General features: G+C 49.0%; 4 protein-coding genes and 2 long non-coding RNA genes across 12 annotated transcripts; 2 read left to right on the forward strand and 4 right to left on the reverse strand.

Annotated features, from left to right (window-relative positions):
* Positions 1-18,784: 18,784 nt before the first annotated feature.
* On the reverse strand, positions 18,785-27,688 carry LOC116946806 (uncharacterized). The gene is made up of 5 exons (XM_032961970.2): positions 27,160-27,688; positions 25,833-26,929; positions 24,919-25,049; positions 24,413-24,550; positions 18,785-21,879 (listed from the first exon to the last, which is right to left on the reverse strand). The coding sequence occupies exons 1-5, from the start codon at positions 27,285-27,287 to the stop codon at positions 21,733-21,735; spliced, it is 1,641 nt and encodes a 546-aa protein (XP_032817861.2). The 5' UTR covers positions 27,288-27,688; the 3' UTR covers positions 18,785-21,732.
* Positions 27,689-28,681: 993 nt separating this feature from the next.
* LOC116946913 (uncharacterized) lies at positions 28,682-44,742 on the reverse strand. The gene is made up of 4 exons (XR_004403614.2): positions 44,183-44,742; positions 40,195-40,249; positions 37,364-37,441; positions 28,682-28,813 (listed from the first exon to the last, which is right to left on the reverse strand). It is a non-coding gene; the product is annotated as an uncharacterized LOC116946913 (long non-coding RNA).
* Positions 44,743-51,913: 7,171 nt separating this feature from the next.
* Positions 51,914-64,397, reverse strand: LOC142929292 (uncharacterized). The gene is made up of 3 exons (XR_012945518.1): positions 64,073-64,397; positions 63,579-63,721; positions 51,914-53,888 (listed from the first exon to the last, which is right to left on the reverse strand). It is a non-coding gene; the product is annotated as an uncharacterized LOC142929292 (long non-coding RNA).
* Positions 63,130-116,197, forward strand: LOC116946914 (lipoma-preferred partner homolog). Of its 5 annotated transcripts, XM_076070266.1 has the most exons (12): positions 63,130-63,250; positions 74,960-75,214; positions 93,445-93,602; positions 94,761-94,877; positions 96,209-96,460; positions 97,291-97,699; positions 98,438-98,832; positions 100,896-101,028; positions 104,854-105,023; positions 106,251-106,433; positions 109,545-109,661; positions 110,399-116,197. In XM_076070266.1, the coding sequence occupies exons 2-12, from the start codon at positions 74,986-74,988 to the stop codon at positions 110,528-110,530; spliced, it is 2,295 nt and encodes a 764-aa protein (XP_075926381.1). In that variant the 5' UTR covers positions 63,130-63,250; positions 74,960-74,985; the 3' UTR covers positions 110,531-116,197. The 5 variants fall into 5 exon arrangements, with proteins under 5 accessions (XP_075926381.1, XP_075926377.1, XP_075926379.1 ...); XM_076070262.1 differs by lacking the exons at positions 63,130-63,250; positions 109,545-109,661; positions 110,399-116,197 and adding an exon at positions 63,644-63,731 and having other exon boundaries at positions 106,251-107,221; XM_076070264.1 differs by lacking the exons at positions 63,130-63,250; positions 109,545-109,661; positions 110,399-116,197 and adding an exon at positions 65,281-65,451 and having other exon boundaries at positions 106,251-107,221.
* Positions 116,198-119,620: 3,423 nt separating this feature from the next.
* LOC116946915 (procollagen-lysine,2-oxoglutarate 5-dioxygenase 2-like) lies at positions 119,621-181,912 on the forward strand. Of its 2 annotated transcripts, XM_032962181.2 has the most exons (20): positions 119,621-120,204; positions 150,713-150,804; positions 151,595-151,731; positions 157,927-158,090; positions 159,864-159,976; positions 160,751-160,814; positions 162,222-162,245; positions 162,935-163,032; positions 164,986-165,087; positions 168,896-169,030; positions 170,446-170,567; positions 170,730-170,834; positions 171,719-171,844; positions 172,324-172,465; positions 173,230-173,343; positions 174,284-174,352; positions 175,848-175,952; positions 177,449-177,595; positions 178,522-178,647; positions 179,076-181,912. In XM_032962181.2, exons 1-20 carry the CDS (start codon positions 120,090-120,092, stop codon positions 179,229-179,231), a joined length of 2,256 nt encoding a protein of 751 aa, XP_032818072.1. In that variant the 5' UTR covers positions 119,621-120,089; the 3' UTR covers positions 179,232-181,912. The 2 variants fall into 2 exon arrangements, with proteins under 2 accessions (XP_032818072.1, XP_032818073.1); XM_032962182.2 differs by lacking the exon at positions 162,222-162,245.
* Positions 181,913-192,687: 10,775 nt separating this feature from the next.
* Positions 192,688-224,128, reverse strand: LOC116946916 (guanine nucleotide-binding protein G(I)/G(S)/G(T) subunit beta-1). Of its 2 annotated transcripts, XM_032962185.2 has the most exons (12): positions 223,651-224,128; positions 222,287-222,334; positions 216,220-216,284; positions 215,502-215,663; positions 205,744-205,782; positions 205,411-205,517; positions 205,145-205,208; positions 203,440-203,602; positions 201,474-201,540; positions 200,845-201,046; positions 199,869-200,085; positions 192,688-199,226 (listed from the first exon to the last, which is right to left on the reverse strand). In XM_032962185.2, exons 4-12 carry the CDS (start codon positions 215,556-215,558, stop codon positions 199,120-199,122), a joined length of 1,023 nt encoding a protein of 340 aa, XP_032818076.1. In that variant the 5' UTR covers positions 215,559-215,663; positions 216,220-216,284; positions 222,287-222,334; positions 223,651-224,128; the 3' UTR covers positions 192,688-199,119. The 2 variants fall into 2 exon arrangements, with proteins under 2 accessions (XP_032818076.1, XP_032818075.1); XM_032962184.2 differs by lacking the exon at positions 222,287-222,334.
* Between the last annotated feature and the right edge of the window lie 1,084 nt (positions 224,129-225,212).

Below are 225,212 nucleotides of genomic sequence, written 5' to 3' on the forward strand. Positions count from 1 at the left end.
TGTGTGTGTGGTGTGTATGTGGTGTGTGTGTGGTGTGTATGTGGTGTGTGTGTGGTGTATGGTGCGTGTGTGTGTGGTGTATGGTGTGTGTGTGTGGTGTATGGTGTGTGTGTGTGGTGTGTGTGTCCGGTGTGTGCTGTGTGTGGTGTATGGTGTGTGTGTGGTGTGTGTGTGTCCGCTGTGTGCTGTGTGTGGTGTATGGTGTGTATGTCCGGTGTGTGTGGTGTATGGTGTGTGTGGTGTATGGTGTGTGTGTGTGTGGTGTGTGTGTCCGCTGTATGCTGTGTGTGGTGTATGGTGTGTGTGTGGTGTGTGTGTCCTGTGTGTGGTGTATGGTGTGTGTGTGTGTGGTGTATGGTGTGTGTGTGTGGTGTGTGTGTCCGCTGTATGCTGTGTGTGGTGTATGGTATGTATGTGTGGTGTGTGTCCGCTGTGTGCTGTGTGTGGTGTATGGTGTGTGTGTGTGGTGTATGGTGTGTGTGTATGGTGTGTGTGTGGTGTATGGTGTGTGTGTGTGGTGTGTGTCCGGTGTGTGCTGTGTGTGGTGTATGGTATGTGCTGTGTGTGGTGTATGGTGTGCTGTGTGTGTTGTGTGCGGTGTGTGCTGTGTGTGGTGTATGGTGTGTGTGTGTGGTGTATGGTGTGTGTGTGTGGTGTATGGTGTGTGTGTGTGTGCTGTGTGTGATGTATGGTCTGTGTGTGTGTGGTGTGTGTGTGTATGTCCGGCAAAACAACCCTCTACCTCCTTGCGGTGCCGGACGGGCAACTCTGTCGTGGACAGTGCTGTGGGGGGAGGGCCAATTCCGATTGGCTCCTCCCCTCATGGCGTCTGTGACCACCGCAGGGGCTAAACGGATGCTCTGGACGGGTGCGAGGGGCTGGTAACCCCTCCACCTTCAAATAATTACCACGAAACTACGACTTAAATATGAAACTAATAAGCTTGTGCCGGAGGCCCCGGGGGGACAGGCGTCTATGATGTCTCCTGGCCAAACCCCAATTGGCGGAGCCAGGAGATTGAATCTCTACCCTCGGGGCTCCTCCAGAAACAGCGAAAAGCCACTTCGTTTGGCCACGTGGAATGTTCGAACGCTCACTGCGGAGGAGAGGCTGCCACTCCTCTGTCGGGAGCTGGACCGGTACCGCCTGGATCTCTGTGGCATTCATGAGGTCCGGTGGACCGGTTTTGGCTCCTGCCACCATAAGGGGTGGACAGTCCTCTACTCGGGGCAGCAGACTGTCAAACAACAGGGTGTGGCTCTTCTTTTGAGCAAAAGAATGAAGGGGGTGTGGGAGCGTGGCGGTGAGGTGTGGGAAGCTGTAAGCCCCAGGCTACTTTGGGCTCGCCTTCCCATCAATCGGAGGCGAGGATTGGTGGTCGTGGTTACTTATTCCCCCATCGAAGACGAACATCCGTCGAGGGATGCAGGCAAAGCCAATGAGTCAGATGCCTTCTATGACCTCCTGTCACAGGTTCTGGCTAAAGTGGCCCCTCGGGATAGAGTCATCTTGTTGGGTGACTTCAATGCCCGAGTTGGTCATGATGCTGGCACCTGGTCTGGAGTGATTGGAGGACATAGGCCGGATCAGCTCAATAACAACGGTAGGAGGCTGCTAGATTTTTGTGCAGCCCATGGGCTTGTAATTACCAACACGCTGTTCCGGCATCGGCGCATCCACACTACATCATGGATGCATGCCGGGTCCAAGCAAGAACATCTGCTGGACTACATAGTGACGGACCAGCGGATGCGTGCCCATGTCCTTGATGCCAGGACCTACCGTGGAGCTGATCTGCCCTCTGACCATCGACTTGTCATCTGTAAGATGCGCCTGCCATTCTTCCGCTCGGGTGGTGGGTGTACACCCAGGACCTCATTCCAACCAAAAGTGGCCTGGTCTCAGTTATCTGATGAAAGTTGCAAGCGAGAATTTCATCATCGCCTGCGGCTGGGGTTGGCATCGTCCCCCACTCCTCCTGATGTCGAGGGTAAATGGGCGAGGTTTAGGACTGTGACTCATGCAGCTGCAATGGCTGCTTTGGGTACGCGGTCCAGACCTCCCCAGAGACCCTGGCTGACAGAGGAGGTGTTCAGGATGGTTGAGAAAAAGCGACAGGCCCACTGTCATCGGCTACAGAATTCCACGTCAGAGAATGAGGAGGCTTACCGCAGCCTTCGCTCGGAGGTTCGGAGAGCCGTGAGGCGCTGCAAGGATGGGTGGTGGTCGCGGGTTGCTGAGGAGATGGAGTCTGCCTCAGTGGCCCGCGATCACAAATCTCTGTTTAACTCCATCAAAAAAGTAACCTGCAGCGCCACACCTATTACCATCATTAGGGGAAAAAACGGTGATCCAATCTCTGACCCCCAGGAACAGGTTTGCAGATTTGCTGAGCATTTCTGTGAGGTCCTGGGGGAGGGAAAATCCCTCAGCCAGGAAAACATCGTGGCACAAAGTGAGGATGACCCTGCTGAGGCTGCGGTGCCTCAAATATTGGAAGAAGTCACCCCCTGTGAGTGGTTGGCTGAGGTGCCATCTGTTGAGGAAGTACCGAAGGCGATCCAGAGTCTGAGACCAGGAAAGGCAGCGGGCAGAGAGAAATGCTGAGGGAGGGTGGCGTTTGTGCACAGACTGCCCTATATGACATCATAACAACAGTCTACACCACTGGACGGGTTCTGCAGGATTGGAAGGATGCCCTGGTGGTCCCCCTCTTTAAGAAGGGGGACCGCACAGACTGTAACAACTACAGGGGCATCTCACTCCTAAGTGTGCCGGGAAAGGTCCTGGTAAGGATTATTCAACATCGCCTTGCCAGGCACGCTGAGGAGAGGCGTGCGGAGCCCCAATGCGGTTTCAGGAAAGGGCGGTCCTGCACAGATGCCATATTTTCTGTCCGTCTGCTACAGCAGAGGTGTAGGGAATTCCAGCAAGACCTACATCTCTGCTTTATTGGCCTGGTCAATGCCTATGATATTATCAGTAGGCCTGGGCTCTGGGTTGTTCTTCGTGCTTTTGGAGTACCTGACCCTCTGCTCACGATCATTAAGGACCTTCATGATGGTGAGCGGGCCCGGGTAAAACTATGTGGCCGGGAGTCCGAGCCATTCCCTGTACACCTTGGGGTGCGACAGGGATGTCCTCTGGCTCCCACATTATTGAATATCTATTTTGACCACGTAGTTCGTGAAGCCTTCAATAGCTGTACCGGGGGAATCTCCATATGATACAGATATAATGGGAGGCTGATCGATGCCCGGGTGCGGTCAAGGGATGGCTCCCTATTGATCAACCACATAATGTATGCTGATGATTTGGTAATAGCTGCTCATTCAGAGGAGAAGTTGGAGACGCTGCTGCTGAGACTGGAGCGTGCCACTAAGAGATGGGGCCTTACCATCAGCCCCATCAAAACTAAGCGCCTGCCTGGGTATTTTGTACCATCGGACACTCCACCCCCACAACTCCCAATCGGTGATGGGGCAGTTGTGGAGAGAGTGGAGAGTTTCCCATACCTGGGCAGTGTGCTTATGACCAGCTCCAGTTTAACAGCAGAGGTCTCACTCCGAATCAGTCGAGCGGCAATATCTTTTCATCGGTTGCGTAACGCTGTGTGGAAGCTACCTGGTATGTCGCTCCGTACTAAGCGTCAGGTCTTCTCGGCCACGGTCATTCCCTCCCTTCTCTACGCTTGCGAAACGTGGACCCCCTTAATGGAACATCTTCGCCAGTTCGAAACATTTAGGCTGGCCTGCCTACGATCCATCCTGGGTTTAACCAGACTGGATTGTGTGTACAAATCCTTGAAAGATCTGGGCAAGGTCCCATCGGTGAGCTCCTCCGGTGGGCAAGGCTGCGATGGCTGGGTCATGTAGCCCGCATGCCCAGCCACCGCATGCCGAAACAGCTTTTGTTCGGCCGGATCGAGGGGGCTAAATGGGCGCGGCACGGGCTAGAGAAGAGATGGAGTGATGTGGTACAGGAGGACGTGGAGCTGAGTGGACTTGCCGATGACTGGTACCAGCGGTGTCAAGATCGGCCTCTGTGGAGGAGGCTCGTGAAGGACGCTACTGGGCAGTTGGAGGTAGTCGCCCTCCAACAACAACGGAGGACGGAGGAGCAACGCTCACAACAACGAGCATAGCGCCGGGTGGCTAAAGCACAGCAGGTTGGCACAGTAGGGGGCACAGGTGGTGCATCAGCCAGTCATCTCAGTCATCTCAGTCAGTCGACCCGTGGCACCTGGGTCTGCGCCGTGACCTCCTGCCAGCGGGCGTTCGACACTTCACGTGGCCTCAAGGTGCACATGGCCTGGCACAAGCGTCGTGGTGACGTCACCGCCACTTAGTGGCGAATGGCGGTTGTTGTTGTGTGTGTATGTGGTGTGTGTGGTGTGTGTGGTTTATGGTGTGTGTGTGTGTGGTGTGTGGCGGCCACAAGCCACCGCCACGATTATGTAAAGCCCTGCTCGATCTTAATTGACGTTTGTTAACCCCAATTTCATTGCCTGGAGTGTCCTGTCGGCTTGTTGTTTTTTTAACTTGCCCATCCTATCGGCGTTCTGGCGTAAACACAATGAGCGGGCGGGCGGCGTTTGAACAAGATACCGCTTTGTTTATAATTTGACATTTTAATAACGCCATTAAACACGGACGGTGATTAGGAGAAAGCAAGATTATAATTTAGTTGTGTGTGTGTGCCAATTAGGTGAAATGTTTTAAAAGAGTTTGTTGGAGGCCCACGGAAAACGAGAGAGAGAGAGGGGCCGAGGCGTCTGTGTTCGGCACTCATTCGGCGTTTATTCGTTTTAATGATGCACGCTTTAGTTAAACTTTGACGCTAATTCGTGTGGCTTGTTAGACGCCTGTTAAATAATGTAGGGAAGAGGTGGGTGGATGGGTGGGGGGGGTGATGTTCTCGCATGTTAACTAAGGTGGGGAGGAGGTGGGTGGAGGTTGGGGTGATATTCTTGATTGAGCAAACTTATGGCTTTCATAAAGTGTGTCCCCGTCGTTCCGCTGTTGTGAAGAATGACGCCCCGTGGATTTAAAAACACGGTCCTCCAACCCACCCCTCCCGCCTCTTAAAAAACAGTGGATCAGACGGCGTCTCGCTTTGACAATTTAGGGTAAAATGAAAGTCGATGATTAAAGAAACTGAAGAAAGTGAAAATGAACATCCGTCGTACGAAGTTTCGCAAGATGTTGTTTTTGAGATTCGCACTTGCAAGGGAATAATGATAATGGGGGGGGGGGGGGTTATTGTATTTTTGTTCAAAGTGTAAGGATTTGCCAATCTCGGTCTCAGACTACGGCTTTGTTTAATCGACAACGCCTCGTTCTGTGTGTAGTCTTCGTCTCTTCCCCACCCACCACCCCCCAGCTTGTAACTGAATGTTTAATCACCAGGGGACAGACTCACTTTGACAGAAACGAACTTTTAAAAAGTAAGTTTTGTTTATATATTTATCCCCCCCCCCCCCAAATAATTTCCAATGTTTGTGTCTGTGGCTTCATAATTATGAAAATGCAAATGTTACGAGGGATCCCCACCTCACCAAAGACAAAGATCCCCCCTATAGGCTTAAAATACTACAGGGGCAAGTGCTGTTATCGAGTAGCGCCTATGAAGGCCGGCACGGCACACGAGGGGGTGGGTGGCCAGCACCACGCCCGGCTGCCTTTGTCTCCCCAATGGCGATGTTTTCACACCGCACCAGGCACTCATTTGAGGCTGAGTCGACCTAGGGGAGGCCCAGGACCGGTTCAGATAATTGCCAACGATGTTGGCCGTGAGCGGGAATCGACCTGGCCGCCGTGTTCACAGCGCAGCGCTGCTAACCGCTACACTACCCCCCACCCCGCTCAAACACCGTGGATGTTTACACCTTTGGGCCAATTTCGATCTTCATTCCAAACGTGGTTACTGCACAATAAATGTCGCTTCCTTCGCGGCGGCTATAAAGATCGCGACGTGCCGTTATTTCCCACCGTTATATCATCATGGGACCTCCTTTGCCAGTATAAAATTATGATAATCGGGTTTTCCATTTTCTTCCTCCTGATGACGATTGCTCGTGTTGCGATCGAAACTTCGTAGTTTTTTGTTTGTTAATTTTTTTGTGTTCTACGTGACTTTACCGCAAGACCCAAAGAATATAAAGAAAACAGGTGTTAAGATGTTAAAACACCAAACTGAAACCTTTGCAAGGATTCATGTCTGCATTAACCACATATACTCGTGGTGAACATGCAAAAACAACATGCTCTAACAAAGACAATGCACATACTGTTAGAGCATGTTTTTATTTTAATTTGCATGTTCACCACAAGTGTATGCGGTCTTTGCAAAGGTTTCAGTTTGGTGTTATCGCATCTTAACACCGTTATATCAATTCTAGATTTGAAGCTTTCGTGACTGCAAGGATTCATACTCTTTGGTTCTATTCTCCCCCCCTCGCCGACCTGCACATATTCACCTTTCATCATGCTAAGTCCGCCAATTCAATGCTAATTTTTTATGCTAATTCCTTTGTCAAGGCACCTTGATTCCTCTCACACAGCTTAAAGGTAGCGGTCTGAGCTTAGCTGTGTTCCACTCCAGCGCTGTCCTCTAGACAGTCTGGCCCCTTCACCTGACGAAGGCCGCTTGTGTTGTGGCCGAAACGTCGTAATTTTTGTTGTTTTATTTTATTTTACCTACGTGACTTTACCGAATAGAACCAAAGAGCGCCGTTATATCGTTACGGCACCGCTGCGGTGTTGTTCACGCGCTGCAGCATCCCGGCAGTGTTGTCAGCAGCGGCTGCTTCACGGATCGCCTTGAACAGAGTCGTGCGAGAGACGCAGATAATTGTAACTTCTCGTCGTTTCGCTTTTGTTTAGCCTGTAGGAGAAAACCGCCTTTTGTGATCCTCACGAGGCCGTTTCAGTAAGTAAGGTTCCCACCAAGTTATTTCGTGGTGCAGGTGGCAATGTTGCTATGTCTGGCCCCAATGGAGTAAAAATTCAGTAATTTTGCGGTGTCAAATATCTTTTATTAGCATTAGGATGTTTCGGTCAATACCAGTTACGTCGCACCTCCTATTAGCACGGTTGGCTACGTACGATGCGAACGAAGTTCAACGTACACACACATATAATGCTGGGGGTGGGGGGGGTGGATGAGGGAGTAGCTATGGCAGGAAACTTGATCAACTCGGAGGAAACCCATGCAGAACAGGGGGGGATGGGGGACACACAAACTTCACACGTTGAAAAGGCACCCGAGTCGCAAATCGAACTCGGGCCTCTTCTTAAACCAAACCACACCACCGCCGTTGCTGTGAGGCGGCACAAGTGTCAGCATCGCTGAGCTGTTTCGCTCTTTCTCCGAAGCCGCCTGGCCCCAATCGATAGCCCAACGAGGTGGTTCACCGCGTGGAAATGTATCGCCGCCAAATTCTCGAGACGCACGTGCCAAAATGTGGAGGGCCAAAAACTCTTAAACGCGTGGTGATGTCGATTCGAAATGTGTAGGGGAAAACCGGACGACACCGAGAAAAATCCACGCGACCACGGGGGGAGAGAGAGAGAGAGACACGCAAACTCCAAATATACAGCAGCAAGCATCGGGGTCGGGATCGAACCCACGGTTTGCTGCATACCAGGCGAGGGAGTTAACATCGTGTGCCACCCTTGGGTTTTATTTGGAGTTTACGTGTCTTTTTCCTCGTGGCCGTGTGGATTTCCGGTTTTTCCCTACACATTTTGAATAGACATGCGTTTAGAGTATGGGGCGGCCATAAACTTCCACGCGATAAGCAACTTGGTTGAGCTATCATCTGTGGTCGGGTCGCTTCTGAAAAAAAAATGCTTTACAGCTCAGTGGGCCTTACCTGGTAAAATAAAATAGTTTAGTACTTTAGTTTGATTATAACCCTGCTACACTGATGTTTTGCATTTTTTTCCCCGATGGGAATTGGCGGTGGAATTTGCAGGAGCAACCCTCCACCCCCCGCTAGCCGGATGAGAAATAGATTTAGGCTCACAATAAAAAAATATAATGACACGCGTGATGATCCATTTATAGATATCCCACTGATTTCTAATAACCCAATTTACTTTCTTCTCAGCGGGAGGGGAGGGGGGGATTGAATAGTGTATTGTGGAAAGCGATGGCTCTAAATGGTTACACAGGAGAGCGTTACATGGTGTGATGAGTGCATTGAGTTTTCACACGCGGGCTTTCGCGACCAATATTACTCGTCATGAAGGTTTTTTTGTTTGGGGCGAGATCGCATCAGTATGAAATGTGTCGTCATCCCCGCCACCACCCGACGCGGCCGACGGGTAAACTCTCCATAACAGACACCGGTGGGCTGAAGTAGTGACGGATTGCCACGTTTTGTTGGTTGGCCGTGCCGGGTGGTGGCGGGTTATAACGACACATTTCTTTTCACGCGATCTAACCCAACAACAAAACAGACCTTTATTATGAGATTGGCGGGAGACGCGTTTGAAATATAATATGTAGTTTTTTCCCCCCCACATCATCTCACGCTGTTGTGTTTTCTGGCAGGTTATCTATAGATGGGATCGCCCTGTTATATATACATAACCGTATTCTCCGGATTTCACGACGCTCCGATAAGTAAGACGCTCCCCCAAACCTGCACCCGGTGTTAATACATGTGCACGAATCTGGTCACACAAAAGGCAACGATCCCCCGTATAGCCTTGAACAGACCGTTGAGGCAAGTGCTGTCAGCGAGTAGCATCTACGAAGGCCGATGACGACGACGATGTTTACATAAAGCACCGGGTGCTAATCTGAGTCCGAGTCGACTTCGGGGATGGCTAAAGAACTGGCTAGGGCAATCGTCGCTGGTCGTTGCCCGCGAGGTGGGAATCGAACTCGGCTCCTCCGGGGTTTCGTAGCCCGGCGCGCTAACCGCCGCGCCACCGCTCCCCACTCGCTGGCGAGGTTCGCAGCGCCTGGCGGCACGGCACCAGCAGCTGTAATAATTAGGCCGTCCCTCGGCTGTTCAACCCAGGGGGGCATTTAACAACACGAGCACCTGTAGATGCGCAAACACCGCCCCCCCCCCCACTTATGTCACATAACGCACGCCCCCCCCCCAGCTGTGAATTCCTCTTCGTATCATGACGCGTCCCTCGCCACTCACAGTCACTGCCCCCCCCTCCTCCTCTCCACGCTTCTTCTACTTCTTCTGGGATCCGTCAGAGCCGAGTAATGATTTCCCTCCAGGTGCCACTTGTCCCTGTTGTGAGGTGGGCCCTGGCTGGCCATGGGTCCGGAGATGGCTGAATAGGCCAATCCGTGAACCTGCATCCATCCTGGAGCTCCCACTCGTTGTCTCTCTCTCTGGTGTGTGTTGCTTTGCGACGTGCTCTTTTCCTGGCTATCAACTCTCTTCGTTAGGCCTCAAAAGTGCTGAGTTCATGCAGCATCACCACCACCAACCACCACTCTCCGCCAAACTCCGCCACATTCACACATTGCTATTTACGATTGCGGGCAGTCCTCGACTGACGAACGCAATGGGTTCTTGCATTCAAATGCCCGTACGGTCAGTGTTATACACTATTAACATTTTTATTTTATTTTTCCAGGTAAGGCCCACTGAGCTACGTAGCTTTTTATCAGAAGCGGCCTGGCCACAATGATAGCTCAACGATGTGGCTTATCACGTGGAAATGTGTATCCGCCAAATACTCTAAACGCGTGTTGATTCTAAATGTGGAGGGAAAAACTCGGATGATTCCAAACAAAAATCCACGCGGACCACGGGGAGAACACGCAAACTTCAAATATACAGGCGCCAGGGCCGGGATCGAACCCACGACCTCCTGCATACCAGGCGAGGGAGTTAACATCTCGCCACCGCGGTGCCCCTTCCACACGATGATCCATTCTCTATCCCTGCACCCTCACCCCTTCACCAAGCCCACGCTGACCAGCCTGATGAAGGATGGTCAAACAACACCTCCCCGTAGCTGACGTGACGTGGCGTGGGGGAGGCCTTCATCCAGCATTTGATTGACCGATGTAATGATTATGTGGAGCACATGGCTGTCTGAACTCCGCCAAACCTTAGGCCTGAAGACAAAAACAAACATAGACATGATCAAAGAAGGAACTTCCACTCCGCGATTTCATGATGACATTGAAGACACGCAGATCAGAAGCGCAGTTCGGCAAGGAGATTTGCTCTCACCAAGGCTACTTGACTCACCCATACTGGACATCTGTGAATAAGAGCTTTATAGCTCATCCGATTCCTCCAGTCTAAATACATATTCGGATTCTGATTTACTCATATCAACCTTCGAATGTTTTTCAAAAACTGTGATTGGAGAATTACAAAAATACGTAAATATAAATGGAATCAAGAATTCGCCATATCAGATGTACCAATGATACTCAGAGCTGATCGTAACAACCAGTGATAATAAATTACAAGAACCTTGTGTTCATGGAAACAGCGTGTGGGAGGCCTTAATCTAGCAGTGGATAGACCACGATTTGAGATGACGACGATGCTGATTCTGATCACTGTCCACTCTAAAGCGAGGCGTTGCTGCCTGCCGCTCAACATCCCGGGGTCTCTCTCTGTTGAAAATAAACTGACCCTCCGTTCTCAACAGCGGTCACATTTTAATTTGCATCCTATTACCGCCTCTTAGCCGTAGGCGGGCGGGCGGCGTCTTATCCCCCATTGAAGGCGCAGCAGAGAGGGGGAGCCCAGACGGGCTTAGAGTGTGAAGACGCGGGACAAAGAGGCTGTGGACATGGCGAGCCAATATTTGTTCGTCATATCCCGGCGATGTTCTCCCCCCCCCTCTCTCTCGCTGCTGTTGTTGTTGTGAACGCGCTGCCGCTGCTGCTGATCCCCCTGTAGGCCCGGTCACAGGCGAGAGCGCAATCCCGCAGGTGATTGCTCAGCTCATGGGGCTAGACAAGGGGGGTTGCCGCGCGCGTGCGTGCGCGTGTGCGCGTGTGTGTGCTCGCGTGTTCATAATCCTCGGGTGTGGCGACGGACGGACGCTGAGCCAAGCCGCGGCGGGGATTACGTTCCGGATTTCTGCCGCCAGTTTGTTTGTGGATCTGTCAATGCCTTATCGCGTGCGCGCCCTTCCGCGACACCACCGCCACCACTGCGGCCACCACCACCACCCCCGCCACCACTCACGCCACCACTCACGCCACCGAAGACAAGGATCCCCCGTATAGCCTCAACAGACTGTTGGTGCAAGTGCTGTTAGCGAGTAGCGCCTTCGAAAAGGCGGCACGGCACAGACACGAGCGGGTGGGTGGCCGACACCGACGCTCGCCCGCCTTTGTCTCCCCGGTGGCGATGTTTACACGTGGCACCAGGTACTCGTTTGAGGCCGAGTCGACCTAGGGGAGGCCCAAGACCGGTTCAGATAATCGTCACTGATGTTGGCCGGGTTCGCAGCGCAGCGCGCTAACCGCTACACTACCGCTCTCCCACCCCCGCCACCACCACCACTACCGCCTACGGTCCGTTCATCATTCTTAAGATTCATCCGGCTGAACTAAGAGTGCAGGAAACCGAACCCTGGTTCCCACACACACAGATATAATGTATGTATGGGAAGAAGCTCCTGGTATACCACTGCGTAGGATGTTTCGCGGCACGGCCTAGAGAAGAGATGAGCACAGAAGGACGTGGAGCTGAGTGGATTGTCAAGATCGGCCTCTGTGGAGGAGGCTCGTGAAGGACGCTGCTGCTGGGCAGTTGGAGGCAGTCGCCCTCCAGCAACAACGGAGGGCGGAGGAGCGACGCTCACAACAACGAGCGGAGCTCCGGGCGGCTAAAACACAGCAAGTTGGCACAGTAGGGGGGCACAGCTGATACTTCGGCCAGTCATCTCAGTCAGTGAAGCCATGGCACCTGCTGGGTCTCTCCGGTGACCTCCTGCCAGTGAGCCTTCGACACTTCACGTGGCCTCAAAGCGCACCTAGCCTGGCACAAGCACCGTGGTGACGTCACCGCCACTTCGTGACGGCTGTTGTTGCTGTAAGGGCTCCCCGATGGCGTTCCTGGGTTGCCCCGCGTGTTGTTCGGCAAGATGTCCGACGTTTCGCGCCACCTACTGGGCCCACAGCATCGTGTCCAACGACGCGAAGTTCGACTCATTAATACATCGGAAAAAAAACAACTCCGGTTATGACTCCTTTGCCCGTTATCCATTGTACGTGTGATGAAGTGGTTGGTGCAGTGGTAGGCACACGCGGGCTCTGTGAAGCCGGCGACCTGAGTTTGATTTCCGTGCCGAGGCTAACATAGGCGGCAAGTTATTTATGCACCGATTGCATGTCCACGCGCTCACTTCAGCAACCCGCAGTGACCTGCGTGGTGAAGTATGGTCAAACAACCCCCATGATTTTTTGCACACAGCGTTAAAATACGGTGTTTTTTTCTGGAAGACTATGCTGTTTTTTGCTGGATTTTTCTGTTGCGTGTAGTCACGTTAAGATGTTTCCTGTTCATGTTTTTGTTTTGTTGCGGTTGCACCCGAGTCAAGAGCCGCATGGCTCACAGGGTTCACAGGGTTGTACCTAATAAATGAAACTAAATGGACAAAAAAAACTAAATGACTGAGGCGGCGTGGTTAAAGCTCTCGTCCGGGCAGTGGTGTTTGGACAAAGATCCGCGAAAGTTATCCAGGACTTCGTTTCTCACTCAATATTTTCTGGGTCTGCTGGTAAAGTGACTTAACAGACAGCCACGGGCATATCGCGAGCTATACTGGATAAACAAACCAAAAAAACTATGAACTAATATTATTTTACCACGTAAGGCCCACTGAGCTACGTAGCTATTTTGCAGTAGCGACCTGGCCACAAACGATAGCTCAACAGAAGTGGGCTTATCCTGTGGAAAATTATTGCAGCCAAATCCCTCCAAAGGCGTGCTGTTGATTCTTAACGTGCAGGCGGGGAGGGGGTAAACCGGAGGACCCGGAGAAAAATCCACGCGACCACGGGGTGAGAGACAAGCAAACTCAGACGAAACTTATTATGAGTTCAACCATTCCCGAACAGAGCTGACTAAGAATATGACCCCGATTTACATCCGTGCCGGACACACAGAGCAGCTGCTTCAGAAATGTTGCCTCAAGAACGCAGTTCCGGGAACAACTTGGGTCGCTTCTTGGGCATGGGTGAGGGTGACGGCGATATTGCCCTGCAACGTCCAAGCAACGTCACGGCAACGACGTTTCGTGGTCGAGCACTCCAGCCCGTGGCACTTGGCTTTCATTTCCTGTCCTTTGCCGTCGTTTGTGACAGAAAGAAACATTGGCATCCTGTATTTAAAGGGCTTTGATAGCCCAGCTCCAGCCAACAACCAAATGAAGCCTATGAAATATGGCCAATAATGCATTGCTGATAAAGTATAGGCAATCAAATATGCAGCGGTTAACGGTGGTTTTGTGATTGAGCGAGATGTGTATGACAAAGTGAGCAGAGAGAAAATCTTTGTTTCGCCGTTTGTGAATGCTAATCGTGCGATTGCCTCACAGAGTCTCACGGCGTTTGGCTGAAGAGGGTCCTGCCACGTTGGACTCCTTTGGTTGCTCTCTTGCTCCCCATTGCTTGCTTGCGACGCCAAGCGAGACGGCGAGGGAAGTCTACTACTTGGGTCGCTGTTATGATGATCAGCACGGTTAGCTAAGTACGGTGCGAAAGAAGGTCAACATACATAGATACATCCTCAATAATTTTTTTCAAGAGGGTTCTGAACTGACATATTTGACGAATACCCAATAATTGGTTTTGTGGCGTGTGGGAATAAACCAGAACACCCCCACATTTAAGGATGTAGCACTCAACAGCTTTGCACAAATTTAATCATCATTACTGTAATGGTGCCACGGTGGTGAGATGTTAACTACCTCGCCTGGTATACAGGAGGTCGTTGGTTCGATCCCGACCCTGATGCCTGCTGTATATTTGGAGTTTGTATGTTCTCCCCGTGGTCACGTGGATTTTTCTGCGGGTTTTTCCTCCACATTTAGAATCAACGTGTGTTTAGAGCATTTGGCTGCTATGAATGTCAACGTGATAAGCCACTTCGTTGAGCTATCATTTGTGATAGCCAGGTCGCTTCTGAAAAAAATAGCTGGATTGCTCAGTGGGCCTTACCTGGTAAAATAACAACAACAAGTTTATACTCGTTAGTTCTATTCGGTAAAGTCACGTAGGTAAAACAATAAAACAACAAAAATCACGACGTTTCGGCCACAACACAAGCGGCCTTCAACGTCGTGATTTTTGTTGTTCTATTTTTTTACCTACGTGACTTTACCGAATAGAACCAGAGTATGGATCCTTGCAGTCACGAAAGCTTCAAATCTAAAACAACAAGTTTAGTTTAGTAATGCCATTTCATGGTCGTTCTTGCAGCAAAGCCTACTAACCCTAGGCTACTAACCCAGTCCAAGTACTTACCAAGCTCAAACCTGCTTATTCTGTGATATCCGATGCGGCCATTGGGCACATTCCGTGTGATATTGGTTCCAAGATAAGCCGATTAATCTGGGCATTTCAGGGTTACACAAACTGGTGGACACAACGCCTCAGAATAGTTTGTATAAGTCGACGAATGTCCAACGAAACCAGACGTATATTTAATTTTCATCTTCCCGTGCTGACATTGCAAAGAGTTGGTGGTCAAGCATTATTTAGGTTTTGTGTAAACTGCATCGCATAACTGGTTTCCCAATGCATAAATCACTCACAATGCCCCATGTGTTACCAGTCACCATCCGGTCTCAGATATTAATGATTTTCTCTCAATCCGACTCATCCACGCACCCAACCTCCCCCTGAACTGATATCTGTGGAGGTTTTTTTGGTGGTGACGACAAAGAGCGATGATGATGATGATGAAACCTGATGATAATGGCACGATAGTTGCTGTGATAAATTATGATCATTACGATGATGATAATGATTTGGATGAGCAAATGTTGCTTATTGCAGATTAGTTGGTGGGAAAAAGAGACGATGGGATGGAACTTCCGCGTGGAGCACTGCGTGGGATTAAGCAGAGCGTGGTGTTGTGACCTCCAGAGCGTGGCGGTTCACCGCAGTGTGTTGGATGACACGAAGCGTCTGGTCTGGTAGACCACGGAATGGGTGAGTGAAACCCTTGGAATTGCTTTGTACCAAGACCTGGTGCCGGTATTGTGCCGAACTCTATTGCGGTGAACTGCACCGTGCTTGATTATGTGTAAACGCACGTATTGTGCGTTTAACCTGTTTTGCACCTTCTTTGGTTCTTTCGGTGAAGTCACGTAGAATGAGAATAAAATAATACATTGATAAAATAAAATAACGCAATAATATTCTCACGACGTTTCGGCCACAACACAAGCGCGGCATTCATCAGGTGAAGGGACGAGACTGTCTGGAGGACAGCGCTGGAGTGACAAAGCCACGCTCAGATCGCGACCTTTAAGCTGTGTGAGAAGAAACAAAGCGCCTTGACAAAGGAATTAGCATAGAATTTAGCATTGAAATGGCTGAGTGATTAGCTTGTGACTGGTCACAGAAATGTCTATGTTAAAGTTAAAGCATACACATCCGCAGAGGCACCCCTTGACAAAGGAATTAGCATAGAATTTAGCATTGAAATAGCTGAGTGATTAGCTTGTAACTGGTCACAGAAATAGCTAAGTTAAAGTCAAAGCATACACATTCACAGAGGCACCTAGTACAAATCAAACAGGAGAATTTAGCATTGAAATAACTAGGCGAATTTAGCATTGAAATAACTGAGTGATTAGCTTGTGACTGGTCACAGAAATGGCTATGTTGAAGTCAAGGCCTACACATCGTGAGAATATTATTGCGTTATTTTATTTTATCAATTTATTATTTTATTCTCATTCTACGTGACTTTACCGAAAGAACCAAAGAAGATGAATCCTTGCAGTCACGAAAGCTTTAAATCGAAATGTCTACGTTTGGTCGACAGTGAAATAGGCGGCAACTCTGTAACGTATTGTACGGCGACGATGATTATGATGACGACGACATTGCAAAAGAATAACTTTATGAAGATTTTATTTGGGATGGCAGAACGAATGATAACTTCGGGTGGATTTCGCACAGTGGGTCAGATGGGCACCCGCGGTGCGTGTTGTACCCTGCCACGCACCGCGCGTCAGCGAGAATAGTGGCACCCAGAGCCACCGACACACAAAGTGAACATTTTCGTCCACGGTGCCCCTTAGGCCAAGTACTTGAAGCCTCCTCTGTTTTGGGACCGCCTGAGACTGCAACCCTTGAGTTGTAACCAACATCCTGAAGTCACCGTGCTGAAAGGGAAGTACGCGACTAACCTTGTTTAATAAGTGTTGCATGTGATCACACGATCCGCTTTTTTTGTTGTTGTAATATTACCGTTGTTGCCACGTACAAGCAAATTTGGAATCGCGAAATATTTTCCACCTGGACCGGTATCGCATTGTGTTGCGGGCCATCGGACCGCTGTTTGCGTCGTTCTCTCGTCGAGTTCTCCGTGAGCCGTGCGCCCCCTTCTGATGTCGAAATAAACTGCACGATAATTTATCAAATACTTCGAAGGCTATAAGGACCCCCGCATCTCGTTAAGGAGCATAAAGCATCTCGCGAACTCCGGCTATGCTGGCAGCAGCGCCGGCTTTTGGCTGTCCATCGAACAAAGCCGGCCACCGCATCGCGCTCGCTTTTAGATGCGGCCGTCTGGAACGCTCTCCCTTCCGATATTATGAAACCACTGGAACGATGGACTTTTAAATCGTCTATATCGAAAACTCATTTCTTTAGAACTGCCGTTTGCATTTTAGTTTGTTGTACTTCGCACCTCCGATTAGCACGGTCAGCGACATACGGTGCGAAAGAAGTTAAACGTACGGAGAGATGGGACCTCGTCTGTAAACAAACATCTTGCAGTTCACACCATTGGAACCCCCTTTGCCAGTAGCAAAATATGAAAATTGGTCTTTTACCCTTTTAACTGGCAACAAAACTGACACCTTTTTTTACAAGGAGTCATGTTTGCATTGACCACAATGCCTGCGGTCGGAATGCAAACAAAAAACACAACTCTGATAATGTATTGGCACTGTCCTTGAAAATTGATTGGTCCACACTCGAGACAGCTTTCCTTAGAGCCTCGTCTCACATGGTGTTGGACCAGATGACGCCAAAAGGCGCACAACTCAGACACTTTTCAAGGACAGTGCCACATACATTATCAGAGTTGTGTTTTTTGTTTGCATTCCGACCGCAGGTATTGTGGTCAATGCAAACATGACTCCTTGTAAAAAAAAAAGGTGTCAGCTTTGTTGCCAGATGAAAGGGTAAAAAAACAATTATCATCTTGCATTTCACCAGCATGTTGTTGGTTTAAGAAAGCTCATTCTGCTGGCGAGACACTGAATGTCAAAGCCCGTACAGGGAGGGTTAGCTTCTCGTGAGCCAGCGCTGCTGAATCACGCACACTCCCAGAAGGCCGCGTGGCTGGTCGGATTTGTCAATAACAAAAGTTTACTTTTATTTTTTTTATGTTGAAGAACCAGATAATGTGGAGAAGCATTGTTATCGGCTCATATATTGTGTTGCCTCTGTATCTGGCTTCCCTGGAACATTTAAACTGGATGATGTTGGTAGGCATGGGCGTATAACGGCCACAGGGCTTCATTTCTCTCTCAATCTTTTCTGGAATTCTGCTCGGCTGGTGTGGAGTCGGGATTTAACGGCATAAGGCACTAGTAACGAGAGTACCAGGTACGCCTGTTCATAAGAATCCGATATTTATTGCAGCATATATTCTCATAATCTTATATGGACAAAATAAGTATGTAACTCAAGATGGATGCGGCACGCCAAAGCAGTAATTATTGGAATATACTTATAGATTATTTATGCATCCAGCTATTATTCCCCTATTTTTATTATTTATACAGGAGAGCCACGCTGAGTCCTGCTGGTGGCGAGATGTTAACTCCTTCCCCGGGTATACAGGAGGTCGTGGATTCGATTCCAACCCCCAATGTCTGTATATTATTATGTAGTTTGCGTTCCTCTCTCCCCATGGTCGCGTGGATTTTTCTCCGGGTCCTCCGGTTTTTACCAAGACATGTAGAATCAACATTCACGCGTTTAGAGTATCTGGCTACTGTAAATTTCCACGTGATATGCCACTTCGTTGAGCTATCATTTGTGGCCAGGTCGCTTCTGAGAAAAAGAGCTACGTTGCTCAGCGGGGCCTTACCTGGTAGAATACAAAATAGTTTCGTTTTATTCCAACTAATGATGAGTGTTTATCATACCATGTGGGAGGAGGAAACCTGAGCGCCCGGCGAAAACCCATACTTTGCACGAGGGAGCAACGCTCTATCCCCGTGCAGACGTCGCCAGATGGCGGATCAGCCTTCTCCTCCGCGAAGCCCCACGAGAAGGGAGTTGCCCCTCAACATTCCCCGGAGCTGTGTTCCGGCACCGTTCCAGCTGACATTCGTCTCTGTTAGCACCACCCCCGCCGGCGCCCCACCACCACCGCCACCACCGCCACTGCTTGCCGCATTGATTGGGGTTGTCCTGCTGTGGCATCCGATTCGTTGGACTTTTGGGACTCGCAGACCGCGGTGGATTCACTCGATTCACCGCACGCTATTGTCTAGAGAGCCCCCATCCCCCCCCATCCCCCCCCCCCCCCGGGTCAGTAAAGTTGCAAGAACAAAGAAAAAGTAAAACTCTTAAAGGTTTGTTTTTTATTATTATTATAATGTTTTTATTGTTTATAGACGTTGTAAGTTTCAGGAATAAATAAGCAGAAAATTACGTTTTCCTAGCTTATAAATTTGAGCAATAATGGACGTGTCGTGAAATTCCATTAAAATAACTTTTTTTTTTTTAAACGTCAAATATACACGTTCTGCCTCATGAGCTATGTCTCCCGCAATACAGCATGCTAGCGTGATTACGTCTTCCCTTCGCGTAAGTCCACAATAATACCGTGGCATATTGAATAAGCATGTGAGTGACGACGAACCAGCGACGCAACCGATTAACTGGCACAGTCCTGTAAAAATAAAAAAAAATAAAAAGCGTTTGACGTTGCTCGGCGTACAACAGGGCACGGAATTAATGGACATCCATTCCGGGCGCCAGCAATTCTCTCCGGGAGCACCACAGTGGATGTCGACCGGTCGTTACCACGTGGGTTGCTGCCATCGTGTTAATCCCACCGAGCGGTTCACGTCAAAGAACAACACGATCAAATTGAGACTTAAAACCTTCGTGACTGCAGGAATTAATATTCTGTGGTTCTTTCGGTAAAGTCACCTAGATACAAATAATAATAATAATACAAATCGCACTTTATAACTTTTTATTATTATTTGCTTTCTATCTACATGACTTTACCGAAAAAAACAAAGAATATAACACAGGATCCTCAGTTGACGTCCAAGTGAGATCGGAGCCGGTCTCTCGCCTCAACCCCCACCAACCCCCACTGACCATCGTGGTGAGGTATGGTTAGAAAGAAAAAACGCATAACCGACACTGCCCGTCGATATTTTCGACCGCAGCTATAAATGATACGAACGCATGACGTGTATACATTACAGGTGTGCTGCGTTCGTACGTGTAGGTATGAATGCACACTGTGTACAATCGCTCGTGTATATATGTGTGTGTAGAATATCTAACTCGGGGGAGCTGTGATTACATCGGAGGGAGCTGAGATTATTTCGGAGCACTGCCGAGTGATCCACGCGGAACCTGCGGGCTTAAATCCTGGCCTCGCACGCGCGCACACAAAGACAAAGATCTCCCGTATAGCCTGTAAACAAACTATTGGGGCAAGTGCCCCAATAGTCTGTTTGTGGGTGGGTGGCCAGCGCCACGCCCGACCGCCTTTGTCTCCCCAGTGGCGATGTTTACACACCGCACCAGGTGCTCATTTGAGGCCGATTCGACCTCGGGGAGGCGCAGGACCGGTTCAGAAAATCATCGCCGGTGTTGGCCACGGGGCGAGAATCGAACTCGGGTCGCCGGGTTCGTAGCGCAGCTACCGTTGCGGGGAACGGTAGCTTAGCGCGCACACACCGGCGGCAAACACCATTAACGCCGGCCCTGAGTGGCTCCGCCAACACCGCCTCCCTCCCCCAGGTTGACTCATGACTCAGCCTTCGGCGGCGCTGCTGTGTCAATGTCAGCACTTGGCGATGGCGGGACGCGCACGTGCGCACCGACCCCTTGATAGGCGCCCGCTAACGGAAACTCGCCCCCCACCCCCCCAACATTTGCTCCGCACAAAGAGAAATGATGGAGCGGGGCGCGGGTGTGTGGGTGCGCGTGTGCGCGGGTGTGCGGGGTTGTGGTCAGGAGCGCGCTCAGCACACGACCGCGCGGTCAAACAGCTCTTTGCCGCGCTGCGCTAACAACACCGCTAACAACACCGTAAAACCACCGCTAACAACACCGCTAACAACACTGCTAACCGCTAACAACACCGCTAACAACACCGCTAACAACACCGTTTGACGGCATTTGCCCGAGCGACGTGCGTGTGACGCGTCTGTCCTGGAAGCTCTTTATATATTATTTTATAAAAAGGGGGCAACTTCTTCTTTAGAGGGAGCACGAGAGGCTTGGCTTGACATTTACGAACAAGGCACCTGCCTGGCCTCAAGCATAATACGCTCCACCAGCACGACGACTGTGTATTTGTTAAATATAGTGCAATGCCCCCCATGAATGCATATAACATGTTGAGTGTGTGTGCACGCGTGAGTGTGTTATCTGCAGGGTAGTTGTAGTGGTTAGCGCGCTGCGCTATTAACCCAGCGACCCGGGTTCAATTCCCGCTCGTGGCCAACATCGGCGGCGAGTATCTGTAATCGGTCCTGGGCCTCCCCTAGGTCGACTCAGCCTAAAAATTAGCACCCGTCGGGGGTGCTGGCAACGCCACCCCCTTGTGTTCCGCGCCGGCACTTGCCCCAACAAGCTGTACAAGGCTATATGGGGTGACAAGTATCTATATTATGTGTGTGTGTGTAAGTCAATCAACCCAAAACACCTGGATCTGTCCCGTGACCTCCTGCCAGCAGCGAAAGAGCCTTCGACACTCGGTGTGCACCTGGCCTGGCACAGGGGCCATGGTGACTGCCACCGCCACTCGGTGGTGGGCGGCGGTTGTTGCTGTCGCCGTAGTATTACGCATGTTTGCATGCCAGGGCGTGTGTGTGTGTGTGCTGGCGAAGAGATGGACTGATGCGGTACAGCAGGATGTGTGAAGCTGATTGGACTTGCCGATGACTGGTACCAGCGGTGTCAAGGTCGGCCTCTGCGGAGGAGATTCGTGAAGGATGCCACTGGGCAGCTGGAGGCAGTCGCCCTCCAGCAAGAACGGAGGGCGGAGGAGCGAAGCCCTCAACATCGAGCGCAGCGCCGGGCGGAAAAAAACACGGCGAGTTGACACAGTGGGGAGCACAGTTGGTACATCTGGCCAGTCATCTCAAGTCAGTCAACCCATGGCACCTGGGTCTCTCCCGTGACTTCCTGCCAGCAGCGAGCCTTCGACACTTCACTTGGCCTCGGAAGGTACAGGCGCCTTGGTGACATCACCGCCACTTCGTGGCGAACTGCTGCCGCTGTTGTCGTTGGCGTGCTCACGGGCGTGTACGCGTGCGCCCGGTTGCCCTATGCGGGAGGCAGGCTGCAGGACGGCGGCGGCGGTGGTGGCAGCAGGCCGTAGCGCGTCTTGGTGTTGGTGACGGCACCGTGCTTCTGCCGCATGTGCAGCCGGAGCTGGCTCTTGTGCCGAAAGTGCACGTTGCACGTCTCGCACTGCGCTCACCACGGACAGACACGGCGCCAGGAGCCGGGTTACACTCACTCCGCACGCAGCCATTCACCCACATTCATTTTAACCCTTTCCCATTCCGATGACGTACGTACAAGCAGGTCATCGGTTTTTCTTGCGATTTCATTCCGATGACGTACTTGTACTAAAATAAAACGACTTCGTCTGTAGGTCTTCAGGTCGGAAGATGTACCGAGGCTCCCGGTACAGTTTGGTGCCATCTATCATATTGTGTGGTCATGTCGCTACAGTTCTCTGTGGTGAGTACAATGTCTTTAAAAAAAAACGGCGCTATGCCTCTCCCGATCAAATTATCGCTAACCGCTTGGGCGTCCCGAGATTCAGTGGTGAACGGGACATCCACACTGCAACTTGCAGTCTCCCTCATTAACTTCCTTCCGTTCCCCTCTCAAAGCCTCTCCATTGCCCATTCTCGAACTCTTCCCTCCCCTCGTCCCTCCGCTCCTTCCCTTCCCTTCCCTAAACCGCTACACACCCCTCATCCCTCGCACTACACCGTTATATTATTATGTTAAGCGCCTTGTTCAAGTTCGCCCTTTAATTGTAAGATAATATTAATTCATTCGCAGCCAAGAGGCATCAAGACGGCAAGAAGGACTACAATTATTGCTGGCCAGCAGAGCGGATTTTTCGAGGCAGGGGGCCTTAATTTCTCACTCGATGGTGCCAGGCTGGCCGGGGCGGTGGTGGTGGCTACGCTGCTGCACACGGCTGCCTCGAGTCCAGCACCGTGGAGGCAGCAGCGAGGATTGGTGGATCACCGCACAAACGCCGTGCAACTGACTCCCTTCCCGTGGGCATCAAGGAGGTGCCGTACCCCTGGCTCCCCAGGAGAAACTGGTACAGTAGAGTGCGGACTATTCTCAATCTGTCTAATCTGTGTGCCACCCTTGCACGCATGGGCTTTTCTCGGGGTGATCCGGTTTCCTCCAGCGTCTGGCAGCAGCATTGATTTGTCTGTAAACAACATTGTACGTGTATATATCTACGGCTCATTGGGACCGACGGATGAAATGCGCCTTCAACATCTAAATCATTATTATTATTCGGAGCTTGGATCAAAGAGGCGATCGGAGAGGGAATTCCAAAGTGGAGCAGTGTGGTGGGGGGGGCGATGGAAGAAGCTGAAAGCAAAGTGTTGTGATTGGCGGTGTGTGCAGGGTGAGATGAGACCATGAATCAGGTAGCCCGAGTCCTCAACATGGGTGAAGGACACTTTTTTTTTCTCCATCTCGAGTTAAAATTCACCTCTTTAGAACGGACTTTCGTCTTTTAGTTTTGTTGTCCGTCCCTCCCGCACCTCCAATCTACAACGGGTTGGCTAGGTACGGTGCAGAGGAAGTTGCAACGTACGTACTTACGTACATATGTAAAATAAAACAAGACAAGGAGGGGACTGACCGCCCAGTGTGTGAGTTGAGCACTGGCTCATTAATCACCCCCACTGCCGCTTTACTTAAGAGTGTCACGGTGCTTATCTATGCCCAGTGGAGATGTTGCGACCCATCCTTTTGCCACCCACGCTCTCCGGAAGCTCTCAGTCTCAGCTCTTACTTGCCAACCCATGTTCCAGTCCGTAATGAAGACTCAGAAAATCCGCTGTATAGCCCTGTGTGGCCAGCACCACGCCCAGCCGCCTTTGTCTCCCCCGATGCTAATGATGTTTAACGTGCCGCACCAGCTACCAATTTTTAGGAGCTGAGTCGACATAGGGGAGGCTCAGAACCAGTTCAGATATTCGTCACGGATATTGGCCATGAACGAGCATCGAACTCGGGGTCTCTGGGTGCGTAGTGCCGGGCGCCAACCAACTACACCGCTCCCCACATAAGCAACACTCAGACACACCCACACCCACCCACCGATCCATCATGTGCCACGTGTTGCATATTTATGGGAAATATTTGCCTCCGTTACTTGTCTGACCACGGCTAAATACACCCGCGTTTGTACATTCCTATGGGTGTATATCGTTCACTTTGTGCCCACAGCAGCACCGCTTGTGGGCAGCCCGACGTTTGTCTGGACACTTACAGGGAAAACGCCCTTGCCCTGTGTACTGGCGCCGTCGAACGGCGCCTCACAGATGTCTCTTGTTGTGATGATCGCGTCGCCAACGTACGTGAGGATACTCACTACGCCATGACCTCTCGTGCAGTCTGGCGATGGTGCAGGCTGAGGTGCCGGATGGAAAACCCGAGCTCGTCAAGTTAAGTCTCCAGGCCACGCCTTTGTCCAAATAGGCCGTGGTCTCGTCGCATGAAAAGTCGCCCGTAAAGGTGATGGAACGGAGACAAACGTATACGTCCTACCCCCGGCGCTCGCGGGAGAGGGCTTCTCCCTGGTGTGTGGTGAGTGTGGATTGTGATGGTGAGTGTGCTAGTGAGCGTGCTGGGATGCACGTAGTAGGGTTGCTCCCCCGTGTGGATACGGATGTGTGCTAAGCGTGGGGGTGAGCATAGCGGTAAGATTGGTAGTGAGCGTTCTGGGACTCACGTGGTAGGGCTTCTCCCCCGTGTGGATGCGGATGTGACTCTTGAGCGTTTGCAGGTGGCGGAAGCGCGTTCCGCACGTCCCGCACGGGTACGGCTTCTCCCCCGTGTGGATCAGCACGTGGGCCCGCAGGTGAGCCACCTGCACCACCACAACCACAACAACCACGCAGGTGAGCCAGCTGCACCACTACAACCACAACAACTACGCAGGTAAGCCACCTGCACCACCACAACCACAACAACAACAACCACACAGGTGAGCCACCTGCACCACCACAACCACAACAACAACAACCACGCAGGTGAGCCACCTGCACCACCACAACAACAACAACAACAACCATGCAGGTGAGCCACCTGCACCACCACAACCACAACAACCACGCAGGTGAGCCACCTGCATCACCACCACAACCACAACAACAACAACCACGCAGGTGAGCCACCTGCACCAACACAACGACCCACACAGGTGAGCCACTTGGGGGTGGAGGGTGGGGCATGCACCTGGACAAACCGTGCTCCGCATGAGTCGCAGCGGTAGGGCTTCTCGCCCGAGTGGATGCGCGCGTGCGTCTTGAGGTTGGCCGGGCGGTTGAATCGAGCGCCGCACACGTCACAGGGGTACGGCTTCTCGCCTGCGCGCGCGGAAGGATACACGCGGTCAAAACCATTAAAGACATTTAAAATTATTCGTTGGTTCTTAAAATTGTCAAAAACAGTTAAAACGGTAAAGACCGTTAAAACCGTTAATACCGTTAAAACCATTGAAACGATATCTGGCAACAGGGGCGGAGCCAGGATTTCAGGCCGGGGTGACATTCAACAAATTTTAATTTCAAGAATGATTTAGAGAGTCAGGCTGTTGAACTAGACGCCATCGGTTGGCGACACACTCTGACAACGCAGTTGCACGGAGTCCGCCGGACCGAGTGTCGTACACTTACACACGCAGAATGTCACCCCCCCTGTCACCCCCACTGGCTCCGCCCCTCTCTGGCACCAGCGCTCTTCGCGTAGCACGGGGCCGTCGCCGCGTTTGTGCGGAAATGACCGCGAGAGCCATTTTTCGAATTCGGCAAATTTTCGGGCACGTCATGGCGGCACGTGTGGCCAGCATTAATTTATTTCTTCAAATAACGTCACGAGATCCCGAACGTCCACCGCGAAGTGGACGGCGTCTGTCTCTTGGGCAAAACAAACCCGCGGTATTAACCAGGTGCGGCCCCGGGTGCTCGAACCACGAACCTCCGTAACACGCGGAAACGTGCCGCTGCCGTTGGGTCGTACCGCTACCAGACTGGGGGGCCAGCTATCGAGCGAGTGCTTGCGGCAGTGCAACCGCGCAGGGTGGCGGCCCTACAGGCGGTTGCCCATGCAAGGGGGAGGGGGCAGGGGGGCCCGGGCGGTTCCCCACGTACCCGTGTGCACGGCACGGTGACTCGTCAGGTTCCCCTTGTGGCGGAACTCGGCGTCGCACGTGTCACACCGGTACACCCTCTGCTCACCGCGGGGGCCCGTGCCGGCCTCCGACATCTCCTCGCACGATCTCCCCTCCTGTGCTGTCGCCGTCGCCACGTACTCCTCCCGGCGCGGGAGGCACGGGTAGGGGCTGCAGCTCCCGTTTGCGCCGCCCGAAGGTGCTGCAGCCCCCTCCTCCGCCACCTCCTCTCCATCCCTCTGCCGCCCCGTGCTGCCCCGCGCCACTCCGCCGTTCCCCGCCAAGGGGCCTTCCCCATCTCGACCGCCGGCGTCCTCGCCTCCGTCGCGGTCTTCGCGTGAGATGAGCGCCATGCAGCTCCTCAGCTTGTGCTTCTTCCAGTAGCTGCAGGGCGCTCGTTCCTGCTGCCCGGCCACGGCGGCCGCTTGGCCGGCCCCATCGCTCGGCTCCCGAGCGGCGCCACCGTCGCCGTCCCGGCGGGCCGGGCCCTCCGGGGCTTCGGCGGCGACGGGCCCGTCCGCTTGGCGGCGGGGCGACGGCGTGTCCGCCCGCTGGCGCCGCTGCTCCCCCCCACCCACGCTCATGTCGATGACGCGCTGCGTGTCGTGCCCACCGCGGTCTCCTTCCTCCGCCTCTCCCACAGGCCCGGCCGGTGAGCGGGTGCCTTTGGCGTCGGCGCCCTCCGATTTGACCGCCGCGTGCGAATCCCACTGCTGCTGGGGGTGCTGGGAGCAGGCCCCGTGGGCCGCCAGGGGCCACCACAGCGGCTCGGCACCCCGAGGCCCCGCGTAGCAGAAGGGCGACAGCTTGTAGCCGGCGACGGCGGCACGGTGGAAGAACGGCGAGAAGGCGTTAAACTGGCAGGGGTTGCCCAGCTGAGAGTAGACGGAGAAGGGGGACGGAGTGGATGACGGCGAGGATGACGATGACGACGATAATGATGATGAGGATGAGGGTGAGGATGAAGAGGAGGTGGTGGTGTTGTGAAGGGAGTAGATGAATTGCTGCAGGTGGTGCGCGTAGAGATTCGCCCCCTGGTCCTCTTTGCTGGGCTTCAGGTCGGGAGGATCCAACAAGCTGCCGGACGAGAGGAGATCTCATCGTCACCGTCGCAATCGTCGTCATCATCGATATAATTATCATCGCTGCCTTGGTCGTGATCGCAGTCGTAGTGTCGGTCATCGCCGTCGATTAGTAAAAACAAATCGCTCGTCGTCGTCGTCGTCGTGGTCATCACCACCGCCGCGCGTTCGGGGATCGGGCAGCTCGGCAGGGCAATAACGCGAGGCCACGGCACTTGCACGTACCTCTCCTTGAGGAGGCGCGCGCACGCCTGTGCCACGCCGTGGACACGGAGGTGGCGGGCGGCCGCCACGAGGTCGCGCGACACGGCGGCGGTGGCCACGGCGCGCTGGGGCAGCTCCCCCGTGTACATGAAGTCGAGCAGCACGGCGAGCGCGTCGCACGTGACGCCCGGCAGCGACACGAGCTGGGGGTCCCCGCAGCGGCCCTCCACGAACGCCGAGTAGAAGTAGCCGCTGCGCGAGCAATGACGCCGGTTGGTGGTGGTGGTGGTGGTGGAGGAGAGAGACACGGAGGGAGAGAGACACGGAGGGAGAGAGACACGGAGGGAGGGAGACACGGAGGGAGAGAGACACGGAGGGAGAGAGACACGGAGGGAGAGAGACACGGAGGGAGAGAGACACGGAGGGAGAGAGACACGGAGGGAGAGAGACACGGAGGGAGAGAGACACGAAGAAGAGAGACACGAAGAAGAGAGACACGGAGGGAGAGAGACACGGAGGGAGAGAGACACGGAGAAGAGAGACACGGAGGGAGAGACACGGAGGGAGAGACACGGAGGGAGAGAGACACGGAGGGAGAGAGACACGGAGGGAGAATAAAGTTCGGTTGACGATCACGATTTCATTGCGGCACTGTGGATGGAGTTGGTGGATCACGCAGAGGTCGTCATCACCGTGTATCAGAATCAGAATATTTATTTATCCTGGAGGAATCCGATGAGCTATAAAGCTCTTTTTCATAGATGTCCAGTATGGAGCACCCAACCCTCAGACCAGGGTTTATGGTAACAAGCATAAAAACTTTCACGTGCACTAAAAGGAATGAAACATATAGAATAGGCGGAGTGACAGACAATGATGGCCCCTCTTTCAGATGTGAGAACACGGTAACGAGGCTACGTGCTGGGCATCAGGAGGCGGTGCAGAAAACTTGTCTTTTGAATTACGATACACTTACCTTGAGTCGAATACATACGTTTTGTTTTACATAGATCAAGAAATAAATACAGCAGCACGCGTGTTGGTGCGGGGGGAGGGGTCAGGTGGGGGGTCAGGTGGGGTGGGGGGGGAACTGGTGGGGTTGGGTGGGTGGGGGAGCTGGTGGAGTGGGGGGGGGTACTGGTGGGGTGTGGGGTTGAGGGATGGTGGGGTGGGGGGGCTGGTAGGGTGGGGTGGGGGGGGCTGGTAGGGTGGGAGGTTGGTGGGGGAACAGGTAGGGTGGGGGGGCTAGTGGAATTAGGGGGGAACTGGTGGAGTTGAGGGTTAATTGGGTGGAGGGGCTGGTGGGGTGGGGGGCTGGTGGGGTGGAGGGGCTGGTGGAGTGGGGGGGAAAGTGACGTGGGGGGTTGGTGGGGGAGCTGGTGGGTGGGGCTGGTGGAGTGGGGGGGAACTGGTGGGGTTGGGGGCTGGTGGGGTGGGGGACTGGTGGGGTGGAGGGGCTGGTGGGGTGGGAGCGCGGAGGGGCTGGTGGGTTGGCTGGTGGGGTGGGGTGGGGAGCTGGGAGGGGGGGGGCGCTTGCCTGCAGGACGCGAGCACGGCGCGGTGCGCGGGGAACTGGCGGCCCCCCGCCAGCAGCACGACGTCCGTGGTGAGCCCGCGGCGTCGCAAGGCGTCGAGGCCTTGCAGCAGGGCGCTCGCGTAGCCCGGACCCCAGCTCCTGGGGGGAACACGAGGGGGGGGGGGGGAGAATCTCGAGGTGAGACAGGAAACATTGCCTGACATTGCCTGACATTGCCCAAGCGTTCCGGGATGCAGCTCCATAAAAGTTCTGTATTATGTACAGTCACGTGCTCAAATTAGATACTAAACTAAACGAATTTTTTTTACTGTTTTTTTTTATTTTTCCAGGTAAGGCCCACTGAGCTATATAGCTCTTTTTTTAGAAGCGAACTGGATATCACAAATCATGGCTCAACAAAGTGGCCTTTCCTCTAAAAACGCATGTTGATTCTAAATGTGGACGAAATTTCACGTAACCACGGGGAGAGACATGCAAATTCCAAATAAACAGGTGTCAGGGTCGGGATCAAACCCACGATCTCCTGCTTACCAGGCGAGGGAGTTAACATCTCGCCACCGCGGCACCCGCCTACAGAGTCGGTTCATAAGTTCAGCCGCATCTTTGACGTGGCCTCGCCCTCTGAGCCTTGACGGCAGGTGGCTGATACTGCTGACACTGCTGCTAATGGGGAGCTCAGCGCAATGCAATGCAAGGCCACAGCGGGTGGCTTGTAGGTGGGTGAGGCCAGACGTTGGGCGTGTGGGTGGCTGTGGTGGCCAGCCTCGTGGTGAGTAATACCTGTCTTGTGCTCTTAGACAAAGCCCAACTGTTGTTTTTGAGTGGGAGGAGAGGGTGGGTGGGTGGGTGACGATGGGAGCGGCGCCGGATGCGGCCAGACCGGGAAAGCGCTTGCACATAATTCTAACCACCCCCGCTCCTCCATCCCTATTCATTCCGTGATAATCATTTTCAGAAAATTTGTTTAGCTTTGTCCGCCAAACACAACTGGCGTTGTTACAATGGGAGCCACCGCCGGCCTGAATGTCATAACTTGACATTAAAACTTGTTGTAGTTTTTTTTGTTCTCCAGGATAAATCTCGCCCTTGCCACAAAAGCAGTTTTTGAGTAAATATTGTTAAATTTCGAGAAACCGAATGGTCTAGAAATAAGGAGTTGCTGTTAGTTCACTGTGGTGGCTCTACATGAGCTGATGGTCTGACTGCACACAGAACTCAGTGTTAAGTTTGGTTGATTACTAAATTTGCTTATGCCAACTTTGAGGATTAAAAAAAGATATTAGCTGTGCCGAGATGTTAACTACCTTGCCTGGCATGTAGGAGGTCGTGGGTTCGATTCCGACTCTGACGCGTGCTGTATATTTGGAGTTTGCGTGCCTCTCTCCCCGTGGTGGCGTGGATTGTTCTCCGGGTTCTCCCACGTTTAGAAACACGCTTTTAGAGTATTTGGCTGCTTTTAATTTCCACACGATATGCCACTGCATTGGGCTATCACTTGTGGCCAGGTCGCTCCTGAAAAAGAGCCGTATAGCTCAGTGGGCCCTTAAAATGAATACTAGTTTTTAATAGTTTATCAGGACGTATACAAGAAATGTCTCTACTAAGTATAAATGAGCGACTGAAATTACTTTCATAAGTAGTTCAGAAGCAATTGTGACGGCAACTTTTTTCCGGGGGCTGTTCTAAAATACAGGATGATGCACCGCTCGCTGTGATGCGATTGAAATATAGCAAAGCGGGGGGAAAAAAGCATCCCAACGTACATTAAATCAAAGCCCTCAACCGAGAATTGGGATTACTTATTCTAATTTGTGGCCCTCAGCAAGCGGTATACATTCCATATTCCTATTACGGGGACCAGCCCATCTATATTCCTGCAGATGGGTTCTCACAATTTGCTGCTCGTTTAAAATTGCCCTCAAAAGGGATGACTGGCTGCGTCAGTTCCCCAACTGGGGATTTAAACTCACAAGTCGCTCATTGTGATTCGTGTGCTCCGACACGACAGCGCCACGCGGCCGGATATAAAATGGAGACGAGAGACTTCGTTTACTCATCGGTATGGCAACTGATCTGTAAAATAATAACACGCGATGACAAGTAGCCTTCGCGCGGAGCGTTTTCATGCGACTGGCACCTCAAGCTTCTGTGCAAACCGGGGACACGTGACCACCGTGAGGAGAGTTGGAAGGGTAAAACCAGATGTTAATAGGGAAATACTACAGAGCTGGGACGATCAGTCGATTAATCGACTAAAATGTATAATTGGCTGCTTGTTTCGTGGCCAACAACTAGGGCTGATTTAGAAACGGCCGCCGCTTTCCACATCCCGCCAGAATCAGTATTTATACAGGTGGAATCCGATGAGCTGTAAAGCTCTTTTCCACGAGTCAGAACGTTGCAACAACAAACAATAGAAAAACACGATCGAATTGCAAGGTAATGGAGAGGTAAACAAATTACTTAAAAAAATCTAAACTAACTATTTTTATCCTACCAGGTATAGCCCATTGAGCTATTAGCTTATTTTTTTAGAAGTGACCTGGCCACAAATGATAGCTCTACGAAGTGGCTCATCACGTGGAAATATATAGCAGCCAAAATAATCGAAATAATCCCGAAGGTGGTAAACCCCCCACAAGCCAAGCCCGGCGAGACGCGGCTGACATTGCCGATGACACCTCCAGGCCTCGCCCATCACCTCCAGTCCAGCGGCACGCGTGTCAACATCGGTGAGACATTCACCCCCACCCCGCCCCGCCCCCCAACGATTTTCGTGTTATCCGATGAGTCGAGATAATCGAACCGACTAATCGTAAGAGTAATCGACTACTTAACTAATCGGATTACAGCCCGGATTGATATTCACACTTGCAGTGTACGAGCTAGCACAGGGACACACACGGCTCGGCGCACATCCTCCCTTGAGTTTAATCGGTTGGCAAATCGGTACCGAAGTTCCCCGCGCGGTGTATTCTCTAACGTCCGCATCGTCGCTTTAAACCTTCCCCCAACGCGTCGCACCCCAGGGTCATTCGCTGTTGTCTCAACGGCCCCGCGGGACCGATCCGAGGTCGCCGCGAGGTGCCGCCGCCGATCGCCTTCCGCCTCTTGTTCTTCCCCTTCCCAAGCTCTGACACCTCGGTACCGAGGGTCACCTGAGGATAAATCCCTTTCCGCCCAACCCCGGGAGTTTCCTGCAGAGTTTGTCCGGCCAATGAGCGGCCCGCGCGCGCCCTACGAAACGTCTCCTGCCCTCACCCCCATCTCCCTGGCGCCTCCCTTGCTGCTTGCTTCACCCCCCCCACTCCCCTTGGCTCGTGGATGCCCCTCCCTGTCCGTCTGGAGCGCTAAGGGGTTCGCGTGGCGAAGGAGACGTCTGCATTTGAACCGACTGCCGCCGAAGTAACGCACTGGCGGAAGGCCTTTGCGGTTGACGGCAAGTGACGGTATCAAAAAACAAACTTGTGCATTACTCTTTGGTTCTTTCGGTAAAGTCACGTGGGTAGAAAAAATAAAATAGAAAATAATGGTGATATGTTATTTTTCTACCTACGTGACTTCACCGAATGAACTAAAGAGTGTGGATTCCTGCAGTCACGAAAGCTTCAAATCAATACTTGTGTATCTTTTACGCGAAGGGACAGGTTATTTCTATCGAAGAAGGTGGCATATATTGCCTGCTGATCTCGTTGTGAAAGCGATCGTTTTGGCGGTGCCCAGCAGCTGGCAATGTGCGTGACTGGCCACGTCATGGCCATTCGGGGGGGGGGGGGGGGTGGGGGGCCGGCCTCTTACCACCGAGAAAATAAAACGCTACCACGGGCGATGAGTCCCGTGTGAGGTCAGGGCGCCCCGGTGTGACGGTCAGCGGCGCACCCGCACTTACAACCCAGAGATCGCTGGGTCGATTCCACCTCCTGGCCACCTCGCCCCTACCAAACAACTCCCTGCAACACCTAGCCAGCCCAAAGTGCCCCCGCCGCCATCCAAACGCTAGCCCGGACTCGACTCCGCTCGGCCTGCCAGCTCCGACGGCAGTGGGCACATTTCCGGATGATTTTGGTCACGGTTGGAGAGGAGTTGATCACCGACTCCAGCGCCGCTCGAGGAACGTCTGCGCGAGGCGTGCTGCCTGCCTGTACCGTTCGGCGCGCGCAGAGTGTTTGGTGTGACAACAGAGTCATGATGCAACATGTATCACATGTTCCGCGACAGTACGTCATTCTCGAAGTGTGGCTAATATTGAGTCACCTTTTGGACGTGACCGCTCGTCCGTCCCTCCTCACAGCCAGCCCCATTTGTTTTTTTGTTTTGTTCCCCTCGAATTTAGAATATGATGATGACCGTATGATATTGTTGCCAGTGCATTTGCGAGGGATAGGGCCAGGGTTGAGAATGGGTGGGGTGGAGGTGAAGGGTGGGCGGGGAGTGCCGTGAGGAGCCCAGTGTGACCACCGCTCCACCACAACACGTCACCGCATGCGCTCTTCAGTTTTATTTCTGATTTGTGGCTTTTTTTTGTTTGCTTGAGAACGTGTATTTCAGAACGTTATGAAGAAGTATCCAGCAGCGGTCATTACGAAACCCTGGCACCAACACACACACACACACAGATCCACATTTTAGTCTCGTAATCCGCAATGGGCGAGTGCAGATTAGCGAGTATTTAATTGCCAGAGTGGAAAGGCCACTGGCCAGCACCATGCTGCTCGGCCACTTTGGTCTCCCCAGTGCCAATGTCCACAGATTTTCTCCAGAAACGACCTAGGAGCGACTAAAAGCCAATTTCAGAAGCCAAACTGCCACGGGACTTGAATCTGCTAACCCAGCATGCCGGATCTGCCGACGCGAACACGGAACAAGCAACACAGCGGCCACCATATGCCACTCAGTGGCGGTGACATCGCCGCGGTGTTTGTGCCAGGTTAGGTACACGTTTATGTGCTCGCTTGCAGCTTAAGCACAAAGACAGGTTGCACATCAGTCCCAATCCTCTGCCTCTCGTGGCGAGATGTTAACTACTTCGTCTCGCCTGGTATGCAGGAGGTCATGGGTTCGATCCCGACCCTGACGTCTGATGTATGTTTGGAGTTTGCTGTGTCTCTCTCTCCCCGTGGTCACGTAAAAATTTCTACGTATCCTCCGGTTTTTCCCTTCCACATTTAGAATCAACATCACGCGTATAGAGTATTTGGCTGCTAAAAAAATGTTCACGTGATGATAGGCCGCTTCGTTGAGCTATAATTTGTGATAGCCAGGTCGCTTCTGAATAAGAGCTCTATAGATCAGTGGGCCCTTTGCCTGGTCAAATAAAAGTAGCCTTAATAGTTTATTTTTGTTTATTACGAATAGCAGCAAAGGCCACAACGCGTCTGCTTCTTTCCTGGCACGTGTTCGACGTTAGATCTCCCTCCATTCGCCGTATCTCCCCCCCCCCCCCTTAGTTCTTACCAATAACCCTAACTCAATAAAAAAAATACATTAACTCTACATGTATTGCCGGTTGTTGCTGGCCGCTTGGCGTTTTGGGGAATTTGGTCATTCAACAACAACGAAATGCACGGCCTGCCTTTTGCCTCTATCCGAATGGAATTTACACGCGAATATTTTTTTGGGTGGGATTTGCAAGATGCGAGGTCACACTTGGCCACGATGAGCGAAGGGAAAGCCCCTTCCTCGTTTTACGAGTCTCTTGAAAAAAAGCGTGGGCACGGGAGGGGGGCGGTTTGCTCGTAAGCGATCAGATTATTTATGTAGCGCTCTACCGAAGCAGCGAGCAAAACAATTCCGGAAAATTTCCATTCCCACCCGCCGCGGGCAGTTCGTGATGCGACCATCGCCGATTTCCACCGGCGATGGTCATCGATTTCAGAGGTACAAACGAAGCAGCCACTTGGCACGGCGAGACGGGAATCGACGCATCCCTCAGCCACGGAGTTGATCCCGATCGTGTAAAAGGGGGAAGCACTGGAGTGAAACTGACGGCACACGCCATGAGGTCACCAACCATGATACTTCGAGGCTCATTTAATGACAGTCGGATACTTCCACTTTTCTTCGGGGAACTTTTAAGAAGTCCCCTCTTGATTTATCCCTAACCATTCATCAGTGTTGGGCCACGGATGCGATGAATCAGATCTTCTGATAGCATGTGATGGGGTAATGTTGGGGGGGGGTATTTACACTTCTTCCTAGACATCTTACCGATGTGGGATGCTAGTCCAAAATATATTATCTCTAAAGCCCCCTTTACTGGGAACCCTTCTGCCAGCAGCGGCATAAGTGGGCACTTGCAGGGCATCGCCTTTACCGTTTGACTTTTCAATTCCTAAAAACGCCATCGTTTGGTTACAGAAATAGTCGTAAAAAGTGGGCTCGCGCATTTACACTCTCTCGCTCTTTCCTGTGTGTATCTGCATGCGGCAAGTTATTGATTTAAAAGAAAGTACATTATAAATAGCGTACTTTGGAATTAAAAAGGCAAGACCGTATCCTGTTCCACTAAGCTTGACGGTTGTGTTCACATCCTGTTGACAATCCCGAGTTGGTCCGTGACCACATCACCCAGAATGCCACCGATGTCATCCTGATCTCGGCTGCTGAGCAGGGTCGAAAACCCACATCGAATTTGCGTAAGGGTGTGAAGTGCTCTTTCGCGACATTTATTTATTCATGTATTGTTCTCGGAGAAACCGCTGATGGTTGACAAGACCTCTGAAGGAACTACTGAACTTGGGCGCTTCGTTTCAAGACAAGTTGCCCCCGCAAAAAACTTTCTCCACCGAGGGCGTTTTTTTTTTGACAGCGGCTGCCGTTGCGAAATGCAATTTTTTTTACTTAAAGGCGTCTGTTAACCTAGGCAATACAACCCCAACTTAACTTTCATTTCCAGCGCCACCCTTCGTGTGACGGCATGTTTTGTTTACCAGCGTCAAATGTCAAATCACGCGCGAGATTTAAATGCCTAACGGTTGCATTCAAGCTTGCAAAAAGGTGTCTATTTGGTGTTTGAACATCTTAACCCCTGTATTATTACCCGAAAGAGTCAAACGAAGCTTGTTCTTACTTGCATTCAAACTTGTCTACAGACGTGCTCAGATAATGTACATTTCTGTATGGACGGCGATTTGTAAAATGAAACGATGAGTGAACGACGATGATGATTACCTCTAGCAGAGCTCATATATATCTAAATCAGCTCAAGCCTCTCGCAAACCACGTGACTTCTGAGTGGTGGTGACAATGACGATTCATGGTGATAACATGATGATGATTGATGGTGATAATACAATGATGATTATTGATGGTGATAACATAATGATTGGTGGTGATAATAGTGATGATGATGATGATTACGATGATGACTGATGGTGATAATGGTGGTGGTGATGATGACAATGATTGATGATGGTGGTGATGATGATGACGATCTACATTAATATACATTTCCTTAATTTTTTATGGAGAAAAGCCTCGCTTCCCTGATCCTAAGAATTTTTCAGGAAACTCTCGAATTTGGGATGCTGGGCCAATTCTTGAGCGAGCATCTTCCATACGGGAAGAAGCCTGGGCGTCCAGGAAAACCCCCCTTTACGGAACGTGAACCGAAAGACCGACCAAAAAAGATTCGTAGTTCCGATACCCCCGTGCACATTTGTGATGAAACGGATAATAACATCAACGCATGTATATCTAATCTCACGAAATGTAGCAGTTTGAAAACAGCAACATTTGTTGATGCGGTAGTTTAAACGCATCATTCACAAATCTCTCCTCTGCTAACCTTTACGCAAAAATGCCGTTTGCTCGTAATCGGTTAGGCAAGTGCTCACGGACTCCGCGTTGGTGTCAAGGCTGTCCCCCCCCCCCCTGCACCTATGGTTAGCACGGTTGGCTACGTACGGTGCAAAATAAGTTCAACATGCATACACACATGCAGATCCTCTCCATATACTGTACACTAATAACCAAGGTTTTTTGAGTTAGAACGCGTAACTATGTGTCGTTAACCCACCACCACCCGACACAGCCAATTAGTAAGGTTTGTCACGTAAATAAAACATTGTGGGTTTACTCTCCAACTCACTGGTGTGCTGAAGTAGTAACAAATTGGCACGTTTTTATTTACGTGACAAACCTTACTAATTGGCTGTGTCGGGTGGTGGTGGGTTAACGACACCACATTCATATTTACGCGATCTAACCCCACAAAAAAAGGTTATAATGGATAATATTGGTCGCGAAAGCCAACTAGGTGGTAATCTGATATACTGGACCGTATGGGGCTCCCAGAGGCATGGAGCAGCAGTGAACATTATGACCATACTGGACTGATGAGCGCTAATGAGGAGGAAACCGCTCCGTCGGCTGTGGCCCGTATTGCTGGACGGCCACGAATTCTCAACTCTCTTTGAGACGGCGGTTCTCATCGGCAAACAAAAAATAAAAACGGCCACACGTTCAGTTCTTTTGAGGTGGTGTTCTGGACAAGGCCATGGAGATTTTTTGCACTCGCAGATGCTGCCCTCCTCTCTGTGCGCCGTTGAATCTAAAGGCCGCTCACGTTAAACGTTTCACAACAAGCAATGCTGGAGAGAGGAAAAAAACGTCCGTCATTGCCTGCGGTTTTTTGCCAAGTGGTCACCTGGCTACCGAAAGGAGCCGGGTACGGAGACGCGCACTCACTTGTCGTCCATCGCTGCACGCCCTTGCTCGACCCACGCGGTTAGTCCTGTGTGTCGCCTTGAGTGTTGAGCCTTCAACCTGAAATGTTACGAAAAAACAACAACGGTAAATTAACCACGTTTACATCACAACTTTTGTTGCAGAGCCGCTCAAAGGCACCCTCCGGACATGCATCGTGTGCGGGATTGAGAAAGCTACCACGCATGCCCTTCTAGTAAGCCTCGCACTGAGCCCATACATCATACGTCATCGTACCAAACTTAAAAAAGGAATCGTACGGAATTAATCCCTATCATACGCATCCCCTTTTTCATAAGCCATTCTCGTTTTGAAAGAATAAAAAAAAATCTACCTAAAATACAACCTCGATTTGAAACCAGACTCAAACCGGGCAACTAAGGACACGACCGAAGCTGCGATGGAAGTTTCGTGATCGTTGGGTTAGTTTAACACGAGCTCTACCGCCATCGTCAGCTACAAGGGTTGGTGGAACACCAGGAGATGGTGTCTCACCAATGATGGGAGTCTGCTGATCGTAGTGCCTGAGCCTCCAAGAGTGAAGCAAAGATGAAGCCCATCCATGAAATATGATTTATTATTGTGCTTTTTTACCTTGGAAAGCCTCGCTGAGTCTCAAGACTTTTTTCAGGAGGGTCCTGCCAAGCTCGCACTGTTGCTGTGCGTCATCTCAATCAAACAATGTGCAGGTAAATCTTTCGGCATTGGGAGGTTTGGCCAACGCCAGTTTACATTGTTTTTTAGCTATGGGAAGAACCCGGAGGAAACCCACGCAGAACAGGGGGGAGAGAACGGAAAACTCGACACGGAAAAATTTGGAAATCGACCCAGGCCCCTTCTTGTCTCTCAAGCTCAAGTCTCATGGCTGTGCCACCGTGCCATCCCATGATTATTCGTCTCTCCATCAGGAGCTAGTTCTGCATTTGCGGTATTTTTGGGCGGTTTTTTTTTTAAATTCTCCACGGTTAATTCTGTATCGGCGGGGCGGACGCATTTCAACACAGCGCGGGAACGCACTTCCTTAAATAGCGTCGCGTGTGTATCTTATTTACACGCGCACCACACCCGAGCATGGCCACGTGTGCACTGTTGGTACCGCAGTATGGAAATAATATCAACGTTATCTTATCTTGTATAGAGTTACAGCGCGCCTTATTCCGTGTCATGGGCATTTCCAATAGCACACTTTTAAAAAAAATTGACGAATGTGAGTGTTGTCGAATGTGAGTGTTGTCGTTGATTTCGCTTCCGCACAGCTGCCAACGCAGGAGCGACATTGCCGCACAATGAGCCTCGCTCGAATTGTAACGGTTGTAGACATAAACAAGTCCGATTACACGGAATATAGACGGTGTACGAAGAGTGTGAATCATGACGATGTTTTGGAAGGGGCTAGGAATCTGAAAGGGAGAGAGAGAATTAGATCGCAGGATCATGAGAGATGGTGGCGGCTTCGGGACGCCTTTAATCAACAATGGATTGGCCGTGGTTGTTGGTGGTGGTGATGATGGTAACTGAGTTGAGACTTGGTGAGATTTTTCTCCTTAAATAACTTTGATAATTATTATTATAGTCCTCTGGGGGGGGGGGGTCAATAAAATTAGTCCCAACTTGGTGTGGAATTCCACACTGGTTGTCCTTTGCAAAATATCCCTGGCATAACAATGTGGAATTTCCAGCACGAACTCAGGGAGGTGAGCACCAGTGCAAGGAACCCCCTCTTTCTGACTTTTAATTTGTTTTTTTTTGTGTGTGTGTTTATTCGCCAAGCAAAATACGACGCCCACCCAATTCGCCTCCTATACCACGGGCGCGTGCACCTAAACCCGCCGCGCAAAACGCGACGAAGACACCGCGCGAGTGAGTGCACCTAGGCGGGGCGCGACAGCACGCACGGAGTGCCGGTGATCAGCCGCCGCGCACCGCGAGTTGCAAACAAGTTGACCCGATGGTCGCTGCGACTCGGAGCGAGGTGGCTCCCCGAGGGTCGAGGGTTATCAAGGGCCCCTAGGAATTCATATTCCTTGGTTCTTTCGGTAAAGTCACGTAGATAGAATCATAATAATGTGAAAAAAATACAATTGTTTTATTCACTTTATTTTAATAAAATTTAAATAATAATAAAAAATGAATATTTTAAATTTTTATTCACTTTGGTTTTTTTTATTATTATTCCTCTATCTACGTGACTTTACCGAAAGAACCAAAGAATATGAATTCCTGCAGTCACGAAAGTTTTTAGGCCCGTAGGAAGCCAGCGACTTGGGTGAATTTCCTCCACCGCGATGAGTTACGAGCTCCCGAACTGGCCCCCTTCCCCCTCCGGCCCCCCTCGGCTGCTGCTGTTATTATTTATCTCCCCGCGCGCGTTCTGTCGCGTTATTAATGCAACAGCTGACAGCTGCGGGAAGGAATGGGACGGGAAAGAGGTTGGGAGCCGGTGACTGGGTGATTCGGGGTGGGGGGAGGGTGTCGAGGGGATTTTTTTTTGTTGGAAGAGGGGAGGAGAGGATGGGGAGGAGGAGGAGAATGGAAACTGGGGGTCGTGGTGGCGGTGATGCTGACGCCGTGGCTATGAAGCCGCTTTGTAGCGAGCTAGGGTGGGGTGGTGGTGGGGTGGGGTGGTGGTGGTGTGGGGTGGTGGTGGTGTGGGGTGGGTGGTGGTGGTGTGGGGTGGGTGGTGGTGGTGGTGGTGGTGGGGTGGGTGGTGGTGTGGGGTGGGGGTGCCTCGTGAGTGCAATGCGTGTTTTGCATCTCGTGTGATGTTCGAGAAACGTTTCAGCATGGCCGGGAAAAGCGTTCTGAGTACTCACGCCGAGACAATGGGGTCCGCGTCCTTCTTTCCTTGGGAGATAGCGATCTTTGTCCCTGCACAACATGATTATTTTTATTTAAATCCAAGGGAGCCTTTGTACTTTTATTTTTAGTTTCCAGGGAAAAACGACATAAAATAGAATAATAAATGCGCCGCTAATAATCAGGCCCTCGATCCACCCCAAATCTCCTTTCCCCTCCCCCTCTTCGCCAGCACCCACCACCTTCCCCAGCTTCCCGTGTTCTAAACTCCCAAGGACACGTGTTTTTTTTTGCTTTGCATCGCCTGCTTAATAGGGGGGCGGTGGGGGTGAATATACCCCCCACCGAAGGGTTAATCACGATCGACGACCACCCCGGGTAGAAAATGTGCAATCGACCCGCCAAATGCCTCGGTAGAATGATGTTTAAGTAGAGTACGCCGCTCGCCTGCTTAGCACGTGCTCGCAGCAAACAAACGAGCGATGGATGTGCTCTTGCGCCAGTGATTCTGTGATTAACAGGGCATCGCCGACACTGCCCTTTTTTTTCTGATGTTCGTGTGACGGTGTCATTGCTCAAGTATCACGTCTGACAAATTCGTCACGACTAAAACACGATCGCATTAACAACAGCAACAACGACCGCGCCTGCCGTTGTTGACATGCACACCTCTGTGACCCGACACTTTTTGCTGGTGAGGTTTCCCGCGCGGCGCGCAGACTTTTTCATCGCTTTTGGGGAAAGAACAAAAAATTGTCCGCAACTATTTGAATCGTCGTAGAATAAATGAACGATTACACAGTATTTTGGCACACTCCTGTAAACCCAGCACGTTGAAAGGTTGATGGATCACGGAGATTTTAAAACTCCCAAATACCCGCTAGACCGCGAGCTGGCCAGACTGATGGTCACTGTGGTCAGTGCAGCGAATGGGATTATTGAATCCATTTGAGTGGAGTTTGGAGTTTTTATCTCCGCGTGCCTTTGTGCTGTTTTTCCAAGAGTCACGAAGATTATTTAATGGGCCAAATATCTCAATGCAGGACGCTCGTGAGCAGGGTCTCTTGAGACTATTGTGGGGCTTTTGCAAATAAAGGGAATCGTTATTATAATTATCGATGGGTTTTTTTTCCCCCCGCAGGAAAATTATATATAATCAGAATCAGTATTTATAGTGGAAGAATCCGATGTTCAGTCGGGGCGGGTCAGAACGTTACAAGAAGAAACAATAACAAAACACCCACAAGTATAAGAATCGTAAACAAATAATTTAAACAGTATACAAATCATCTCTAGGCATGACTATCTTGTTAGGCATAGGACAGAATTTTACTGGGTGGTCCAGATGTCTTGTGACCCCCCCCCATTTAGTTCTCTAAAACGTAATTTTTATTTTAAAAAATAAGGTTTCGTTTAAAATTATGAATAAATATACAAAGTGGACAAATATTTTCGAGCTCAATTAATTAGGGGGTCGCAAGACATCTGGACCGCCCTGTACATTGTGTAATACAACAGCCGAAATAATTCATTAATTGGTGTTATTAAGCGTGGTTGAATTTCACATTTCCGTGGGATCCCACAAGATTCGTTGTGGGTATTTTTTACCATTTTATTTTTTCCTTGCGGTATAGCTTAAAATAATCAATACAACTTAAAGTGCATCACTTCAACGTGAGCTTGCTGCCACATGTTCTGGTCTGGACAAGGACATTTCATTTCTCTCTCTCAATATTTCTGCCAACGGAAACATGCGGCGATCTGTATACTAGTGATATACCACGAATAAGGCCGGCTTGATCAATTAATAGCAGAATTAGAGGGGGGGGGGGATCTGTAAGGATGCCATAATCATACACCACTTTCTAAGTTGCATATGTAGAAATGTTGGTGATTGGCTCAATAATTACTGTTAATAATATGAATACAGTATAGCTTAACATAATTAGATATTTACTGATGATAATAAGAAATGAACAACTGCTGGATACAGCTCTACCCATGCCGTCTTGGTGATAGGGGGTTCATTGACCATACTTCACCACGATGGTGGGGGGTAAAGCGCAGGACCGGTTATGTTATCACTCACCAGTGATAATGGTTAATGAACATACTACCTATGTCATGTATCTCCCTGTGCAATCTACCCCTGTCATCTATCTACCTTCGTAATGTATCTACCGATGTAATTTATCTCCATAATGTATCTACCTACGTAATTTATCTCCGTAATGTATCTACCTACGTAATTTACCTATATCATTTATCCACCTGTGTCACCTCCTTCGACGGTTGTAACACCATTGCCAACCCCAGCGTGAAAAGAGCTTCGTGGCTCATCGGATTTTTCCAGCTTCAAACAAATCCCTGTGCCTACGTTCGCCCGCCTGGGTTCACCGCGCTAACCACCGCGCTAACCACGCTGTCGCTGCTTGGGTGGAATAAAATGTCATTTATTTTAATTACTTTAATGACCTTTTCTGCAAACTCCACCCGTCACCGCGTGCTATGTCAGGTTGTGACGCTAACACAAACACAAAGATCTCTCCCCCCCCCCCCCCCCCCGTATAGTCTGTGACAGACTGCTGTTAGCGAGTAGCAGCACCTGTGAAGGCCGCCACGGGGACACGATGGGTGGGGGTGTGTGGCCAGCACCACGTCCTACAGCCAGTTAGAAAAATCATATTTAAAACTGTTATGGCTAGTGATGCAGTTTACACAAAGGTTAAACGAGGCCTCATTACTTGCCGCAAGGTAGCATTTTTATAACGGTATTCATTGCAGTTAAATAACTTCTTGAAACAGATATATACGTCTTTAAAGGTTGATGGGTTCTGCTGATGAGACCCAGAAAAAACGAAACCAGCTCAGAGTATTTTGTTTTGTTTTTGTGTTCATGCAAAATGCTGTTGTTGGTCAGCCAGCGCAAGTCTGGGAAGCTAATAGGCGGATGGACTGAAATAAATCGCATTTTATCAGGTGTGATTCAAACGGTTGAAATGAACGTGTCTCTTTAAACAAACACATCTGTTCATGAACATACAAACAAAACGAAGCTAACTAATGCGGGTATACAAATTCGCGTCTACTAATGTCATTGAATCCCCATCGTTAAGTTTTCAAACAACTCTACAGGGAAAATGCGATGCACCCTCGTGAAGCCAGCATCGCGTGCGGACGCGTCTCACCACCAATCTCAGTTACGAGACGCTTTGACCACTCATCTCTCTCTCTCTTTTTACGATCAGAGGAAACAAGAAGATGCTCGGTGTAGTCGGCACTTTGCTTCGTTCATCATTTCGGGTTTTTTTTAATGCTTTGCTTTATGTAAACCCCTTTTTAAATGAAAGATTTCACGATAGATGTCACGCTCTGCTCTTCCTACCCCTTCCCTCTCTCTCTCTACCCCCTCTCTCCCTACTCCATGTCTATGTTCCCCCCCTATGTTTTTCTATGTAATAGTTGTAATATTTAAAACAAAATTACGACAAGTGCTGCATCTGCACCCAGCCCTTCTCGCAGTCCTACGGCCTCCGACGGGTAGCTCATGTCTGCATGCAGAGTTCTCCGTCTCTCTCTCTCTCTCTGGTACACGTGCAGTCGTTGCTCTCAGCATTCAATCACCTGCCGAGCATCAGCGGGAGGCTAATATGGGCCCATTTGTAACTCAGTAGGGGAGGGGGGGGGTTCAGTTCAGTCAACAACTCGGGAGGCAAGGGGGTGTCTTAAACGGATCGCTACCGTATAGAACACCAACAAACATATCGGTCAAGTCAAAACATGTGAGAGCTATTCCAGTAGCCCTATTTGTGTGTGTGTGTGTACGTGCAGCAAAGTGTAGGACTGTAACGTGTGTGTGTATATGAGCTGTGTGTGCAGCACAATGGAGGACTGTACCTTGTAATCTATATTAATAGTGTATGTGTGTGCGGCAAAGTACAGGGCTGCACGATATATATACTGATATGAGTTGTGTGCGTGGCGTAGCAAAGCGCAGGACCGTACCTTATATTGGCGTGAAAATCAGCTGTTGTCCTGAAACTTCAAGCCGACGCAAGTGCCGCTTAAATCCAAAAGGTGCGTGATCACGTATGATATAAGCGATATTGATTACACTCACTAATTATACACCCATTGCTTGAACACAAAATCTAAGCTCGAACAACAACAACAAACCCGTAGCCTTTAGAGACTGCTGGGGGGGGGGGGTGCAAAAAAAGCCGGTACACACGCACAGAAAGATAGACACAGACACGCACTCATGTACTCATCCTACACAAGTGTGTGTGCGTGTGTACTCTGAACTCAGGAGTTGTGAATCCGCTAGAGATGGGTTCTGACGCTAAATTTATAAGGTGGCATTCGTCACTCCCCCTCCTCCTCCTCTCTCCTCTGTTGTTATTGTCTCATTGAGGGAAGAAGGCAAGGCAATGACGGGAAGTGGTTTTCGAAGAAGCGGGCGATGGAGGGTGGTGGTGGTGGATGTTGGGAGTGTGCGCGTGGCTCTGTGTGTGAGTGTGGGAAAGCCCCGCGCGTTGGTAGCTTCGCTCCCCACTCAGCAGCCACTGTCAATTTTGTCCCACGCGACCCCGCGTGGTCGGATTGGGTGGGCTATGTGTGAATGAGTGAGCGAGTGAATGGATTAACGAGTCGATTAGTTAGTGGGGGGGGATGTCAATGGGTGAGTAGGTGAATCAATGATGAGTACATGAGCGAATGAGTGATTGAGTGGGTGAATGAGTAAGTGAACACATTTGTTCATGAGCGGGTAATCAATTGGTGAATCAATAAGTGAATTAATGGGTGAGTAAATTAGTCAATTCATCAATTAGTTAATGAGTGGGAGGAATCAGTACGTAAGTACACGAGTGAATGAGTGAGTAAATGAGTTAGTGAATCAATCAGTGGAATAGTGTGTGAGTGAATGATTGAGTGAGTGAGCGAGTGGTTGAATCGTTGAATCAATTTGTTTATTGGTGGAATAATGATTGAATACCGAGTGACTGAATGAATGAGTGAGGTAGTGAATGAGTATAATCAATTATTTAATTAGGGGGGTTAATGCGTGAGTGAATGTGTAATTCAGTGAATGAACCAGTAACATAGTGATTAGTGAATGAATGAATGAGTTAGTGAATGAAGGAACAATGCATTCGTTACATCAATGAGTGAGATAATAAAAGGGTAAGTGAGTGAAACACGAAATGAATAACATTCACGAGTGAATAGGTGTGTAAATCAATTAATGTGGTGATTCTTATTGTTTTGTTTAGCTCTGAAAAAAGCCTCACAGAGTCTCAGGACTTACTTTCCAGGAGGGTCTTGCCAAGTCTTCTGGCGCCACGGTGGCGAGATGTTAACTCCCTCGCCTGGTCTACAGGAGGCCGTGGGTTCGATTCTGACCTTGACGCCTGCTGTATATTTGGAGTTTGCGTGTCTCTCTCCCCGTGGTTGCGTGGATTTTTCTCCGGAACCTCTGGTCTACAGGAGGCCGTGGGTTCGATTCTGACCTTGACGCCTGCTGTATATTTGGAGTTTGCGTGTCTCTCTCCCCGTGGTTGCGTGGATTTTTCTCCGGAACCTCTGGTTTTTCGCTCCATATTTGGAATCAACATCACGCGTTTAGAGTATTTGGCTGCTATACATTTCCACACGATGATGAGCCACTTCGTTGAGCTGTCAATTGTGGCCAGGTCGATTCTGAAAAAGAGCTACATAATCTTAGTTTTTTCGGTAAAGTCACGTTGAAGGGAAACAACAAAATAATGAAATATATATAAAACAATAAAAAATTCTCACGACGTTTCGACCATAACTCAAACGGTCATCTTCAGGTGTGTTGGTTTGCATAAATTAATTTTTAAACGGCGCATTTATTTATTTATAAAACGTTAGCGCCACGCGCAACGATTTGCCAGTTTATTTAGGACTAGTCCATCTATATTCTGAAAAGAGGAGGGGGGAGACGAAATTTTTTATAATGTATGCTGTCTGAAAGCCACTGTAAGCGTGAACAATCAATTAAGACCTGAAATGGTTTATCAAATCTTTCCAATGATTGCTAAGATAGAATCCATCTTCTCGGTTGAAATTGTCTCTGTGCTTGTATATGTGGATAGCCTCATGAACGAATCTCTCATGGAAGCCAGATGGCTTACAAAGAACCTCTGTCTTGGAAAAGTCAATGGCATGTGAGCCTACTGAATTAGAACAATGATCTGCCACGGCCGAGGTGTTGGTCCTACCGTGTTTAAGGTCTGCTTTGTGTTCACGAATGCGGTCCGAGACATGGCGTTTGGTTTCTCTAATGTAACTACTACCACAGAGGCAACTTAGTTTGTAGACACCAGGGTATTGTATGTCCGGAATCACATCTTTTACAGACGGAACCAGATCACGGATTTTATGTAATGTGTTGAAACGGACCTGAATATTGTGTTTATTCAAGATTTTGGAGATCTTTTTTGTGATCCCCGCAATGTAGGGTAAAGTGATGGTTTTGAAAGGCTCCTCAAGAGGGTTCTTCTTCATGGTTTGAGTGATAGCTTTGCGGATTGTATAGTCGGAGTAACCATTAGCCCTAAGAGCTTGGTGTACGTGCTTGAGTTCACTGCTTATGTGTTCCTGGTCGGATATGCATTGGGCTCTATGATACAGAGACTTGATGAGATAATTCTTCTGTGATGGATGGTGGTGGGAATCCGGTTTCAGATAAGCATCCGTATGGGTAGCTTTCCTGTAGACAGAGTGGCTCATTGAACCATCAGGTCTCTTTTTAATTAGGACATCCAAAAAAGGTATCTTGCCATCTATTTCGACTTCCATGGTAAATCTGATGGCTGGGTGTATGGAATTGATGTGGTCGAAGAATTGGTCTAGAGCAGGCCGGCCATGTGGCCAGATGACAAAAGTGTCATCCACGTACCTCTTCCATAAGGTTGGGCGCAGAGTGGCAGTCTGGATGGCATCAGTCTCAAATTTCTCCATGAAAATGTTAGCTATAACTGGAGAAAGGGGGGAACCCATTGGGGTGCCCTCAGTTTGTTTGTAGAAAGTTCCATTCCAAGTGAAGTATGTATTGGTTAAACAGTGTCTCACCCGGGGGATGTACCTCAGTGTTTAGTCCTTGATGAACCAAGTCTTCAATGATTGCAATGGTGTCAGGTACAGGAACCTTGGTGAATAAGGAAACTACATCAAAACTGACAAGCAGGTCATCTGGGGACAGGGAAATACCCTTGATTGTCGATACCAGGTGAGTGGAATTTTGTACCGCAGAGGTGGTCTTTCCAGTGAAAGGACGCAGGATTTCAGACAAAAAACGAGCTAGTTTGTAGGTGGGGGAGCCGATAGTAGAGACTATGGGACGAAGGGGTGTATCTATTTTATGTATTTTTGGTAAGCCGTATAATCTTGGTGGCCTGGCAGCAGAAGGTTTCAACGAAAACTGTTTAGATTGATCAATTAATGCGGTTGAATCAGAAATTATTTTGTTGGTTTGTGTGACGAGGCTGTTGGTGGGATCTCTTTTTATTTTTGTATAACTACCATCGTCGAGTAACTCTTTAATTTTGTTGTTGTATTCTATTTTATCCATGATGACAGTAGCATTGCCTTTGTCAGCTGAGAGGACTACAATATCATTCCTCTTTTTTAATTTATATAATTCAAAACGCTCATCTTTGCTGAGGTTGCTAGCTGGCATCTTAGCGTTTTTGAGGGTTGCAGCGATTTCAGATCTTGCTACGTCTGCAGCGATGTGACCCAGGCCCCTGAGAGCAACGTCTACTTGGGCAATTATATCATTAACTGGTATGTGTTTAGGTGTGACTGCAAAGTTTTGACCTTTAGCTAAAACGGATTTCAGACCATCGGAAATAGAACTGTTACTGCGATTAATTACGACTTTGATAACGTCTAACTTTTTGGTGTGTGGGTCCGGTCTTTTGTTGAAGAGGACGTTAAATTTGGAAATCAGGTTTTCCTTACATTTGGTCGACATAGTAGCAGCTGAAGAGGCAGTCATATTGTCTACATGTTCCCAATCCGATGTGGACATTGTTGCCGTCAATGATAAGTGTGATTTGTAGAGTGTCTTGTCTAACTGATCTAGTTCGGTGCGTATAAGTCTGATTTTTTCTGAGATAAGAGCTAAGCTAGTTTTGAAAAGAATTCGTTTCGCATTAGAAGAAGTTACAGCAGCAGAGGTCAGTATAAATGCGATTGGTATTGCCCTAGAGTCGCGGCATCTCTTCAGGAAGGTGAGAGACTCGATCAGCTGAGCTTTCTTATCCCGGAGTTTGTTGAAGGATCTTAAAGTTATGTGAAAACCCTCCCCGTGGAGGCGATTAAATTTTGATTTAAAGCTTTCGTGACTGCAGTAATTCATATTCTTAGTTTTTCTTTTCAGAATATAGATGGACTAGTCCTAAATAAACTGCCAAATCGTTGCGCGTGGCGCTAACGTTTTTATAAATAAATAAATGCGCCGTTTACAAATACATTTATACAAACCAACACACCTGAAGATGACCGTTTGAGTTATGGTCGAAACGTCGTGAGAATTTTTTATTGTTTTATATATATTTTATTATTTTGTTGTTTCCCTTCAACGTGACTTTACCGAAAAAACTAAGAATATGAATTACTGCAGTCACGAAAGCTTTAAATCAAAATTTAAGAGCTACATAGCTCAGTGGACCTTACTTGGTAAAATTAAAAATATATATTTTTTTTAGTTTTAGTCGGGGCGATTTTTGCTGCTGTGTGTAAATCCCAATTGATCATTATGCAGATAATGTTGCAGCATTGAGATGTTTGGGCAACAGCGGGTACACTGTGGGGTTTTTTTGTTGTTGTTTACCCCTATGGGAGGAAACCGGAGAACCCCAGAGGGACTCAACGCAGGTCGGGAACGCACCCAGGCCCTCTTGCTGTGCGGCATTCAGTGTCACCATTGCGCCAACTCGACCCCCTAATGTGTGTGTGTGGAGATCGTCGTGTTGGGCAATCGATGAGTCGGTTCAGTGAGTGAGCCTGGTCATTCATGAACGGGTGATTGCGTGAGTGCGCTGGTTAGAGCGTTTACCGGTGCTCTGTTTGTTTTCCAGCTGAAGTGGTTGACCCGACTGACTCGGTGGGTCACCACACTGAGCCTTCACCACTGAAAACCTGGGTTCGAATCCTGGGTTGTGACCATCCATGATTAAACCGAGGTCACAACTGTGGCGAGTGAATGTCTCTGCCCCTCCTTGGCCTCTTTTCTGTGCTGTCAAAAAGGGTCAATGTCAACATATTAAGGCCACGGTGTTTTTTTTTACGAAAGTTGGTGTAGCAGTGATTGTAACAATCAGCGACGAGTGACCGCAAAAATACAATTTGGCTTTTCGCTTAATTTTGCTTTTCCCCATGATTATTTTTTTTCCGTGAGATGAACAATATTGTAGTGATTTCAGAGAGTATTTATGTAACATAACCGTCATCATCATGCGGAGGGTGGGTGCATTAACTCGCTGTTACAGGAAGCTGGAAATACTCACTTAGACAATCATAGATGGAGGTGTCACTATCTCGTGACATTAAGCCCCTGCACGACTGTAACATGAATCACGCATCTGACTGTGACTCATGCTCGGACATGCACGATGCCACATGCATGTGGTGCAAAAAGCTTTCGTAGGCAACCGCCCGTGGCTCACGTTGATTCCAGAAAACCTCCGAACCCAACTGGATTGGGAAGTAGCCAAGCCACGGTAGTACAGCAAATGGATTATCGAATCCATCTGTGAGGATCTTTGAGTGTTTGTCCCTCTTGTACGTGGGGATTTCCCTAAGCACTCTCGTTGTCTCACACACACACACACACACGTGTCTTAATAAGAATTGAGTCAAACGTCCCAAGAACAGGACATTTTTTTGAAAATTAAGACTTGAGGCTCAGTGAGGTGTTACCAACATGTGTAACAAAAATCTTCTCGATGGGCTAAAGCAGTGTTCTTCATGGCTGCCCCTGTTGGCCTTTAGTGTGGCCCTTGACGTGGGGGCCCCGACAATCGCACAAGCGGTGAAAACACAACCCCATCATCATCACCATCATCATCATTGTGCTGCTGTCAAACCCCCCCCCCCCAAATAGATTCAAATGGTGTGGCGGCACTCACGCTGATGATGTCTTATCGGCGAAAGAGGCCCCACCCCCTATGAATATTCGTGAAGAACACTGGGCTAGAGCCTCACAACTTTAATCACAGCGCTATTAGCAATTGCTCAGTCTTGAAGTGTGCAAACGAAATAACGGTGCCTTGTGAATGATGATGACGACGTCGTATGGAGGAATAGCACCATTGCACAGTGTTAATATTACCCTTAGTTTAAAAGTCTGGCAGAGTCTAATGACTTTTTTTTCTGGAGGGTCCTGTCAGGTTTTCGCAGTCGGGGAGGGGGGGGGGGGGCGATGATTACTAAGTACAATCCAAATTCTTGTAGATGATGTCGCGGGAGCATTAATGTCCACCGTGATACAGAATGGCGCGTCAGGAAAACGATGGATTCGTGAATCTATCTGTGTGGAGTTTTTAAGTGTTTATCCTATCTGTGCGCGTGGGTTATCTCTGGTTGCTCCGTTTCCTGTCCTGTTAAGCTGAACATAAGTTTAATATGCCAATCATCCCAGTGCAAGATCCTCCTGAAATTGAGTCTTGAGAAAAGAAGAGCATTTGTGTTTGTTTCACTGCAGCCATGTGCATTGCCAACTCCCTCATCCCGTCCAACCTCAAGACTTTTTTGTTTGTTAATTTCTCCTCTTTCACTAACTGCCTCAGCTCTATGAAGCGTCTCGACGAAGTGTCTGATCCAAAAAGAGCACACAGCTTTAGTATACAGTGAAACCTTGGATTGCGAGTAACTTGGTCTGCGAGTGTTTGCAAGAAAGAGCAATTTTTTAATAAATAATAATTTGATAAACGAGCGATGTCTTGCAATACGAGCAGTACGTAGAGTATACGCTTTGTCTGCCAAGCGTCACGTGATCACAACTGAGCCAATGGTTCTTCTCTCTCTCTCGCTGCGGGATTGTGGGTAATCATCTCCCATGCTCGGTCTCAGTCGGCGTGCCTCACTCGTATAGTCAACATCCGTGCGAGCGTATACTGTTTACTATAGTACTATAGTGTTGTGACCACGTGTATACTGCTTACTACAGTACTATAGTGTTGTGACCACGTGTATACTGTTTACTATAGTACTATAGTGTTGTGACCACGTGTATACTGTTTACTACAGTACTATAGTGTTGTGACCACGTGTATACTGTTTACTATAGTGTTGTGACCACGTGTATACTGTTTACTACAGTACTATAGTGTTGTGACCACGTGTATACTGTTTACTACAGTATAGTGTTGTGACCACGTGTATACTGTTTACTACAGTATAGTGTTGTGACCACGTGTGTGTGCGTAAAGCATTTTGTTATTTTGTGTCCAAGTGTAGTGACTGTTAAATTTCGATTTAAAGCTTTCGTGACTGCAGGGATTAATCTTCTTGGTTCTTTCGATAAAGTCACGTAGAATGAAAATAAAATAATACTAAAACAAATAAAATTCTGACGACGTTTCGGCCACAACACAAGTAGCCTTCCTCAGGTGAAGAAACAGAACTGTCGGGAAGTGTTCACTGAAGCGCTGTCTTCCCGACAGTTCTGTTTCTTCACCTGAGGAAGGCTACTTGTGTTGTGGCCGAAACGTCGTGAGAATTTTATTTAATTATGTTTTATTTGTATTATTTTATTTCCATTCTACGTGACTTTACCGAAAGAACCAAGAAGATGTAGTGACTGTTCTTTAGTAACTGTACTGCAAGTGAAAGTCGTCCTACACAGTAACCCTCCTCTCCTCTCGTCTCCCTCACACCAGCCACGATTAAATGTAATTAATAAATTTGATTACTTTATATTAAATTTAAATAATAAAAATATAAAAAAGGTATTTTGTGTTAGTCATTTTTATATGAATACAGTATTTTTGGGTTGTGGAACGAATCATCTGAGTTTCCATTATTTCTTATCGGGGAATTCGCTTTGATATACGAGTGCTTTGGATTACGAGCACGTTTGCGGAACGAATTATGCTCGCAATCCAAGGTTTAATAAAAAGTTGCGTTGTGTTCGGAATTTTTTGCTGGATGGGAAACAAACGCTCGAAGACAAAGCCAACGCTAAACAGACCAGCCATAGTTGCACAATATTCCTTAAGGACCTACTACTCATTCTCTGCACATTATTGACCAATGCGTTCTCTTATTAAAGTAGTGCTAGTGACATAGGAGGTAAGGGTAAACACAGTTTCATAATCGTTATTTTTCTCCACAGACGATTGCATCGGCATGAGTGATGCAATTTCGGAAATCCAACAAAACCAAGATACCCTTTCACATCGCCTTATCGTACAAGTTCTCTGTCTAGGGAAAGTTGTGTCGGCGGATACCTGTGAAGGAATGACGTGGCTCACGATTGCGTGGTGTGATCAGTGTTGTTAATGTTCATACGATACCCCGGGGATCCGGGTGGAGAGAGAGAGAGGGAATGCCTACCCAGAGCTTTATACTGTGTAAGGACAAGATCTGAGCCATTTCCGAATCCCCACGGGATTTTTTTCGCAAGGGGACCCAGTAATTTTCCCCCGAGACGTAAGTCCGGCATTGCACGCCCGCGCTGTTGCGATTCATACCACACTCTGAACAAAGATCCCCCGTCTAGCCTGGGACAGACTGATGGGGCAATTGCCGTTAGTAGCGGGTAGCAGCACCTATGAAGGCCGGACGTGGCGGTACACGCGAGGGTGTGTGGTGGCCAACGCCACATCCAACCGCCTTTGTCTCCCCCCCCCCCCCAGTCCTGACGTTTATGCAACACTGCACCGAGGGCTCATTTACGGCTTTGTCGACCCAGGTAGGGCAGGAGTCGTGAACCAAAATAACAAGAATAGCCATTTCTCTTTTCGAATTCGGTATATTTATAATAAATAAATAAATCACTCAATATTTCAAGAGCCACAATGCAATGTGAATACGAGACGGTGGTGGTCCTTCGTAAATAACTGTCACGAAGCAGCAGTCCTGAAAGAGCCGCACGTGGCCCCAGAGTCGTGGGTCGCTGACCCCAGAGTCGTGGGTCGCTGACCCCAGAGCCGCTGACCCCAGAGCCGCAGGTCGCTGATCCCAGAGCCACGGGTCGCTAACCCCAGAGGCGCGGGTCGCTGACCCCAGAGCCGCTGACCCCAGAGCCGCGGGTCGCTGACCCCAGAGTCGTGGGTCGCTGACCCCAGAGCCGCGGGTCGCTGACCCCAGAGTCGAGGGTCGCTGACCCCAGAGCCGCTGACCCCAGAGCCAAGGGTCGCTGACCCCAGAGCCGCTGACCCCAGAGCCGCAGGTCGCTGACCCCAGAGCCACGGGTCGCTAACCCCAGAGGCGCGGGTCGCTGACCCCAGAGCCGCTGACCCCAGAGCCGCGGGTCGCTGACCCCAGAGCCGCGGGTCGCTGACCCCAGAGGCGCGGGTCGCTGACCCCAGAGCCGAGGGTCGCTGACCCCAGAGCCGCTGACCCCAGAGCCAAGGGTCGCTGACCCCAGAGCCGCTGACCCCAGAGCCACTGGTCGCTGACCCCAGAGCCGCGGGTCGCTAACCCCAGAGGCGCGGGTCGCTGACCCCCTGACATCCTAGGTGGGGGGCGGGGGTGGTGCACAGGAGACCGGTTCAGGGAGACCGGTTCAGATCATTCGTCACTGTCCGTGAGCGACTGTCGCAATCGCACGCATCTACCACCGCCGCACGCGCACCGTCAACCATCTCCATCTCCAGCGCTGCGAATCCAGAGCCACTGCCACCAACTGGGGCAAGGCGAGCGAAGCCGCGCGTGGGCGGCGGGTTCCCGATGCTGGTAATAATTATGCGCTTGCCTCGCGGCCGAAAAAAAGAGAAAGAAGAAAAAAATGGATGTTGCAATCCAACTCCTTGGCGCGCTCGTCCCTTCCAGTAAACGGCAGGCGTGGGCGTTTTTCTGCATCCAAGTCGCATTCTGCGTAGGCGGTTAGAGGGGAGGGCAGGGCAGGGCTGGACCCAGGGCCGGTGTTGCGTCTGCCCCGTGTGTTTTATGTGTCCGCGTGAATGGGGAGCGGTGGTTGGTGGTGGTTGGTGGTGGTGGTGTAAACCCGCGACTGCACTCCGGACCACCAGAGTTCGATGACCTCTCACAGACCAAATGTGGGTGAGGTTTACCTGCACCGGTTCTGGGCCCTCTATCCCCTAGGTCGACTCGGCATTAAAGTAGGACCTGGTGTGGTGTGTATGAAGCAGAGACGGCCTGGCGTGGTGCTGGCTACCAAACGTGTGCCGCGTTGGCCTTCACAGCTGGTCGTTAACAGCACTTGCCCCAACAGTATGTGAAGGCTATACGGGGGATATTTGTATTCGTTGTGTGTACCCTTTTGCTCTCATGTCTTGGGCGCACGTGTGGCAGAGAATCAAGTTGTGCCTGGGTTGGGACCACAAGCGGTCTGATCTTGAGATAATTAAAACCAACAATCATTCGTCCAGTGCCTTATCCACTGCTGGATGAAAGCCTTGTCACGCCGTCCCCTTCACTTCCGGCCCGCCACGATCCAACTCACACCCGGCACGCGAACGAATCTCCGCAAAGCCGGGGGGGGGGGATGTTTGGTGGTCGTACTCTCTCGAAGATTGCACTTGTGTCCGCGGGTCGTGGGCCAGTCTGGCGATGACGTGTCCTTAGGGGGGTAAGTTCACTTTATTTGTCTTCGCTGTTATCGTGACGTACCTTTGCTTCCGTTTTTCAGCGATTCATGTGGTTCCGCTTTCTGTAAATTCGCTCTAGAATTCGAAGCACGCGAAATCCCCCCCACCCCCACGATGCTTTTTGAGCCCTAATTCAACGCTGGTCGTCAGTTCGTCGCTGATTAATCACTTTTATTTGTCTTCTGCAGACACATTTTTTTTGGTCGGCGATGCTGCTGCGTTTGTAGCGGTGCACAAGCACAATTGTTGACTTATTTTAAAACTCAACGCATTCGTCAATACACCTGCGGCCCTTTTAAAGAAACAAAACTATAATAGGCGACGTTTCGGGCAATTGTCCTTCTTCAGGGCATAGAAGAAGGCCCATTGCCCGGAACATCGCCGATGGCCCTTCTGTGCTATGGAGGACCGTTGCTCGAAACGTCGCCTTTTATATGTTTTATGTACGGCAGTGTGATTTGCCGAATACGGTATGCTGAGTTTAATAAAAACCGGGGATTTTTTTGTATTTCCCCAAATAACACGCTGCTGTTATTTGCCCCGTTATTTCATCAGAAAAACAACTCTCTCTCCCACCTGCATCCTCGGCACCCCCCCCCCCCACCCAATGGATTTACATTAAGGTTTATTATTATTTCCTTTCTGAACCGATGGTTGATATGATTTGCATCTCAATTGTGAAATCGGTGTCGGAGCATAAAGTCGAAGAACCCATGTATTCGCTTGTTGCAAAACAGAACATTCCTCCCCCGTGTGTCAGAGGACGACCCGCGGAAGGAGACTTCACAGAACTGCATTTGAAATACATAATCTTCAATCGTTCCCCCTTCTCATCCATTCACAGGTGACCGGGTTTGAGACCGTCAATTGCCTAACCAGAAACTCCCCAAGCAGTGTGTGGCGGGGTGGGGGGTGGATCGGTCGACTTCTGAAATTTCCGGCTGTCCCGGCTATTTGGGTATTTTTTTTTCTTCCAATACCGGGAATTGAAACCAGGAGCGCATGGGGTCAAAACCAGGAATGCTAACCGGTGGAAAACCACAAAGCGGTGTTATAGCGGTCCCAGCGCGAGTGAGATAACTCAATGCCGAGTGATATGTGAACCGGCTCTGCCCCCCCATCCCCCCAACCTCTTTGACAACCCGCACTGACCAGCGTGGTGAAGTATGGTCACACAACCCCCATGACCGTCACGCGGTGGCGATGCCTTAAGAGCAATAACGCACAGTGGGTCTTACCTGGTCCAATACAAAAACATGTTACGTAGTTTTTAGTTTTAACCCCTTAGTGAATGATGGTCGACTCGGCATCTAAATGAGTATAAGCCGGTGTGATGTGTAAGCATGAGCACTGGGGAGACAAAGGCGTCCGGGCGTGATCCTGACCACAGCTGGGTATGGTGTCGCACGCCTGTAATCCACCACTGTGGAGGCGACGGTGAATCACACATATGGGGGAAACTCCCTACCTACCCGAGGGAGTCAGGGTCGCTATCTCTTGGCGTGCAATAATATGGCAGTACAGCAAGTGGGATCATTTCCATCAGCATCCTGTCCGTGCGGGTATTGAGTGCTACCATCCCTCGCACGCGTGGGTTTTCTCCGGGAATAACGATTTTCCTCCCACATGTACGGTCTCACTCATTACACACACACATTTCTTGAAACAAATGAACCACAATACTTTGCTGATCTCGTCAAGGAGCATAAACCATCATCACGCAGATTCTGGTCATCCTCGCAGCAGCGGATTTTGGCTGGATAATCGAACAAAGACGGTCACCGCATCGTGCGGCGCTTTCAGATGCGCTTCTGCGGCCGTCTGGAACGCTCTTCCTTCCAATATTAGGAAGCCACTGGGACTATGCACTTCTAAAGTTCAATATTTATACATGTATGTTGAACTCCTTTCGCACCATACGTAGCCAGCTGTGCTAATCGGAGGTGCGATTACCACATCTATAAAACACTCCCAACTCCAATTAGCACGGTTAGCTACGTACGGTGCGAAAGAAGTTCAACATACATACAACACTCCTTATTGGAGTTGGCCAAACATCCCAATATAGGACCACAGAGCTTGGGCAATATTTGTAGTCGATGCTGGCTGGCTCTCGTCGTGCCCATGGTTTCCCGCACCTCTGATCCATTTTCTCGTAAACAAACCCTATGCGCGTTACGATGTCATTATTTACACATTATTGACAGACTGTACGGAAATAAGGGGGGTTTCTGTCTCCGCTTTCGTACATGTGCGCCTATTGACAGGCGCGAGCAGCGTGTAATGACTTAATTTGTACTTGAACAGAAGCTTGGCAGATGTGGAAACAAAACGAAACGCTTTGTATCGTGGGCCGCGATGACTTGAGTATCAATCATCGATTAAAAACTATTTACTACCAACTATTTTTTTGTTTTATTTTGAAACTATATTGTGGCTTTATCAAAGTGTCTGTCCATCTCCTCATTGGAGGACGCAATCTCGGACACGTTCCATTCCTTGGCCGCATCTCCGTCACTATTCTTGGCCATCTGCCAGTTGTAGATGGCCTCGGACAGGGGGTCGTCAACATGCGGATTCGGAGCCGCATGCAACTCTTGAATTCACATCGCATTGCGGCTCTTTTGAAATATTGAGGATTTTTTTGTTTGAACGAATTCGAAACAAAAATGGCTCGTATTGTGATGTTAGCTTTGCCGACCTCTTGGCCCTAGGGAGATGGAGCGATCAAATCAGTTCGCGTGGTGCAGGTGCCGGGTTGTATTGTTACATCGCAGAATTGCGAGACAATGGTCAATGAGGACTTGACTTGGGGGGGAAAAAAACAGTTTTTTTTAAATCCAGCAGTGGATTGATCATGTCTCATAAGAACCTTCAGCGTCCGCGCGTGTCAAGTTGTCCCGTGAATGAAGTGGCGCCCGTCGTTGGGACGTGAACTTTCTCCCAGAGGCGTCATACCAATAAAGCAAGGAGGATAAAGTAACGTAGGTACAAAATAAATTAAATAAAACCACGACGTTTCGGGCGCAACACAAGCGTCCGTCATCTTCTGATTTAATTTATTTTATGCCTACGTGACTTTACCGAAAGAACCAAAGAGTATGGATCCCGGCGGTCACGAAAACTTCAAATGTAGATTGAAGCAAGGAGAGGAGTCGCTGCATTAGCTTTGGACTGTGGAACGTGCTTTTAGGAACGCACTCCCGTGCGCGCTGCTGGCGAGCGTTCGCCAGAGGGCGCAGGTAAGTCCGAGAGAGTTGTCAGTTCAACTCTTTCATGCTAAAAGAAAACTTTATTTGGAGCTTTCGTGACTGCAGGAATTACTATTTGGTTCTTTCGGTAAAGTCACGTAGAATTTTTTATATATATAAAATGTTTAATATTAGTTATTTTTCAAGAAATTTATTTTTTAAAATAAAGTTAATCAAATCACGACGTTTCGGAGGCAACACAAGCTTCCGTCATCAGGTGTAACTAGCACGGCAAAATTACTGTCATTTTGCTGTGATTTGATTAACTTTTTATTTTATTTTTACCTACGTGACTTTACCGAAAGAACCAAAGAATATGGATCGCTGCAGTCAGGAAAACTTCAAATCTAGAAATGTTTTTTGTATTCTTTTTCCAATTTCTACGTGACTTTACCGAAAGAGCCAAAGAGTCTTTCATGCTACATTGTCCAACAGTGGTTCCTCTTAACATGGGCTGCACGCACTCCCTCTCTGAGGGCGCGAGATGCCCCTCTCTGGGTGTGCGAGACATGGCCAGATCTTTTTTCGAAGATAAATAATCGAAACACAAATCAAGCACGGGCACAATAAGTGCAACTACTTTTTATATTCTGTGGTTATTTCGGTAATGATCCCGTAGATAGAAAAAATAATCATAAAATAATAAAAATGAAAAATAAGTTAATAAAATAATAAAAAGCGTCGACCACTTGTGTTGCGATCGAAACGTCGTGATATTTTTATGATTTAATTTTTTCTATCTACGTGACTTTACCTAAAGAAGCATAGCATATGAATTCCTAGAGTCGCGAAAGTTTTAAGTCAAAATACAACGACTTTGTTTCATCAAACCTATGTATTTATTGACATTATAAATGTTTTAACCATTGAGAACCAAAGGGTTGCACGGCTGCGGTAAAAGTTAAGAACCACATGCTGCATAAAGTCCTTTGCCCATGACATCTGCAGGCAGTTGACCAACATTGATCCAGGCTCCAACCTGCTTAGCTTGCAAGCTCTTTGACGAGATCGGCCTGGCACATTGCGAGTGACGTGGTAACGCTGCGTTGTTGTTATCGTCGTCATCATCGTTGGTATTGAGTAAACATATGACAACCACGTGGGTAACATCGCGTTAATTGCAATTACGTCATCAAATAACTCTCCTGTCCCCCCCCCCCCCAATCATCCGGCCATATCCGCTCCTCCCCCCACTAATTGAAATAACCACTAACTTGTAACAAAAATTGGTTACAGGTTTTCTGCACACATATATTGAGCAAAAAAAATCATCATTGTTTAATTTGCATTCTTACACTAAGAAACGAAGGGAGGTTGCAGCCATAGACAGCACGCTGGAAATGCAAATCACAGTGTCGCCGGGTTCGATTGCATCCACCCCGCCTCTGTCTACCCAGTCATATAAACGGGTTCGCCGCGGTTAGTCAGTCGTGTGGGGTGGGATAAACTGTGGGTACGCCCAACGCTTGCAACAGGGTTTGGTCGGCACGGAAGAGTAGACCAAGTGCCCTCTAGAGCTCCCCTCTAGCGGAGGCCCTTCGAGCGATTGCAGTGCTGCACCTTTGCCCCTTTTAAGTGAGAGACGAGGGAAAATGCATCACGCGGTGACTTGGTCGACCGCTGCCACAAGTGAACTTTCGCGCATGACAAGCAAACAAAGTGCATTCGATAATTATAAAAAAAACCCCACTCCCGTCGACGGTTACCGTTTCCTCACTCGTCGAAAACCGGTTATGGTTAAACCGGTTATATCGACTGGACATCTCTAGCTGCGAAAAGAGCTTAGCGGCTCATCGTATTCGGGATAAATGCAATGAAGAGAAAGACTGATTCTATTTTGATTTAAAGCTTTCATTACTGCAGGGATTCATATTCTTGGTTCTTTCGTTAAAGTCACGTAGAAGGGAAACAATAAAATATTTTTTTAAAAACGCTAAGATGCCAGCTAGCAACCTCAGCAAATATGAGCGTTTTGAATTATATAAAGTAAATTAAAAAAGAGGGATGACATTGTCATCCTCAGCCAACAAGGGCAATCCCACTGTCATCATGGATAAAATAGAATACAACAACAAAATTAAAGAATTACTCGACAATGGTAGTTATACAAAAATAAAAAGAGATCCCACCAACAGCCTCGTCACACAAACCAACAAAATAATTTCTGATTCAACCGCATTAATTGATCAATCTACACAGTTTTCGTTGAAACCTTCTGCTGCCAGGCCACCAAGATTATACGGCTTACCAAAAATACATAAAGTTGATACACCCCTTCGTCCCATAGTCTCTACTATCGGCTCCCCCACCTACAAACTAGCTCGTTTTTTGTCTGAAATCCTGCGTCCTTTCACTGGAAAGACCACCTCTGCGGTACAAAATTCTACTCACCTGGTATCGACAATCAAGGGTATTTCCCTGTCCCCAGACGACCTACTTGTCAGTTTTGATGTAGTTTCCTTATTCACCAAGGTTCCTGTACCTGACACCATTGCAATCATTGAAGACTTAGTTCATCAAGGACTAAACACTGAGGTACCCCCCCCCTGGTGAGACACTGTTTAACCAATACATACTTCACTTGGAATGGAACTTTCTACAAACAAACTGAGGGCACCCCAATGGGCTCCCCCCTTTCTCCAGTTATAGCTAACATTTTCATGGAGAAATTTGAGACTGACGCCATCCAGACTGCCACTCTGCGCCCAACCTTATGGAAGAGGTACGTGGATGACACTTTTGTCATCTGGCCACATGGCCGGCCTGCTTTAGACCAATTCTTCGACCACATCAATTCCATACACCCAGCCATCAGATTTACCATGGAAGTCGAAATAGATGGCAAGATACCTTTTTTGGATGTCCTAATTAAAAAGAGACCTGATGGTTCAATGAGCCACTCTGTCTACAGGAAAGCTACCCATACGGATGCTTATCTGAAACCGGATTCCCACCACCATCCATCACAGAAGAATTCTCTCATCAAGACTCTGTATCATAGAGCCCAATGCATATCCGACCAGGAACACATAAGCAGTGAACTCAAGCACGTACACCAAGCTCTTAGGGCTAATGGTTACTCCGACTATACAATCCGCAAAGCTATCACTCAAACCATGAAGAAGAACCCTCTTGAGGAGCCTTTCAAAACCATCACTTTACCCTACATTGCTGGGATCACAAAAAAGATCTCCAAAATCTTGAATAAACACAAGATCCAGGTCCGTTTCAACACATTACATAAAATCCGTGATCTGGTTCCGTCTGTAAAAGATGTGATTCCGGACATACAATACCCTGGCGTCTACAAACTAAGTTGCTTCTGTGGTAGTAGTTACATTGGAGAAACCAAACGCCATGTCTCGGACCGTATTCGTGAACACAAAGCAGACCTTAAACACGGTAGGACCAACACCTCGGCCGTGGCAGATCATTGTTCTAATTCAGGAGGCTCACATGCCATTGACTTTTCCAAGACAGAGGTTCTTTGTAAGCCATCTGGCTTCCATGAGAGATTCGTTCATGAGGCTATCCACATATACAAGCACAGAGACAATTTCAACCGAGAAGATGGATTCTATCTTAGCAATCATTGTAAAGATTTGATAAACCATTTCAGGTCTTAATTGATTTTTCACGCGTACAGTGGCTTTCAGACAGCATACATTATAAAATTTCGTCTCCCCCCTCCTCTTTCAAAATATAGATGGACTAGTCCTGGGTAAACTGCCAAATCGTTGCGCGTGGCGCTAACGTTTTTTTTTATAAATAAATAAATGCGCCGTTTAAAAATAAATTTATGCGAACCAACACACCTGAAGATGACTGTTTGAGTTATGGTCGAAACGTCGTGATAATTTTTTATTGTTTTATATATATTTTATTATTTTGTTGTTTCTCTTCAACGTGACTTTACCGAAAAAACTAAGAATATGAATTACTGCAGTCACGAAAGCTTTAAATCAAAATAGATGGACTCGTCCATCTGAACAAACTGTCAAATCGCTCTCCGTGGTGCTAACGTTAAAACAAAAACCGCCACTTTTTTCTAAATTTCTTGCTGTGGTTTTCACACCTGATGATGATTGCTTGTGTTGCAGTCGAAACGTCGTGAAAATTGCTTTTTTTATATTTTTATTGTTTTATAGTTTCCCTTCTACTTTACCGAAAGAACCACGAATAAGACTGATTCTGTTTAACGTGCCGAGACGTGAATGGGGTTGAAGGCACGTGGGGGACATGGGAGGGACAGAGGGGGGGGTGGACGTCGGTGGAGTTCCCGAGTTCGATTCCCGCTCACGACCAACAGCAGTGACGATCATTTGAATCGGGTCCGGGCCCTCACCCCTAGGTCGACTCAGCCTCAAGTGAGTGCCTGGCGCGCTGTATAAACGTCGCCACTCGGGAGAGACAAAGGCGGCCGCGTGTTGGTTGCTGGCGACCCACCTCCATGCCCCCAACAACTTGTCAAGGCTATACGGGGGGGGGGTGTTTGTTGTCTTTGGTGAAGGTATGGGGGTTGGGGGACAGGCGGGGCGGGTTTGCAGGGGGGGGGCTGGAGGGAGTGGAGGGGCTATGGGGAGCGAGGGGAGGGGATGGGAGGGGAGCGAGGGGAGGGGCTGGGAGGGACGGGGGCGAGGGGAGGGGCTGGGAGGGAGGGGAGCGAGGGGAGGGGCTGGGAGGGAGGGGGGCGAGGGGAGGGGCTGGGAGGGAGGGGAGCGAGGGGAGGGGCTGGGAGGGAGGGGAGCGAGGGGAGGGGCTGGGAGGGAGGGGGGCGAGGGGCTGGGACGGGGTAGCGAGGGGAGGGGCTGAGAGGGAGGGGAACGAGGGGAGGGGCTGGGAGAGAGGGGAGGGGCTGGGAGGGAGGGGTGCGAGGGGAGGGGCTGTGTGGGGGGTCGCGGTCACGTGAGGCGGTGAGAAACTTTAAACGCGATTGCGGTTCCTGTTTGTGTGGCGCGCGTGTGCGTGCGAGAGAGAGAGAATCCGCGGAGATTAAACGTCGCCCCTGTGACAAGGTGGGAACTTCACTGTTATTTTTTGCACCACGCTTGCCTCGCCGTCGTAACCGCTTATTAATACGCTAAAGCCTGACGCGTGTTGCTGTTGCTGCGCCGCGCGATGCTCAAATCCCAATGCTGAAAACGAAACTCCGCCCGGCCGAGTCAGCCGGCTCCGTAGCGGGTCTCGTCCGCCCTGCCTCGCCTAGTTTCCCTGCCGGCTTCACGTGCCCAGACCCCCCCCCCCCCTCTTACCCCCCCCCCCGTCCACCGATGGGAGCCTCGCGCCATCGCATCCATATCCTCAAACAATAACAACAACAACAACACCTACACACCCACCCACCTACAGGTGTGTTGCACTGGCGACATCCGTCCTCTCGAGCGGTCTAATCGTCGTCTTCATCATCTCCGCCGCCGCCGCCGTCGTTGTTGACTTGGGATCCATTCCAATTGTTCGTCGCGGTATAGACCAGAAAGTTGTCCGCCCTGCACACGGGTAACCCACACACACACACAACAACCATATCGCTAACTTCCTCCTGCTGCTCACGATCACATTCTACTTGTCCCAAGTTGACAACCCCTAAATCCTTACACCCAGTGTCGGATTGTCCTCGTAGCAAAAGTAGCCACACGTGTAGTAGTAGCTACTACACCTGATGATCACTGCTTGTGTTGCAGTCGAAACGTCGTGAGAATTTTTATTGTTTTATATTTTTTTTTTATTATTTTGTTGTTTCCCTTCAACGTGACTTTACCGAAAGAGCTAAGAATATGAATTACTGCAGTCACGAAAGCTTTAAATCAAGATTTAACGAGTTATCAAGTTGTACTAACCATTTTATAAATGCTCTATGTGCCCTCCACCTGCTGTACGGACAACATCGAGACGATAGTTGAATTCGTCTCAAAGTCTCTTCTCTTCCACTGGAGTCACCGCTGGCGGTGATTCTGTTTTTTTAGGTCATCCAGATGAGTCGCTAATGGTGGCACAAAAACACCACGGGTCTTTGACGTATCGCCACAAGAAAAAGTCGCAGGGTGTGGCGATGTCTGGGGGGTGATCTTGGGGGCCAAGAGTGTAAGCGGCCCAAGTCTCGGAGTCCCATGCGACCTTATCCAACGTTGAGGCGGTGTTGTCTTGCGAATGACTGAGGCTAGGGGCTGTTTGTACGCTGGGAGAGGCATCTGGCGGTGATCATTTGAACCTCTATGCCGCGCCCTTTCAAGTGGTAAGAGTTTCATTCATGGGCGGTTCGTGGTTGCAGAGATATAGCGATTTCAAATGTAGTCCATCTTTTTTGAAACACCCTGTGCTATACCGCCATCAACTTTTATTAACGACTGGGTGTTTAAGGTTAGCGATTTGTCGTATTAGCTGGCTGTATAGCAAATGATTCTGCAAGTGCAGAATCACTGAACCGTCGACAAACAATACAAAAAAACATGATATAGGAGTGCAAAGTATAGGAAAGGTAATTAGATAACTTTTAAAAAAATATCACCAGGTAAGGCCCACTGAACTATTAGCTTCTTTTTTTAGAAGCGACCTGGCTATCACAAATGATAGCTCAACGAAGTGGCTTATCAATTGGAAATGTATAGCAGCCAAATACTCTTAAAAGCGTGAGTATTCTAAACTCGCCTTTTGCCCGTCCAAGGACGGGGGGTGTATTGCAGTAAATCTGAAACTTGCAAGCGAAAAGCAGACCGCGACGTGATATATTCACTGCATTAATGCGTGTGCAGTTTGTAAGGGCGCGGTGACACAGACCTATTACATTTAAAGATTATAATCCCTCGTTCATCATGACGTCCTTTTTACTTCGATGTCTCAACAACAGCGTTAGGGAGATCACGTGACGTGAGGGTTGTAAGTTGACGCCGAGGAGGAGGGGGGAGGCGCCTCGCCCCCCCCCCCATGTCGAGTGACGTCACCCGCTCATGATTATTAATTAGGAGGGGTGGGGGGGGTGTCCATTTGGAGGACGGCACCTGCTCATGAATATTAATGAGGGGGGCTGGTCGATGTGGAGTGACGTCACGAGCTTTAAGGACAGACATTTCTGGGTGATTACAGTAGGTATGTGGATGGAAAAACCGGAGGATCGGGAGAAAAAGCCACGCGATCACGTTGAGAGACGCAAAGCAAACTCCAAATACACAGCAGGCGTCAGGCGCGGGATCGAACCACGACCTCCTGCATACAAGGCGAGGTAGTTAACATCTCGCCACTTTCCTCCTGCTCTCTCTCTTCAGAACTTGCAAGTTGTTTAGCCTCTCCGATATCGGCAACGAATACACACACATACTGCAGATTGGTGTGATGTCGCCCTTCTTATCCACGCAATGCTTGCCTGTATGTTTAAAATTAACTCCGAGCCGATGTCCTACGGGATGGACTCGCGATCCCGTCGATATGCGCCGTAGAATTTCCTCCACCACCGCCTTAGGACCACAACTTAAGAGATGGGCGCTCTCTCGCACGTTCGTTTAAAGAGCGGATTATGACAATAATCGTACAAAGTTGGCGACGCAGAGAGACCGCTGCAGGTCTTAAAGTTCATCCTAAGTTTAATCCCAGTCGCGGTCTGTTTCCCGCCTTTCAAGGTCTGTAAATTACGTTATTGCAAGCAGTGCGCCTCGCAATTAGGAGGTCAATTAGCGCGGTATGTCCTTTTTTTATTTCACAAAACCACATTCTTCCCATTTTTTTTACAGCCTCTATTGTGCATGTCTTAAAGGTTAAAACGCAATGTGATAGAAAGGTTTAAAAAATAAAACACCGTGGAAAACCGCAAGCCAATTCCGGACCGCACAGACCTTGACAATACCAAGGTAGGTTCAGTGCAGTAGCTGAACTCGCAACTCGCGATTGGCACGGTTGGCTACGTACGGTGCGAACGAAGTAAGTTCAAAATACACACACGTGACCTGCGACCGCACTGGTGTGTGGCGTTTAGATGCAGCGTGGAGAAGCCGCTGACAATAGCTCAACGTTGCTTTACACGCTGTTACATTTGTAAGTTGAAAAGGATTGGGATTTTCTTTACGTTTACATTTTTGGAGGCCCCCCCCCCTCGCTCCCCCCCCCATGAACCCCTTTAGTATGCGGGACACGTTACATCTGCCCACGTAATTTCGAGGACACTCTTAAATAGTTCGGCCTGTGTAGGAGTTAAGTGAAGAGGAGCTGTTGTCTTACGGACAATAGTCACGTGATGTGTTTGCGCAGGAGAGAGACCCTGTGAGTCTCGGGACTATTTGTGTTTCTGGAGGGTGCAGCATTAGGATGTTTGATCAATTTTCCATCAATGTGTACACACGGTCCGATATGTGATAGTGCGCAGGGATTAACATCTGAAAGGTCTGGTCAGATGGGTTCACGAGACCCGTTCTATTGCCGTATCCTTGCCTGTTTCGTGAGAGCGAGAGAGATAAAAAAAAACTCCAATTCTAGATTTGAAGCTTTGGTGACCGCAAGGATTCATACTCTTTGTTTTTTCCGGTAAAGTCACGTAGGTAAAATAAAGTAAAAGAAAACAACTAGATTAAATCACGACATTTCGGAGGCAACACAAGCTTCCGTCTTCAGGTGGAACAGTCACAGCAGAATAGCTGTACCAAGTGGGGAGCTCTTGAGACGACCGGGATTATATACAGGTTAAGAGGGGGGCTCCTGAATTAAATAAGCGATTGTTCTTCGTTATTATATCGCAAGTCTACGGGTTATGACGTTGGTGGCTGAATTGGGTGGGGTCCCAAGGACTTTGTCTCGAGCAAACTGGCAAAAGGCTGAGTAAACTACAATGACGACACCATCTATCGCTTTCAATACACGTGGGCATACCGGTTGCGGGGGGGGGGGGAATGTTTCGGTGCCCCAACATGTGCGAACTTGTACAAAAACATTGGCATGCACATGGAAATATCTCATCACCAACACGTGGAAAAGCGCCCAATTGGTTGTAAGAGGTATTTGTGTTAAGACGTAGTGTTATGCCAGACGGATCAAGTGTGATGCTGTGTCTGGTAGGCATGGTCCTGTTGCTAGTTTTTGTCCAATTTTTAATCCTCGTGATCTGTATGGTAGTTCTCTTGGTCCCAGTGGTAGTTATGGGTGGTTATGATGGTATTTCTGGTGGTCCGGGTGGTAGATCCATGGATTATTTTGGTCTTGGTAGTCCAATCAGCATTCTAGGGAGGTCGCAGTGGTTGTCCTCGTGGACTCTGGTGGTTCTGGTTGTCGCAGTGGTGGTTATTATGGTGGTACAAGTGGTCCTGGTGGCAAAAGTGGAAGAAGTCATAGGTATGATTCCATGATTTCTGCCTATCCCACGATTCTGCCAGGAATCCCATTTATTTGTAAAAAAATAATTGTGGTTCTGACATATAAGTCACTCTGATGAGCTATCATTTGTGGTCACTACACCTGAAAAATACCTAATAGGTGTCGGTGAGCTTTACCTGGTAAATAAAATAGTTTAGTTTAATTTGTCAGAGTGAGATGGATTTTGGCATCTTTGAACTGAGGTTTACATTCAATTTTGGCTGCATTCCAGCTCTGACAAAAAAACTGGATTGACTGTCACATGATGAAAAATTACTTCTGAAACAGAAAATGTATACAGCCAGCACAAGTCTATGGCCAAATTCACCTCTGATCTTAGACACAATTCAGTACATGAATTGGACACTGTCCAGCATTATCTGACTAGAATATAGCCGCACAACAAAGGATTCGTCAGTTAATGTGTGCAGATCTATCATTTGTTCCCTCTCGTAGGCATGGAGAGGCCTTCATCCAGCAGTGGATAAACAATAATTTCTCGTGCTAAGATGCAAGCATATGAAAATCAAGATGATTACAATTGAGCTGGCTACTTAATCCACCCTAAATTGTATCTGGGGCTCCACACATTGGCATAGTGTGGTTTCCATGGGTCCTCGTACAAAATAAATGAAATGAGGCCCTCTGTCTAATTCCTTCTCTCTTTGTTACCCGGTGCCTGGGCCCCTCCTGCCATGGACTCCAGAGCAGTTTCGCCACATGCACACCCTACCTATACCACTGGTGCACACCCTAGCTCTACCACTGGTTCCACATTTGCCAACACTATCCGTCCAAGGTCGTTTTCTTCCATCATCGTTGTGGGCCACCAAAATATTTTGAGCACGCGCTGAAATGTTTACCGCGTGCGTCATTTCATTAATACTGTGGTATTTTTTTTGTGCACAAATGAAAAAGAGTGTATGTGAAATATAATGGCAGTCATGAATGTGTGTAAGCATAGCAAACGAGCATTACTGGACTAATATTTGTTCACCTTTCGCCAGGAAAGATGTGAACTTTAGAGCTATGGTTCAGCTGTTGGCAGCTATTTGCAATTTATGAGCAGGTTAATGAATAATGTTCCGAAAGTCTTTTGTTCTGAGGTTGGCTGGGTGGCTCAGAGGTCACAGTGCTGGAGCTAGGCACCGCTGAGATCCAGGTCCATATCTCAGTTTCAGCCACCACTTCTCAAGTCTGGTTTGTTGATGGCCTTAGCCATGGTTCGAATGACTATACAAAACGTATTTCAGTTTGGTTTAGCCCTTAATTTGACTACATTTTAGCTCCTAAGTATTCAAGTAAAACTGGTTTAACATATGACGAACAAACCATTCTGCAGCAGAAAGAGTGGGTAAACAACACAATTGGGACACAATTTATGGGGGGAAATACCATATTTTTTTTATTGTTCTATAAATCTCCGACCAAATACACACTAATACGCAACATGAAGCAAATGCCTTTCTTTCGCACCTCTGATTAGCACGGTTGGCCGCGTACGGTGCAAAATAAATTCTACATGCATACATACTCGCACTACTTTGACTAGAAGCGCTTGGACATGTGACCTCTGTGTATTAGTCGCCTGATGGGGCGTGCATTGGCTGGGGGAGTCGGGGTGATGGGGCACGGGAACCAGCGGCCTTGATTGGGAGGCCACCATATCAAAAAGGTTGCGAACCACTGCTTCATACCAGGCAAATTCATATTTCCGCCGCCAACGCAGCGTCAGCATTTTTTACCGTTATTGGGTTCCTCGCTTTCAGTTAGCGGCATGCGTGGCCTTAGACTTGAGAGCGCGCTCAGCTGCGGCTCCATAATCTCACTAAATCCTGCTTAGGGCGAAGCAGCTGTTGCCACCCAAACCACCCAAGCATGCTACGGGTGTCGTCACCATGTTGTGTGGCCTGGCCTTTGAATCGTAGACAAATCACTATTTTCGTGGCGGAATTCCAGCCTTCGTGAATTGTGCGGTGCGTTTACACCGAAGAATGTTTTTTTTATGTATTACTTTAACTCTCCTGACCAAAACTTCTGTGAAAGTGTCGAGTTGTATTTATTCCTGCAGGCAATGACAACTTCCCTCTAAGCCAGGGGTTGGCAACCAAAATATCAAGAAGAGCCATTTTTTTTGACTTTGGTAAAAAAAAATTCTCAATATTTCAAGAGCCACAATGCTTTTGCATAACGTCTCGAAGCAGTCCTTATAGAGCCGCATGCGGCTCCCAACCCGCCGGTTGCCGAGCTCTGCTCTCACCGATTTTTAGCTTGGCCTCCAATGTATGCATGTATATTCAAACTAGAGGACCCATTTCTTACCAGGAGCACCCTCCCCTATAAAACATCGGCAAGTTCCACCTGCAATTAGTTCTCACAAGCCTGACTGTCATTAGAGATCGAATGTCAAAGCTGATAGTTTATTTGAATTAAACCAATGCACTCCCAGAAGGCCATGTGGCGGATCGCTTGTGTAAAAATTACCTGCATTTTTTTACGTGGAGAGATGAATATGGGAAGGAATCATTGTTTATTTTTCTGTGAACGTTCTGCACCAATATGCTTTATGATTATTTTACCACTTTAGAGGTCCCTGTATACATTTAGGAAAGTTCAGCAGGTTTTCGTTACATATTGTGGTCAATGATTAGCGGGGGGCAGGAAAAAAATGTAGATAATTTAGGCTGATCATTTACTACGCAGATTTTCTCATAACCTGGCTTAACGTTAGAGGCGCCACACCAAATGCAGTCGCCTAACGTATTTACTAATGGCTTCGCGTATATAGCTGGGTTTTTGGTTTTTAATCCAGAGGGCATTCGGAGACCCGAATGTTTATGCTTGTCTCAGGTGGCCCTTTTGGCGAAACCATTTGCCTTTTGCGCTGGGGGCTGTGAAATGAGACCCGTTTCCATGGAAGTTAAAACTCCCGTAATCCGGCCGTCCAAGCAGTAGCGGCGCACGCAGGCTCGTGTTTCGTGTAAAGCAGTCGCTCAGTCGGGCCTCGCTTCCCGTGCCGAGCGGGCCTCGTTGCGAGCCAGCGCCGACGTGTCCACATCTGGCGGAAATGCACAGCGCCGTGGGGAGCTGAATCGGAGAGAGTTACTCTCGTGTTTTCGTCAGCGTCGTCGTGAGACAACATAGCGGACTTTTGGAGAGAACCTGGTGGGTTGCCGTTTTCGCTGTCCTTGCTTTCAAAATGAGAGGTGTTGGAAATTGTCGTGTTTACCTGTTCCCTCACTTGTGTGTGTAGTTTCCTTGCGTCAACTTAAACATCTTTTGTTACGTTCGCGTTTTTTGGCGTATTGGTGTCTCCGTAAAAATGTCATAAGGCGGCACAGTATACCGTTTTGTTTATCCCTATCTATAACAGATTCCCGCGCTAGATAGTGAAATGCCTGCTGCGGAATTCTTCGCTTAATTACCCGAGGTTGATATTCTAAACAGTTACAGATTCGCGAGCAGATGCTTGATCCTCAAGAGTACATCGCTGAGCTGGGGATCGGGTCGGCGGGCGGGGGGGGGCACGTAGGTCAGTGAGCGGCCGTTTGGAACCTTGTTACCCCTCTGGGTATTCGTCTTTGGTCACCGTGGGAGTGCCCCGCGTGTTTGTGCAGAGCTCTTGGAACGCGCCAAGCAGGAAATGAATGCCCGCGTCGAACTTGTCCTAAAGTGGGGTTTTTCACGGAGGCTTGTGGTCTGGTGATGAATTCTCAATGTGATTCAGTGTGACATGTGAGTCACAACCTGGGGCTTGTTGCTTGCAGTAGAGAGAAGTGCTTTTTTGTTTTAAGACGTGCGACTGTGCAGGGAGACGCAGTTCAGAAGCAGCCGTGTGTAAACTTAATGAGCGTAACTGTGCGTGGGAACAAAGGTTCGGAGAAGTGCGGTCATTGCTGTTTGCTCAGGGCATCGTTGTGGTACTTTTGCATTTATGATAATCGGGTTTACTGTGACACTGGTGGCATGGCCAGTTTATATTTAAAGTTTAAGATGTTGGTGTCTGTCTGAAATGCCAAGCAATTGTGACAATATTTTAGTTCAATTCAGTGAGTGCTTTAAAGCAAGCAAAGGAGCAGACGGTGCCTTTTTGCCCACGATATTTACACGAGCGAACACAAACTGTTTATGCAAGCCGGAGCGCTGGAATCCATTTCAAAACACGAATACTTCAGATTAAAGATTTGCATCAGAAACGACCTTGATGGGAAACGATGTCCTAATACAGGAAGCCGGTGATCTTTCTGCAATAATCGGAGCGCATTTTTCCATTGGCTTTTTCTACATCCCGCAATTCTCACATGCTTACCACATGGGCTGCCCATGGAGAAACACATTCGGCGACATGGAGGCGTTCAAAGTTTTTTCTCCCAGCTCTGACTTAACAGCGGGAGAAAAAGGGCTGTGTACATCGGAAGGAGCGGAGGAGGATGAACCTCGTCGGGTGGGCGATGGGTCCTCTGCTCTCACCATTCTGCCACCCCCTTCCCCTGCGGTAATTGTAACCAGACCGCAGGCCTGTCCCGGAAACTGCCGCGTGCCGCGCATTTGCCCTTGTTGGGTCGTGACCATCGTTTCCAAGAGGAGTCGTGAGTGTCCGTCTGCACCCCGTGCAAGCCGCGTGGACGTCGTTGGTTGAGGGTAGAGCTGCTGGAAAACCGCCAGTGGGCGGCAGCTGAACTCCGAGAAATTTGAGTGCAGGCATGGCAGCGTAAACCCGTACACCCCCGATCATGATGTTCTTACCAGGCTCACTCCGTAGGTTTTCACGGTTGTACAGTATAACTAACCGGGCAAACTTTTTGAAAGCTCCCCGGTGTGAATATTTTGTCCGAAATAACAAATCAAAGAAAGTGAGTAACGATATTTAGCAGAATGGACGATACTATTATCATGGGCTGGTGATGGTACAATATATTGCTGTATTGCAGCAACCCTAGTTTTTACAAATTGTTTGCTGCTGCTTGGGCTGAGGTCAACAAGCACACCGAACAATCTCAACATATTTGTAAATAACACTGCCTTCAAAAGTATTATCTATTTTTACATTTAAGGAAGTGTTATTGATGAACATGCTGAATTTCTAGTTCTTGGCGATCGTCATAATTTTCCTCAAGTTAGACACGGACCAACAAAGAAATGTGCTGCTTTTCTACAGATGCGAGGATGCACAGCTTCGGTACACACTGTCCCAACAATGTTGAAGCTCCATTATGGAGAAATAAGAATTGAAAATCACCATCGGGAGCGATCTGCCAATGCAGTTATAAATTGACGCATTCTTTTGCAAAGTATATAACATTACTGCGCGCATAAGATTACTGCAGCGATATCACAACTCTCCTTTGCTGTGATTTGACAAAGCTTACCGTGCAATCTTGATTTGCAGTTTAATCAAAAACAGGGATCTGTTCTCAAAGCTGTCTTAAATTCCTACCGGTAGCTATCTTACAGCTTTTTTTTGTGATTTATATCTATGCATTCTTGCACAGAAAATCCTCACTAAGACTTAGGGACTCTTTAGAACGAGGGTCGAAAGGGATTATTATTTTTTTGTTTCGTGCTGCATTTCTGGGCGAAAGCCTACCCATGAAGTGGAAACTTTTAATAGATTTCAAATAAAGCTTGGCCATCATCATCAACAACACAGCTTCACAACAGGCAAAAGTATACAATGTAGTAGGGTAATGGTTTGGGCAATGGCCCTTCGTAGTAGAGAGAGGGCAGAGAGATTGCATAACTTTTGCAGTCCAAACCTGATATAAGCACAGCCCTTGTGATGGAGTTGAGGCGAGCCGTGCTTGTACATGAAATAGTGTGCTTGAATCAGAAAGTCCCCTTTGCCATCTGCCACCAATGAAATGTAAGCGTCCGTTGCTCATATGAAAATTGTGCTCGTATCCGGCCTCTGCTGCAGTTGATCAGTCCACCACACAGTGCCGTGATTTATTTTGTTTGCAGATAGCCTGTCAGAAGCCTACTTGCCGTGCTGCACCTTATAGGCACCTCATTGCTGTAAAGCAGAACCACGGAAGGGAAAGGTTTACTAGCGAGAGAGCGGGGGCGCGGTTGGCCATTCGGTCCATCTCGCACATTCCGGCAGGAAACCACAGACAAGTTGTAAGAAACCAGTGCCAATAATATCTAAGTCTCTGGTCTTCCAGTAGGGGAGGGTGGGGGGGTATACTTGCTATATATAATGCCGGTTGAGTCATTTGCAGGTCACATTTGGCAATTTGGGCCACGACGCTGGCATGCACAATGGCCTGCTCTTGCAAAAGGCGTCGCGCAATCCTTGACGTCTGTTGAAGCAGCCGGCGTGTTTTTTAGAACCGTGAAACCTCTGCAATAAGCGTTGCGTGGGTGTCTCGTGTAGATTCCGTCTCGAAGCGAGAACCCCCCCGCCAATCCCCCCCCAGATCCAAGCGTCTGTTTTTTTAGGTGGGCATTTGCCGCCAAGCGGACCATAAAAACCCTGACCCTCAAATCTTTACGTTTGTAAACTGACAATGCCTCGCTGCAAGTTGTGATGACCATGAGACTCGGGGGAGTGGATATATGGGGTTCTTAGAACGACCCTGGCATCGCCGAATCGGATTATCAACCTTTTAACGAAATGGTGGTGTCAATCCCCACTTGGGTGGGGCCGAGACCCAAATCTGCCCTACCTCATCTAAACCTAGGGGCATAGTTCAATACCTATTTCTGTACACCCTGCCTGCGTCGCGGTTTGTGCTCTGTGCCGGACTTATTGAAATATAAGGGGTCAAATGTAGTGGCGTTAGTCAATCGACGTGTCGTGTTTGGTGGGTTATCGTTGTGGGTACTCTCACCTGTTCCACGATGTCTGTCCAGTGTGGAAGAGGATGCCAAATACTCTGTGGAAGGATTCCAAAGAGCTCCCTCTGACAAAGGCTGTTCTGCCAGCAGCGGCGTGGAAAAGCAAATGCAGAACTGCACCTTTTACCTTTCGACTTTTGTATTCACTTAATATGATGATGATGATGTTTCTTTAGCCAGTAACAAAATTCCCTAGACTCTTATTAGGAGGGTCCCATGTTTTTGTGTCATCGGGCGATCCTGCTTTGTGTTATCCCAAATGAGTAATTTGTCGATGTTCTTTCAGCATTGGGATGTTTTGACCAACACCAGTTACATTGGTTTGTTTTAGCTATGGGAAAACACCGGGGAACCCAGAGGGAACCCAGAGGGAACCCATGCAGAATGGGGGAAGAAGATAGAACCTCCACACAAATAGGCGCCCGCGTCAGGAATTGAACCCAAGCGTTTCTTGCTGCGAGGCCATGAGCATTAGCACTGCACCATCCTTGCCACCGTTATACTTTCTAGCCTGGCAAATAATTTTTGTTTTCTCATCTCCCTCGCTTGGCAAGGCACCAAGAGCAAGAACCACGGGACCATGTCAGGACCGACCTGGATCTCGCCGAAGAACGCGACTGGCGTTGTTGCGGCAGGCGGCGTTGGTGACACCGTCACCCTGAGCTTGGTGCAGGTGGAGCACGACGCGTTCCCCTCTGTGCCGGGCGAGCACGCGCTGTCCTGCTCGGCGCCCGTGGGTTCGGGACCCCAGCGGCCGGGACCCCCCGTCGCCCCCAAACCCAAGCACAACCCCTACAAGGGCGGCACAGGTAATGCAAGAGGAGTTTGTTGGGTAAGGGGATAAGATTTTGTGGCACAGCAATAAATCGATGAGCAGTGTGACACCCCGTGTTTAAATGTAAAGCCTGAGGAAGGAGCTATAACAGAACTACTTCTGAGATCCCCTTCAGCAGTAGGGTGTTCACGGTGATAACACACATGCCTCCGGCCTGGGTTCGTTTCCTGACTCAGGGTGCCTTTTTGTGTCGGAGTTTGGCATCCCCCTGTTCTGCGATGGGTTACCTCTGGGTTCTCAGGTTTACTCCCAGAAGCTGTGAAACACACCCATTCAACTGGTTGTTGGTCCAAACATTCCGTTGCTGAAAAAAAAACAATATGCAAATTACTCAATTGGGATTGGACGTATTAACATTGGCACCCCATGCTACGAAAGTTTGACAGGACCCTCCTGAAATAGTCTTGAGACTTGGTGAGGCATTTATGGGTAAACAAGCGTATGTAAATACATAAATGATAACCCTTGATGTTAACTGCCCTGTTGCAAAGGGATCCAGAGAGATAGCAGCCATATGTCAGTTTGGCCATGGGAGAGTATTCGGTATGTAATTAGTCATACCTCTGCCACAATTGCCCTGAATGCTTATGACTAAGCTCTTATGTCTGAGGTCGTATATACAGTTTATTTACAAACGTCTGTGATGGGATTTTTGACACTTTTATTTGTGTTTAAGCGCTATTTGTTGTTTATCCTGTTTGCAGTAATTCTTGGCATGGATTTAATGTGAACAAGTTTTGTTTTGCTCTGGTTAGTTGCACATTCCCCCTTTGCAGTGTCCTGTAACTGCCGCCACTGTCAGCGACAGTCTTGGGTTGTGGTCTATGAGGCTCAATGTAACCTCTGTGGTTTCTCTCTATAACTCTATTAGTCTCAGTGTAACTTTACGGATCTCTCTGAGTCTATGTAACAGCAATGCCCTGTAACTGCCGCAACTGCTGACGGTCTTTGGCTGTGGTCGTCCTTGTAACAGAGCTGCTTAATTTAATGGGCCTTACCAGCTGTAATAAAGTCCCGAGCCACGGATCAAAATCAGTTGCTATGCATAGTTATGAACACATTTTATTGGGCATGCATGAATCTTATGATTTATGTTACACGCACATAATAATGATACTTTGATTTTATACAGTGTCATTCGTGCTAATAGCATCCCACAACGCTGTAAATTAATTATATTCAAGGACCAAATACAAGCTAATTGAACGAACAGTTCTACAAATGAGACTTCCGCAAGCGACTCTAGCAATCTCTGAAACATTGCCCGTGCCTGATCATCGCGAGGCGTTTTTAACGGCATTGGGGGGGGAAGCGACAGCTTTATGCAGGCTCTGCAATAAGCTCGCGCAAATTTTCCAAGGAATGTGTGCGGGTTTTTTTTCAGTGTTTCGTGCGCATGTGCCTTACTTTTGTATATAACGCCAAAACACATGTAGACCGCCAGTGTACGAACGCATGCTTGGGTTTCAATCGCTCGCTCATGCGATGCGCTGTACAGGCACCATCATGGATACATGCTTTGGATCGTGTCCAAGCCCCTTTGCCCAAAATTGCTGGAAGGATTATGGGAGATTTTCTGGTATGTTCTGCGGCAAATATATAATAATACAAATTATGCCTCGGAAGAGGTGGGCGTACCCACACTTTACCCCACCACACGCATCCTGCCCATCAATTCAACTGTGCTGTTAGCCCTCTCTTCTACTGGTTGGACAGAAGCAGCAGGGGGGGATTTAAGAAACCTCCTTCCTCATTGTTTCAGCTGCTACGCCTCGTAATCAAATCTTACCAGCGGCCGCTGGATTTCAAGTCCAGTGCTAACCATCACACCACGGCAACTCCCTTAATTTATCATTTTAAAAAAGGCATAACGTCTTGTGTTCATTGCCTTAAATTTCTATGTTTTTAGTAAATGGGTAACCGTTTTTATGTATTTACCGGTAATATAAAAATACATTTTAGAAGCCTGACTTGCAATAGTTTTGCTGTTAGCATAACTCTGATTGCGGCTTCAGGTTACATTTTCCCTTTGCAGTGCTGTCCGTGAAAGGGGCGCTAATCTGGCTCTCGGCATGGTTCCACATCCAGTTAACATCATTTGCAATCCACTGTTTATTTTAAATGTTTATTTGCTAATGACACAGCCTTGCATAGCAACTACGGATACCATTTGTGAAGTGTTTACGAAAGCCAATAGGCGACTTCTTGCTCAGCCTGGGAAGCATTATACCAGCCCGTCTCTCTTACTCCGTCCATTCATTGAAAAGGACCCTTTTTATATTTCCAATAAAATTACAGCCCTAAACCAATTGCTATAAAACTTACTGCACCGCTTAACAATTCAATTCGCCAGTATCTTTGGCAGTCTTTTTTTTGGGCAAAATTTGAAACAAAACGCTTGAAAGACAAAAGCATGCGTGCCTTAGAAGAACACACGTGTAAACTCGCGTACGGATAATACAACGGAAGCTTTTCTTAGTGCGCCGGCTTGCTACTTTGTAACAAAGATAGTCCCGCAGGCTGTGGACTCGCGTACAGCAACTGTAAGCGTTGTTTGGCCTGGTTTAGCGCAATTAGCCTACAGTTAAAATTCCACGCCCGCCGGCAAGCCACTGCTGGAATCTTCATCTGTTTTGCATTCCGCGTGTGGATAACGAGGCGAGTTGTAAGGTGTGTTCGGTGAGATTCGTTTTTGTTCACCCATTTTGGTGCTTTGACGAAATTTCCTTCTTGATTTCTCCCCAAAAGACGACCGCTTTTGTATGGGTGTAGTTATGCCTGTGTTCGTCGATACACACCCTTGCTTGAACTCGCGATACGTGCATCAAATTGTGGGCATCGGTCAATGTTTTTCGATTCGTACGTGCCGTATTCGATGGGGCTCACGTCACCCACTGCAGCCACTTGGGCTCGCTATATTCACTACCCATGTTCTATAGGGAATCTGTTCTTCAATCGAATTGCAACTCGACAATTCGGTAAAATCGCCAGGGGATGGTCCGGTGTATTTTTACACCCCTACTAGTCTGTCGTGACAAAACAACACGTTGAAACTGTAGACCGTAATGGCTATAGGATATTTATATTATGTAGCTCTAAACATGTTTTTAAGGTGACTTCATAGGTTATAATGAGTGATGAGGAAACACAAACTGTGGGCTGTAATTTTTCTAAGTCGGGTAAAATTATTCTGCTCCTTGAAATGTTTTTCCCTTCTCCCCCCCCTGACAAAATCGGACCAAAAATGGAAGTTTTTTGTTTTTGACAGATGGTACCCATAGTTGACACTTGGCCAAGGTGTTGTAACTGAGAATGTAAATGCGGCATCCCAATTTTGGGCATGCCGAGTCCACGGTCACAAATGTCAAACAAGAGGTCATGCCGCTTGCTCACTTTGCCCATGGTGGATGAGATTATAAAAGGGGGGGGGGCCCCTTTGCGAAAACATAATTTAGCAAAAATCCAACTGTAAACAAAACCAAAGATGGACCACCTACATGTAAACGGTGCACTCTCGTTGAGATATTCCGCTGAAAAAGGATTTTTGTGATACATTGCATCATGTTGATTCCGTAGCTCTTTTTATCACAGTTGAGCACAGGCACAAAGACTCAATGCCAAGCGGTCGGCATACACAGAGCATCGGTAATGGGATCATAGATGTGAGTTGATGCTCTTCTTGAATTGAGCTAGGTTATGAGAACTTGGGACACGAGGCGACGGGGGTGGGGTGTGGGGAGTGAATTCCAAATTCGTGCAGTGCAAGGAAAGAAGCAGTAGGAGAGACGTGCTTTGACCTGCCTCTTTAACCAGACTAAACAATAAGTCTGAAGCAGCAGATCTAGAAATTTCTCAAGGTTTGGATGGGTGGGGGGTGGTGTCCCGTAATGTCAACCCTTTTCGATCTCAAGTATGGGGCCAAATAATGCCCCCTCCCTTCCCCTGGATCCGCCACCGGGCCTGGTGGGGAAATGAACAATTGAGGTTCATGGGAAACGGTCACCATGATGATAGTCGTGTGATAAGGAGGCGACTGACCACCAGTGAGGTGAGTGAGTGACCGGAGTGCATTATGATACATATATCGAACCGTTTGTACGAATCGGGGGTTTTCCAGTTTGTCGGTATTGTGTATGTATTTGGGTGTTTGGACCGCGAATCGCAGCATTTCATCGAATCGTCAGGAAGGAATGGTTTGGGTGGGGGGGGTAAAAATCCTTACCCACATCGTGCTTTCGTTATTCTTTCGTGCTTCATCACATTCACTCAAATTTAAACCAAAGTAGCCATCTTCAACAATGTTACGTCTTCTATCTCTTTGCGGTGGTTACGCATATTATAGCAGCTGTTATGGCCAGACTATAGCTCTTGCTAGTAGAGAAACGTCGCTTCCTTTATTGAGACCGTAGGTTCACATCCTGGCCAGAGTCGATTGGGCTCCGCTCAATGCTTATTTCTTCAGGGTCGATCAAATGAGTACCACCCATTGGCTGCTGAACCCCAGCATTGGAAGTCGGCAGTATTCGTCTGGTGGAGAAACTGGACCCTACCATAGGACTGTGGAATTTCCACTATTGGCTCCGCGAGCACTTTTGGGCCATGTGGACACATCTTTTTTTCTTGTATACGCAATTGCTTTATTTTATCTTTTATTTAGTTGGGCTCGAAATTATCAGGTGAAGTGCCAGAATGCATTAATGCAACGTTTTCAAGAAAAACATTGGTCCCGACCCCCCCCTGCCACCACTGTTTGTTTACAGAAAATTCCACACCTTAAAAGGCGGCATTTGCGAAATGGCAGTCGTGATTTGAGAAGGCTGCCGTGGGCCCGCGTCTGGTTGACAGCCGGGTTTCCTTGCATTCTCATGTGTGTGGGTCTGACTGGTCGATCCAATTGCCCCTTGGGGAAATGTTTACAAAAGTTGTTCATTCTGGTCAAATGTAAATGTGGCCACTTGAAATAAGGAGACTGGGGAGATACGGAAAGATAAAATGTGAATTCTCAAAAGCCAAATGGTGGAATATGCACATTCTCTGTGTGTGGTACTGACCGCCAGTGTTTATCCACTCAAATAGAGATTTATTTACACATTACTTCAGCTTAAGTACAACAGGGGTAACGATTAGGACCAATATTTACATTGGTGACATAACTGCGTTATCACAAAACCCAACAAAATTGGTCAGCGGAAAGGCAACCATCCATTCATTCGTCTGTCGGCTCCGAGTTCGGAGGTCAAACGGGTCAACGTATGCCAGCGCTCCCTCTCGGTGCAAGCTCTCGCGATGTCCCACGTCCCGCACTGAGCAGGGTCTGCCCCTCGATGCCATCCCACACCGCCACGTTCGTCTTTGACTTCTGCTTTGCCCTCCTGCCTTAGGTTTTCACGTGAAGACGAGTGCATAACAAAATCAGACCATCCTCACTGGATGCAAAAAGCATTCCAGACGGAATAGCAGCCGCCCGCCCCCCCACGTGTCACTTCAAATGCATTCCGAAAGGCAGTGAGGGCCCCCCCCACCGCCACATCCACTCCCGCTTCAAAAACATACCGCTGTCGGTTGCAGGAAATGCTTTGGTGGCAGGAGCCGACTTTTAAGGTGCCGTTTGTCGGTTTTGCATTTTTTTTCAAACACACGCTTCACCCCAAAGATTGCGTTTCGCATACACGTGGCCAGGCGTTTAAACATGGGAAGAAAGTATATTTTCGAGATATTTAATTTTTTTACAGAACGTTGCGTGCGAGTGGTTTTCTCTTTGCTCGTGCTGCTGCAGTGAGTGGCTATAAAAGGAAATAATTTAAAGGCCCCCCCCCCACACACACTTTCCACATAAGTAGTGTGCTTGTGATAAAGCTTTTGACTCATCGTCTGAGCTCCGGCGTGAATAGGAGTCTCTGTTCGAATGCTTGGCCCAGATATGGGTGAAAAAAATGGAAGCCTTATTTAGTAATGCAATACACTTGAAAAGGAGCGAGGCATGCGATAATGCATGGAAATGAGACCGGGCGACTTGTAGGAAACAACAGCCATTGATCTCAATTGAAGGTGTCATGTTATAGATCTGCCCTGGCTTTCCTGCAGTTAGTAGTAAAAGTGAAATGGCATTTTGTAAAGTAATAATAACAATCGTGTTTTTTATTTACTAAGGAAAGCATTGTTGAGTGTCTCTGTTTGCTGCTTCGGTATGTTTGACCAGTTCTGTCAATGACCGTTTGGCATGTGGGAAGACATTTTTAGTACACGGAGCAAACCGACCACGCGCACAACGGGGGTGACACTCAAAGCTGCATACAAATGTATTAAACATTGCTATATGGCCACCTCGTAGCCCAAGCCTAACAAATGCCTGGTATTTCCAGACAGTCTCCCATTCAAGTACAGCAACTAACCAGGCTCAGTCTTGCTAGAATTAAGATATCTGATTTGAGCAAGCGAACAGGGATTGCTCTGTTCGTAGGCACGTGAATGAGTAAGTTATTCTAAATGAAGTGATGGCACTTGATCTAAGCGGAACCGCTGAGTTGAATTATGTAGACCATCGCTAATTCAGCACTGTTGGCTGGAGTCTGTCATCGGGCCGCGGTCTGTTTATGAACGTTAAGTGTACGGGACTTCAAAATATTGCTGCTGCGCACGTACACACATGGGCTTATAACGTCACACACCATGACCAGGCACCGTTAGCAAGCACCCATCTCAGCCGGGCGTGGTGGTACGCGCTTCTTAGCTCGCGTTTTGGAAACGGGAGTTGGTGGATCATACGGAGGTGAGACTTACAACCGCTGCGCTCGAGAATTGGTCAGCGGATGGCAGTTCAACAAGCAGAGCCGTGAACCGTCATGTGGTGGCCCTTTTGAGCGTGATGCTCTCAAATGCGCGAGTTGTTTTCTCCAGGTACTCGGCTTCCTCCTGAAATGCAAAACGTTCCTCCCAAGTATAAGCGGCCATACTTTCTAATGCAGGATCCCCCCCTCCCCTGAAAAAGTTTACGGACTCGGTGATGTCCCAAATAAACAAATGACATAATTCTTATGATTAACATAGGCAGGACATGGGGAGGTACGTATACTGCACCAAGCTCAGCTGCCTTTGTTTCTTCATGTCTGCTGTTAATACTCTGCAGCAATTCAACATGCTCAGGTGTTGGACTATTACATCGAAGGACAGTGAGAGGCTGCTGCAGCTTGGTGAGGCCTTCATCCAACAGCAGATTGACCGTGGCTGAAGACGATGATTATGAGAGCAGTGCGCAAACCCAATATGCCACCACTCCCCACTGTCGTATGCTCGTACGTGAACACACACGTGCAAACCCACGCACGCCCTGTGTCTGTGCACGCACGCAGTTTTGACAGCCACTCCCCCCGCCGCCTCCTCCTCCTCGCTGCTCCTGCCCAGCAACTTTCCTGTGCCTTGCAGTCTCCCCGTATGCCCTTATTAGGACATTGCGAAGGGATCTTAGGGGCCTTGTGGTGGCAGGCTTTAGGGTGGAGGCAGCTCGTGTGTGCGTGCATGCGTGCGTGCATGCGTGCGCACAGGAATTTGTCTTTTCTTAACCCTGATCGTTTTATTTTAATGGCGCTGGTTATATTTTTTTAAAGGTTGTCGTTGAAGGGTCTCGCACCTCCATGTTGTCGTCTGCAAACCAGGCATTAATGTTTGACTGTTAAAAGCAAGTGACCTGTCGCATTGTGGGATTTTATAACTTCAAATACCTTAACTTCAGATAACATTGTCCGTTTTATCAAATGGCATTTCTCCGACTGCCTGGTCGGTTGGCTGTAGCGTAAAAGCCCCAGTTAAAAAAAATACTTTGCCACCACCGCTAATCAACAAACTAGGTCAAGGTCAAGAGGTCATCATGGCTTATCACATTGATGCCAGCATCTCTCACCATCGCTTCCTTCTGCTAGATCTCACGATTGTTGCAAAAGTCAAAACCTGATTTCTAAGTTCTTCTCTTACAAGTCTCACCACCACCATTATCATCTGGCTTTAGATTTTTCCCATTGTTACAGTTGACATGCCTTTCAAGGACCACTCACAGATGCTGACGGCTGGCTGTGTTGACACTTAATGGACACAAACACTGCCTTATGATTCAGACGTGATACAATGAGCTAATTTGTTGGTTTATGGATAATCTTCTGAAGTTTCCTTTCTTTAATGGGTGCTTATTAAATTACTGGATTTGTTTTAAAGGAAATGTGATGAGGCTAGTTACGGAGATAAATAAATAAAAGTTTCAAGCTCTTAATTCTCTGAAAGTAAAACATTTTGCATATATTTAACTACGAGCGTTGTTACTAAGCTAAATAATAACGATTAATAAAAATGTGTACAGCCCATTGGTAAAAAACAGTGCTGGTTAAAGGCCATGTCAGTCATGGGGGTTGTTAGGTCATACTTCACCCTGCTGGTCACAGGGGATTAGTGAAAGTGTAGGGGTACTGGGAACCAATTTCAGAGATCACCTGGAGACTGACATTAGCTGTGCTCTGGACTCAAACCTGGGTCAGCAGTTTAAAGGTTGTACGAATCTCCAACCGGTGAATAGCGCCATACTAAAATGTGTGAGTATACTCTTTGGTTTTTTTGGTAAAGTCACGTAGGTGAAACAAAATTAAAATAAAAGAAAACAATTAAATCAAATCACGACGTTTCGGAGGCAACACAAGCTTCTGTCTTCAGGTGGAACAGTCACAGCAAGATAGCTGCATCACTTGCATCACTTGATGCAGCTATCTTGTTGTGACTGTTCCACCTGAAGACAGAAGCTTGTGTTGCCTCCGAAACGTCGTGATTTGATTTAGTTGTTTTTATTTTTATTTTGTTTTACCTACGTGACTTTACCGAAAAAACCAAAGAGTGTGAATCCTTGCAGTCACGAAAGCTTCAAATCTAGAATTTGTGAGTATACATTAAAAAAATATTTTGATAACATCACTAGATAAGAGTCCATTAGTTAACATTTTCTCGTTTTAAATATTGTATGATATTTATCACGAAGAGTAACACGAGAATATCAGTCTGGAGACTATAGCATCCACATGCTACGCGAAGATAGGTGACCCTTCCTGGCTGCGTCAAAAAGGCCTGATTACTAAGAGCGGAAGTTTCTCTTCCCAAGGGAGACCTGGCGAATGTAGGTGCAGCAAGTGGGACATTCCAGTGTGTGGAGAAAAAAAAACCCGTAATACACGCCACTGAAATTCTAAATTATGCCCTTACAGTTTGACATTAAACATTATGTCAAAATGAATTACAACGATGATGCTGAAAACGACAGTGAGCAAAATGACGAAGGTGACGATAATTATAGTAATCATAATAACGTCGCCGCTAGAAAATTCCTCCGGCTGTGTCGTCCATGCGTTCGTTCAGAAATACCGTGCCAAGCCCTCCTGTGAGCTCACTTGTACTTCCCACCACACACACACACGCGCGCGCGCACCACTGCCACCGCCACTGCCACAACCACAACAACCACCAGCACCGCCACCCCCATCCCCCACACCCCCTCACCCACACCCGCTGCTGGATCCAGCTGCCCCCACTCGCCTGAGCTCACTTTTCCGTGAGATCCTCGGAGCGAGTGGCCGACGCAGAGCGGCGGCGTCTTGTCTTGTTGTAAGCGAGCGCTGGGTCCCACCGAAGCTGCGCGGCTCAAGAGAAGTTCTCCGTCTCAGGTATTGGGAGCTTTTGTTGGTGCAGAGACCGCCTCTACTCGTCCGTCCGTCTTTCCTTCCTTACCCCCCTTCACTACAACTACTCTCCCCCCTTTCAAGCTCTGTAACTAGACTTGTGGGGTGAGATACGATGTGCTGTGATATCGGTGGGGCCCTGTTAGTGAAAATAGTACTGCGAGTCGAAGAGGCCTGTAACAATTCTTCGATTAGAGTGTGTGTTCCCATGCTCTGCTTTTCATAATGCATTTAAACACGAGTGTGAGAATGGCTTGTGGTATTTCTAATGCGAGGCAAATGGTATGCAGTGTTTTGCCTTTCGGCTTAGAGGCTGCGGAATGGATAAGACCGTGAATGGGGAAAACAAAAGGGCAAATGGTAGCACACCACAGTACTGTGTAAATTATATAAACAGCACAGACGAGCCAGTGCAGAAGACGGGTGAAATAAGAAAAATAGTAACAACGACAGTACACACTTAGAAAGCAGCCGGGTCACAGACCAGACGAGAAACAACATCGCCTATAGACGAGACATTCCAAACAAGGAAAAAACAGGATTGATTCTTCGATCGAATCGTAACCATGAAATTTGTGAGAGTGTGGGAGTTGTGGGGGGGGTCAGGGGTGGGCGCAGTGAATTTTCACATGCACAGTGAGAAGACGGGCATGCTAATTGAGACGCTGCAATTGAACCAAACTTCCCATAATCACAAACGTTCTATAAATAATCAATGAAGTAGCTGGCACTGGGGAGCAGCATTTGCGCTCGCGCAAGCCTGCATTGCTCCGCTGCCCATCAGTTTGGAAATGCAATCGACCAGGGTCTGCACGTGTCTGTGCGTGAGACTCATCTCACCTAGTAGGAGGAGGGGTGGGGAGGAACGGAGCAGATGTGGCCCCCCAAGGAAGTTACGAGTGGCCCCAAGGGCAAGACGAAGTGGAGAGAGCTCTGTGCAGATGGGAGCTCTGGGACTCCCGGAGGCGTAAACACAGAGGGAGGAAACACATGTAGAGACAAGACACAGTGAGAGGAAGACGCAACGAGAAGGACTTGGAGCGAGAGCCGGAGGCATAGAGAGAGAGAGACTCGCGCAGCCTCAGAGACGGACAGATGCAGACACAGAGGGAAACATGAATACATAAAGACAGACATCGACCTAAAGATAGGTAGACAAAGATCCACTGTATAACTTTTCTATACTGTTGGGGCAAGTGTTGTTAGCGAGCACACACAAAGACAGGCACGGTCGGAGAGAGGGGAACAGATGTATAGAGGCAGACAGACGCACATGGAAGAGCCACAGAGGCAGACAAATACACAGATACAGACACAGGCGTAGTGGCAGACATAAACACAAATATAGACAGTCTGACACATGGCCCTCAAATACAGCACCAGCCCTTCTCCTCCCTCACCCTTCCTTTGGCTCCCCAGTACTTACGGTGCCCGAATTCATACTGCGCGACCACCCTCTCTTAATTCGGTACTTATCTTTTATTCAACTTTATTTAGGAGTGCAGCAATGAACAACGGCTCGTTGTCAGCTGGGCTACATTCTGCACGCTTCAACTATTCTGCCGGTGGAATAGAGAGAGAGAGAGCCCTGTGTGTGTGTGTACGGCCTTGCTTGAATGCTCCGAGGAAAGTTATTGTCTTCAAACAAAATGGTCGTAAAGAATGTGAGTGCGCCTGCAGGACTGTACGTAACAAGCAATGCCTTCCTTACACAGCAGCAGCAGCCCGTGGGCCCCCTCCCTGTGTGCCCATGCTGTGTCTGTCTCCTTAGCCGCTAGTGTGTCAAGAGCCCTCCGCTATTAATTGTAGATTCCAAAACTGGAAATTTCTTGAGATGGGTGTTTTCGGGGTGCCATTTCCTAATCGAACTGTGTCGGGCAGTCTCCTTCATCTTCTCTTATGGGTGTCACCCGAATGCAAACAAATCTAGTGCAATTGTGTTACGTGGATTAAAGCTGGTGGAAGACGAATCAAACCGTTAGGCGAAGTCAACTTTATGAGACCTCCTTTGCCAGTAGCAAGATATAGTTATAGGTTTTTACCCTTTTATCTGGCACCAAAACTGACACCTTTATACAAGGGGTCATGTTTGCAATAACCGCAACACAAGCAGTCAAAATGCAAACAAAAAGAGACGACTGATAATGATATGAACTGTCCTTGAAATTGATTGGTCCACACCGGAGACGGCTTTTCTTAGAGCCTAGTCTCCACTGGTGTTGGACCAGATGACGGACATGTCACACTTGCGAATATGCATGCCAAGGAGAAATGGGCTCGTTTGCCGGTGTTTGGTGAATTGGTGATACCGCGGGGAGACCTTAATCCAGCAGTGAATCAACCATGGCTAGCTGCTTCTACTGATGATGATGGTGGCGATGATAATGATGAACTATCCCATGGTACCAAGGGCTTCATGTTGTGGTTAATTGCGGGTAAACACATGGCAAAAGAATGTGCAGTGGGAGTGTTTTTTTTTAACAACACATTAATGCTAAGTTTAAACCGAGTCGTGATCTCTAACCGGGGGATGCCTTTACAAGTGCTGCGTTGTTGCGTGCCACGACAGGTTTTGCAAGCCCAGCCACACAGGGCTTCCTATATATGGTCTGGCTGTCTTGCCGGACACAGTAAATATGTGTGCGTATGTCACATCCGTCACGAAAACTTTACCCCGCTCGTGTTTTCCCCGGCTCTGCATAATAAATACACAGACAAAGCAAAAATAACGTTTCCGTTTCTCACCCGCTATGTGCTGCGTAGAACCAATGATTTGCAGTAGGTTCAGTAGGTCCGTGGACCAAATTGTTCAGAATCGGGGAGTTGAAAAGGGTTTATTCTCTTGCAACGCTGTTTAAATATTTATTATCTGGCTTGCCTCGCATGCAAGTGGGTCAGCTTGCTAGCCGGTGTCCAGTTCCATGCGAGGGTGTCTCGTTGCATTCTGTGATTTCGTTTTAACGGGCTGGTGCCTGGATGTGAAATGCATCTGTTTAACCTACCAGGTTTTGTCATAAATAATTTCACCCCGGCAAAGTGCTGGTTATTCAAATTAAAGATACATGAGAGAATTGATAATAGGATGCATAGCTATGTTATGCATCCTTCCAAAAATACTTGTATTGTTAGACTGCAATGGCAGGATTACACAAGCACAAATAACAAAAACGTAATGCGTGCATCAATAACACTGCCTTTATATATATAAAAAAAGTATATACGGCAATATTCCGATTTACGTCGGGGATGCGTTCCTGAAAGGTGCAACGTCGAATATCGAAATGACGTCAATCAAAGCGATTTACAGGGGCAGTAGTAGGTGGAGGCGACGGACGATTTTGCTGTCAGCGACGCGAGTGTGGGGCGTTGAGGCGACGCAAATCGGAGTAGCGGTGCTAATAAAGCGACGACCTATTTGCGAAACGACGTTAAAGGTGGAGACGTGAATCGGCATATTACTGTAATCGGTTGTTTTAGGCAACGGCCCTTATCTGCTTTAAAGGTCACCATTTGACCTGGCCCACTGATCATACGCCTGAACTATTGTCTGAAACGTCGCCAATTATATGTATATTTGTTTTCGCTTAAAGCAGTGTTATTGATGAATGTGAGTTTTAGCTGTGAACAGAGTACACGTGTGTTCATTCTATTTTCTTTCGTATAAACGAATTTAGGACTCGGTCATTATGGTTAAGTTGAGATGAGCTACGCAGTTATTTGGCAACTGGTTGACAAAGAACTGAAAAATATATATTCCATTATACTTTATAATTGTAAGCCTGTAAAAAAAATATACGTATTCACCTTAGCACTGACGCCAGTATTGGCCACTTAGTTACTTGGCTTATTTGACTATAACCAGGGCATTTTGTTCAAAGAAAATCCGAATGATCTCTCCTACTTTCTTAACGGGATCCCAGTGATCTCTACGGTTTCTTCTCACTGCTCGTTTTGTAAAGAAAGAACGCCCGTTATGGTCTCGCGTTAACGGCTCTCGCGAGCGCCCTCATTTCCTTAGAAATCGTTGGTGAGTGATCCACGTTGTGAAATCTGGTGACGGCACGCTCTAGGAATGTCGGTCAGAGCTACAGTTTACCTCTGACATGGTTAGAATACAGCCGCTCGGCATTGTTGGACCCATTGTGACTGCAACCGCGAGTATTTCCTGCAGAGGGCGGTGGGGGGGGGTCATATGAAAACCGCACTGTCGTCAAGTATGGCAGCAGTGTGCCTGTCGTTAGTCAACTTATGATCCCACTTGCTTGGGTTTGATTGCTGGCCAGCTACATTCTGCAATTAGTATCCGAGTTTTTGTCCACGAGAAGTTTTGCAGACACTTGAGATGCATTTTCTTCTTCACAACGCACGATGGTTTTTAACTGTCCATTACACAGCTTTTCAGATTGGTGAATGCAAAAAAGTCATTTGCTTTTATGGATGTTTTGTAAATCAAATATCACAAGCACTTTTAGAGAAGTTTTTATTGAGATGAAAAAAATGTTGATGCATAATGTCCCGGCATAACATTAAGGGTTGATGGTGGTCTGCAGGTCAAAGGTTGGGGGGCTGCTTTTGTAGAAGACCTGACCCATGGACTTAAATTATATATATTTTTTATATATATAAATTGCCTCCATTGTGCTGTCGGGATAATGTCATATGATAAATCATCCATTTAGATCACATTTCAGAGCAGTGCATCCCTTAGTGTTAAAGAAGTGCATATCACAGAGCTACATACGAAGTAGTTTCAAGTCACCAGCAGCACTTTCCCACCCACTATACAAATGAAATTGTTCATCGCATGACCGTCAAATTCGATAAGTTTAATGTAATGCTTTTTTACGTAGGCATTGGTGACCATCTTTACTTAGACCATCAACTCGCTACACTTGAGAACCCGATGTAATCACAGGTGGCTGCCTGGATTCAAACCCAGAATCTGAGCGATTTGCCGCTCTACATTATGACCTCATTCCATTTCTTGTTATTTTAATTTTAGCGATGAAATGCATATATTATGGCCCATAATATGACAAGACAGCACACAACTAAAAGCTGCCAATTGTGTCGTGACTGGGAATGTCACCGTGTGGTGCCGGGCCTGCGAGGCCACGGCGGGATGTATACTGTTGTGTGTACACCCCGGATATGGGGTTGTAGTACCAGCCCTAGTGGGGGCTTGGGTGAACGCTAGTTAAGCGCGGTGGCACCACGCACAGCGTGCAGTGCGGGCTCCTGTTGAGAGAGCGAGAGATTGTCAGCCAGCTCTGGTTACGTTGGGGGCATAATATTCTGGATGACTAGGGGACATGTGACCGGATGATACTGGAGGGGGCCAATGGGTGGTCACATGGTCCAGGGGGAACTGTCGAGAACCTTCGGGCAAGGGCGAGAGAGATCGAGAAGCCAGCCCCAGCCCGGCCCGATATAAGGGGGGCCCTTTGAGGGGCTCGGGGTTCTTACTGTTGGAGAGGCAGGAGATCCACGTCAAGCTTGAAGAAGCCTCTAGCCACGCGGTCTGGGACCCAGCTTGTGGTCCGGACCGGGATAGTGGAACCGTGTCTCGTTCTGCTGTAGCGTGGTTAGTTGGGTGGTCACCACCCGAGAGAGTGTTGTGCTAATAGTTTAATACAACGTGTTGCTCCCTAAGACAACGTCTGCGACTCAGTTGGACTCAACTACAATTGTACTGGTTTGGCTGGGATAATCCCGGTGGTTTCGGAAGCATTTATGTAAATAAATAAAAATCTCACTTTTGCTCATGGGTGCAAAGGGCAAGGCTACCTTCGAACTGGGTGGAGCTGGCAGTGGAGTAGGTGGGGCCTATGAGCAGTGGGCAGGGCCAACAATTATAAGGACAGAAGACACTCGGTGTGGGTGGAGGTAGCGATTGAGTGGACGTGGTTATTGAAAAAGTGGGCGGCGCTGCTCGAGGGAGGGGCTAACAACTCCCCATGTGTCCTGGTTGAGCTTCCCGTAAAATTTATAGCTTTACGTATGACAGGTTTGTACTAAGTGATTCCTGTATTTGTAGCCGCTTTCTGAGGCTTTGCAGGCAGTGAGAGAAATGGGAATAGCCTGATCGGGTATGGAATTCCTTGCGTGTGCATTGTTTGAAAGCTCTCTTTCTCTTCCACCGTCAACCCTATTTTACCGCGCCATGGTTAACTGGCAGCCTGCCCCATTGTTGCAAAAGTGAGCCAGCCATGCACGTATTTATTTTATCTGCAGATAGATGTCCTGGTTTAGCTGCCCGCACCTCCGATCAGCTTGGTTGGCAATGTACGATGCGAAAGAAGTTCAACAAACATGTACATACATTTCAAACGGATGACTTATTTTCCTTGGCTCGCAAAGTGGGGCACGCACTCGGACGGTCGCGCGAGTGCGCGTCGTCGGCCTTCTTCACACGTCTTGTGTTTCTTCTCCCCGTCGCCCGGTTTATTTCCGTCGAGGCCGGCATGTGTGTGCACCCGTGCGTGTGCGCTCGTGTTGTTGATGTGCCACGCCATCGCATCCACAGCCCTTAAAGAGCCACCGTCAACGCGTTCTATATTTAATAGGGCATCGTTCTGTCGGAGTCGCGCGCGCACACACACACACACACGTGTGAGGAGGTTGTGTTTAACGCTGGGTCGAATCGGCCGGTACTTGGTGCCTCGCCTGGCACCCAGGGCAACACAGGTTTGTGTTGGATACCGATCAGGACTTTGTACGGCCCTGAGCTCTATAGAACAACGCTGCTAAAGGACGTTTTAAACGAAAAATGTCAAACTTTGAAGCAAGCGATGCCGTGACTGTGGCTACTTTTTATAGGAGGCGTCGTGCGGTTAATAACGACTGAAAATAATTGTCGGCAAGAAGATGAACAAGGAAGCTTGCGCGTTTGGCAGCGGTGCCATCAAAGCAAGAGGAACTCAGAAAATCAAAGCAGGGACAATGGATTGTTTACAATCTCTTGAAATGTACGTTTCTTCTTAAGCATCAACCGATTACAGGAACTGTCGCAGGCGTGGGTTTTTTTTTCCGCCTGCCAACAGGTTTCCTAAAGAATCTTCATTTTCTTGATCTCCCTTCTCGATTTCACCGAAGAGAATTTTTGTCAGGAAGCGCCAGGCACGCATCGCTTCCCCCCTTGTCTGCTTTCTGAGTTTACTTGAACCGCCTTTGGAGATACTTTCCTGAGTTACGAGAAACTTAAATATTGAAAAAAAACTGGGGCCAGGAAACATATTGGCCCCAACGGCAACAGTGAAGGGGCGGCCAATGAGAATGCAAGGCAGCAGGAAGTACGAGAGACTGTACCATTATTATACAGGTATGTGATTTCTATCGCAGACAAAACCATTTATGAGGGCAGTGGGGGGTGGGATTTTTTTTTTGGCACCCATGGCGAATGATTGCTTACAATTCGTTAACGTGGAGGAGAATGGTTGGCGGATAGTGCAGAGAGTTTTTTGCCGAGTGTAGTGATACGTGCACATAATAAATTCACCTTTTAAAATGAAGGTTATACAACTTGCATGAACAACGGCGCGATATAAGACTAATCGTTATAATTAATATCCATTCGTATGTGTGTATATTCTGCGAGTATTCTGGTTTCCTTCCACATAGAGGCTGTGATGAAGGTACTGTGCATAATATAGTTGCCCACAGGGCCATGTAACATGTGGAAGGCAGTGGAACGAGTAGGTTGCTTTACCTATCAATTTGAGGTTGAGCAGTGTTGTGTTTTGAATGCGTTTTCTCCAGGTACTCCCACACACGAAAAACACTCATTAGCCATACAATCCAAGAGAGGTCCTTAACCGAACATTCGCTTTTACTGGCAATGACATGCCATGTTTTCTATTGCGAATCATGTAAAAGGTCACTTATGTTCTGGAACTCGTACATGAGCCAGAGCGTCATGTCCATGAACGGCACCGGAGCGTAATACCACAGATTTTCTACTGAAGGCACTTTCATTTCTCTCTCTCTCTCGTGCAGTGATAGGCACCCTGCTGTATTGCACATGGCTGCCAGCATTCGAACCCAGGATCCCTGTGGTGCCGACTCGTTGCTCTAACGTGGGCATGGTTGAAGCTACCCAAGCCACACACAAAACTTTTGATATTTAACCATCAGTAAGTTTTTAATATGGCGATGTTGCCGTTGTGCAATGGTTTAGCGCACTCACACTGGATTTGCAATTGAGGGTTTGAAACTGGTTGTGCCCATTTACACTGCTGGGTGGACACACGCAGGAGGAATTTGAGAGATGTGCCCGTTGTTTCAAACTGCCACGCGTGGTGGAGTTACGTGCTTTTATGTCTCACCTCTTGCAAGACGTCTAGCCAGTGTGGAAGAGTAGGCCTAATTCTCTCTATAGAGGTCCTCTAGAGCTTCCACGATTGGAAGGCCCTTCTACCAGCACTGGCAATGAGCAAAGCATTTCTGGACTGCATCTTTTTGACTTTTCACACATACGTTATTGTTCTTTCCCTTGCAGGTGATTGTCTGCCACCTCCCCCACCTCCTCCTCCGGAGGAACAGAGCTACCGGTCGGAAGCGCTAGCTCGGGACTACCCTCCGCCGCCACCTCCACCACTCCCCGGTGCCTCCGCCACCCTCCCCGGGAGGGCCAACCCGTGGACTGACAGCATGCAGGTCGGTGCCACCCACCACCCGTTGCGGCAAAGGCCCCATCCGCAAAGTGGTGCCAACTTGTTTTACTCGTTAGGGGGAGCTGTCTGCCTCTGTAGGGGAGAAGACAGGGGAATGAAGGGGTGTGGAGGTTAATGGGTGATGCATTGTGTTTTGCGGTGATGTTAAAGTCGTAATAAACGGCATCTCACATTTGTAGAGCAGTTTTGTTGGCATGGCCCCACTGGTGTAAGAAATGAGAAGGGGGGGGGGGGAGGAGCCCCCTGTAAAGCGCCAGCATGTTGGGGCTCCTCTGCCTGGCCTGTGGTCTCTGGTGCAGTTACTCTGCCTGCACTGCACACTCACTAACGATAGCCTCTCTACTTCCTCCCACTGTGTTGCTACCTATGGCCAAATCTCAAACATCTGATGAGCAGTAATCTGCAAGACCCATTATAAAAATGATAAATGTAATTTTCTTACCAGCGAAATCTCCACCAAGTCTCAAGAGGGTTCTGAATTGGGATATTTGACCACTTCCTTTTAAAGGAAAAATGCTCCACTTGAAAGGAAGCTGGAGAACCCAGGGGATAGCACTCCCAAGGTCTGCATCAACGGGTTTTATGAACTCGCTTGCCGTGGCACTGATATATTTTGGCCACCTCTCAGCCGCGCGGGATTGGGAGTCTCGCGTGTAAACATAACCCAGCCACCCTTGCCTCCGGAGTGCTGTGTTACAGGCATGTGTCACCTTGCCCGACTAATTTATTTATAGATTAGCAGATTAAATGGTATGGCCTTTGGCCATTTAGCAAACCTAGTTGGCTATTTATTTATTGCACGCTGTAGTGGTCAGTTTTTTTCAGTTTAAATTCTTTATTTATTTTGCCTGGTGAATGCCCCACTGAGGGGGGAGGTATTTTTCACAATGGAACGCAAGCCGAATGTGAGGGTAAACGCAGCAATTGAGTACATTATCAGCCATAATCGATCTACTGCTGGTTGAAGACTCACTGCGAACCTTGTCACGCCATCTCCCATCGTTCTACGACGCAGCAATCAGTTTGGCACCTGCAAACGAGCAGACCTCATCGTAGCGGGATTGTCCCCTCGGACATATTCCTTTCGGTTTTCCGCTCCGTCCGTGATTTTATTTTATCCACCTTCCTCACGGTTGTTCAGGGCACCGCCAAGAAATCCGGCTATCGGCCGACCAGCATCGACATGGAGATCGACTCACTCACCAACATGCTGGCAGACATGGAGAGCAACTCTCCCTTCCCATCGCGCTCGCGACCGGTACGAACTTTTATTCACTCGGTTGAATTTTGGCGTGGGTAAAACCCCCCGCATTAGGCAGTAAATGCTAATTTTCGATGGAAGACCTGGTTACACCTCGCAGTAGTAATAACCTGCTTACAGCAACAACAACAACAGGAACAAAACAATCCAAAAACAACTGTACACGGTCAAGTTCACAATGGCAAGGTCGTGCAGCAACATGGTACAACTAGCACGAAAAATACGAGGCTACTGGAACGCATCGCATATTCCAAAATATATATAACAACTTAGTCTGCAAAGCAAGAGCGTACAATTGCACGTGCACTTGCAAGGGAGTTTCGCAACATTTGTGCAATCCACCAACCCTTGTCGAATTACAGGCGTGCGTAGCCACCACTGCCAGCTACAAACCACACTGGATGCAATGAGGCATTGTCGGGTCCCTATGGTTCCGTAACTTTTTTAAGTATGTTAAAGCCCCAGTGGTTATGCGTAGGCAAAATCTTCCAGAAAAAAACTGCGCTCAGCTGTGAGCTCCGTTTCAAAATAGAACGTGGGCATGTTCATTGTGAAACTTCGATTTCCTCCGAGCTATTTTATTTATAACGAGAGAGCCATGCAGGCGAAGTGGATGACACAAATGTGTAATTGTGGTTAAAAAAAAAAATTGCTCGGAATAGATATCAATTACAAATTGGCCATACCTCTTCGGTGAGACCTTTCTGAAAATGTAACTACGCATCTTGTTGAGGTCTTATAGTATGCAAAATGTTAATAATATAATTAGACGTGGAACAATTTGCCCTCCCCCATGTGAGTTCACCAACGTGGTGAAGTGTACGGTCGACCAACCCACATGAACGACAAGACGTGGAGAGGCGTAACACAACGATGAAAACGATTGTTATAAATAAACATACAAAACGCATACATTTGCACTGGCCGGGAGGTTACAATAGTTCTACTGTTACCAACAACTCTGACTGCGGCAGGTTTCGGGTCAAAAGTTCGCCTTCTCAGCGCTGTACATGAAAGGGAGCCAATCCAGCTCTCAGTGGCGTTCCCAAAATCGGTTAAACATTTTCAAGCCGCCGTTTATTTCAAATGTTTGCTAATAACTTCCCCGAGTTCATCGTTTTAACGTGAATTACTCTTATGTCCTCGCGTAGAAAATCAGGCTCTCGTTGGAATAAATTGGTCTCTTTTATTGTTGGTATTGTAATTTATCCAGGTAACGCATACCTGGGCCGCATATGTAACTCCAACGCGTTACACCGACGCAAATGGGTCACACTTGACAAGGAGGTTTTCTGTGTCTGTGGTGGTGTTATTGTTTTACCTTTTAGACGTATTCGAGCACTCTACCATCCCCACCTCCGGCCGCCGACTCCACTGCCAACACTTTACCGTCGTCCCGGCCCACCGTGGCTGCCTCCTACACCCAGGCTTCTCCATCCGTGGCTGCCTCCAAGTCAACCTCGGGGCCGCCCCCCGCGTACTCGAACGGCCGCTCTGCCAGGCCCCAGCCACAGCCGCAGCCGCAGCCTGTGGCCGCGTCGTACGCCACGGCTCCGGCGCGTCCGCCCACCAACGTGCAGGTGGGGAGAGGCACGACGTGGTGCAAGGTTAGGCAGAGCGGGGGGGGGAAGAGTTCGGGACGACTTATGACATCGCCATCGCAACATTGTCGTGCCATGTTCGGTTTAAGATAATATTTCTCGTAAATTTCAGTAAATAAGAGTTACTATGTTGGCCGTTCAGAAATCTTACGCTTGGTCGGTAAGTTGATTGGAAACTGATAATAATTACTATTATAATATATAATGAAATTAATACTCATAATTAGCATAATTTACATTTAAGAACATTATCTCATACTTGCCTCTGCCAAAAGCCGGCGGAAATGCATGGAGTGATGATGTCATGCCGGCCTTGTTGGATGGCTGCTTTTTTATTTTCAATTCCGTGAATGATTAGCGCAAACATTGAGAATGGATTAATGACATGGGTTTGTGATTTAAAGAATGTGGTTTGTTAAACCAGCCAGCAGTTTTATTTATGCAGCACTGTTTACGCGTCCTTGACAAAGCACACACTATGAAAACATAAGTAGTATAAAATACCAGAACAGTGCAAAACGAATTGGGCATAGACATGGCGATACCGCTGGCGATACAGGCGTAGCACTCAATTCGTTGTTTGTTTCATGCCGTGCGTTTAAACACAATTGTACTTTATGGGATTTCGCAGTGGTGCAGTGGTTTGTACTGGAAGTACCGCAAAGCACGAATGAAATTCATTTGCTCACTTCTGGGAAACTGATCTTGCAAAAATTGTCATATCTTATCGTGAAAAAAATTCAATCATGACAACCTCATGAGTGAGCTGCTCAGTTGCCAACGACGTGCGTTACTGGTGATGCGAACAGGTGCGCGTCGCCCAGCCCAGCCACAGCTACGTGGGCCCGGCCGCTTCCGTGTACGCGCCCTCGCCCGCCCGCCAGCCCGAGCCCGCTTACTCTGCTCAGCAGCAGAGGCCAGGAGAGCCGCAGGCAACGTACGGGCCCGGCCGGCCCGTAGAAGCACCCTACACTTACCGCCTGCCTCCCAGCCGGCAGGCTGAGGTTCAGCATCAGCCTCTGCAGCATCAGACGCAACAGCATCATCCGCCGCCGCAACAACAACAGCAGCAGCAAAGGCCAGGAGAAGTGCAGTCTGCCTATGGGACGGCGAGGCCAGTGGATCCTGGCTATGGATCGCGGTACGGAGACCAGGGCCAAGGGCACACGGCCAACCGACAGCAAGCGGAGCCGGCGTATGGCACAGCGTACAACGCAGGTGACGCGCCACCTCGCCACACAGCCTCCGGGTTCACTTTGTAAACAACCTCATCTCGCCTAAATTTAGTTTTAAATTTTCTTGCTGTGGTTTTCACACCTGATGATGATTGCTTGTGTTGCAATCGAAACGTCGTGAGAATTTATTGTTTTATTTGTATTTTATTATGTCCCTTCTACGTGACTTTACCGAAAGAACCAAGAATATAATACTCATCTGACCTCTCGTGGAATGGCCACATAAATAATCTGGATAAATGGCTGGGCTTTCTTTTCCACGCACAAGTCACCTCTAACTATTAACAATTAACTACTTTACAAAGGAAACATTTGGAATACTCTTGGAATACTGTTGTCATTAGGTGAAGCACCATATTCCTACCTCGTCTCACTTTATAGAATTAACGTAAATTAGCCAGGGCGATTGATGATCCAGCACTCGCTGTTTCACTCCAATCACCTTCCACACACCGGTGGTCACTCGCATCCTTATCACGCTTCTATTGCTACTACTATGTTTACTTGACCCGTTTACACTTCCCATTGATTCCTCCACCCATGTTGAGGACTGACTTTACTCAATTAAAACTAAATATTAACTGTTATATTTTACACCTTCTATCGTGCTGTTCATTACTGGCCATTTGCGTCGTAATACGAAGTGGCGACATTTCCAGCGTCGTTGCGCTGCTAACGCGTGCTGGGCCCCGTTGTGTGTCCGCGCGCTGCGCCTCCCTAGGTACGGCTCGATACCCGGAGCCGGGATACACGAGCAACGCAATGCCGCGCCCACCAGCAGCACAGAACTACGCACCAAAGCAAGAGCAGGCATTTCCTTCGGCCCAGCACCAGCAGCAGCAGCAGCGTCCACCCCAGCGTCTCGACTACCAGCAGCAGCTGCCCTCCCACGGGCAGGCGCCGGTGGTGGGATACCCGCCGGGTCAGCACCAGGCTTCGGCCTACTCACAGGCTCAGGCGCCTGCCTACCACCAGCCCCCGCAGGGGCAGCTCGCCATGTCGGGGTACACGCCGGGGCAGCACCAGGCATCGGCGTACGCGCCGGCGCAGCTCAAGAAAGCTTACCACTCGGACGACCTGCCCCCGTCAGTGCCAGGATCTGCTCAGCAAACCAGGGTGAGCGGGGTGGTTCTGTTGTGCATAATTGCCAACCTTTGCTGGGCTAAGCGGCAGGCAGCTGATTTGGAAAACCTCTGTTACCAGTACAAGTTATCGATTTAAAACTTGTGTGTATTTACTTGTATTGCGTTTTTGCTATGTACATTTGCCAATTTTACACCCTGTGGGACACCCATTGCAAAAAAATGTCCCATCTCAAAATATTAACCGGATGAAATATCCGAATGAATGAGATAGAGTTAAAATCTATTTAGAGGTTTATGTGTGTGGTCATTGGGATCATAAACCCGTTGCACTTGGAAAACCCAGTTTGGCTTAAATTCATGCTTCAAACCCAGGATCTCGGCGGCGATGGCATTGGTGTCCTAACATGGCATGAGTGACGCGAACCACCCAGCCACCTCGGCATTGTAATAATTGAGTGCGATTGTAAACGAGCAACATATTCTCTCAAAGCACACGGTTGCCTCTGGGATTGTTTTTAACGTTGGTTTCTGCTGCTTGGTCTGGCCACGGGCCCACCAAAGATCTTGCCAGCGATCATCATGCCGTGCCTCAGTGTTTGGCGTTGCTATGAGATTGTATTTAACAAAAAAATTTTTTTTAACAAAAACTTGTTTTTTTTAAACGCTGCAAAGGATATCCTTTAGACAGCATGTCCAGCCAAGTTTAAAAAGCATTTAAGTTGCATTTCCACGTTGTAAACAGTTGTCAAGAGTCCTCGCTGGACTTTGCAGCGTTGTGGTGGAAATTGCAGCTTTGCCAGGAGTATTTATAATTTGTGAAAATGTGTGGTGTTCGTTGAACACCGAATTTAATTGGTAGCACCGCATCAAGTTCTGCTCCATTGTAGCCGCCCAGTGACCACCTGTTTTGTTTTAAGTAGCTCCAAAGTGAAAGGAGTTGTATTTTTTAACCCCTCTGCCCTCTTCAGTACCACGAAACTCATAGGAACTGGTTGTGGGGGGGGGCGTGTGTTAAAACGCACTTTAGCAGGAAATCTAAAAAACACTTTGTCTGCATTTCCCGAAAAAATCCATGGGCTCTGCGTTGCTCATGTACGCGTGCGACCTTCAGCTTACCGGCGCTCACAATTATAAAGCGCTGGCGGCTTTAATTAACCCCAGGTTAATCTACCTGATGCTACCCCCCCCACGGGTTGGAAAAAAAACAGGGCGAAAGCCAGGGCTGTGTAACCTCGTTGGCAAGTTGAATATTTAACCCCATAATTGCGGTGCATATTTGCTGTCCTCGTTCTCATCATCAAGGTGGCATTTGTCAAACTGTTTGGTAGTTGTGTCAGTGGTTTTTAACCTGGGGGCCACAATCGTAACAAGTAGGCAACAATGTATTGATCTTCTTGGTTCTTTCGGTAAAGTCACGTAGAAGGGAAATATTGATTATTATTTTATTATTTCCCTTCTACATGACTTTACCGAAAGAACCAAGAAGATGATCCCTGCAGTCACGAAAGCATGAAATCGAAACAATGTATTGTTTAACATGCATTGCAAGCGAATTGTATGCTTAGAGGACATGCATAGAATAATTCGTGTAAGAATGAATTGTTGACATTTAATTCAAGTTCAGTGCAAATGATATGCGTATGTTACATATGGGCGATTGCATTGAATTGAACAAGACGGTGGGAATAACTTTTTTTTATTTACACATGGCCGTGAATCAAGTGACCACTTATTGAATCACTAGAGCAGGATTGGATGCAACCTTTTTCTCACCGAGCAGTGAGCAGGACGTACTTGCGGACGCATTCGCTTTATCTGGAAATTTAGCAAAATATAATTTAGGGCTTCCCTTTTTACCGGCCTAATGCTGTTCCTGTGCGTATTTCCCTCTCACGAATGCATCGGGTCGCAGTTCCCAAGTTGTATGCCCTACTTGGACGCTTTCAGTGAAGGTGAACATCGTTTGCCATCCACTTCCAAGTGGCGGCCCTCGTGGCTGCACAAAATCAAATGCACCGTAGGCTTCCTCACCCATTGATCACAGTCACCCTGAGGACAAGATTTCGCTCACAGCTCCCAACGTTTGTTGTGCAGACTCTACTGGTGCAAGGTGGCGGCGGAGGGGGGCCGCCGACGATGGGGGTGTCCGGCCTAGAGGACGAGGTGGACCGGCTCACCAAGAAGATGCTGCACGACATGAACAACCCGCCGTCCGAGGAGTACTTTGGTGAGTGTCCTCGCTGCCAGTGATCCCGACGCGTGTTGTCGCTTTGTGCCGCCGCGCTGCGCCAGCCGTCGTTTCACAGCCACGACATTCATATGGAAGGCTCCCAGATTGGTCCGCGTTCACGTCTAACTGCACGTGTGGTGGCCAGTGGCCGGTGTCCTGGTGAATTTCTTTCCGTCCGGCCCCATTTACAACAAGAGGCACCAGTTTTTTGTCCGAAATAATAAAATGGTGAAACTGTGAAGCTTTTGTGACCTTTTGAAATGCTGTTTTAGAGCTTTCACATTGATTATTTCCACGTGAATGTAACAATCATGTACTTAGGCCACCAACCACAAGCTTTTGGCATTTAGCCCACATCCACATTGTGAATTGCCTTTTACTTAAGCACACACTTAAAGCAGAATTTGTGTGATTCACTTTCCAAATACCGTTTTTCTTAGGCAAAAAAGTAGATTTGTTGTTTTTGTACGAAATTTAATGCACATCTGTTAATAGGCAAACGCAATGTTTGACAGCCAAATGCTGATTCTATCTTTCGTATTTGAGATTGGCAGGAAACAATGATGCTAATGATAATTTGTAGAATTAGTTGCGCAAAAGTTTCTCGCTTTTGCCAGAATTTATGTTGAAGGTTCTGGCATGGGACCAGTACGCGTCTGTACTCTTCCTCTGTCGGAGAAAGAAAACAAAAACGTACTTCCCGGAATTATTTATCTTCGAGTGGGCGAGCGGCGTTGTGTGGGGGGAGGAACGTATAAACCACATTACTCTTTACACGTACGTGCGTGCAACTGGCGTTCAAAACGGTAATTTAAGTAAACAAACGTTTTTTTATCTTTTGGATGTGTATCTAGGCAGTCTCCCCCTCCTCGTGCTCTCTGGCATGAGTGTAAGCCTTCATTAAATCGTAAAATAAAAAAAAGTACTGGGGAATTATTTTGTGTCGGGATTGCCAGAATCACACTCTTGTCAATCACTTCAATTAGTCGAATTGATGCGATGTTGTGAATCGTCACACCGCTACTTTTTTAACAGAGCAACCCCGGTCACATTAGTGCCATGCACGATTATGAGCATTACACTGAGCTTCCATTAGCGTGGTGCTTTTTTGGTGAATCATAATTTTGCTTTTGTGTTTGACTCTTGAGTGTTCTGTCCGGAGTTTCCTTGCATTGCATAGCCCGTTGGATTTCCGTTGGTGCAGTTGCGCCACCTGCTGTTGCTTCTTCAGTCTGAGGTGCTTTTTTTAATCGGTAGAAAACTGGTCTTAATCGTTCCAGTCGTCATCCTTGTTACATTCACAGTTTTTATCATCATTGGGTTTATTTTTTGTAATAATATTTTCATGACTTTTTTTTCCTGCTTTTGGTCACGATACCAATGTTTTTTGGTGAGTGTCTGTCATTACTGGTCAGTGAAAAGGCCTAAGTTGAAGAACAGGAAATGTTCTTGTCCCGTACACATACTGAACTTCAGCACTAGAGGTTCTGCACTTGGAAAATGTATGGGGGGGGACGAGGGGGAAGGGTAAGTGGGGGGAGTAAGTGTGGGTGAGTGAGGGGGGGTTAGAAGAGAGGTTAACGTGCTGCACTGTAAAAACAGCGGCGACCAAAATTTGATTCCTGCCCACGGCTATCATCGGCAAAAAGTGGTCTCAGAAACAATTCCTGGTACCCCCTCCTTCGCCAAACCGGTACCGAACATTGTGGTGAAGTATGGCTAAACACCTCCCATGACTGATTTGGAGAAGTCTTCAACCAGCAGTCAATTGACAATTTTATGAATTGTCATGATTCTTGATTGCTGTTGGATTCAAACAAGGGTGTTATATTTTATCTTGCTTTCACCGTCTCATTCCCATTGTTTCTCATTTTTTTCTGTCTTATTTGTACAGTTGATTCCATTTTGTCTAAACATAACACTTAACTGTTCACAACCACATTGTGGACAGGGGGGCGCCCTTGTATACGCTTCCTGGCGGGATGCTCCAAGTGCATTCCATAGTCAATGATGTATTGTGAGCGTAGAGAATGGATTTGCATAGCTACTGCAGACTAAAAAACAGGCCTAGGGGCACAGGCTTACATTGGCACTTCCAATCTCTCCTTCCAAAGTCGTACATTTTTGCTGTCTCATTTGACGTCCACCCCCCCCCCCCCCATGTCTATCGGTGTTTTGCACAAGAATACACTCTATAGCTTTCAAAACTGAATTGCGTTATTTTCTATGATTAGTTTTGGGCCCGTGCCTGGCTGATTTTTATTCTGAATGTATTCGGTCTTGGCCTTAGTGTCTTAACGTTTTAACAGAGCTGCCTTGGCCAAAGCGTGGTCCTTAAGTGAGAGCTTCTGTGCGTGCCAAACGTGTTCGCAGGCAGGAAGCGCATGCCATGGGTGGGTGGATCGGTGGACGAGAGTGAAAGTCTGGCTTTTAGTATTGCTCTCCACTCCATCTCAATCGAGCTTAACAATTGGCACTTTCTGTAAACCGAGGGTTAGGGGGAATTGCAATTTTAAGTCCCGGGAGGATGGGAATTTTTCAGCATTGTGGTTTTCTTCACGGCGAAGAGCATTTTCCTGCCCTTATTTTATAATTGTTTTTGCTGTTTAACGTTTTCATTTTCTTTTTTGTCACGAATGATTTATTCTTAAACAGCCTTAAAAAAAATCTTCTCCCACGTGCGTGCGTGGGTGCTTGTGTGCACGTGTATGTACGGGTATGGACGATTGTCCGTTGAGCAGCCGCAGTGATGTGGCTTTGTACTTGGTGCCAATACTTCCCAGTGTCTGGAGCGTCAGCGTGCACACTCGCAGGCTCAATGCCAATGTATACAGTGATGGGGGGCAGGGGGGGGGGGTCGAAGCAAGTGAGGTTAACTCTGCCTTAAAGATCATGCAAACCCAGAGGTGACCGGGTAAACAAGCGGCTCAGAGGACAACCCAGTTACCAATGACTGCATACACAATAAAACCCATCGCATTCAATTTTGTTCTGCACTTTATTAAATTCAAGCTTTAAGGATGAAAAATATCGGTTTGATTGTCATGTGATAAACTTAACTCTCATGCTTCAGCAGGGAGGACTTCTGCCCTAAACTGTGTGGACCAGCTCATTTGAAGGGGATCTCAGTGGTAGCTCTATGATATCTGCTTCCACAGCCCATTCTCTAACACGATGGGATGCTCTGCTCTGCGAGAAATTTGTCTCGGCACTTCATCTCGTGACGTGACACCCTACTTTAGTAGGGACTCGCCACCAGCAGTTGCCCTAACAGCCTAGGAGCCTCGCCGCAGGTGCCATGGACCGTGTGTTGTGTGCATGTGCACAGTAGGGAAGCGTCGCAACCAGCACTTGCCCCAACAGTCTTCTTCTTCGGCTGTCCATCGCGAACGACGATGACTGCGGAGAACCGCGAGCAGCAGAATTTATCTGTGTGCCGGTGGGATGAGAGCCCAGCCCTTGAGCCGAAGCTGCTCTGTCCACGCCTCTCACGGTGGTTTAAGGAGAAGCTGCTGTCGTGCCCCCGCAGCTGCCGCCATCTCTCTGGTCTCGTGTCTTTTGGTCCAGTGGTATGCACAGAGTATGACGACTGGGGAAACCCGTGAGTTGCCCCGCAGTAGCCACTCAACGGCCTCGGTGCTGCCGTCCGTTAACAGTCGAGGAGGCTGAAAGCAGCGGTCGTGGTCTGTTGTGTTGTGTTGTGTGCGTGCGCGCGTGGCAGGCAAACATCACAACCAGCATTTGCCCCGACAGTCCTAGGAGGCTGACAGCAGCGGCCGTGGTCCCCGTTGTGTTGTGTGTGTGTGTGTGCGCGTGTGGCAGGCAAGTGCGCGCGGTGCGGCGAGAACGTGGTCGGGGACGGCAACGGCTGCACGGCCATGGAGCAGGTGTTCCACGTCGACTGCTTCACCTGCCTGACGTGCAACGCGCGCCTCCGTGGGCAGCCCTTCTACGCCGTCGAGGGGAAGGCGTACTGCGAGGGGTGCTACATCGTACGACACGCACTCGTGCACGCAAAAAAAAAAAACGAGGACAACAATCCCCCGTTATAACCTTAACAGACTGTTGGGGCAAATGCTGTTAGCAGGCACTTTTGAAGGCTGGCACGGCACGCGAAGGGATGGGTGGCCAGCACCACGCCTTGGCTGCCTTTATCTTCAAAGTGGCGATGTTTACACACAGCACCAGGTACTCATTTCAGGCTTAGTCGAGCCTAAAGGGGGAGGCCCAAGACCGGTTCAGATAATCGTCACTGGTGTTGGCTGTGAGCGAAAATCAAACTCGGGTCGCCGGGTTCGAAGCGCAGCGCGCTAACCACTGAACACTGCGCCACAGCCCCCCCCCCCCCCCACTCATGCACCCGCACATGCACACGACAAGGATTGTGGATTATTGTCATCGCGATCTCGGTGACGATCTTTTTCATTCATTCACCGTTCGTCATTGGCAGGGTATCATCATCATCTTCACATCAGCATTGTGATAACGATGATATTGATAACTTACCGTGAACAAATTTAAATGTTAAGCTATCGCTCAAAAGTCCTGCCACAATGAACTCAAAATTCAAATTATACAGAAGGAGAATGTGCTGCCAGTCGTATATGATCCGAACTACCCCGCCTCACAGGGTTTGGTGTTTGAGCTTCATGGAAACGCATTTCTGCGAATCTATGCAGTAATTGTGTTCGCACAACGCACGGCAAATGCGGCTGGTTCCTTCACAAATAGAAAATGAAAGCTTCGGCCTCGTGTGAATGTGATGAGGTCTGATCGGTTCATCACATGCCAACCCACTGCCCGTGAAAGAAAGTATTTGGTGATACTGCTGATGCTGTGCTGGCAGTGGTGCACAAATATCAACAAACAACTCGACGAGCTCGTCAATGGAACGGTGGCCTTGCAAGGAAAATATATAATAGGCATCGTTTTGGGCAATGGGCCATTCTAAGAACAATGGCATGAAGAAGGTCCATTGCCTTGTACATATTTCTCCACTCAAGGCACTGCCCATTCTACGTTTACATGGGAGATACGGACGCAGCACGTGAAGCAGCTTCTGATGCAATCAAGTGTATTATCAGACTCGACATACAGTTGTAATATTCAATCGGTTGCTCTTCAAATGCGGGACGAATTAGACGGACAGACAGACATGTGTGAGTCCACTGACCTCGAACCTTGCCCCGCCCGACCCCCACCTTCCGTCCGCTTGGCAGAACATGCTGGAGCGCTGCTCGGTGTGCTCCCAGCCCATCATGGACCGCATCCTGCGTGCCACGGGCAAGGCCTACCACCCGCAGTGCTTCACCTGCGTCGTGTGCCGCAAGAGCCTGGACGGCGTGCCCTTCACCGTCGACGCCACCAACCAGATCCACTGCATCGAGGACTTCCACAGGCGAGTGGGCGCAGCGGCGATGGGCACACGCTGTGTGCGAGTGTGTGTGTGTGTGTGGTAGTGGGGAGCGGTAGCGTCACGGTTAGTGCACTATGAACCCGGCGAGCCTTAGGGCGAACTCGGCCTCAAATGAGTACCTGGTACGGTGTGTAAACATCGCCACTCGGGAGACAAAGGTGGCTGGGTGTGGTGCTGCTCTACCCTCTTGTATGCCGTGCCGGCCTTCATAGGTGCCCTCTAACGGCGCTTGCCCCAACAATCTGCTGAGGCTACACGGGGGATCTTTGCCTTTGTGGCAGGGTGGCGCAGTGGTGGTGGTAACGCTTGTGCCTCGTGGAAAGAATGGCGCGTGGGTTCGATGTCGCCGACTGGTGTCTGTTCTGCGTGGAATTTGTATGTTCTCTCTGCCTTCTGTTCTTCTGCATGGGTTTCCCTCCGGGTTCTCCGGTTTAATCCCATAGCTGAAAAAAGAACCCATAAACACACAGTCTACCTGTTTTTTTGGCCAAAGTATCCCAATGCTGAAGAAGTGACCTGAAATTACTCTTGCGATTAAACATGGCAACCTTGCTCCCTCTCGAGCTTGGCAGGACCCTCCTTAAGAAAAAAAAGTCTTGAGGCTCGGTGAGTCTTTTGTAAAACATTAAAATGAAAAGGCATAAGTAATGTATATGTCTCATCCTCACATTAGTTAAGAGCTCGATTGGACATAGACTAACATTGTGGGACATCATGATTGGATGTTGTGAATATCTCCTTAGGGAGTAGAGGAGAAATGAAGAAGTTAGAGGCTCAAGAGGGCGTTACTCATTCTATAGGTCAGGAAGGTGAGACTTGTACGGTTTGGTCACGTGTTGAGAAGACACAAAGAAGAAGATGCTATGAGGGGGGGTTATGGAGATTAAGAGACCCGCATAGGCTTGCGAAGGGACCCATCGGCTCGCATGAAGAGACGCAGAATAGAAAGATCGTGGAGAAAGAAATTACAAGTAGCAAATGAGACTTCTAGCTTCGAAGAAGAGGACGGTGACTTGAGATGAACTGACGCTGCTGCCCCCTGTGGTCTGGAATGACCTCCCCCCCCCCCCCTGCATCTGACCAAGTCCCGGCTAAATCAACATCTTCCTGTAGGCCTACGACCGTCTCATTGTGAAGCGTCTTGCCATAAAAGTAAATACAGTAAAACCTTGGATTGCGAGTAACTTGGTCTGCGAGTGTTTTTGCACGACGAGCAATTTTTTTAAATAAATATTAATTTGATAAACGAGCGAGGTCTTGCAATACGAGCAGTACGTATACGCGTTGCCTGCCGAGCGTCACGTGATCACAACTGATATGCGAGTGCTTTGATATACGAGTGCTTTGGATTACAAACACGTTTCCGGAACGAATTATGCTCGCTATCCAAGGTTTTACTGTATATAGTAGCCATCTTTGTTTATTCAATGGATATGTACTAGGTGTGCAAGTTTTCCCACCGGAAATGTATGATCAATTGTATTTTTTTATGCGGACCGGTTTCCCGGATGTGTCAAAGTGTCTGCCGTTATCTTTTAATTACTGAATATTTGTTCATAGCATTTGTAATTGTGTATTTATTTATTTGTCACGCAGTTGCTGTGCAAAGGCCAAAAGGTCCAAAACATCAAGTGACCAGCAACAAACGGCAACGTTCAAAGTTGTAGTAGATGAATAAGTGTATCACGTTTCTTGAATTGGGCAAGGTTATATACGAGCTTGGGAAAAGAGAGATGATGAGAAGGATTTGCGGTTTGGAGATCTCATTTTGTTTCTATAGCATTAGCTGCAAACCAGAGGCTTTGTGTGTCCATTTTAAAGCAAGACGCACAGGGCTCTTGTGTATATAATTACCTAGACTGTGTGTCCTGGCTGTCCAATAGGAAAAAAATGTGCTTTGAAATTATACTTTACTGAAAAATTGTGCATTAAAGTTAAAATCAAGTGTCCAATTGTGGCACTCTGGTGACATCACCCTCGTATGGTTTAACACGCGGGCACTGCAAGTAACATTACTGAAGTGCACTTGGTTAATGGGGAAAATACACTTGAACCTATTAGTTTTCTTCCTTTTCAACCTCGTAATAACCGGTGCCTACAAGGCTGCACAATAAGTACCAAAGTACGGACCCTCGATTCTAGAATCCACATCATGTAGTTTGCCCAAATTGCAATGTGTCATTCCGCATCTCTACGATGTTTTCAGAGCGCTTTCTACCCGAATGAACCTCGAGTATTTCTTTGTGGCGCTGCATCGGTTACCGTATTTTACCAATGCTGTTGCGCCACCTGCTGTTGCTCTTGTTTAGTTCACAAATTCTGAGATTGCTGCAAAGAAATGTGCGTCTTTCATCTTCAGTGGTCATCGTCACCACGTTTACTACATTCGTCGCCATTGCTTCATTTGTACATTTCTTTCACGCTTTTATTCTTTTTTTTTAGCTTTAGCCGGGGGGGAGTGATTTCGATAACAAAGCGACCAGAACGTTTCCTTTGTAAGCGTGCGCTTTGTTTCCACAAAGTCCAACTTTGCTTGAACCGATCGTGGAATAGTTCATCCGATTTTCAAGTGGCGTAGTGGTGGCACAGTGGCCGGCACACCGCCCTGCGAGCCTGGCGACCCAAGTTCGGTTCCCCGCCACGGCTAACAAGCGGTGACGAGCGATATCCGAGCAGGTTTTAATTGGCCTGCCCCTCTACCAACCTGCACTCACCAATGTGGTGAGGTATGGTCAAACAATCGGCCACGACCAACGCTGTGTGGAGTGGCCTTCACTCGGTCGTGGACTGACGCACAGTCGATGCGCCAGAGCAAATATCAGTACCCACACCTTAGGTAGCAGAACTTTTCGTCATAGCGATTTATTAATATGGATGATAAAAATGAATTTCTTAACCCCACTCATTTCAAGTGGTAGTCACATTATGCACTATTGTTGGCCACGTGAATAAATTGTAACCGATTAAAGTTATGCTACTCCATGTGGTACTGACAAGTGGGATATCTGGTCTGGGCTCATGGACTGTGTTGAAATGGAGCTCTCATAGTTTTTATTTTCGTGTGCTTTGTCTTTACGTTTGTGACCCCTACAGGAAGTTTGCGCCACGCTGCTCGGTGTGCCAGCACCCCATCATGCCGGAGCCGGGCCAGGAGGAGACTGTGCGCATCGTGGCGCTAGACCGCAGCTTCCACGTGCACTGCTACAAGTGTGAGGTATGCTTCGACGAGTGTGTGTGTGTGTGTGCGCTGGTACAGTGGGGAGCGGCAGTGGAGTGCTTAGCACCGCTGCACTACGAAACCGGCGACCCGGGTTCGATTCCCGCTCACGGCCACGACCAATGACAATTATCTGAACCGTTCCTGGGGATTCCTCCAGGTCGACTCAACCTCAGACGAGTACCTGGTGCGGTGTGTAAACATCGCCACTGGGGAGACGAAGGCGGCCGGGCGTGGTGCTGGGAACCCACCGCCCTCGTGTGCCGTGCCGGCCTTCATAGGTGCTCGCTTAACAGCACTTGCCCCAACAGTCTGTTAAAGGTTAATGACAATCGGAAGCAGTAGTGTAGTGGTTAGCGTACTACCGCTACAAACCCGGTGACCCGAGATTAATTATCGCTCGTGGCCAATAACAGTGGCGAATATGTGAATCTGGCCCGGGTCCTCCCCTAGGTCGACTCGGCCTTAAATGAGTACTTGGTGTGGTGTGAAAACATCGGGGTTGGGGAGACAAAGGCGGCCGGGCGTGGTACTGGCCACACCACCACACACCGTGTGCCATGCCAAGATGTGGTTTGCGTGGCTCGCTTACCAACAACACTTGTCCCAAAAATGTTCTAGGCTTCCTTGAACTCTTGCGAATAGGTGTCCAATGAACTCCCCATAATCCCACACCACGCACGTCTCACGCCCCCATCGTCCCACCCTTTGCCTCCTTTGCTGTCGACGCGCAGGACTGTGGGCTCGTGCTGTCGTCGGAGAGCGAGGGGCGCGGTTGCTACCCGCTCGACTCGCACATCCTGTGCCGCAACTGCAACGGTCGCCGCATCCAGGCCCTGTCTGCCAACATCACCACCGACCTCTGACCTACCTACGCTCATTTGCATGAGCTGCCTCCACATCGCCCACCTTTACCCGCTCGTCAACCAACCTTTCCACCGACCAAACCCACCTTCATGTCTACCCTACCCAACCACCCGTGCACCTATCCAACCACCTAGCCACTTATTTCTCCACTGAGCTACCCACCTTCCCACCTACCCAACCACTTACCCACCAACCTACCCAACGACCCGCCCATCTTCCCAACCACCCACTCGCCTACTAAATCATCACACTACTGACCTACCTACCCACCTACCTAACCACCCATCGACTGGGCATGTAACGAGGCATTCAAATAGTCTTACATTCGTGACACATGCATCGAAATGTGCCACTAGAGGCGCCGCATCAACCTCGGCGTAAAAAAAGAATTAATCACGATCCCAAATTGTGATGGCGCATCGAATTGTTAGGGGCGGAAAGTAGTTTTCGTGAAATGAACGTGTCGTTTGCGTGAATCGTACAAAACAAGCGATTTCTTTACGTGCGGGTTTCGACGCAACGTATTATGAGCAAGAGATCTCTATTAATCTCAGAATCGTCGCGAGCAAGAGATCTCTATTAATCTCAGAATCGTCGCAAGCCTACTCTGGAAGCACGACACAAGCACGCAACGCATTTATCCTACAGGCTGTGGTGTGTTGTTGGCGAGCGCCTATTACGGCTTCCACATTGCACAACTCGTTGGTCGGCATCACCACTCCCCAGCGCTTGGTGTCGGACCGCACATTGCACCTAGCACTCGTTTTACACTTTGAGTCGACCTGCTTGTAGGCCGGGTGAGAATGCGATATACATTTTCAGCAGTGTGTACGGCCGGGATCATCGTGCTGTGTGTGTGTGTGAGTGTGATGAACACATTGACGGCGATCCTTAAAGGACATTGGCAACCTTTGACGGCAGTGGTTGCTGCATCACTTTCTATTGCTGCTTGGGGAGAACTGTCAACGCTCTGCTCTTGCCACACACACAGAGGCGGCTCCAGTTGCTTATAGTGAATGCATTGGTAGTGAAGATTTCCAGCAACAGTTGCTATAAAACTGCCCTGGTGTGTCATTGCCTGCAATCAGTTAATCTGTGCACGCTCATGAATGCACAAAATAATTCTGTAGTGGAGAGTCTTCTTTTTTTTTGTTACTGCATAACACAACGGCGCAACTATTGTCGTGCTTGAGTCCGTGTCCTTCTCGGTCATATAATGAGAAATAGGCAATCAATCATGCTCCTTCGCCCTGCTATTTCAAGCATTCTGTGCCCTCAGAGCACGGATATTTTTTTTGTTATATTATTATTACAATCTGGGACGTGCCGAGTAGCACGTTTTCTTTTGCGTGTGTGAAATTGCAAAAAACGAATAATTCATTCGGTTTATTGAAACGCGCGCGCACGCACGCACGGGGTTCTTGTGGACAGAGAAAACGCTTTGGGAGTGGCGTAAACACGGATTGACGAAGTGAATCATTTGAGCTGCGCTGGCTCTCTCGGCCGGCCAGCAATGTTCTGCACAACTTTAAAGGGGGAAGAAAAAAAGACGACGTCACATATTTAGTCTATAAACAGCGGAGAGCGAGTAAACTGTGTCATCGCCGTTGGTATTAAATTGCTTGACTCGCGCGTGTTTTAGAGGTGGTGGATTGTCCGGTTATATTGCAGCCTTTATCGATTTAGTCGAAGGCTGAGTGAACATGGGGACGCCGGATAGAAGTGCCTTCCATGCATGCTTTATATAAAAAAAATGTTTTAATCATCTTAAGGTTTGATGGCCTGAATGTGGGGGGAGTGGTGGGGGCTTTGCGTAGAGATAGCGGCCCTGCTAAAATAAAGTACACTGCGTGTAATCGCGAACATTGTTGCGTTGAAGAGCAATATTACATTAAAAAAAATAAAACAATAAAAATCCTAATGCAATAATGTGCAAATATAACTTGATATAAGTATAATGCTGTGCAAGTTTTTTTTAAACTATGTTACAAATATCTGTTAACTATAGCCTTAATACAAAACGGCCGCTTGGGTTGCTGGCTCAGTGGGGCTTTGCGTGGTGGTGATCACAAAGTGTGTGGCCCGATACAGGAGCAGTGCTGCCACATTGGATGGATGTGCAGTGAAAAGTCCCTTTCAACATTTTCAAAGCAAATTGATTGACTCTGCGGTCTTCACGTTTGTATGTTAACCGCAAAATGGAGAAGAAATTAATAAATAAAACGCTCGGATCTTGCAGAAACCCTTTTATTCACCAGACCTGGCTCCCTGTCGCTACCCACATTTTCTACCCACGTGCTAAATGTTTTCCGCAGTTCAAATAATTTATTGCTGGGGAAAGCGGTTGTATTGATGTGATGGATGAGGTGAACGCGTAGTTTGAGAAGCAACACCGAGTTGACATCGGCAGGGAATTAAATCATTGGGACCGTCCATGATGGACCCAAGTGCATTACACTGCATAGAAAACTAAAGTTTTAGCCAGTGGTGTAGAGTAGCGTGGTTGGCATGGGCCGTGGTGCAATGATTGTAATGTGGGGGGGGGGGGGGGGGGGGGGGCTTGCCTACGTTAAATTTCCACTTTGTAGCCTGGTGCCTGGGTCCTGGTGCAGTTGCACCACCTGGACACGCAATAGCCATCCCACTCGTTTCAACGAGCTCCGTCACTGCTTTGTACATCCGGCCACACGGACTTTCTCATCGCCCTTTGTATTGCCAAGGGCACCAGTGGAAGGAGCCACGTGCCGGTGTTGTACCTTCACGTGTAGACGTTCGCACGAAGGCAACGACATTGCGCGGTGACGCCCGTTGCGTCCTGCGATTCAAGGTTACTACAGGGTAGCTTCTTTTTTTGTTGAAATGAGAGGAAAACTTTTTTTTTAGATGCGTCCGCATGCATCGGCTTTAGATGCACACTCTTACCTCTCTTTCCATTGTAAAACCGCGATGTGCCGGGGGCCGTGCCGAGCCAGCCCGGCGTGGCTCGGGAGGCGCCAGGTTGTTTTTCCACTGCGGGAAGGCGAGCCGCGTCGCCGACGTCGCACGCGGTGTGCGACGTCGGGGGCGCGCCGCGCGGGTGACGCGGTGACGGCTGTGTTCTTCCGGTCTGCTGGCTTGCATCGTGCAACGTTGAAAATGATTGACCCCCCCACCCTTCATCCCGAGCCACATTCGGATGTGTGTTTTTTTGTTTCGGGCCGGCGTAGAACGGTTTGGTTCCGGCTCGGCTCTGTATATAGCCAGTGGAAATCCACCCGTGTACCACGAGCACCCCGCACTGGTCCGGCTCCGACGTGCCAGTGGAAAAGGGGAATTTATCACCACTTTCCTCGAGCACAGATTGCGTTGCAAAAAAAGCCTCGTGGTCGTGATTTTTAGGATGGAGGCTTTTTTGATTTTTGAATGTTTACCTGCATTGGTGTTTGTCCCCCCCCCCTCCTTCTCCGCTAGGCTATGATTGTCCTAAATGCGCTTCATTGTAATCTATGCAGTTTGTTATGCAATATTGAATGGTAGTTGACGTGTAAGTTTCGAACGGTGGTTAAAAAGTGCAAATGTGAATATGGGTTCTGATTTAATTAACTGAATTGGGTTATGATGATGATGATGGCACGACTTGCTTTAATTCCAATAAACGAGCAAAGTAAAAGACTGCTTAAGAAAATTGGCTACCGATGTGGATTTTGTATTGACCACAGATTGGCTACCAGTGCCTTCATTTCACGCCTGTTGCGTTACAATCGGCACTGTTCTGTCTACCACTGTGGCTGATGGTTGGCACCTCTTCCACAAAACCAAACTCCGCACATATATCTCAGTTCGACGCAATTGCCACCAGATTTCGGTACCCGATACACGGATGCCTATTCCCAGACTGTCCGGGTCAAGCCCAGACATCTGGCTCCACCAGCTGTATATGCTCAACAATTCTGGTAGGCACCGGAGGTGCAACTATGGGGTGTGTGTGGCAGAGTTGTAACGCATGGGGGGCCAGTTGGCCACAAGGGGGGGGGGGGCTACGAATCAACATAAGTAAAACAAAAATAAGAATTTTTTTCCTAAAAATATATACGTAAGTAAAACAAAAATAATATTTTTTTTCCTAAAAATATATTCCAACAGTTAACCATAAATGCTAAAAAATGACATTGTTACAAATGAACAAAAATTGTATTTTTGAAAAACAGCGTAAGTATGATAGCGCTGCTGATGGTGTTACTGAGCACCAGGCTGTTTTGCCAACTGACATGCTCATGAAAACAAGACGCATGATAACTTAATTGTGATTATTGTCCCCTTAAATATTTTATTAATACTGCCAATGTGAGACTGTCTTTCCTCTAAACCCAATACACGGTGCAACTAAAATAATATATCTAGTTATAGCCGTCATGGTATACGGGTTAAAATTATCCGTAACAATTTTGGCAAAATTGAGTCAGTCGGGTGAAAGGAGGGGGGGGGGCACAATCGTATCTTGCATAGCCACCTTTGAAATTGTATAGTTGCCCACCAGGGGCGCAACGACTCTGTAAAGCAGAGCTGAAGTCTCGTGTTGGGAATTTCTGTACGATTGTTACTGTGGCGGGTTACTCAAAACCACTCGCTCAAATCCAGTCTTGATTTCCAAGGTTACTGTGCTGTGTACGGACGGTTCGGCTTTCACGATCCATAACTTTCGTATGAAACTGAACTCTGCCCACAGATTTGACAGTTGCGCGGTGACCTTTGGCACTTCTGAGTGAATGCCTATGTATAGCCATTGGCCTGTATGAAAGTCTAATTGAGAACAGCGTAATTTGTTAACTTTTATTCCGGAATTGCTTTGCAAGTCACTGCCTTTGCTTTCAACCTGACCATTGCCCTTGGCGTTTTCTGTGGGGTGTTTGTTTGTTTTGGTACGCGTGCTATAATTCAGTGGGAGGAAAAAAGTGTTTGCTACTCTCAAATGCCACCCACAAACGTGTGTGAAGTGTGTGTCGGCTCATAGTTGGGGGAGATGTGCCCATCAGCTTTTCATAGCCCTGTGCCTTTGGCTCCTGTCCAATAGACCTCTGGTGCAGTTGCACAGCCTCGATAGCGTTACCACTTGCTCATTGAAAATCCACTTGTTTGTCACTCGCGTGCGTATCATTGGTCAGGCTTGCTATTGCTCCCAATGTTTAATTTGCATGTGGTTTAAAGGCTTTTTAAAACCCACACACCCCGCTGTGTGGGCCTTGTGTGATACATGTTTGGCTTTAGGTTTACTGCCACTCTTGCTGTGTATGTACATATTCATCTTTGATTACCAAGGTCAGAGAGGCCAACAAATGTCGCTTTGACTCCAGCGATGTACTTGAGAGAGAGAGGGAGGGAGAGAGAAATATAGCACACTGGGAAGCAGCCATGGAAGGTTATGTTATTTAGCCTTGTATATTGTTTGTAATGTACCAAATAAGAGCACGGAATGAACAAACCAACATATATCTCAAGAGTATTTACCCATAAAGAAAGCCTATAGAGAATTTTGCTCGCGATTCACTTTGTGGCGTACGTTACTATCCTTTCGTTGTTCATTTATCGTGTAACCAAAACTATATTGCCATATTGATAAACACGGCGGAATGTGTAATGCTGTTATGTCTGCTGGTGGTCTATAAACACAACTCTTGCACGGCCTATAACGTGGTTCTTTTTAAAACAAGACGACTGACGCTTTCCTACGGCGTGTGAAAACATCATGTGAACATTATGTCAGCGATGCAGTCATTTTTAGTCTGTTGATGGTCGGCGATGAGGCAATCGACTCGTCTCGACGAGCTGTACACTGCGATGCACCACCACGGTGCGTACCGCGAGCGTTCAGGGTTTCAGCGCAATCGTCCTCACTGCGTTTCGACATCGCGGAGTGTGGCATCACCGATTTCGGATTGGTTGGTACCCCAGTCGCGGAGTGAAGTAACACCCCTGGAAAAAAAAGTGTCCCAGAAATAAAATATTTAATTGTCTTGGCCCATTTTGTCTTATTTGGTACCCCGGGGTACCACCATCAGGATCATAGAGAGACTAGGAGGAGGACAATGGGGTGGAACGAAGGCTTTCGCGACCAATATGATCATACGATCCATAATACAGGGGGTTTTTTTGGGTGTTATATCGCGTATATATAAATGTCGTTAAGCCCGCCACCACCCGACAGTAAATGAGTAAGGTTTGTCGCGTCAACAGAACAGAATTGGCATGCTCTGTTTACGTGACAACCCTTACTAACCAGGTTGTAGGGTGGAGGCGGGTTTAACGACACATTTAGATTTACGCGATCTAACACCAACCCCCCTGTATTATGGGGTAGAACGAGATCGTTTTTTTTACTTTAAAATGTTCAATATTGATTTTTAAAAAATGCTCACCACCCGGAGGCGCTGTCACAATCCCTTTCACTGTACGATAAATACAACAAATTGCCACATTCGGCAGTAACACCCGCCTTGAAGAGAAGGATGTGAAATAGGCGACGTTTTGGGCATCTTCAAAGTACATCTATGCATGTCGAACGCACGTAGCCAACTGCAAACCAAAGATAAAAAAGTAGTTGTACATGCGATGCAATGTGAATTTATAAAGCGCATAAATGCCTCCGAATCTCGAAGACGTACAGAAACCGTGGAATGCGGTTTAGTTTTTTTTGTTTGTAAAGAGATAGAGAGGCGGTCGGGAATAGGCACAGAAGCGGGAGGTCTTCATCCTCTCGGTTTGAACAAGGGTGCAGGGGAACGACAGCACGGACGTGTTGGGGGGGGGATTGGGTTCAAGACAACGGAGGGAGCAGCAGAGGAGAATGAGCGACATTTGCACCGAGCTCAGCCACTCATTCGCGTGACAGGTATAAATGTACGTCGATCTCGTGTTGGGTTCGAATCGTTCTAATCCAGGTTACGTGCGGGCAACGAAAGTGTCACGTTGGGGTTTTGCGCCGTAAACCAGCACCGCAGAAACGTGTTACACTTCTCGCCACTGAGTCGCACACTTTACTTTGAAAAATTCGCATTCTAATTTCTGTCGTATGACGGGAGTAGCGCAAACAGTACTGCAATGCGATGTCGAGTTCGGCGAGCCACTCAATTCCAGATGGAATCGTGGGAAGGCTAAACTTCACAGACGCTCAAAGGTGTTTGACAAAATACATTTCAAATGCACTTACGGTACGCACTTAAATTCTGGCGTATTTAACACGAATAACATTCTGGGAGCACAAATGTGCCATTTTACACGAGCACACATAACACGCAATACAGTCATCTCACATTGCGTGGCCTTAAAAGGAACAATATTTTAATAGGTGACGTTTCAGGCAATGACCCTTCACAGCACATCGAAGCTAAAGAGTGGATATATTATATTCTTAGCTCTTTCGGTAAAGTCACAGTTACAGTACAACACTCTGTGTGTTGTATTTCTGAGTTTACTAGGTTTCTTTTCTCTTTCATTTGTACCTGATGATGATTGCCTGTGTTGCAATCGAAACGTCGTTTGCTATTATTTAATGTATTTCTCTTTCTACGTGACTTTACCGAAAGAACCGAAGAATAACCCGTTGAATGTTGAGTCAACGCTCGTAACTTGGTTTGAATCTTTCGTGCATCAATGACGCTGCCACATACCAACCTCGTCACCCGCAACGCACCCGATCTCGATCTCAGAAGCTCAGCAAATCATGCGGCTGGGTCGCGCTTGGATGTGCGACCGCTTTGCATACGAAGGCTGCGAAGTCACGTGGTGAGCAGCAGAGGGCAGTGCAGCAAAAGCCAATGTTGTACTGTGCTTCTATCGTTCTATGCTCACCGAACCTTAACTCCTAGTCCTCACCGACCCGCACTATGCTTCACCACGCCACCGGCGGTGTGAAGTATCGTCAAATATCCCCCACGAAACGCACCAGTGTCTGCATAATGTCAACACGCGCGGCGTATGCATCGCTTATTGACGCCCTCTAGCCGCTACTGCGACTCACGCCTTTGAGTTTAGGGCTTTATTGTTATTCCATTTGTTAACACACGAGCCTCAAAGAGTCCCAGGACTCACCTTTCAAGAAGGTCGTTGGCGAATGTTCACCTAAGTTGCGATGTTGTTACGTGTAATCCTAATTGAGTAATGTTTAGGTATGGGGTTTTTTTTGCTTTGAGATGATTGTGTGTGGTTTGGGCTATTGGCAGGAAACTGGAGAATCCAGAGGAAACCCGCGCTGAACAGGGGACGAATACAGAAACTAACCAGACAGAAAGGCACCCGAGTCTGGAATCAAACCCAGGATCTTGCTCCGAGGCACTGGGCCACCCGCTAAACCGGCCAATGATTGCTTCTGTTGCAGTTTATACCGGTAACACCAGCTCAGTTTGTGCAGACTCGGTAGAGCCTCAGGGTTCGTAAAACCATAGTTTAAGTACCGGCCAGGGTCCACTTTTAACGTAATTTATTTCGTAAAGGGAGCCTCGCCGAGTACTCTTAGTAAGATCTTGCCGCGTGAGGATGTTTGGCGAATTAGATCAATTCGTGTTGTGCACGTAAGAGGACACCAGTGAACCAGGATAAAAAAAAACACCGCACAGGCGGATTCACAAAACCACTGCCTGTAACGATATCTGCTGGCTACCTCGCACATCTCTACGTAATCCACCAACCCTCGCCTCGTCATGGCTGGACCACAAGCGATCATATTAGTCGGCACTCAGCCTCGAGAGGCGCCCTGAAAACCCACCTGGACACGTCTTCAAAACGACATTCGAATGTTCGTGAACAGGTATTGTTCGGGAGTAGTGAGAGATGGAAGAGGTAGAAGGAGACGGATAACGGCAGGAGCAGTAGTAGTAGGCAATGGTAGGAGATGCGAGGTAGAGGAGATGGGATGAGGGTGGGAGATGCAATGTTGGAGGAGATGCACGGAAGGCTGGAGGGGACGGGTGATGTGGGAGAATAATGGTGGGAGGGGAAGGGGTTTACATCAGGCGGCGGTGGTGATGGTGGGAATTTGTTCACGGGAGAAGAGAGGAGGGGGAGCGAAGGGGAGGGGTGGCGAAGGGGGGAGGGGTGGCGAAGGGGGAGGGGTGAGAAGGGGGAACCGCGTCACGCGGAGTCAAGTCGAGCTGCGAGGAGGAATCATCTCAGCATCTTCCTTCCCTCTCTCTTTCTCTCATCAGCCAGAGAGGAGCTCCCGCACACACCCGCCACGCTCCCTCCCTCCATGAGCGCGGACAAGCAAGCGACTCGCCCACTCAGACAGGCGCGTGACGCGATCCCGTGAAGAACACACACCGTGAAGAACACACACCACACACAGCAGCAAGCATTGCCACCGTCGTCCGCATCACCGTTCACTGCTGCTTCCACGCCTGCTGGTGCTCCTTGGTTGTTGGTGGTGGTGGTGGTGCCGCTAACAGAGCCCTTGCCCAAACATCCTGAGCGAGACTACTCGGTTGGGGAGGAGCGGCGGTGGTGGTGGTGGGGGAATATTTGTGTTCGTGTGGCTGGGGCCACCCCCAAAAAATCTGTGGCAGCGTCCGTGTGTGGCTGGAGTTGGCCATGATGGATCTGGGACGCGGGGGCGCTTCGCTGGGGCTCTGCTCGCTCTGCCTGTGGTATCTCCTCGCCTGCACCGCGCCTGCTCCTGGGTGCAAGGGGGACGGCATCTCTCCCGGTGAGTGATGGCTCTGTGAGCGCTGGACGAGGGGGGGGGGGTCATCTTACGCATGCAACCAACGCCGGTGGCGTTTTTTCTGAACCGGTCCTGGGCCTCTCTCTCCCCCCACCTCCCCTCCCCCCTAGGTAGACTCGGCCTTAAATGAGTATCCCGTGCGCGGTTGCGTAAGCATCGCCGCTAGGGAGACAAAGGCGGCCGGGCGTGGTGCTGGGCACCCCACCCCCCTCGTGTTCCGTGCCGGTCTTCATCGTTGCTACTCGCTAACGGCACTTGCCCCAACAGCCTGTTACAGGCTATACGGGGGATCTTTGTGACTTTGGAGACAAAGGCGACCGGGCGTGGTCGGTGTTTGCCACACCACACCATTCGTCAGCCGTTGCGACCTTCGTCGGTGCTCGCAAACAGCACGCGTCTCGACAGCCTATGCAGGCTACACGGGGGAGCTTTGTCTTTGTGCGCGAGTGTGTCTTGGCATTCACGTAGATGGGGAAACAGACTGCTGTCGCACATGCTGTTAGCGAGCACCTATTTGTTGTGTGTGGCTGGACCCAATACCCCATCGCCGCCTTTGTCTCTCCAACGTTCACGGCTAAACATCACTTGAACATCCGAGCCTGTTCTGGACCTCCTCATGGACTGACTCTGCTTCGGCATTGGGGAGACAAAGACGGCCGGGTGTGGTTACTTATCGCCAAACCATCCTCTCCCCCCCCCCCCCGCCGTGTCTAGCGCCGTCCCAGCCCCTCAATAGGGGCTCGCTAACTGTGTCCATCCCGACAGTCCGTGTGGGCTCGACCTGGCAGGGGGGGGGGGGTGATTCTTTATCTTCGTGTTATCCCTTCGCATGTCTGCAAATCTCTGCGTAGATCGGTCAAATGTTGATGTCTACGCCTGCGAGGTCTCGTGCAAAATCCCGACAAGGAGTGCATACCTGTAGTCTGTAAAGTTCTGACATCGTTGGGCCCTGCACGTATGCATTCGTTGAGTCAATGTAACAAAAAAAACCTACGTGTTACACGTCTATACACGTGTGCGCATGGAAACTCTGTATCATACTCTGCACGACGTGCCCTATAAAGTACATGTATACACCTGTAAACTCGAGCAAAACTGTCTTAATACACGCCTAATCTATGCATGCGTGCATCCGCAAAACCCCGATGTCTGTACATATACCCATAGCTGTCAAACCATACGGTTTACCCCGTATTCTTGTACAGGCAAATTGAGTTTTCAGGTCCATACGGCGTACAGCGGTTTCGATACGGTAAAAAAATATATCTAGGTTATGTCTATTTGTTTGTGTTTCTCCCTTGTGATGGGACTTTGTAGGATGAACGTTGAGATTTATAAGGGGCACGGGGTGACCAATGAGGTCTGAATTGGTCTGTGATAAGGTAGGGCACTGATAAGGGGTTTTTACAGGTGTGTGTGTGTGTACCCACGATGTATCCCACCAAACTCGACCTACTCCGTGGATAAGAGGGGATGGGGGGGGGGGATATTTAACAATCACCCCCCCCCCCCCATCGTTTCAACTGTCGCGTACGAGAGATGGGATCGAACCGGCGACCTCTGGATTGCAACTGCAGTCGTTGGTGACCCATTAACATCACTGTGGCATCTGCCTTCGTTTTTCAATAATAATAAAAAAAACAATCTACAACGTTACGTTTATTGCTGGAGACGTTTCCAGGTGTGTGGCAAACCGGTAACCGGTTTTTATAACTGGACCCCCCCCCCCCCCAATGCGGTTTTACCGGTAATGCAAGAACCCAGATTGTCACAGCTGTTGAAGACAATGGGTTGAACCACTGTACCACATTTATAGCGGAGTTGGTGACTTAACCCGTTGCTGTAACAAGGTGGTCCAAATGTCTTGTGACCCCCCCCCCCATTTAATTTTCTAAAACGCTGATATATTTTAAAGTAAGGTATTTAAAATAGATTTAAAATGGAAATGAATACGCAAAGGGGTAAAACATGTTAGGGGGTAAATTCATTGGGGAGGGGGGGGGGGATCACGCGACATTTAGACCAGCCTCAATTGAGTTCATGGTACGGTGTGTAAACATCGACCACTGGGGAGACAAAGGCGGCCGGGCGTGGTGCTGGCCACCCACACCCCCTCGTGCGCCGTGCCGGCCCTCACAGGTGCTGCTACTCGCTAACAGCACTTGCCCCAACAGTCTGTTACAGGCTATACGGGGAGAGGGGATCTTTGTCTTTGGACCCCCACCCTGTCGGAAGTTAAAACTTCTCACTCCGGGCTCCATTTCTCGTGTAATAATTTCCCCGGAGCCTCTCGAACGCGCCAGATCTGGGGGGGGAGGGGGAGGGCAATATTTTCCAGAACTCAGCCCCGGGGCAGCTCCAGATGCGTTGGTGTCGGCTGCCGTGTACCCCCCCCCCCAACTCCTTGTCAAAATCACAGCCCACAAGTCCTGTTTGTTTGTCGGCCGTGATAACTCCCGCGCACCTTGGAGACAACATTACATCCGTCTTTACGTGCGAGATCCATTCCGTCACGGGGTTTTCAGATGAGAGAGACCTCCCCCCCCCGACTGGAATCTTTATTGTTGTTGATGATGGAACGGCTTTGACCGGGAAGCTTCGCGGTTTCCTCTTCTCCGATTGTCCGTCGTTTATTTTGACCGTAGCGGACCTCCTTGCGACCGCGTTGCCACGTGCACGGAGTACAAGTGGCTGACGTGCAACGCAGTTGCTCTACGTGTGAATCGACGAACGTCTATTAAATTGCACGATTCGGTGCGCCGATCGGTGTGTTGAACCAGTGGTGGATGATTCCACTTTCCCTTGTAGTGAGGAGCACTCCAACGAGTGACACTCGCGAGAAGCCACTTTTGTTGAGCTATCATTTGTGGTGGCCAGGTCGCTCCTAAAACAAAATAAGTTGTTAATACCTCCGTGGGCTCTGTCTGGTAGGATGGGGGTGTAGTAATAGGTTTTACCCTTTTAACTGGCACAAAAACTGACGCCTTTATTCAAGGCATCATGTTTGCAATAACCACAACACAAGCAGTCAAAATGCAAACAAAAGAGACAACTCTGATAATAATATGCACTGTCCTTGAATTTGATTGGTCCACACCCGAGACAGCTTTTCTTAGAGCCTAGTCTCCACTGGTGTTGGACCAGAAGACGCCAAAAGGCGTACAACTCAAAAAACAGCGCACTATCAGAGTATTGAGGGCTCGGGGTGAGCATTATGAGACCTCCTTTGCCCGTAACAAGATATAGTAATAGGTTTTACCCTTTTAACTGGCACAAAACTGACACCTTTATTCAAGGATGGGGGTGGTTTATTTTTTATTTGTATGTTTTTTTGGTGATTTGTTCACCTTTCTTGTACTTTGCACTGCTATCGTGTTGTTGGAAATTGTTTGTAACGTTCTTAACCTGCCCCCTCATTGGATGTCTGTGAAAAAGAGCTTTATAGCTCATCGGATTCCAGTATGAATATTCTGATTTCCGAATATTCTGTTTACCCACATACATCGAATAGTGCAGCCTTAGTTGGTGATGCAGGAGTACACAATTGATCGACCATGGAAAAATAATGATGATGGTGATTGTGCTTCTAGTGATGCTGCTCATGATGTTGCTGCTTGTGATGGTGATGCTGCTGCTGCTGTTGTTGCCAATGTTGGCGATGATTGAGGTGACTGTTGGAAGCCGTGATGTAATCTCGGCAGCAAGTTGAAGGTTACTTCATCCAAAAATAAATACCGCATGCAGTTAAAAATTAAAACCCGAGACGCAGACATACCACATACACTGTGTACACATTACAAGGTTGCGTCTCAGACGATTACAGCCTTTGCCTTAACAAAACAGAGGAATGTTTTGTTATCACGAAGAGCCATGGCGCATGCACAGGCTTCTCGTTTTGAGTCGTTTTGCCTTTTGGGCCATGGCCCACCCCCATCACCGATATCTGCTCGCAGTCTCTCTCCACTCCTGCGCGGTCCGTCGCTGCGTCCTTTTCAACGTTGACAAGGCTTCCCTCCAGTCCGGTGGCTTGACAGGGTCGGACCGCGTGGTCTTTCTCTCGTCCCTGGGATCTTCCAGCCCAGCGGGTTCTCGCCCCCCCCCCCTTTATCAATCGGTGACCCCCGACCAACCGGTCACCGTTCATCCCTGGCCGCGCGCGCCACGTCCACAACGTAGCGGCCGGCGGCTTCCACTCCTCCACGCTGAAATTGGGTGGCCTTCATTCTTCGCCTCTCCTTTCCAGGGCAGTGCTTGCGTCTTGTTGTCGTTGCATGCGTCGGCAAGGGCCCGCCCGGAAGTTCCTGGAGGTCCCCCCGGGGCTGGGGGCCTGGGCGAAGAACGCCACGTTGGTTGGGGGGCAGGGGGGGAGCCCCCTTATTTAAATTGTAATATATAACAGGGCACCGTTGTTGGAGGGAGTCCTTGTTTGTGTGAGGCCTAGGGCAAGCTACCCCCCACACACCAGCCACCGCCTCTGGGTGTGTATCGATTTAAGGAGCTTTAAAACAAAAAAAATGTGAAATGAGTAAAACCAAACATCAAGACGTGAAGGGGTTAAGTTTCCACATGTAACTTGAATACTGCTTTAGTAGGACTCAAAGCAACCAGGCGTGATGGAAGCCCGAGAGTTTGTCTGTGTGTATATTCACACGTAGTGTGTTTGTGTATATGCCCTGAGTGTGTATTTGTATATTCCCGTGTGTGTGTGTGTGTGGTGCGTCCGTACGTGGCGAGCGGTGGCACGGTGGTTGGCGCTTCGTGCCACGAACCAAGCGACTCGATTTGTTTTTCCACATCACGCCCTTTCGTACGCCGTCGCGGGCTTGATGCGTGCTCCCCAACAGCACTTTTCTCAACAGCTTGTGTAGGCCACACGGCGAATCTTTGTCTTGTGTGCGTGTGTGGTGGTGGTGAGCCGTGGCTGCGGTGGTTAAGCGCTCGGCACTTCGAACCCAGCAGTTTGAGTTTGATTCCCGGCGTCGGAAAGAAAACGACACGAGTACACGTGCCCCACGAATATTTATTTGTCCAGCCCAGGAATATTTGTTACCCCGAGGGAAGCGAACTATTGGTTCCGCTTCCGAATATGTTGTACTCTCTTTATTTATTTTGTAACAAGGCAAACATTCTTTGCACGTAAGTCCTCCGTACATCAACACATTTTATTCTGAAACAAACACCTTCATTTTGAAGAACCACTTTGCAAACGTGTTTGTGAAACACTTTGTGAGCTTGCTTTCATTATCGTTTTACCAACCCAAACCCTACTTTCTACCCCTACCACCCCCTAACCCCTACCCAAAGCTCTAGTCCCTAAACCCGAATCCTAAGCTTAACTTCTAAACCTAAACATAACCACTAACACGAACCCACATCCTAACCCTAACCGCTAAGCTCTAAACCCTTCACCCTAAACCATTTCCCCTACCCCAATGCCTAACCTGAAGCTCTAACCCCTGAAGTCTATCCCTAACCCAAAATCATTCATTCAAATTTCCAACCCTAACGTCTAACCCCTGACCTTACGTTACCCTCTGACCTATAAGTCTAACCTGGGGGGTAGATATAGATGCAGTCTGCCAGATTTAACGTCTAACCCCTGACCTTACGTTAACCTCTGACCTATAAAGTCTAACCTGGGGGGTAGATATAGATACAGTCTGCCAGATTTAACGTCTAACCCCTGACCTTACGTTAACCTCTGACCTATAAGTCTAACCTGGGGGGTAGATATAGATACAGTCTGCCAGATTTGAGGGGCCTGGGGGGGGGGCATAGTTCCTCTTGCGTCTCCCCGCCCCCCGTTCGCCTGCTCATGCTCCCAGCGGAGGATCCCATTGCCACGCTTGTGACACTCAGCTGTGGCCATCAGAATCAAAATATGCATTTATTACTGGAGGAATCCGATGAGCTACCAAGCTCTTTTGCACAGTTGTCCAGTAGAGGAGGTTCAGAGCGTTACAACGACAAAAAGTACAACAACACGGTAGGCATGCAACGGTATAGGAAAGGTAAACAAATCACTTTTAAAAGATCTACAACTAAAACTGAACAATTTTTTTTTGTATTCTTACCAGGTAAAGCCCACTGTGGTATTAACTTATTTTTCAGAAGCGACATGGCCACAAATGATAGCTCAACAAAAAGTGGCTTATCGTCACGTGCAAATTTATGGCAGCAAAATAATCTATAAGTAATCTCACCCAGGAAAGCCTCGCCGAGTCTCAATACTCCTTATGGGGGGGAGGGTTCTGCTTATTTGTCCAACTCCCATTTAATGAACGTCTGGCCTAGACGTGGGAGGGAACCCTGGAGAGGATTGAGGTTTTCAACCGTTCGTTATATTTTTTGGTGCCTTATGGCAGATCACCGAGCAGCCCAAGCCTGCCACACCGATATTCCCAGGCAGCCCTCCCATCCGAGTGCTAACCAGGCTCAAAAATCCTGCTTGGCTTCCGATGTTGCACCTCCGATGTAGCACGGTTGGCTACGTACGGCGCGAAAAAAGTTGGACATACGTACGGACATGCATGCGGCCAGTGCAATGTGGTCAGCGGCGTTCAAAGAACACGTCCGTTTTTTTTGTCTCGATTTTAAACGCTGCTCCTTGAGAACACGTTTTAAGAAAAAGGATCTCAGCCGTACCGCATCCAATCTCCACCGTACCGCGTCTCCAGTCGTACCGCATCCAATCTCATGGAGCTGTAAAGCGATGGACGCAACACGAGGGTTGATATTAGGACGCCGCTGGGAGCTAGGCACTTTTAAACTAGATTTTAAACTCGTTTTTTTAGAACTGCTTTTTGCGTTTAGTTTGGTGTCCTGGCACGGTTGGCCACGTACGGTGCGAAAGAAGTTAAACTTACATACACACAATGTTAACCAATAATTGATTGCGTATGTGAAGCCTTGGGTTGGATTTGGAGATGGGTTCAGAGTATGGTGTGGCATTAGGACCCACCCTACTTTCCCCTCTGCATGTTTTACACGCCCACATTATTATCAGAGAAAGACGCCCTAGTCGGAAATCAAACAAAGGCCCCTTGCTCTGAGGCACCATTGTTTACACTGCGACAGCTACAAAAATTGATCACAGAAGATGTGTAGGGACAAGAGATACAGCATTGGCAAGATCAGAGCAATGTAGGCACAACAAATATAGCAGCAGTGAGATGAGAAGAAGAGAGATGCTTACGAGGTTATTTTAATCCTCTAGTTTTGTTTGTTAGGATTTGAATTTGAGCTGGTATTTCATGCACACTGTTTTTTTTATTAATTCCTGAATCCAGGGTCCCTTTAGCTGCTAGCGCGGCCCTTAAACTTGTACTAAGTTTGCTTACGCCTAGCACCGCTGATGATGATGATGATGTTGCTGATGGTGATGATGGTTGTGATGATTATGATGATGGTGGAAGTGGCGGTGGTGATCCCCACAACGTAGCGCTCTCTGTCACGCGCTGTTTTCACAAGTGTGCATACCACCGCCGTCTGGGTGAGCATTGGAAAGATTAGCGCGGCGGTAAGGGACATCTGTTGTGGCAACAGGACCCTTCTGTCGGCAAGGGGCGGGGGGGGTTGTTTTCATTTGAGTGGCAGTTGACCTGAAACATATACCCTGGGGAAACAGAATTAGGGTCCTCAAGGGAGGTCCTCGCTCTCTCCATCGGTGGGGACTCGGCTACTGGTTGAAGTGCCTCGGACAGAGTGGAGTGAATGGCTCGTTCGCATTGGAAGGAACCAAGGGCCGCGACAGTCGTATTGGTCATGAGATATGTATGACCTATGATCCAAGGCCTTTGACTTGCGTAAAAAAAAATAACAACCCATGGCCCGCTGGGTTTCATTTCTAAACGCGCTTCCCTTTTAATATATTTTGTAAGTTGAGAAGCAGGCTGGGAGCCGGGAATAGTTTTGCTAAGTGAAAAATGTTTCGGGTAGCGTGGGTAGTCAAATGGAGTCATGGAGGGGAGAGTTAAGCTGTGACCTTTGACGAGTGTTTGAGACTCACAAACACAACTGTATACACTGAACATGTGAGACTGACATCACGAATTGTCATCAGCCATGGTCAATCCACTGCTGGATGAAGGCCTTTCCAGGCTGCCACCACCTTCCGTGACCCTGTGATGTATTCATCCACTTGTCCCCTGCACACGACTTGATTTCATTGCTCCATCTCCTTGGTGGACATGCTCTCCGATGCATTCTTCCCTTCGCTGCCGCTCCACGATTACTCTTGACCATCAGCCATCATCATGCCTAGCGAGGTGCCCTGACGAAACCCAGTTCGGATGACGTCTTTACCCTGCCAAGTGTCCTCTCAACCAAGTGCTCCTCTTCCTATTTCTCAATGTAAAGTCCAAGCGTGCATCTATCCATACGTCTGCGTGCATGTCCGCAGTTTCGTCTCAAATAGAGCAACAGCAAAAAAAATTATGTGCTTGTACTTTTGCTAAACCTGTTGGCACGGTAGATCAGTGACGCGGCAAACATAATCATCATGTGCACGCAATGTACACACGTGCACCAGTTCATCTTTAGACCGTTGGGGCAAGTGGTCTTTGTTGCGAGCACTTGCCCATACATACAGACACCATACCTGTCAACCCTTTATCAGTGCCTATCTTATCACAGACCAATTCACACCTTATTGGTCACCCCGTACCCTTATAAATCTCAACGTTCATCCTCCAAAATCCCATCACACAAACAACAAAACACAAACAAATATACATTTTTTTTGCCAGTATTGAAATGGCTGTACACCGTTTGGACCTGCACCTAATTTCCCTGTACAAGAATACAGGGTAAACCGTACGGGTTGACGGGTACAAGACAGACGCATTGTTACACGCGCACACACACGTACATTTTGACACGCGTGCATATTCATCACGACACGAGAGGGCTATCGGTGACAGATTGCTCCCGACTGCTTTGTTGTCACAGCAATCACGACGGCGCAATAACTTGCTCAATTGCGGCAGAGGTAGGCGCGTGCAAGGCTAATGGGAAGCTCATGGCGTGCACACAGGGCCGGCGATCACGGTGGTTAGAACACTGAATGGCTCAGAAGGCTAGGGAGGTGGGGAGCGGTGGGGAGGGGGGGGGGCGGTGGGGAGGGGGTGGGGAGGGGTGAGCCGGTGGGGAGGGGGGGGGCAGTAGGCAGGGAGCGACGGGATTAGCTCGAACAGGAACATTCATCAGCGCGTGCGATGGAATTCCAAGACTGTTTCCTCAGCTGCTGGCAGCAAAACACACGTGGGGGCTGAGACGGCGAGGGCGCGAACAATGAGCAAGCACACACACACACGTACACACGTACGCGCGCACGCACGCACGCACGCACACACGCACACACGCACGCACACACGCACGTAAGACGTACGCGCTCAGCCTCGCGCCATCGATCGTTTTGTTCTCGCCAGGTGAGAGACTCGGGGAGACGAGGATCCGCCTCGTTTCCGAGAACCGTCTGCCCTGGGTCAGTGAAATCGACGAAGAGCATCGGAAAGGTCAACAAAGTTTAAGGGTCATTATATGCCCTCGTATGTAAAGAGACAAGGATGTATGTCAAATGCATGTATCCTTGTCATAGAGGCTCTTGGCCCGGAGGGCTTGTCACGATAAAAATGTATTTTGCGCACCAGTGCCGATGCAGCACCTTGGCCGTATAGGCGTACTTGATACGCTTCGCTGTTTTAGATGGCGTGAAATTCAAGTTTTTTACCACTATGTTTGTACGACGGCGTGTAACGATGTAAACGGTGGAACGGAGCGACACGCGATCCCCCCCCCATTTACATGGCGAACGGCAGTAGGTGAAGGCGGTGGACCGTTGCCGGAGACGTGGCCCCCTCCTTTATGCCCCAGTGGTCGAGCGGTCTTCTCGCCAGGGATCCGTTTTGGCGCGTGCGTCCTCGGCGGCTGGAGGAAGCGGGTCCAGCCGTCAGCCGGCAGCTGAGAGAGTGAACTTGCATCGGGGTGACGACGGGAGCTGCGTGCGACCTTAACGATGGAGCGCACGACGAACCTTAACGACTAAGGTCACTTAAATGATAATGGACTTGACCTGGAGGGTGGGGGTTTAACGATGGCCTGGGGGTGACCAGGTTAACGGGAAATCCGTGTTTCTGCTCTGTGGGTGTCCTCTGTGCCAACAAGCGGCGAATGTTGTGGATGTACTCTCCGTCACACCGGTGGGCTGAAGTGGTAACTAATTGGCGCGTTGTTTACGTGAAGAAGCTTTGCTGGCTGTGTCGGGTGGTGGAGGGTTACAACACATTTATACTAACGCGATCTAACCCAAAACCCTTGATTATGAATAACATTGGTCGCCCAAGCCTACGTGCTAAACAGGTGATGTGAGGTTTCGCCGAATCGGAGATTATCAGCGTCATCGTCATCAGCTATGTTCTATCCACTGCCGCACAGAACGTAGATTTAATGAGATCTGGCGCATTCCTGGTGATATGGTCGTGAGTTACACGTTTGTGTATGAACATTGACGTCTGGCTAAGACATTATAGGGTGAGCTTTGCGGCTTGATTCGGGAGGAAATTACAAATGCCTTCGTGTTGTCCCAGTTAATTCAAACCTAGCTGAGAAGGGATAGATTGTTGTTAAATTACAAAATAAAAACTCTGTTTGAAAACAGGGATAGAAAACAGGCAGACCCCCTCACCCACCCCACTCGAAATCAATTTCGCTCGACTTACTCGTACGCCAGTGAGAAAAGGTCTTTACTGCGAGCAAGGGGGGTGGTTGTGCAGTCACTAAGAAAGCGCCAGACTCCTCCACACACACACACAGAAGTGCTCAAGAAGTTCAACGTACGTACAGAGGAGGCTTGTAACTTGACAAAGAATGGTCGAGGGAGCAACGGGTGTGTAAAACCTCTGCGGCAGCAGCGCCCCCTGCATTACGAGGCCATAAACGGGGAACCGCACTGTGTCTATAATAATCGCACGCACTGTGTCTATAATAATCACATGCACGCTATTAAACCGCGCGACGGTTAAGAAGAAGAATAAAAAACGCACGGAGCACGGCTGCCCTGAGTCGTGGCCTGCTACCGGCGGTCTTCATTTAGTCGACATCGGCCTCTTTTGAGTCGGGAGTCCTCCGTCCGGCCCGATGGGCCAGTCCCCGTGGAGTTCTCGTCGGGTATGATAGTCTCCCGGATTTGATGGAGTCGCTCTCTCGGTCTCGTCGACGTAACAACGCAGTCGCGGATTCGGTCCGCTCTTCGTTGACGAATTTCGGTGTGAAGGATGCACACATTTCTTGACCCGCCCCCCCCCTTCTCCCAACGGTGAACTTAGTAAGTTATTTATAGACATGAACTGTATGGCCAATTAGGCGATTAAATTACTGGTTTGTGGCATTCTTCCATACACTGCAGTCTCTTAATACCGCAAACGTAATCATCTCGGGCAACGTCTTCACCCGGACTGGGTTTTCAGATCTCGATTAAAAACTCATTTCTTTTGAAGTGCTTGTTGTATTTAGCAGTCCGTTGCCCCCTCCCCCCCTCCACCCCTGCACCACCGATTTAGCACCGTTGGCTACGTTGATGGTGCGAAAGAAGTTCAACGTGTACTGCTCGTTCTTCTACCCCGTCGTTGTCGAGTCGCGCGTTGCTCGCTGGTTTTGGTCGTGGTAGCGGTAGCCATCGCCACGCTCGATTCACGCTTTTATTTTTTCTGCCCGCTTGTAAGGGACTCCTCAACCTTGACGTTTTCGTTCAGGCACTCAATCGACGGATGTTTTTTTCCCCCGCCACAAATAACCAAAAGTGGCCACGAAACGCGGCCAGGATGCGCCTGGCGACATTCCTAACGGAGCCAGCGGGTCGGCCGCTGGATTCGAACGGTGAAAAGAAAACTGCGCCGAGCCACCAAACGCGGCCGCCACCCCCCCCCCCCCCCCCCCTTCGGCCACCGCACCAAAATCGCGGTGGCAGCGAGAGGAAGAGCGACGAGGGCGGTGACCGGAGGGCGGTGACCGGAGGCCAGCGAGCAAGGTGACTCGGTGTTCTGCTGCTTGGTGTCCTCGGTAAAACCTGACCCCCCGCCGGCCCAAAGATGTCCGGCCAGTGGCCTCCTCCCTCCACACACAACCGCCGCCCCCCTCCCCCAGCCCCCCCCCCCCCAGCCATGCTCGTCTGCTTTCGCTGCACGTAGGCCCTGCGATTTCTTGCACGCGGCAGCCGATTTTAGCGCCGGACCGCACGGGAAAAAACTGCAAGGGCAGAAGGTGGGCGGGGGGTGGTGTGGGGGGGGGTGTGGGGGGGGTAGTGTGGGGGGGTAGTGTGGGAGGGGGGGTCATCCCTCGTTTGGAATGTCACCTGAAAGGGCAGCATTGTCTCTCACACCACCGCAAGGACAGTGAAGTGGCTGCACAAGGCTGACCCTACGCGTGTTTGTCCAGCCGTGCAGATGCAGCCTCTCCAGCAGCAGATGGGATGGCCACCGCATTGCGTGTGTGCGCGTGAAGGAGTGCATTGTTCGCAGCTCTTTGTCGATCCACTGCTAGATGGAATGAAGGCCTTCCCATCCCCCCCCCCCCCCCACTGCGTGTCGGTCATGGGTCACAGAGGTGGGTTTCTTGACCGCTCTTCACAAATCTGGGAGACGCTGGGAGGTTGAGGAAGGTACGGGGCAGACACGTTGATGTATGGTGGAGACAATGGTCAGTGCAGATTGGTGAAAGGCGGTGGGGTGGGGGGGGTACGGGGGAGGGGGGGATATAACTCACTGCTGTTAGCCGAGGCCGAAAAGCTAACTGGGGTCACAGAGTTTACAGCGGAGTGCGCTAACCAACTGCGCCACCGCTCTGCCCCAACCTCTTGTTTAATTCAGGAACCAATTGGCGAAGGAAGCTTCAGACCTATTTTTAGAGGCAGCGGCTGTACGTTTCACGGTTTATTGCCCTGGCCTGGCGAGACCCAATTGAAGCCAGGTGATGGTGGCGGCTGCCGAGTCTTAATGCTCCGTATTTATTGACGGCATTTAGCCGGGAGCTCTCGTTCTGATTAGCGGTGCCCGTAACTGGAGTGGTGCGGTGTGATAAAAAGTGGAATTATTGACCCTGGTTTTGCTCTCATTTTTGTCCATGGGTTGGTTCTGATGGTTGCTTGTTCCACCTGTGCGATTCATTCTGTCCATGCGTTGGTCTCCCCCCCACCCACCCCCCTCCTACTGTCAGTCTGTCTCGCTGTCTGTAAGTTTATCCCTTTGTCCATCCATCCGTGCATCCGTCTGTCAAGTTCACCTATCCGTCGATCTGTCCATCATTCTATCCATCGGTTGATCTCGTCAGTTCACCTCTTCATCCATCCATCCATCCGTTCATACTTTTGATTATGCTTCTATCCATCTTACCTGTCCGTCATCCACAATTATGTTTGTCTATCCCTTCGTCCGTCTGGAAACTCGACGGTTCCGGTGACTCATCGCCAACGGGCCCAGTCGTTTGTCCTTTTTTGACTGCCAAGCGAATCGATGAGCAATGGCTGTGATGCCGCCCCCTGACTTGGCATCGATATTCCAATTTGGAATGCCTAATATTGACCGTCAGAATTGGTCGCTGTCCAGTGCCACAGGCAACAGACACCCGACTGTGTATTTGCGGGCGTGACGCGTCTGGGAAATTTGGCATTCCACGCTCTCGCCGCGGAGCGTCTGTTTTCAATTAAGAATTTCTTCAGGGCTTTAAATTTAAATGCACTGCTCGCGTATCGCTGCTTTCGTTTGCAGCACTCCAGAGAGAGGGATCACTGCAAGCTCAATTTCCCCATTAGCTAAGCGTTTTGCTTAAGCGTTCGTTGGGTAGATGAGAAAAAAATGAAGGTCACAGTTTAATGAATTTGAGGTCAAAGTGTAACAATTCCGCGGGTCAAAGGTTGTACGTGCTTCATTTCCACACTTCTCAGGGTCGACGCGAACAACGCTTGGCTTATTTGGCTAAACCGTTGGGTAGCCGGAGGAGGTTTTATCGTTTTAACACTGTAAAAAAAAAACTGCATGCATTTCTTTTTTTTAAATCCCATGGTTACCGATGCGTTTTGACGCATTGACGGGAAAAGGGCGGCCGACGGTGACGGGTATTTTGCAAAATGTGTAAGAGGGGAAAAAAAAGTGTCCTCACTGTACAAATTATAAAATCAAAGCCCACGGGCCAGACGAGCGATCAACACACACGTGTTCCGTCAGCTGTCGGGGCGGCTCGGCCAAGCGGAAATGCCTAATGGCTGTTTCATTAATATATATTTTTTTTACAACTTTCGGTGTGCAATGTTATTGTTACGTCTCGGGGTGGGGGGGGCGGTGTGGAAGTAGGCTGCGGCGAAGGTCAAGGGTCGGAAATAGTCGCGGCTTCGGGTCAAATGTTACAGTTGTGATGTATCTGGGCGAGGTTCCAGTGTTACGTTCGGGACACGTGCATTGGGTACGGTCTCGTGCGGTTGTTACAACCGCGTACGAGGTTAGGGTCCAGGTAAGGGAAACCTTATTTACAGGAGGCTCAACCGGGCCAAATGACGATCGCTTGTCAGCACCACCGTCCATGATGCCGCTGAGCAACTCTTCACAGCTTGGGTTTGGTGGACATGGGCCAGTGGGGGCGGCCGTGACTGTCGCTATGAATAGCAACGTTATGGAAGTCCTGTGACTGGTGTAAAACTTATTTTTTTTTTAAATTGTTTTGCCAGGTAAAGCCCACTGAGCCATTATCTCTTTTTTTTTCAGAAGTGACCCGGCCACAAATGATAATCTAAACCGGTAGTTCTTAACCTGCACCCCCTAGGAGTGTGAGATGCCCTTTCAGGGGGTGCGAGACGTGGTCGGATTTTTTTAGAAGGTAAATCATCAACACCAATTAAGCACGGGCACGTGAGTGAAACTGCTTTGTTTCATCAAACTTATGTATTTATTAAAATACTTTTTTTACGATTGAGAACCAAAGGGGTGAAAGCTGCAGTAAAAGTTTAAAAACTACTGGTCTGCAAGAATGTTTATAAAGGTTATGGTATTATATTGCTCGGGTTCTGACACATTGGCGACTGGAGCCAAATATATCTATCGTGGGAATAGCGGAAAAGTCTCCGTCCTCGCCACCTTCACACATTAAATGAAAAACACATTTTTGTCTCGTGACATAACCCGGGTTTTTTTTGTTTATTTCAGTTTACTACTTGCCAGTTTTTAGACAAAATTTCCGCTTGTCGCTCATTGACTGGGGTTATATATTTTTTTTTAATGAGTGGTGGTTGCTCAGCGGTTGTCGCACTTGCGATTCCTGGCCAGGGGTCAAGACAAGTGGCGGCAGCGGGCGGCAGATGCCTCAACGGTTCCTGGGGTGGCCGGTGGGCCCACTGGGACCTGCCCTTATTTCTTGTATTCACCAGTCAGCGTTGACAAAAGCGTCCCAGTCAACAAAACCAACAACAACAAAAACGCGCAAACGTTGGCCTCGACGTTTGCCGTCGTGTTACCGAGGCGGGCAAGGATGGTCGGACAAACGAAGGTGTGACCAATCAATGCCTCCGAGATCAAAGTTATTAAGGGGACTTATTGACGGGGGGCGGGGGGGGTGCAGGGGGGGGGGTGGATTGCACGGAGGGGAGACGATGTGCATGATGTGTCCGGGGAACACAGAGCCACTGGAGCGGGGGGAGATGCCCTTGGGCCGATTTTGGCTTCGTCTCAACTGCTGCCCCCACCACCTCCACCCCTCCCACCACCGCAACACTGCACACCGCAACGCACCATACAACAAAAGGATCAAGTACAGCAGCTGGTTTGAACATCGCCGAACACGTGTTTGACTTTCCGTGTACCGTCACGTTGTCTAGTCACCCCCACCACCACCCCCTCACCACCGCCACCCCACTCACCACCGCCACCCCACTCACCACCACCCCACTCACCACCACCCCCTCACCACAACCCCCTCACCACCACCCCCTCACCACCACCCCCTCACCACCACCCCCTCACCACCACCCCACTCACCGCCACCCCCACTCACCACCACCCCACTCACCGCCACCCCCACCACCACCCCCTCACCACCATCCCACTCACCACCACCACCCCCTCACCGCCACCCCACTCACCACCACCCCCTCACCACCACCCCACTCACCGCCACCCCACTCACCGCCACCACCACCCCCTCACCGCCACCCCACTCACCACCACCCCCTCACCACCACCCCACTCACCACCACCCCCTCACCACCACCCCACTCACCACCACCCCCTCACCACCACCCCACTCACCACCACCCCACTCACCACCACCCCCTCACCACCACCCCACTCACCACCACCCCACTCACCGCCACCCCACTCACCGCCACCACCACTCACCGCCACCCCCACTCACCACCACCCCACTCACCGCCACCCCCACCACCACCCCCTCACCACCATCCCACTCACCACCACCCCCTCACCACCACCCCACTCACCACCACCCCCTCACCGCCACCCCACTCACTGCCAACCCACTCACCGCCACCACCACTCACCCCCACCCCCACTCACCGCCACCCCCACTCACCACCACCCCACTCACCGCCACCCCCACCACCACCCCCTCACCACCATCCCACTCACCACCACCCCCTCAACACCACCCCCTTACCACCACCCCACTCACCACCACCCCCTCCACCACCACCCCCTCACCACCATCCCACTCACCACCACCCCACTCACCACCACCCCCACTCACCACCACCCCCACTCACCGCCACCGGTTGCTTAAATATTTCTGCGGCTTTTTTTGTCGAGTGAATCTGCCGGGGGGTTGTGTACCACACACACACACAACGTGGGGTTGTGTACCATACACACACACAACGTGGGGTTGTGTACCACACACACACAACGTGGGGGTTGTGTACCACACACACACACAACGTGGGGTTGTGTACCACACACACACACAACGTGGGGGTTGTGTACCACACACACACACAACGTGGGGTTGTGTACCACACACACACACAACGTGGGGTTGTGTACCACACACACACACAACGTGGGGTTGTGTACCACACACACACAACGTGGGGGTTGTGTACCACACACACACACACAACGTGGGGTTGTGTACCACACACACACACAACGTGGGGGTTGTGTACCACACACACACAACGTCGGGTTGTGTACCACACACACACACACACAACGTCGGGTTGTGTACCACACACACACACAACGTGGGGGTTGTGTACCACACACACACACAACGTGGGGGTTGTGTACCACACACACACACAACGTGGGGGTTATGTACCACACACACAACGTGGGGGTTGTGTACCACACACACACAACGTGGGGGTTGTGTACCACACACACACACAACGTGGGGGTTGTGTATCACACACACACACACACAACGTGGGGGTTGTGTACCACACACACACACACACAACGTGGGGGTTGTGTACCACACACACACACAACGTGGGGGTTGTGTATCACACACACACACAACGTGGGGGTTGTGTACCACACACACACAACGTGGGGGTTGTGTACCACACACACACAACGTGGGGGTTGTGTACCACACACACACACAACGTGGGGGTTATGTACCACACACACAACGTGGGGGTTGTGTACCACACACACACACACAACGTGGGGGTTGTGTACCACACACACACACAACGTGGGGGTTGTGTACCACACACACACACACAACGTGGGGGTTGTGTACCACACACACACAACGTGGGGGTTGTGTACCACACACACACACAACGTGGGGGTTGTGTACCACACACACACACACAACGTGGGGGTTGTGTACCACACACACACAACGTGGGGGTTGTGTACCACACACACACACAACGTGGGGGTTGTGTACCACACACACACACAACGTGGGGTTGTGTACCACACACACACACAACGTGGGGTTGTGTACCACACACACACACAACGTGGGGGTTGTGTACCACACACACACACACAACGTGGGGGTTGTGTACCACACACAACGTGGGGGTTGTGTACCACACACACACACAACGTGGGGGTTGTGTACCACACACACAACGTGGGGGTTGTGTACCACACACACACAACGTGGGGGTTGTGTACCACACACACACACAACGTGGGGGTTGTGTACCACACACACACACACAACGTGGGGTTGTGTACCACACACACACACACAACGTGGGGGTTGTGTACCACACACACACACAACGTGGGGTTGTGTACCACACACACACACAACGTGGGGGTTGTGTACCACATACACACACACAACGTGGGGGTTGTGTACCACACACACACACAACGTGGGGGTTGTGTACCACACACACACACACAACGTGGGGGTTGTGTACCACACACACAACGTGGGGGTTGTGTACCACACACAACGCCGAACGGGGTTTAACGGAGCGTCTGCCCAAGCCGCTACGGGGGGCCTCCTCCGCCTTTGTCTCCCCAGTGATGTTGGTGCGCAGCACGTACAGTACTACCCACACACCCCTTCTTATAAGCCCATGATGTACAGCACTGTCAATTGTAGTAGAAGACAAAATATATACATAATATACATTCATAATATACATACTTACCGTCGTGCTAAACATGAACACTGTGCAGCAAGAACAAACGTGTATGGCCCCGTTTGTCAACCCACTTGCTGCTTTAATGGCTCCTCGTACGAGTGTTTAGTCGTGGGGGTTGTTTGACCATACTTCACCACGCTGGTCAGTGCAGCCAGGGAGGTGCGGGGTGTGAAGAACAAGGGACCGGTTTAGAATGATGTGGCCGGGAATCGAATACGGATCGTTGGTAAAACCATTGCCAAGCTGCAGCGTCGGATGACACTAACATAAAACATTTTATTTGTCCCTGGGTAGTAAGTGTTATTTCCTAATTGCTTATGCCTCAAAAGTACAGAAAATGGCTATTATTCCCGACAAACTTTGCTTTTGTGACCAGGACAATGATATTTTGAAATTGACCTATTTTCAATGAGAAAACGTGGTGTGCATTTGTGTCATTCCTTAACGTGAAGTCCTGGTCACAAAAGCAAAGTTTGTGGGGAATAATAATAGCCATTTTCTGTACTTTTGAGCCATAAGCAATTAGGAAATGACACTTACAGTAGTACCCAGGGACAAAAATCGTGTTACAAAGTGGTATTGTAGTAGCTAAAGTAGCTACATTTGTAGCTACGGGTCCCCGCATTTTCAAGGGCCTCGCGCTAAACGCTTTCAAGCTATCAATTCTAGGTCAGTGATTCTGCACTTTCTCTATTACTATAGTACTATACCGCCTTCAACTTTTACGAACGACTGGGTGTTTAAGGTTTAGCAATTTGTCGTATTTTCTGGCCTTATAGCAAATGAAAAAAATACAATTACTTTACTGTGCAAGTAAAACAAATTGTGTTTTAATGTTTGCAGTGTTTTTTTATTTTATGTAGTGCCCCCTTTATAACATATGTTACAGGCCTCCGCACTAGCTTAATCCGGCACTGCCAAGCTGCAGCGTCTACAACGTCCTTTGGCTCGTGTCGTGGGTACTGAGAGATCCGACCGTGTCCGTCCAGCACTCGCCGAGCGGCATCGGCTTCTGGTTGCCGAACGATGCGGTTATAACGTCGTCAATCTTACACACAAAGTGCTTGCCACGAATGAACCACAATATCTTGCCGATCTCATCGAGCAGCATAAACCATCTTCGCGCGACACTCCGGTCAGCCCTCGCAGCGGCGGCTTTTGGCTGTCCATCGAACAAAGACGGTAGTTGCCGCATCGCGCGCCTTTGGATGCGCTTCTGCGGCCGTCTGGAACGCTCTTCTTTCCGATCATTCGGAAGCCGCTGGGAGCTGCGCACTTTTAAAATCTCGATTGAAAACTCGTTTATTTAGAACTAATTTTTTGCTTCAAGTTTGTTGTCCTTCCCCTGCACCTCCAATTATACTTTTCTAGATTGAGACAGATGCACACACACACACACAGACAGCGAATAAGCCGTTAAATCTACTGTGTTGAGATATGCTCATTCTGACGAGACGAGAATTCAAGCCGAGCGCAGAGAGGAGAAAGTGGAGGGGAGGAAGTTCTCCAAACGGGGGTTATTTATTGGTACAGTGCTCAAGATTCCTGCGAGAGAGAGAGAGAGAGGGGCAAGCAGGCAGGGATTCCGCATCCCCCGCTCGACCATCAACTCAACAACACAGGAGTGCTCACGCAGCCAGCCCCCCGAACCCAGGTGTGGGAAACACGCCCGGCACAGCACGTGGGGGCAGACCACGGGCCCACGACCTCTGTACATTCGGCCCGTACATATGTACACGTGTGTTGAACTTCTTTTGCGCCGTGTGCGTAGCCAACCTTGCGAATCGGAGGTGGCGGGGGAAGGACAACAAAGTACAAATGCGAAAAAGCAGTCTGGGCTGCCTTTTCCAAAGAGCCCGCAAAACGCTATTTGTCCGTCGCAATTTGCGAGCAATTCTTGGCCACGCTCGCAGTCAATCTGTGTGGCTGGCGCAGTGGTAGCAATGGTGCCTCGGAGCCATTTCTGACTTGGGCCGTCTTTCTCTGCAGAGGATGTACGCTCTCCTCCTCCCTGTAATGCGTGAATTTCCTCTGGGTTCACCGGATTCCTCGCACAACCGAAAGAAAAGAAAAAACGCGCACAACGTAACCGGCGTTGGTCAAACTTTCCAGCGAGGAAAATATGACCTCCAAATTGCGATTGCACACAGCAACAACATCGTCCCAACTGTGAAAATCCTGGTAGGACTCTCCGGACTAAGAGTCTTGATACTCAGCGAGGCTTTCCTGGGTAAACGAGTGGAATAATAATATTGCCTTGGGGGTGATATTTTAGACCTTGCAATGCCACCGATGTTTAAAATTTTGCCAGGTTAAGTCACCTCTGTCAAAGGGTATCTTGGCAAAGTTTACAAACAGGACGAGATTCATCAACCAACTCACTCTGCCAGAGAAGCCAGTTTAATATCCATACTACAGGGTTTTTTTATGTTAGATCGTGTAAATATATAAATGTGTCGTTAAACCCGCCACCACCCGACACAGCCAATTAGTAAGGTTTGTCACTTAAACAGAACGTGCCAATTCGTTACGAGTTCAGCACACCGGTGTGTTGGATAGCAAAGCCACAACATTTACAATCTGAGTACGACGTTTCGTCAGTAATTACAACTAGCTTCATCAGGCGACAGTCTTCTTTAGGGCCTCGTCTCACCAGGACAATGCTATACATTATCAGAGCATGTTTGTTTGCATGTTCACCACAAGTCGTGTGTGGTTCATGCAGATTTGATTCCCTGCATAAGGTTTCAATTTGGTGTTTTGAACATCTTAACACAACTCTTGTTGTATTGCCAGAAAGGGTCAAACCTATTCTTTTTTTTCATACTTTGATACCGGCAAAAAGATCCTGTTATGTTATAATGCACATTTTACCAAACAGCATCATCTCATCTGCAAATACAGTACAACAGAACGCACGGATAACTCGTTGGATCTGATTTATACATCGTATGCTTTGTATGTTCACATTAACAAAATACACAAACTATCATCTCCCCATATAAATATATTCCCCCCCACCCCCCCCCCCCCCCCGATGAAATCGTGCTCTTGGACTTCCGAAACCAACATCTTCGATCAGAATGTGTTGACGCAGCACGCTCTGGACGACACCGTTTTTACGTTCAAGGTCTCGTCAGCAACAGCGTCTGGCCCTAACGCTGCTGGCAGGATTCACGACAGCCCCCTTCCACGTGTGCTTCGGAGCCATTTTATTAATACGGCAGTCAGATCTTGTGTGTGTGTGGCCTTAACGTGCACATGGCCTGGCACAAGCACCGTGGTGGCGTCACAGACACTTAGTGGCGAATTGCGGTTGTTGTGCGTGTGTGCATGTGGGGAGCGGCAGAGCAGTGGTTAGTCCAGCGGTCAGCCAACCCATGGGTATGCCCCGTGACCTTCTCTCAGCGAGCCTTCGACACTTCACATGGCCTTAAAGTGCACCTAGCCTGGCACAGACGCCGTGGTTACATCACCGTCACTTAGTGGCGAATGGCGGGTATTGGTTAATTATTGGTGTGTGTGTGTATGTGGGGAGCGGTAGTGAGCGTTTAGCGAGCTGCACTTCAAACCCGGTGACCCGAGTTCGATTCCCCCTCACGGCCAACACCGGTGACGATTATCTGAACCGGTCCTGGGCCTCCCCTAGGTCGACTCAGCCTCAAATTAGTACCTGGTGCGATGCGTAAACATCGCCACTGGGGAGACAAAGGCGGCCGGGCGTGGTGTTGGCCACCCACTCCCTCGTGTGCCGTGCCGGCCTTTATAGGTGCTCGCTAACAGCACTTTCCCCTACAGTCTGTTCAGGCTACACGTGGGATCTTTGGCTTTGTATAGGTGGGTAAGCTGCCACACGTGTGTGTCGGTGTACGGGTGGGTAAGCTGCCACACGTGTGTGTGTGCGTGAGTGTACGGGTGGGTAAGCTGCCACACGTGTGTGTGTGTGTGCGTGGGTGGGTAAGCTGACGCATATGTGTGCGTGAGTGTACGGGTGGGTAAGCTGCCACACGTGTGTGTACGTGGATGTATGGGTGGGTAAGCTGCCACACGTGTGTGTGCGTGGGTGTATGGGTGGGTAAGCTGACGCATATGTGTGCGTGAGTGTACGGGTGGGTAAGCTGCCACGCTTGTGCGTGGATGTACTGGTGGGTAAGTTGCCGCATATGGCCATAATCACAGAGGGCATCTAAGGCAACGCCTGCCCGTCTGGGGCTCTTGTCTGAGCCGCTCCATTCATTTACGGCAACAACCGACCGAACGTCGTGGTATCACTCAACACCCGCCTCGTTCGTGCCCTGGCACACGAGATCACGAGGTCACGAGGTCGTCGCTCGTGCGGCCGACACATGCCACGACGGAGATCCAGGGTTCGACCCTGCGATTGACCTCTCGAGTGCAACGAGGTTCATGTCTCGGTCCGGTCACCAGTGAATGCACACGTGCGCAGGCACGCACGCACAAAAAACAAAGGATCATGTTAGATGCGGGTTGTCACTTAATTTTACTGAATTCCAGCTTTTAAGGACCTTAAAAAAAACTGTTTGTGCAGCGAAGTCCTCAATAGCAGGCTTCTCCGGTTTCCTCCCACACGCTAAACATTCCAAACATCCCAATGCAGGGCTCTCCTTAAATGTCTTGAGACTTTGGCGGGGCTTGCTAGGGATAATTAATGTGGATTATTATTCGTGTCGTTGGGCATGCCTAAAGGTGTGGAGGACCGGACAATGGAAGGGATTCTCGGAGTGGTTTCTGCATTGTCACCTTTTCGCAGGACCGTTCCCTAACATGGGGATGAGGGCTCCCAATGCAAACCTCCCCGTGGTCGTGTGGATTTTTCTCCAGACCCGCCGTTTTTTCCCTCCACATTTAGACTCGGCATCACGCGTGTGGAGTATTTGGCTGCTATAAATTTCCACGTGATAAGCGATTTCTTTGAGCTATTATTTGTGACCAGGTCACTTCTGAAAAAGAAGCTAAATAGCTCAGTGGGTCTTACCCTGGTAAAAAAAATATATAATCTGGGTGATTTGGCGTGGATTGACCCCTGTCGATGCATCTTTGTTGGTGATAGAGTTGATGATGAAGATCATGATTAAGACGACGAATCTTGCGTATTACGATGTTGATGGCGTTGACGATTGCACAATAGCAACGAGAGGAGGAATTTTACTGTGGCGTAAATCTTTCGGGCCTGAGTGATTTGGCGGGGGGGGGGGGTGGCTGCTTGTTGTTGAGTTTGTCCAGTGTGCCCATCAGCTGTGCAATCAGCCTGCACACGCCGGGTAAACGTGATTTGTCAAACTTCGTCGTCAAACACACGGTGCTCCCCAACTCTCCGGGCTGCTTTATTTACCGCTCGCCGTGCAGTCCGTCTGTTTTCTCGTAAGCATCTGGGGAATTGGCCTGGGGAATTGGGAGGGCGAGATTTGGTCGTGCGTTTGTGCGTGGCGGGAGGGGGGGGGGGCCTTGTATCCACCAAGCGCCATCGGTGACTCTGGCTCACACACTGTACAGCAGGAGCTCCTCCACTCTAAACCACTGCGCACAGAGACAATAACCACCTCGGACATAAACTTTCACTCCTTTGTTAAGCCAAAGAGGGCCCTCTGCGCGAAAGTCTCAACACTCGCTTTCGACAGCGCTGTCCTGGAGCAGGGCAGCGGCAGCGCCCCGGGGTCGGTCGTCGCGTACCTTTCGGGGGTTTCGAATCTCCGCGGCCGCCCTGGTTTGTAACCGCTGGTGTGTCCAGTCGTCTTCCTTCGTGTGGATCGATAACGGCGGAGTGAAGATGTGTAACCTTTTAGATGCTATCCACCGAGTTGTCTGTTACGAAGCGGAGTGGATCTCGCCCGTTCCTCCTTTAACGGAGTGAAGACAGCGGCAATAGCTGAGTGTTTTACCACGTGGGTCGATGGTTTGGGATTCGTGGCCGCACTCACAGGCCGCAGAATCTTTGATGCGCCATTGTGTAAAGTCTTCACCGTAAATGTACTCCGTGTGCCAACATGCATGCTCTGAAAAACGTTTGCTGTTTGGCAGCGGACATTAAAGAACATCGCGCGCCGGTGCATTCGCCTTCACAGCGTGTGGCCACCACGTTCAGCCTTCCCAGCCCCTGCCCCTGCAGATCACCTTCGGGCGCCACGGTGGCGAGATGTTAACTACCTCGCCTGGTATACAGCCGGTCGTGGGTTCGATCAAAACTCCCCGACGCCTGCTGTACCTTTGGAGTTTTCATGTCTCTCTCTCCCCGTGGTCGCGTGGATTTTTTTATGGGTTTTTCCCTCCAACATTCAGAATCGGTGTGAGGATCGAGTTTATTGGCTGCTGCTATAAATGTCCACGTGATGATAAGCACATTCTGTTGAGCTATCATTTGTGTACAGGTTGCTTCTGAAAAAAGAGCTATATATTTTTTTATTTAAAGCTTTCGTGACTGCAGGGATTCATATTCTTGGTTCTTTCGGTAAAGTCACGTAGAAGGGAAACAATAAAAATATAAAACAATACAATTATCACGACGTTTAGACTGCAACACAAGCAATCATCATCAGGTGTGAAAATCACAACAAGAACATTTGAAAAAAGTGGCGGTTTTTTAACGTTAGCACCACAGAGAGCGATTTGGCAGTTTGTTCAGATGGACGAGTCCGTCTATGCTCGGAAAAGAGGAGGGGGGAGACGAAAAATAATGGCTGCGGTCTGCAAGCCACCTTAAGCGTGAACAATCAATTAGGAACCGAAATGGTTTATCAAATCCTTCCAATGATTGCTAAAACAGAATCCATCTTCTCGGTTGAAATTGTCTCTGTGTTTGTATATGTGGATAGCCTCATGAACGAATCTCTCTCATGGTAGCCAGATGGCTTGCAAAGAACCTCTGTCTTGGAGAAGTCAATGTAATGTGAGCCTACTGAATTATAACAGTGATCTGCCACGGCCGAGGTGTTGGTCCTACCGTGTTTCAGGTCTGCTTTGTGTTCACAAATGCGGTCCGAGACATGTCGTTTGGTTTCTCCAATGTAACTACTACCACAGAGGCAACTTAGTTTGTAGACGCCAGGGTATTGTATGTCCGGAATCACATCTTTTACAGACGGAACCAGCTGCCACACGTGGTTGGAGTTAAGAAGGACCCTCTTGAGGAGCCTTTCAAAACCATCCCACCACCATCCATCCCAGAAGAATTCCCTCATCAAGACTCTGCACCATAGAGCCTAATGCATATCCGACCAGGAACACATAGCCAGTGAACTCAAGTACGTACACCAAGCTCTTAAGGCTAATGGTTACTCCGACTACACAATCCGCAAAGCTATCACTCCAACCATGAAGGACCCTCTTGAGGAGCCATTCAAAACCATCACTTTACCCTACATTGCGGGGATCACAAAAAATATCTCCAAAATCTTGAATAAACACAAGATCCAGGTCCGATTCAACACATTACATAAGATCCGTGATCTGGTTCCGTCTGTAAAAGATGTGATTCCGGACATACAGTACCCTGGCATCTACAAACTAAGTTGCCTCTGTGGTAGTAGTTACATTGAAGAAACCAAACGACATGTCTCGGACCGCATTCGTGAAAACAAAGCAGACCTAAAACACGGTAGGACCAACACCTCGGCCGTGGCAGATCACTGTTATAATTCAGTAGGCTCACATAACATTGACTTCTCCAATACAGAGGTTCTTTGAAAGCCATCTGGCTACCATGAGAGATTCGTTCATGAGGCTATCCACATATACAAACACAGACAATTTCAACCGAGAAGATAGATTCTGGCTTAGCAATCACTGGACGGATTTGATAAACCATTTCGGGTCTTAATTGATTGTTCACGCTTAAGGTGGCTTTCAGACCGCAGCCATTATTTTTCGTCTCCCCCCTCCTCTTTTCCGAACATAGATGGACTCGTCCATTTGAACAAACTGTCAAATCGTTCTCCGTGGTGCTAACGTTAAAAAAACCACAACAATATTTTTTTTTCAAATTTTATTGTTGTGGTTTTCACACCTGATGATGATTGCTTGTGTTGCAGTCGAAACGTCGTGAGAATTTTATTGTTTTATATTTTTATTATTTTATTGTTTCCCTTCTACGTGACTTTACCGAAAGAACCAAGAATAAGAGCTATATAGCTCAGTGGACCTTACCTGGTACATCAAACAACAATTTAGATTAGTTTACTGAGAGTGGAAAGACTGGCTGCCTTCCCAGGCCCAACCACGGGAGCTGACGATCAGCCATGGGGACATCGGCCTTCTCCTCGGCCTCCTCCTCCTCAACACCCTCTTCGGCCTTGTCCTCATCGGCCTTCTCCTCTTCAGCCTCCTCGGCCTCGTTCTTGGCCTTCTCCTTGGCCACCTCCTCCTCCAGCCAGGCAGGGACTATGAGTCAGAGCTCCCGCTGGCTCGGCCTCTGGGAAGCGAGACAAAACATATTTTTTTAAACAAGAGCCCGTTGCAGAGAAACGAGCGACCGGGGAGAGAGGGGCTACAGATGTCCGAGCCAAATTATTTAATTGGGTAAAAATCACACGACAACATCGTCCACCCCCCCCCTCCCCACTTTGAAAGCTGCGCAAGCTTTGTCGGTCAAACAACGGTGCCCTTCCCGGTAGCCTTGCACCCCCCCCCTATAAGAACTGCGCGAATACCAAACGGTTGTTTGATTCCATAATGAATCACGTGGACTGGCACCTCTCTCGGAAAGTATAGAGGGGGTCAAGGCGCAGCCCTGCAAATTGCTCGCTCACGCCGCTGCTGGCGGAAGGGCCTCCACTCGAGAGAGCTGTAGAGAGGCGCTCTAAAGCAGCGATTTTGTTTTACTGCAGAATTGCGCACCCTGTTGGTTCTCAATCGTAAAATATATAGGATGTTAATAAACACAGAGTTTGATGAAACAAAGTAGTTGTATCTTCTTTGGTTTTTCGGTAAAGTCACGTAGAATGAGAATAAAATAACATAAAATTCTCACGACGTTTTGGCCACGACACAAGCGGCCGTCTTCAGGTGAAAGGCGTTATTTTATTATTTTATTCTCATTCTAAGTGACTTTACCGAAAGAACCAAAGAAGATTAATCCTTGCAGTCACGAAAGCTTTAAATCGAAAAGTAGTTGTACTAATGTGCCCGTGCTTAATTTGTTTTTTGATGATTTACCGTCTAAAAAAAATCTGCCCATGTCTCGCACACCCAGAGAGGGGTGGGGGGAGGGGCATCACGCAACCCCCAGGGGATGCGAGTTAAGAAGAACCACTGTTCGAGAGGTCGTTTTTGTCCGAATCATCTTGCCTGGCCCACACCTTTTTTTTCTTCTCACGATTGCTGAGCACTAGGCCCAAAAATTCACCAAATGCCAAGGGCCACCAACAAAAAAACAACACGGTTAGAGAGTTGCGATGCTGTCGGTGACAGTTGTAAGACGTTGGCAAAAGAGAGAGAGACGACGGGAGGGAATTAAGAGAGTCGAGCAGGGCCGGAAAATAAGCATGAAGAAAGGCGTTGTGTGGTGAGTGAGTGAGCGAGTGAGCGGATGAGTGCGTTGGTTTTGACCTGATTGTGTGGTAGTTGAACACAGTGTGCAGGATGAGATGGAGCAGTCAGTGTCTGGTAGACCGAGTCCCCAACGTGGGAGAAAGAATGAAGGAGCGAAATTGGTGTGAACGGTACTTTGTGTTTTTATTATTATTACTATGCTTGTTTACCTAGGAAAGCTCACGAAGTCTCTTGACACTATTTCAGGGAGGTCCTGCCAAGCTTTTTGCAGTGGGGGGGTTGGAGGGTGCGGGCATTGATCGCTGTGCATATCCCAGTTGAGTAAATTTTGGGTAGATTTTCAAATTTCGCAAATGTGGAACCGTGACACCAGCAAGTGACGTCGCGGGTTCTTTAACGTCCACTGTGAAGCCAGACTGCGTTGAATCTACAATCTATGCGGTGTCGTCAGCTAGTTTGGGGAGGGAGTGTCGTATGGGGGGGGAGTGTCGTATGGGGGGGGGGTTAGTGGTGGAGGGGGAGCTTGGGGGGAGGATTTCAGCTCTTCACTGCCCCCCCCCCCCAATGCTTTGTATCTGTACCACGCCCGGTTCGCAGGGGGAAAAAATGTTTGGTGCTGGTCCCACAAGCATGATCAGATGATGATGGGAGATGACGATGGGAGATGATGATGATGGTGATGAATTGCCACCCACAATCTGCTACTCGAGCTGCAGCCCCTGGCTGGGAGTAATTCTGCACACCCCCGTCATTAGGTCGAGCCCGGCTCTGCGAATCGTCGCCGCCCACCCGCCCAGAATGACTGGCGGTGACCTCATTGTTGCTGACCCCGGCAGATCGCTGGGCAATTGAGAAAGATAACAACAACAGCAAGAGCAAGCAGACGGCTAAATTGCTTTACACAGGGTGGAGGCGGGAGGGGGGGGGAGACGTGGGGGGCGCTGAACACAGTGGCAACGTAATGGCCACTCGTAACTTTTGCTTGACTCTGGTCGAGTGAGCTCTCTGTTTTGGAATGTTGAGTCTTTCTTTCCAGCCGGCGTCTGTGAGTCGACGGCGTAGTGGGTGGAAAGCCGAGGCTTGTGTTGCCAAGCGGCTTCGAGTGACTTGTGAGCGTGCGTGAGCGTTGCTGTGAGCGGTGGCACCAGCGGTTAGCGCGCTGCCCCTGCAAACCCAGCCACCTGAGTTCGATTCCCGCTCGCGACTAATAACAGCGGCGAACGTTTGAACCGATTCTGGCCCTCTCCAGGTCGACTCGGCCTCAAATGAGAACCTGCTGAGGTGGGTAAACATCGCCATTTAGGGCGACAAAGGCGGCCGGGCGTGGTGCTAGCCACCTATCCCCCTCGTGTACCGTTCTGGGTTTAATAGATGCTCGCTAACAGCACTTGCCTCAACACAATGTAGGCTAAATGGTGAATATTCATCTCTGTTGTGTCGTCATCATCATACTGCTGATTTATTGAGGCCCTTATGGTCAGAACGGTCCGGAGTTTGCTTGATATTATTAATGCCTAGAGCTGAGCTACCCAATATATTGCTCAGCTTGATCACTCGACCCATCGGGGAAAATAGTCGGAAAAGGAGTCGCTCCTGTTCCTACGTGTCGCTCTTGACGGGAAGCGATGGGTGGAGCTTGCTGATGTCATTCGCATCACCAGCCGCATCACGCTGGGCGTGGCTTGTAGGGGGTTTCCCGCCTTCGAGAGGCTGAATGTCAGGGGAAGTTTAAAAGTTTATTTTGTTGATCCAAGTGAGCACTCGAGAGAGCACGCCGGCAGGATGAGACTCGGCGTTACAATTGTTTCGGAAGAGAAACAATTGTAACGCGCGAGGATTCGAACTTCAGAGAACGATGGGGGAGGCAGAAGGTGGAGGGAGGGTAGCAGAGATAGGGAGGGTTCACGGGGCAGCTGGCACAGTTAAAGGAAGATGGGGCTCATGTAGTCAACCGCACAGGAGCAGTGGATTGCAATGCTTGGTCGATTCGTCGGCCTCGCCCACGATCTCACCAATGACCTCGTCGTCCAGGAGCCGGGTGGCGATTCACTCCGGGCCCGCTCCGGCCTGGCCGCCCGCGACCAGGCTTGACGCCACCCCGGAAATGTTGAGAATCTTACGGAAATAAACAGCGCCTCCTTATTTGTCCTGTTACTTAAATTCTCCACAACGACGCTCATGAAAGTTATGTATTGCAGTGTGGCCAACAGAGTGGCTTTACATTATTTACATTCCCTACATGCTGGGCATCTGTGAAAAAGAGCTTCATAGCTCATCGGATTCCTTCAGTCTAAATAAAGATTCTGATTTTGTACGATTCCAATAACGCCGCTGGTGACGATTCCTCCTCCTCCGTTGTCTCTGCAGACAACCTGCTGGTGGTCACCGTCGCCACCAATCGGACGGATGGATTCGAGCGCTTCATGCGGACGGCAAAATACTTCAACTACTCCGTGCAGGTGAGGGGGAGAGCGCGCGGGTGAGTTCACCTCAAGTTCTCGTCGCTGGGTGAACATTTAGTGAACGAGTTGTGGGGGATAGTTTCGTTCCAACAATTGGTGCCGCTGCTTTTGACGATATATGCCGAAGGGGTTGGTGCCGACTTCTCGGGGCAGGCTTGTGTTCCGTCGAAGGGAGGGCCAATCTTCGGGAGAAGCTTCGAAGTCGTCGTCGTTTCCAAACAAAACCGACGAAAGGAACCTTGGGCCCAAAATTGTTGATGGTGAAAATGATCTCGGCTCGGGCGCAACTGCCAAAGTGCTATCTCGAAAAAAAGAAAGGTTACAATAGGCGGAAAGTTGCAAGCAACGTGAAACAGAAATCGGAGAGAGATGGGTGACGTTGTTTTCGGCAACGGCTGTTCTTCATAGCGAAGCGGTTTAAAGAAGGTTGGGAGTGGGGGGGGGGAGCTCTTTGCCCCCCAATAACGTGTCCGATTTATTTTTGAGGCAATACGCAGGGGGGCCCGTGACATCGCGTCGTGTGTTACGCGTTCGCACCGACGGCGCGAGTTGGGACCCGGGTTGTAGAGAGCGGGGGGGAGGGTGAAGGGAGAGGGAGCCAGGCCCCACCTTCCCTACGTTTCCTCTGCTTGATACGTTCCTCCTTTAGCGAAAGTGTTGATTGAGCTTTTCGTTGACTCCGCAATTGGCCCATAGTCGTGCCTTCTTCAGTCTCCGCTCGGATCGAGGGCCATTGGCCAATCGGCCGGCAATGGCCGGTGCCGTGCGTGCGCCATGCGTGTGCCAGGTGCTGGGGATGGGCGATGCGTGGAAGGGCGGCGATGTCGACCGCTCCATCGGGGGTGGCCAGAAGGTGCGGTTGCTCAAGGAGGAGATGGAGAAACACAAGGAGAGGGACGACCTGGTGGTGTTGGTCGTGGACAGGTGATCGTGGGGGAAGGGCCTCAGGATGTACACACTGTGCACCCCACCCACCCCACCCCACGCACCCCACCCACCCCACCCACGCACCCCACCACCCACCCACGCACCCCACCACCCACGCACCCACCCACGCACCCCTCCCACCCACCCACGCACCCCACCCACCCCCCCACGCACCCCACCCACCCCTCCCACCCACCCACGCACCCCACCCACCCACGCACCCCTCCCACCCACCCACGCACCCCACCCATCGCACCCCACGCACCCCACCCACGTACCCCACCACCCACCCACGCACCCCTCCCACCCACCCACGCACCCCACCCACCCACGCAAGCACTCGGCGGAGGAGCCACGTTGACGGATGTGGAAGTCTGCACGCGCACTCGCCGGCGACTCCAATGGAAAAAAAGAAAAATCGTGCACGCAGCGTGGATTCTGTAAGTCTCTCCATGCGTGCGCTGGCCCTGGGAAGTCTTTAGAGGGCCCCAACAGCGTTACCGTCCGAGCCAGAATGAGATGACGTCGCGCCGAGTGATCGGGAGGGCCAAGTCGCGCACGCCGAGCGTGACATCATCATCATCATCGCCTCGTTATCCATTCAGCTGTGCACTTTTATCGCCAACTTTTGCAAATTTAATATATATACGTCCGGTTTTCCATCGGCTTAGTTGCTCGTAGCAACGCAACTTTGCACGATAATTATGTCGGCGTTGAATCGATCCCCTTTTCGTGAGTTATCGTGTGACCCAGTGTGACAGACAGACGGACGGACAGAAGGACAGAGCTCATGTGTTTCAAACCTTGGTTGCAAAGCGATTAATAAACAGACGCGAGCGTGGACACGTGCACAAAAACAAGACAAAGACCCCCCGTATAGCCTTAACAGACTGTTGGGGCAAATGCTGTAAGCGAGTAGCACCGATGAAGGCCGGCACGGCACACCAGGGGGTGGGTGACCAGCACCACGCTCGGCCGCCTTTGTCTTCCCAGTGGCGATGTTTTTGCGCACCGCACCAGGTACTCATTTGAGGCTGAGTCGACCTAGTTCAAATAATCGTCACTGCTGTTGGTCGTGAGCGGGGATCGAACCCGGGTCGCCGGGTTCGTAGCACAGCGCACACACACACAGACACACGCACAGACACACACACAGACACACACACGCACAGACACACACACAGACACACGCACAGACACACACACAGACACACACACGCACAGACACACACACCCACAGACACACACACACGCACAGACACACACAGACACACACACACGCACAGACGCACGCGCCCGAAGTTAAACAAGGAGCGCATTCCTGCGCGCCATTTCCCAATGAGATTTATTATTCACAGAGGTGCAATCCGCACAAACACACACACACAAGCCCCGCGCACAGCACACACACATGCAAAGCACATGCAAAATACCGACGCAGCCGCACAAAGGTAGGCTTACTCGCCGCTTCAGGTTATGCAACGGCACTTAAAAAATGTTGAATCTGTTGTTACGCCGGACGGTGCAACCGTCGGAATCGTGCGCGTGGCAATTAATCGTTTTCCATAATTACGCGTTTTGATATGCCGTGGCTTCACGTGACCCCAGCATCCGCTAGAGGTGATCCATTAACCGCAGCGTTAAAACATATAATCAGGTCTTCGATGCTCCGGTGTCCTGGGGGGCGGAGGGGCTGAGAAGATGGATGCATAAACCCAGCCCCGACTGAGAGTGGGGATCGTGTCCAGCACCACGCCCTTCCACCTCTGGCGATGTTTACACGCTGCATCACCAGCAATTGATTTAAGGCCGAGTCAACCTAGAGGAGGCCCAGCACCAGTGAGGATATCGCTCCGCCCACCGATGTCCACGCCTACGGGGTCAAGAGCGAGGGCGAGCACCGCTAGTACATAAGCAAAGATAAACATACCCCGTGTAGCCTCTGAATAGGCTGTCGGGGCAAGTGCTGTTAGCGAGCACCTATAAAGGCCGGCACGGCACACGAGGGGGTGGGTGGCCAACACCACGCCCGGCCGCCTTTGTCTCCCTAGTGGCGATGTTTACTAGTTACAATACACCAGGTACTCATTTAAGGCTGAGTCGACCTAGGGGAGGCCCGGGACCGATTCAGATAATTGTCACTGGTGTTGACCGTGAGTGGGAATCGAACTCGGGTAGCCAGGTTCGTAGCGCAGCATAGCGCCAACCGCGGTAGTGTAACGGCCAACACCAGTGATGACTGTCTGATCCGGTCCTGGGTCTCCCCTAGGTCGACTCAATCTCAAATGAGTACCTGGTGCGGTGTGTAAAAACATCGCTACTGGGGAGACAAAGGCGGCTGAGCGTGGCGCTGGCCACCCACCCCATCGTGTGCCGTGCCGGCCTTGACCCAACAGTCTGTTCAGGCTATACGGAGGATCTTTGTATTTGCACGCACACACACACACAGGCGCACACACACACAAGTGCAGTACATTCACAAATAGCGACTCGCACGCACACACCCACGACAACGTACACGAGGGTTTGTCCATGGGGAGCCGGAGAGGAAGGAGCGATGCAAATTCCAGACATCTCACGTAGAAAGCATTACACTGGGAACCTGTTCCCAGTGTAATGCTGTGCAGTGTTGCTATTAATTACTGACATTCTGAAACATATTTCTACGTATTTAATTATGGGGTTCCTATTGGAAAAGTGACTGGAAGAAAAGTGCAGCCAGGTTTTGTGAAGTGTTTGGGTCTGTGTTGGGTTCTTTTTTTTATTTTTCTAATTCACATCGTAGTCATTTCCTTTGGAATCTGAAAAGTCGAAAACAAATAAAAGACCTCGACAAAGCAGAGTTTCTCTTCGGGAAAAAAAAAACAGGCAATTTATGACTGTTTTGTAGCTAAAGAAAATAATAATGAAAAAATCTAAAGAGGGAAAAAAGTATATGTATAAATACCAAAACACCTGTTGCGGCCAATAATTTCCGACAAACGTAAAATCAAACACAGCCGCTGCTGCGCCATGTGGGTGAGATCGTCAATGGTCGTGGGGTCCGTGCGGGGTGCAGACGCCTGACCGTTCTGGCAGCCCCCCGCTGGCTGTGCCGCTCTCTCTCTGTCTTCTCTATTTGTCCCCATCTCTCTCTCTTTGTCCCCATCTCTCTCTCTCCCCCATCTCTCTCTCTGTCCTCTCTCTTTGTCTCCATCTCTCTCTTTGTCTCCATCTCTCTCTTTGTCTCCATCTCTCTCTTTGTCCCCATCTCTCTCTCTCTGTCCCCATCTCTCTCTCTCTCTCTGCGATCTCTCTGTGCTCTCTCTTTGTCCCCGTATCTCTCTCTTTGTCCCCATCTCTCTCTGTGCTTTCTCTTTGTCCCCATCTGTCTCTTTGTCCCCATCTCTCTCTCTCTCTGTGCTCTCTCTTTGTCCCCATCTCTCTCTGTGCTCTCTCTTTGTCCCCATCTCTCTCTGTGCTCTCTCTTTGTCCCTATCTCTCTCTTTGTCCCCATCTCTCTCTGTGCTCTCTCTTTGTCCGCACCTCTCCCTCTCGTTTTGCCTCTCCCCCCATCGCAACGCCCCGAGCGGCGCGCCACGGAGCTGAGCCCTGTTACCCCTCGACGCGTCGCCGCCATCACCGCCGCCGCCGCCACGGTTTGGCGTCACCGCTCGGCGTTCGTGCCGCGGTTCCCGTGCAGTCAGTCTCGAGGTGTCCTGTGGCAGGGGACGCCCCGGTGGCAGCTGTCTCTGTGAGGCACTGGGTGACCGCAGAGCCGACCCCACCAAAGGGCTTTGCTTTAGTCTAAAACTAAACGGTGTTATTTGTTTATTTTACGAGGTAAGGCCCCCACTGAGCTGTGTAGCTCTTTATTAGAAGCGACCTGGCCACAATTTATCGTTCAACGAAGTGGCTTACCACGTTGACATTTATAGCAGCACAAATACTCTCAACGCGTGACGTTGATTTCTAAATGTGGAGGGAAAAACCGGAGGAACCAGAGACAAATCCACGCAATCACGGGGAGAGAGATACGCGCAAACTCCAAATATACACGCATCAAGGTCGGGATAGAAGCCACTACCTCCTGTATACCGGACGAGGTAGTCAACATCTCGCCCGCGTGGCGCCCATGATAACAGTCGCCCGATAGAGGGGAGGTGGACGATGTTGCGGCTGCGTGGCTTGACTCGATAAGTATTTTTCGGTGTCACTTTACGAGTAGTTTTTTTTTTAATTTGGCAAAGTTTGTACCGTGACGTCGGCACGCGTGGCTCCCCCCTCCCCCCTCCCAAAGCTTTTTCGGATGAAGCCATCAAGCCGATCTTCATCGGCGTCTGTTCTTAGTTAATGCACCCACGGTACGAACCCGGGCTCAAACCGCAGACCGCTGTAGCAAGCGACGCGCGTGCTACCGTTTGGCCATGCCGCCGAGACCGCTCCCCGACCCTCGTCCTGTGTCCCGCAGCCGCCGCACACGTGCTGTGCGCACTGTGCGCACACGTGCTGTGCGCACTGTGCGCACACGTGCTGTGCGCACACGTGCTGTGCGCACTGTGCGCACACGTGCTGTGCGCACACGTGCTGTGCGCACTGTGCGCACACGTGCTGTGCGCACTGTGCGCACACGTGCTGTGCGCACAGTGCCGGCGGCGGTTCGTGCGCGAGCCGCTGAGTTAGCGGCGCTTGCACTGCCGGCGAGCAATCCGGGGGGCGATTCCTGACCCCCCCCGCCCCCCCCCCCCCCCCCCACGGTGCATGTGATAGGCATTTGTGCAACGAGTTGGTATCGGTGCCTGATGTGGGCCCTGCCGTGGGTCCACTCGGCCTACAATGCATAGACAATCTCGTGTTTGGAGCGGGTCAACAAACATCGGTGTGTTCGAGAGGCACACAGGCTGCCCGGCATGCCTGCGATGGGCGCCGCGGTGGTAAGGAGATGTTATTTCCCTCGCCTGGTGCGCAGGAGGTCGTGGGTTTGATCCCCAGACCCTCACGCTGCCTCTGTATTTTGGAGTATGCGTGTTCTCTCTCCCCGTGGTGGTCCCGTGGATTGTTCTCCGGGTCTCCTCCATTTTGGCTCCACACCACATTTAGAAACAATGCGGGTTTAGATTAGTTGGCTGCTGATATACATTTCCCACGTGTGATGATGGTATTGATATAAGCCACTTCGATGAGCTGTCATGTGTGGCCAGGTCGCCTCTGAAAAAGAGAAAATAACTCGGTGGATTTTACCTTGTAAATAAACTAGCCGAGTTATAGATTATTGACGCTGGCCCACACCATGCTTGTCTCACATGTGTGCCGCGTTGGCTTTGATGGACGCTCGCTCACAGCGATTGCCTCCGCAGCCTCCGCACCCCAAAGAGAGTGTGTGCGTGTGCAGATTGTGGGGAGCGGTAGTGCAGTGGTTGGCGCACTGCGCATCGAACCCTGCGATCCAAGTGTAGTGTCAGTGAGTCGGAGACGATGTTTGTAGAGGCGCCTTCTTTTATAAACACACACGATCTCGCCCGCACACACTCCGTACTCGCTAGCCCATGACACAACACGAGCCGTCTAGTATCGGCGGCAGTGACTGAGATAGCTAACAGGCTGTCTAGCAGCGCAATGAGCTCCCACTCTGGGCCCCTTTCATGCTACCAGCGTGGCCTGGCTCCGCCCTGGCCGCGCCTCCCTTCTCGAACCAACCGGCAGGTTCCAAGAGCTTCCAGATGGGGCCCTCCATGACCCTTGCCCCAGTTCCTCCGCCCTGCCGACACCCAGCCATGTAGATGCTCACCGGCGTGTGTAATGTTTGTCCACCGCACTTGCCGCTGCTGCTGGTCACCAGCCGGCGCTACTACACTACACAAGTTTGATTCCCGCTCAGGGCCAACGACGAATATTAAAACCGGTCCTGGGCATCCCTGACTCGGCCTCAAATGAGCGCCTTGCTGCGGTGTGTAAACATCACCGCTCGGGAGACAAAGGCGGCCGGGCGTGATGTTGGCCACCCACCCCCTGCGCGTGCTGTGGCAGGCTTCGTAGGTGCTACTCGTTCATAGCACTTGCCCCTACAGCCTGTTAAAGCTATACGGGTGATATTTGTTTTTGTGTGTGTACGTGCGCGCACGTGTGCCCTGGGCTATTACTGGGGGGGGGGGGTGACCCGGGTCGCGTGGGGTCGCCTGGCGGTCGTGCTCTCTCTCTCCGCTCCGGGCGCAGCTACGACCTGATCTTCGCGAGCGGCCCCTCGGAGCTGCTGCGCAAGTTCCAGCAGACGGGCCACCGGCTCGTCTTCTCCGCCGAGGCGCTCGTGTGGCCCGACCGGCGCCTCGCTGACAAGTACCCGCACGTGCGCAGCGGGAAGCGCTTCCTCAACTCCGGGGGTGCGTGTGTGCGAGCGTGCGAGCGTGTGTACACACACACAGCGGTTGGCGCGCTACGCTGCGCTATGAACCCGACGACCCGGGTTCGATTCCCGCTCTCGGTCAACACCGGTGACGATTATCTGAACCGGTCCCCGGCCTCCCCTAGGTCGACTCAGCCTCAAATGAGTACCCTGGTGCGGTGTGTAAACAAAGGCGGCCGGGCGTGGTGCTGGCCACCCACCCTCTCGTGTACCGTTCCGGCCTTCATAGGTGCTACTCGCTAACAGCACTTGCTCCTACAGTCTGTTAAGGCTATACGGGGGATCTTTATCTTTGTGCATGGGGAGCCAATGACTGGCACCAGCGGTGTCAAGATCGGCCTCTGTGGAGGAGGCTCGTGAAGGACGCTGCTGGGCAATTAGAGGCAGTCGCCCTCCAGCAACAACGGAGGGCGGAGGAGCCTCTGTTGTTGCTGAAGGGCAACAACAATGAGCGGAGTGCCCGGGCAGCTAAAACGCAGTGCGAGTCGGCACAGTGGGGGGCACAGGTGGTGCATCGGCCAGTCATCTCTGTCAACCCACGGCACCTGGGTCTGTCCCGTGACCTCTTGCCAGTTGGCGTTCGACACTTGACGTGACCTTAAAGTGCACATAACCTGGCACAAGCGCCGTGGTGACGTCACCGCCACTTAGTGGTGAATGGCGGTTGTTGTTGTTGGGGAGTAGTTGTGTCGCGGTTAGCGCGCTGCGCTACAAACCCAGCAACCCAGGGTCACTCATGGTCAACACCAGCGACGATTATCTGAACCGGTCCTGGGCCTCCACTAGATCGACTCTGCCTCAAATGAGTACCTTGTGTGATGTATAAACATCGCCACTAGGGAAACAAAGGCGGCGGGGACGTGGTGCTGGCCACCCACCCCCTCGTGTGCCGTGCCGGCCCTCATAGGGACTCACTAGCAGCACTTGCCCCAAGGGTCTGTTCAGGCTAGGATCTTTGTCTGTGTGTGCGTAACGGTGGATGGGGTGAGAACGTCAGAAGCAGTGGGCGCCTCCAAGTCAGGGTGGGGATCATGGCGGCAATGGCTCCCCTCCACTTTCGATCCCGACATTGGTGTTTCATTGATATCTACCAGCGACAATACGTTTAATGGTTTTTATTTCTTTATTATTAATAATATAGGGCCTTATTTAAACATCTTGATAAATCAGGACCACCACCGCCACCCCCTCGGTCGTTTCTAGATCTGCCTCTGGGTTTAGTCTGGGAGGTGGCCGGGTGGGTCAAAGGTCAGACACACAGACAGGCGGTCGGATGAATGGAGCGATGAAAGGACTGACGCCCAATAACCGCACACGGGTCAAAGTGGGCTCCCTGCTCAAGCGAGCGAGCGTAGCCCAACGCTCGTTTATCCGTCGGTGGTCCCCAGCCGTCGATGGAAATTCCACATTCTCATCGCGAGGTCCAGCCTGTCCACAAGACGACCACTGTTGACTTCTCCACGAACGTCACCTGTGGAGGAGTGATGATGGATGATGGGTGGAGACGATTAACGGAGGAATGATGACTGGTGGAGGTTGATGATGATATCGCTGCTGCTGATGATGACAATGTTGATTCTACGATGATCATCATACTGTGGATGCTGCTCAAGGTGATAACGGTGACGACGATTCAACGATGATCCAACTGTGGCTACTGCTGAAGATGACGATGGTAATAATGATCATCACACTGCTGCTGACGATGATATTGAACCGCGCCGTGTGGTGTGTGGCGACCCCGCGCCAGGCGTTGTGGGCCTCGCCCCGGCCCTGCACCAGGTGGTGTCTCAGTGGGAGCTGCGAGATGACGACGACGATCAGCTCTTCTACACCAAGGTCTACATCGACCCGGCCAAGCGGGTATGGGGAGGCCCCGTGGACCCGCCAACCCCACTCACTGCCTCCGGCCCTTTCCTGCTGTTGAAGCTGCTACTGCAGATCAGAGCTGGTGCAAGTTGGGGGGGGGGGGGGGCGGTGGTGGTGGTGCTGGATAGAATCTACGCACGTGCATAATTTTTCTTCCTTGGCTCAGCGATCGAGCGAGCGGCCAATTTCAAATGCTGCTTGTGGGGTTGACGCAGCTCATCAACCCTCATTCCGGGGCGGATAAAATGAGCGTCACTTTGTGGGCAGGTAAAGTGTTTTTTTTTTCTATGAATAGACTCAGCCCTGCCATGTGAACGTGCAATTTCCCCCCTTGCCTCAGGACTGTGAATGGTAAAACTGTCTCCCACGGTGGCTAGGAGATGTTAACTACCTCGCCTGGTATGCAGGAGGTTGTGGGTTCGATCCCGACCCTGTGATACCTGCTGTATATTTGGAGTTTTTAAGTCTCTCTCTCTCGCCCTGTGGTCGCGTGAATTGTTTCTCCGGGCCCTTCGGTTTTCCCCTCCACATTTAGAATCAACATCACGTGTTTGGCTGATACAAATGTGCACGTGGTAAGCACACTTCGCTGAGCTACCGTTTGTGGCCAGGTTGCTTCTGAAAAAGAGCTACATAGCTCAGTGGGCCTTACCTGGTAAACTTAAATTAATATATTGTTTCTTACTTGTAGAATCGTGTCGCTGGCATGCCGTTTGTTAGGAGGTCTTCTCAAACTTATGCTGTGCGTCCGCTTTGTTTCTCTTTCAGAGCAAAATAAACATCACCCTGGACCACAAGTGTCGCATCTTTCAGAACCTCAACGGAGCTGTAGGTAAGAGCAATGGTTCTGTCGTTTATATCGTGTAAAGAATTAAAAAAACATTTGAGGAAAAATAATAACGAACGGCAATAATGGAATTTATTTACCCAGTTAAAGGCCCCCACTGATTCTCAAGACTCGTTTTTGGGAACGGTCACGCGTCGATCGGAATGTCAGGCTAAGCCACCAATGAGTGGCGCGTTGAAGGAGAAACCCACAGTAGCTGGAGAAAACTCCACTGCGAACGTGGATACAACACTCAGAGTCTCATACAGGCGGCAGGCCCACGTAACCCGCTTGCCGGACTGTGGCATTCCTGGCCACCACCTTGCAAATCCCAGCGCTCCACCAACCCTGCCTCCCCAAACGCGACAGATCGCAGGCGAGCTTGAATACACCTGGGCAAACATCCGAAGCGGAATTCTTCAGAAAAATAGTCTCGAAGCTCGGTGAGGTTTTCGTAGGTAAATAAGCAAAGTCAACATCAGTCTGGTGGACGCCCCTTGCTATGCTGGCCATCGGTATGGCGATGTTAAATTTCCATCGGTGCCCCCCTCCCCACCACCACCATCAAAAAATGCCAACGTTGGCTCAACGTTGGCATGTGGTTGGGAACCATTGGACCAACGCTGGGCCACTGTTTTATGTTTACTGGCTGAGAGCTGTGGTTCGATTTAACCACACCACCCAAATTGCTGCTCATTCCGACAGAGAGAGAGACTTGGATTTTTTTGCTCAAATAAACAATCTGGCCGGGTGGCTCGGTGGCAGAACGCGAGCGGCTTGCAATCAGAAGGTTTTAGAGTACAAATCCTGGTTGGAGGGGGGGGGGGGGCAGTTGACTCGGCCCATCATCCCTCGGGGGTCAATAAAATAGTTACAAGAATGGGGCGAGGGGGGGAAGTCAACAACTTGAGAGATTTCCGGGAAACCGCCCACGATTTTAACCCGGTTGTCAAGTGTAGCGAGTTCGTGGTTTTAGCTCGGTGGAAAAATGGCACAAAGCAAAACCCATCTTTGCCAGGTTTGCTTTTTCCCTTAAATTTCGCAAAAATTCCAGCTCTGAGGAAGAAAAAGAACAGTTTAACCGTTCTGAAACAAACATTTCTCGGTAGCAGCGCAAATGGGAAAGTGCGGCTCAACAATGGTCTCTCAAAAGAATCTCCGAATCAGTTCTGCGGTATCTACTTCCGCGTGCCGCCGTTGGCTAGCGCACGGGGGCGGTGCCCCCCGGCTGTGCGAGAGTTTCGTCTCCTGGCGGCGGGGACGCAAGCGGAGAAAACAATTCAGGAGGGGAACAAAAAAAAAAACTTTCATTTGGTGCTCAATTTCCCAAATTCAAATGCGCGTCAGTGTCCGGGTCAACCGCCTCTCGGTGTGTAACTATTTGTGTGCCTGCGTGCCTGCGTGCGTGCGTAGATGAGAGGCGCGTGTCTGGTGAAGGTACAGCCTCTTTGATTTAAGCCTCCATTTGGAGCGGTGTCACTCTTCCATACTCGCAACGCCTCCCCGAATCCCGCCTCCCGCCCCGGCTGTTGCATGCCAGCGTCTCTTCGACCCGCGCTTGCCGTCGGGCCGGACTTGGCGGGGGCTGGCGCTCCGCTCGGTGGCAGACCACGCGGGGTTCCTCTCGCGCTCGGTGTCGCCGGCTTGCACGCCGCGGTGACGTCGCCGTTCCCGGCTCCACTCTGGCTCCACTCTGGCTCCACTCTGTCCCCCCCCCCCACCCCCCGCGTGCGCGTTGACGGAGCCGCACGCGCGAATCCGTCAGCCGCACTTCGCGCCGTCGGTGCAGTTTGTTCTGAACAAGCCGCATGTGTTCGGAACAAGTAGGCGTTTGTGTGGAACAAACGTCGCCTTTGTCTCGGTGGGCGATTTGCCCCTCTGCTAACGGCGATGCGGCTCGGTGAAAGAGATCGAAGTGTAATGCTGTCCGAGTCTTGTTTTGACTCTTCGATTGCGTTGGCGTTGTCACCGCTACTTCCACACGCACCGACACATGGAACACGCACGCGCGACAACAATCACTCGTACACGCGCAAATGCTGACGCCTAAACACACGCACACAATAACGTGACTTTGCGTGCACACGCGGAACACCGTCCTTCACGGCGAATCTCACCGACGGCAGACGAGGTGGTGCTCAAGTTTGAGACCGGGCGTGTGCGGGCGCGGAACACGGCCTACGACACCCTGCCCGTCGTGATCCACGGCAACGGCCCTACCAAGGTCAGCACGCACGCACGCACGTACGCACAAACAGGAATCCCAATGTCCAGTTTACTTTCATTGTAGCGTCGTTGTTAACGCAAATCGCCGAGAAACCACGGTTAAGCTGGAATTCGGCAACAACAGGCGGTGAACCGGCATCAACAGTTGCCGAAGCTCTGCAGTCCTCTGTGTGTTAAGCTGCTTTGAGCCAATTAATGAGTGTGTACACGTGCATACAGAAGACAAAGATCCCCACCGCCCATAGCCAGACGGATTGTCGCGGCAAGTGGCGATAGCGCGAGCACTTGCGAAAGTTTGCCACGGTGCACGAGGAGGTTGTGACGCCAGCACCACGCCCGGCCGCCTTTGTCTCCCCTGCGGTGATGATTACACGCCGCAACCAGGCTCGGTCGACCTCAGGGGGAGGCCGAGGACCACCGGTTAAGATAACCGCCGCTGTTGAATGTCGCCACCGATGTATGAATGTTGAACTTCTCCTGCACCGTGCTAATTGGAGGTGCGGGAATGATGATGTTAGCCTTAGCCAGGAATCGGATTGGGGCCGCCACTTTCGTACGGGGGGGGGGGGGGGGGAGAGAGGTACGCAGTGCAGTAGTTCCAAGTCGGTGCGAGGCTTTGTGGACGAAGAGGCCGGCTCCGAACGTGATATGAACTGTTGGCGGGCGAGCGGGCGAGAGCCTTCCCGTTTTGATTTTCACCACTCCGTGTTCGTGGACCTGGAATTTCTTTCACCGTAAACGTCAAAACAGAGGCCCCAGAGGAAGAGACGGGGAGTTGCTGTTGAAGGGAAATGGGGTGAGGGGGGGGTGCTGGGTGGAACGGGGGATCCGGGGGGGGTGGGTGCAGTAATAGAAGGTCAAGGGCTGGGAGGAAGGGAGGAGGTGGAACAGCACGCCATGAAGAGCACAGGTTGTGGAACTCACAAAGAGTTCCTTAACGCGGTGGGTGCGGTGCTGGGAACGTGAAGGACTCCGCGCTCTGAGCTGGTGGGGGGGGGGGGGGGGTGGGCGGCCTGTGTCGACTGTCGTTGGTCCGTACGAACGCGAGATTAATAGCCGCTCGCTAACTAGGAGCACCGGCACGGAGCAGGTCACGCCCGCCGTTTGGCACGTGCGCGTAGTGAATCGTGAGCATTGAGTTGGGATTAAGTCAATTAATAAAAGTTGGCGGGGGGGGGGGCAAATAAATCTTGAATGTGTTTCTTTGTGTGAAATTGTTGCGACGTTGCCGCTAGCGCTGCGGTGTTTGCGCGGCACGCTGAGTCGCATCGTGACCCGAGCGCTACGCAGAGAAGAGAATAAGGGAGTCTCACATTGGGCTGATTGGTCATGAATAGCACGACTCATTGCGCTACACGATGGAGCCTCGTGCGTACCTGTGCGGAGAGCGGTAATGCGGTGGTTAGCCCGCTGTGCGCGCGTGGGTGCGAGTGTTGTCGGGAGCGGTGGCACCAGTGGTTAGCGCGCTGCCCCTACAAACCCCGGCGACCCGAGTTCGATTCCCGCTCACGGCCAACACCAGTGATGAATATCTGAACCGGTCCTGGGCCTTCCCTAGGTCGACTCAACCTCAAATGAGTACCTAGTGTGGTGTATAAGCATCGCCACTGGAATACAAAGGCGGTTGGGCGTGGTGCTGGCCAGCCACCCCCTCGTGTGCTATACCAGCCTTCACAGGTCTTCGCTAACAGCACTTGACCCAACAGAAGTCTCTTTAGGCTATACGGGGGATCTTTGCCTTTAGTGGGAGTGCATCTGCCATTCGTCCCATTCCGTCAACGCATCACACCCTGGGTGTGTCCCCTTGACTTCCTGCCATCAGTGAGTCTACCATAACTTAACGCGGACTCAAAGTGCACCCAGCCTGGTACGAGCGCTGCGTGGTGGCTTTACCGCCGCTCGGCTGGTGAATGCCGGCCGGCTGGCTGCTGATGTCGTCGTTGTTGCACAGATGCAGCTGAACTACCTGGCCAACTACATCCCCAACAGCTGGACGTTCGAGACGGGATGCGGGGTCTGTGACGATGGCGTCGTGGACTTATCGGCCCTGACCGTGAGTGCTGCCCACCCACGCGGAGCAGAGGAAGCGCGTCTCCAACACCTCGCCACGTTTCTCAATAAAAAAAACCCTTGGCCGTGCCGAGAGACGTCTGCAAGTTGGAGGGCGGCTCGGCGTTGAATTTACTTAAGGGAGCCGTAGCGCCGTTGTTTTTGAAGACGTCGCGCTCACCGCGGAGGACTGTAGCGACACGACCGCGCTTTACGACAGCTGGCGCCAAGCCGTACCGTGGGCCCTCCCGCATGGCCTTGTGGGAGCCTCGGTACCAATAAAGTTATTTTAGTTAGTGTTATTCTCCCGGTTCCGTTCCGATGACGTACACGCACGTAATCGGAAGGGGGGAGAGAGGGCTAACACTGCATCACTCTTAAACCCCGCCTATACCTTTGAGAACAAAAGTGGTGTAAGGTTCAATCAATTACAGCGGTCAATCTTTATTGTACGTGCCAATATCGCCCTCAATAAAGAGCGCATGGGAGCATATTACAGCGGAAACGCTAAACGGTATAGAGGACACGGAGCAACGGGAATGAGAGAGAAAGCCATCACGACCTCGGCGGCTAACACCGACCGAGCAGAGTAAATTGCAATCGTGCGCAAAGTTAAGTGCAACACGTGCGCAACGAATAGCATCAGAGAGGTGAGTAGTAAATAATAAAGTAAAAGGAACTTTGTATGATGATGATTATTATTATTTTAGGTTGAGTGACAGGTGATCGGGATGACCCCCCCACCCAGAGACAATGATGGCACGGGGCTCTGCAGACTGACCACTGTGACAAATATCGATTGGTCAGTGTGCTGTGAAGAAGGAACATTGCCTGATACAGTCGAGTTTTTACATGTACTCATAATCTCATATTAAGGCAGTGTTACTTTTGTTGTTTACATATGAGTTCAATAATTAATCGCCGTCAACTCCCGTTTATGATTTCTGCAACTTAATTTAACAATGGACGGTTTATATTCTTGGTTCTTTCGGTAAAGTCACGTAGAAGGGAAACAATAAATGCTAAAAATATAAAACAATAAAATTCTCACGACGTTTTGACTGCAACACAAGCAATCATCATCAGGTGTGAAAACCACAGCAAAATAAATAAACAGCCACTTTTTTAAAAAAATTCTTGCTGTGGTTTTCACACCTGATGATGATTGCTTGTGTTGCAGTCGAAACGTCGTTGAGAATTTTATTGTTTTATATTTTTATTATTTTATTGTTTCCCTTCTACGTGGTGACTTTACCGAAAGAACCAAGAATACGAATCCCTGCAGTCACGAAAGCTTTAAATCAAAATGGACGGTCTTTGTTTCAGTAATCTGTCCGAGCAAACTTGCGTGAGAGTGGGAACAGCTCCGCGCACGACGTAATGTCGTCTTCTATTCCTGCACCGTTTTAGATCTCCACCACCTCCCCCCCCACCAACCCCACCCGGGCAATGTCGTCGGTTTTTTTTTTATCCTCCGATTTGTATTTTGCTTCACCGTCCCATTTAGTTTTTTACGCGATTCGCTTTCACCAATTTTTGTTTTGGTGGATGGGGGGGGGGCGGTCAAATGAGACTCTCTCAGTCCCTGGTCTCTTGGCGACCTCTCTCAGCCCGGTCGAACGAAGTCTCAACTCGGCCAAGTCCCGACCCCCGCGGAGTGTAGAAGGCGCGCGCCCCCTTGTGGCGGCGCGCGGCATGTGCGCAAAGAACGATCTCAACCGGAGCGTGAAACGATGAGCTTAACGTCATCAAAAAAGTCCTCTTTAAATCACCCTACAAAATTACACCGACTTGTTTTATGGTCCGTTCCTCGGGCCCCCTGTACAAACAGTCGGTGGCGCGCGTTACCCGATTTTAGTCGAGCAATCGGACGAACGCATGGGGGGTTGTTCGGAATAGGTAGGATGGGGAAAGAGTGACATTAAATATGGATCTTCTGCTAAATAAATAATGTTTGGGATCCCGTGACCCTTGTACCTACGTTGGCTGCGGATTATAGCGCATCTGGAGCGTGTAACCGTGGCAGGATTTTACATTAAATTTACTGCCGAGTGAGGTCTGGTTTCGTGGGGGGGGGAGTGCGAGCGCTGGGTTAAGATATTTTGCAGACTTTGGGAAATGTTCGGCAGCAACATTTTCCACCCTGGCGCGAATGTAGGCAGTTTTTTTTTCTCCCCATGTGCGCCATCGATCAGTGGGCGCAACTGGGGGACTGGGGGGGGGGGGGGATAAAAGCAAAGCGAGCAAAAGCCTGAGGTCTGAAGCACCCACCTAACTTCATGACGAATAGTTGCACTGAATATCAGCTTGAATACAGATCCGAATCAACAAAATACTTAACGTCATGAAGATGATTAATCTCCCTTGCCCCCTCTGTAAGTTGTCTGCATCTCTCGCCATCTCGCTGCATCTGTATTCTTGTGTTTGCATCTCTGTAGATTCACCACATCTCTCATCCTGTGTTACCTCTTCTTTCATCCCATTACACCGGTACTGTAACTCGCGTGGGGGGCCAGGGGGTGCCTTGCCCCCCCCCCGCCCCCCCGGGGGCCACAGCTACGAGTTGGGGCCTCCGTTGACAACCACCATGAGATTTGTTTTCAACAACGTGTAAAAACAGCAACACTTTTGTAACGATTTGGATGAGGCAAGTAGGAGCCGAGAGATAAGTCAAATATTGGGGCCCCCACCTCACCGATTGTCGCGCACCCCCCCTCAGCTGATGTGGTTACTACGCCGCTGCAGTATGCCTCTACCTTTCTTTCCCCGAGTGTCTCTCAACTCGCTACACCTCCCTCTCGTCTGTTTCTCTTCTGCCCTTATCTCACATGGAGTTTATACATTGGAAGGGAGTGGGAGGGGTGCTCTTAAATCATTTCTGCTTGGGGGGGGGGGGGGCAGCAAATCCACTGGGGGCCGCTACGTCCCAGCTGGGGGGGGGGGGGCACTACGTCCGAACTGGGGGCAATCACTCATCTGCCTGATAAGGGGCAGGCCAGCGCCCCATCCTTCGAAAAACCAGAGTCAGCCATCGACTTCTTGCAAGCTCTGTCTGCCATGCTAGTGAGCAAATAATCCAGTCGATTTTCTTTTCACCAGGTAGTGAGAATTCTTGAGAGACCCAGGATGAGTCTCCTTACCCAGCACGACCAGAGTCACCAAAGTAACGAGTAGCAAACAGATAATAATACAAGTGTGGCAACGAAGCAAATCTAAAAATCGGGGCAAGAAAAACTTTCATTATGGAATGTTAATTCAGTGGAGACGTTTCGTGGTGGTTGGCAGCGACCTACGCAGTCAACTCTCCTTAACCCCACCCCCTCATCGTGCCACCAGCTGCCCCCCCCCCCCTCCCGCTAAGCGCGAGGTCTTTCCACCTCCGTTTCCATGCATTCCAAATGGGGCCCCTCGCTCGTCCCCGTGGTCGACAGACGGACAAATGTGACGCTTATGTCGTAAAGTTACGTGTATGAATGTAGACATTCTTTCTCGCCGTACGTAGCCGACCGTGCTAATCGGAGGTAAAGTGATGCCACCACTGACAGTCTGCTCTGCGCCATGTACTAACTAGATTACGATTCCCCCAAAGCCCAGGTTCGATGCCTGGTCATGCCACGTGAGTCATGACCAGACCCTGGGGGCGGGGGGGCCCACGCTGGATCAGTTCGGCCAAAACCGCGTCGCAAGGAGGGAGCGAGGCGATGGGGAGGGCAACGATTTGTGGGGGGCTGCGCTTGCTTTGCTCCCCTGACCTTTGAACCCCGACTTTGCGGGCACGCGCCCCCCCCCCCCATCCTCTGCTTTGACCTCAGGCCGAGGAGGATTTCCCGCGCGTGATCGTTGGCGTCTTCATCGAGCAGCCGACGCCATTCCTGCCCGAATTCCTGGAGCGTCTCGCCGCCATGGATTACCCGGGGAAGCGCATCACCCTCTTCATCCACAACCGTGTATGTGCCCATGCACACTCGACCAGCATCACCGTTGCATGCACAGACCCCCCCCACTCCCCCTGTATACCCTTAACAGCCTGTTGGGGGCAAGTGCTGTTAGCGAGCAGCACCTATTAAGGACGGCACTGCAAATGAAGCGGTGGATAAGCCAGCACGACCTCCGGATTAGCCGGGTTGGCTACGTACTGTGCAAAAGAAGTTCAGCATACATACTTACCACACGTGGCTGCCTTTGTTTCACTTTTGGCCATGTCGACGGCACATCTGTGCCAGGTACTTATTAGGGGCCCAGTCGACCTAGGGGGAGTCCCAGGACCAGTTCAGATTGTCGTCTCCCATGGTGGCCGTGATTGGGAATCGGATTCTGGTGGTGCTATATGAGAGGGCAGAGGGGGGGGGGGTGTTGTCGTGCTTAGTGCAGTGGCCCCGAGTTGCATTCCCTAGGGGACTCGCAGCAGTGGGGCAAGGGGGGCGGACGTCTGCCCTGGCCACCCAAGGCAAGTTACCTGCCACCGACTTAAATTGAACCCATGAAGCAACTTGAAACAATTGTAATGACATGACACTTCTCTTGGCATGGCACTTTATTGAAGACACGTTCACTTGACATGAGGTGGAGGCCCCCCACTGTAACAGCCCGAGTCTCCTGTGCATCTTCCCCTTATATACGGAGGCCAGGCCCTCCTTGTCGCCAACTCTAGATGCTCGCCCCACCAGCAGACTATCGTCCTCTTCCATCACCTGACCACGCTCGCTTCTCCAACATTCCCGTAGCCACCAGTCCCTTCCCACTCACAACTGACTCCCCTGTCATTACCTCCCGTGGCCACTAGTCCCCTCACACCGCATGCGGGCTCAACTGTCATTACACAATCATGTAATTAGAAACGCACGTCTTTTATCAATGTTTATTTGATACACGGAATGCGTCATTTAGCCAGTGACCCAGGTAGGCACGCAACAGGTGCCTAAAGAGACCCATTCTTGTGTGCAGGTACACCAAGTTACTGGGAACCTGTGCACACAGGTGCCTGCAATGGTGCGGGGCGCATCACCTGTGCAGACAGGTCATGTGCACCACCCATGTGCAAGGGTACGCGGGGGCAGCCTTGTGCATGGCTATGCGCACCACCTGTGCACACAGGTAGTCCCATGTACCTGTGCGCTCACCGACATGCGTACACACGGGTAGTCTGACGTGCGTGCCATGCGCACAGGTATGGCCTACTACATGCCATGTGTACGCATGGGTACGCAGGCAGCCAGTGTATACACCCGTACACCCAACTGCGGGCGTGACTTGTGCGTGAGGGTGTGCGTATGCCGGTGCGTGTGCAATGGGTCACCTGTGCTTGGGTGTGTGTTGACACAAGTGTTGACGCAAGCGTGCCCGCGTGTTTTGTGCCACGCAGGAGGTGGTGCACGAACCGGCGCTGGCGGCGTTCTGGGCGCGCCACAGCGGCGCCTTCGCCGGGGCCAAGGTGATCGGGCCGGAGGAGGGGCTCACTCCCGGGGAGGCCCGGAACCTCGGCATGTGGGTCACGTGATCACGCACCGTTCCACACGACGGTGGCCATCCCTCCCTCGTGTTGCGAGAACTTTGTCTCCTCCGCGTGATCGGCCCGGCGGGTTTGCACCCTGGGAGGTGGCAACGCTGGCTCATGCTCGCTGCTGGTACTGGTGGTGTGGGCTGCAGGTCATCATGCCGGGACGACCCCACGTGCGACTTCTACTTCAGCCTGGATGCGGACGTGGTGCTCACCAACCGGGCCACCCTCAGAATCCTCCTGCAGCAGAACCGGTCGGCTGCCTCATTGTCATTGCTTCATCATTGGACTTGTCACGTGATCATTGCCTTAAATCGGTCGTCGTGACCGTCGCATTATCTCGCGAGGCGGGGCAACCCCCCTCAGGTTAGCGTGGTCCCAAGAAGCGGAAACCACAGAGCTACCTCTGAGATTATTATTTCTAGCGAGCCGTGGTTGACACGGTAGAGGACAGCACTTTCCCAACCTGCTTTGCCCATACCAGGGTAATGTTCACTGCGTGATGGCCAACCCCATACTGTAATGCTCAGAGCTGGCATTTTGGCCATACACGCAGAAGCAAATGTTAATGCAATTGGCCATTTTTTGTGCAGTCATTGCTGACAGGGCTGAGGAGACCATCTGCTCAACTGCACTGGAAAGCCTCCATTCAGCACGGTTGGCTGTGTACCATGCAAAAGAAGTTCAACATGCATACATAAAGTGTAAACTATGATTTGATACTGGCAAAAAAGGTCCCTTTTTGTAGCTGCTCACCCTTAGCAATATTCCCTGATATAGTGGCATTGTCTTTGTACCGTTTGCCTTTGGGCGTTCTCTGGTCTGACACTGGTGGTGAGACTAGGCCCTAAAGAAGGCCGTCGGTGGTGTAGGCCAAGCAGTTTAACAGACGATGCATCATTATCAGAGCAATGTTTGTTTGCATGTTCACCACAAGTACCGTGCGTGGTTAATGCAGAAAGGTTTCTATTTGGTGGTTTGAACATCTAAACATCGGGCGTTTTATTGCCAGAAACGGTAAAACACATAGGCTTTTTTTCATATTAGGATGATGCCCTCCAATTCCGTAACAGCGTTTTGAGCGTTCGACCGTGGGAATATCGGTGGGTGGTGTTTCCCCCCCCCCCCCCCATTTCAGGAAAATCGTGTCCCCACTGTTAACCCGAGCCGGCAAACTGTGGTCCAACTTCTGGGGAGCCCTGAGCCCCGACGGCTTCTACGCACGCTCCGAGGACTACGTGGACATCGTGCAGCGGAAACGCACGTACGCACACGCACGAGCCCAGACGGAGCCTGAGAACAACATTCAATAATAAGCGCAGCGTCGGTTATAAACATTCAGTAACGGTACGGTCTGAATCCTGAATATTAAAGCAGAGGGAAGAATGTGTTTGTAGAACTAAACACAAAAAACAGTTCTAAAGAAATTCGTTTGAAATCTGGACGATTTAAAAGTGCACAGCAGCTCCAGTGGCTTCCTAATATCGAAAGGAAGAGCGTTCCAAACGGCCGCAGAAGCGCATCTGAAAGCGCGGCGATGCGGTAGCCGTGTTTGTTCGATGCGACCCTGTGCTGCTCAATATGCGCAGCCACAGCCGCAGCTCTTGCCGTGGGCCTGGGGTGAACGATCGCTGCCAGATGTTTGCGAACCACGTTCCTGGACGGTGTCGAGTTTGAAAGTCCCAATGATCGAATGCGGAGCGAATCCGGTGTGGCGTGGGCGGTGCCGCGCGTGTCTCGCAGGGGCGTGTGGAACGTGCCCTACCTGGCAAGCGCTTACCTGGTGCAGGGCACGCTGCTGCGCGGAGAGATGAGGAAGCCGGACGTGTTCGTGCGCGACAACACTGACCCGGACATGGTCTTCTGCCGCCGTGCACGCGACCTGGTACCCCCCCCACCCCCACCCCCCCGCCACCATCGCCGCACCTTCCCATTAGCCGTCAACCCCCTGTACGGTTTACCCCGTATTCTTGTTCAGGGAAATTGAGTTTTCAGGTCCATACCAGCGTACAGCCGTTTCAATTCGGGCAACAGAAAAAAAACGGTTTGTGCTACTCCCTTGTGATGAGACTTTGTAGGATGAATGTTGAGGTCTGAATTGGTCTGTAATAAGGTAGGCACTGATAAGGGGTTGACAGGAATGCCTTCCCCCAGCTTGCGTACACCCAGGGCCATACAAATTTTTTATGGGGAGTGGGCAGGGGATTTTGTCCAGAACTGTATGGATGCTGAACTTCTTTCGCACTGCACGTAGCCAACCGGAGCTGAGGAGGCTCTGATGCGCGGCGGTGGTGGCGGAACCTGCACCGTAGCGGTTTTTAAACACTTGAAAAAAAGTGTGCATTCTTAATTATCTGCGACACAAAAGATTCTCCCCTGCTGGGGGCAAGTTCTGTTAGCAAAGCACCCCTACTTAGGCTGGTGCAGCGCACGAGGGGATGGTTGGCCAGCACCACGCTCCGTGCTCATGTTTTCACACCACACGAGGTACTCATTTAAGGCCGAGTTGACCTACAGGAGGCCCCCAGACTGGTTATTTTTTTTTGCTGCGAACAAGAATTTAAAAAAACTCCGTCCATGAGGCTCATCACGCGACGCACTAACCCACCGCGCTCTCCCCACTTCCTCTCGACCCACCCACCAACTAAGGGAGTCTTCATGTACCTGACGAACCACCACGAATTCGGACGTCTCATCTCAACGGAGAATTACAACACCACCCACCTGCACAACGACCTGTGGCAGATCTTTGAGAACCAAGTGGTGAGTCGGACCGACCGAAGCGATCACAAACACAACACCATCCTACTCGAGGAGGCCCTGCCGGCAGCGGTGGCACGAGGCACTTAAAAAGTCGCCTCGTACACTCGCGCGCGGTACACGCACGTCATGCGCCTAAGAATCGATTAACCCCGTTCAAACTGTGCAATTGGCTTTCAAGGAGGCGCGTCGCAGCCACTGTTGAGAGTCTCCCACATACCGCGGGACCCCAGGTCCATTATCGAATGGATTCTTCGAACTCGGGACCATCGCTCAAAATGGTGCGCGAGAGGTGGAGGAGATTGGATCATTACCTGCTTAACGTATTTAGACGTGTGTGTGTGTGGATGTGGTGAGTCCTGCCATGCGAGTGGACGTGGCGGGTTGTGGTGTGCGTGTAGATGGTGGACGTGTTGCGTGTAGATGTTGTGTGTGTGTAGGCAGGTGTTGGGAGCAATAGTGTAGCGGTTAGCACGCTGGGCTATGAACCCGGCGACACGGGTTCGATTCCCGCTCACGGCCAATAGCAGTGACGATTATCTTAACCGGTCCCGGCCTCCCCTAGGTCGACTCAGCCTCAAATGAGTACCTGGTGCAGTGTGTAAACATCGTGACTAGGGAGACAAAGGCGGTCGGGCGTGGTACTGGCCACCCACCCCCTCGTGTACCGTTACCTGCCTTCATAGGTGCTCGCTAGCAGCACTTGCCCCTACAGTCTGTTAAGGCTATATGGGGGATCTTTGTCTTTTGTAGGTCCTGTAACGTAGCCTTCACGGGCCTACAGTGCAGTTGCACCACCTGGAAAATTCACAGCCACTGCATCCACAGGGCCGGCTAACGTGGAGCAACGCCGCCCAACCTACTGCCAACCGCAGCGCCTTGTTAGCCGCAAAACTTCTGCGACTAAACTATTCAATTTACACCCCCCCCCCCCCGCCCCCAGGACTGGCAAGAGAAGTACATCCATCCCAACTGGACCAACATCTTCACTGACGACTCCATCATGAAGCAGGTGGGCGCAGGGGGGAGGGCGTCATCACTGAGGGGTCAAGTAGGGGTCATAGCATGGCCGGGTCTGTGTGAACAAGCGAGAGGTCGCCGGGGGATCATCACAATGGTGCCTATCGAACGGTCTTCTCAACTGTAGAGACTTGATAGTCATTGGTGCCAGAGCAGGGACCTCAATATTGTGCTTGGATTAACGCGTCACAAACTCTATTTGTGGGGTATTAAAAAGGGGCATTCCCCTGGTGTGCAAAAAGATCTATTCAAAAGGGATTATAAATTCTTGCGATGAATGTGACGTCATCTTTCGGGACCTTTCTCTACCGCAGGGTGGCGGCACTTCTGGCTGCGCGAGGTCTTTGACGTAAAAATTTCTCCCTCTCGCGGCGTGATGCCAGTCGCACAATCGAAACGTAATTTGGGGGGCGGGGGGGGGGGGGTGAACTAAAATAAAAACCCAAAACGCCACCATCATTCGTGTCCAATCGTGAACCGCACAACCTCGATTAGCCGAGCCATTAGAGCTCCCTCAATACCGGTCTCCTCCATCGGTTGCACCGCCGTCAACCCGTATGGTTTACACTGTAAACTTGTGCAGGGAAATTGCGTTCAGGTCCATATCGACGTACAGCCGGGCAAAAAAAACGTAATTTTTGCCTTTGTTTTGTGTTTATCCCTTGTGATGGGACTTTGTAGGATGAACGTTGAGATTTATAAGGGGCACGGGGTGACCACTAAGGTCTGAATTTGTCCATAATGAGGTAGGCAGTGATAAGGGGTCGACAGGTTTTTATGCAGTTGCTTCCAGGGGCTTCATCATTTCTCCACTCGTCTGTAGACCGCCAAGGGGCACGTGGCCAGCAGCCAGAGGTCAACCACACCACAGCGGTTCTCAACATTTTTTGGCGACGACTGTACCCCCCTCTTCCCTCGTTGAATTTTGTTTCACCCAAGTACACCCCTTGCCTGACCCAACATGGTTTGAGAAATAAATGCACGAATAATGAACGTGGATATTTTAACAGATTGCCTCATTTTGTGAGGTATCCTAACCAGCTGCCAACTACCTGCAAGCGAATAACAACAAATTCAAGGGACGCTCTCCGCCACGCGTGACGCAATTTGTTTCGTGCTCGCTGGTTACTCTCCGTCGCCACATTGTTTGTGATGGGCGAGTCGAGCGAGAAGTCTTTCACATCGTTCCAGGTTACTGTATGCATTTACATTTTATCGTTGTTACTTTAATCTTGGCAGATGCACCACACGCGATTATTCACCAATGACTCACGTACGATATCATTTCACACATTTCTTAAGCGCCTCATACGTACCTCCCAGGGACATTGCCACGCCCCCCTCCCCCCAGGGGTCTGCGGTCCCCCCCCCAGCTGAGAACCACCGCTCTGCTAAGTGCGGTGCGTCGGTACGCGAGCGTTGACCTCCCGCTTCGTCTCCGCGAAACCCCGCCATCTCGTGCCTCCCCACCACCACCCCCCTACCAGCCGTGCCCCGACGTCTTCTGGTTCCCGATCTTCTCGGACGTCATGTGCGACCACCTGGTGGAGGAGATGGAGCACTACGGCCAATGGTCCGGAGGGTCCAACAAGGTCCGTGCGCGTCGCTCCTCGCCGGTCACGCGCAGGGCCCCGACAGACACAGGAACGAGGAGGAGGGCCACCCCCTCGTCGTGTCCCAGTGGGTTCGTGGCATCTCCTGGTTAAATAAAGGATGACGAAGCGGGCCTCCAAAGATATTTTTGCGGCGCTAAAATGATCGGCGTTCGTTTTTGTGCGTTATGGCTAGGCCACGTTGTGGTTTTATGCCACAATGTTTGTCTGAACAGAAGTTACACGGACCGTTGGTCTTGGCAGCGAAACCCACGTTTTGAAAACTTAATCACTTTTGTAACCGTGATCCTTACTTGTGCAGTATCGATAGTTCACTGTTAGTGTGCCATTTTACTGAGAGACTATTGTGTGCTGTTACCTTGGTGTGGTCTGGGACTGTTTTGTTGTTTTTGCTGCCTTGCCCCCAAGCTTGATGAATCGGACTTGTATCATGATTTTATTTATATTTAGCGCTTTCTCTATTTTGCACTCCTGTCGTTTGTTGTTGTAAACTTAATCTTTGGTTTTTTCGGTAAAGTCGCGTAGAAATAAGAAAAAATAAAATTACATAATATACGACGTTTTGATTGCAACAAAAGCAATCATCATCAGGTAGAGGAAACACGTAACCGCAGATATATATACAGACCTTAAGTAGAGGGAATTAACACAGATATACCAGGGGATACAGAGAGACGGAGCATCACACTAAATCAAACAGGGTTTAGCGAAATTTGGAAACTATGTAAAGCAACAGACGGTCGGTTAAAACACATTTAACGCATGGTCTGGTTGAATACACTATTTCAAAGATTGTTAAATTGTAAGTTGTGTGAAATTTAAGATAGTGATAGAATACATACCGTAGAGAGACCTATGGGGGGAGACACGCACACAGTTAAGAGGTAAAGCAGCTCTGTACCGAGGCCTTAAATAGCCAGAGATGGAGGGACTGGGACTCGGAGACAATGGGACACAAATTAGCATGATACAAGTTATCAGGCACACAAATTTCACTCAACTTACAATTTAACAATCTTTGAAATAGTATATTCAACCAGACCATGCGTTAATTGTGTTTTAACTGACCATCTGTGTTGCTTTACATAGTTTCCAAATTTTGCTAAACCCTGTTTGATTTAGTGTGATGCTCCGTCTCTCTGTATCCCCTGGTATATCTGTGTTAATTCTCTCTACTTAAGGTCTGTATATATATCTGCGGTTACATATTTCCTCTACCTGATGATGATTGCTTGTGTTGCAATCGAACCGTCGTATATTATGTAATTTTATTTTTTCTTATTTCTACGTGACTTTACCGAAAAAAAAAACAAAGATTAATTCCTGCAGTCACGAAAGCACCAAATCGAGTTTGTTGTAAACTTGCCGACCCGCTCGTACCACACCGGGCGACTGTGAAACAAAGCGCTTCATAGCTCATCGGATTCCTCCTCCTGCAGTCTAAATAAAGGCTGCAAACGATTGCGTGCGGGCAGGACGAACGCATCTCGGGCGGCTACGAGAACGTCCCCACCATCGACATCCACATGACCCAGGTGAACTTCGAGCGCGAGTGGCTCAAGTTCCTGCGCGACTACATCGCGCCCGTCACCACCAAGCTCTTCGCTGGCTACTACCCCAAGGTGGGCCCCCCCTCCACAGAACCTCCCCCCTCTCATTCCTCTTGCATGTTAGGGCGCCTCGATGGAGAGATGTTAGCTACCTCGCCCGGTATGCAGGATGTCGTGGGTTCGATCCCGACCCGGACTTCCGCTGTATATTTGGAGTGTGCACGTGTCTCCCCGTGATCGCGTGGATTTTTCTCCAGATCCTCCGGTTTTTCCCTCCACATTTATAAACATGCGTTTAGAATATTTGGCTGCTGCTATACATTTGCATGTGATTAGCCACTTTGTTGAACTATCATTTGTGGCTTGGTCGCTTCTGAAAAATACCTAATATAGCTCAGTGGGCCTTATCTGGTAATGTAAAAAAAATGCTTAGTTTAAATAGTTTAGGAAATTGGAATTGATTATTATTTTAGCATTGTTTATCATTGATTTGTGGACAAAGCCTCTTCATGATCTGGCCACATTTTAGGTCTTAAGAACCTCCCTCCACCACCCGACACAAATTAAATTGGTCGCACGTGCAAGCATTTAACGTGCCAATTTATTTATATATCTGTTCAGCACGCACAATAATTTAAGCTTATTTGAATTTAGATGCACATTTGGCAAGATCGTTACGTGGCCTAACCCGTGAAAAAAACTCAACTATGAATTACGTTTGCAGCGAAAACCTCGCTATAAAGTTAAGATTATTATTGAATTCTTCTTCCTCCAAGCTGTCATTTTCCCAAATTTCGTCACGATCACTCAGTTGGCGCCACGGCACAAATCGAACGTGAACCCCTCAGATTTCACACCGCCTCCGAGATCCCCTCAAGAGTGCGGCACTTCGCCGCCCGCTCGGCCACAGAGTAACGTTCATCCCACGACGCGATCGCCACGATGCTGCATGTGCACGTTAGTCAGCGAGGGTGTGCGGTCTTCACCCGTCCCGGCAGGCGTACGCGGTGATGAACTTCATCGTTCGTTACCGCCCGGACGAGCAACCGTCGCTGAGGCCGCACCACGACTCGTCCACGTTCACCATCAACGTGGCGCTCAACCACGCCGGCATCGACTTCCAGGTACGCGGGGGTGCGCCGAGACGAGACCTTCACTCGTGGAGTCACTAGGACCCATTCTCCCAACTGCAGTCGGGGTCATACATGTAGAACGTCTTTCGCAACCCTACGTAGCCAACCGTGTCTGCAGGGTGGTGAAAGCTGCCCGTTTGGCTCCAACTGCTCAGTGTCTGTGCGTGCCTCTCAGTGCTACGTGTGCCCATGCGTCCCCATTGGCGTCTGCGTGCGTACACGTGCGTACACGTGCACATTCGTACACGCGTGCGTCTCCCGTGTGTCCATATCTATCCCTGGTCACGCATCTGTACGCGTCTGCCCGCCCGTGCGCGCGCCTTAGGTGCCTCTACGTTCGTGTGTCCGCCGCTCCACAAGTGATGGCACGCGCGTTGCCCCCCCTGCTTGCGGCCGTTTTTTTCCCCCGTCGTGCGCAGGGTGGCGGAAGCCGCTTCATCCGGTACAACTGCTCCGTGACGTCGCCCATCAAGGGCTGGACGCTGCTGCACCCGGGCCGCCTCACGCACTACCACGAGGGCCTGCCAACCACGGGCGGCACGCGCTACATCGCCATCTCCTTCATCGACCCCTGAGGGCCTCCTCCCACCCCTACTCCGCACACCCCCCCCCCCCCCAACTCATGGCTGGCGTCTCTCGCGGGGTGACAAAGGGTTGGGTACAGCCAGCCCAATCGTTCAAGGCCGTGCAGGGAAATTCATGGAACATCGGCCACCCCCCCCACTAGCAGGGATAATTAGATTTAGTACGAAGATTGCAATGCTTTTCTTTTTTTTTTAATCCCACGGTCCCTTTTGCAACGGCTTGCGTTGTTTAGTGTGGCGCGCTGTAAATCTGGCATTGTTTTAAATCCCACGCAAAAATAAATAAAACGCACCTGGGCCTCGAATGGAGCGCATTCACAAAATGCTTTTTAAACACCGCCACCACGCCCAAAAGCATCTCGTCTAAATTTTTAAAAATAAATTATTATTGACAAGATGCCAAATAAGCCACGTTCCTATAAACCGTAAAGCCACAACCGTGTTCAGTGTTATTACCGTCCTGACATTTCCTAGGCTAGAGCTTGTCGAAGGGACCTGGGGTATTGTGTGTCGGGAGCGTTTTATTAAATGTTTAAGTCGCACGGCCTCAAAGCGCACCTAGCCTGGCACAAGCGCTGTGGTGACGCCAGTGGCATTTAGTTTAAGAGTAGCGTGGATGTGTTTTCTCAACTTTGCAATTTTGTTTGACCTCGTGCCGTTCAAGCTTTTGTCGACGAGCCTGGCGGACTTCAGTTGAGGCGTTAAGGTGCTAATAGCGTTAAAATGGGCAACGTGTTTGGGCTGACATAGTAGGTCAGGGTAAGTGCGGTTTTGTTTGTGCTACGAGTTTCAGGATTTGGCTGATCACTGTGCCTCTCCGTTAGGTAGGGCAGGTAACACCCTCCCCGTTCGAATCGTAATTTCAAGGGGCACGTTCTGCAAACCCTGCGCATTAAAATCGTAATCGTGCACGATGCCCCGGTCGTGGCCGTTAATAAGAAACAATTCCATATTGGAAAGAAAAAAAAAAACGGTGACGTTTACGCATCTCGATTCGAAATGAGCAGGGCAATACCGGCCGACCTCTTAGCGGAAAGCCAGCGATCTAGCGTCGACACGCACCCATCCGGTTCAAGGGCATGGTGCAAGTGGCTCCCTCTCTCTCTATCCTTTGACGAACCCTGGTCAAAGGTTGAAAGTTCCTTGTTCCTGTGCCAGGGACCGGTCTTCCTCCCATGGGGCAAGTGCTGTTCATGTCCGCAAAAAGTTGTGCTCATTTTATTGAGGAGGATGATGACCCAGAGTCGGTTCCCCCGACCAAAGTTTTTCCTATTCTTCTTGGTTCTTTCGGTAAAGTCACGTAGAATGAGAATAAAACAATAAAATAAAATAAGACAATAAAATTCTCACGACGTTTCGGCCACAACACAAGTAGCCTTCTTCAGGTGAAGGAAACAGAACTGTCGGGACGACAGCGCTTCAATGAACGCTGCTAAGATTCGCAGCGTTTTTTAAGCTAGGTGGGAGGAGCAGAGCACCTTGACAAAGGAGTTTACATATCAAACAGGAGAATTTAGCGTTGTTTCCATTGGGCGATAAACACCGGGAACTCAACGTTTACCTCCACGTCTAAATATTTTTTTTTATTAAGAATTTAGGGGACGCGCATTTGTAAAAACAGTCCGAAGAGAACCTTCAGCTCTGCTGCAGTCCCAGCTACGTGTGTCCCCCCCCCCCTCCCCCCTTCTTAAATCGGACACGAGTTTGAAGCTCCGTAAAAAAAATAAAAGCAAAGCTCGATGCGATGCCTTTTCAACTTTCGCCGAATGTTCAGCCCGATGTCCCGACGATTCCCTCCACGAGCTGGAAGCTTCTTTGCAATCCGAATTCAGCGCCGACCTCCCCAGACCAAATCGAACGCGAGCGACTCAATTGGGTTCCTGAAGCACGCTCCCAAGCACTTTAAAACTTATTTCGCACCGTACGTAGCCAACCGCGCTAATCGGAGGGTGCGGCGGAAGGACTACAAACTAAACACACAAAAAGCCGTTCTAAAATAAATGCGTTTTCAATCTAGATGATTACTTAAAAGTGCATCCGCTCCCAGCGACTTCCTGATATCGGAAGGGCGTTCCAGACGGCCACAGAAGCGCATCTACGAGCGCGCGACGCATAACGTCGGACGTGGTGTTGAACAAGGAACACCGCGTGCAGTGCAACCCGAAACCTCATTGGGGCGCTCTGCGGCACAACCCGCGAATGCCGAGACGCGAGCTTGGTGATGTCACGAGCCCCGTAGTAGCAGCGGGATCGACGGCACCGTGGTATAAATGGTACAGTGACATCACTGCGGGGGTTCGTCACTTGCAGCCTTCTCATTCTCCTTAAGGAAGTGCCTGTCAAATTGTGAATGTACAAGGCTTGTTTGTCGTTGGGTTAAAGTCTTTTAAACGGAGCGGTCGTGCGCGAGTTTTGACTCGTACTTAATAAGTGCTGTGCTCAATCGGTACGTGGATTTTATGCATTGCCATCATCAAAATGTAAAAAAAAACGAAAGGTGCATCTTCTCTCTTTAAGATTCAATTCAAAATGTTTGTTTTGGCCTATGCACTATTTTGTAAAAATCAATCTCCAGGCAATTAAGATTTCTGCCTGCCAGTGTGTTTAGAATTTTAAAATGAACTTTTTTTTGTAAAGAAAGATGTTAATAAAAATGCCCGATCTTTCACAAAGTGGTTTTCTGTTAACTTCTTAGAGACGTTATTTCCTCTCAAGTACAAAGCTGGTGACGTCTGTGTGATGTAAATAAGCCAGGGTTTATGCGCGTGCACGCACGCAAAGTTACACATTTCGGCCACAGCCATAAACCTCTTTGACAGCCCTTTGCAATATACAGCACAGTGCTGCACAAAGCCCCCCCCCCCCCCCCCACGCTGTAAACCACGGGTGAGAAAAAGGAGGGGGATTCCCCCCCCCCTGTCCCCCAGTTTGTCCCGGTGCGGGGCCCAGGACGAACCCCACCCACACCGACGATGCCTCCCCCCAACGCCTTCCAACTAAACCGGTAGTAGTCAATCTGACACCGTGATGTCTAAACGCCCCCCCACCCCCCAAAGCACGGGGCCTGGGGTGGTCGCACAGATTCGCCGTGCTCTAGCGGACGCCTCTGGGGTTGCCCTATTTTAACCACAGTGGCAAGGGGGGGGCGTGGTTGAGGAAAAATCGGGCGTGAGGGACCAAGAGCACTGGCTACGTACGGTGCGAAAGAAGTCCAACATACATGTCACCGTGGGTTGGGAATCAAACTCTGGTCCACCGGGTTAACAGCGCAGCGTTCCAACCACTGCCCGCCGTGCCTCCCCAATAAAACTATCGGCGTTGCATTTGAAAACGCACGGTCGCCTGTGCGAAATAAGTTCAACATGCTATAAAGGACGCAAGGTTGACGCACGCGCAGAACGGCACCACGGCGGTGGTTGACTTGCTGGCTTACGCACTAACAACTTCAACATGTGTAGCAGTGTTGATTTCCAAGTACCGGATTTAAACAAAGCCACGAAGACCCCCCCCCGCTCCCCCCATCATCGTGGAAATTAGACCTGGGAGATTCTTGGAGGAAGAATTCTTCCGTGGCCAATCCGAGCGTTTCTCATTTGAATTCAATCGAATGAGATAATTTTTTTTAAAAAGCCCCACAAGGTTTTAGCCACGCAATGGAATTAAATGATAGCCGGTAAACTCTGCGAGACTCGTTTTTTTCCTACGAGCTTTTCCTTGAGTATGTCCTCTCATTTTTGTACTTCTATGGGTGCCTTGATTTTATTCGGCAGGACTCGCTTCGTTTTAATCTACACCGTAAAGTATTGGGATGGCTCCCCCTTTTTAGTGCGGGGCGATTTTTTTTACTCAAGAAATAAACGGGAATTAATTGAACGAACGAATAATTCGAGTGCTCATTTGAGACTGAGCTCGCCACTAATTGTGCAGACGCCACAACGCGGCATCATACACTGAGCGACGTGGTCCACAACATCTCGCACCGGTCTACCGACGCTTCACCCAAAGCCCACAGCAAGAGCTGCGGCTTCGCAAAGTTCAACAGCAGCAATCATCAGCAAGCAGCAGCAAACAACAGCAATCAATCAGCAAGCAGCAGCAGCAATCAGCAAGCAGCAGCAGCAATCAGCAAGCAGCAGCAGCAATCAGCAAGCAGCAGCAGCAATCAGCAAGCAGCAGCAGCAATCAGCAAGCAGCAGCAGCAATCAGCAAGCAGCAGCAGCAATCAGCAAGCAGCAAGCGGCACCAGCAAGCGGCACCAGCAAGCGGCACCAGCAAGCGGCACCAGCAAGCGGCACCAGCAAGCGGCACCAGCAAGCGGCACCAGCAAGCGGCACCAGCAAGCGGCACCAGCAAGCGGCACCAGCAAGCGGCACCAGCAAGCGGCACCAGCAAGCGGCACCAGCAAGCGGCACCAGCAAGCGGCACCAGCAAGCGGCACCAGCAAGCGGCACCAGCAAGCGGCACCAGCAAGCGGCACCAGCAAGCGGCACCAGCAAGCGGCACCAGCAAGCGGCACCAGCAAGCGGCACCAGCAAGCGGCACCAGCAAGCGGCACCAGCAAGCGGCACCAGCAAGCGGCACCAGCAAGCGGCACCAGCAAGCGGCACCAGCAAGCGGCACCAGCAAGCGGCACCAGCAAGCACGCACGTTGCATCGAACAAAGGCGGCGGTCACAGCATCGCGCGCGGCGCTTTCAGAAGCGCTCCTGCGGCCGTCTGGAACGCTCTTCCTGCCGATGTTAGGAAGCCACTGGGAGCTATGGCACTTTTTAAATCGTCTAGATTGACAATCTAATTTCTCTAGAACTGCTTTATGTAGTTTGTCGTCCTCCCCACCCCCGGACCTCCGATTAGCACGGTTGGCTACGTGCGGTGTGAAAGAAGTTCAATATCGAGTAACCCTCTCCACAAGGTGGCGGTAGGGGCAGCCTTTTGCGCCTTGCCCACGGCCCTGCCCCTCTGCTGCCCTCGACCGCACTCCGTCCGGACTCTCCCTGGTCACTAATCCACACAAGACCACCGGATCCACTAATCCACACTAACAGGTCCCTGCAGGGTGGGCTGGTAGGAACATTGGAATTTTGCGCAATTTTATTTTTACACCCCAACAGCACGAGATTTCACTTCGTTAAAGTATTGAAAGGGGACGGACGGACGGACACATTAATCTATTGCAGGCTAGTACACTCAGTTTACAACTTCGTTCCTACCAGTAAAATACCTGTGATTTCAAGGACCCAGGTGTACAGCTAGGGGGCCGTCCATAAATGACGTCACGCGATTTTGGACGATTTTGACCCCCCCCCCCCCACTCATCACACGGCGTCACAAAAAGTCAGACCCCCCTCAAATATGACGTCACAAAGCTCTGCCCCCCCCCCAAAAAAAAATCCACACATCTTCATTGATGCAAAGCGCCTTGAGGTTGTATGACAGTGCGCTCTACAAGCTGTGATAATTATAATTATCAAACTAATGTACGCAGTGTAGCATGTACGTTGAACTTCTCTCGCACCGTACGTAGCCAACCGCGCAAACCGGAGGTGCGCGGAAAGTACAACAAACTAAACACAAAAAGCAGTGCTGAAAAAAATGAGTTATCAACCTCGACGATTTAAAAGCGCCACAAACCCCGATGGCTTCCTACTTATCGGTGAGGAAGAGCGTTCCAGACGGCCACAGAAGCGCATCTGAAAGCGCGCGATGCTGTGATCGCCGTCTTTGTTTGGCGGCTGTGGGATTGTACTCACGATGGAAAGCTCTCGGCTGTTCCCCGTGGTGATGTCGAGTTGGCTCCGCTCGTCAAGTCCCCCAGCGCTGCTGGTAGCTTGGGGGTCGCCTTCTCTGCGACTCTGGGCTATTTTCATTCACGAGCCTATTTATTGTTCGTAAGACCTGCGCTCTTTATTTGTCCGACCTGTTGTTGTTGCCATTAGACAATCCTCAAATTATGCGCAGCGCGTCTATTTATTCATGTTTTCCCCATTTCGCACACAATTTCGATCAATCGCATTTAAATGTAACTGCCCCTAGTTTTGAAACATTCATAGTTTCAGCTCATGGCATGTCTTCTGTTTAAATCACGAGAGGTAAAGTGTTTAACATAACTCCTATCGTTACGTTTATTTGTCTATTTGTTACATTTGTAATTGTAGAATGCCTTGCTGTTGCCTGCCGGCCGAGTCGCTCTTGGAAAATGGATTCTTAGCTCAGTGAACTGTACTCGGAAAGAAAACTTCTGATTCTATCCACAACCCCTAGCCAATGGGAGAGCCGCTCTACCTTAAGCCATTACACCTGGCAACGAATTAATCACCTGCTGGGGAGATGCGTCATACACCCCCCCTCCCCTACGTGCCAGTCCCAAGAATCGCGGACAAGGTGGTAATTCGCGAGTGACAATTCACTTCCCTACATGTGCAAGTTAAGCCAATCACAGCGCAGTTACACCTAATTGGCTGCCGAGCACGCGTTTCTAACCAACGCGACACAATGCTAAACTATGGCAGTCATCCCATTTTATTTGGGTCTTTCGGTAAAGTCACGTCGATAGGTTCAAAGAAAATAACAAAAAATTACAACAAAAAAACTACGACGTTTCGATCGCAACACAAGCGTTCGTCATCAGGAAGGTTTTTGTTATTTTTGTTATTTTCTTTGAACCTATCTACGTGACTTTACCGAAAGAACCAAAGAATATGAATTCCCGCAGCCACGAAAGCTTTAAGTCAAGATAGTCATCCCATTGTCCGCATGGTCGAAAACCTGCCCTCTTGAGTAATTAACTGCACCCCGTAACATTACCCCACCCCTCGGGAAGTCGATGCTTCATCGACTTTAAACACGTGGTTCAGTCGGGCTATACAACAGACGCTCATACCCTCCACTCACACTGCACTTCGGTTCAAGCAGTGTGCTCCCCACGTTTGTCGCAGCCATTCAATACTCTCACATGGTATTGATACGACCGCAGTGGCAAGTGTTCATAGCATCGCCCTCTAGTTTTCCAATCTCGCGCTGTCTTGATGGAGCAAAGGTTGATGGTCCGTCTGAAAAGACAAACTCCTCGCCATACAAGTAGATTCGTAAGGGTTGAACCGCCCACACTAACGCGAAGCTCTTCCTCCAATTATTGAGCAGTTTCTAACTCTAATGGGTCACTGGGAACAGCTCACAGTCAACATTTTGGGAGCACTGCTGCTCCGAGACTCGCCTCTGATGCATCCGTCCGTAACACAACGCGTTGGATAGGCGCATGCGTCAAAGCGGTCTTGATTGGCTCAAAGTTCTGCTTTTCTTCAGTATCCCAATCAATTGCACCAAGCTACCCCCTTCTTCATTCTGTCCGTTAAGGGCTTGGCCACTTCTGCAAATGTTTTCATAAATATTCGGTAGTACCGTATTTCCACTGTGGCTCACATCCTGTTCTGCATCTGCAGCATGCCCCTGGTTCTGGTAACCAACTGCTAAATTGGATGCCAGGCATAGCAGGAGGGTGCACAAGCCTTGTCCATCAGAAAGACGGAACCTTCATACAAACATGCAAGCTAAGCCACAATGAACATTTTGTGTGGGATCCAGATGACCCATTTTTCCCATTGCAGGCCCCATCCGTGACTAAAGCATATGTTGGCTGGGGCGTCTGATGTTGTCCAGGAAATTCAAGTTTCTGATTCTTCACTTCTGGAATAGAAAGACCGAGGTGGCCAGAAGCTTTGCTGAACACCCAAAGCACTGACGACAGCCCAAAGGGAAGAATCGATAACTGCAGGGGCACAATCGATCATGCTCCTGTAGGACTGGCTCAAGCATATGTACCCGTCCTTGTACACATGGTGGCGAGATGTGAACTACCTCGCCGAGTATACAGGAGGTTGTGGGTTCGACCCCGACACTGACGCATTTAAATTTGTATGTCTCTCTCTCTCCAAGTGGCCGCTTGGATTTTTCTCCGGGTCCTCCGGTTTTTCCCTCCACATTAAGAATCAACATAACGCTTTTAAGAGTATTTGGCTGCTATACAATTCCACATGATACGCCACTTAATTGGGCTATCATTTGTGGCCAGGTCACTTCTGAAAAAGAGGATAGCTCAGTGGGCCTTACCTGGTAAAATACAATAAAAAGTTGATAGTTTAAGATAGGCATCCTGCAGGTATATAGTGACAAGCCAGTTGCCCGGTCGAACCGTCCATCGTGATAATGGAGGCCCTGCTCAAAATATTTTTTTATACAAGCTGGGGTTTTCAAAATAATTTGTTAGGTTGAGGAATACTTGAGCAGTTTCCATAAACCTCTAGATTTATTTTCGACCAAGAATCTCCAGCTGTAGTCCGATGCCTTTTCTCCAAATTGACTGTGGTATGTAAGTTGAACTTCCTTCACACCATGCGTAACCAACCGTGCCAATCGGAGGTCACCGTCAGCTTTCTTCGTTAAAATGAACCCATTTATTTCCGATACGTTTAACATCGAAGTGTACATGGTGGCAGCATCTGTGGCATAATGTATTAAATAACCCAAAATGCCTTGCATGCCCTCTATCGGCATGAACATTTGTTTATTAACAGCAGCTACTACATTCTTAGCCTCTAGCGTTATACTGTACTAGCTTGACTACCCGGCTTCGCCTGGGACTTGGATTCACCACGCCCGGCCGCCTTTGTCTCCCCAGTGGCGATGTTCACACACCACACCAGTTACTCGTTTGAGGCTGAGTCGACCTAGGGGAGGCCCAGGACCGGTTAAAATAATTGTCACCGGTGGTGGCCATGAGCGGAAATCGAACTCGGATCGCCGGGTTCGTAGCGCAGCGCGCTAACCACTACACTACAATGCGTTACGCTGTAACATGCCCAGGTCACGTGACAGATTTGACGTCACAGCTCACTTGCCGTGCAAAAAATAGATGCATTATTGAGCTCCCCCCCAAAAAAAAAAACCACAAGTGTATTTTAATAATGTTTGCATGGTGTACAGTCTGGAAAGTACCCACATGGCATATTTCAAATTTGTTGCATGTCGGGAAGTACGCTAAACATTTTGAACAGACACACATTCACAACTTTGCCTTTTATATATATGGAGATTAGGAAGCCTACTACTTTGGGTTTCCAATAAATGGCATGAATCCAACGTATTGGAATAGAAATATATTCGTGTAAGTTGAGTATCTGCTTTCCAACCCTCGATTGTCTCAATGGTTACTACTATACTGCTGATGCCGTGTGCGATCATTGACACGTGTTATGAAACTGTGATTATGCGGAATCTTATTTCCACAACATATGCATTGCTTCCAAAATGGATGTATACATTTTCTCTTCAGCGATATTTTAAATTTGAAAAAAAACCTAATGGCTCTTGTTTGAGTTCATTGGCAAATCACGGTAATGCAAACTCACACTTGTGTGCCAATCACTATATTACACTTGAATACACACATTTACAGGCACTTGCTAAGCCTTACGAATTCACGCATGTGCAACTCGACATATTAAAAAAGACAGATCCCCCGGTATAGCCTTAACAGATTATTGGGGCAAGTGCTGTTAGCGAGCATCGATGAAGGTCGACACGGCACACGAGGGGGTGGGTGGCCAGCACCACGGCCGACCGCCTTTGTCTCCCCAGTGGAGATGTTTACACACCGCTACGTGTACTCATCTGACGCTAAATCGACCTCGGGGAGGCCCAGGAACGGTTAAAATATCCGCCGATTATTGTGAGCGGAATCGAATTCGGAGCGCAGTGCAATAACCGCCACACTTTTAAACAGCTATTGCACTCACTCACATTCAAACACGCTCCCATACATACTTCAAGGATCTTTACACAATGGTTACATTCCTGAATATTTCAAGCCTGTAGAAAGAGGAGGGAAATCCTCGTTTTGGTGGGGCTGATTACGCTGTGTAACAAATCTTTTGTTTTGTTCCTGGGTAGTGTTATTTCCTAATTGCTTATGCCTAAAAAGTACAGAAAATGGCCATTATTCCCCACCCACTTTGCTGTTGTGACCAAGATAGTGATATTTTGAAATTTACCTATTTTCCAGAACATTCCAGATAGGTTCAGTGCTGAGTAAACTTGGAGTAACTTCTATAACATTCTAGAACTTTCCAGTCATATAAATAGTAGTATAAATACAGGGGCCTTAAGCCCACGAGTTCAGTTTAGTTCCAGCTGCCAAAGTGGATACATATCTGCATTTCTCTGAGATGGCTTCAAGAGGCTGCAAGCATCCGGCAGACGAATTTTGCTATGTCTGCGGCCAATTTATGAAGACAATAGTGAAAAAGTACTCTGTGGAAGCATCTGCAAAGATGTGAGGCCTACAACAAGGCATATTTCGGCATGCCTGTCAGGGATCAAGACAAACCCTGGGCACCTCATTTCACCTGCGAGCAATGCAAAATAAAACTCTGGAAGGTAATATGGACAAATGTTGCTCGGAATTTTGTTATAAAATTTGTTAAAAATTTTCAAATTGTAAAAGTTTTTAAAATGCTTTACAGTTGTTAATGTTATTGAAAAAATATATCATATATGAAAAATGTTGCGAGAATCTCTTACACATTAGTCATGGGTGAAATAAATGTATTTTGTAGGATGGTAGATGGGGAAAGAGAGCCATGAAGGAGCCTGAAAGCCATGCTGCTCCATAATGGTAACAAGTACCCGTCTCTTCCCCTGGCTCACTCGGTGCACCTCAAAGAGGATTACAACAGCATCAAGACCTTACTGGACGCCTTGAAGTATGATGAGTAAGGCTGGGAGGTCATCGGAGACTTCAAAATGGTGGCATTCCTGATGGGTCTCCAAGGCGGTTTTACCAAGTTTCCCTGATATATTTGACTTTGAGACAGCAGGGACACCAAGGCGCACTACCACAGGCGGGGCTGTCCACAGCAGACCGAGTTCTCTGTGGGGAGGAACAACGTCAATTGGGAGCCACTGGTGGACCCCCGGAAGGTGCTGATGCGACCACTGCACATCAAATTGGGCCTTATGAAACAATTTGTCAGAGCTGTAGATAAGGAGTCGGCAGCCTTCAAATACCTTCAAGACTTCTTCCCTAAGCTGTCTGAGGCAAAGGTCAAAGCCGGCGTCTTCTTTGGGCCACAGATAAAGAAGATCCTGGAGTGCAATGAATTCCCCAAGAAGCTCACTAGTAAGGAGAAAGCTGCTTGGAACAGCTTTGTCGCAGTGGTTCGTGGCTTCCTGGGCAATCACAAGGTCGAAAACTACGTGGAGCTGGTTGAGATTCTGGTGAAGAACTACGGCACAATGGGCTGTAGGATGTCCCTCAAAGTCCATATCCTTGATGCTCATCTTGATACATTCAAGGAGAACATGGGAGCGTACTCGGAGAAGCAAGGCGAGCGCTTCCAGCAGGATATATTGGACTTTGAACGCCGCTACCAAGGACAGTTAAACGAGAACATGATGGGAGACTAGATTTGGGGGCTGATTCGTGAAAGTAATTTATAGCATAATCGTAAATGTCGAAAAACTACTCACTTCTAAATCTTTTGTAGTAATTTTTGTATTACTTTAGTATAAATACATGTTAATTTTTATTTGTTGTTTTTTTCAGACTTTATGTGAACGAAAAGACAAATTCGCCCGTTTTCTCATTGAAAATAGGTACATTTCAAAATATCACTGTCCTGGTCACAAAAGCAAAGTTTGTGGGGAATAGCCATTTTCTATACTTTTTAGGCAGAAGCAATTACGAAATAACACTTACTAGCCAGGAACAAAAAATGTTACAAAGTGTTATAAAATCACGCCTCTTCGTGGCAAGCTCCAGAATCAGAAAAAACATTTTCCGACTAATGGGTGAGCATCTATTACCAGACCAGCAAACAATATTATATTTGCGTAGTAGAGAGCCATTCCTAGACCTCAACCAGGCATTGATCAGCTTCCTGATATTTGTATCCGATTGAGACACCAATTGTTCAGCTTTGGTAGGCCTCTAAAACTACACGGTCCGAAAGTGTGTTCGTGCTGGGGGGGCAGAAGATATATCCGTGCCGCATGGAAATGTGAAAAATGCTTAGACGTGACTTAAGGTTTTCGTGACTGCAGGAATTCATATTCTTGGGTCTTTGGGTAAAGCCACGTAGAAAAAAATGTCACGTTATGTTATTCTTTTTTTATTATTAGATCTACGTGGCTTTACAGAAAGACCCAATAATTAGGCTTAGACTCATGGTCACACAGCTTTACCCACGCCCAACATCACGGTCCTTGCAGAAGTTCAGGGCCCATAAAAGAGAGAAAACCCCAAATCGCTGGGCTCTAAATGGCATCACAGGCCTTGACTGGGTAATTAAAGTAGATGTTGGTCCTGGTGAAATTCCCTACACCTCTGCTGCAGCAAACAGAATGGCGCCTCTGCAGGAACGTCCCTGCCTTAGCTTAAACCTGGGCGCGTAAGCTTCTCAGTGTGCTTGAAAAAATGTAAACCTTCTTTGGTTCTTTCGGTAAAGTCACGTAGAATGAGAATAAAATAATAAATTGATAAATTAAAATAACACAATAATATTCTCACGACGTTTCGGCCACAACACAAGCGGCCTTCATCAGGTGAAGGGACGAGACTGTCTGGTAGGACAGCGCTGTCCTACAGCGCTGTCCTACCAGACAGTCTCGTCCCTTCACCTGATGAAGGCCGCTTGTGTTGTGGCCGAAACGTCGTCTGGTAGGACAGCGCTATCCTACCAGACAGTCTCGTCCCTTCACCTGATGAAGGACGCTTGTGTTGTGGCCGAAACGTCGTGAGAATATTATTGTTATTTTATTTTATCAATTTATTATTTTATTCTCATTCTACGTGACTTTACCGAAAGAACCAAAGAAGATGAATCCTTGCAGTCACGAAAGCTTTAAATCGAAAAATGTAAACCTGGCTAGGCCCTTTCCCAGCACAGAGGTGGAAGATCGCCCTGGTAATTGTTAAATCAGTGCTGTCCTCGTTATAAAGGGGAACCCACCGCAGCAGGATTCTTCATTGCAAGGCCCACGGGCCAATGACGGCCCCTGACGTTACACAAAAGTGAAAACACGCCCCTCCCCCCCACCCATCGTGCTGCTGCCAACCCAAATGGTTTCAAATGTGGTGGCCCTCACACCGATGTTATCGGCTAAAGCGGCCCTCCTCTGCAAATGCGTGAAGTGCACTGCACTATCTTTCCAATCCCGCAGCACTTTATGCTGTGGACCAAGCGCAGTCACGATCACGTCATGCAAACGCAGCCTGCACCGAATCGCCGACCCTTCCTTAACAATGCACTCGGATAATCATCCCTGCTTGGCACTCGTACGGTACCCACACACACTCGTACACGGGCACACTCGCCTCTCATGCGCGTGCGCACACACTCGAACACACACAAACACTCACACACTCATTCAAACACACACCCGACGGGGGGCTGTTATTTTAGTAACGTCGTTTACTGTATGTCGACCTAACCCTCAGACAGGAAGAGGACACACTCCACCAGCAATGAGTATACATCGAACCATTAAGTGGAGGGGGGGGGGTCGAAAGACGCAGGCCCGCACACAGCGCTCCTTTGGTGCTTTTTTTCTTTCCCCCTCATCGAGCAGAGTCCCTCCCCCCCCCCCCCGACCGCCTTCGCGTTACCAAATTTCCCGAGCGTGCGACGCGCACGCAGCCCCAACAGGCGGGGCCCACGTGCGCCGCACGACCTACCGGGCGCGTGTTTCCCTGCTGCACGGTCTCTCCGCTGACTACAAATTTGTGCAATTTTTTTTTGCACACCGCAAGTCGCTTACTCGTCGTGTTTGCACTCTGGGGGGTTTGTTCTACAGATCGATGAAACGTCTCGAGAATCCGCTCGTCAAGATCATTTTCTCACCAGGCTACAACCGTTGTCGAGTGGAAATTTTTGTTTACGTCGTGAGCTCCCGGATCCAATAGGTGTTGTTTCCCCCCCCCCCTGCACTCATTGCACACGCCACGTGTCTAGCCTCGCGTGCTTTGCATCTTTTAAAAAAAAACCTCATAAACGAGCGCCCACTGTTGCAGCAGGGAAACACTTCCACTCTCAAAATACAAATTGGGCCGCGTGCGTCCCTGTGTTCGGAGGGATTTCCGCTTTCAGCTGCACGAGTGCCGGTGGGGAGTGCTCGGCAGCAACCAATTGATATGCAACACCGACTCGCGTTAGTCCCGTGCAGCGCGGGCAGCAGGCACGGTGCCGCATCGGATTCTAACCCAAGGCTTTTTGTCGTATAATATATAACACGCGTGCCTAGGTGCAAGATTCAGAGACACATATAATCTGTAGGTTAAGTTGTCGTATTTTGTTTTGCACAATCAAGGCTCTCAGCGCGGCGCCGTGTCGGTCCCGGTGGTCTTAAATAACACCAAGCTGACGGTGACAGGGAAGGTGGTGGAGGTGCAATGGTGGTCGACTGGGGGTTGGGAACAGGGCTGTGGGCGAGTGGAAAGGTGAGTGACTGTGGGTGATGAAAGGAACACGGGGCGGGGGGGGGGGTTACGGGGTAGAAATGGGAGAAACACTGCTAGAAGCGGACCCCCTCAACGCAGAGCGACTTGCGTGTGAAACGACAAATATTACCCCGTGGGTCTGGCGGTCCGCTCTTAAACGAGAGCGGTGAACGACGCAAGCGGCCAAACCCGAGCGCCGCACGCCTCAAGGAGGCATCATTACCGCTGTATTCGTAGTATTCGTTATTAATCTTACTAAAGAGAGAGCACCTCGCGTCGGAGCGAGACGCGTCTACAGGCCGGCAAGATTAATAGTTTTAGTGGCCACGCTGTAGGCCACAAAGGCGCGCACGTGGTGGTGGGGAGTCGGCGGATTAAAATTACTCAACATCCACGCACGCAAAGACGTCCCCGCCGCTCCAGCTTAACACAACAGAAAATAACCCTCCTCCCAACACCCCCCCCCGCCCCCCAACGTTAATACTTAATAGTTTAGAAATAATATAGTATTAATAGGAATGACAGCACTACAGTTGACAGTTATATTATTAAATGTGTTCTGAGCAGGTCCGCGCAGCGTGGGATACACGGGCAGTTTCACCGCCCTCGTGAGGACTCATCAGCGAGGCAAGAGCGCCCCAAACCACCACCCCCCACAAGTGTTGCAGCACGGCTGAGTGGTTTGACCGTTGTCTTTAGCGATTACATTTGTAATTTCGGACAATGTGTACTGCGAGACTGCGTTACCGTGTTCCCACATTCGATCCGACCTCGCATCTCCCACTCCGTGGGGCACCGGGGTTTGGCATTGAATTCGACGGAGAATTAGGAGGCTCCATTGAGGGGAGTGCTTCACTCGTTTGCGTCAAAGCACCTTCTCTCCCGAAGCATAAAGCACCAGAAGGATGGACCAAAAAAAATCAACGTTTGTACGGCTAAGTTAATAAATCTCAGCTCGCCCTCTCCATTTCCGGAAAAACGAGCTTATTATTGTTATTATTTTTTGTAATTTTTTTGTATATTTTTTATTTACCATTATCCACGTATATTCATCCTAGTAAAACAAAGATTCTTAAAGACATTCGTTCAAATTTTTTTCCATGCACTATACAGATACACTCACACACAAACGGGTGAAGGAGAGGAGGGGGTGGGTGATTAGTTGGCTGTTACAATGATGAAACGAACATGAACTTAATTACAGTAATAATACCGTAAGCTTTTTGCTAAAAATGGAAGGGAATGTCATTAATACACGGTGTACTGCTTACCCTACTCATGACGAGTGCAGAGAAAGAATTAGGGGGGGGGAACTTTACAACAAAAATATTTTAAAAATCATCATAAATTACACTGTACTGAAGGCGTGCATCGCACAGAAAACTCAACCGCACCCCAAACATCTCATCTCAAAAATCCACTCAGGAAACACGTAAATTTCACTAGTTTTGCTTCAAATAACAAAAGCTGAATTGATCTTTCACGTGGTCACACCTTGGTACATGAATTGCAAAATGACAGCATGGCGAGTTTTAAATTGCTATTCAATGCAACACTAATTTCTGGTTCCAAAGTGTGATCATTAAATACTACTTAGGCTTTCAAACTGCTCTTCGGATTTTAAGGTCCTGGGGGTTACCGAAATGTCACTCGACATGAAGCCAAGCCATCCACGTGTCACTTGTAAGCTCATTTTCCACTTCGAAATCCATCCCCCCTCCACGTGTGTATATAGAACACGTCGTCAAAAGAACATCTTTGTTTCCCCCCACACCACCCACTGACAATAATACGTCACAATGCATGTACTCATTCAGCACGAGCAGACACGGCCACCGTTTTGTACATGCCACAGAGTTGTGTTTACTGCAGTTCCACAAAAACTGAAAAAAATCATGACAAATTCTCACACCTCGCACGCACGCACAAACGTCCACACAAAATCAACAAATACTCCTAAAATCATCGGAGGTGCCAAGTTGGAGGGCGATTTCGTGATGACACTAATCTGGACGTCTAGGCGTTGCAACACTAAATTCCCAAAAATCTATTTTAAGAAAACAATACATCTCGCTTCCCAATGCTCTGGCATTCATGATGGCCAAGTATAATTTAAACAAAATGAAAATAATGAAACGAGACGACGGGGGGGGGGGGGGGGGGGCAGCGGGAAAGGGGCCCGCCCATGTCTGCAAAAAAAATCCCCCTCTGAAGTTCAATCCAAAACTACCACGGTGGGTCGGCAACCACCGATAATTTCCGTTCTTACAATTTAGGAAAATGTGCTTAAGGGAGTGAGGTTTAAATACTTTGCGATGCTCTCCAACTCCTCATTAAGCCTTCTCACGAGTCTTCCCTACCAAAGCCTCCTCCCCCCACTAACAACTCCCATAGCTGCCTGTCCAGGAAGCGCAGCACGTGTGGGGAGGAGGGGGCAAGCCACCCCCCCCCCTCCAACTTTCCTCACCCGTCCCAGCCTTTGCACCATAAAATCTATCAAGTGGTGACCACTGGCTTTTTAATGCCGGCCACCACACGATACATGGCTTTTTTATTTACGTAATGTTATCCTTTCAAACTGCCCTTGGCATTAAAAATCCAGCAAAACAAAATGTTACGAAATATAAAAAAGTTAGTCTGCTGATTGTTAATCTTGACAAAGCGTTGATCTATCAGATGCAAATTATATATTACACCTGCAATGGAACATTTTTACGAGTGACTAATTGATCTGTAAATTAAACTCTTCGATTATATCCACAAATGCCGAGCCTTCAATGCTAACCCAATGCACCCTGGACCCTTACCACTAACCCATATCTCCTCGGCCCCTATACATCTCCCAAGGCCACCCTATGCCCTTCACTCCCCACCAGACATGGGGTTGGGTGGAGGCGCGAGCATAAATACTAGAGACTGGCCTTGTGCTTTGGCTAGAGGCCATGTGCAAAATCTTGGGTTTGGCCAGCTTATCCTTAAAGCGTGCACTAATTCAAAAGTGACAACCGCTAAGAAAACGAAGGTGCCTACTACTACTAACACTGTTGCACTGCGCCCTTCAACTCTGGCACCCGATGTTCCGATAGTGGAAATCACAGCGAACCCACACAATCTTAGCAAAAACGACATAAAATTAAAAACAGAAAAAAACTTAGTTTCGAGAACGTAAAGAAAAGCCTTTGAGCGAATACATTTTCATAGCATACACATGATGGTGGAGGCAGGAGGTCGGGTATATTGTGGACGTAGTGCTGTTTATGTACATAGTGATGGTTTCACTCGAATAAGATCATTTTAATGCGTCGGATGCGTTGCGCTCTAAGCCATGACATTACCTACCAACAGCACGAACGCTTACAGGCAAAAAAAAGTCTAGAAATTTTAAGGAAAACGAAAAATATATACTGTATTTATATAAATTCATAATGGTTACCGTTATCAAGCTCACGATAAAATTAGAAAACGAAAAACGTTGATAACTTCCATGCTTAATACCTAATCAATGTTCATGAAAATTTCCGAATGTTAATAGAATCGTGTTTAAACGAATGAAACATTAAGTTTGGGGTGGCAAGCTCCACGGACCCCTTTCCCCTCCATGACCAACTTCATCATTTCAAGGCGAGGGAGGGGGGAGGGGAAAGAATAATTAAATAACTTTAAGCCACGCGTGACTTGGCGGTGCTGCATGGGAGCGGGCCACCGTGCAGACCCCGATGAGCGTGGTATTTGGCAGGCCCTCAGAAAGCCGGAAGAGTGAAAAGTGCTGCAAGCGGTGCCGTGCCTCAACCATTCACGACACTACACCCCCCCCCCCTCCATTGGCCACTGAATAAAATAAAAAAACGCTAGCAACAACAATATTATCATTAATATTAACAGTAAATGACAGTTTTAATGACAATAATAAAAATGATCGAAGTCTTGGGTGACAATTCAAAGATCGAGAAAGCAGATTTTTTTTTTTACATGATTTGGGAGTGAGTTGGCCGGTGTGTGTTCGGGGGGGGGGGGGGGGCGGTCAGGGCACAGTGTGGGGGAGAACAGCGGACCGGGTGTGCGTGCTACAGGAGGTAGGTCTGTTTCGTGGGATTCCCTCCTACCCAGGTCTGCAGGTAAACAGCCATTGACGAGTTGCGAGAGGTCGGGGTGGGTGGGGGGGGGTAAAACTACCGTTGGGCACCAGGGCAAATGGGGAAACTAAAACGAACGGGAGTAGCAATTGCATTAACCTAGTGTACAAAATTATCTACAACAGAAAGACCGACTTAATTTTGTGAAACGGCCGTGCGACACCATATGTGCAGTGTGCTCAATATTGGCTCAAACACAACACTGACCGAACAGGAGAAAACAAAACATTATATAACTTTTAAGCTTTGTGCCCGTGAAAAGTATTGATGAGAAATATGCAGCTTAGATGCTCGTTTTTTCTCTCTAAAAATACTGCACTTGAAGAGGAACGTGTAAGGTGGGGACAAAATATACTGCGATTTAAAATGCTGAAGGCAGCAAACATTGTCAATATTACCCATTACTTAAAAGAATATCTGCAGATAACACAATGTTGGATGACTGTATAAATGTTAGTCAAGAGGCAATGGGGCTCACGAGGGGCATTACCACAGCTGTCGCGGTACTCTGACACGTTAATAACAAATTTGAAGACTGGATCGGTGGGGGAACAATATTTGACCAGAAAAAGCCAAAGAATATGAATCCTGCACATGCCATACATAAAGCTAAGTCGGTCACCTACCGGTGCAAAATATCATCAGAAAAAAATAACATTGTAGAAAGAGGTTTTTTTTTTACTCTTACTGAAGGATGTTGATTTTGACTGAACGGCAGACGTCATGCTTGTTTGTCGCAAGAGTTAAAACAGACCAGTTAACCACTGCAATCGCGCCCAACACGTGCCTTTTCAATTTCTACGGCACATTACTCGTGAGCTGGCAGACAACGCAACACTTTTTTTTACCGTGATCTTTTTTTGTTTGTTTCATTATCACACCCGTCAAGTAACCCTCCACCCCTCGCATGCCTCCGTGCGGGTGCTGTTGTGCTATGACCCCTGCAAGCCTTCACCCTTCTGCCACACTCCCACAAGCACACCTGGCCCACCCACCCCCTGCACGCATATTTTTTTTTTATTTTGCTTCCACGTCCTTCCTCTGCTCTGCTACAGAGGCATTTTGCCCACCCCTATCCCACCCGCCCATGTACCACAACCCCAACTTCCTCACTCCCCACCTCCCCGCCCACCCCCCCCCTCGTCCTGGCCCCTCATGGCCAAGTGGTTTTGCCCTGCCCTCCCGTTCTCCAATGGTAGCGTGGTTGGGCCCGGCCCGGACTCCTTGCTGCTGCTGCTGCTGCTGCCGCCGCTGCACTAATTCCAGATCTTGAGGAAGCTGTCCCAGGAGCCGGTGGCGACAGCCATGCCGTCGTCTGTCACACCCAGGCAGCTCACGCGGTTGTCGTGCCCCGCGAGGACGCCTGCAAACACAACCAGCACCGCTCTTCCATCAGCACCGGCACCAGAGCGAGCAAAGAGCGAACAACACGCAACTCCCTCATTCTGATTTCACTTGTGTCAGTGGGTGTGGCAACACAACTATAAATATAGATCTCCTCAAATCTAAATTGGCACTAGATCTGCTTATATTATACGTGGTCATTGGTCAGTATTATGCAATAGTGTAATAGCCAAAGCATGACTGTAGCAGGAAAATATACCTGGTGTTACACTCAAACGTGGACATGGTCTTTTTCATGGCAGTACTCATTCCATTTGCTTGCTCGGGTGGGCTAATTATAATCTCAATGAGTGTTTAAATAAATACCTTTCAATTAACATTTTGCTCATTAAATTCTTCTTGGCAGATCAAGAGGCTCAGAATGTAGCCAAACAATAACACCCTACTCTAATGTTTAGGCACTGAAAGTGTGAATCAACATCACTAACCATAACACAGAAATATCACCAGACAGAATACCACGAAAGCCACACGAATACATGCCACTGTCAACGACAAAACGTCAACGTCACGATACACGCATGCGGCCAACACCCATTGCGCGCATACGCAAGCGCGCTCTGCGCACCTGCGAGCAGAGCGCCCCCTGGCTCGCACGTACCGGCGCGCTCCCCCTTCAGGGTGTCCCACACGTTGCAGTTGAAGTCGTCGTAGCCGGCGAGCAGCAGGCGGCCGCTCTTCGAGAAGGCCACGGAGGTGATGCCGCAGATGATGTTGTCGTGCGAGTACAGCATGAGCTCCTGGTCGGCGCGCAGGTCAAAGAGCCGGCACGTGGCGTCATCTGAACCTGTCGCAAACGCGTTGCCGTTCGGGAAGAACTGCAAGGCGCACAGCGGCAGACAACGAGGCAGAGCGACGGTATTAAGCAGGGCTGGGGGCATCCGAAATTGAATACGCTCGCACGAGAAAACTGAGGATGAAGAATTGCGTGCAACGCACTTAAAATTATTTTAAAATGTATACGGCACCATTCTTGCAAATTGCATCTCAAAACGTTGTATAATTTTTACGTGCAAAGGGTTTTCCACGGAAGCACCAGGAACCACAGATAAACGGTAAGCCAGCTTTGTGGTGCTATGTTGGGATGTTTGGCCATCTCCACTAATAAGTGTTTATACATTTAGTAAAAAACCCACAACCAACGTACAGATGCATATTAATCTACTTAATGTATGGCTATACCCTGGAAAACCAGGAAGCAATTGGAACCTCGACACCCTTGTGTAGGGAGTTCCACGAATTTGTATACCACGGCATCTCTAGGTGCTGTAGAACGCACAGGAAGAAACTAAGATGAACATGGCAACAGTAAAAATACACGTGATGAAACTGGGCCCATAATATGGAGTGCAACAGCTACCAAGTCCAACGCCAAGAAGACCCAAGTCAAACACATGAATGGAATGTAAAGCTAGTCCCAGAGATTACAGGAGACGAGTGCATATAGAGAGACAGGAGAAATGTGCATGTCGTCTGCCGACAGAAGCGCAAATTGGTATCACTTGTTCCCCCCGAACACTGCAGCGTGTGCATGGTAATGGATCTCACTGTCCGCCAGGTGGGCTGCCTCCACTCACGCAGACTGCGTTGATGTCGGACTCGTGGCCTGTGAAGGTCTGGCGACACATGCCATCGCGTACGTCCCACAGCTTGGCCGAGGCGTCGCACGCGCCCGACACAAAGGTGCGCGAGTCGGGCGCCAGTGACAGGCTCATGACGTCACCCGTGTGCCCAGTGAATGTGGTCGTCTGTTGCGCCGTCTCAATGTCCCACAGAGCGCTATGTGAGGACGGGGGGGGGGGGTAAGAGGAAGCAATGGTTGAGGCATGTTGTAACACACGCATATGCAAACGAAGATTCGTCGTCATGCCTCCCGCAGCGTGCTAACAAAACCTAGCTTGCGTCATCTCGATTTTGAAACCCTAAAAGACGTGAGGTCAAACGTCAATTTATAGAGAATCAAAGAAAGAGGGTGACAGCACTCAATGCATGACCACTATGAATTATCTTAATACTATAAAACGATCATCCTTTTACAAAATACACAGCAAGAGTTGGTGTGGCAGCGATCAATATAATAATCGCGGCCTTTTGAGTGTTACAAGGGGATGCGATCAAGCCAGTAATCAGTGCTGTATACACAAAGTTTGTTTGAACAAGGAGAAAGATAAGGAGGGGGTGGATGCGCAGCAAGGATTTGACTCACCACGTTGTGTCCCCAGAGCTGGTGATGATTTGATTGTCATCCAGGAAACGGCAGCAGGACAAGTATCCTGAGTTACAAAGCAAATACAATGAATAAACACAAAATTACATAGCAATGAATACAATCCGTTAACCCGACTTACTTTAGTCTCACCAAGGCCAGATCAAAGTTGATTTTATTTAGCATAATAAGACATGGATGTGTTTCACTACTAACAATTAAAATGACATATAGCTCCTTGAGTCTATGGTCCTTCGGGTCCAATGTGTCCATCAGCGTTTGCTTAACCAAGCAAACCAGATCAATATTTGCATTGTGATTGTCATCAGCAGTGTGGCCTGTTGAAACTAATCCTGCTGGTATGCCTTGCACACATTGCAGTCAAAGTAGAGTACACACCTGCCTAAAAAAATTGATAGTACACTCTCAAACATGGTCAACAAAAGACATGTCACAGCAAACAAATTAAATAGTGTAATCATCAAAACAGACAAATATGCTGAATAAAGCAAAAATCTAATTAGATGGGGTTTTGTGCCGTCATTGGTGGCCACCAACTTGCTACACTGATACTTCAGACGAATGACCTCACCAGAGTATGTCTGTGATTTCAAATGTTATTTTTTCATTAAAAAGCCTGAAATATGTTAGTCTGGGACAAGCAGACTTGTCCATATGCAAACGTTAAGAGCCAGCTGTTTTTTTTAATATCCACATTTTAGCTGAAACCATGCTTCAGGATTCCGCAAAGATTTCTGGGTAAACAAGGATAATCAAACTGTTGACACCGGCTCCATAGTGAGCACACTGATAAACAGGGTAATCAACGACTATAAATAATGAAAACTTAATTTCATAGGGGGGCCACATTGGTGTTTGAATACCAAAGTTGCGCAACTACTTGCCCATAAATATTATGAATTCATCAGTTGTGGGAAAAAACCAAAGACAATATTTTTTTCTCTCATTTCCATGTTTTTGAACATTGCTTTTGGTCTGCAATCACTTACTAGTAATTATGTCAAGTACCTCTTTGCTCTAGTACCTCAAGATATATGGCAAGGGAGGCACAGCATAAATATTAAACAATGATGAATATTACCTGATGCGTTAGCAAAGGAACTACTTTTATCTTCTTTGGTTCTTTCGGTAAAGTCACGTAGAATGAGAATAAAATAATAAATTGATTAAAAAAAATAACACAATAATATTCTCAGGACGTTTCGGCCACAACACTACTTTTAATAAAAACAAGATGTGATCCAAACAACCGATATTACCATTTAGATGTTTAATGCTGTTTGGTGCGGAGCAGTCCAGCACAAGTTTGAAGCTTTGTTAATAAGCGTAACATTTATTGTCAGGTAAATATCGTAACGATCTAGTGAAGCACTACATTGGCGTATTAAAAAGCATGAACAACGTTTCAGTGGTGTCACTAAGACTGTTATAATGAATCTTTAAACAAGGTCTGGATGGCCAGGGATACACACCCTTCGCCTTGGTACAAGGGATGGAAGAGTATTACATTTTAAATATAAGCTGGATTTTCAGATTTGTATGCCCAATTCTGGAGTTAATTTTGTATTTCTGGATGAAATGTATTATTTTAACTTGCATTGCGTATTCACCAAATGTACGACTTTTTAGTCAGTTTTTATGTTAATTATATATATATTATTTAACGTTTCATAAGTAAAACAAACATTAATACAAAATGTTTTATGGAAGTGACTTCACTTCCGGTGACAGTGAAATTTCACATAAATCCAAAATGTTCCCTCAAGATCAACCGAAATTTCTCATTTAGACCTCATTTTCATATTCATGAGATTAATCTGAAATTGTGAATCCATCTCTTCAAGGTACTTAATCTACAAAGTTAACGCTTTCCCCCCCCCCCCCCCGAGATTCTCTTTTGAGTACCTACCAGGACAACACAAAAAAATTCCTGGATTCTTCTTACCTGTGTGGCCGGGCAATTCGCGGCTAACCCTCACGTTGCCCTCGCGAGTCTTGAGGTTGTAGATGGAGCAGATGTTGTCGAGGCCGCCGCACGCCACGTAGCTGCCGGAGGGCGCGTACGCGCATGTCATCACCCAGGACGAGCGCAGGGGAATTGCGTGCACCTGGACAGACACCCAGGGGTCATCGGAGGACGGATGCGTGTCAAGTGCTCGTCACAAAATAAAATCGGGAAACATTATGCATACGTAGGGACTCTGCAACACTTTCCAACATGCGTTTTTTTTGTCTTTGGAAGTATTTATATTAACAGCACGGAAACTGATGGGTACCTGTAAAGGCAAAACATGTTTTCATGTTTGCAAAGTACTTTTTTCTGGTTTTGGGCTGCTCTTCTATCGTTTTGGCCAATTTTCTATAGGCCAAGTCCCAAACAGCACGAACTTTATAGTAAAGTTGTGTACGTAGTGGATCAGTTACGAGCGTTACGATTACCCCCACATTACAAAGCTAATGGTCTAACGCTCTACTATAGTGCGAAAACATTCAAGACACTTTTCTGCTGTTCAGATCGTACATTAACTATGTTCCTGGACAAGATAAACTCTAAGTGCTAGTCAAGGTCGATTTAAGTGCAAAAATCTAACTTTTACATTTGTCGTTTTACCGAAAGAACCAAAGAGTAATTCCTGCAGTCACGAAAGCTTCAAATCAAGCTTTTTTTACATTTGTATTTTATTTTTCACAGAAATCAATAAGTGGACTCCAACATCACATGCTATTTATGAAAAGTTATATTTGGTAAAGCCTCAGGACTTAAAAACAGGTTTCTCGGCTCAATGGAATGAAATCACCATTACCTCGGGGAGCCACTCAGCTATTTCTTAACTGTTTTTTTTATAAATATGGTGGTCAAAAAGCCAGGACATTAAGAGTTATATTTAATGTAACAAATAACATAGGGTTATTTAATTTATTTTAAGAAATATTCAAACTGACACCCATTAACATTAATGTGTGCATGAATTATCTTTAGAAATTAATTTAGGACTTTTTTTAAAGGTTACAGGTGTACAGATGTGATCTGTGAACAGTCAATAGTTGTCAATTGTCTTTCCATTTGTAAATGTCATCTGAAAAGGACAAATAGCTAAAAAAATATAAAATTAACTTAAGAAATTTAAAAAGTTTAATGCCAGTGTTAACATAAATTAAATAAACCTATGTGTCCTGACTTTTTGCCACCCTGCATATAGATTCCACTTGCAGAAAGCAGGATTCCGTTTGTGATTCTTCCAATTTTCTCATGTATACACTAGGGGTGGAGTTCACCTTCTCACATGCCCTGCCACAGTGGAGTGTCACATGGCAATCAAACAAACATTTTGTCCTCCAAACTGGAAATAAAGTAATTGGAAACTGGGCTGAGACATCCAACTGAGTAAAATTGAGAAGTCCGTTTATTTAATCATGAGTGGTTGCCCACAACCTAGGATATCAGGAGTGCAGGCTGTGCTTAGATAACATGAGTCCTCTTATCCACATCCCCAAAGTGATACCCACAAAACCTTCTGCTCCTTAACTCTCAATTTAATGACAATAGGCACAAGCTGAGGAGCATCAAACACAATACAATTTGGGTTTAAAGTGTCTAAATGCAGATGCAACTGAAGTCTCTGTATAAAATGTAGAAAATGTGCACATACCTTGTTGGTGGTATAGCTGTCCCAGATTATTAGTTTTCCATCTTGAGAAGCACTGACCAACAGCCTGCAGACAATCGAAAATCATAATCAACACTTGAAAACAAATCAATTCCTCTATGTTGCCAATTAAGACTGGAATGGCATGGGTCTGTGGCCAGTAGACTCAATAATACACATGTCCCCATCAAAAATTACCCAAATCTTAACGTGCAATAAACGTGCTTTTCTGCGTGCTGCTGTTGGTGTGTGTGCATGCGCAATCTCACCGGGAGTCTGTACCCCAGTGCATGGCATAGATCTTAGCCAGGTGACCCCTAAGGGTCCGGCGTGTTCGCATCTGGATGCGCCCCACCGAGTCAAGATTTGATGTCACCTGGACAGAAAAAGAGAGCGGTAGGGTCAGATGACAACCTCATTGCACCTGCCAATGCTTCATATTGACCTCCTCCACTTACTGCTTGCATGTACACACCATGATACTTTTGTGGTCACAAAACCCACACCGATAGGATTTTAACTGTGAATCTGAAATATCAGGCACTGGCGACTACGCAATATCACCTGCACCAAAGAAAGACCAGTAATGTCAGTGGCCTTACCTGCAATAGGGTAGCATCTTTGCAGGCCTTGCGTGCATCCTATAATGCAAACATACATGGACAGTTATCAGACAGCATGACAGACACAAATACACAACCATAAATTGCATTGTCGATGGGGTGAAGGCACAATGGTCTGATCAAGGACTGGAGATAACCACATCTGCAAAGGCTCATCTTAATTTCAGCTACTAAACCAACAATTATATAAAATACAAGAGGTTGTGCATCTTAGTAAAAATAAACTTCGTTTCTCTAGTCCAGGGGTCAGCTACCAAACAATAACAGCAACCATTTTTTTCGAAATCGGTAAAAAAAACTCAATATTTCAAGAGCCACATTGCATTTGAATAACATCACGAAGCAGTCAAAGAGCCGCATGAGGCTCCGGAGCCGCAGGTTGCCAACCCCTGCTCTAGTCCATACTGCCGGCCAATGGACCAATGTTATTCTTAACATTCAGCAATTCCTTTCAGGCTATGGAACACACTGCAGATAAGACTTCTCCACCCCCGACCCATAAGCCTCACGACTGAGAGCAAAGCACTCCCATGGTAGGCGGCTATACCAAAAACATAACACCCTTTCCCCGGACACAACCAAGGACAAACAGCACTAAACCTGGTCACTTACCTCTTCATCAAAAGATTAACCTTGACAAACTCTAACAATGATCACAAGGACCAGTGGCTGGCAGTATGGACTATAAAAACTGAGTTCTTACCGAGGTAAAAAGTTATCTTCATCCAATACTGTTGACTACCGGTCCAATGTTATGCTGAACATTTACCAATCATATCAGAGATGCTACCTGGAGGAGGGATAGGCCACTCCTTAGATGGCAGCAGACAAAACTGCTCCCGAAGTTGGCGTCCTGCAAAGCCAAGGTGTCCAGTTAATAATAATTTGCAGCTCTGGAGACTGTTGGCCAATGAACAACGCATTTTGTCTGGAAGAGGCGTACAACCATCGTCCTTCCAAATTTCAGAAACGAGGTGGTAGTTACCGAGTCGGTAGAACACACATTTTGCCGGGTTCACCGCCAAACCTTAGTTCTCAAGCAGCCAAAGGACTGGATCGGTTTCCGCTGGAGTTTGGGACATGAGGATGCTCCAATTAGATCGTCCAGATAGGGCAAAATGTGCATACCTCTCTTAACACTGCAACCAAAGCAACGGGAGCCTTGTTGAATGCCCTTGGCCAGGGCGAATGGCACCACAGAGTGCTCTGTTGTCATAGGGCGTAAAACCGCAGGTACTGGAAGTACCACAGGTGCATAGGCATGTGTAGGTAGATATCCTGTATGCATTGGGGGAGTTCCTGATGCAACCATCTTAAAGTGCTTCTCCTGAGGAAGATATTGAGTCTTCTTTCATCCAGGATTGTCCTGAGGTTTTTTTTTTCTGACCCCAATACATCTGGAGTAAAACCTCACCACACTTCGTTAACTGGTAGCCATGTATCGATTAGCTTGGATGATTAGAAGCTGTAAAATTTCCCGTATGACCACCAGAACAAACTCCGGATCCTCCGGCACAGGTCAAGGTTTGAATGCAAATTAAGGAGCTCTTGGAAGTCCAGCTTGTAGCCCTGTTCCATGACCGCTTTAACTCGAGCGTCTGATGTCGTGTGTGCCCAGGTTTACGGAAATGTGGTAATACAGCCACCAATGCACGCATCCTGACCCGCCTTAGGGAGATTGTTGGGGGGGACCGGTCACTCTCCTTGGCATTTTTATGCTTATGCCCGTACGCTAAAGTGGTTTGCGTTCGCTCGGAACCGAGGCCATTTGAGCTTGTCTTTCGCCTTGCTTCCGGCGAAGCGGGGCTTAGTAGGTCGGTTTGGACGTGGCTTCCGAAGCTGCAGCTGACGACCTTTCTTGATATTTGCCCAATGTCCTGTCTGTTACGTCTGGCAGGACCTGGGAGCTTTCCTCCTGTAGAGAAAGGTGACCTGGGAGCTCCTTCGCAACCACCGTCGCATCCACGCATGGGATCGAAGCGAAAGCTTTAGGGTCCGCCTCATCCAGTGCATAAGGCTGCCCCATGGTCGAAGGGGCCCCTGCTGATTTCACCCACTCTCAGCGGAGGTTTCTTCAGACTCTGGAAGCGGAATCAATGTAATCCTTGACGGTAGATTCCTGGTGACGACGAATGTCTCTGCCATCCATCGGCTGAAATTGCTCCGGTTCAGCGAGCTTGAGTTTGCACCTGATCCTGCATCTGAGCACACGGTCTTGTGAAAACATAAATTTTGCATGAAAGCTGATGTTTATCCTACTGCATTCAGGGCTCCTGGAAGATGTACTCGTCTCGGCCAGTGACGTAATCTTCAGAGATTAACATTTCCGCAGTGAAATGCTGGGTATGTGGAATTGACCTCCGACAGCTGACACTAAGCTAGCAGTGTGCCGAGTCTGGGGCCAACGCCTCGCTGTCTGGTCAAAACCATCGTGGCCTCCGAGGGCATAACTGCCCTGTCACTCCAGTTCGGCCATCATGGTCCAAGAGAAGTCCCTGGATGAGGCTTGTGTTGACTCCATGTCATCGTCCGCTTCTTCTTCCCGAACAGAAGCTGCCCCAGCAACAAAACCCTTGTCCTCGAATGGCTGGCAAGCACCTCCACCACTAGTTTTAGCCATCACTTCAAAGATGTCACCCGCCGTGCTAACATGGCTCCTGCCCGTGACGCTCTCCAAGATCAGCCGAGCCTACGTCCACAGCTACTGGCCACACGACCGAGTGATGCCCGGTCCTCGGCAATAACATCACCGCTACTAGCGGTTGATACAGAGCGGCCCTGAAAAATCAAAAGCCGCTCCAGAAAAAAATTGCGGCCAGTCGCCGCCTGGTCTGAGCACAGCCCGTGATTGGAGCTATAATGTTCTCATACGCTCACCCGAGGGGTACTCGCTGCTACGTGCGATGGGAATGCAGGCCATCAACAGCCCTATGGCAATCGTGAGTGCTTCAGTACTTGCAATGTACTGTTCGCAAGTGCTACTCACACCGCAATTAGACTGTTAACTGTAGGACTCGCGACTAGGGATACACTTAATTGATCGACAACTACTGTGTATCACACCTACGTGCGTGGTGCCGCGGCTGTGGAATGCACCAGCTGGTCCACCACCGTTACTGCACGCTTGCGTCACCTGATATGACCTTTGGCTGGAAGTGACGTACTGGAGGCATGCGCTACAAAAGACACGACCCCTGCTAAACACTGCCGATTAGCAGATATGGGCACATGATGCCAAAGCATATGAAACACATTGTAAGAGGCTGTGTGGGGCTTTGAACCACACTAATTGATGAAAAAGTAAAAAAAACCTGAGATTACCTGATTATCCATGAGGTTTCTTGATTATTTGAGGCTCTATACAGTGAGGGAAAAAAGTATTTGATCCCCTGCTGATTTTGTACGTTTGCCCACTGACAAAGAAATGATCAGTCTATAATTTTAATGGTAGGTTTATTTGAACAGAGAGACAGAATAACAAAAAAATCCAGAAAAACGCATGTCAAAAATGTTATAAATTGATTTGCATTTTAATGAGAGAAATAAGTATTTGACCCCCTCTCAATCAGAAAGATTTTTGGCTGCCAGGTGTCTTTTATACAGGTAACGAGCTGAGATTAGGAGCACACTCTTAAAGGGAGTGCTCCTAATCTCAGCTTGTTACCTGTATAAAAGACACCTGTCCACAGAAGCAATCAATCAATCAGATTCCAAACTCTCCACCATGGCCAAGACCAAAGAGCTCTCCAAGGATGTCAGGGACAAGATTATAGACCTACACAAGGCTGGAATGGGCTACAAGACCATTGCCAAGCAGCTTGGTGAAAAGGTGACAACAGTTGGTTTGATTATTCGCAAATAGAAGAAACACAAAAGAACTGTCAATCTCCCTCGGCCTGGGGATCCATGCAAGATCTCACCTCGTGGAGTTGCAATGATCATGAGAACGGTGAGGAATCAGCCCAGAACTACACGGGAGGATCTTGTCAATGATCTCAAGGCAGCTGGGACCATAGTCACCAAGAAAACGATTGGTAACACACTACGCCGTGAAGGACTGAAATCCTGCAGCGCCCGCAAGGTCCCCCTGCTCAAGAAAGCAAATATACATGCCCGTCTGAAGTTTGCCAATGAACATCTGAATGATTCAGAGGACAACTGGGTGAAAGTGTTGTCGTCAGATGAGATCAAAATGGAGCTCTTTGGCATCAACTCAACTCGCCGTGTTTGGAGGAGGAGGAATGCTGCCTATGACCCCAAGAACACCATCCCCACCGTCAAACATGGAGGTGGAAAGATTATGCTTTGGGGGTGTTTTTCTGCTAAGGGGACAGGACAACTTCACCGCATCAAAGGGACGATGCACGGGGCCATGTACCATCAAATCTTGGTTGAGAACCTCCTTCCCTCAGCCAAGGCATTGAAAATGGGTTGTGGATGGGTATTCCAGCATGACAATGACCCAAAACACACGGCCAAGGCAACAAAGGAGTGGCTCAAGAAGAAGCACATTAAGGTCCTGGAGTGGCCTAGCCAGTCTCCAGACCTTAATCCCATAGAAAATCTGTGGAAGGAGCTGAAGGTTCGAGTTGCCAAACGTCAGCCTCGAAACCTTAATTACTTGGAGATCTGCAAAGAGGAGTGGGACAAAATCCCTCCTGAGATGTGTGCAAACCTGGTGGCCAACTACAAGAAACGTCTGACCTCTGTGATTGCCAACAAGGGTTTTGCCACCAAGTACTAAGTCATGTTTTGCAGAGGGGTCAAATACTTATTTCCCTCATTAAAATGCAAATCAATTAATAACATTTTTGACGCGTTTTTCTGGATTTTTTTTGTTGTTATGTCTCTTACTGTTCAAATAAACCTACCATTAAAATTAGACTGATAATTTCTTTGTCAGTGGGCAAACGTACAAAATCAGTAGGGGATCAAATACTTTTTCCCCTCACTCTGTGTTAATAAAATCCAATTGCTTGACTCATATCTAAGATGGCTATTGCCTCAACTGCAACTCATCCAGAGATGTAGAAAGAGTGAGGTTTATGGGTAGGCGGTAGGGAAGGGTGATGATTAGCACAGTTGGCTAGGTATCGTGCGAAAAAAGTTCTAAATAAATACATGATGGTGGGGGTAGACACTTTGTGCCCCGGCCATCAGTTTGTGCCTGCCCTCAAAAGTCTTATCTGCAGCGAGTTTTGCGGCCCGAAGGAAAATTGCTGAATGTTAAGAAAAATATTGGACCGTTGGCTGGCAGTTTCGGACTAAGAGAAAACAGTCATCATGTGGAGTTTAAAAGCTGGTTGCCTCAAACCTCAAGAGTTTAGCAGCTATGCTATGGTCAGCACTGTTAAGGCACTGCTTACAGTGCAGGCGGAACCAGTCCATTCGTTCATATGCACAGATCACTGATTGCATGACAATGTGAAATTAATATTCGTAAGCATGCAGGAAACTTTCCTCTACAATGCAGCGTTAGGATTGTTACGGTTAGACACCAAGAACCATAATATGAGCCACACAAAGTGACATTCATAGTTGTAATCTGCCTGCTTGTAAGCCAGTTGGTGGGGTTAATCTTAGGACATGTTTAGCAGATAATGCTGTGTCCCATACTTAACATTAGCTTGCAAAAATACTTTCTGGGTCTGTCAACCAGCACTTACATCCTTAAAAATCTAAACAAATGCTGAACTCCATCAGAACAGTAGTTTTCACCAGCATCTACAGCAGCACAAAATAGCAGTTGGTATTATGTAAGCACTACTCTAACTATTAAGTGACAATGACCGATTCACATTTCACATGGCAATTTTGAAAATGATTGCGTATATTTGGTTGTAAATTATCTTGCAATATTATGGCCACACAGCACAAACTGTTTATTTTCTCCATTTGATTTTACATCATAGTTTGCGAACATAAATGATTTGCAGTTAAGTAAAGTCATTAAATAGATACTTTACAGCTCACCAACTCCTGTCCAAATTTAGAAATTTCGGATTACATTTCAACAACCGGTTGTCCCAAGCCTAAATTACGTGATTTCTAGCCATTCGGCACAGCACATGCACAGCAATGCATCTCACACAGACTTAAAAACGCACACTGGCCTACTAAACGCTCACACCATAGCAGCTCAGTTGGAAGAGCACCCTCACAAAAAGGCTCACTGCCTTCACCCACAGCACAATGCAAGGCCGTGGGGGTGTGCCAGCTGTACGGTGCTTACAATAACAAGCATTCCACAGGGCGTCACTTCTCTCAACAGCCATCTCATGATTATATTAATATCAATGTTGAAACAATAAAAAGTACTTCTGCATGAAACATAGGGGCTCTCAACTACAGTCGGGTACATCTAGCTAATTATTTAAATACTACTCAGAAGCATGTCTGGGAGGTACACAAGTCTTAAAATTGTTTCTAATTAGCCATTAAACAGCTTCACCCAAATATTTAGTTGAAAGTTTATCCAAACACATTTTATTCAGATCTGTAAATATTATTTGAATTTTTTTAAATAACCGACTAACATTTCGTCACAATAAAGTAAACATCTGCCTAGCATTATTTTCACAACATTCTGGCAATGAATTGTAGTTTTCACAAATGTTTCCTATTTTCCTACTTCCATGGTTTGACAGTTAATACAAATCAAATCTAACATTCATCTACATATATCAAGATCAAACAGAAACCCCGGCCTGGGTGGTGGCTGAAGTTAGCAGTCTACAGTGATCTTATATAAAATGGGGGGCTACTTGATATGAAAAAGTATTACCCATTCAAATACATGTACCATAGGTAAAGTGCTTGAATATTCATGTAAAACTATTTCACCCCAACCTAATTCTTAGACAATTCTTGAGTTATCTTACCAAATCCAGCCATTTAAAATCTGCTTACTTGATTTTGGCATTTCTGAATATAAGACTACTTACTAGACTTAAGTGTTACATTTTTTTAAAATCTAAATCTACTTTGTTGCACAATTTATGTGAACGCTTAAGACTTGATTGCGAAAGCTTTTCAAAACCTTAAATTTCACGAGAGATCTGTACACTGTCCTACTTGCCCAATATCGAACTACCGCGAAAAGGTCACACTTAAAACTTACGCAGCATTTGGTTAAATGGCCAAAGCCTTTGAGATCAAATATCAAGTGCTGCTGCTGTCAGTGTGCTTAGATGTCAGCACCAGATGTAAAAAAACGAAGTGTCACCCTACATTCTCCATGCAGTGCGACCAGTTTATGAATATGCCCTAAAGCACTGTATGGATTAAGCCCCCAAATGGACTGTATTACTGTAGCTTGAAACTCTACCGAGGAAGAAAAATCGAGTATATGCATGGATTGTCTAACTATCCAAAATGAATGTCCTTCATGTTTTATTAATTTCAGTAAAATCCTGGATGGCCGAAATTCGGCAACTCATATTTTGGATAGCTGGATTTTCCTCACAGTCATACCGAATCCACTTATTAAGAAACATCTTTAACGTGTACATTTCATGTAAAATTGTGTAACTAAAACGATAATTTACTCATTCTAGTTTGGAATATGCAATGCAATAATCTATAATAAAATGCAATAAAACAGGTATTAAGTGTAGAATGTAGTTAAAGTGTTAAATTGACTTATGGCAATACATTACTTCTTTTACAGGAGGGATAGGGCAGGGCTATGGGGGCGGTCGCACCAGCATACCTTCAGACTGACCATAACCACAGTGAAATATTGTACACACAAGTATGTTTTGTCTGTCAACGAACAACTGCACACGAATATTAAATACACATACTATGCTGTACATGTGTATATGTAATACACGTGTGTGTAGACGATGTAGAAATCTGAAATACACGTGTGTATTGTTTTTTACATTGATTGTATGGAAATTTGAGCTGGCCAGGCTTTTCAGTTAGCCAGAACAGGGCTTCCCCTATTAGTCACGGCTAGTCTGGGTTTAACTGAAGTTCATAATTAGCAATAATATATTGAGGTGCAAAACAATGACGTCTCGCAGAACATGACGCCGCAAGATGATGTGACAATGTCATGCAATGTGACAAATTGTTGGTTTAAAAGGAATTAACATTATCACTGTTTTTTATCATTACATTGTGGGTAAACCTATCAATGTGCCCAGTTTTCTATACAGCAAATACTCATGGCAACAACCTGAAACTAATGTTATTTTGCGGGATCATCTTCACAAGAATGACTGTGACCCCATGTTATGCAGATGTACAGAGCTAACTAACCTTAAAAGCACCACACCACTCTAGGTCATGCATAATGCATTCATGAATGTCACTAAAGCAGAGTAAACTATTTATTTTCTAACATTCTCATGAAAGTGACACATTTGGGAAAAACCCAAGTTACATCCAGGTCCATCCCTTGAAATCCTTTACGGGTCAATATTAATCAACCACCAACCTGACTTTTTTAGCAGCAAAGAAAAATAGGTTGGCTGCTGTGCCTGTATGTGACATGAGTCTTCAGTTCAGGAATTAACAAAATTAAGCTTAAGAAAATGTTTTACAATTGTTAAATCATATAATTGGTGACTGCAACCACAATGCCGGGATATCAAACCAAGCAGCTGTGCTGACTCAATATTTTAACACACATTACAACACAGTCCAAGAAAAAAATCGGCCAACTCCACTATGGTGTCCATTAGGAAGAGTTTTGAATTTTCACTTTTTGGACAAATTTGGATCTTTCAGATTTTTAGATCTACATGTTGTAATAATGTAAAGCGTCTTAGTGCTAGCAAGTATGACGTCACCCAATGCCATGTGAGACAATTAGTGGAAAACTACGGATGTGACGTTACTGAAAGTGGAATCACTTCCTGTAACGTAATTTTCACATAAATCCGAAAGAAAATAATTTCTGATTGTCCAATATTTTGTATCTAGGGCCAATTTTCAGAGTAACCTGAACATTGAGAACATATCCATTGTGCTTATCTATATACACACACAATTTACTAACGCCATTGTGTGTGCTGTGATTCAAAGGCACATCTTTGAGCAGAGAAACCCGCACAAGCTTTCAAGCACAAGCCTCCGCACGGTTTTAACAACGGAGTCAAACATGCAGTAGGCGTGCGTCAGCGCGATCCCCTGCACAGCCATCAGGGGGGAAAACCCAATAAGGATACAGTGAAATAAATGAAGTATTGAATTTTGCTTTGACGTCAGAAATTTAATTCTTAATGTCACTTGAATTTGCGTCAAAGAATTAAATTGATTGAAAATGTACGAAGGCTTGGTGGGCTGTGTGTAGAGCCAACCTCTTAAGTTGAAGGTTCACAGATTCCGCCTCAAGCAATGTCCACTCACCCCGATGAATACTTTTGCAGGAATGCCAAACACATGGATGGGCATGCGGATTTCACATTAAGGCGACTACTGTGAATTGTGGTGAAAACTAAATAAAACAATATATCCACATTAATGTAATATTTGCAGTATTTTTCAAGATGGCTTTCCATAAGTCACATCAATGATAAATTGTATTAATAAATTTAAAAGCACACATTTTATTTTAGGAATTATAACTGATAAACAAACCATAACAGTCTGTTTTTTAACAGTTAGGGATTTTACTGAAATGCACTACACTTGGAAGAACATTTCATAGAGCACCCTTTATGAAGATAACCATAATACTTTGAGGTTACTTCACATCATAATGTGCCTTGAATGAAACATCTCACCCGGATCTGGTTTTTCAGCTGGTCGGCCTCCTGTCGTAACTGCTCCAACTCGCTCATGTTTTCCCTCTCAGTCTTACGCCTCTCTTACGCCCGTTCGCTCGACGGCTCCTTGCTCACTTGTCCCCCAAAGGCCGTCACCTCACACAAGCCGGTTTCGCAGACCTGAATATAACAAAACACACGCAAATACAAATCCGCGCACACAAAGGGGTGAAAGCAATTACAGTAACAATGTTACCATATCATTATTACAGTATAAATGAACATTAATTATATTAAATTCACAACTGTGCATTAAATTTACATTTTTACTTCTCAACAAGGACAAAGCAACCTCCAGAATGCAAATTATCAGTGTGCAAACATGCATAGACAAGCAATAAAAGGAAAAAAACATCTGCGTAGAGATGTAACCGAAGGCTACATAAAATGAGTGGAGATTTGGCCAAGGGCAACATTGCCGGCTTGTCAGAAACCTAAAACATGCTTTCTTTACAGATATTTTTGGATATATTTTTTACATAATCACATCAGTTACACGTAGGGACTGGAAGTGTTAAAATAGTAATGACGCACAGACGAGCTGCTACCCATACTACGTTTTTAATATCACAATGAAAGCTTTATTTTTGAAGACAACGTTAAAGGAGAAAGGCTTCCTGGAAATCCTGACCTCAAAACGTCAAACGAAGGGGTTTTTTTTGCTGCACACGCTTACGTTTGTTTGCACTCTCGCTCGGCGCAGATCAGCCAACCGTGAATAGACTGCTGGGCCAAGGCCCGCTGTGGGAAAGGGGGCAGACACAAGGCAGGCCTGTTCAGAGACGTCACCCGACCGTTACACAAGGGCCTGTGCGCAGGAGGAGCGATCGCGAGAGCAGGGCGTCGCCGAATGACGCTGCCGCGCCTGTGTCCTTAAAAAATAAATAATTCCACAGCACCACCCCACGCACAAAGATGAATCTCGCCGGTTGCTTTCAGCATGTAAACATCAGAGATTTGCTTCACATTTTGCACAGGAACACAGAAGGTATTTTTTTCCCCCTTGACACATTACGAGGGCGCAAATAACCCCAAAAACTAACACTCATAGCAAAATAAAAAGTACGAAAATTTGAAAAAGATTTGCAACAAGAAGGCCTGAACGAACAATAAACGCGATAAAAGATGCATGCCCTCGCCATCACGCGATGGCTCAGCATGTGATAGCTCTCAGTCTCATTAATATTTCACGTGTGCCGGGGAGGGGAGGGGAAGGCCGCAACCAAGAGACACATGGAGGGGGAGAGGGTGGGTGGGAGATGGGGGTTTCACCAGGCCCACCCATCCCACTAGCTCAGCAGGAAGCGGCCATTTAGGTGGTCCCTGGGCACTGGCCGATGGCAGCCCTAATGTGCTCGTAGCTAAAACCACGGACTTTGCAGCTCAAACGGCACCCTAATGCAACATGCGTGTATCAGCAATGAGACAAAATGACGAGCAAACAAAGGAGGTATTGTTGCACTCTAAGATTGTCCCCTGTATTGTAATTGTTACAACAACGTACAAACACGACATTCTGCAAATAATTCCGTAAATATCGGTGGGTTTTTTTACACTTTCATGTTGTTATTTTTCCCCATAGAGAACGGGGAAAACCCACTCGCACAGGAGGGCGTGCAATAATGGAAGGCCCTAGAAAATGGCTTGGCAGGCTCACTGGGGTTTTTGTTGCAATGAATTGCACACAGCACACGAGGTACAGACACTGCAACTACATGAGAAATAGCATTACATGGGCAAAACAGATGGCCTAATCGTGCATAATCGGATGCCATCATATCAGATACAAGTGCAGAGATCCTGCTTTATCTGAATTAACATTAAGAATTTCCTGGTTTGTATTAAGGAGATCAACATTGAATACCCAGCTCCTGTGACTAAAATATCGTCGGCAAAGGATTAAAGGGGCTGCCATTCTTAAAACATCACAAAACTACATGCATATACTTTACTTCAGACAGTCCAATTAAAAGAGAAATATAGCTTGTAAAGAATCGTAGGCATTCTTGTGCAAGGTGCATGCCTTGCTGGGTTGCTGCAGCAGGTTATTTTAAATCTGAACAAAACTCATAGGCATGGCTGAATCTAAAAGCAAATCTGGCCTAGAGCAGTTACTGAATGGTGGTCGCATAACATGGGCACCAACATCTTGTCAATCAGTAAAATCCTGCAGGCTATGATTACATTCTTAATGCTAGTTTGAATAGAGAGCAGTATGCTTCCAATGGCCACCAACATCTTGGAGAAACGAAGCCCACATATGGGAGAGGCGCCAGACCAATCACATAAAAAAATGGCACTCCCAAAAACACAGGGTGATGTTTCCCACTTGTGAGGAAATAAATGGCACCCTGACCACAGAATTAGTATAAGCCTTGTCCAATGTTTGCCGCATTCACCAAAACTCGTGAAGCATATTTGCACTTGTGAACACAGCGTTCCACTAAAACAGTTCAATCTTTTCCATGTACACAAGGATATTTCTAGACAAAGCATATTCCTAACAACAGCATTTTTAAACCAAAGTAATCGGCCAATTTTATGTATAAACAAACCCAAGCTTTAAGGTACAGTTCTACCCATGATAAAAATGTTACTATACTTACGGGAACAAAGAAAAACATGGTGGTGAGTAACAAGTGAGCCGAGTCCACGCTCCAAGCATATCCTGATATCATGGATAAAGATGCGACAGAGGGCTCTGCTCAGTGCTTATATGTTAAGTTCACTGACCAAGAAAGTTTTTTTTAAAGCAATGTACTAGTTGCTTTGAGCGCAATTATGTAGGCAAATGTATAAGAGCAAAACATGCAAGTGCAATATTTCATGGGGCACACAATACAGAAGCTTTCAAAGTGAAGAACCTTTTCCTGTACACACACTTCAGGCAGAAAACAAAATTCAAAGTTGAAACAGTATAAGGGCATTTAAGTGCTTCCATGCATCTTTGTATCATGAAATATCCCATTTCCTCATGTAACTGCATCTCAGCACTGCTGTAATATATAAACATTGTGCTGTTAATGTTTTAAAATGCATATTGTCTTACGTTAAAAAGCAAAAAAATGGCTGCAAAAGATTGTCAATGTGCAATCAGCAGGCTCGCATGTACACACATTGAAAATTACACTATATTTTGATCAAACTTTACATGACACTCGAGGCACTAAAAACACGTTTTAAAATTAACAATTTCAGAAAGACCTATGCACTTGCAGGCAGTGCAAATCTTCAAATCCCACACAGATGGTTTGCCCTTTTAATCGCCATTTTCTTGTTTTCAGTGCATGGATGTGGCCATGTGCCCTCGTGTGATTTTTGGCATCCTCCGAAAACTTCACAAGCCAGCACGAGGCCACCAATTTGAACACATTTTACAGTAATCTCTTAACAGAAGGAACATCTTATAGTGAACCTAAACGGGCCAATAAGGTTCACTGTAAATCCCCAAACGCAGTTGTATAACACTACAACACGCCCTTTTTTTACAACTGCATATTTGATAACCTTCCTGAAGCCAGAGATATATGACTGGGCGTGGTGGAGCTTGGTTGGTGAATCACGTCGAGATCAGATGCGTGTCACCCAGTGCATTGAGTAGGTCGCTGACCTATTTGTATGCATCTAAGTCCCGTCTCTGGGTATTAGCTTCCTCTCGCATGTAAGGAAACCCAAAAGGTGTCCGCCTAAGATCACAAGCAATCTGCATTGAGACATTTCACAACAGCAATCTGAGCAATAGAACTATTACATAAACAATCTCACAGGCACAACACTCTAGAGTCATGCTATGAAATTTAATACTGGATATTTGCACCCAGTCTGATAAAACTGAGTCATGTCAAACATATTTAAACGAACCAATTAAAAATGTAGGCAACTGTTACATGGTAAGTCTTATCTTTAACTCGAATGTCTTTCTGGCTCTTGTGAAAATTGCACCATACTCGACAACTGTATAGACTTTTAATTTTTAGGACCTTATTTACAAGCTAACTTCAGGGCCGTCAAACTGTTCTGTGTCACAAATTAAAAATGTTTAGTTCATGTCCTATTATGTTTAGGTATATTAGGCACCAAAACCAGTTTCATCTGCTCAAAGGTCAATGGGTGACCTTAACTACAAATAGGCATCCACGGAAACAACTGGTTTCCAACTGCATTTACTTCTACATGGGAACATCTGAGGTTAATATCACACGTGTAAAATCACGAGACTTTGAATCAGGGTTGCTGGATCAGATGCAGCCAGGGCAAATCAAATAGGTTTCTGAGAATATTACTTGTGGATTAAGTGGTATATCCCCTTGCAAGTGTAGTTTTTCTCTCGGCATGCCACTTCCTCCCAAGCACAAAAACTACTCAAAAACAGGAACTGTCTTAAAACATCCCACAGCAGGATCCTCCTGAAAGATCCCTGAGGCATAGCAAGGCTTTCCTGGGTAAACAATCATTATTACAAAAGATATTTTAACGTCACAGCATGACAACCAAATGTAGCATTTATATACAAACTGTGAGCAGGAGGTCATGCAGCAAGTTCCCGTTTAAATATTGTTAATCTGAAACAGGTAAGGAACTGACGCCAATCACAACCACATTTGTTAGGTATACTAGATATTGGAACAAGTCCTGACAGGTTGTTCAGGGAAAAACAACTGCTGGACAGCTTTCATTGAACATGGCATCCCTTTCTGAACAGAATCAGTCATCAAGTTGGACAGGGGACTTGCACATAAAAGCTATACAGAATTCACTCATCATTATCGCAATGGTCACAAGAAAGAAATAACTTAGGAGCAAATGTCCACCGTCATTAAGAGTACTGTGGTGGGGAGGGACTCAGTTCAGAGCTATGTGTGTACCAGTATTTCCACTCGGCCTCAGGACTCCCTGCAAGGGACTACACACGGGTGGTGGCAAGCACATCTGGAGGGGAGCAGGTGCAGTGTGGTGTATGCAGAGATTACAGGGAAAAAAAAACACTTTTATTGTTTGAAGACCAGTGTCATTTAAAATGCAACACTAAAAATAATGTGTTAGCGATTAGATGCACACAGCAATAAGATGTTCATCACAGGCTGACTTGCACCATGTGTCCAAACTTGCTCCACTGACAAAACATGTCAATTTTGAAAATAACGTAGGGGTATTGGCTTTATGGGTGAAGCCCATTCAGCATTCCCATGAATTATGAAAAAGCATAGGTGGGAATAGGGTAATTTCACATGCCTGTTCACACTCCTTCCATATCGGCTCACCATTCCCCTTTCTCCTCACCCTTTCGCACCCTGCCTCTCTTCCACATCAGAATCACTGCATTCAGCCCTCCCCTCATCTCCCAGGAGCCTCCACCACCAATCCATCCAGCCCTACTCCACTCTCCCCCTCCCTACACGGCCCATGCACATTGCATAACAGCGCGTGTTCGGTCCTGCTCATTTTAGGATCCCACATTTGCAACATTTTCCTGGGCGTTTATTGGGAGGCGAAAATTAACCATGAAGCAAGGAACACCTTATTCCGCACGATGCATGTACCCAAGCCCCCCCAACATGCCACGCGTGTACACTCTGCAGCCACAAGAGGGCGACTGAGACGGGGGAACAGACGCACAAACGTGGCCGTGCGGTTACACACAGACACTGTCTCATTGGCGGCTGGGTTTCACAATGGCCCGGGGTGAGCATGCAACGCAGGTGCTCTGACCCAGTTTTGATTTCGGATCAAAGATTTGCCGGTTCGACGCTTCAGCTTGAATCTTTAAATCTCCCCCCCCCTCAACACGCATGCAAACTTGAAATACGGGATGCGATACGGGCGTAGGAATTGAGACAATCAACACCCGGGCTGCCTCAAAGGGTCGGTTGCATGACTGTATCGTGCATGGCTGCGAGCTACCTAATGCACACACCGTGCACAACAACGGACGGCTGGAGAAGGCTTCTGTGCTTTCTATGCACACCACACACCCTGTACTGTACGTCCAAAATCAAATTCTTCTCGTGTCTCTTCCCGAGCACCGAGGCGTCACTCCTCCACTGTCGCCGTCTGTCATTGCCGCCGTTGAAAAATCCCACGTCCCAGGTCGCTCTCCTTAATCAACGTCGCGTCCAACGCCGACCGCCCTCTGCCAAGCAGCGCTCAATTTACCCACCCTGCAGGGCAAACTACGATGGCTGGGGGCAACGAAAAACAATGGTTACAACGGCGAAGGGTCGACTACCTACCACCACCGTGCGCTCCGCTCGCTGCCCTATCCGTATACTGTACACAGCGGACACACGTATACGTGCACACGTTCGGCGCCAATACATGTGGGAGGCATACGAAGAACGCAATGCTCTGCAATGTCTGCACGCGTCCAAACAATACGTCTCAAAAAAAGGGTGGTGGTGGTGATGGGGGGTGGTTGGAAGCCTTTTAAAAATGGAGTAACAACAGCACGGCAATCCGCGGGCACTGCGAATTACGCGAAGCATCGACGACTGCACGGACGAAAGATCGAACCGGGGGCCCCATTTCTCGGCAAATATCCCCACCACCACCACCAACCACCTCCCAATGCGTGGACGTGCAGAACGAAAAAACACGGGGGGGGGGGTGGTGTGTGGTGACATTTTTTGTTGAAACAATGACCCTCAAAATATCCGTTGGATTTTACAATGAAACCTGTGCCCCCCCCGCCCGCCGGTTTTATTTCTGCAATAACAACAACAATAATAATAGCAACGATCACGTACCTTCACAGACACAGCGGGCTCGGGCTCGCAAAGCCACCGACCGCGGCGCTTGTTTAAAAAGCAGCACACACACACGCACACACGCCCACCCCCAAGAAGCACAATGATTAAATCCGTTCGCGGCAACAAATGAATGTTACACAAAAAAAATCCCAACTAAGCAAAGGCACTACCCCCCCCACCCCCCTTTAAAAAATGTGCGCGTTTAGACAAATCTATTTAGCTCAGAAATAAAACGAAGACGAAGAGGGGGGGGGGGGGTTGGGAGAGATGGCTAAAGAGGAGGAGGATGAGGAGAGGAAGAGGCCCCCGAGATCGCGGGGCGCGGTGCCTCGCTCGCTTCTCTGTTCTCGTCTCGCGAAGCGAACAGAGAGCGGAGGCGTGAAAATGGCCGGCAGAGAGCGGGCAGGCGAATTATTTCATTAAATATCAACATTTTAGAGAGAGAGAGAGGGGGGGTAAAAATGATATTTTACAAAAAATTACACCAACGCTGCTCGTTGGTTGCGTTACTAGATCGAGACGTGCACGCGTATACACGGGTGACACGTGAAATGCGAGCGATTGCACACGCTGTACAATACAAAAAACATGCACGGATTAAAGCGGTACGTACATATGAAGGCAACACGGGGTGGGGGGGGTGGTGTGTTTGTTACCGACAAGATACTGTGATTCTAAGGGCATTTTCGGCAACGGCCTTCCTACGGAAGCAGTGTTTTACAGACAATATGCAGTCGTGTTTCTTTTTTTAATGATGGATATTAAAATGTATTAAGGCAGTCCGGGTACTGTATTGCATGTGCGACGAGCGATGCACTGTGGTAGCACACGACGGTGTAACCGCGCACAAGCACGTACGCTTCCCGCGCCTAGGGCTGTGAAATTAACCGACTCAAACGACGGCAATGATCACAACAAAGGATTATATTGCTTGTACAATACGGGTGATTATTTATAATGCAAAGCAGAATCAGCGCGGCCGCGTTTAATGAGATGCGGCATTGGCACCAAAGCGGCTTAACAGCCCAGGCACCAGCCGCGGCTTAAACCCAAACGGGTTTAACCTACCACCTCCAATTAACGAGACATTATAGCTCACACCACAGTCGCAATAATTAGTATCATTACGTTTATGATTATAACTGGTGTTGTTATGTAACAACAATCGTTAAGATGATTTGGAGCGTCGCTAGTCGAGCCAGGCCTCACCCCGCACCGCAGGCCCGAGCCGCCACTCGCACTAATTTGTTCATTAAACAGCGTTAATTGGTTAGAACTTGCAATGTTGGTGTTGTTATTTGTGAGTGCGATTGTTTGGCTGTATTGTGTGTGGTGGTGGTCGTGTGCGAATGGGATTTTACCTGACGGCGAGGCTGATGTTGGGGCTTTTCCAATGCCGGCTGGCTCTGCCTCAGCGGAGTTATTTTATTATTTGTCTTATTACAATGTCACGATTTTACGGGGCTATATTTTTTGTTACAATTGGATATAAACGCTTGTCCAAATGTTTAACGCAATCAATCTGACGAGAAAACTTTCCTACTTCACGCGTATACACTCTCCTTCAAAACAATCTTAAACGGGGGAAAAAAATATATGAAAAGAAAATTAAAAAAAACCCCGTCTAACAACGACGCCGCTAAAATAACCAACACCAAACGAACGAGGAACGATGATTATTACTTTATTTCAATTCCGTTAATTAAGCAAATTTAAAACGACGGTAATGTTAAACCTAACGCCGCCGACGCCGTCGTGGTTCCAACGGACGCTGCGCGCGCGCTCATCCGCAGGAAATGGGCGCGGTAGCCGCCGCCCCAACGAACGGACGCGCCAGGCGCCCCGAGGGCGCTTCCCAACGCGGCGTGGTCCTCGCGCCCGCCGTTGTCGAGCGCCCTCGGGGCGGGTAGGCGCGTGTAAAAAAGAGTCGTATCGAGCGCGGCAGCGGCGGCGGAGGCAAGTTTGCCCCCCGGGCCCGCCTCGCGCTGGGGCTTTGCGTGAGGGGCGGGGCGCGGGAGACGAGCAGGGGGGGGCGGGGCTGTTAGGAAGGGGGTGGGGAGGAGGCCATGGGTGGGGGGGTGAGCGCTTGTTATTTATTTATTTACTTCGTAGTTTCGGGGGGGGGGCGCGCGCGCTAAGTCACGCCTACAAATTAGTCCCCGCCTCTTTCTTTGTCTCCCCCCCCTCCCCCCGCCGTCTCACCCAGCCCTGTGCGCGAGTTGGGGAAACCCCGCGTTGGCTGCACGCAGGGTTTAGATTTCCCAACGCGGATGCGCACGTAAAGGAGTGAGGAATGTAAAAAAAACCGTCTCGTTGGTGGTAGGCAGATAGGGGAGGGGTGGTCGTGTCAATGCGCTGTGGGAATTCTAAGGCGTTAAACAACATAGACTGGGAGCAGACTACAGTCCAATAATGGATATTGCTGCATTGCCGTCTGCTGTTCACAATGCAGACCCAACCACAGCAGCAAGCCTGCAACTGCAGTCGCCCAATCCGTGCAATATCCAGGCCCAAAAATCTGCTTAGCTTCCAATATCAAAATCTGATTCGGCCAAAGGCGTGACCGCCTGTGCGCAGTAGGAAATCTCAAACGCGGCGACAATGCTTATGCGTGGTGGGAAATGTAAACCTGTTGGGTTCCACGCCTATATGTGGTGGGAAAAACGAAAAGGATGGGTGGTCTTGCTTGTGCGTGGTGGGAAATTCGGGGGCGTTGAGCAGCAAAGGTCTTCGTGATGATATGATGGTGGTTGATGGTGATAAAATGAAGATGCATTTGATGACCAACAGCTCAGGTCTCCCAAATAGAGACACTGTCACAATGCCATTCAGGCACTGAAACAAGATGCAGTGCGGTCCTGCGTATATATTTTATTTATTGTTAATTTAATTCTTAATGGAACACGTCATCCGCAGGAGATGG

The sequence above is a fragment of the Petromyzon marinus genome, chromosome 28 (assembly GCF_048934315.1).
Source record: "Petromyzon marinus isolate PM22_M1 ecotype Great Lakes invasive population chromosome 28, UKy_Petmar_22M1.pri1.0, whole genome shotgun sequence".
Classification (NCBI taxonomy): Eukaryota; Metazoa; Chordata; class Hyperoartia; order Petromyzontiformes; family Petromyzontidae; genus Petromyzon; species Petromyzon marinus.

Excerpts from the sequence above, each read along its gene's own strand:
- LOC116946806 (XM_032961970.2), bottom strand. The coding sequence starts at position 27,287 with ATGTACACGGGGGAGCTGCCCCAGCGCGCCGTGGCCACCGCCGCCGTG. Across the intron at positions 26,930-27,159 it reads GCGCGCCTCCTCAAGGAGAG|CTTGTTGGATCCTCCCGACC; the intron begins GTACGTGCAAGT and ends CTCGTCCGGCAG. Across the intron at positions 25,050-25,832 it reads TCACCGTGCCGTGCACACGG|GCGAGAAGCCGTACCCCTGT; the intron begins GTACGTGGGGAA and ends CCGCGCGCGCAG.
- LOC116946914 (XM_076070266.1), top strand. The coding sequence starts at position 74,986 with ATGTCAGGACCGACCTGGATCTCGCCGAAGAACGCGACTGGCGTTGTT. Across the intron at positions 96,461-97,290 it reads GTCCGCCCACCAACGTGCAG|GTGCGCGTCGCCCAGCCCAG; the intron begins GTGGGGAGAGGC and ends TGATGCGAACAG. Across the intron at positions 105,024-106,250 it reads ACTGCGAGGGGTGCTACATC|AACATGCTGGAGCGCTGCTC; the intron begins GTACGACACGCA and ends TCCGCTTGGCAG.
- LOC116946915 (XM_032962181.2), top strand. The coding sequence starts at position 120,090 with ATGATGGATCTGGGACGCGGGGGCGCTTCGCTGGGGCTCTGCTCGCTC. Across the intron at positions 150,805-151,594 it reads ACTTCAACTACTCCGTGCAG|GTGCTGGGGATGGGCGATGC; the intron begins GTGAGGGGGAGA and ends TGCGTGTGCCAG. Across the intron at positions 162,246-162,934 it reads GAGGCGCGTGTCTGGTGAAG|ACGAGGTGGTGCTCAAGTTT; the intron begins GTACAGCCTCTT and ends CACCGACGGCAG.
- LOC116946916 (XM_032962184.2), bottom strand. The coding sequence starts at position 215,558 with ATGAGCGAGTTGGAGCAGTTACGACAGGAGGCCGACCAGCTGAAAAAC. Across the intron at positions 201,541-203,439 it reads CGAATTGCCCGGCCACACAG|GATACTTGTCCTGCTGCCGT; the intron begins GTAAGAAGAATC and ends TTTGTAACTCAG. Across the intron at positions 200,086-200,844 it reads CCGACATCAACGCAGTCTGC|TTCTTCCCGAACGGCAACGC; the intron begins GTGAGTGGAGGC and ends TGCGCCTTGCAG.